The following is a 272,204-nucleotide window of genomic DNA, read 5'->3' as shown; positions in this document are numbered from 1 at the left end:
GATGCGGTGGAGGCCATCAGGGGCCTTGACAACACAGAGTTTCAAGGTGAACTGCTCTGGGGTCTGGGCGCAGAACCCAGTGAGGTATAGTTCAAGAATAGGCAAGCACTCAGCACCATGAGGCTGGTAGGGTGTTACCTTCCAGTCTGTTTTAGCTGGAAATAACCACTCTTAAGCACAATTACTCCTTTTCCAGGTTTGCCAGGTCCTTTTTAGGTCATCAGCAACTGCATAGAATGACAAATTGGGTTTGTCCTTCAGGCTTTACTCATTTCAGTGCTGTGGAATTGTAAGCTGCATGGGCAAATGAGTGCCTCATGGGAGCAGGGAGGATAGAGGTGGTGGCTTACCTGATGCTTTTATTGGGACCAAGAAGCCTTGTGTTTGAGGGTTAGTATGTGTAGGATTTATATTCTTTACTACCATGGGTTGTGGTGGGAAAGATGAACCAAGACAGCTGGAGAAATCGTTGTGTTATGAATCTGGGTGGTGAATCTGGATTTAGGAGTGTCTTTTGAATGGTCAGATTTGTTCAGCTCAAGCACAGCCCAAATCCATGCCATGGACTAGGTGTTCCTTAGCTTATGATAGATCCATCGGAAGTTGAAAATATCATAAGTCAATACTAATATGCATTTGCTGCCTCACTGCAGAGTATCGTTTGTTTGCTCTCATGATCATGAGAGGCAAACAAAGGCTGAGAGGCTCCCAGTATGTTAACTGGGAGCTGGGAGCCATGGCCCAGGTGCCACTGTCCAGCATCATGAGAGTATCGTACCACATACTGCCAATCCAGGAAAAGATCAAAATTCAAATTATGGTTTCTGCTGAATGCATATTGCTTTCACATCATCATAAAATCAAACCATCATAAGTCAGGGACTGACTGACTGTATTCTGCTCCACCTGTTTAAAAGAAATTCTAAAATAATTAGTTTGAGTGGGAATGATGGTCTTGCTTCTGAAGAGATTCCAGTAAGATATTTTAGCAAATAACGTGTTATTATTCCAATAATAAAGGTACATATGTTGTCATTAATATGACAGGAGGTTGACCAGTGACTCTAGGAATGTGCTAATATGATAGTCTCTAGCCACACGTGTAACTGTTAAATTGAAACTTTAAACAAGACTTAAAATTCAGCTTAACTGTACTGCACACATTGCAAGCACTCAGAAGGCATGAGGCGAGTGGCTACTGTATCAGTGCAGATATGGAACATTTCCAACATCTGTTGGACAGCGCTGTTCTACAGGGTTTTTGTTGACAGTATAATCTTGAACCACACATTTACAGCCACTTTTCAGGGTCATAAATCAACACCACTTTCTGTCTGAGTGCTAGTAAAAGGATTGTTAAGAAGCACTTAAGGTCTTCTGCTAAACCTGGAAAACAGGGAGAAAAGAAATGGAAGAAGAGGAAAAGTTGATTACAAAAAGGCAAGAAAGTTTGCAGATAGTGCACCAGATGTCCGTGTTCACAGCCAGACGTGCCCTGGCCTTTAGCTGCTTTTTAAAGCTTGGGGCCAGAGTTGTAGATACTCACTGCCAGTAACTAATCATACAACTTTGGACACATGTTTTAATCTCTGTGCTTATCTTTCCCACTTATAAAACAGAGTTGGTGATCCCTAACTCTTAGGGATCTTATTTGTATTTGTTTTTATTAACTTGTAAAGCTGTTGCACTTCAGATAGCTTTAAAAATATTCTCAATTATTTTCATTTGATGGGGAGGAAATCATGAATGGGCAGTGGCCGAGAGAAATGGCAGTTCTTGCTTAACAGGCAGCAAGCAAAGTGTAAAAAGAATTCAGTGGAAGTCAAGTACAAACTGCAGAGATATTCTAGTAGTGTCCTTATGCATGTCCTTACCTTTTAATACACACTTGGATAAAGGGATAAGGACAGTAGTGTATGGTAGGCAGTTAATTGGGGGAAGTTGGTTTGGGAGGAGTGTGTGTTTTAATAAAGCAGGTTTAATTACTTTAGGAAGTGGATGTCTGAGTAACACATGACCCATAAGATTTTTTAAAATGTCATCATTGGAAAAGAAAAACCCTTTATTTGGTTTTCATGTTCTTAGTCTGACCCCTCTGGAGAAAGCACTGTACTCAGAGTTACGCACATAGCCGTTTTTATAACCAGCTCTTTTTTCTCCAGAGGACAGGAGAAAGTTTAACATTAGATAGTAAGTCACAGTTTTACAGAAAATACAATCTAGATACCAATTCATCACATCTTTCAGTAAAGCCTCTTCAGCTATCTAATGAAGGTGGCCTCTTAAGAACGCCCTTTTGGCGTCTCTTGAACCTTTATATGTTAATGGCTGGCATTTAGGCCTCTGCCTTCATTGTATGACTTCTGAAAGGACCGCAGTCTTAGGATCTGCTTTCTCTCCACAAGCAGCAGTGAACTGCACTCTTACTGAGTTAGCAAACAGTTTGCTTTGGAAATCCGTAAGCCTTCCAAGTAACAATTCAGGCAGCTGAATTGGGACCGATCTGTAAGAGTTCAGGTGTCGCCTGTTTTTTCTCCCCAGTATGTAAACAAGCATTAAATTCAAGTACTGTTGTGTGTCAGCTACATCCTTAGCCCTCTGGACCCTGGCATGTGATACGAGTTCAGCAATTAGGGCCCCACGTTGCCCACCTCAACATTTTAATATTCTTTTCTGCTCCAGATTTCAGAAGAAAACACTTTCATTGGGCTAGTTTTATTATAAATGTCATCAGTGAATTTTAGTAACTTTTGAAGATCTCAAGTTTTTTTAAGCTCTCTTAAGGAAATCTTTTAAGTTTTTGTCCTCTCCAAGTCTAGGAGAGTGGTAGAATTTAATTTTGTTTTCATTGCCCAGGTTCCTTAAGTTAATAGAGAAACACAGCATGTTTCAATGATAAGAACCAGGGAATTTAAATTAAAAGCATGGTTACAATCTCTAGGAAGATTGTGTGGGGGAAAAACTTGTCATTTGCATTACAGATCTTTTAGTTCTAGGTAAAAAAAATTTTACCTAAGTGTTGGATGGTTACTACAAGAGGTAGATTTTGCCACAGATATTTACAAACCTAGAAGTTCCACTCTCTAAATAAAGCTGGGATAAAGATTGGACGTAGTAACAGAAACATTAAGGGAAAAAAAATCACTGGGTTTTGTTTCTTTCTTAAAAAATGCACCCAGAATGTATAAAAGTAAAGAGCAAGTTAAACCGAAGCTTTTTCCTTAAAAATGTACTTCTGAGTCTCTGGATTGGCTGCTTTTTAGATTGGCGTGGTTACTCTTGACTTCAGAGTTGCTACTAGGACTCCCATTCAAGCAATTCTCAATTTCAAGGTACAAGGAAAACCATGAGTTTGTCACACAGATTAATATCACCATACATGGTTGAAAAACAAGTGATTTGAAATCCTGCAGACTATGGTGAACTTCACATTGGTGATATAACTTGGGGCAAAAATCTGTGTTTCTGTGCTATGCATAGTTAACATATGGCCCTTAACTCTAAGAACTAGAATGACAGTTTTTAAATCTCTGAAAACAATGGGATGGCTAAATGCTGCTTTCAGAGAATTAATGCCATTTGGTATCTGTTGACTATGTCAGCGGTGAGGTGGATGCTGCCTCCGTGCTAGCAGCTGGAAGTAAAAACCTGAGTTTCTTTGTTTCTGCTAAAGAAGGTTTTGGGGTTTTTTTTTAATTCTCATTGAAAACATGCTTATTGGTTTTATAAAGGGGAAGGGAGGGAAAGAGAGAAGGAGAGAAACATTGCTTGGTTGCCTCTTCCATGTGCCTCAACAGGGGACAGAACCAACAACCTAGGTATGTGCCCTGACCAGAATCAAACCCGCAACCTTTCAGTTTATGGGTTGACGCTCCAACCAACTGAGCCATGTACCAGCAAGGACTAAAGAAAGGGTTTTAAGTTAGAGGCAGTAACTACTGGAAACTGGGATGGCAGGAATCTTAGACATTGGGCAGAAATGAGTTTGACTAAAGTGGTATTACTGCACTAACCCGCTCCCCTCTCAGGGTCAGTGCATGGCGCTGTTCTGGCTGCCGTCCTGGCTGCCGTCCTGAATCGGGCTGTTTCCAACAGGATGGTGGATGGAGCACGAGGCCTCCTATCGTATAACTGCATCCAGAACAAGGTCTGTCAAAGAGAGAGCAACTTGCGGAGGGGGGATTTGTTCTGAGTAGCCCTTAAGAGTGATGCAAAGCCCCTGTTCCCTGTCTGTACTGGCTGTGTTTTGGCTACAATTTGAAAAACACTGACTTGATCTCCAAAGTCATACGCAGTTTGGGACTAAATACTGCCAGAAATACTCCTTTTCTCAAACTGCTCTTAAAGACCTTGGATGCTTTCATCAGTAAGGGTTCCCTGGGCTCGGTGGTACACAAACCCAGGGTAGACATTGTTTCTTCTCTTGGGTGTTCCTAGTGCTGGTCATTCCCTGGGTGTGTCTTGTTTGTATGGGTGCCCAGAGGGCTTTAGACAAATGCTGTATTTTTCTAACAAGTAGATAATCCCATATAATAAAGAATTATAAACTAGATGGCAGGATGAAATGCTAATCATTCCATTGCATGGAAATACACTGTCCCTAAGAAACCAGTATTATTTCAAGATCTAATGTTTACTTGAGAAACCTTGGTCAGGTAGTTTTCTTTTCCATAGTAGGCATAGAATCACCCTTGCTGGAAAATTGGGGATGAATTTGAAATCTGGAGGGCTTTATAACTTCTAGATGTACTGAAGATAAAGCATATGATGAGCCTGGTATGATTTGTGTACCCAACATAGCCTTCTGTGACACCTGCAGTAATGGCTGGAAGAAACAAGATGGACAGAAGTTTGCTGTGGTTCTTAAGCTGTGGTAAATGCTCAGGCCTCATGTGGCCCTGAGTAAATCAGGGAAACACTGGTAAGATACTTTCCAAAAGTAATGTAACTGAGGTTTTTTGTTGGGTATTTGATTTGGAAGAATTGGCAGGTTTTGAACTGTTAAAATCTCAGTCTCATAAATTCCCCCCCCCCCAAATCTCAGTTTTAGCAGTGAAATATGGAAACTTGCCATTTCTGTGTTGACATGGGGGAGTTGTGGAGACAAGTAAGTAGGAGGGAATCCATTCTACCTGTAAGTAGAAAGTATTAACTGGTCTATGAAGAGTCAAACTTCCTAGCTCTTAATCTGTATTAAAACTTCAGCTTCTTTTAGAGAGGATTGCTGATAGGGTCTCAGGAGTGTGTGTATGTGTGTGTCTTATGCCAACTAGTTTACTTTTATTTGGGGGAGGATAAAGAATGCCAGTGAGTTATAATAAATTTTATATCTATTTCCTCAAGGCAAACGAATGCACGTGCAATTGTCCACCAGCCGCCTTCGGACTGCCCCTGGGATGGGAGACCAGAGCGGCTGCTATCGGTGCGGGAAAGAGGGACACTGGTCCAAAGAGTGCCCAGTAGATCGTACAGGTCGCGTGGCAGACTTTACTGAGCAATATAATGAACAATACGGAGCAGTGCGCACGCCTTACACCGTGGGCTACGGGGAATCCGTGTATTACAACGATGCATATGGAGCACTGGACTACTATAAGCGTTACCGGGTCCGCTCATATGAGGCAGTGGCAGCAGCAGCAGCAGCTTCCGCGTACAACTACGCAGAGCAGAACATGTCTCATTTGCCGCAAGTCCAGAATACAGCTGTTAACAGTCACCTCAATTCCACTTCTATTGATCCCTACGACAGACACCTGTTGCCAAACTCAGGTCCTATGGCTGCTGCCACCACTTCTTCCTATTATGGAAGGGACAGGAGCCCCCTTCGACGTGCTGCACCTGTGCTCCCCACAGTTGGAGAGGGCTACGGTTATGGGCCAGAGAGTGAGCTGTCTCAGGCTTCAGCAGCTGCACGGAATTCTCTGTATGACATGGCCCGGTATGAGCGGGAGCAGTACGTGGACCGAGCACGGTACTCAGCCTTTTAAAAACTGGAGGTGAGAGTGGGGTGGGTGCAGTTAAGAGAATCCATTTATTTTCCTTAAGAGAGATCCATGCTGCATAGGGGAAGCTAAAGCCACCTGTTTGCTGTCAGGACAGTAGTATCCAAGAGATAAAAATTCCACGTTAGTCTTAATAAATATTTCTCTACCTTAAGTCAGGTTCTTTTGGCCTTTTGAGGTTTTAGTGTATGGCTCCATCTTTTTCCTTCTGAGAGAACAAACTCCTTTTGTTAGTGAAATTACTGTTCTTTAATCAAATGTAAGCAGATCTGGGTTATAGAAACATAGTTAAGAGAACTAACATTTGTTGAGTGCCCTGGGTGTGTATTATTTAGTCTACACAATAAGCTTTTAAGATACATTCTCTTTTTACAGAGAAGGGAACTAAACCTCAGAGAGGTTAAGCACTTTGCCTGTACTCATCTGGTAATTGAGGAGTAGAGCCAGAATTCAAAGTCCGGTCTGGCGGACTCCTGAACCCATTCTCTTTCCACTGAAGTCACTGTGGAACTTTAAGAGAGTAGAGGTTCAGGAGTTAATGAACATCAGGCTAATAAAACTACTTCTTTATAAGATGCTTGAAAACAGAATGTTTTGATGCCACTGTCCCATGAAGTCCTTTCCTAATTAGTGATCCAGAGCATCCTGTTCTACATGGGAACTTAAGCCATATATAGCCAATGACGCTGTCGTGTGGAGCCTGATGCTTCCCATTTTCCCCAGCAATCTTTGTTTTTTTGGTTGAAAGGAACTAGATAAACCTGATAATTTTCTGATGTGTATAAAATCCCATTAGTGGTGACCCTGGAAATTTAATTTTTCCTACATCAGAAAATATATACCAAAGATGTGAGAATGGCAGGAATAACTGAGAGTATCTAGAGACTGATGAATTTCTTCATCCAACTGGACATGGTATCATGAGAGCTTTCTATTCTCGTGGTTTTCCTTGTACCTTGAAATTGAGAATTGTTTGAATGGGAGTCCTAGTAGCAAGGTTAAGCTTAGTTACCACTGAGTTTCCAGGGTTCCTTTGGTATATGTTTAGAAGAAAACAAAGCAGTAGGAATTTGCCCTTTTCATAGAAGCAGATAAGGCATGACTTGTGGCAGGTGATATCCTATATGGCCATGACAAGACTGGGATTTCCTAAGACTGTTGTGTAGCAGCATATGTCCATGTGCATGAGTGGATAACCTTACTGCTTGTGTAGTTTGCCATTGATTTTTACTTTTAAAGTAGCTAAATCTGCTGTGAAGTGGGATATGCCTCTAAAGTAAGGTGGGATCATCCATCAGAAAACTTCTGTTTCTCTTAAGTATGTTTCACAGTTAAATATTAAATCAGTGTATGTCATCTTTAAAGGGTATTGCAGAGGTATTTTAAAGTGACTTTTGAGTGCAAGCAGTGGTTGTTCAACTAACCTTTTAGTGATGACTTTTAAAGAAACTTACCTTCCAGGTGTGAACCTCAAACGGACTGAGTAACCCTGAGTTGGTTGCAGTCCCAGGAGCCTGATGTTAATGAGGCTGCCAGGATGAAATACTCCAGAACTGTTGGGGAATCCAAATTCGGGTCTCACCCTAGCAGAACTGATTCAAGAACAACACAACTTTTGAAGTCGATTGGCACAGATCAAGACCAAGATTTGGCCCTTTGTCTGTAATAAGTAGAGAAGCTTGGTGTGAGTTAACTTCCCCCGCCCCAGCCATTGGTATCTGGAGCTTCCATCATCAGTGGAAGAACTAGAGAATTTTAGGATTTCCTCTCTTGATTTGGTAAGGGAGATGTGGTTAGGGGGACTATTAGAATTATCTCTCCAAATCTGACTCTAACATGGAGGTGTATATTGGAGGGTAAATGAACATTCCTTGATACCCCATATGATTATTTTTGAAAACATGTTTACTATGAAAGATTGAAATGAAACAAATTTAGAATAAATAGTGTAGTTGCCATATTTGAGATCTTGGAATCTTCTACTTTTTCTGCACCCAGAAGTTAAATTGTGGTTCTTGACAATTTCTGTATGCCCTTCGGTATAGTGACAGTAGCCTTGTATCACAGAGGTTGTCTTGCTTAAAAAGATGGATAAAAAATAAGGAATGCATAATTATCACCAACATAGATTGCTTCTTGTTCTATTATAGCTATTAAGTAGAGCCCTACAAGTATAGTCATAATAGACTCCTGGGTAATACTACATGGGATATGTTTCATACAGTCTGACACGGCTTTGTTTTGTTCTTTCTTTTTCCCTCTGGAATACAGGACAGGACCAGGGCCTTTGCACTCCGAGCCAAGCTGTTCTCCAGGCATTGTGTAAGCCTCTTGTGTTGTGCTCTCTTTCAGGTAGGATAATTGTGGACTGAACCCTCGGGCTGCGGTCATATATGAGAACTTGCTCCGCGCGGTCCCCTTTGCCGGGATGTTTCCATTGCTTCATGTTTCAGTAAACAAAGGAGTTTGTGACCAACTATGTTTTCTTTCTTAATTTAATGCTTCTAAGTTGACTTTTCTTTCTTCCTGATACGAATCTCTGTAGCCTTTCACTCTCTTATATTCTCAGCCTCTTGAGCAGCCCTAGGTAAGGATTATGCTGGCATCCCCTTTTTCCTGTACAGTGGAACCCCTCTTTATCTTGCTTTCCTTAGGAGTTGAACCCTTCTCCCTACCTGCAACATCTCCTTACCCTTTAAAATGACCATGTAGTGGCAAGCAACCTTTTACTCTTCTCTGTTAGCTCTGGACTCTAACATTGAAGCTAATCCTGTGAAACTGCTAAGACCACTGGGGTGGGGGGCAGGGGGTTTTTATTTGTTTTGTTTTTTCGTCTGACCTGTGATCGTGGTACAGCGTTAGCTGAAATTTAGTCTTGTTTTACTCCACTCCTACTTTTTTTAAAAAAATATTTTGACAAATAAATGTTTCTAACAAGTATGTTTTTGTATTTGTGTGACTGACTTACAACCAGTGTCTTCTGGTTCTTTCTCGGTTGTGCTCAAATTCAAATGAATTGATGTCTGAAATTTAGCTGTAGAAGGAAGGATTTAGTGAGGTAAGTGACATGGCCTCAGCAAAGGGTGAAGTTAGCTGCCAGTGTCTTGAGACACTGGTAAATACGCTCCTTCTTTCTAAGTAACCAGAGCCGCGCTTTCCAGTGATATAAGCAAACCCCACAGAACCTTGCATTGGGAAAAGGACACACCAGAGCATCACCAACAACCTATCGGGTTGACTCCATTCAACTTCATAGTATGTTTAAGAGTTTTCCCATGGTGTTAATATTCTGCTAGGACTAGACTTTGGCTAAAATAAAAAGATAGTGATGACAGATCAAAAGAAGAGAAACGTAGTATTTTGAGAAAAGCAAGAAGGGTATTAATTACTGGCAGTGACAACATTCTGTGATGAAATGTGTCCTGTAGAATTTTTTAGATTTCTAGAAATGTCCATTTCTGCCATTACCATTTACTTTATTACCATTACTTATTATCCCCATAAACAAGTTTAATGATGGACTCAACCCTACTTAAGCTTTTTATTGTATCCTATATGAAGATGTTGGCATGTAAATTCTGACTACCTGTGAATACAATTATGTAGCATTTTCCCCACATATTTTATACTTAAAACAATCCTGACCTGACATAGGTGAAGCAGAGTATTTTCCTGCTTTTCGGAGGGGTAGGATACACCAATCTAGAAAGGTTAACCTGTCAGTACATACACCCCAACTGGTGGTGAAGTTCACAAGGCCCTTTCAGGTTCAGCATTCCCCAAGGAGGCATAGGGCTGTCCCTATTTTACAAAAAGGGAGAATAAAACAAAGATACTGGGATTTCCTTGTGATTGATCTGTAAAGTATCAGGCAAAGAAATTAATATACACAGGTTTCGCTGGCCTCACCTAAATCTCCAGCTGCCCTGTGCTAACACAGGACCTGTGCTAACCAAAACACACATTGATTTCTGTCAGGGTAAGCAAGGGAAAAGGTTGGATTTGCACAACAGTTCTGCATCAGCATGGTCCAGTAAAACTCTGGGTCATGTTGGCAGTATTCTGTATCTGTGCTGTCCAATTTGTAGCTATGAAGTATTTAGTTTAAAATGTGGCTAGTGAAGCTAAAAAGCTGAATTTATCTTATAATTAGCCACATGTAGCTGGCTGCTGGCTACTGGATTGGAGAGCACAGCTTACATGGTAAAGTAAGTTTCTTAAATGAGGGGAAAAAGCCTTGCAGAATCATCAAATATTTTTCCCTTAGAAAATCTTTTCTGCCCTCACCAGTGTGGCTCATTTGGGCATCATCCTGCAAAGTGAAAGGCTGCCAGTTCAATTCCCAGTCAGGGCACATGCTTAGGTTGCAGTTTCAATCCCCAATCAAGGTACAGGTGGGAGGCAACTGATCAGTGTTTCTCTCTCACATCAATGCTTATCTCCCTCGGTCCCTCCATCCCTCCCTTTCCCTCTCTGAAAATAAAATCTGCCCTGGCTGGTGTAGCTCAGTGGATTGAGCACAGGCCTGTGGAGCAAAGGGTCGCCGGTTTGATTCCCAGTCAGGGCACATGCCTGGGTTGCAGGCCAGGTTCCCAGTGGGGGACCCATGAGAGGCAAGCACACATTGATGTTTCTCTCCCACTCTTTCTCCTTCCTGTCACCTCTCTCTAAAAATAAATAAAATATTTAAAATAAATAAATCTTTTAAGAAAATCTTTCCATTCCCTGCAGTAGGTAACACTAGGAAAGGTGGCTTTCATCCAATGTAACAAGACTGCTGAACAGAACAAGTTATTTCTAAACCTCAGTTCTTACATGAAAAACTGCATGTTGCGCATACAAAATCTTTATTTTGCAAAGGCCAAATTTCTCGTTATAGACCGTTTCAGTCCCTTGAGGCCTCTCACACTAAAAGTTCCTGAGTTCATTTGAATTTCTACTGAGCCAGGATTTGGGTTACGAATTTCTAGTAAAGAAGAAAACCTTAATTACATCTGTGAAAACTGCTATGGAGGAACATGTACAGGGAGCTGTGAAAATAGTGACCATCTATCTGCAGGAATGCAGAAGGAAGAGAGCTGTCATCCCCACTTCAGTCCTTCACAGATCCCAGCCTCCCCCTCCTGTTTCTTGCCCAACTGTGGGACCAACAGACAAACCCACCAAGCCTCAAAGGGTCCTCCTAGGTTATCAAACTGTTCCACCATCTCTGCCTTTTTTAAGATATTTTTTGGAAAGAGGGAGAGAAATACCAATGTGTGGTTGCCTCTCGAGCACCTGTTACTGGAGATCTGGCCCACAACCCAGGCATGTGTCCCTGACTAGGAACTGAACCAGCAAACTTGATTAGCAGGCCAGTACTCAATCCACTAAGCCACACCGGCCAGGTGGCTTTTCATTTTAAAAGACTTTACTTTTTAGAGAGCAAGGAAAGGAAGAAGGGCGAGCGGGGATATCAGTGTGCATGGGGATACACTGATCGGTTGCCTCTCATGCCCCCAACTGGGAATTCAACCAGTAACCTTTTGATTTGCAAGCTGGTGCTCCATCCACTGAGTCACACTAGCCAGGGTGGCTTTTTATTTTAAATACAATGGGACAATGCTGAAAGGTTTCAAGTTAACAAGTGATGATATGATTTATAGTTATCAACAACATCCCAGCTACTGACTAGAGAGTAAATTGAAGAGAAGGGAAAAAAGAAGTAAGATGCCAGGAGGCAGCTACTATAGTAGTCCTGTGGGATGACTGTATGGTCTTGACTATGTGACAAAGACATGAACAGAAGTAGCAACACTTGATATAATACATCCTAAGGATGAGGGGGAATGAGAAATGGAAGAATCGAGGATGATTACCAGGAATCTTGCTGGAGCAGCTACATAGATGGTAATAGCATTTAAACAAATGGAGACAATTGGAGGAGAAATTATTTTGGAATAGGGAGATTCAGGATTTCTATTTCAGACATACCAGGTTTGATGTATTAAGTCAAAGAAAGAGCTTCTGAGCACAGGAGGTCCTCAATCAACGTTATTTTGTGTAACATCAAAGAGAATGCTGTAAAAACTTATTTAATGTCAAAGTAAAAAACATGAAATTAACTATCATTTTAATAGTGTATTTTATTTAATTCATTATACCCCAAACATCACTTAATATACAACAATCACTTAAAAATGAGTGTTTAACATTCTTTTTCATATGTCTTTGAAATCCAATGGGTATTTTATACTCAGCACTCTATGTGGCTATGGCCATCATACTGGTTGGCACTATGATGGCAAACCAATGGCCATCATATGGTTCGGATGATACACAAAGCCTAGAGAATTGGTGAAATCACCTCAAATAGGGTTTCAACCTTGGCACTACTGATATTTGGGACTGGATAATTCTTTGGGGGGGGGGCAGGGAGCACCCATCCTGTAGAAGTTCAGCAGCATCACTGACCTAGGAATGATAGGTCCTAGGGAAATGAAGGCGTAGGGTAATTTCGTGTGAAAACTTTGGAGGTCCAGTTTCTAGCACATGAAAAATCCCAACCAATGTCTGTAATGGCAACATCAAGACATCTTCCCCCGTTGTCACTGCTTATATAATCAAGTTTCTCCTCTTCTGACCCCTTCCTCTTGACAAGTAGTAGCATTTACTGATGACTACTGCCCTCAAAGAGAAATTGTATATACCTGTTTGAAGAGTTTGGGTGTTCTCCAAATTAGAAGGAACCATGGGTGCAGATTTAAATATCAGGTTTTCATGGCCTCTTGGCCAGACACAGCTTGTTTAAGCATAAAGAAGAAAACTTGAAGCTAGAGACACACAATTGGAAATCTCCATAATCTAGACAGTAGGTAAAGCTGAGGGAATTAGTGATGCCACCTAACAGAGAAGCATGGAGAAGAGAGGCAAGAGATACAGTCTCATTTTTATTACTGGGAACACTTGTCAACTTTTCTTTCATCTTGAAACCGCAAATCTGCTGCTGAACTACCTAGAGGAATAGCTGGTACAAATGCTAAGGGAGGAACAGCTTGACATGTATTCAACAGATCTACATAAAGTCCATCCAGTATAGTGTGGCTGAAGCTGAGTCAGCAAAGGAATGTAGGATAAAGTTGGACAACCAATAGGAGGAGGGAGCAGACAACCAAGGGCTATAAAAGGTTTGTCTGGGGACCTTGATTTTATTCTGAATGATGCCCTGGTTGGTGTGGTTCAGTGGATTGTCAGCCTGTAAACCAAAAGGGTAGCCCAGTCCTGAATGAAATGCCTGGGGGTGAGGGGTAGCTGTGACCATTACCTGCCAGCATGACCCAGTTGATTGAAGCATTGTCCTGTACACCAAAGAATACAAGTTCAATCCCTGATCAGGACACATGCTTAGGTTGCAGATTCAATCCCCAGTTAAGGGGGCTTATGAGGGGCAACCAAACAATATTTCTCTTGTCATATGGATGTTTCTCTTCCCTCTTCCTAAAAGCAATGAAAAGCCCTGCCTAGTATGGCTCAGTGCATTGAGCACCAGCCTGAGGACTGAAAATTTGCTGATTCAATTCCCAGTCAGGGCATGTGCCCAGGTTGTGGGCCAGGTCCCCCGACCTGGGGGTGTGCAAGAAGCAACCTGTGTCTCTCCCTTTCTCCTTCCTTTCTCCCCTCTCTAAAAAAATAAAATATTTTTAATAACTAAATAAAAGCAACGAGGCCCTGACTGGTGTGGCTCAGTGGATTGAGTGCCGGCCTGTGAACCAAAGGGTTGCCAGTTAGATTCCCAGTTGAGGCACAGGCCTGGATTGCAGGCCAGGTCCAGTTGGGGCGCACGAGAGGCAACCACACATTGATGTTTCTCTCCCTCTTTCTCCCTCCCTTCCCTTCTAAAAATAAATAAGCCTTAAAAAAATAATGAAAAATGTCGAGTGAGGATTAGAAAAGAAAAAAGTATCACTCTGGCTTCTATATTGTGAATAAATGGAAGACAACGTAGAAACAGGGAGATCAATTAGGAAAGAACTTAGGAAATCCAAGTGAGAGATGATGGTGGCTCTGACTAGGTGCTGACAGTCATGGAGACTAGAAGACTTCTTAACAGACTGAATGTGGGTATGTATACCCCCTAAGTTTTAGGCCAGAGTAACTGAAGGAGGGGGCGGGGCACTAGAAGTTGTTTTATACCAGTTGTGTTTGCAATATTCAGACACCCAAGCAATACTGTCAAATGTCAAATGGTAGTAGGTATGAATCTGGAGTTTGGGAGAAAGACCTGGAGATATAAATTGGGAATTTTTGTATGTGGAACAGCATTTGAATTCACAGAATCACCAAAGACCAAGATTTAAACTCCAGAGTCTCCAAGATCAAAAGGTCAGAAAGGAAAAGTTAACAGCAGAGGAAATTGAGAAAGTAGGAAAACCAAGCGTGTTGTGTCCTAAAAGTCAAATGAATTAAGTGTTAAGGAACAGTGTAATCAACAATGTCAAAATACTAGTAAGATATAAATGGGTAGATGAAGACTAAGAATTGACCAGGGACTGAAAGGATTAACTGCAAAGCAGCACAAAGGCTTATTGGAGTGACAAAAATGTTCTCTCTTTTGATTGTGGTTGTACTCTTAAAAATGGTGTGATTTATTGTATGAAAAAAATACCCCAATGAAGCCACTGTTGGAAACAGTGCATCACACAGTACTACTCATCTGCTTAAAAACAATGCAGGACTATTTCTCTCAGTAAGGACCCTTTGATGACCACTGAACTATTCGTTTAACTATCCGACTTCTTCTCTTAGTCCTCTCTCCCTGTCACTCCACTCTTGTCCTTGGTCTCCTTGATATTAGAACAGGTCAGCTACAACCTGGAACCTGACAGCCCTTGCTGGAGCAGCTCATTTGGCTGGGTGTTGTCCTGCACACGGAAAGGTTGTTGTTGGTTCAATTCCCAGTCAGGGCACATACAGAAAGCAGCCAATCAATGTTTCTCTAACACATCAACGTTTCTCTCCCTTCTCCCTTACTTCTCCTCCTCTAAAATAAAAAATAAAATTAAGGAAAAATAGTCTATTTGGCTTTCATCTCATTCATTTGGCTTTCATCTCATTCAAGTCTGCTCAAATGTCAATTTCTCAATAAGGTCTGGGCACCCTATTTATCACACTAATCTGCACACAAATACATTGTTCTGGCTCTCTCAATCCTTACTCAACTCTATCTTTAATACAAACTTCTTATCTCCTAACATACACTTTACTTACTTACCATGTCCTGGTCCATCAGCTGGAATTTAAAAATTTTAGATGGTAGCACTTCCATCAGTTTGAATCACGAGGATAACACACAGGAGAAACCACCGGAATATAAAGGGTGTATTATTTTGCAACATGAAATCACTAACAACGTTCCTGTGGAGTGGCCAGGGAAAAGCCCGACTAAAGAGGGTTGGGTTGGCTAGAAAATGGTGGGTAATAAATGGAGACAAAAGCCACAGAAAAATTTCTGAGTTTTGCTACAAAAAGGAATAAAGAAATGAAGTGATCATAACTGGCAGTGGAAGTAGAGCCAAGAACTTTTAATGGAAAGAATAGAATGTTTGCAATGCTAACATTGATCCAGTAGAAAGGAAAAATGGATGACGTGAGGGGAAGAACTGCAGGAGTGAGGATAGGCCCTAATGTGTACATAGAGCAACTGGCCTCGCATAAATGCAGTTACCAAGACAGAACGGGATCTGGGTGCAGACGCTGGAAGGTGAGTGATGAGAATGCTTAATTTCTCTTCAGATCGCTTCTGTTTTGTCAGTGAAGTATGAAGCAGGTCATTAGCTGAGTAAACATGCGGGAAGAGGAATGGACCAGGGATCTGTTCTGGCTGCTTGGCAGAAATTATGGGTCTACACAGTGTATGCTCATTTAAAGTAAGACTAGTCACTGAGACTGCTTTTCTCCAGTCACCTTCAACCTCACCCTGCAGGTGGATGAATAGGAAAATTGGATTTAATCTGGGTTATGGCTTCGCCAGGCAAGCATGATGAAGCTAAGGGACTGGGCAGCCCCAGGGTTTGTGAGGAAAATGAGGGTGTTAGGCAAAAGAATGGCAGTTATTGACTATGGATTTCAAATTGAGTAAGGAAGTGATATTAGGAAGGCAAATAATAACTGAAATTTGGATCAATGGAATGGATGTTCCAGTGAGATCAAAAGTGTTGGAATAGTAAAGAAATAGTAAATAAATCTGGATCTGGAAAGACAAATGGCTGAGATAAGGACACTAAAACCTAAAGGAAGTTTACTGGAAGAAATTTTATGACCAACTTAATTTTTGATGATTCCCAGCTACTGTTTACATTTCATTACTTATTTTGGTAAAGCAAAATCAGTATGTTCCTATTATGACTTTTCCTAAATCCAAAGTTGTATGAACTATGTAAGAAATTAGTCTCTGATGACCAAGTGGACCAACCAATAGGAATGTTGGTCTATACACAAGCCAAAAATTTGGGTGGTGGGGGCTGTTTTTGCTTGCAGCAAGAGAATGCACCAGGACTGGATGTCAAGAGTGGGTAGAAAAAACATGGCTTTGGACACCAAGAAATTAAGACATCTGCTAATATATGTAACATACACCTTGACCTATAAGCATTACAGAAAGCCAGTTGGATCAAGGTTCAGCAAGTCTTCCACCCACCAGGAAGCCTTCGGGACAATATATCCACTTAGGCCAACATAATGGCCCCATAACTTGGTCCAAGTCTGAAGCTGTAGCTTGCAACAAGATAACTTAGATTTTGTAACAGGCTACCAATGGTCTTGAAGCCCATTTCAAGAAAAAGTCCATGGGACCTGAGTGAAGGCCATGGGACTCCTAATAGAACTGGCGCAGAATTAGTGCAAATCAGGTAAGATGAGCTCTTTCACCAAATATGACATCCTAAAAATCGCATATAAGCTTTGTCTTAAGATGGTCAATGAGTGTAATTTGCGGTAGCAATTTTTTTTCAAAAGTTAGGAGTTAAAACTTACGTTATCTACCCCTAAATTGGTCTGTATGCTATCCACCAGAGATGAAAATAGTGTTACCAGACAGAGAAGGAATAAGTGAGGAGAAAAATGTTCATTCTCATCCATCCTAACAGAGACAGAGGTGGACTGTCTCTAGCCCTGGGTATTGTCACAACTCCACTGGTGGGTTTCTTCAGCAGATTCTGCATGTTGAATCTAACAGCCAAATCACAACGATCTGATTTAACCCACTCCATGAAGCGTTAAGTGCCTTATTTACACCACTCTAGGCACACAGTCACAACTAGAATTGATTCTGACCCCCCGGCCAACCCTTAGAGACTATGATTTACTTGGTTTAAGGCAGTGGTCCCACCTGGAAAACAGTTTGTTAAGAGTAGGTAGAAGCTATCTACGTCCTGCTGATTTCCAGTCTTTCATCAACACAACTTTCTTATCATCAGAAAAGGAGGTATGTTCTATTAACAGTATTTTCATCCCTTTACAAAATCAAATTGCTTTACTCTCACAGCAATTTGATTTTGATCCCCAGCAGAGTGACCATCTAAAACACAAAGCTAGATATCTACCTCACACTTTATATTTATTTTCAAATACATTAGTTTTCAACTTAAAAAATAAAATCCTACCCCCGACTGGTGTACATCAGTAGATTGAGCACAGGCCTGCAATGCAGAGTCCCCAGTTTGATTCCCAGCCAGGGCACATGCCTGGATTGCAGGCCAGGTCCCTGGTGAGGGGACACACAAAAGGCAGCCACACATTAATGTTTCTCTCCCTCTTTCTCCTTCCCTTCCCCCTCTCTAAAAATAATAAAACCTAAAAAATAAGTAAATAAAACCATATAAGTACAAGAAAAAAAGAATTTCCTTATGTTTTTCAAGTGTAGAAATCCCAAGTATAATACAAAATCCCTAAGTCCTAAAAAGAAGACTGGAAATTCAACTACCATACATTTCACTTTCCCGCATAGCAAAAGCATCATGAAATAAAAATGACAAACTGGGAAGAAAAAAAAAAACCCACTAGCAACTCATATCACAAAGAGCTAGTATTTAAAATCTATATATTTGCTTCCACAAATTAACAAAACAGCAAAAATTTTTTAAAGGTAAGGACTGCCCTGGCTGGTGTGGCTTAGTGGATTGATCACTGGCCTGCAAGCCAGGTTGTCGGTTCGATTCCCTGTCAAGGCACATGCCATGGTTGTGGGCCAGGTGCTCAGTTGGGGGCACGTGAACAGCGAGCGACTGATGTCTCTCCCTTTCTCCCTCCTTTTCCCTCTCTCTGAAAATAAAATCTTTTAAAAAATTGTTAAATAAAAAAGCTAAGGACTAAGGATATCAAAAGACAGAAAGGAAATACAAATGGCTCTTTACCAATGGCTTCTGATGATCTCCAACAGGAAAATGAAGACTTCTGTAACAGTATCAGCAGTAAGGTTTTAAAACAATGATCCACCTCACTCATAAAAACAGATAAGCTTAACTGTAAGACACCATTTTAACCTATCGGGCTGGAAAAGCTCAACGGATGTGTTGATGAGGGTTCAGGGAAACACTGTCATACCTTGCTGATGGAAAAATAAAGTCAAATAATTTTTAGGACAATTTGACATGCAGCAAAATGTTAAATGGCATTCCATCTCTACAGCTACCATTTAAACAATACACTTACACTCATGCAAAGTAATCATATTTTATCTAATCCAAAAAGCTGTTAACTCTAAGGTATATCATTGATTTTAACATACATCATTAATTCACATACCACCACTAAAACCAAAATACTTCCAATTAAACTATATATAGCAATACATTTAAACTTCAGATATTTACAAACATGAGCAGCCCTGGGCCAGTGTGACTCAGTTGAAGTGTTGTCCCATAAACCACAAGGTTACGGGTTCAATTCCCAGTCAGGGCACATGCCTAGGTTGCAGGTTTGGTCCCTGGTCAGGGTGCATGCAAAAGACAACTGATCAATTCTCTCTCCCTTCCCCGAAAATTAATAAACATGCTCTCAGGTGAAGAGAAAATTTTAAAAGGGGGTAAAAAATGTAAAAATTACATAATCAATTTCATCCGATAATCCTTTTGAGAATATTCAAAATCTGGTTTCCTACCTTGCTAGACCTTCTGTGTTTTATAGATGTGCCATACTAAAATTCTACAGGAACCTTTTGGGGGCATCCTAGCTGCCAGGATGCTTCTCTGACTTTCCCAGAAAAACTTTAATTGTTCAATACTAAAGTCTGCTCTTCAAACCATTTCGAGTCTACAAATAAATCATAGTATCGTATGTAACAGCTCAAGCCAGTAGGTAAAAAGTATCTCGTTCTCCTTGCAACAGCCTGGATGAAATAGATCAGACTGAAGTTCTAAAAAAAAAAAAAAGATTTTAGCTCTGGCCAGTATAGCTCAGTGTATTGAGCACTGGACTGCAAAAGGGTCACTGGTTTGATTCCCACTCAGGGCACATGCCTGGGTTGTGGGCCAGGTCCCCAGTGGGGGGCACTCGAGAGGCAACCACACATTGATGTTTCTCTCCCTCTTCCCTTCTCTAAGCATAAATATTTTTTAAAAGGATTTTGTTTTTAGAGAGAAGGGAGGAATAGAAATATCAATGTGTGGTTGCCTCTTATGCACCTCCTACTGGGGATCTGGCCCTCCACCTAGGCATGTGCCCTGAGAATTGAACCAGCAATTCTTTGGTTCACAGGCTGGCACTCAATTTACTGAGCCACACCAGCCAGGGCTGGAGGTTCTATACTAACCTAAGCACCGACCTCTCAGACCTGGTTTCAATATTCCTTACACAGTGAAATTGAGAGGCAGCACCTTGTTGCAAACAGCATGTCTGATGTAGATATCAAGGTGACCACCACCAGGCCCGGCCCTTACAGACCTAGCCCCACGGGACAAAGAGCACTGTTTCCCTGTTGGCCTGAAAAAGTCAGGCAAACAAGAGCAGTCATAGAAAAATTCAGCATTTTTGGTTTAGATATCACTAGCTAAGCACTTCCTCCTCCTTTAGTTTATTATCTCTTTGCCTTTTATCTCAGGGGTGCTATTTCCCTGCCAATAAAATAATACAAAAGTCCCTACTCTTGGTATAAGATTCACATTTTGGTGAGATGTTGGAAAGTGTTAAGCCACCGGGTAAGGCTTAAAGACAGAAAAAAGAACTAATGACGAAACTTTTTATTTTTTATCAAAATAATCCATGCAAACAATACAAAGCTTTCAAATCTCTTGCCCCATCCTCCCCAGAAGCAATGGTTTTTAGCTTTTTAAGCTGTTCCTTACCTTTGTGTCTAAGATGCTCATAATTCTCATTTAGCACTTTTTAAAATTCTCTACTCACCCATCTGCATTTCCCCACTCTCCAAAAGGAGTTAAATGACAATTATTTTATTATACTGTGGCTATGATTATGACAAGGTCATGATTATGAGCCCCATAATTGTGTTTTTGTTTACTCCTGAGTTTTTACCCATTTTCATTTATTTTCTATGTACTTGTCATAGAAAATAACAAAGCATTCCTATGAAGAATTCAGCTCTGAATTCTTCAAGTGAACCAAAATTTCCTCAAAGTCTTCATATACAGGAATTTCTTAATTTTGTCTTGGAGACTTTCCCTTTTGACCTCTACTGTCTCCTGCTTCGACTACTGTTCTCCAAGCCCTCAGTGGAAAAGTACTTCTGGCAAAGGGATTCCCATTGCCATCATTCTGGGAATTCCATTTTCTGCAGCATGAGACCATGCGGAAAACTCTAGTACTGAGCAAACTTTCCTCCAGGAGTTTGCAAAAGCACTTCACACCACAATGAATGCAAAGTCTACCTCACTACTCTATCCCCCTAGAGTCTAGTTTAATTCTGATGCATTAAACCACAGGTTAGGAAGCCTGGTTTAACTTAGCATTCACCCCAAGTCAACTCAATTTTGAGGATGCCCAGACGACTTTTAAGCCAACATTGAGGTCTAACACCAAGCCAAACCGCCAAAATCATCCTGAAAACTGCCCTCCCAGGACCTTTTACCCATCCAGAATCAGGCTGGGCCGGAGGCCATCACTACAGGAGTGTGATAATTCTCTTCCCACTTGAATTCCAGTGATACACCCATCTGCACACCCAAGGCCTAAACAGAAAGTCACTGTGGAGTCAAGGTAAGGATAGGTACCATGCTGTGTTCATCTTTGCCCTCTCCACATGGTAGGCAGCTAGTGAGCACTATTTTGTAAGTGCAAAACTAGCTCTAAGGTGAATGTGAATCACATTTAATTCAAGAAAATGAACAACGAAAGGCTATGGGAAAATCACTGTATTAAAATAAAGCAACACCCTGAAAAACTGTGTAGCTCCTGAGCTATATGCGAGACAATATAACTTTGTCAATTACACAGAGCAGACCACATGGCCTCAACTCAGAGATATATTTGATTAGAAGCTTAAACAAAAACAATTTCAAAAACAATGTTGAAATATCAGCAAGTTAAATTCAATTAACTCCAAATCAAGTTTTAGAATTCACTGTTTTTTCCACCATTCTTAATAGGGTTTTCTCTTTAACATTACTCCATTACTTTTTTTAAAGCTATAGTGGAAATACAGCATTAAACCAACCCAGATTCTGGCAGTCATGAAAAACTGCCTAGGCTGTTACAGTGAGACCATGCTCTCAAAGCAGAAAAGCAAGAATGACTCCCTTAAAGTTTCAACCAGACAGAATGTTTCATAATGCAATTATGTATTACTCCCATATTTAATCCCCCATCACCACCTCAGAAAGGTTTCACTGACTTTCCCACCTAAAAAATATTCTCTACTTTATAAATTTGTCTCCCCTCTTAGAATATAAGCTTCAGCCCTGGCTGGTGTAGCTCAATGGATCGAGTGCGGGCCTGCAAACCACAGGATCGCGGTTCAATTCCCAGACAGTACACATGCCTGGGTTGCAGGCCAGTTCTCAGTGGGGGACACATGAGAGGCAACCACACATTGATGTTTCTCTCCTTCTCTCCTTCCCTTCCCCTCTAAAGATAAATTTTAAAAAATAATAAAGAATATAAGCTTCAAGACTGTAGGTATCCCCAGTACCTAAAACAACTTGCAGAATATGACTCAAAACATTTGTTGAAATCAATGAAAATTAGTCATCATCTTTTAAAACTTGCTAATCCCACCCATCAGACCAAGAGGTATATCAATACAAGATTAGATTTGTGATGGTTAAGAGAAAAAGGGACCAAAATAGACACAACCTCCCAGTGGTGGGAAACCAACCCAACATAGCCTAGATTAACACATTAGTCATAATCTTGGTCGCTGACTACTTCTTACCCGGAGGAAGAACTATTTCCAACCCTTGTCTTAATCACTTAACCTTTCACCAAAGACAGCTTCCATGTTCAGCAATTATTTGTCTTGAGGGCAGAGCAAGACTGCAATTAACAGAAAAATCACTGCATGAAAGGACAATGAAACACCTATCAAGGGGTTTCACAGAACAAACATTCGATAAATTACAAGTTGTATCAATAACAAAGGTATACCCATCTAGGCCATATATGAATGAGTCAGGTTGAAGCACTAAAAAAATAACTGAGAAACCACCCAACTGAAGACCAGCTCCTTTTTCTTACCTCCCATCACAATCCACTTTTCTTAAAAGTAGGACACCTGGCATACAGTAGGTACTCAGTATTTGTTGAATGGACTTTGGGAAATGCCCCAATTATATACTCCCCTACTATACATGTTAAAACCGGAGCAAGAAAAGTATAGACAAAAAAATCTGGAAGGCAGTCTGTTTGCATAAGCAGAGCTAAGAAGTGCCTCTTCTCTGCACTCACCAACCCATCCTCATTGTTAAATAATGTAAAACTCAATGCCAGGGTATTCTAATGGCTTTAAGTACAAGTAATGAGGTACTAGTGGGATTCTTTGGATTTTGTCAGATCTACATAAATAGATGGCAAAAGGGATTAAAAACTTATTTTTTTTCCATATGACATAAAAAGTGATAGTGTTCCCTCAAATCCTTTCTTTTCTTAGAGCTCTTCCTTACAAGTTAGCCCAGCTAGATGTATTGATTGGGGGGCTATTGATTGAATGGAAGTAGTAAAGGATGGGTGATGACTGCTTCTCAAGCAGGAAAAGACTTGTATCTCCAAACTACTAGTAAGTAATGGTTTTAAAATAAAGGTGGACTGGTGGGAGGAAGTCTTTACTGCAATAAGGCTGCCTGCCTGGGTTCTTCTGTATAACCCCTCTTTTTCCTTTGGCACCTGTGGGTCCACCTACAAGAAAGAAACAGTGATGTCCACTCAGAGCTGAATGTCAAACTTTACATCCTCCGCCTCGCTTTCGGGGACAAATAAAGAACCCAGACACAAGCCCAAGCAAGAACGCTCTCAAAGCACACATATCCTAAGTTGAAAAACCATTTATTTCACTGGAACGAAAAAAAAGTGATCCAACTGTGTGTCCACCTGCCACAAGCCTTTGGGCCAAAGACTCAGAAGCAGTGACACTCTCACCAAGGTCATTCCCAAATCCAACACCCACCGGAGGCAGGAGGTGGGGAGATGGCATAGCCCCCACCAGAGTTTCTGCACACAATGAGGCCTGCTAGGAGAACAGAACATGAATGGGAAGCTACAGAAATACTGGAGGACAGGAAGAACAGGAAAATGGGCAGGAGAGAGGAAAGGAAGAGGTGGTCTGAACTTAGCAAGGTAAATTAAGGTCCACAGTTCCTGAGGGACTGAACGCACAGAGCCGAGAACGTCCCGGAGACAGGGTACCATGAAGGGTGTATTCTCATGCACAACTGCAGCTTGGAATTTCAGCCCACACACATCCCACCTGAAAGAGAGCACAATACAGGGGCTTTACAGCAAAGCTCAAAAGGGCTTTCCCACTTAAAACTTCAAAGAACATCTCTACAAAGTCTGCTAACTTGACTTTGGTTACGTTTACTTACTTGTACCCATGTATAGTACCTTGGTAATCTCTGAAGGTGAAAAGAGCCTGATGGCCAGAGAGTAACTGGGAAGGTCAGGCAATCCCAGACTGGGGCCTTTAAATTTTTTCATGAGCGTAGGCAGACATTGCATTTCCCTTGATGTTAACATTACCATTCCTCAGAGAAGGTAATTCCACATCACAAACTGTCATTGGAAGGCAGGAAACAGCAAGGTTCCAATTAGCTCTCTGGGGTAAAACGTCAAAAGTGCATTTGAATCTGGGAGTTACTACCAAGGTCCAAGTTAAAAATCATTTAAAGTCTAGGCAAATGCAGCATCAACTGAACAAGCTGAAAGGCCTGAGGGCATCTAACCCTGCCTAGGGAAGAAACTAAAAGTAGTACTGAAGGGCAAGTGTAAGCTACACACCCAAATTTCTTTTCCAGCCCTCTGAGTGATTTCCTACCCAATAACCCTGGGCAAGTTACACACTTTCTGCCCTAATGGAAAAGATGACGGAGCATCACCCACACTGTTACTGCAGGATTTTGGATCAATATCTAGGACACACTACAGGATACTCAAAGGGCACTGAGAAATCACCCTTTAATACAACAGCAATCTCAAACACCCAGAGTCCAAAGCTGGCAAGCATCGAAAGAGATATATATACTCAAGTAGAGCCAAATGAATCATGACATTCAAAGTGTGCAACAGAGGAAAAAGCCAGAGGACTCAAGGTAGAGTGGCTGTTCGAGAGGATTAAATGCCCGTAACTAGCAGAAAGATGAAGGAAGTGATCTGTTTAAAACAGTGATTTTCAACCTTCTTCATCTCATGGCACACATAAATTAATTAATGAAATTGTGCAGCACACCAAAAACTGTACTTTTTGCCAATCTGATTTAAAAAAAGGTGTAATTTTGATTCATTCACACCAGACAACTGTTGTGTTGACTGTTGTCATTTTTTATTTGACAGTCTAAGGAAAAAGCCCCTAAATTCTTATGGCACAACTGGTTGAAAATCGCTGGCTTAAGGCAAAGCTCTCAACACTGTACTTCAACATATCAAAGAGAGTAAAATTAACAAGTGTGCATATGCACACTTATATATTATCTATCTTAAAGAAGTGGAGAGAATGTCAAATCTAACACTGTGGGGACAGTCTAGAACAAAGCAAACAGGCTGTTACAGGACAGATTGAAAGATAAAGCAATGGAGTGGGCATTCTATTCAGGGAATGAATCTGAGCTGTGTGGAGAAGTTGGATTTGAGTCTATGCCCCAGATTCTTTGTTGGACTCAATTTTATAAAATCAAAAGGAGGTAATTTTTCTGTTCCTCTCTGCCCCAACATCAAGTGAGTTTTTCCTAATAGCTCATTAGTGGGTGAACTGTTCAGGAATGCCAGAAATACGCTGCTTCAAGATTAAGATGATGCCATTTGGGTAGTCTTCATACTAACTGGGACCAGAGCAGTAATGACCAGGTAACTATACAGTTATTGATTTTTATCATTACAGGTCATATCAGACCTTTCACACAGCACAAAGCAGACAGGAAACCTGCAGACCTTAGTAATGTCACATACCTAAGAATTTCAACAAAGGCTCTGAAAAACCACACAAGTCAAGTCTGAATGTCTGGGTCTCAGGTTCAGTTCAATTACAGAACACAGGTGTGACTTAAGATTCATCACACAATTCTTTGTTTTTCCAGACATAAATAGAATCAGACTGATTGCCACTACCAGGAGCCCTGGAATAATAGCCATGAGGGCTAAGTATGTTTACATATTTCAAAAAGTTAACTAGTTAGGACTTTTCCCTAGCCTCTAAAACGTGCTAGTAACCTTACCATAACCCTGCAAAAAGCAAGCAAGCAGGGCAGCCTAACTGGAGCCTTTGGGCTGCAGGAGGGATCGCAAAACCAGAACAGGTGACACCCCACCGCTCTCACCTCAAGCTTTAAAAGGCTGAATACCGCGCCCGATCCGCATACTGCTCCCGTTCATACCGGGCCATGTTGTACAGGGAATTCCGCGCGGCTGCCGAAGCTTGGGACAACTCACTGTCATGCCCGTAACCGTAGCCCTCTCCAACAGTGGGGACTGGGGCTGTAGCGCGACGCAGGGGGCTCCGATCCCGCCCGTAATATGAAGAGGAAGCTGCAGTAACAGCAGCAGCGGCTGCTGCAGCAGCAGCAGCTGTAGCAGCAGCTCCTGAGGTCGGCAACAGGTGTCTATCGTAGGGATCAAGAGAGGTGGAGGTGAGGTGACTGGCCATGGCTGTGTTCTGGACTTGTGGCAGATGGGACAGGGTCTGCTCTGCGTAATTATACGCGGAAGCAGCTGCAGCCGCCACTGCCTCATAGGACCGGGCAGCACGGCAGCGCTTGTAGTAGGCATCGAGCGCTCCGTATGCGTTGTTGTAATACAACGAATCCCCATAGCTCATGGTGTAAGGTGTACGCACTGCTCCATATTGCTCATTATATTGCTCGGTAAAGTCTGCCACTCGGCCCGAACGATCTATCGGACACTCTTTGGACCAGTGCCCCTCTTTCCCGCACCGATAGCAGCCGCTCTGGTCTCCCATCCCGGGCGCAGTCCTAAGCCGGCTGGTGGACAACTGCACGTGCATTCGTTTGCCTTGAAGAAACAGACGCAAGAAGGGTTGCTATCACTCTTAGTCATAGCCCCAGCCCCTACCCCAGATTCTGGTCATAGCAATGGCTTTACCTAGACAACGCTAATGTAGGACTCAATGCCACAAAGATTTTTTTTAAGTCCAATATATAAATTTAGTATAATGACCTGATTTCAGACAAAGATTAGATGAAGAAATGCTTTCGCTCTAACACCTAACACTAGTTTAATTCTTAAGAAAGAAACTACTTTCACTCAAAAATAAGCATCTACATCTTTGCCAAGTAACTATGGACAAAAACTACTCTGTGGCCCAATGTCAAAAGAAACCAGAAGAGTGCTTGGACAAGATTCTGGAACCTCCAATCTTCACTATCAAGACTCTGATTTCATTAGGCAGGGGAATGTAAAGATCAGTCCCCCCAGACTCTCAACCCACTCCAAAATCAAAGAGAATAGAACAAGAAGTTACCACTGACAGAGAGTGATCCAGACTTCATCCATGGCTTAGCATGATAAGCAATTTTCAGACTCGTGGAAAAAACACTCATGTAGTAGGGGAGAAGGAATAAACCGTACACTGAAGGACTGACTACCCGCCCTTTAACTGGGTTTTTTTAAATTGCTGGTTCTATTATCCTAACAAGGACACTTTACAACCTGACAACAGACCTCTAGTAGAATCAAAGGAAACCGGACAGGGAGTTCACAAGGTACCCGACTTTTTCTTAAAGATTATGAAAACTGTGGAAGAAAAAGGGGGGAATAGAAAAATGGAGAGTAACCAGTAATATCAGGCAGTGGATCAAACTGTTCATTTTAGCAAGATTAAAGTACTTTTTCAAAAACCTTAAACTAGGGATCTGATATTCTAAGAATATGTACTTATCACTATTTTTGCTGAGAACTACAATTTGTACTAAGAAAATGCAAAATACCACTTCTGAAGACCTAAAAAAAAAAATTTTCTGGAAAAGTTTAAGTTTTAAACATAATCTACCAATTTCATGGTGAGCAAAATTCAAAAAAAATTCCTAATGCAACTGACTGTGATGCAACCAAACATGGCAGATGTCAAATGAATGGTTAGAACCAGGGGAGAGTCAACAGGTCATCTATTCGTCTAATATTACAGAAAATAGTAAATACACAATTCACCTACAAAATAAAATTAGGTTCTGGGAGGCTACAAAAGGGAAAAGCGGTGGAAGGACCAAAATGCCAAAAAAAGTCCTATTTTAAACATTATATCTGGTATGTGAAGGCTGCGGGTTAAGACTTAAGATATGCAATTAAATATTTGAGTGCTTTAAAGTACTAACCTGTGTCCTTCAGGCATTTGCCCAAAGGGCCACTTTGGCACCTAACAAAATCAGAGAAAATAAGTGTAACCAAGGAACCAACCAAGCACATTCAAAACACAAAAAATCCTTAATAAATGCCCTAATAAAATCTAGGAAAAAAAAGTTTTTAAAAAACCCAAAGTAAAATTTTTTTAATGGGCAAACAATAAAAAACAGTTCACTCTTGAACAACATGTTTGAACTACATGGGTTCACTTATGCCTCTGAAATTCAAACCTGTGTTGTCCAAGGGTCAACTATATTTTTCAACCTGAGGATGGAAGTCCCCTTATGCAGAGGGCCAAGCTGTATACCTAATACTGAGAAACTGAAAAAGACCACTAATAAATACTGCTACCCGGCATACACTTAGAACTCTACTAGTAGTATTGAGGAGAATGGCTAATAATAAAAATAGGGCAAACAGAGAGCCTAGAGTTCAAATGCTAAAGGGTTTGTTCTCAATCAATCCACACTGCTCTTCCCTTACACATGTAACTACTACAAGCAGACACCACCACCTCTCCTTGCCCAAAAATTAGGTATCAGACCACAAACCCTCCACAAGAGCAGCCTTTGTTCCCAATTAAGTTGTTGACACAAAATAATTCTCAACTTACCAATTAAAAAAGAAAAACAAACTAGACCCGAGAGACCTGACACTTCTTAATAATGCACAGCAATACCCATGACACAGAGCACCCATTACTTGGGAGAATGATGATCAGACTTCCAGTTCTAAGACAGGCCCAATTTATGGGAAATAAACAGCAAACACAGCAGCAATTACTCTTAACAGGAGTGCTGAGCAGCACAGCGGCCACTATCTTGGTTTGGGCTAAAAAAGGTTGGTATGCAGATTAAAAACAGAGCAAGGAGTTGTGGAAATACCCAATAACTTGGAAGTAGTGACAATCAAAGGGGAAAGGGTCTTTTATTGACACTAGGGACTCCAAGGGGGGGTATGTGTGAAAGAAGTTAATCACCATGGTTACCAGCCCCCTCCTGATTGCCACTCTTGCCACAGAAGCTTAGACCTTAAACCAAGAAAAGACACCTCCCAAAGTATCACTCATTCTGGCCTCCAGGCACACTAAGGCGTTCCACCTAGTCAAGGCTGCAAGGTAACACCCATCTAAGTGCTCTATTCACAAAGGATGTTAAGCCCCCCAAACCAGTGTAAAGGCATTGCCATTACTGTCCTCCCCCAAAATATCTCAATACCTCCTCCTCAGAAACTCCTGAAATTAGCCTCGTCCTCAAAATAGAACCTCTTGGTCCAGGCACAAGAGCTGTAGCCCTTTAAAGGCACCAGTTTATCTAATCACTCGTTATCTTTACTGAGAAACTGAGCTGGGATAAGGTGCAGGAGCTGAACAGGGTTCCTACTCTTAAATGTGTCAAACAGCTTTTCCAGACTCTTTACATATAAAATAAAGAATAATGCTGGTACAGGCTACCTTACTTTATTATGCTTCCCAGATGTTGCTTTTCTTCCCCCTCAAATTTTAGGTAAGACCCTCTACCACCAAACCTGCTCAATCAACTGACTCCCTTCACGGCAAAGTGGCCTGGAACTGAACCTACAATGTATCTGAGGTATGCCTGTACTGTGCTGAGGCAATACATTCAGAACAAAAAACTATGATGTGCTCTACTACCCCCTCCCCCTACAAAGACAACATAACTGGGCAAATCTTCAGAGGAAAGAATTTCTGCACTAACAGGCATAAAAGCCTCAGGGGCTCCAAACTACAGCCAACTGGTTTATTCCCAGAGTCTTATTCACCTAAGGTAAAGCTCTAAATCCCAAGCTTTCCCTATTTTAGGTCCATCACCCACACTTAATCCTTTCACATCAGCCAGCCACCAGCTGAAACTCTACTCCAAACCCCTCCCTTTTACTTATCTTATCCAACCTATTTTCTGCACAGAGCCCGGTATTCAGCCCTCTTCCCAAAGAGGGTGGTGGTTCACCTTGAAACTCTGTGTTGTCAAGGCCCCTGATGGCCTCCACCGCATCCTCTGCCCGCTCCATGTGTACGAAGGCATAATCTTTCACGATGTCACATTCGATGACCGGGCCGTACTCCTCAAACTTGGCTCGAAGCTCTTTGTTGGTACAGGTGGGACTGATGTTGCCCACATGCAACTTGGTGGAGGTTTTGCTCTTATTCTTGCTGGCTTCCACATTGATGTTCACCCCGTGCAGCTTGTAGTGGTGCAGGTTGCGAATGGCATCCTCTGCCGCCGTCTTGTCCTCTATGTGCACGAAGCCGTAGTTCTTAATGATGTCACATTCCAGCACCTTGCCATACTGCTCGAAGAGCGTTCGGATCTCCTGCTCTGTGGCCTCGCGGGGCAGGTTTCCTATGAACAGCTTCACCATCTCTGCCTGAACGAGAAACAATTTTGACAAGACCTTAGGCCCGCGTCAATTAAAACAAAAAACCACACATACACTGGCATGTCCTTTCACTCTAGCAAATATTCCCGAACAGCTTTTCCTTACCCACCTCTGAACAGTAACAAAGGAAGAGGGAGTAAGGAAGCCCCCCTACAGTAGTGGCTACAGACCAATTAAGAACGAGAGGTGTGTAATGGAGATAGTACTCCGTACACAAAAGGGTTGGTAAGAAGTGGGTAATAGATTCAAACGGGAATTGAAATGAAAGGGCGGGCCTAAACGCAGCGCCGAGGGAACTTTCTATTATGATAGAAAACAAAGGTTTAACTACTGGCTTGCTGGACTGACTGAAATTATGGATTGGTTCTTCCTCTCATTACCGAGTACCTACCATTTCCGGAAAAGTGGGCCTTATAATAACTACGTTTTAGACTCTGAAATTTAGAATTTCCTTTGGAAGCAACAAACCGCCGACCAAGGCCAGACAGCGAGGGGTGAGATTACAGGAAGTGATGGGACGAGGCACGCCTGCCTTGGAGCTCCTTGGAGCTATGTCTCCTGCATAATGGAGACATGCGTGGCCAGAGACGGGGGGTTTCAGACTCACAAGCCCAGACACCAGGAACTGAAGGCCTGAGAAATTCTCGAAACGGGGTTGTAATTCCTAAGTCTAAGGAAAGAGCAGTTATCTCGGTGGGAACCTCGAGGCAAGATACCCAGACAAGTCGAGTGAGACACTAGGGAGGCCGAAAGCGAGATATTCCCGGAGGAGGTCGTGGGGGAAGGGACGCTTCAGACTAACCGCGAAATGCCGAGCACCGAAATAAGCTATTACCGATGCGGAGGCCGCGACCCCACTAAGACACCCCTGAAGCCCAAATGAGTGAGATAAGATTTAGCAGAGTAAGAAAAAGACTATGGAGAGGGTCGAAGTCTCTCACCCGCACGGAAATCAGCAAGAACGCTTCCTCGCGGCGCGGATGCTTCTGACAAAACGCTAAAATGGCGGCGGCCGCAGCAGTAACTCTGGGTAGAGGGGGAGGTGAGCCCACCACCGGATTGGTCACTCAGTAAAGTAAAAGGCCGGCGTTCGCCCAGAACCTCTTCCTGATTGGTTGCCAGGAACGCCAGTTACCTGAGAGGCCGGGAAGAGGTGGAAACGTCAGTAACGCCGAGCTTTTACGCGAAAGCCAATGAGCACCAATTTCGCTAAGGCGAAGTCACTGATTGGGTAAGAGGTTGCGTGTGGGAGGAGTTACGAACGTGGGCTCCGCCGGCAGTACTCCACCCGCCATTAGGCGGAGCAAGTTAGGGCCAGGTGTGGCAGTCTTTAGCTTCAAGGCGCCAACTTTGTTAAGCTTCAGCTCACCGCTTCCACGTGCGTACCCCGACATTGTTCTGCGCTATTTTGCCTTCTTCCCCCAAATTTCTCCCTCTAACCTCCCAGAACACGCCCTCCGATGCTGCAGATAGCTTTAGGCAGACTCAAAAGCCAGTAAGAAAAAACAGCGAAGCGTTTCGCCTTAAGAAATCAACTGTAAAAATCCATACTGTCACCCTCAGAGTCCCAGGAGTTCCCCCAAATATTTTCATAAGTGGTGATTAAAGGAACTCTCTAAAAAGTTTATGAACGCAGACTGGGAGTGGGGCCCTGAAGTCATTTAGGAGGTCCCGAGAAGATAAGCAAGCGCCCCGCGCCCCACAACCAGCCTCCTGGAGTCCAAGCTGAAGACGCCGCTTCTGTGTCTGTGGCCGTGGAAATGGAGAAAACACCCCCACCCTGCCCTGAGAAAAAAACTGGAGCACATTAAGTTTTTTATTTTCTTTTATTGGGCGCCATCTGCCAGAGTTGTAGGTTTAAACTCCTAGAACTTTTTTTAGAGAGAAAAGCCTAATCACAATCAGCTGTAAACAAAATACAACCAAAGACCATTCTCCAAAGGATCCAGTTCCCTCAAAGCATTTTCTCATCCTCTGACTTCTTGACACAACCCCATACTCACTGAGCAAGGAAGCTTTCGAAGGAGTTAAACAGGGGACGGACAAATACTGGGTTGAAAAGCTTAAAATAATGCCTTAAAAACATGGTAAAAAATGAGTAAATTGTTTTTGAGGCAAGGGAGCGGAAATCACGTTAAGTAGTACATACTGCCCTCCAAAGTACCCACCCCCGCCAAGAGGGGTGGGGTCATAAAGAAAGAAGTGAAGCAAGGTTATGGAAGTTGGTTTAAAAACCTGACAGGTGCCCTGATCAGTGTGGCTCAGCGAGCTGGGCGTTGACCCGCAGAGGGAAAGGTCGCTGATTCTCAGTAAGGAAATACGCCTGGCTTTCGAGCCAGGTGCCTGTCCACTTGGGGAGAGGCAACTCCAATAGATGTTTCTTACATTAATGTTTCTCCCCCTTTTTCTCCCTCCTTTCCCCTCTCTCTAAAAATAAAATTAAAAAGAAACTGACATGACTGAAATCAAATGTTGGAAAACAAGTCAATAACTTATTCTACAGTGGGAAATGGTAAGGACCTAAAAACCAAACCCCAAACATCAGTGACCACTACCTGTAACATCAACACGTAGTGGTCACTAATCTTGGTCCATTTTCACCGTGGATTCTAATGCTGACACTGAGCCTGAGTGAAGGCCATATGATCGGGTGAAGAAAAACAACTCCATGTACCCACGCTTTGGAGGAGACCAGCATCAGGAGGCCATCATAACTCATCCACACAGGGAAATACATCTGGTTTAAAAAAAAAATTCTTTCAGCACCTTTGAGTTTGATCTTCCAAAGTATTTTATTATCTCAACAGCCCTGAAGATAAACTTCCTCCCAAAATACCAAAACATAATAGATCAACTCCTTACACGAAAATAGGAACCTCTCCAAGTCTGCAGGAGACTAGGAATATCATTCTTCTCAGGGTCACAATTTAAGACGGTTTGCAGACCACGCCCACTGTCCACTCCCAACCTAATTACTTGATTTACCTCCTGAAAGTTCTCTAGATCCAGTTTCATTTGTTTCATTTTGCAACTTCGTCCAACTGAGTAAACCACATTAAATCATCCCCATGTTTTACAACCCACTGAGATTGCTAAACTTTCAAACCCACCCTACCCAATCTGGTTCTTGCCAGAGCCTCCCAATCTCCTTAACCCCCCCTCCAAACTGGCCTTTTTGTCCCCAGCTCAGACTGGAATGTTCTTTCTCCAGTTCCCTCGCAGTCCACCCATCTAAAAACATCCCCCTACTCCAACCCTACCTTCACACTCTATCCCAAGACTCCGTGTTATTTTTCAAAATGCTTACAACTTGAAACTCAACTCGTTCATTCATATTCTGCCTTCCTCCCAACCGCTGTACCAAGCAAATACTTGTTCTACAAAGACAATGACCTTTTCTTACTCATTTTGTCCTCAGTGTTAGAACTGCACCTGGTACATGATAGGCAGTTAAATTTAACTGTTGACTAAGTGAACAAATGGATAAATGAATGCATTTGTTAGCCTCGATACTTACTACCAAAAATAAGCACCTTTACTCTTACCAACTAAGTACACCCTCCAAACTCCATTAGAAAAAGCAGGTACCCAAAAGCCAGGGGGAAACCTATGCTACAGCATTTTACCACCAGGATCACCAGCTTGACAAATGCTGTAAAATCAATCTACAGGTATGAAGATTTATAGCCTGAGTGTCTCCATGCCAATGTTCATCTAACAAACATATCTGACCAATAAAAAATACCGTATGAAAGGAGCTTAATGTTTGTTCCTTAAAAACCAATACTGCAGTCACCCTGGCTGGTGTAGCTCAGTGGACTGAGTGCCAGCCTGCAAACCAAAGGGTTGCAGGCCAGGTCCCCAATTGGGGACACGTGAGAGGCAACCACATATTGATGTTTCTCTCCCTCTCTTCCCCTCTAAAAATAAATAAATAAAATCTCTTAAAATTTTTTAACAAAAAATTTTACTTTCCATTAAAGGTTTTCCCTTTATTTAAAAACATCTAGTCCAAATCCTCTACCTCACAATGCCAACTATAAAAAATGGAATTGAATGGGATGTTTTAAAAGTACCTTGTCTGGAACACTTGTAGATGCCTTTTTGCTGATTCTTAATTTGATGATCAGGTTACCAAGCCCTAAAAGGTAAAGTGATTTGTCCAAAGTCATCTAGAGAGCTGATTTCTGTCAAGAGTCAAGCATACATGTATATTCTGGCTGCAGCTCTTTATGAAAGAGCCTGGACCCTGGACTTAGGAAAATGAGTGACAAATCTAAATTTAGGAAGGGAAATACTGGTGTCAGTGAAAGACACTCAAATATGAATAAGCAATCTGTATAAATTTCAAACCCTTCAGGGGGAATAGTTTATATGCCTAATAACTCTGGTTCCTGGCCCAGAAATGAGTTACTAGTCTTACGAAGCCTTATATTAAAAAACCAGTATTCTCCAGGGTGGCTCAGGAGCCACTAGGCCAGTTAAGCAAGCTTCTTATGCCTCCAATCCCATTCCCAGCTACGTGCTCTTAACTTCCCCTTACTGTCTTTGCAGACTCACTACCTCTTTCCCGAATCCAGGAGAATCTGATCCCAAAACACTGAAATGTTGTCTGAGACTGGAGGTGGCCAAAACTGGTACCATGCATCACGAAATCCCCTGCCTTCAGTCACTCTTATGTACCAAAGTCCTATACTCAACTGTGTGCTCTAGCAGGCCACCCCAATCTCCCTGGAGTGTTATTTCTATGAGATGGCTAGCATGTAATGACCAGTGACTGTATGTATGTATGTGTGTATGTGTATACATACATACATATATATACATACATACATATATATATATGGCCCTGCACTTGTCACATGTTCTCACTTAATCCTTCCAACAGTAGTAGTATCATGATTCCAAGTCCTGGATGGTTCAAAATGGCTGGTTCAATTCCTTGATTCACTCCTTTCTAACCATGTGACCTCAAGAAAAGTTACTAACCTACAGCCTACCCATTCATAAAAAAGGTTTATGCCCTAGCTGGTGTAGCTCCATGGATTGAGCGCAGGCCTGAGTTGCAGGCCATATCCCCAGTATGGGGTGTGTGAGAGGCAACCACACATTGCTGTTTCACTCCCTCTCTTTCTCCCTCCTTTCTCCATCTCTCTAAAATAAATAAATAAAATCTTTTTAAAAAAAGATAAAAATAAAAAATAAAAAAGGTTTAGGAATACTTAAAACATTTGGGTTACAATGGAGATTAATATATAAAAAGCACTTTTAACAATGCTTAACATGTGTTCAATAAATGTTAGCCATTATCCCTATTTAACAGACGAGAAACTGAAGTAGAGGCAAGGATTCAAACTCAGGAAACCTCATTTTAGAGCCAGCACCCCTCAGTCATTCTCTGTACCTTGCTTTCAAATCTAATCCTAATTCCAGGGAGTTTTCTCTGATTACCTGGACTGTGCCATCTTCTCCTTTCCTACCTATCACTTTTCTAACATTGCTGTAACTAGTTCATTAATGTAGGTCCTTCCTCCCCAGGCTATTAAATCAATTCCTTGAGAACAGCCCAAGGGCTCAGTTGCCTAAACACTATTATTTCTAACACTATGGACACAGTATTTCAAATGATTTAGAGCTGGACGTTAAGAATTCATTTAAGAACTTTCCTGGAAAATTCCAGATTCCCCCCTTTACAACCTTTTTAAAGGTACCTAGAGAATTCAGATGAATATAATCTTTCTGCCTGCCATCCATCTTCTCTATTACACATACTACATAGCACACTAGTCCATAAATCTAATAAATTTTCATTATAACCTCAGCCAACCCATGTTGTAGTCCACTAACTTGGCTTGAATAGAAAAAATGAGCAGAAAATGAAGTGTCATGTGCATGGACTTCTGCACGATTTAACTGACAGTCACAAGTACAAAGGTCACCTGTCATACAGGTTGACCAGTCACAGTCCCAGTACCTCCAGTGTAAGGAATGAATAGGGCCCCAGGCCTACCCCCAGACAAAATTGAAACAAGGTCCAAACCTCAAGCAGGCAGAGGCTAGAAGCCTCTATGTGGTCTTGTTCCAGGAATAAATCATCCACGACTTCTCCAATGAATGAAGGCCAAGTTGTAGAAGTGATATATGCAAAAGTGCAAAAATCTAAAGGATACCAGGAGTCCACATTTCACACCCCTTTTCCCAAAACAAATGTATGTTTTCCCATTCACTCAACCCAACCATCTCCAAGTTATAGGACCCTGAAAATCAGAAATCCACAAAAAGTAAAGTATGAGTGGACTATAGGGTTAACACAGGTGACATAATTTAAGAGTAGAGGGAATTTTAAAACAATCTGCAAGAAAGAGAAAAGTGGCAAATGATTTAGTTTTTAGCTCCTTCTGGCTTGAAGACTGAAAAGCCCGGGGGCTGAGGCAGCAAGGGCATCAGCACCTGAAGACGGCATGCAGAGGGATCACCTAGGCCAGGTCACACTGGAGAACTCGGGTTACAATACGGAACATCAGCACTGGCCCCAAGAGCACATCAGGCTGTTTTTCACAGGAACCCTCACTGGAGAGAAAGGAAGAGGACAGAAAGCCACACTGACAAGCATCACAAATACACAGGCCTACAATCAACCAACACTGCATTCTCCCAGGTAGTAACAAGAGCTAACCTTGTTAGGTTGGCCCTCAGATCACCCACCCTCACTGCAGAAAAGGGCCAAGAAACCTAGCGAACTTCCCCTCCCAGTCCCGCAAAGAAATGAAAAGGAGCAGCGAAGCCCCTGAAGGCAAAGCAGTGGGCAGAAAGAAAAAAAAAGCTATGGTCCCAGTGCCCTGAGACCACCCCAATAAGCACCCACGAGAGTTTTTGGTTATAGACCATCCATATGCTTTTCCCCACTGGGCAGAGAGAGAACATCTGGGACAAACTACTCTGTCACAGGTGAATTCACAAGCCAGTAAAGGAGGCAGAAGACAACCCACCTGAACTCCATTTGACACATACACGTCCCGAAAATTGCCTTACCCAAAGGAACATCAGTAGGTGGTTGCTCTGTCATCACCCTACCCAACCAGTCTTCTTCCATTCATCCATCACACCCCAGCCTCCCACGTTGTCCCCGGCTGGAATTCTTTTTTACCCAGGTCCTCTCAACCTCCAGCCCCTGAATAAAAGTATAGACGGAATTTTCGATTCCTCACCCTATCCCAGCATCCTTACTTGGTTACACTTGCACCTCAGCCCATTACCAGTCTATCATAACAGCTTCAAATATAAACCCAGCAAGTAAATATCTGGAAACTCTTAACAAATCGAATAGGGAAAGTGAGTCTCAGGTGGCCGTGATGATAGCAGATGGGCAGGACGCAGGAAGGGCGCTCCATGGTGATGTTCAACAGGCGAAATATCAGTTCTGTGACCAGACTCTCCCATACTTTCTTCCGATTGTCCCTGCCCCTCCTTTCTCCAACCACCGGGCAGAATCAGACACCGACATCACCCCCATCCCACTACTGGTTCCTTTCCAGGTCTCAGCCCCAGCACTCACTCAAGCCCATGGCCTACAGGATCCACTAGCCTCATAAGCACCAAAGCAAGCCCCTTCCCCACTTCTCACTTGAGAAGCCAAACCCCAGAACCAAGCTGCTGGAACACAGGTTGTTTCTCAACTGGAAACAAGTCAGGGAAACCAGTCAAACACAGGCAGAGGAAAATGGGCAATAAATTTACTGCACTGGGGTGTGATTAACTCAAGTCGAGGGCTGAAGAAGCCCAAGCGACTTGATCTGGACTCTCCATTCCCAAAGATGGCAGACTAGCGGGCTGATGATGAGCTAAATCCTCCTGGGCAGCAGGGGAAGTGCTCTAATTTCCACGTTCAATCCCCCTTCCTCATCTGCCATGGGTTCTCTGGTTGCCTTCCATTTGGCTGTCACGGCTTCCTGGATGTCAAACTGGCTCCTCTGAAACTGAGTGCAATCAAGACAATGACAACCAGGTTTCCAAACTGCAAATTGCCCCAAGTTTTATTTGTAGTCCATACAAAAGGGAAAAAAAATTAAGGTTTTCTAACACCACCTACTTGGGGAGATAGGGAAGTGGGACTGTGCCACTCAGCATCAGCTAGAACATCAGGAGTCAGTAGGAATTTGAACACATACCAACTGACTGTCCCAACAGAAATTCAGTCTCAACACAGTCTAGAGGGACAGTCAGAGCCCTGGACTGCTGGCACAGTTTGGCGCATAGGAAATGGTTAAGCTAACCCTTTCCTGGCCTCCCTCATATCTAAAAAGAAAAAGGCGCCGGCGACCTCAGCTGCAGGTTGCTTCCCCATCCAGACGACCTTAAATATCGCGCACAAAAATAAAAGGGAGCCAGGGAAAAATAAAAACATAAAAGAAATTCCCATCCTGGGGAGATGGGAGGCAGGGGAGAGGGAAACCGCAGATCTAGAGCCAGTAGCAAGATTTGCTGCTGAGGCGAAGGAACAAAGTAGGTTACTGCCGAACACTCAAAATGGATCGTCTCCTGGGGAAGGCCCACGTGGTAGAAGGGATGAAAAAAACCACACACAGGAGCGGTATGGGCCAGTGGTTATAACCTGGGTCTGCACCCAACCCACTTGTCTCCTCCCCTCCCTGTGGTGCCCCATCCCAGGTTGGCCCTACATGCGGCGCTGGTAGCCAGAGTGCATCTGAGCTGCCCGCAGGTAATCATTATAGGAGCCCGAATAGCGTGCGTAATCGGAATGGGCATCGGGCAGGCGACGGTAATCCAGCGAGGACTTTGTCGGCGAGCGGCGGAACGAAAGCTGCGACTCTGATAAACGGCGGTAATCAGAGAGCTCGGCTAAACGCCGGTCGGAACCATACCTAGTCGAGAGAAGAAGACAGTTGGTGAATGAGACAATTGAGGAGAGGGCTCCAGGTGGGCATGGGGGAGATGCCAATGGGGATAGGGAGGGTGTGATCAGACTGGTCTCCAACACACAAGAATTTGTCAGAAGGCTCATCACCCTATCCAGGGCAAGAAATCAAGCCTGGTTCAACTCAGTGAGAAACCAAGCCCGCTACTGCAGCCCTCCCTTCTGAACTGGCCAAGGTGGATTTTGGTCTGCATTCCCAAACCACAAACTATTCCCTCCCCTGGGCCCTGCACAGAAAGACCGTGGTTGTTTATCAACAGAACGGCGGACAAAAGCAAGGTCCCCAACTTCCCAAGGTGGACGCACCTCACGTACGTTGCCTCCAGCCAATGAGTACCAAAGGGACCACTCTCTCACACCTACCCCCACCAAAGCCAGGACAACCACATAACAGGCTTAATATTCCTACAGACGGTGGGAAAGGCTATGGGCCACAATCTTGCAGGCGGTAGCTCCAATAGCAGTTGGGCTGTCCTAGACAGGTCACGCTTTTCCCAGCCTGACTAGCTGGTACCACCCCAGTCTGAGCACTATGCTCCACCTGAACCCTGGTGACCAGGGAAGCTCACACACATCATCCCCCTCAGCCTTTGGACATCCCACGGGAGTAGAGAAGACCAAGGGAGGGGCCGATGGCTACGGTTTCCCTCCCATGCCAACCTCAGCCCCTTGCCCTAAGCCCCAGCTTGGGGCAGAGGCGGGGGGGCATACAGTACCTTTTTGACATGGCGACAGCCTTTTTGTAGGGATCGTCGTAGCTGGCCCGGGGTGGGGAGAGGCGGGTACGCTCATAGGGCGGCGGGGTGCTGTTGGCGTTGGCAACGGCCCCCTGGGACATGGACAGGTAGGCTGCAGACGGCTGACCTGCCCCATCGTAGGCATTGCCCGGCTGGCCACGGTAGGAGGCAGCAGCCTGGGGATGCTGCTGGGCAGCATAAGAAGCAGCCAATGAAGCTGACTGAGTGCGGTAAGGAGCTGCCAGGGTGGCAGAAGGCTGGGCGCCGTAGGCAGCTGCAGCGCCGTAAGAGCCAGTGGCGGCAGCGGCTGACTGAGCCCCATAGGAGCCTGACAGGCCCATTGATGCTTGAGCCCCATAATTATTCAGCTGGGTCTGAACAACCGGCTGGGCCCCATAGGACCCAGCCATTGGAGTAGTGGCTTGTGCAGCGTAGGCAGCTGGCTGGCCGGCGTAGGCAGCAGCTGCAGCTGGCTGTGCCACATAGGCAGCAGGCTGGGAAGAGTAGGAAGCAGCCTGTTGTGCAGCATATGGGGCAGACTGGGCATTATAAGAGGCTGAGGGCTGGGCATTGTAAGAAGCTGCCTGGGCCCCATAAGCCAGTGAGGAGGCTGCTCCCTGGGCCCCATAGGAGGCTGCCTGGGCCCCATAGGAACCTAGGGAGGAAGCTGCTCCCTGGGCATTGTAGGAGGCAGCTGCACGAACCCCATAGGAAGAAGCAGCCTGCGCACCGTAAGAAGATGGTTGGTTACCATAGGAGGCCAGGGAGGAGCCCTGAGCCCCATAGGAGTTGAGCGAGGAAGCAGCACCTGGCTGACCCCCATAGGAGGAAAGGGCCGAGGCTGAGGGCTGGGCTCCACCATATGGCCCAAGCGAGGAAGCTGCGGCAGACTGGGAGCTAGGGCTGGCCAACTGGCCCCTATACGGAGCCCCAAGGGAGACAGAGGGCTGAGCGCGGTAAGAGGCTGCCTGGGCTGCCATGGGCTGAGTCCGATAGCCAACACCCAAAGAGGCAGAAGGCTGGGCCCTATAGGCAGCTCCCAGCGAAACTGAGGGCTGGGCCCTGTAGGTGGCTGGCTGGGCCGTCAGAGGAGCCACATAAGAGGCTCTAGGAGGGGAACGGCGCAGGGGGCTGCGGTCGCGACCAAAGAAGGGTGGTGTGGGCTGACGGGCTTGCCCATCAAAGCCACCAGTGCTGTTGCCAAAAGCCTGCTGGTAGTCAAAAGTGGCAGAGAAGCCACCAGCTCCAGGGAATGCTGTATCCCCAGCCCCTGGTTTCTTGGTCTTGTCCCCAGACTGGATAGCCAGGCCAGGCCCCTTCTTCTGACCCTTGGTTGAGAGTTCCACGTTGATGCGCTTGCCCTTCACTTCTTTGCCGTTGAGCTGCGCGATGGCGGCTTTGGCATCTGCTTCCTTCTCCATGTGAACAAACGCGTAGTCTGATAAAGCAGCAGACAGAGGGTTAGCAATTAGGGGGGCAGGGCATGCTACCCAATGGGTCCCAAATTGGACACACCAACAGCACCCAGCTGTTGCCAACTACCTCCAGGCCTCCAAACCCTTCTCTCCAGGAGTTATATCATAAAATGTGGCTTCCATATAACAAAGTTTCTGGCTGTCCCAAGAAGCCACCTTTGCCTTCTCCCCATTCTCCCCTTTCCCCCTGCCACCTCACCCAACTTCCTGGTGAGAGAAGAAAGAGCAAAGATGAACTGCAACACAGGATAAAAATCTTCACAGCTCCTGTAAGTATAAACCAGCAGAAAAAAAACGCAGAAAGAGTGCCTGGATCACTTAACTATTCAGTATTCTCTAATCTAAAGTCACCAAATACTATTGCTCACCTTTGAGGCTTAAACTCTCAAACTCTGGAAATGACCACTTATGTCTTGACATAACCCATGTCTCAGCCTAGAGTCCAATTAAGGCAAGAGCGCTAGACTGCAATGCACAGCGCATAAAATTCCTCCAAAATGATCTCCCCTTTTCCCACAGTACTTCCCAGTGTCCAAAGCACTTTCATACACAGGACCTCATAGGACTCCACAACAATCCTGTGAAGGAGGCAGAGCAAACGATCATTCTCTCATTTTACAGGTGGGCAAACATGTTCAGTATTTATATGGCTTGCCCCAAATCAAAATGTGTTAGAGCCATTAACAGAAATCCCAGCTCTCCATGCCCTTCACTACACCAAGTCTACCCCTAAGAAGTCAATGTATAAGGCAGAACTATGTAATATGACTAGAAAGGGGAGAAGTAGGACCCCGTGCAAACCAATGAGGTGTTGGAATGCAAACTAAGCCTCCTGGTTGAGTTCGGGCCCAAGTCTCCTCCCACAGGCTACATTACATCCTCTACCAGTTTAAGGGGCAAAAGTATAGCTTACCCCTTGGGCTCCTGTTCACAGAGCAAACTGTTTACAGAAGAGATTTGTTTTCTCAGCTTCAAGGTAAGAAGCTACAATTACTGCAGCAAGCAGGCTCTGCTAAACAGGTTACCGCTGAGATCCTCAGGATCTGAATGAGCTATGGTGGGAGGACAGGCTCTAAGATAGGATGTGGATCTCAAAGACCTATGCATCTACCACACAGGAAAAAAAAACTTTAGGAGGAAGAGGGATGAGAAGAAATTCTTGTTCTCAAACTTACAAACCACAATGGTGCAAGGAGGATATGAAGACAAGTGATAAGATCATCCTCGTGCAAAATAAGGCTATGCACACTTCACCCCATCTGGACCTGTGGCCACTTTAAGATACAGTCCAAGTACCAGGACCCCATCACTCTCACATCAGTTCAGGAAATGAACTAACTGGATGACATTACTAGGGTCCATTCTCAAAGATAAAAATTCCTTTTAAATGGGCTCTAGTAAGTATCCTAATTTCTAGAAACTTTCTAGATGCCCTAGATATACTAGGATGCCCTCTCTTGCTGCTCCTGTAGAGCAAGTCATTTTCCTAGATATAAGGCAAAGCCAGCAACAAGCTCCAATGAGAATAAAAATTTAATAAACAGGTTTAATTCAGAAGCATGGTACAGAACAAGGAATCCTTGGCTAGGAGCTTAAAGGCTTCAGTTACAAATTCAGAGTACCACTGACTTGATGTAAGCTCTGGAGGAACTGACAAAACTCTCCATCTGACAAATCTGTCCTACCCATCTCAGAGTTAGGAGATTCAAATGAGAAGATAAAAGTGCCTGGCAAAGTAAAAGTAACTATATAATGATGAAGAATTATTATTATTCAAGCCTAGGAATAACTTAGGCTTATTTCCCTACAGAATATTATCTGTCATCTCTAATCAAACACCACAGATACAATGCCACAGCCCTAGCCAGGCAGCTCAGTTGGTTAGAGCAATATCCCCAATACATTTAAGTTTGATCCCAGGTCAGAGAACATACAAGAATCAACAAATAAATTAACAAACCAATGTTTCTCTATCTCCCTCCCACTCTAGCTCTAAAATCAACAAATAAAAAAAATTTGTTTAAAGATATACAATGCCATCTGTATGTGCAAACCTGGAACCAGCCAGAGACAATAAAAGAACAAAATGAACTACCACAACTCTCAGTCCTCACATCCTCATGGCCAGAACCTGATTCCTTACCTACCAAGTGGGAAATGCAAAAGTATTCCTTTTGGCCTTGCTACGGACACTAGAACTGTCCTCTCATCTCTCACCTCCACTTTTGATAGAGTGAGCTGAAAATGGATTCTGGTAGTGGGAGATCTCTTCAAACCAGAAGCTGAGCTGACCCTCAGCAGAATGGCAAAACCACCAGGATGCAATGGCAAGCAGAAAGCAGGAGCCTGTAGGCAGATTAAGGGGAATGGGGAAAACCTCCAGGCACTATGAGAAAATAAAGAAATAGACTATATTCCTGGCAAACCTGAAACTAGAATGACCTAGAGAAAAAAAACACCCAACAAAAAATATTTTAATGGGTTTACAAGAGCAACAGGACATCCCACTGTCTACTCCCTGCTCAGTTGAGTTTCATTAAAAGACCAAGTTGAGAGATTTGAATATTGAGATTTCTTGAGTCAACTTAGTTGACTGCCCACCTGAACTATATAACTGATTTTTTAAAGCCACCAGTTACAATATAACCAGTTTAAAATAAGGAATTTCCTAAGCCTGATACTGGAGAGAATAGACTATCCAGACTCAAACAAAAGAGGCTAACCAATCCTAACAGTGAACTGCCAAACACAGACCTAACCCTATCAAAGATTCTCAGAAACCAACTACTCCTAGAGCAGTAAAGACAAAAAACAGAGACACCTAGAGAACTCCAGGGACCCTCTAACCTGGAGAGCTAGCTAGTTCAAGGAATAAAGTGACCTCTAAAGAAAATCTACGGCATTTAATGGGACTAGCAAGCAATGTTTTACAGAGATTACCTAATGATCTGGTGGCATTATAATTCCTCCAGTACCAAGTTAAGAGAATTCAGAAAAATTAGTTTCCCTATCCTGAGAAGAGTAAAAAACTGTAACTGGAAAACTAGAGCTGTGTTGTATCTAGGAGAAAAGAATGGCCACCCACAAAAAGAGGAGGAAAAGGTTTCCTCTTCTGCCTTTCAGACCTTGCCTCAAGTTCAAATGGTTCCTAGCTGTAGGTTTCCTCTTCTGCCTTTCAGACCTTGCCTGAAGTTCAAATGGTTCCTAGCTGTAAACTCTCCTACTTCATCTTTGAACACCCAATAGAATGTAGCTGTGGACAGTGGTTATAATGTGCTGTTGCTATGGAGATTTTTACTCTACAAATCAAACCATATCTAAGCTCCTGAGGTAACCAAGCAACTATGTTTTTTTCCCCCTGTGAAGTAAAACAGAACTAGATGCCCCGTGCCATGCCAAGTTTCTGTGCTTTTCTAAGGCCTGACAGCCAACACAAGACTCAATAAAATGCCCGTTCCCATCCCAAGAAATAAGCTACTTACAGAGCCAGAGCAAATTTCTTCTACTACATTTCCAACTTAAAAACCTCGCTTTCCTTCATCTCAAAGACACAGAAAGGTATCAGTGAAGGATATGATGCTGAAATTTCCCCCAGTCCCTTACATCAAAGTGTATCAGGAATTATTACATATCAGCAAACTGCAAACAGCTGACCATCATTCCCTGAGTGAGAAGTCAAGGCATTTCTACTCATCAAGCATTTAGAAAGGCACAAAACTTATGCTCTATCACAAGGAGTCAGCCAACAGTTCTAAAAATCGCATGCGGTTGTACATTGCACCCTGCCTCCCACTTCCACTAAGTGTCTGTCTCAAGCAAATTCAGGCACATTTTCTGCTTTCTCTACCACCCAAAAGCAAGCTACTTGACTAAGGAGTAAGGAGTTCCACAGAGACTGCCCCTGAAGATGCTAGTTTCTAAACTCCAATCTAGTAACCACCCTGCCTAAGAACCAGGAAAGATACATAGCAGGTCAATTAAACACGCAACTCTCCTAATGAACCATTACCCCTCATTCATTTCCTGGCCAGGGACCCAATCTGAGGCCTTTCTCATTCTTTAACTCTGAACAAAAGCAAAAATCCATGCACCATACAGCCTGCCTCAGAGCACCCAGCAGGGAAGCCCAATTCCAGATAGTCGTGGACTTGCACAACCTGAGCTGAGGAAAACAGAATGCAGTATTAAAGCAAAACAAGGAACTGATTCAGGAGTGGAGACCACACACCCCGTTCCACTTCTCCCAGTTATGGAAAGGACAAGGAATGGCCCGAAAGGTGTGCCCCTCCAGGACAGCAAATGAAGTTATCTTGGTGGAAATAAGTAAGCACCTGCACCCACATTTATTTCCTAGCCTCAAAACTTCACACAGGATAATGACCAAGTATGAATCCAGTACCAGGAGTAGGGCATCAGACACTCCCAGGCTGCATCCTCAAAGATGGCAGGGCAAAGTTAATTCTGATCCCAAGTGATACAGAGACTAACCACATACACAAGGGCTGTCCCACCAAACCCTGGCAATATAAAATGACGGTTAAGGGAGTAAGAACCCATACTAGGGAAAAAATCAACTAGGTTCCAAAAAAAGAGGTTGGGCCTAAATTATGGTGATACATTTTTCTCCAAGTTTAAAAGGCAAGTTAGGGATCTGCCCTGAGGACCAGGCTCATCAAGCAAAGACATCTAATAAGTAAATGTTTAATGAACGTTCAAGGAATCAAAGAAAACCCCTCACAGACCCCTTCCCATGTTCCCCCGCAGCCACACAGTATGCCCCCTTATAAAATCTCCAAGCTTTAAAAGAATGACAGTGGCCTGGGGCACAGGTTTGGTAAAGTCTACGGAGAAGGAGCCTTCATAAAGTAAGCCTCCTTCCACATTCGAGAGGTCGGGGTTTCCAAGTTTATAGATGCAAAATCGTGCCCAAAGAAAATAACCCCAAATTTGAAGGAGCTGGAAAGCGCAGATTTGCCACGCCTAAACCACCTAACAATATTAAAAGGCCGAAGTGGTTCAGAAGGGGCCGCTCCCGTACCCATGACTACACCCACGCCACAAAATACTAAAAAAATCCCAGCCCAAGAAACGTCCAAGGGCCCCGTTACCTTCCGCTCGGGAGCAATCACCAGAAGGGAACACGAGGATGGTCTTGGGGCGTCAGCCCCCACCTTTTCCCTCGTCCCTCGTTCTGACCGACGTCTGGGGAAGCGTAGAGATCTTCCCCGCTCCATGATCCGGCTTGTGCCCGTCACTTCCCAATTTCCGCTCGGTGCCAGGCCCAGGAGAACAGTGGAAGGCGCACCCCGGTACACTCGCAAGTCTCTCAGGCGCGTCCCCGGCCCCGTAGTCCGGCCAGCAGTGGCCGCCGCACCCACCCAGAGCCGCTTCCTCCCATTTGTGAATGGTGTCTGGACAACAGGGGAGGAGGGTGGCTCTACCCATCGCGCCCCCAACAACTCGGACCACGCTCCCGCGGACTTCTCGCCACCCCCGCCCCAACCGCGCGTTGACCGACCCCCGGGAAAGGGGAGTGGCTAACAAGCAGAGTGCCCCCGTGCGCGCGCCTTCGCGTTACCTTTCACCACGTCACACTCGATGACGCGTCCGCGGCGCTCGAAGAGGCTGCGCAACTCCTGGCTCGTGCAAGCAGCCGACACATTGCCCACGAAAATCTTCCAAGTGTTAAGAGGCCGTGGGCGCGACATCTCCACCACGAGCGCGCGCCCAGGCCGCAGCTCGTGGCCGTGCAGGGCCTCGATGGCGCGCAGCGCGCCCGCGTTCTCGCGCATGTGCACGAAGGCGAACTGTTTCATGACGGCGCAGCTCATGACTGTGCCGTAGGGCGCGAAGAGGGCTGCCAGCTCCTCCGGCGTTGTATCTGCTCCATCGACGTTTCCCACGAATATCTTCATTTTACCGCCGCAACCGCCTTCCCGGAGAGCCGGGACCTCTCCTGAAGAAACTGGCGAGACGTCCGGCCAGCCGGCAGTCCTCTCCAGGAATGGCTGGCGACGGAGAACCCCGCCGCGCAGGCGCCCTGATCTAGCCAATCAGGGCTCGCATCCCGCGCGCCCTGCAGCCAATCAGAGAGCCTGAGAGAAGATCCACGCAGGCGCAGCCAATCCCAGAAGGCCTTGCGCCCGCTCGTTAGCAATGGGGTGGGAGAGAGAAGACGGCGCGCTACCAACCGCCGCTGCCCAAGCGGGGTTGGGAGGGGGAAGGAGGGGTGGGGAGGTGCTTTGGGAACGTTTGCAGTTGAGCGGCCTAGTCTGAGAGGCAGCCTGTGGCTTGAGTGGGGCGGTAATCATTGGGCCCCAAGGAAAAACTTGGTTCAGTTGGAAGTGAGAGCTTCTCTAATGCTGGCAGCTTAGACCAAACCTGAGTCTTAAGGTGGTAGGAATAATGTCCAAGGGAAGGCTGGGCCTGGCAGGAAAAAACGGAAAAAAACGCCTTCAGTCAGCAAAAGGCTCCCGGGACTCCCGCCTCCCGCCTCCGGGTCTGTGCAGAGCTGTCTGAGGGGATCTGAGAGGCATCTGCCTAGGGAGAAAGCCTCGTGCCATTAGTTCCTTCTCTGGAAACATTCTCTGAAGTTGCTGAGGTCTTGGCAGACGCTGGAGAGGTGAAAAATAAGAGCACGCCTCTGCCTTTATGGAATTTACAAACGAGGGTTAATGAGATGTAGCTCTCTTGTGTAAGTTTGAAATATTCCACATTAAAAAATGTAATAAAATAAAAGATAAGGTCCAGGGAACGGTCCTTGAGGAGGCAAAAGTTGAGTGGGTTTTTTTTTTTAAGATTTTATTTCTTTTTAGAGCGAGAAGGGAAGGAGAGAGGGATAGAAACATCAACGTGTGGTTGCTTCTCAAGTATCCCCAATTGGGGACCTGGCCTGCAACCTAGGAATCGAACCAGTGACCTGGCCTGCAACCTAGGAATCGAACCAGTGCCCTAGACTGGGAATCGAACCAGTGACCCTCTGATTCACCGACTCCCGCTCAACCCACTGAGCTATGCCAGCCAGGGTGAAAGTTTATTCATTAATATAAAAATGAAAGGAAAAAAATCAAAACCAATGGATGTATGTAAATAAAGATCTTGCTGAGGGAAGACATCAAAAACAAATACATGTGACAAACTCAGGGAAATATTTGCCTACAAGCTTATTCTACAAATTTTATTGAGGACCTACCATGTGGGCAGCACCAAGAATACAGCAGTGAACAAAAGTGACAAAAATCAACACTTTCTTGGAGCTTCTTATGATGGTGAGGAAACAGATTAACAAGTAAAACATATAGCCTCTTGGTTAGTGCTAAAGACTTGAAATAACCAAAGGAGCAAGTAAGTCATCCTCTGGAAGAATCATTCAGTCAGAAAGTACAACACAATTCAAAAAATCCTGGAGCAAAAGCCTGTTCAAGGAATTGCAAGATGCAGTAAGGCTGGAGGTGGGGAACCACGTGAATAATAGAGCATAAGAATGGGGGTGGGGATTATCTGCCCTGGCTGGCGTAGTTCAGCGGATTGAGCATGGGCCTGTGAACCACAGGATCTCAGTTTGATTCCCAGGGCACACGCCTGGGTTGCAGGACAGTTCCCAGCAGGGGATTCACAAGAGGCAACCAAACATTGATATTTCTCTCCCTCTCTCTTTCCCTTCCCCTCTAAAGATAAATAAATAAAATCTTTAAAAAATTGGGGGCAGGGATTGGGGAGTGTAAGACCCTGTAGAACTATTTTGATTTTCACTCTTAGTGAGGGTTGAGGTCTGATAGGACTTTTCCTTCATTGTTTCATTAAGTATCCTTATGGCTGCTATTGAAATGGGAAAAACAATGTTTTCTATGCCTTTCTGCCTTCAAGATGTTGAGGAGAGGATGTGATGTGTCTCCAGTGCGAAATTCTGGATTTCCCTTGGTCTTCCAGTCTTCTGGTCTCCTATTAGAAGCCCTCACCAACTGTGCTGACAACACAGGAGCCAAAAATCTCTATATCATCTCTGTAAAGGGGATCAAGGGAGGACTGACAGGCTTCCTATTGCTGGTGTGGGTGACATGGTGATGGGCACAGTCAAAGGAGGCAAACCAGTGCTTAGAAAGAAGGTTCATCCAGCCGTAGTATTTCAACAACAAAAGTCATGCTGGAGGAAAGACGGTATGTTTCTTAATTTTGAAGATAACGCGGATCATAGCAAACAGTAAAGGTGAAATGAAAGTTCTGCCATCACAGGAGCAGTTGCAAAGGAGCATGCAGATTTGTGGTCCAGGATTGCATCCAGTGCTGGCAGCATTGCACGATTCTCTGGTGTGTTTGTAAATTTTTTTAAAAATGTTAAAAATTATTTCCTAACCCAAAAGAAAGAAATGGGCATGTTGGTGGGATTGCAGACTGGTACACCCACTATGGAAAACAGTATGGAATTTTCTAAGAAAACTAAAAATGAACGTGCCTTTTGACCCAGCAATTCTACTGTTAGGAGTATATCCTAAGAACCCTGAAGCACCAATCCAAAAGAACCTATGCACCCCGATGTTCATAGCAGCACAATTTACGATAGCCAAGAGTTGGAAGCAACCTAGATGCCCATCGGTCAATGACTGGATCAAAACACTATGGTACATTTACACAATGGAATTCTATGCTGCAGAAAGGAAGAAGGAGCTCCTACCCTTTGCAATATCATGGATGGAACTGGAAAGCATTATGCTGAGCGAAATAAGGCAGGCGGTGAAAGACAAATACCATATGATATCACCGTTAACAGGAATCTAAACAACAAAACAAACAAGCAAGCAAAATGTGACCAAAGACACTGAAATACAGAACGTGCTGACAGGGTCCAGAGGGGAGAGGGGAGAGAATCACAGGGGAAAAGGGGAAGGACTCATATGAACAAGTATAAAGGACACATGGACAATAACTAAGGTGGGGGGCGGAAATGGGAGGGAGGTGGGGAGCACAGGTTGGGGGCAGGGCTGGGAATACAAGACAGAAAACTGTACTTGAACAAGAATTAAATAAAATAAATAAATAAAAAGAAAGAGCCCTGGCTGGTCTAGCTCAGTGGATTGAGCGCGGGCCTGCGAACCAGACGATCGTGGTTCGATTCCCAGTCAGGGCACATGCTTGGGTTGCAGGCCAGTTCCCTGCAGGGGCCAGTTCCCTGCAGGGGATGCACGAGAAGCAACCATACATTGATGTTTCCTTCCTCTCTCCTTCCCTTCCCCTCTAAAGATAAATAAGTAAAATATTAAAAAAAAAGAAATGGGCAAAAACAAAGAGAAAACCGTTGTTTGTTCAGAAAAATGACTGTTACTGAAAACATACAGGAGAGATGACGGTGACATGAGTGGGGCATTCCAATGGAATCCAGGGGATGTGGTCAGATGGGACAGCAGAGCTGCAGTTGGCTATCAGTTATGAAAGAGGGTCAAAGACGACAGAGAGCAACTGGAAGCATTAACTGAGGTGGGGACTACTTGGGAGTAAAAGGCAGAAAACTGTACTCAAACTACAATTAAAATTAAAAAAGAGATGGGGACTACTGCAGAAGAGATTTTCTGCAGAAGACCAGAAATTCAGTTTGGGACCTGCTAAGTGTGATAATGTCTCTAAGTCATCCAAGTGCAGATACCAATGGCAATTAGATGTGTGTATCTTCAGTTCAGGGCAAAGTCTGAGCTGAGGATATAAATTCGTGAGTATGAAGAGCTAATATCTATATTATAAAAAGAACTCTTACAAGTTGATACGGGAAAAAGGATGAGATAAATGAGCCAAGGTAATGAACTAGTAATTCTATAGGAAAAGAAGTGTAAATGAAGCTCATAATGCAATATACAGATGACGTAGCATAGAATTGTACACTTCAGATCCATATAATTTAATTAACCAATGTCACCCCAATTAATTTTTTTCGAAGGTTTTATTTATTTATCTTTAGATAGAGGGAAAGGGAGAGAAACATTGGTCGGTTGCCTTTCACACGCCCCCAACTGGGGACCCAGCCCACAACCCAGGCCTGTGCCCTGACTTGGAATTAAACCAGCAATGCTTCAGTTCACAGGCTGGCACTCAATCCACTGAGCCAAATCAGGCAGGGCAAATTTAATTTAATTTTTTAAAAAGAAGCACAAATGCCCAATAAACAAGAAACTCCATTGGTAATCAGGGGAATGAAATGTCCTGAGAAAATGAGAACATTTTTCACCCCTCAGATTAGCAAAAATATTAGAAGATTTATATCTATTGCTGGTAAGGGTGTGAGAAAGTACATTCAGACATTGCTGATGATAGTGTGAATTCTACCTCCTTCTTGGGAAGTATTCTGGCAATACTGAAACTTTGAATGTGGTGAGTCTTTAACAGTAATCCTACTGGAAAACTAGTCTACAGAGAACTCATCAATAAGGATATTGGTATAAATTAATTGATTCTAGCATTGTTTGTAGTAGCAAGTAGTAAAAGCAATCTGAATGTCCATTAAGGGAATTAGGTATCACCTTATGATAGAACATTTTATTGGTTTTAAAAAAATAGTTCAAGCCCTGCCTGGTGGAGCTCAGTGGATTGAGCATGGGCCTGCAAACCAGAGTATCGTGGTTCGATTCCCAGTCAGGGCACATGCCTGAGTTGTGGGCCAGTTCCCAGCAAGGGACACACGAGAGTCAACCATACATTGATATTTCTCTCCCTCTCTCCTTCCTTTCCCCTCTAAAATTAAATAAATAAAATATTTTTTAAAATAGTTCAACCCCCCCCAAAAAATAGTTCAACCCCCCCCAAAATAGTTCAAAACCCCTGACAATGGACAAGGACCAGGGGCAAAGCAGACCCACCGGCCTTTGTTCATCTTAGCTTGATGCTTGCGTTGGTGGCTAGAGCTGTTTCATGCCTGGGGCACACTGAAAAAAAATAGTTCAATATTTATTGATGTGGAATAATAACCATAATGTAAGAGGGAAAAACCACAACTAATTGTATAATGTTATGTCTTTCTGTGCCACAGGGGGAAAGCCCTTCATAGACAGGCCTGTTTTCTCAGCATAGAGAAAAGCATTAATTACTCTAGGTGATGAGATGAGGAGTTCATTTTTTATTCATTCCCATGTCATTAGACTTTCAATAACGAGCATCTAATTCTTTTATAATTAAAAAATAAGGTACATTTTAAGGAAGAAAAGAGGGGCATTGCTCTGATACCATCACAAGTCCAAACTGCTGACATCTTCCCAGAGTGAGCATCGGTAGGCCCTTAGCGCTCAGTAGGCAAAACCATTTGAAAGGCATCATGGGGCAGTCCCACGTTGGTTCCAGCGAGCTGGTAGGGGTCAGGATCAGAACAGTGTGCGACAGACATGTGCTGCGAAATCCCTGGGTGCACTTTAAAAGAGAATTAATCATTTAAAAATGTAATTGTAGTGATATATTTTATTTTACCCAATGTATCTTTAAAAACTATCACTTCATCATGTAATCAATGTAAAAATTATATTCTTTTTGTAAGCCCTTGACATTCTTTGTGGATGTCTTACGGCACATCTCGATTTGGTCCGGCCACATTACAGCTGTTTCGTAGCCGCGTGTGACCAATGGCTGCAATGCTGGCTGGTGTAGGTTTAACCTTCCTCTTGAAATGGACTTTAGGTCTTGAAGAGACATCTTTTGGGAAAACAGAACTTCAACGTTGGTGACACATCTGATTTCTTAAAAGAACACCGTGTCATTTAGAACCAAGTGTGGGGAATGAGGGTAGGCAAGATCATACTCAGAAATATCCACCAGCAAATAGTGTCCAAGCTGCAAAGGATTCTTCCAGATAAGCCAGCCTGGCCACTGTAGCTCAGCTGGCTGGAGGTCATCCCGTCAACCCAAAGACCGAGGGTTCCATTTCCAGTCAGGGTGCATGCCTGCCTAGGCTACAGGTTCAGTGCCGTTTGGGGCATGTACAAGAGGCAACCGATCAATGCTTCTCTCTCACATCTCCCTCCCCATCTCTCTGAAATCAATAAGCACATCTTCAGGTGAAAAGAAAAATAAGTAAGTTAATTTAAAGAAAAAAAAAGATAAGTTGAGCCAGGCCAGGCCAGGCCAGCCCAATCACTTTACAGATGAGACCCTTTCAGAAGTGGAGAAGGGAAAGGAGTTGCCATCATCAAGCCGGCGGTAGATACGGGCTAAGTCGGTGCTCTTTCCATTACCGCTGGAAAAGGGACGCAATCGTGATTTGCCAGCTGTGTGAATGGAGCACAAGCCTTCACATCTGTGAATATCACCTCCTTCACTTATAAAAATTACTGACCTTTTATAAGATTTTTTATTGTGATAAATATATATATATATATATATGTATGTATGTATGTATTATTTATTTATTTATACAGCCCTGACTGGTGTAGCTCAGTGGATTGAGCAGGGGCCTGCAAACCAGAGGGTCACCAGTTGGATTCCCAGTCAAAGAACCGATAGTAACCCAACTAAAACTTTATTAACCACCTACTATCTGCCAGGCCTTCAATTAGAATCATAATGTCGTGTGTGTGTTTAAAGAAAAAACAACAATTGCCTCTCTTTATTTTCACCAGACCTCATACCCCACTGGATTTATTTCTCTGGTAATGATACCAGAGAAGGGAGGAAGGGAAGAAGAAAGAGAAGGAAAGAATTATTAATGTGTGGTTGCCTCTCCCATGGCCCCACTGGGGACCTGGCCCGCGAAACCCAGGCATGTGCCCTGATTGGGAACCTGGCGACCCTTTGGTTCACAGTCCGAGCTCAGTCCACTGAGCCACCACAGCCAGGGCTTCTGGAGGCTCTGTCTTTCTTCATATGGTGGCCCAGAGACATAACTTAGCCTATCATGGCTGTGCTAAATGGAAAGACATTTCTCATAAAACAATATCTATCATATGAAATATCTACAATGAACTATGTCTTCCAGTCAGCTACAAATGCAGACTGATATAGAGGTCTCGCCCTGGCGGCTCAAACAGGACTCTTGCTATTGCTGCTGGCAACATCACTCTCCAAAATGGTGAACTCTCAGTACCGTTCCAAACCCAACCAAGAACAGAAAAATTCACGGTCTGTTAAAATGGCACCAGAAATGTTTCGTTGTTTACAAACAAAATAAGTAATAAATAAATTAAGTTCTAATTGTAAATGTTTTTCACATTCGAGAATATCTAGTGCGACATTGGAAACAGAAACTGGGGCAGTTCTTCATTATGAGGGGCTATCCTGCAACTGGCAGGCAGGCAGGGCTCCCTAGCCTTCCCCCCACACACGCCAGAAGCACCTTCCCACTCAGCATCGTCGCCACCAAAAGAACTCCCTCACAAACCCCGACAAGTCCCCTAAGGGGTAATAACACCCTCACTGAGGACCAACGACCTAAACCAAATTTTGTAAACTTAGAGTAAACTTAATTTTGGTGTCAACATAACAAATGTCCAAACCCATGAGAATTTTTATGAATTTGGGCCAAACTGACAAAAATTGCAAGGAAGCAAAATCTCAAAGGATTGAGAAATGTTCTGGAGAAGGGCAGTTGAACACCTTATTTTATACGTTACAATCAAAGGAGGAAGCCTAAAGGGTTACATGAAATTCAGTGATAGACTAGGGGCCAGGAGAAAGCAAAAAAAACCCTCTGAAATGGCATAAAAAGTAAAAGGAATGAATAGACACACACTCCTTTTACAGAGGTGGAATGGATCGTTAACAGTTAGTTACCATAATGACCATAACAACAAGGGGCTCTGTGTTCTCCTGCTGGGGTGGGAGATTGTGCCCTGAGGGGTCTGGAAAAAGGAAATGACTCTGACTTTCCAAAGATATGTCATCATAGATGCAAAAGGACAGTAAGACAGGCTCAGTGAGGGTAAAGGCTGACCTTTGTCAAGGAAGATACAGGCCCAGGACATGACTAGGTCTACAAGCCATGACTTGCTCTTAGCTTTAATTTCAGACCATCCTCTGTGGTTACTTTTTCCAAATAAGGTAATACTGACAGCTTCCAGGAATTAGGACCTGAGAACTTTGAGTTATCAGCCTATCATAGTCATCAAAATCAAAATCAAAAAGCAATCAGTAACAGTCGTTTCAGTGGGCTGATACCACTGACGTACATCATAAACACAGTGACAGGGTTCTCTCCCACTGAGGTAGAGGGCAGTATTAATAAGATGGGAAGACCCGGGGAACCCAAGCCTTTTCCTCCCTGCCTGAAAGCTGAGCTCCCTGTTAAGGGCCCTCTGTTTCGGTGCTTCCCTCCCCTAGGGTTTTAGGTAAAATCTCTATCGCTGGCTAAGATACCTTAAGTAGATGACATCCATGTATTTATTTATTTTTAAAGATTTTGTTTAATTATTTTTAGAGAAGGGAAGGGAGGGAGAGAGGGAGAGAAACATCCATGTGTGGTTGTCTATCACGCACCCCCTACAGGGGACCTGCCCTGCAACCCAGGCATGTGCCCTGATTGGGAATTGAACCAGTGATCCTTTGGTTCACAGGATGGCACTCAATCCACTGAGCCACACCAGCCAGGCTGAACAATGTTTAATAGCTATGTATAGTCTTTTTCTAGAAAACTTCTGTTTTTCTGACAAACGAATCTCACTTTGCATACTTTACAATGAGAACCAACAGAGTGGTTAAGAGTACAGACTTGGAGCCAGACCCCCTGGGCCACATTACTGTGTGACCTAGGGCAAGTTATATAACCACTCTGTGCTTCCGGTCCCTTATCTGTAACATGAGCTAATAATAGAATTTACCTTCCCTATAGGACTGTCTAGAGGATTACACAGATTAGTGGATGTAAAGTGCTTAGAACAGAGCCTGGCAATAACCACCACCTAGGGTAATTAGCTAATGTGATTACAATTTCCTTTCTAAGTAAGTTTAAAAGTGAGTCAATTTAAAGAAGAGCATTTGGTGAATGACAGTACAGATGGTTTGTGGACATGGCACAAGTTGAGAGGTAACACAAACATGTCTGAATTTGGCAAAGATTTTCAAGCCGTGCCCCCTGCAGCCCCAGGACCGGTCCACTTCTGCTTTACAGATGGGGCTTCAAGATGTTTGGACAGTATTTCTTGATGAAAAAGTTTGTAAAAAAGCACACAGCTGAGTTTAGAAGAAAGAAAAGCTAATGGGATGTTAATTCCTTGGGGACCAAAGCAGAGCGGTAGAAGATGGTGAGCACTTGAGCCACGAAAGGGTTAAACCCAGGTATGCCTCCAGCAGGAAGGACAGAAGAGGTCAGAGGCTGGCTGTGGGCAGAGTCCAAGAGCAGTTCCAGCAATGAGGCTAACAGGGGGTAGAAAACCTGGGCCCCAGTATTAAAAAGATTTGGTTCCCCAGGAAAGAAGGGGAGCTGGAAAGCAACCAGCACAGGCTGGGCAAGAAAGAGCAGGGGCCGAGGGCTGGGGCCAGAGGCACAGGCAGCAGCCTCCAGGCGAAACCAGGCAGGGCCCGCCCGGGGTTGGGAGCAGCGCCAGGCGCCTCTCAGCCAAGGCCAGCTAACTGTAAAACCACCCACCTAGTTCCGTGCAGGCAGCGTAAAGGGCACAGTTTGTACTCTGACAGCCTACGGGCGAGCAGCCTGATGCAGTCCAGTGGGGGCAGGGGTGGGGGCAAACACAGGAGCCGGGAGCCAGATTTTCTGGTCCCCTGCAGTAGACCTTGGCCATTGGCCCTCTCTGTGAGCAGGGAGCTCGGCTGGGGCTACCTCCAGGGCCCCATTTGGCGTCAGAATCACAGACACTTCTTTAACTTACCCTGTGCCAGGCCCTGTGCCAAGCACTTCACTTTTTAGATTAATTAAGAGTCTTTCACTTGTGAGTAAAGAAATCAGCTCAAGGAAGCTTAATTTTTAAAGGGTGCATTGGGAAGATACAGGAGTAGCTCTTGACCCCCAGGTCAGGAGTTAGCTGGCGGCAGGCAAGGCCCAGCGGGGACTCTTGAGTATCTGGCATTGTCTGGCAATTCACGGATTCTCCCTGTGCACTTGCCCTTAGAAGGGGTGTGTTTAAATATCTTATTTATGTGTTTACAGAGAGGAAGGGAGGGAGAAAGAGAGGGAGTGAAACATCAATGCGGGAGAGAAGCAGCAATCAGCAGACTCTCACACAGCCCCCATCAGGGACTTGGCCACAACCCAGGCTTGTGCCTTGACTGGGAATGGAACTGATGACCTTTCGGTTCGTGGGACCACACCCAGCGCCCTGAGCTACACCAGTTAGGGCAGGAGGTGTATAGGTTTAAACCCAGTTTGTTTGTTTTTTGTTTGTTTTGGCTCCAAAAGCCAAGACCTGGCCTTTGAAGTCCCAGGCAGTGGGACTATGATCACCAAGCCTGTGGGAACACACGGGGTTTGATATGAAAATAAAACTTTACTTTGCCAAGGGAGTCTCACAGCACTCCCCCACACACCCTGTATCCCTGCTCTCCTCGGACTGAACGAGCGGGCCTGCCCTCCTCTGCCACGAAGAGCATGGCGTCCAGCCAGGAGGAGAGTAGGGGCCTGAGGCTGAGGCCCTGCTCAGAGGTGGGCAGGGGGCTGGGCCGGCTCCTTCCGCCCCTCGCCAGCGATGGGCCGGCCTCGCTCTTCCCAGATGGTGAGGCCATCGCAGGAGCAGATCTGCTTGGGGTTCTGGAAGAGGCCGGCGGAGCGTGCGATGATGCCACAGGCCAACCTGCAGATGAACGCGTGGTCAAGAGCAGGCAGGCATTTGTCCAGCCCCTCGTGGGTCTGGCTGGCAAAGCACAGCTTCCTGCAGGGGGCGGCATTACCCACCTCTTTCCTGAGTTCCCCGTGATCTTGGATAAGGGATGGCCTCCACGGCCCAGGTCGTCTTCTCCCTCATCAATGACCAGGCTTCGTCCAATCACATCCCACACCTTTGAGGAGAGACAGCGGCCTCAGACAGTGGACCTATCTGGGAGGAAAGATCCTCATTTCCTTTTCCCCCTTACCTTCAGCTGCTCATCCTCTATCCTGAAGATGGCTCGTCCGTCAGCATCCGCGTGGACGTTTCCTAGGTCTCCCCGGTGCTGCAATAAGACCCAGGGGGGGAAACAGCACGTGGGGCACAGTTGCTAGGTTATGGCTACCCAGTATCTGATTCCACTCCCCAAAAGTACTAGTGTCCTCCTGTGGGTACAGTCAGGTAAAAGGAAGGGACGCCCGGGACACAAAGAAGCCAACTGGATGCTCCCTCCCTGGAGCTGAAATCCTGGGCGGAATGATAGCACTCTGAAAAGAGCCCTGACTTCCTTCTAGGAAGCCACGCCCACTGGACCAAACTGTTTCTCCTGTGAGGCCACTGCCCAGCCGGGCATCCTGGCCTCAGAAGCTAGCCCAGTCCCTGCTTCTTTCCAAGCAGGGCTCTCTGGCCTCCTGATGACTCTGTGAGCCCTTGGCAGTCTGCAGTTCCCCTGGGCCTCGGCTGGCCACGCCTGGCTTCTTGGCCATCAGAGGCAGCCAGCATCCCTTCCCTGACGTCCTGCTTCCAGGAAAAGAGAGAAGAAACACAACGGGCAAGGCGCCCGTCCTGCCTGTCCTCCCCTGCCCCCCAGAAGCTGGTTCTGCACACCTTCNGGATGCCCGGGACACAAAGAAGCCAACTGGATGCTCCCTCCCTGGAGCTGAAATCCTGGGCGGAATGATAGCGCTCTGAAAAGAGCCCTGACTTCCTTCTAGGAAGCCACGCCCACTGGACCAAACTGTTTCTCCTGCGAGGCCACTGCCCAGCCGGGCATCCTGGCCTCAGAAGCTAGCCCAGTCCCTGCTTCTTTCCAAGCAGGGTTCTCTGGCCTCCTGATGACTCTGTGAGCCCTTGGCAGTCTGCAGTTCCCCTGGGCCTCGGCTGGCCACGCCTGGCTTCTTGGCCATCAGAGGCAGCCAGCATCCCTTCCCTGACGTCCTGCTTCCAGGAAAAGAGAGAAGAAACACAACGGGCAAGGCGCCCGTCCTGCCTGTCCTCCCCTGCCCCCCAGAAGCTGGTTCTGCACACCTTCTCCCTGGAAGGCAATAAAAATGCCACAACACAGCTACTGAGCACCTCCTAAATCAGACACCTTCTGCCAGGCATGCGGTGCACTCACAGTCACCACCCTCCAGGGGTTTGCAGCTCGGTGGGAGACGGAGGACAGAAGAGTGATGATGACACATGGGGTTGGGACAACAGTGAGTGTGTATTTTGATCACAAGATCTTATTGGTGGGTCACAGACTCACATCTGTGCAAATAAACTGTCCCCAACCTGACACTTTGGGCAGAAGCAAGTGCCTGTCCTGTGCCTATGTGGGCCGGTACACAAGATGTTGCTGCAAAGCATGGCCACAAAGCACGTCACTATAAAATGGCCTGGACAAGCAGCAAGAAGAGCCACTTCTGCTTTATCCTGCTTCTCAGAGAGATATCTGCTGCTTATACCTGGCACTTCTGTTATGCCCTGTGTTGGGACTTTTATGGTAGAAAGACAAGGAAGAGGAGGCAATGACACAGAGCCTTGAGAATTTTCAGGACTTGGCTGAGGGCCAGCACACACACAGCGGCTCAGAGACATGACTCAGCAGCAGAGGGTCAGGAGAGGCAGCCTTTTCAGTCCCTCTCCTACACATGGGTGGGTGGGCCCGGGCCAGTGGCCTTGAATGCTGCACCAAGCAGCCTGGTGGGGCCTATACCACCAGGCACTGGAGAGCCAAGAAGGGTTTCGGGCACAGGCACGACATGGTGACCCCATGCTTTGGAGTAATCCCTTCAGTACAGCGTATGAAGAGAAAGGACTGGAGGGGGGAAGGAGAGAAGGAATGGAAACTGAGAGCATGTAGGGGACGTGCAACAGGCCATCCAGGCTTGGATGTAAATTCCCACATTGTGCACATTCCCACGTGGCCCAAACCAGATGCCGAAATCCATAATGAACCTGTCAGTCATCATGGCGGCCTTGGACATGCAGCTCTCCCTCAGGTCTTCCTGTCTATATCGAGGAGCAGTTGGCTCCACCTCCTTCTGATTCCCACCCCCCCCCCCACCTCCTAGAGGGGCTTGGGTCAGGGCATAGGTTGTAAGGTGGTCTCTTGCCCTTCAAAAACCTCCACAAGAGACACGGCTGCCAGCTCCCAGGGCTCTGCCTGTGGTGTACTTCGCCTGCCTAATTCTTGCTCGGCCCCCTTCAAGCATCAGTGAGGCAGACAGTCTCTAAGATGTATCTCCCCTGTGTTCACATCCTTGTATGCTCCGAGTGTGGGCTGAACCTAGTGTCACTTCCAAGATTAGGTTACAGGAAGAGTGTGGCTTTAATCTTGGATGCCATCTCTCACTTCCTAGCTCCGAGGGAAGCCAGCTGCTGTGTTGTGAGCTGCCCTAGGGAGAGACCCATGTGGCAAAGGACTGAGGTCTGGCCAATAGCCAGGGAGGCCCCGAGCCTGCCAAGAGCAACACGAGGAAGGGTGGGAGCAGATGCGCCCTGCCTGGAGCCTGGACGTGGCTGCAGCCTGGGAGAGGCCCCCAGTGAAACTGTGTGATGATGTTTGTTGTTTTAAACCCCCAGCGTTGGAGTCATTTGCTTCACAGCAATAGATACGTTTGAACACAAGCATGGCTTTCCTCCAACTCTGGGGTTGAGAGAGGAGGAGTAAAAGCCTCTGACCATGAGAAATGTGACGGAGCAGTCAAAAGTCCAAACAATCAGTTACAATGAATTAGAACAAACACATGCTATGTTTTCATCTGTTTTGTGGCAGAAGGATGCAAGCACTCCAGGTAGAAAATAAAGACCAAGGAAGCCTGTGAGTCCTGGAGGGTGTAAAGGGGAGTCACGACCTCTCAGGACCAGGACCCAGAGCCTGCCTGGCACTGAATGTCGCAAAGGGGAAAAACACACCCAGGAGGAGAAGTAGAGGTGGTAGGTGTGAGGACAGGGCCCCAGGAACATCACAGGGAGTGGATGCCATCCTCCCGGTCTGACGAAGTGACAATCTGGTGTTAACAGGTCTCCAACACCTCTCGCTATCACTTTAACAAAGATCAAGCAGACCTCCTCTGTCCCTAGCAGGGCTCAGACCACGTTCTAAGCCCACACTGATTTATTTCTACAATGATCCTCCCACTAAAGCTAGAAGTCCTGGTTTTCCATTCTCTGTGCAATACCAAGTTTCTCGTTAAAAAATCAATCCACCTCCATTACATAAAATGTTGTCTCGTTGCACTTCAATGGAATAATGAAAAGAGGCCCAGCGGTGTAGGCGCAGTGGGACTGGCCACGGGGTGGCGGCTGCTGAAGCTGGGTAACAGGGACCTGGGGGTTCAGGATGGTAGTTTCTCCACTTTGGAATGTTTGAACTTTTTGTCCTAGATTGAGGCACTAAAAATAACCATATTTACCTAAGGGAAAAAATGAGTCCATTTAAATCAAACCATTGAGTAACAGAACAAGCAGCACTCGGATAAGGCAAAAATCATTAAGGCAGCATGTGACTTGCCCGTGAGGAAAACACTTTTCCAGTGCAAATGAAATTCCAGGACCAGGGGGAGGTGAAGCGTCCAGAATGGCCTGTGTGGCTCAGGGAAAACCTTCCATTTCTACACTGTCACTTCTCCAGGAAGCTTTCCCACTGCCCAGGCCCTTCAGGCTGTATCAGGGGCTGGCTCTGGGCTCCCAGGGCCCCCGCCAGGATCCTCTCACTGTGCTGCAGCCAGAGTGCTTGGCGGTCTCCCCTGCCCAGCTGTGAGCTCCTGGGGGCAACCCCTGGCCACAGAGAGTGTCAGTCAATGCTTGTAACTGGAACAAAATACGGGGACCAAAAAGGAATCTCACTCAAAGGTTCTGAGAGCTGTCTGCCCTGCCTCTGAGACTTTGGGGCTCTGTCTCGGCCCAAGCCTCACACAGTGGAACACTTACCCGGTCAGCGTCCTGGGGGCCCCCATGAGATGTTCCATCAGGGTTAAAGTGGTCCCCACAGCTAAGAATAAAAGGTATCAGGTGGGCAGTGAAACAGCAGCCCACAGGGCAGGTGATCCACCCTCTTACTTTAATTACATTTGTTTCATTCATTCATTCATTCGTTCATTCAACAAACATACATGTTCTGTACCAGGCTTTGGGCAGAGGGCACTAAAAAGAATCAAGCCCTGGCTAGTGTGGCTCAGTGGACTGAGCACTGTCCTGTGACCTAAAAGGTCACCAGTTCGATTCCTAGCCAGGGTGCAGCCTGGGTTGTGAGCCAGGTCCCTGGTTAGGAACATGTGGGAGGCAACCAATCAATGTGTCTCCTGCACACTGATGTTTCTCTCCCTCTCCTTTTGCCCTTCTTCCCTTCTAAAAGTAAAGAAATAAAATCTTTTTTTAAAAAAAGAAGAATCAAACATGAGTCTTGCCCTCAATAAGCTCCTAGGGGAGACACAAACGAGTAATCAACTAAGTGTTGCAGCATGATAAACACCATGACACGGGACCTGCCTCTCCCATATCCAAGAGGCAGTAAGGTGGCTATGAGCAGGAACATCAAGGTCAGATTTTGGTTCAAACCCCGACTCTACTATGTACATGCTCTGGGGCTTTTGACAAGTCACTTAACCTCTTTGAGCCTCAGTTTCCTCATCTGTAGACTGGGCCTGTATGTACATGCCTCATAGAGTACTTATGAGGACCATAAAGTGTGAAAGTGTGCCTAAGGGCTGCATATAGCCTCCTACACATAGTGGGGACACAACTGGGGTGATGAGGATGCTACAAGGGAGGTTACAGATGACTTACCTGTTGCAGTTCCTTGTAAGGTCCCCGAACTGATGGACATGGAGTCCGTGTGGCCCAGGCTCTAGGCCGTCAATGCTTCCCTCAATGAGGCAGTGCTCAGGGGTTAGCTGCAGGAAGCGCACCACCCCCTGCACGGGGCCAGGTCCTCCCACAATGGCCACTGCTGCCCCCAGATTCTCTGCAAGATAGGAGGCACCTGGGTGGGCTTGCCACCTCACCCAGCCCCACCCCTTCGCCAGCTGGGGAAGGGCGGGAGAGAGCCCCACATAGCTTTCACACCTTCTCCAAAGCCTCTCCAACCCAAAGCCACAAAATCCTACGGTTAGGTTTAAACCAGCCCCAGGCCACCTCCCTCCCAGGAAGGCAAGGCCAAGGCCACAGTGGTTACTCACGCAAAAGGCCACTGCCCATGCCCTTGAGTACCGCCTGCCGCCCTGTTCCTTCTAAGAGGGCTTGCACCTCCTGGCTGGGCAGGGTGGTCTGCACCAGGACCATCTGGTTCTCCAACTGCACCTCTACACTCTGGACACCTGGGAGGAGAGAGAGGGCAGAGGGCAGCCGAGGGCTGGCGACCCTGCACTGGGGACAGGCAGAAGAGAAACAGAGCAGGTGACTCCCCCTCCCCATCTACACCAACCTCCCATGGCTGAGGGCAGGCTGAAGCTGCCTTCTGTAAGGCCCTTAACCTCTCTGAGGCTGTTTCTTTGTAAATAAAGTGGGGATACCGTCACCTCACTCCCAGAATTGTTATGAGTCCTTAGTACATGGCAGGCATTGTTTATTACTTTTGAAACATAGATAAGTCTTTAAAAAATGTCTTTATAGCCCTGGCCGGTGTAGCTCAGTGGATTGAGTGCAGGCCTGCAAACCAAAGCATCACAGGTTTGATTCCCAGTCAGGGCACATGCCTGAGTTGCAGGTTGTATCCCCAGTATGGGGTGTGCTAGAGGCAACCACACAACGATGTTGCACTCCCTCTCTTTCTCCCTCCCTTCCCCATCTCTCTAAAATAAATAAATAAACTCTTTTTAAAAATGCCTTTATAAAAGCAGGCTATCAGACCCACACCGTTCATAATAGCCAAAGGTGGAAACAACCCAAAGGCCCATCCACTGATGAATGGATAAACAACATGTGTTATTTCAATGCAGCAAAGCCCCGTTCAGCCAGAAAAAGGGATGAAGCATTGGCAGGTGCCACAACATGGACGAACCTTGAAAATACTGTTGTGGGAAAGCCAGTCACAGAAGGCCACATATTAGATGATGCCGTTCTGGGAGAAATGTCCAGAATAGGCAAATCTATAAAGACGGAAAGTAGACTGAGGGTGGGGTAATGGGAGGCTGGTAGCTAAAGCGTTCAATTTCCTCATGAGCTGGTGAAATATAAAATTGATAGTGATTGTACAACTCCGTGAATATACTAAAAGCCACTGAACTATATATTTTAAAGGGGTAAATTTTGTGATGCATGAGTTATACCTCAATAAAGCTCATATCACCATCATTATGAGAAATAACATTTTCTGAGTGTGCACTGTGGGCTTTTTTGTACTTCATCTGAAGTTACTCCTTCCACACTCAAGCAATCCTGTGAGTTGGGTACAGAGAAACTAAGAAACTTGCTCGAAGTCACACTGTAGTAAATTGTGGGACCTGCAGTTCCCCCCAGGCACCCCAGCTCCGGAGCCCAGGCACTTCCCCTGGACGCTGCTCACCCGAGAAGCAGCCCCCAGCCTCCAGGCAGGTGGGGACCCCTTCCTCTGCCCTCAAGCTGCCACTTCCCTGCATAAGTCACACTGCACCGATTCCAGTCCTCTGTGCAGGCCCAAGCTCTGTGCGTTCCACAAGGGTCAGGTTCAAGCGTCAGTGTGTCTCAATTGGCCCCAAATCCCCGAAGTCACCCCTGTGTGTACATAGCCAGTGGGACAATTCTGACACATGCTCAGCTTTGACGAACATTGAGCCAACTCAAAGAAGGATGAGAGGGGCTTCTTTCATTTGGATATTTGGGGCTGCCAAGCCTTTTAAGAGAACTCTTGAATCATCAGCCAGTTCAGAGGGATGGGCCAGAAACTCTAGATGCTGCTCTTACCTGTAGGGCTAATAGTCATTCTCGTTTAATCTCAGTGTGTCTGCTGCGCTGCGAGCAAGCCCAGGGGAGCCGTGGGCAGGCCAGGAGACACGGGTTAAACGCACTGTTCGGCTAGTGCTGTGCGAACTGAATGCTACACTGACTATTGGCCTTCCCTTCAACCTTGGTTTCCCTGCCCCGTATTCTTTCAACAAATGTGTACTTGGCGTGGAGGAGGCCAGGGTCGGGGAAAGCACTGGTCCTAGTCCTCAGGGAGCTCACAGGCTGTGGGAGAACTCAGAATATGCCTGGGTTAACCATCAGGCAGAGAAGAGAATAACAACTCCCAAGACACAGACAAGGTGCCTCAGCTGTTCAGATTCCTCCCTGCTCAAAGGAGGCAAAACTGGGAAGCGCCACTGGGAGGGGGCAGCAACTAAGAGACAGGAATATCTGGCTGTGGCTACAAGGGTCTCACTGGCTTGCTTCTTCAGATTCCCCGCCGCTCCCCTGACCCTGCTGGGAGCAGGCAGAATGTGTGAGAGATCAGGCAGGCAGGCCCGTCTCCTCCCCTACGGGAAAGGGCAACCCTGTGAACACATGAGATCTTGCTTCCCAGCACATCACGTCATCGGTTTGACTCAAACTCATACAAATTCTCTAAAAAAAAAAAAGGAACAAGGCAATCCTGTGAAAAGGAAACCCCTCCAAATGACCAAACTGTGCCTCGCTCCACACAGCATCTCAGCCTGGGCCCCCCAGCAGCCTGTGATGCCTTGGAGTTCCAGGCCCACAAAGAGGTGCCTCTGGATACAAAGGGGCTGTAGGGAGGACGGGTGGCGGGGAGATCCTGCAGCCTGAGCCTGCAGTGTGTACAAGAGCTGTGTGCTCCGCTTTACAAACATCGGGACTGCGATACTGTTCTCATGTGGCAGGTGAGGAAAGGAAGCTAGAAGCTCAAACGACTGGCTTGAGGCCACAAGGCTTGGAAGGCCTCTGGGAATATATCCAAAGGCACCCAAAACACGAATCGAAAGAACATAAGCACCCCTATGTTCACTGCAGTTGCAGCATTACTTACAATCGTCAAGATATGGAAGCAGCCCGACTGTCCCTCAGCAGATGAGGGGATAAACCAACCACTGAGCATTTACACAACGGAATTCTCAGCCATAAAAGGACAATTTTACCTTTACAACAGTATTGATGGACTTGAACCTAGACTTTGATTTTAATGCCATGGGAAGCCACTGGGAGAGGCCGTAGTGGACAGTGGTGGAGGGTGTGGGCTCTGAGGTTGAAATCCTCAGTCTGCTACATACCAGCTGTGTGGCCTTGGACAAGTTACTCAACATTTCTGTTGAATTTTCTATTCAGATTCTTCACATGCAAATGGAGATAGTAATACTATCTACTTCAGAGGGTTATCGAAGACCTAAATGAGTTATTCATATATAGCACTTAACACAGTGCCCGGCCCATGGGAAGCTCTCAAACATTATTACTTCTAGAAGATTCTACACAGGGCAGCCACATTATCTAATGTGTGATTTCAAAAATCATTCTTGCTTTTCTTTTTTTTTTTAATATTCTCACTTGAGGACATTTTTTTCATTGCTTTTAGAGAGAGAGAAAGGGAGAAAGAGAAGTGTCAATGAGAGAGAGGCATCGATCAGTGGCCTCCCATATGTGCCCAGATTATATGTCACCACCAGGGATCTCACATGCCCAGACCTGGGATCATATGTGCCTGGACTGGGGAATAGAACCTGCAACCTTTCGACTATGATGCTCCAACCAACTGAGCCATACCGGCTGGGGCTCACTCTGGCTTTTATATGGAAACGCTATCAAAGTGGGCAACAGACACAACAGGGAACCCAAAGATGATGCTCTTGTTAGGGTCTGGGAGAGGTGAGGTGGCTTGGATTGGTATGAAGGCCAAAGTATGGAAAAAGAGAGGCTGGATTCTTAGTATGTTTCAGACATACAGTAGACAAAACTTCATGACAGAGGAGCTTCAGGGCAGGTGGGTTCCTGATCTGGGGTCTCTTAAGGAGAGCTGATTCTCTGCTCCTGAAGTGGGGGGCTCCAAGTGGGGAGCTCTTTGTAACTGTGCACTTCCTGAGCTCCTCACCTGAGTCTGAACCCAGAAGCTGGTCCTCCAGCTATGCAGCAGTTCAGTTTGGCCGGTGAAGCCCAGAGTGTGGCTGAGCCAGCCCTTGTTTGGCTCAGCACTCGGTGAGAAAGAAAAGATAAGCCCACAGGGAACTCCAGGGTTCGTGATAAGGGTTCAAAAAAGCAGGCCTTGGGCTGGGCGTTCCTCCCACTTATACCTGCTATACGTGCTATACATGAACAGGAACAGAGCTCTATTCTCCAAAGCCCTAGACCACTAAAATGGACAAATTCCTCACCCCTCTCAGCCCATAAAAAGCCAAGCCAGTTCCAGTTACCCAGAACAGAAAATGTAGCCACCAGAGGTCTTTTTCTGTGCCTGAGAAATCTGCTGAGGGTGAAAATCTGCTGTGTCCAACAAAAAGTCTAGCTGTTTGCTCCCCCAGCAAGAATGGTTTACAGGAAGTGGACAGCCCAACATTCTCAGAAACCTTTGGTCAGAGCACCAAACCCCAGGTGGAATGGCTCAGTCTCCTGAGACCCTCACCCATCTTCCCCAAACGCATAGCACATCCAACTTCAAGCCGTGTACTCTCCTTCCTCCACCGAACCGATCACTACCTGTAAGTCCCAGGATTCAGTGTGTTCTCACCCCATGCCAAAGACTTTTCTAAAGTGCTGATTGTAACTAATTTACTCTTCAGGACAATTCTCCAGAGTAGTTTCCATTATCATGCCCGTTGAAACACTGAAGAAACAGAGGCACAGCCCTGGCTGGTGAGGGCTCAGTGGACTGAGCGCTGGCCTGTAAACCAAAGGGTCTCCAGTTCGATTCCCAGTCAGGGCACATGCCTGAGTTGCGGGCCAGGTCCCCAGTGGGGGGTGTGCAAGAGGCAACCACACAATTCATGTTTCTCTCCCTCTCTTTCTCCTTCCCTTCCTCTCTCTAAAAAAATAAATAGATAAAATCTTTTAAAAGAAAGAGAGAAACAGAGGCACAAAAAGTTGCATACCTAAGGTTTCAGTGCCATAAAGAGGGGATCTGAACCCAAACAGTCTATCTCTAACACACATACCCCTAACAGCTATGACATATTCTGCCCTACACAGAATATGTAGAATATGCCCCACTGTCCCCGCTTTAGAATCCATCTAACCTCACCCCTTCCCAGACCTTCCCTTCCAGGAGTAATGCTTGTGTGCTCATCTTTACCTAAGGCAGGGCTGTGCCTGAAACACGTGTGAACCCTTCTCCCTAAAAAGCCCCCAGTGCCTGGTCTATAGCTCCCAAATGACTTGATGAACATTTAACAGAATCAAAGGAAGGTAGTTCCCAGTGCCATGCTGGTGGTTCTGCTTCTCAGATCTTTCCAGTCGTGTCAGGTCACCTCCAGACCAGATAGCTAGCTGACTTTTAAGAACCAGGAGCTGCCTAGGATGGGACATGGCCAGGGCTGCTATTTGCTTTGTCAAGATTATGCTGTTTCACAAGCACGAAGTGCTTGTTTTTCAGGGAACTCCTTCTGTAAGCATGGCTATACTCAGTCTAGCCCCTTAATTTCCAGGCACGTGAGGCTTAAAACACCAGAAGGACAGGCAGTTGCTGGCAGGGCAGGCTTGAGACCTGTGCTCCAGGCTCTGCCTCTGGGGCTCTGTGTGACTTTGAGAACAATCTTTCCTCTCTCTGGATCTCAATTTCTGCATCTGTAAAATGGGAGTATGGTCGGTCTAAGAGATTTGTCCACCTGTCCCAGAGGCCTCTGGACGGTCTACAGAAAACTAATTTGGCTCCTACCTGCCACTCCTTGCAGGGACTTGTGCACCGCATCCACACAGCTCTGACAGGTCATCTGCACCGCGAACTCCAGCTGCAAGGGAGGCAGGTACTGACCGATGAGCTATGTGTACCCCTCTTGCACGACCCTGTTTCACTACTTCCCCTACAACTACCCCAAAGGCCTGGGAAACGTCCCACGTGACTCCTCCTGAAGCGCCTTCTTCATTATCACTCATTTCAGGACCAACACCTTCCAACATTAACGCCACAGACCCTGCTACTCTCGCACTCTTTTCTTGCTGGGGCCTCGGGTCCCGCCCCTGGTGCCCACTTCTTCCCCGCTTCCCGAGATCACCCATAGGAGTCGAAGCTAATTGCCCCGTTAGGCCCTCACAAGAGGCTTCGGACCTCACCGTGCAGGTGGCCCCACGGTCCCCCGAGTCCGAGGCCATCTTGAATGCTGTCACTGGCCAGAAGACGTGAACAGGTAGAGTCTTCTGTTCTGAAATCCACAAGACTTCAGCTTGTAGCGGAAATCTAGTGCACAGTCCCTAGGAGGCGGAGCCTCGAAAGCCAGACTTTGCCCTGCCTCCTGGTGCGCGCGCACGCAAGGCCTGGCTCTCACTGCCCCCGCCCCCGCAAGCATAGTTCAACGCTCGGCGAGCTCAGGCAGCGCAGGCGCACTCTGGCCGTCTGGTCCCCGGTTCCCTTAGTAACCCCTAGGCCGCCTCGGGTCTCACAACGGGCGCAGCCGGCACTAAAATGGAGCCTTTTAAACCGGAACCCGAGCTCCAGCAGGTTTACCACCGGTTGCTGCGTCCGCTGTCGCTCTTCCCCAGCAGAATGACGCGCCCAGAGGCTCAGAAGCGTCTCCTGCAGGAGGTCCCGATGCTACCGTCCCTGCCTGTCTCGAGGCTGACAGTGGTGTCGGTGTGCCGCCAGGTGGCCAAGCGACTGGCCAGTTGTGGGCTGGAGGAGCACATGCCTCCTGAGGGCCGACACCGTTTCACAGAGGTCATTTTGGACGAGCTAAAGTGCAGCTGGCGGGAGCCTCCCACCGAACCTAGTCTGAGCCACTTGAACAACCAGAGACTGCGGAAGCGGCTCCTGGTTTATGTGCTGCTCAGCTGTGAGCGGCTCTTCCTCTGTTACCTGCACTTGCTGAAGACCAGGTCGACCTCCACATATGTCTACACTGAATCAGCCACGCTCACCCGGCTGGCCGCCAGCCTCGCCAGGGACTGCACAGTCTTCCTCACCAGTCCCGAGGTCTACCGTGGCCTGCTTGCTGATTTCCGCGCCCTGCTGAAAATCGAGGAGGCCCAGGGCGGCATATTGAAGCTGCGCCCCTTCAGCCCCCCTGGGGCCGTCAAACCACCTTCTCACAGCGCCCACTTCTCCCAAGTGCCATGCTGCCACCTCAACCTGAACTATCTCATCCAGCTCAGTCGCTCGCCAGAGTTTTTCAGAGAACCTGAACCGGATCCATTGATGGAATTGAAGTCCATCCCCCAGCTGAAGAGGAGAAAGGCTCTACCCTGGCTGTACGCCGTGCAAAAGCAGCAAGCAAGCTTCACTTCCTCACAGACTGTGTTGCAGCCTGGGTGCTCCGTAGCTCTCACCGATGGGTCCCCCCTCACCTCCCATTTGCTTCTCTACCCCCAGCTCCAGAAGAGCCAGTCCATGCCCTCTCTGCGTGAGGGCTGGAAGCTAGCAGATGAATTGGGTCTTCCTTCACTCTCCCCTCGTCCAGTAACCCCGTTGGTCCTGTTTGCAGAGAGCAAGCCAGAGCTGGTGGGGGACATGGTGGCTGAGGACCTGAAGCAGATGATGAAGAGCATGAAATTGGAGTGGACTACCTACTCACCAATAGACTCCGGTGTGCCCCCACTCCTGGGGGCCCAGACCCACCACTCGGCTGCAACACATCCCATGGAAGAGCTCCAGAGAATGTTGAACGAGGAAGAAGAAACCTCTGGGCAGTGGGGTCCCCAGTCCTCCAAATCCCCTCCACTTCATCCACAGCCAGTGACCGTTACCCTGAAGCTAAGAAATCAGATCGTGGTCCAGGCAGCTGGTGTACAAGTCTCTGAGAGAAAGTTTTTGGATTCCTTCCACGTTGAGGAGACCGGAGCCCTATACAACCACCTAGCTAGTGAACTGGAACCCCATCTTATCGAGAAAATGGATATTGATCACTTTTTTGGTAATAGCATCAGGGAGGTCTACAAGGAGTTGATGAGCAGTGTCTCTACTGACCACTTCTCTTTTGACCAGGGACCCCTGATCGAGCCTGCAGCCAGTAAAGACTGGTCAATGTTCCTGGTCTCAGCCTTTCTGCGTCAAGAACAGCAGTATCATGTCATCAACCCCAAGCTGGCTGGTCTTTTTCCCCAGAGACCGAACACTTTACAGTCCAACCCTGATAGGATGTCCTCCCTTGCATCACTCCAAGCAGGCAAAGGCTGGGAGGTGCCATTAAACAAGACGGCAGGGATGACCTGGTGGAAAACCACTCTGTCTGTGGATGACTATTTTAAGTACCTCACCAACCAGGAGACAGATTTCCTCCATGTCATCTTCCAAATGTATGAAGAGGAGGCTCCTGTGGAGATCATAGCCCCTGCCAGAGAGTCCCTAAAGATTCAGCACCCACCTCCATTGCTAGAAGATGAAGAGCCAGACTTTGTGCCAGGAGAGTGGGATTGGAACACAGTGCTGGGGCACAGTCTAGAAACTAAGAGGACCAACCACTTGGGAGAACCCCACAAAATCCTCAGCCTGCAGAAGCGTCTGGAGCGGTTGTGGTCCATGCTTGAGGTTCCCAACAAGGAACGGTTGGACATGGCCATCAAGTACAGCTCCAATGCCCGTCTGAGGCAGCTGCCTTCACTGGTGAGTGCCTGGGAGCAGACCCTGCAGCCCATTCAGCGGCGGGAGATGTGGCTGGGGAAACTGGAGTGGTTTGAGCGACAGGCCTCCGACCCCAACCGTTTCTTCCAAAAGACTGACGCAGAACTGAGTCGCTTCCTGGAGGAAAATCACATCCGCGACCATCTACACAGGAAGCTCAATCTAATGGAGGCTCCTTTGGTTTCGCTCCTAAAGGAGGTTGAATTAATCTTTGGTGAGCCAGTGACCTTCAAGGGCAGGCCCTACCTGGACAAGATGAAGCGTGACAAAGTGGAGATGCTCTACTGGCTGCAGCAGAGGCGGCGGGTGCACCACCTGGTCCGGACATGGAAGGCCTCCCACCAGCCAGCCATGTTGGGGAGGCTCAGCAGCCCACCTTTAATAGCCCCTGGGAACAGTCCTAGGTCAAGTGCCCTCAAATCCCTCCCTCACCCTGCAACACCCCGCAGCTCCACCCAGACCTCTTGACAGCTTTGAAAGAAGAAATATCTGGGAGAGCAGGTTTCAGGAACACTGTGCTTCCAACTACAAAGGGACTGAGACTAACACTTTATTTTGACTGTGCAGTTCTCATAAAAGAATCCCCAAGACCAGTGTTCCCATTTATGTCAAGCTGAGCACAATGCTGCCAAAATCCCATGTTTCAGAAGAACTCAGACCATTGCTTGGAGTTCATTGTAATGAAAAATATCAGACAGAAGCAAACCATCACCTTTGGGAAACCTTGGCATTTCTTTCACACTACATTAAATCGGCTGATAAAAATCCAAATCAAATGGCTCTGTGACATAATGGTTAAGAGCTAGAGCTCTGGAGTTAGTAAATCTGAATTTAAACCCTGGCTGTGTAACCTTGGCCAAATTACTTCCCTTCTCTGTACCTGGATGATCATAAGTCAGGTGAGGGGTTGAGTATAGGTTGTCACTTCTTCTAGTTCTAGCATAAAAATTTTATTATATTTTTTACCAATTAATGCAAGCACATGGTACAAAGTACACAATGGTTTGTCCCAAAAAGTAAGTCTCCTTTGCGTCCTTACCTCTAGGACCTCAGCTCCCTGCCTGCAGGGGACAGCTGTTACCGGGTTCCTGTGTCTCTCTCCATTCCCTCATTCAGTGAATCATTATTGAGTATCTACTAGTTATTTATGCTTGGTTTATATCACTGAACAAGATAAAAATTCTTACCCTTTGTAGAGTTTACATTCTACTGGAGGGAAATAGATGATAAATCATAAACACAGCACCTAAGTGCACTGAATGATAAAAATATCGGCAGGTGATAAGTACTGTGGAAAAGAGAAAAGGAGTAGGGTAAGAAGAAATAAAGGATGAGGGTGTGGTTTTAATGAGGGTAGTCAGTATACGCCTCAGTGAGAAGGTAAGATTTGAGCCAAGGGTTGAAGGAAGGGAAGAAATGAGCCCCATAGAGACATTTGGGACAAAAACAACTGACAGCCACTGCAAAAACCTAAGGCAAGTAGATGCCTGGGGTGTCTCAGAAAAGCAGGGTGGCCAGCGTCACCAGTGGAGCAGAGCTGGGAGAAAGATGAGTCAGAGGGGTAATGTCTAGGAACCAAGAGGCAAGTTAGATTATGTGAGGCCTCATAGGTCATCGTGTGATCTAGGTCAGAGATAGACTACATACATGAGAGCATATGTGTATGTATTACATATGCGTATGTTTATAACTACATCAATGGTAGCATGCTGTACCCATTTTGCTTCTTTCTTTTCTCACATGACATACCTTGAGTGCATTCCATATTGATACACATAGAGCTGCCTTACTCTTTTTGAAAGCCATATAGTATTCCACTGTGTGTATTTTTATTTTATTAAACTAGCCCTTTATTATTGGGCCTTTACAAATAAAAAACAAGGCTCTGAAAACATCCTTGTTTGTCTATTTAGGATTGTAACCATTTTTTTTTTTTAGAAAGGCATTTCTTTTTCTTTTTTTTAAATGTTTATTTATTTTTAAGATTTTATTTATTTATCTTTTAGAGGAGAAGGGGAGGAGAGAAGTATCAATGTATGGTTGCCTCTTGTGAGTCCCCTGCTGGGAACTGGCCTGCAACCCAGGCATGTGCCCTGACTGGGAATCGAACCGCGATCATGTGGTTGGCACGCCTGCACTCAATCCACTGAGCTACACCAGCCAGGGCTCTTTTTTTTTTTTTAAAGATTTTATTTATCTTTAGAGAGGAAGGGAAGGAGAGAAGAAGAGAAATATCAATGTATGGTTGCCTCTTGTGAGTCCCCTGCTGGGAACTGGCCTGAAACGCAGGCATGTGCCCTGACTGGGAATGGAACCGTGATACTCTGGTTTGAAGGCCCGTGCTCAATCCACTGAGCTACACCAGCCAAGCCGGACTGTAACCATTTCTATGATTTAAATTCCTGGAAGTAGAATTATGTTTAAGCATAAGCACTTGTAATTTTGATAGAACTTACTGACTACTCCCCACAATATGCATTATCATCAACATCGTATGACTATACTTCTTTCCCCACTCTCACCAATACAGCGTTATCAAAATTTTTAATCTTTACCATCTAGTAGGTGAAAAATAGTATCTTATTTGAGTTATGTTCTCATTTATGAGTGAAGTTGCATCTTTCATATATTTAAAAGCTATTTTTATTTCCTTGTCTATAAAATGCCTATGGCTTCTGCCCACTTTTCAACTATTTTGATTATCTTGTTTTCTTGATTTTTCAACACTATGCAGGAAATTTAGCCAATGTGTTAGAAGTTACTTTGTGCAGAACACTTTCTTTTCATGATTTCTTAGGCTCCTCATAACCACCTGTGAAGTAGTATATACTTAATTTTTAAAAAATTATTTATTTATTCTTAGGCAGAGGGGAAAGGAGGGAGAAAGAGAGGGAGAGAAACATTAATGTGTGGTTGCCTCTTGTGTGGCCCCCACCAGGGACCTGGCCTACAGCCCAGGTATGTGCCCTGACTGGGAGTCAAACTGGTGACCCTGTGGTGTGCAGGCTGGCACTCAATCCACTGAGCTACACCAGCCAGGGCTGGAGTAGTATATATTTTAATCACCATTTTACAGCTGAGAAAATGAAGGCTCAGGTAGGTAAAGTAAGTTACCCAGGATCATAAAAGTAGTAAATTGGAGAACCAGGACCCAAGCCCCAGTCTGTCTGACCCAGAAGCCTACGCATGTCTTCTTGGTGTCCTGGTTCTGTGAAACAGAGTGGTAAGAGCTCTTAGCCATGGCCTGCCTTCCCTGCTGGCACAGGTAATGTGAAACCCTCAGATCTCCTCCACTCACCATTTGCTTGGCATGTAAACTTCCACTTTGTTTTATTTTTTCAATAAAACAGCATTTTTCAAACTTTCCCACCCAAGTTCCCATTTGAATGGAGGAACATAAACAAGCGTCTCACTCAGGTATGAGGAATCAGAGGGCAGAGGGAGTGGAGGGAAGCAGTGCTGGCCTGAAAGCATGAGAAAAATTTTTTTAAAAGATTTTTTAAAATTTATTTTTAGAGAGAGGGGAAGGGAGGTATAAACGGAGGGAGAGAAACATCAGTGTGTGGTTGCCTCTTGTGCACCCCCTATCAGGGCCCTCGCCCACAACCCAGGCATGTGCCCTAGACTGGGAATCGAACCAGTGACCCTTCGGTTCGCGTGCCAACAGTCCACTGAGCCACACCAGCCGGGGCTAAAGTCTTTTAGTTGTTTTTTTTTTTAAGATTTTATTTATTTATCTTTAGAGGGGAAAGGAAGGAGAGAAGGAGAGAAATAATCAATGTATGGTTGCTTCTCATGAGTACCCTGCGGGGAACTGGCCTGCAACCCAGGCATGTGCCCTGACTGGGAATCGAACTGCGATCGTGTGGTTCGCAGGCCCGCGCTCAATCTGCTAAGCTACACCAGTCAGGGCTAAAAAAGTCTTAGTTTTGAAATTTCTGTAAAACTTGCATTCTACACCAACCTATGTGCGTATTTATTTTGATATAAAAGTGATGCTTGAAATTACTTATCTTTGAATTAAACTGCCCCTTGGGCAGATACGCTATATTTAGCATTTATATTGGCATATTGCTGCGTTCTCTGGAAGTTACACATAACCCAGGTGAGAAACGCTACAGTGGAAGTTGGCATACTTCTTCTGTGGAGGATCAGAGAGTAAAATATTTGGGGCTTTGTGAGTAATATAGTGTCTGTCACAAGGCTCGTCTTTGCTTTTGTTGTGTGAAATCTATTGTAGATAGTACATAATTAAATGGACAGAGCTGTGTTCCAATAAAACTTTTTTCCCACAACAGGCAGATTGTTAGCAAACTACAAACTGAGGGCCAGATCTGGCTAGATCTGGCCCTCAGTCTGTAGTTTGCTAACCAAAGTGCAACAGTATGGGCCCCTTTAAAAGGCACACATTCAGGAGGAGTAAGACAGGAAGTTGGGTGCAGTGTGTTGCCTAGTAAACTAATTCCGGGACCTCCTTTCCCAAAGTCCCACACCTGAACCCATGGATGGCTGTGCAGTCCCCGCTGCTGATCCTCTTTGTGGGGTTGGTAAATGTAATAATCATGATAACTACTGTTCATCTGTGCTTTGCTGATAACAAAGTGCTTTTTGCATTCATTCAGCTAAGAATTAGTGTAACGTAACTGATCTCTGAATTGGTGGGGTCAAATCCAGGTCTGGGGACTTCAACTTCTTTGCCCTGGGTGCTGACAGTGGTGAGGGCCCTGCTCTGTGCCAAGCCCCTGTGCAGCCAGACGCCCCAGTTCTGTCCCAAGCCAACTCAGTTGTGTTGAGAACTCACTGTTTGCCAAGTTTCACATTCAAGTGCTCTAAAGATATCATTTCATTTACTCCTCACAATAATCTTGCAAAGAAAGCGAAGGCATTGTTACCTCCCATTGGAGAAATGGGACTCTAGGACAATTGAATGAAAATTTATCTTGCCCTGGCTGGTGTGGCTCAGTGGATTGAGTGCTGGCCTGCGAACTGAAAGGTCACTGGTTGGATTCCCAGTCAGGGCACATGCCTGGGTTGCAGGCCAGATCCCCAGTTGGAGGCAAGTGAGAGGCAAATAATCAATGTATCTCTTGCACATTGATGTTTCTCTTCCTCTCTCACTCCCTGGCCCTCTCTGTAAAAGTGAATGAATAAAATCTTTTTAAAAAATTGATTCTCTAAGTTACTGAGTTTTAGTTTTGTGCCTGCCCTAGACCCAGAGGCCTCAGACGATACTTCAAATCTGGGCGGGATGATTGGCTGCAGCCCTTCTGCTGCCCTGGTGGGGGCAGAGCCCCAGCCCCTAAAAGACCCCTGACGTTCCAGTGGGGGAGACCCAACAGCCCTATAGGTAGAACAAGTGGTCTGTGAGTGACACACGGTATGGGGGGAAGCACAAAGGGCAACAGACAGTCTAGAGAGTGGCAATTTCAAATGGGCATCAGGGAGGGAGTATTTGGAACAACACCAGAAAGGGTAGGAAGAGCTGCGGGATTCTGGGGGCAAGAACACTCTCGGCTGGAGTTCACGTAAGTGCGAAAGCCCTGTTACAGGTGAGGGCCCGATGGGCCCGAGGAGGCCAGTGTGGCTGGAGCGGAGCAAACTGCGGGGAAATTGCCTGGGAATTAGGTCAGAGAAACATTGGGGTTTTAACAGGCTTTGTTCAGTCAGAGAGGTGACATCCGGCTGCCCCGCGGATGATGGTTAGGAGGCTGCCAGGCGGGGGGATAGGCGGAGTTGACAGAGGCTGCCACAGTGGCGGCGTGGATGGAGTGCTTAGGAGGCAGATTTGTCAGCATTTGGTGGTGACCGGATGCGGGGAATGAGGGCAGAGAGTCAGGAGCACCTCCTGGGTGTCTGGCTTGGGCCTCTGGTGGAACTCCTCATAAAATGCGAGGGTGGAGGGTCTGGTGGGAATGGAGGAAGATGGTGAATTCAGCCCTGAAAAGGCCAAATTTGAGGTGTCTCGGGGCATCCGGGTGGGAATCCACCCAGATGCAAGTTTTTGTTTATTAGATTCCAAAGAAATTCTGCTAAAGATAGGAATTCTCTTTGAACAGCACACCTTTACATATGTGTCTCATGTAGCTGCTCCAATAGCACAAACCTGTAATTTTCTAGGCTATTTTCAGCTGGCACGTATCAATCCATGGCCTAAAACATGTATAGGAATGAATTGTTTAAAATTTTACCAAACCTACACTTACTGATATTTTAAAAAACCTATTAATTAATAAATGCAAAGTTTGCCTAATGCCACTGAGTTAGGCATTGCTATGGACTGAGATCAAGACTGGCAGGCAGGAGACCAGGTAGGAGGCCTCTCAGGGCCAGCCCCGGGGAAGAGAGGGAAGCAAAACTAGGCAGAGGGAGGCCTTGAGCTGCCACGCAGTCTCCATGGTCCCGGCGGATGACTCCCCTGACCCAGCAGGAAATTCTGAAGCTGGGATGACCCTTCAAATTTGTCACTTTGTGCAGCTGTCTAGGTAAGGGGGCATGACTCTGCGTCAATCCCCCAGGGGCTGACAGCCAAGGGCAGCACTCGCAGTAGCTGGACACCAAGTCCATTCTCAAAGGGGGATCTAGTCTGCATATCACAGCCCACCCGGGTTCAGTTTAAATAAGGGGGGACCCATAAAAACTCAGAATTATCATCTGGAGGGTGGGCCTCTTGTAGGACAGGCTTCCCCTGCTGGGTGAGTGTTCTAGGAGCCCACCTGGATCAGTGCACCAGCTGGCATTGTTGTGAGAGGCTGCGTTCAGCTTCAGTGAATTTTTTGAAGACTCTTTCGAAGCGTTTGCCCATTTCATGATTGGTGGTTTACGCGCGCACCTGCCCACACATGCTTAGTGTTCAGCAGTTTCAGACCCAGAACAGCATGACCCACACGCCCCACCCCACCCCCATTTACCCTATCTCACCCCAAGTGACTTTTTTTTTGTTTCCCTGGATGAAAAAAAATCCTCGAAGGGAAATGTTTTGCCAATGTGGAAGAAGTGACACAAAAAACAGCAGAAGCTCTAAAAGGCGTCAAAATTGACGAGTTCACAAACTGTTTTGAGCAGTGGAAAAACATAAGAGTATCACTGGGATAACAGTGCTGCCCTGTGCTGAGGTGGGGGGTTCCTGAGATGTGATGGGGGTGAAAAAATACACAGGCAGTTGATGTCAAGTAGGTGGTGTGAAGCCCAGAGGCCAGAGCTCTCTCTTTCTAGTTTTTAGCTGCATGTAAGGGATGCATGTAGATTAGGAGTGATTTCTGTTCAGTGTTGCTGTGCTCTTCTCTATCTCTGCCTTCGGGTCCCAGCAGCTGTGCTCTGGAGGCCCGTGGCTTCCTGGGGGATAAGAGAGCGCAGAGAAGTGCCCCAACTCCTCTCGGGGTTCACTCAGAAGTGCAGGAGGACTAAACTTCAACAGCGCCACCCTATGACGGCAAGAAGTCAAAATGGCAGTGGAGTCCAGACTCCAGTTTGCCACAGGGTGGGAAGAGGGGTCGGATCACAAACTCTGCCCTCAGAATCCAGCCCCACCACTGGCTCTTTCCAACTAACTAAATGACTGAGGATTCTGGACAACTTAGAGGCGGGACAGAGAAGAGACACTTCAAAAGAAAAAGACAAGTGCCCTGGCTCATGTGGCTCAGTGAGTTGAGCACTGGCCTATGATTCAAAGGGTTCAATTTCCAGTTCAAGGCACATGCCCCGGCTGCAGGCCAGGCCCCCCGTAAGGGGCATGTGAGAGGTAACCACACATTGATGTTTCTCTCCCTCTCTTTCTCCCTCCCTTCCCCTCCGTCTAAAAATAAATAAATACAATCTTTAAAAAAAGAAAAAGATAACTAGGTGAGGAATACAGTGCACTCAAGAAATAAAATGGAGTTACTGTAGTCAAGCTGCTAAATTACTAAAATCAGGTAGGTTGAGGTAAGAGGACACGATCCTGCTCTTGTTTTAACTAACCCGAGAACCTATACTTTTGCATGTTCCAGTCCTGCATCAATCCCTGGATATACATCAAACCTCTGGATAACCCTCTGGTTACTCCCAGAAGAACTAAGGTGCCACATCCAATGCTAACCAGGTCGGCTGACACAGTCACGGCTTGGGGACAAAGGCTTCACAGAAGCATTTTCTAACCATGTCGGTTGACACAGTCACGACTTGGAGATGACGGCTTCACAGAAGCGTTTTCCAGCAGGATGGACATGGCATTAGTGGATATATGGTGTTGCTTTTATTCTCACTGTTTCTTAGTATTCTAACCTTTACACTTCTGATAATTTGGAATCTCCTAGAATTAATGACCACTCTCAGAGAAAAAACAACAGTTGGCTCAAGTCCTAAGCAATATCACCCTGGCTGAATTAAGGCATCGTACTTTACTTATTTGTTCCTGTGAAAGCCACCCAAGAAAGAACAGTTCAGGGAAAAATATGTATTCCCACAGAACTGCCTCATAGAATAGCAAAAACCCCTTTAGAAAATAGTCCCTGTTTGTCAAAGAGTTGTTAGAGTAACAGCCCCTCCTTTACCTTGAATAGGAATATATATCAATTAGAATTAGACAGGCATAAAAACAGAAGAAGCTGGTTAGCTATTACAAACTAAGCACTTAGAAACAATTACCAAGGAGTCAGAGTCCACAGTATACAAAAAACATTTTAGACAGCAAGATAGATAGCTAAGTTAGATATTACAAAGGCTTATAATGAATTTCCTAACCTCTGCTCAGTCTAAGCGTACCTGTTGCCCATGACAATTTCTGAGAACTTTAATAAACAATAAGACATTCAAACTGTATACATAGAACTATTTCAAATTGTCTGATTAATGGTTTTCCTGGTCAAAATAACTTTTGTTTAACATAACTGAAACTATGGGAACTTTCGTACTTTTCCTGGTTATCTTTGTATTGATTTTTTCTGCTTAACTGATCATGCTGTACACCTGTAAATGTTAATCTATGCCAAAAATGTAAATATAAAAAATCAGCTTGTACTTGCAATAAACGGAACAGTGCTTCACCTGCCTTTGAGCTGTATAGCTGCCTGTTACCCAGCGCCGACGCCTACTCTCACCTGAGGACCTTTAGATGAGCTGCGGCTGGACCGCGGCACTAAGGGAAGAATGTTCAGTATCCAGACCACCTGACAGGTACTATCCAAACCACTGGTCATCTAGAGGATTCCCATCTTCCACCAGTCCAGAGGCTATATCTGGCTGTGTCCTGTAAGACAGACAAGAGGGGCCTCAAAGACCTTAAACCCGGGAGGGCACCAGCAAGAAGAGATCGGCAACTGCTGGAATTTCTCAGGCCCTCTTCACTCAGACCTCCGCTGGGAGCTCAGAGCTGGCTCTGGTCTGGCTCCGGCACCCTTTTCTGAGTAGCTGGAAAGTCAATTCAGCTCTCAGATCCATGCTGCTGTAAAAAGTCAGGTTTGGACTAGATGACTTTAATATCAGTTTTCCCCCACTCTCCAAGCTCAAACTAACCCTCTGTGCTTTCCCCAATTTCCATGAAGTCTCTCTTCCCTGCTTCCTCTCCCTCAGCTTGAAGCATCATGCAGAAAAATTCCTTGTTTTCATATATTGCTCCACTAGACCGTGAACTCAAGTAGGCAGCCTAACATAATTTTTTATGCCTCCGTTACCCAATTCAAGGGACTCGTGCTTGGGATGCTCTATTCAAGGAGCTGTGGTTGACTCAAGGCAGTTTTACTTACTTACTTGGGGCAGGTAAGGAAGACAGGATTTATACCCAAAGCTCTGTCAGCCAGGAAGAGGGGCTTAGCTATTTGATCAATTACTGTTTGACTTCAGTCAGCTACACTTAATTGGATTGGGTTCCTGTCAAGCTCATCCTATTTACAGCTGGTCTGCAAATTACTGTGCTACCTTTCAATATTTAGCAAGAATAGCATTTAGTAAGAATGAGCCTTGTTCTCTCTAATACCTCCTCCCCCTAGGCCCCGAGAATCGAATGCTTGCATGGTTGCGTTTGACCCTCACAAGAGCCTGAGGAACTGCCAGTGTGAAGAATATTACTTGCCATTTTGCTGATGAGAAGGGGCCTCAAGGAAGAATCACACTGTGAATCCAGGCCCTAAGGCCAACTTCCAGAGTTCAAGCCCAGCTCCATCACTTATCCGCTATCTGGTAAACCACTTAACCTCTCCAAGCCTCTATTTCCTTAATTATTAAATTGGGATCACGGAGACTTCACAGGACTGCTACGATGATTATATGTTAACATATAATGAGCATGCAATAAATGTTCATTATTACTTTTATTCTCAGGCCAGCTTCAAAGACCTAACAGAATTATCCCCGAACGTCTGTTAGAGCTGGACGCTCGCAGACACTGTTTGGGCAAGACGAGCAGGCAGCAACCGGGCTGGATGGAACCCATCCGCCTGCGCAGCGTCCGCGCCCCACGTGCCCGGCGTAAACAAGGGAGCGCGCAGGCGCCCCTGGCGGAGGCCCATTGGCGGCGCCGCCGCAGCAGTGGGGGAGGGACCCAGGCCCCCTGCCCACGAGCTGCTCCGCCCCATTGGCTGATCCACGCAGTCAGTGTGTTCAGGCCACCGGCTTCACGCAATGGCTCTGTGGCTGTCCATACTGTCCTTGCTCGGACTGCTCCCGAGCGCTGTCTCCGCACCGCACCGCCGACCTCCCGACGCTCAGGCCTGGGAGCCCGTAACCCCCGAGCTGCTGCGGCCCGCTCGCTTCGCCCTGGAGACGTACAACCGCGGCCGGGTTGCCGGGGCGCGGGCGGTGCTGGGGGCCCTCAGCGGTCGTGTCCGTCGAGTGAGGACGCAGCGGGGGCGGGGGCTTGGGGCCCTAGTCCGGGGGATTGGAACTTTGGCCTAGACTTAGGGTGGGGGCACTGAATGGCTGGGGCACCCCTGGCGATTGGGAAGGGGGAGGGGGCGCGGTGGTGGTGTGGGATCATTGAAGGGCCGAACTGGGAGTAGCTATTCCCGCCTCACCGTCCTACCTGCCCCTCCAACCAGGCGGGCCTGGGGTCCCTGTACTCCCTGAAGGCGACGCTGGAGGAGCCGCCCTGCAGCGAGCCCATGGTGTGCCAGCTTTCTGTGTCTAAGAAAACCCTGGTGAGTGAAGGGGCTTCCTCAATTCCCTACCCCCAGGCTGTCTGGCGGCAGTTGGCAAAATGAGTCAAGCTGAAAGGAAGGAATCACAGGCAACAGCTACCCGGGTCACTTCCCTGTCCCTGAGAGTCACAGACCATGCTATAAAAAGGGTGTCCAGGTGCTGACAGTGCCTCTCCAAGGTGGGGTGATTGCCTTGGGGGTCATCCTCATCTGAGGAGCCTCCAGCGCCATCTAGCCAAGCGTCCCAGACTGGCTTCCTCCTCTCCTTTCAGCTCTGTACCTTTGAAGTCCTGGATGAGCTAGGAAAGCACACGCTGCTGAGGGGGGACTGTGGTCCTGTGGATGCCAAGATTGCAGGTGCTGGGATAGCCCAAGGATGCTGGGATAGCCCGACTCAGATTTCGTTTAGAGTTCAGCCTTGACTTCTTTGTTCCAACCCTATCCAGATGACAAAAACAAGACTTCTAGTTCATTCTTTCCACTGTTGAACAAGGACCCCCTGCCCCAGGTGAGGTGCCCCTCACTCTGGAGAGCTGGCTGCTGCCTTATTTCCCTTCTTTTCCCCTCACTCTGGCCTGGGGCTTCCTAGTCAGTCTAAGAAGAACTCCTTGTAAAGATCTCTTTGTCTTTCCAGAACTTTTCTACGGAAATGGTTTCACTCTTCAAGCACTTTATCACCACATATAACCGGACATATGAGACAGAGGAGGGTAAGGACCCAGTCTGGGCCATAACTGTCCCAACCAGATCAGGCCTTGCCCCAATTTGGCCCCTTTGTGTTGGGAGGGGAAGGATGTGCACCCTTTCAAGGACCCCTCAGTCCCCAAGGTCTTGCTCAACCTCCCAGGACTTGGCAGCCACTGTAGGGACCTGGCCCCTTCTCCCATCTGGTTTTCCTGGTCAGGAGCCATGGTTCTCCATCACTCTGGGTAGAATGGTATGGGGCAAAGGCCAGGTTTCGTCTGTTGGAGGCCCCCTGGCATGGTTACCTTCTCCCATGACTGCCTAGCTGGGCATGTTCTTTGGTGCCCATTCAGGTTTTTGCTTCACACCTGGGAAATCATCAGCCCAGTTTGGTCCCAAGAGTTCATCACACCTTCTTCTTGGTCTGGCCTCCCCATCCCTACCTACTCACCTTCTTGAGCTTACCCTACTCCCCAGGGAAACCTCTGCCTGTTCGCTCTGAGCACCCCTCTTTCTATGATCTGCCTGGGGCCTGAGCCCCTCCTCTACTGCTCCTTGGTCCTCAGAAGCCCAGCGGCGCATGTCTATCTTTGTGAATAACATGGTACGAGCTCAGGAGATCCAGGCCCTGGACCGTGGCACAGCTGAGTATGGAGTCACCAAGTTCAGTGACCTCACAGGTAGGAGTGGTGGCCGGAGCTCTCATAGAGCCTGCAAGAGACAGGGCCTATTCCCAAGGCCCTAATCAGGGCTGGCTTAGAAAACTCCCCCCATGACTTATCTATCCTCTGCCCACAGAGGAGGAGTTTCGCACCTTCTACCTGAATCCCCTCTTGAAAGAGGGGCTTGGCAAGAAGATGCGCCTAGCCAAGCCCATGGATGACCCAGCCCCTCCCGAGTGGGACTGGAGGAATAAGGGGGCTGTCACCAAAGTCAAGAACCAGGTTGGACCCCTCAAAAGTGAGGGTGGGGTGTGGGGATTGCCCAGGGTTGGGAAGGGACCCAGCCCTGACTCTGCCTGTCTCTTGTAGGGCATGTGTGGTTCCTGCTGGGCCTTCTCAGTCACAGGCAATGTGGAGGGCCAGTGGTTCCTGAAGCAGGGGGACCTGCTCTCCCTCTCTGAGCAGGGTGAGCATCCCCGCTCTATCCCCGTCTCCAGCCCAGTCCCTCCTGTGGGCTCCTTGGAACCAGCCTTCTGTCTTCTAGAGCTTGTGGACTGTGACACACTGGACAAGGCCTGCATGGGCGGCTTGCCCTCCAATGCCTACTCAGCCATAAGGACTCTGGGTATGCATTCCTGGGGTCAGCGGGGGCAGTAGGAGCCACTTCTTCTTCTACGAGAAGTCACTTTGTGAGGGGGAGAGACACGAGCATAGAAGCCATGTGAACTGGGCTGAAGGCTTCACGCTGGCCCCTCTGGTGGAAGTCCTTGGGCAAATCAGCTCTTTCAGAGGCTCTGTTGCCACATCTGTGACATGAAACTCACCCACCTGATAGGATTGCCTTGAGTATCAAGTGAGGAAATGTGTCGGCTTCCTGGCACAGAACAGGGTCTTGGTATTTTTGCCCCTTGTAGTTCTGTATTTCTAGGTGCTGCTAAAGCAGGGAGCGACGCACCTCACCCTTGAGGGGAGGTATTGACTTAAATGGGCCATTCCGTGAAGTAGCGGGCTGCAGCGGTAGAAGGATGAGGGGTGCAGGACGGAGGTGGCTGTACAGAGACTGTCTGGGAGCCCGGCAGGGTCGGGCCAGGTCGGGAGCCACGCACACCTGGGCAGAGTCAGGGCTGGGGCCTGTCAGAGCAGCACAAGCAAGCCAAGGTCAAGAGTCCTAGGAAAGCAGGGGCAGGTGAGGAGTGCAAAGTTGAGAGCTGAGTTCCATCTCTGCCACATTTCTCACTGGTGACTCCCTCGGCCCCCGAGGCTCGTGTCATCTCTAGGATGAGCCTTTTCTTCACAGGGGAGGGGCTGTAGCCTGGGGTGGATGAGGAACGTAAAGCCTCCTGGATAAGGGGCTTAGCACAGCCTCTGGCTAGGAAAAGCCGAGTGTATGGTAAACAGGGTCCACCTTTTCTCTACTCTTCCAATTACCCCCCACCATTCCTTAGGAGGGCTGGAGACAGAGGATGATTACAGCTACCATGGCCACTTGCAGACCTGCAGCTTCACTACAGAGAAGGTCAAGGTCTACATCAATGACTCAGTGGAGCTAAGCAAGGATGAGCAAAGTGAGTGAGGGATGGGGGTGAGGACAGGCCACGCGGGACTGGGGCCTGGGCGCCCCTGACGCTGCCCCTCCTGTCTCAGAGCTGGCAGCCTGGCTGGCCAAGAAGGGCCCCATCTCCATTGCCATCAATGCCTTTGGCATGCAGGTAAGGCCCAGCCCTGCTCTCCCTGCTCCGTTTCTTGCTGACCATACCCCCACCTGTCCTCGGAGTTGGCCCCCTACTGCTCACTCTCCCTCCCCAGTTCTACCGCAGGGGGATCTCCCGCCCACTGAGGCTCCTCTGCAGCCCTTGGTTCATTGACCATGCTGTGCTGCTCGTGGGCTACGGCAACCGTGAGTCTGGCTGACCCCCTCTCTGCCCATCCGCCCCAGGTCACAGGCAGAGGTCGAACCCCAGCATCGCAGGACCTCTAGGGGGGAAATTTGGGGAAAGCTCAGGAACCCGGTCCTTAACCCTGGCGCCCGCTCTGGGCCAGGTGGGATCATCCATCCTCTCTGTGGATGGTGGGAGGCCAAACTGTAGGGATGGCTAACCTGAGAGAGGGGTGTGGATGGGTGCCCTTCTCAAACCCCAGAGCCCCACTGGGTGTACAGAAGAGTAGTAGGTGGGCCTGTCCTTTTTTCTGCTGTCTTCCTAGTGCCTGTCACACAGGCCCACAGCAGATATTTGAAAGAGTGCAGAGTGCTTGCAGCCCTGACTCCCTGCATTCCCTCTGCTTCCCAGGCTCTGATATCCCCTTCTGGGCCATCAAGAACAGCTGGGGCACTGACTGGGGTGAGGAGGTGAGTCTCGCCAGGTGGCCCCTGGCCCTCCAGCCCGCTCCCCTGCCCTAGTGCCCTTGTAACTCCCGCCCCTCTCACCCAGGGTTACTACTACTTGCACCGTGGGTCCAGGGCCTGTGGTGTGAATGTCATGGCCAGCTCGGCGGTGGTGGACTGAGGAGCACCAGCTCAGGACCTGGTGCTGACTGGAGCAGCCCCTCCCCAGCCTGGCCTGCACGTCCAGGCCTTTCTCCAGGAGACACAGCTGGCTGAGGGATGGGCGCCGGGTACCTCAGGGTGGGGAGAGGGCACTGGGCTAGGGGTACAGCCCCTACCCCGCACTCCCACTCTGAGGTGCCCTGGCTGCACCTTTGTTGAGTTGTGGTAACTAGGATCTTGGGGAGAAGAATGATGTTTGGTAGCTGAAGCTCAAGCAGGAACCCTGGGCTCAGGGAAGGAACAGGTGGGAAACAAATACTCCGGTCTTAAATCCAGCTTGTCCTCAGCAGGCTCTGGCTCCCTGCCTGGGCTTTCTCCTGACCGATGCTGTAAATTCTGAACCCCTGGACTCAGGGGCCGTGTTCCCTGCCATGTCTAGACAAACTGTTGTGACCACCCTCTTCTAACAGCAATAAAGAGGCTCCTCAGCCCCAGTGTGGTGTGGGTGCCCAGTCCCTGAGGGCAAGTAGGGGTGATGGGAACTTCTGAAGGTTAACTTCAGGAGGCTGGTCCTGCCCAAGAACCTGAGGGCCCAGCTTCTGTTTCAGGAACCCAAAGGAGACGGAGAAAGACCCACAATGGATCTTTATTCAGAAACAGTTGGCTGGTTGTAATCAGGGGTCTGTGCTCCGAGGGATGAACAGAATCAGAGGGAGCACCCTCTCTCTGACTTGCATGGAGAACCTCAGAGGTTGAGGTCAGAGGTCGCTCTCCCCATAGAGGGCACTGGAGAAGGCAACATAGTCCAGGGCTCCAGCTGGAGCCCCAGGCCCCTTGTAGGGCGTCATTCGGCGGATGCAGTACTCAGCCTGCTCAGCTGGGAGCTCGCGCCGCAGCTGCTCAGGGGTGATGTAGTTCTGGGGGAGAAGGGGTGTTGAGAGCCCATAGGTCCTACTCCCTGCCCCAGCCCGCCGGCCCCCGCCATGCCAGGGACTCACCTTGTCTTCCGCCAGGATTTTGAAGGAGGCCACAACTTGCTCAGTTGTGTCCGTCTCAGCGGTCTCTCGGGTCATGAAGTCAATGAAGGCCTGGAAGGTCACGACCCCAGCTGCATTGGGGTCCACCATGGTCATGATGCGAGCAAACTCCACTTCCCCCTGCAGAGGTTAGACGCCGGGCATCACGCCCATGGGTGCTGGAGCCTCCTGGGGATTGTCCAGCCCTGGGCTTGTCACTGGGCTTGACAACCCCAGTGACAGGATGCTCCCTTTCTCCATAGACTGCAGCCTGAGTCCTGCCTGTGGCAATGCCCCTTGTTGCCACTGGTCCTGCTCTTTCTTCTGGAGCTCTCCGTAGTGCTGTTCCTCTGAGTAAAAATGTGACAAGCCCAGGCTTTGGAGTCACACAGAACTAGGTCCAAATTTCCAGCTGTGTGTCTTTGAATAAGTTAGTCTACCTCTCTGAGCCTTCAATAGCCTCTGTTCGAAATGGGATATTCCTGCCCAGCCCCAGTGGGTGTGATGAGGAGATCATGGAATGTTAAGGTGGGAACACACAGTAGGGTATATGTGAGTGTCCTTATGTAGGACAGGGCGCTGATGGGACCTCTGGGGCAGAGGTGGGGGGGGCACTCACCAGGTCGTAGCCCATGGAGATGAGGCAAGCCCGGAAGTCATCGGGCTCCATCATCCCATTCCGCTTCTGTAGTGGGTGAGTAGGTGTCAGGTTTGGTCCTCAAACCCCACCAGTCCCCAAGTCTACCACCCCACAAGGCTGGGCCCCTGCTGACCCGGTCAAAGTGGTTGAAGGATGCCCGGAACTCGTTAAGCTGCTCCTGGCTCAGGCCCTTGGCATCTCGGGTCAATACCTGGTTCTCCACCTCATTGATGGTGCGGGCAATGGAGGTGAGCAGCTGCTCCCAGCCCACACGGATGTGCTAGGAGAGCAGGAGACAGGCCAAGTCAGTGGGCAGTTAGTGCCTGGCCTGAGCTCTAGCTCCACCCCCAATCCACTGTGAGATACTGGGCAAGTCCTCTCTCCGGGCCTCTGCACCCATCTGGAGGTTTCACGGAGTCACCTCCAGTAGCCCTTCCTGCTTTAAAGTTTGACAATTTATTACGTATCAAGTACTGATCAACCAGCCGTGCTAACCTGGTCTGGCTTTAGACTGCTATATAACTCTGGACAGGTCAGTTTTCACTTAGGGGGTTTCAGTGCCCACACAGGTATATTGAGGGACTTGGCCAAGCTGATGTGCTGTGTCCAGCTGTGGCTGCCCCAGGCTTCCCCAGCCCATGCCGCCTCGCCTCTTAGCGGGTCTGAGCCCACCTCCATGCCATAGACAGTGTGCTTATTGTCGAATACTAGGCTCTCCTGCAACAGTTGGTGGTCACCCTCCAGCCGGTCAATGTTATTCTTGTAGTTGATGATGTTCTGCTCCTGCTGCCGCAGTCCAGCCATCTGCTCCTCCAGAGAGCCGGCCATCCCAGCTGCCAGGTGCCCCACCTCCTGCTCTCGGGAGACCCAGGCAGGATGAGGACTCCCAGCCCTTGGTGGCCCAGCCCTGCCCCACCATTCAGGCCTTACCTCCATCTTCCCCTGAATCCAGGGCCCAATGGCATTGGCCTGGGCTGCAAACTGTCGCCGGAGCCTCTCGTTCACCTGCTGTCGTGCCAGCTCCTCCTGCAGCATCTGGTCACGGCTGGGCACCAGCTTTCGGACCTGGGAAGATCGGTGGTTGTGGCAGGAGGCCCAGTCCCTCGAACAGCCCCTGCTGCTCTGAGCCGAGGTGTCAGGGCCCGTGGGCAGGCCCTGTGGGCAGATCACTCAACAACTTCATTTATAACGGGTTGTTTTGTGAAGGATGCCCACACACCAGGTTTCATTCTACTTCTCATCAGGCCTGACAGGAAAATGCTGCTGCTTTACAGATGAGGCTGGCAGGCAAGGTGACTTGGCCAATGCCACGAGGAATTTGTGACAGACCCCAGATCCTTCTCTTGAGATACCTGAGGTTTCAGGGTGGTTAGAGTGCTCAGGAGTGGGTAGACGGCAGGGAGTGGCCACAGGCAGCACTGACCGTGTCCCACTTGGTGTTGATGTCCTGCGCGCTGAGGGTGATGTAGGGGTTGGTGGTGCTAGGCCGCAGCCCATACGTGTGGCAGATCTTCTGGATCTCACCCTGGATGCCCAGGATGGCGCCCCGCTCTCGGTCAGCCTCGGGCAATGTTGCCTTGAACTGCTCATGTGCTGTCAGCAGACTCTGCGGGCAACAGGCAGGAAGGATCAGCCAGCACCCCCCACTTCCTGCAGGCGACAGAAAGGGCAGCAACGTTCTCCAGGCCATCCAGTGGGTCCAGGTCAGGGTTGGCTCAACAGTCCAGGCCTCCTGTCTGTTAGCCCAGAGCTGGGGAACTGGGGTTTCCTTCTGTCCCCATCCCCCAAGGGCCTACAGCAGTGGCTGGCAGGATCTGAGGCCAGCTTCCCGTCGTCCCATGCACCCACCTGGGTCTCCTCCACCGAGTGCACCAGCCACACATCCTGCAGGTCCTCCACAGCACCATCCAGCCAGTTGTTGAAGGGTGCTGCCCGCCGTGCAAATTCCAGCTGCAGCTGGTCGATGGTCTCTAGGAGCTTCTCCATCCTCTGAGGGCCGCGGGGATGGCAGGCGGGTCAGCAGTCTGCCCAACAGGCCCACTCACCCGTCCAGTGGCCAAACCCCTGCTCCCTGGCCCCACCCTCACCTCCAGGGCATCTCGCCTCTTCTGGGTCAGGATGCCCAGGTTGTCCCATTGGTCACAGATGGCCTGACAGCGGCTATTCACTGAGGAGGCCTCATGGTAGTCCAGCTCACTAGGGGTGAGAAGAGGGGGGTGACAGAGGGGCCAGACCACAGCCCACATTCCCTCTGGACCCACACCCCAGATGGTGGTGAAGGTGTAAGGCAGCCACGGCAGGTTAGGGTCAAGCTGGGCTTTCGTGAATGGGGAGTTCCCAGCGTGGTCCTGGGGGAATAAGGGTGCCCGCTGGTCTCAGATCAAGTCCCTCAAGATCCAACTTGCATGGAGGAGCCAGGCCCGGAGTTTCAGGGCGGGGTTATGCGGGAGGAGCGAGTTTACTGCAGGAGGGGCCAGGTGGTAGCAGACCAAGCCGCAGAGCTGAAGGGAGTGGGCAAGCCACGGGGGTGGGGCCAGCAACTGCCCCGGTGGGCAGGAGTGTGGGCCGCAGAACAGGGTCCGGAGATGGGGCAGGGGATACGGGAGGAGAGGCAGAACAAGGGGTTCGGGGGAAGGAGGAGGTACTAAGACTGGGTTGTCAAATGCCTCGAAAGCAATGAGGGTGAGGGCGGGACTTGGAACCAAAGGGCGGGGCCAGGTAGGGGGCGTTGCCCAAGGGCGGGTCCGGCCTCGGGCCACACCCACTTGAGCTCCTGAGCCAGCGCGGCGACGTGCTCCACACGGTCCTGGTGTGCCGCCAAGTCGCTCTCAAAGGCCTCGTGGCGCCGCAATAACGCCCGCAACTCCTGCAGCGACGCCGACTCATAGTCGCGCTGGTTGAGCATCTCCTCCTTCCCTGCTCGGACAAAGAAGCAGGGAGCTCGAGTAGGGTTTGTGACCTTGGAGATCCTTCATCTGTGAAATGCAGGTTACACCTGCTTAGCCCACCTGCCCTAGCAGGTTGCTTTGAGGTGCTGGCCTAATAAAGTTAAATGAAACTCTTATTCCAGGACATGGCCCACAAATGTCGTCTGCGTCCACTGACCCAGCACGGTGCAGAGTGGCTCTTGGTACTGTTTGGTATTAGTTGATTCAGAACTACCTCCCCTCGATCCTGAGCCCGACGAGCCCCTGACACAGCTTCCTCTGCTCACCAGTTTCCCCAGCACCTGGCAAGGTGCCTGGCACCTGGTAGAATGAGTAATGAACCTAAAAGTGCTTTGAGAATGACAATTACCATCATTACACAAATAAAAAAATGTAACTGCAGTAGCAATTATTCATTGAGTGCCTCTGCATTTTGCAGAAAAGGTAACTGAGGTTTAGAGGTTTGGAGATCTCAGGGTCACATAAGTGGCCTTATATTTAAGGAACTCTTATTATATCAAACCATCATTATTTATTATGGCCATAATCCATTGTTAGTGCTTGTTCATTATTTTTAGGCAGGAGTCCTTCATTGTAGGACTAAAATCCCTGACAGAATACAGAATGAATGTGTCCATAGAGTAATATATTTGACTCATGAAGTATTTTGGCATCAATATGTAAGTGAGGTTAGGGTTGGGGACTGTCCTTTGGACACATGTTGCATATGCAGATAAAATGCTCAGTGACAAACGTATTAATGCTGAGTGACAAATGGATTAGAGCAGACACAGAGGTCAGAACCAGAAGCAGGTGAGCAGCCAAAGAGGGGCGGTCACCTGTCACACAGCAAAGTCAGGGTCGGGAACGGGAAACAGCTGTCCAACTTCCTGGCAGAACACCTACCCCTGACCCGCACATTTTGCCGAGAGTTCTGCTCTCCACCAGTCTCCACCCCAGGATAAACTCAAGCCCCATGAGGTGCACCTACCCCGGGTCCAGGCTTCGTGCAGGGAGGCCTTCTGCTGGAACTTCTCCGCCAGGTGCTGGAGCCGCTGCAGGCGCCGGATCTCCGAGAGTAGCCAGTCCTCATAGCCCTTCTCCACCTGCTCCAGCCCCTGCCATGCGCTGGCGATGTCCTGTGGGGCAGGCAGAGGTGCCCTCCATCACAGCTCACCCATTGTACAGAAGGGGACATGGAGCCCAAGGTCACCCAGAGGATGCAGGCAGAGCCGGGCTCACCGAGACCAGCTTGCCCTCGGAGGGCATGAAGGCAGGACGGTGGCTCAGCCTCAGCTTGGTCTGCAGCGTGTTGAAGTTGATCTCCAGCTGGCATTTCTCCTGCACTCGAGGGGGCTTGTGCAGGCGCCGGTAGTCCCGAAAGTCCTCCAGCTTGCGCTGCATGGCACTCGTGCTGTGCTCGCTCACACGGTTCTCCAGCCACGGGACAGTGCGGCGGATCCATTCCAGCAGCTGCCAGGTGCCAGGCCGGGGCAGAGCTGAGAGCTCTGAGGGTGCTCACTTCACCCCCCCCACACCAACCCCAGGCTATGGCCAAAAGGCCCAGCCTCAAGCAGAGCTGGGGTTCTGAAGGGCTGAATGGGGAGTCCCCACTAGTCAGGAAAGGAGCAGGATGGTTAATTTCTGAGTGCATGGACCGGTATAGGTTGGCACAGAGCAAAGACCATGAGACTGCGTGAATATGAGAGAGTGGATAAATGAATGAGGAAATAAATGAATGGAAGATGAGTGAATGACCAGGAGCTTGGAAAGGCACAAGGGGCAGAAGGTGGGTGAAGATGTCACGAGGAGGCTGGGGGAGGCCAAGGCTGCTCCGAGGAGAGGGAGACTGCGGGCACAGACCTGGGCTGGCCAGGCTGGGAGAGTGCAGGTGAGGGAGGGAAGGCCCTCTCGGGCTCACCTCACTGGCCAGCTTCTCATACTCCTGCATCAGCCTCTCATTCTCCTGGTTCACGGCCAGCACCTTGCAGATCCTGTTGGCGGCGGTCTCTGCCTGTTGGGGGTGGGGGGCAAAGTGGCCGCCATAGAAAAAGCTGCCATAGACACCCCCACTGACCCAGCCTTCCTCTGTAAAGCCAATGAACCCTGAACCCTAGACCCCAGCAAATAGGAAAAAGGATGAGGAAAGCACATCTTTTCTTTTTTTCCTTTTTTTTTTAAATCCTCACCTGAGGACATGCCCATTGATTTTAGAGAGAGGGGAAGGGAGGAGAAGAGTGGGAGGGAAACAATGATTGGTTACCTCTTGCACGTGCCCTGATTGCGGACCAAACCTGTAACCCAGGCATTCGCCCTTACCAAGAATCAAACTCGTGACCTCTTGGTGTATGGGACCACGCTTCCACACACTGAGCCACACGGGCCAGGGTGAGGGGAGCACATCTTTCAGGGTGGGGAGGGTGATCTCAGGCCAGAGGCCTCTGGTCCTGAGCTCCCCAAGACCCATGTGTGGACTGGAACGGTGGCGTGCCCACCCATGGGCCTAGCACCTCCGCATGTAGGGATGCTTCCAAGGCTGGGGCATGGGCCCATACCCCTCACCTGCTCGGCACCGGCGAAAGCATGGTAGAAGCAGGAAACGTAGGTCATGATGGCCTTCTCGTCGGGCTTTGGGGTGTTCACGATGTCTGGGGGAGGGCAGTGAGGTGTTTATCGGCCAAAGCCAGGGGCGGAAAATGGACTCATGTCCCCACCCAGGTAGAGACCTCTCTTAGAATGAGAGGGGCCAACAATGTCTGGTCACTGCCGCCAACTGCCCGCTACCCCAAACCATCTTCCTTTTCCCTGAAGCCCTCCCTGATCGCCCCAGGGCCCAACAGCCTCCCCCTCTACAGAGTGAGGAAACCATGAGGGGGTGGGTGGGTGAGCAGACACTTCGGCTCTCAGCAGGCACCAGTCCACATTGCCTGGTATCTGTAGCCATCCCATAATCCCTCCTGTCTGTCTGTCTGTCTGTCTGTCTTTCCCCTAAGTTCTCATGCATCAATGACCACACATCCAGGGTAGTAGGCATAGCACATGCTCAGAAAGTGTTTGCTGTTTCGGTTGACCAAAGCCTTGCTTGGGCACAGGGATGAGAGGCAGGGCCTCCCCAGAGCAGCTCCCAGTCTTGAAGGACCGACCCGCTCCCCTGTGACCCCGGTAACTGGGACACCAGGCAGAGGGTGGAGCTGTTAACATAGACGGAGCGGCAGGGAGGCTGGTCCCACTGTGTGGAGAGGGGCACAGAGACGGGCTAGAGGGCTCCTGGAGAAGGCAGCCAGGGGCCCAAAGGGCTCTGACCAGGGACCAGGGGAAGGGCAGGGTCTTCTTGGAGAGGAGAATAGCAGGAGCAAAGGGGTGGCGGTCAGACCGTGAGATGGCAGAGTCCTCCCCTGGGCTAGGCTTACTCTCACCTTCTGCATCCAACATCTTTGGGATGTCCAGGTATTTCTCTGCCACCTCAAAGGCAGTGTTCAGGTTGCCGATGGGATCATCCTAGATGGGCATGAGCGGGCAGAGGTGAAAGGTCTGCTGAGGGCAGAGGTTTTGGGGAGTGGGGCTGGGGCGTCAGAGGCCTACCTTGCGCAGTTTGGCGTAGTCGATGAGGTCGGGGCGGTGTCGGTGGATGAGAGCACAGAGGGCCAGGCCATCCTTCCAGCTGGACAGAAAGAAGGGGTGGGTCAGGCCCAGGTTCAAGTGGAAGCCCTGTCCTATGCTCGCCCCAGAAGCACCCCATCGGGGCAGCCTCATCTGTAAAATGGAGTCAAGCCCAAATTCCTTAGTTTGGCATTTGAGGCCCTTTATTACAGACCTGCACTATCTCCTCCACGTTCACCAGGATTCTTTCACACGTGCTACGCTTAGGCCCCACCTATTTCTAGGTGTTTTTGGCCTCCAGGTCTTTGCCCTTGAGTTCCCTCTGGCTGGAATGCCCTCCCGGGGATGTCGCCAATGCCCACTCCTCCAGGAAGTCTCCCTCGCCCTCCTGGAGTCAATTCTGCATTGACCGAGTCCTCCTATATTCAGACACTGTTCCAGGAACTTGGCTGTGACCTCTCCCCTGTGGCTTGTGACGGGCCAGCTCTGTGCACCAAGCCCTGGCAGAGGCCCAGGCACTCATGCTGACCAGCTGACAGACCTGGTGTGGAAGTTCTGCACGTTGACGTTGCGGTACGGCGCCGTCTTCCGCTGGCACCACAGAAGCAAGCCTTCCTTGGCCGAGGTTTCTGGGTGAGGATGGGGGCGTGTTGGCTGGGGATGGGGACGAGCCAGTCCTCTCACCTTCCTTGTTTCCCCCTACCCCCTGCTCACCCTCCACAGAGATGTCCTGAATGGCGAAGCGCAGGATGATGGTCCAGATCATGCCCAGTGTCATCTTCAGGTTCCCATCCACGATCTCTACAGGGTGGGGGTGGGGAAGATCCCACCTGGCATTTAAGGCCTGTGCTACCAGCCTCAGCTACCTCCCCCTGTTCTGCCCTCTGGCCCTGGTGCCTCACGCCAGTGCTGGCACGTAGTAGGTACTCAGCTGTTTTATATAAAAGGGATTTTTAAAAATATTTTATTAATTTATTTTTAGAGAGAGGAGAAGGGATGAAGAAAGAGAGGGAAAGAAACACTGATGAGAGAGAGAAACATGGATCGGTTGCCTCTTGTACTTACCCGGACCAGGGACAGAACTTGCAATGCGGGCATGGGTCCTAACCAGGAATCGAACTGGCAGCCTTTCACTTTACAGGATGATGCCCAACTAACCGAGCCACACCACACAGGGCTACTTACAAGTGATTCTGATACTGGCTAGGTGTCAGATCCTGTGCTGGCATTTTGGCTACATTTGTTCCTTACAGTCCCTCTCCTGAGGCATGGATGGTTACTCCCATTGTTGAGAGAGGAAACTGAGGCTCATGGAGGTGACTTTTTGATGCCAGGAACACTGGCCAACCCTAGCCTAGGCCCCCTGCTGCCACCTCCTCACCTTCAGCCCCGATGGACACCAGCTTAACCCCCTTGCTGGCAATGAAGTCCAGAGCCTTGTTGACATTGGCGATTTTGTGGAAGCGCATCTTGCCTTTGTCTGGCCTGGGCAGCCTCTCTCCTGGGTATAAAGGGAGAGGTTAAGGGTGAAAAGTCATGAGAGAAAGATGGAAACACTGTCCTCAGACTTCCCCCTCTACCACGAAGTCCCCTGCCCCACCCACCTCAGGCCTCTGCAGGCGCATTCCCCTGGCTTTCTGGAATCCCCTAGGTCCTGGGGTCCCTGCCCACAGATTTGCACCCCTCACCTGAAATGACCTCCAGGAGCAACATGAGCTTGAGGCCATTGCGGAAATCCTCCTCGATGTTCTCGATCTGGGTGCCGGCCTTGCGCAGGTGTGAGTTGCACCAGGCAGTGAAGGTCTGCGGGCAGAGAACAGTGCTCAGACTCTGCAGCCAACGGTAGAGCTCAGGCCCTCGGTCAGGGTAGGTCCCTGAGCCCAAGGCCCTGGATTCAAGTGCAGGCTCAGCCACTGACTTGCTGTGTGTCTGGGCCAGCCTCTTTCCCTCTCTGAACTTCAGTACTCCTGCAAGAGGAGAAAGTGGGGTCCAGGGCTCATGCAGGTCTCAGTTTGGACTTGGGGTATCTCGCCAGCAGCTCTCCAGCTGTGACCAGTCTCAAGTACTGGAAGGGAATTTAGAAAATCATAAAGCAGACACTCCAAAGTATGGGGCCCTCTGAGGTGTAGGGGCCAATGCAGGGTGATACCACCCGTCTGAAATCTGAAAAATTCTGGATCGAAGTATATGTGGCTCTGAGGGTTTTGCCTGTGGGACTGTGCACCTGTGTATTTCTATACCAGCCCCGCTGACCTCTCAGGGCTGTCGTGAATTGGCCTCCAGGTAGACTATGAGTATGTAAGAGCTTTGCAGGTCATGGACCACCGGCAGGCCACCCATACCCACACCTCCTGTCTAGAGGTGATTGCCCTCCCCTGCTCCCCAGAGTTAGCTTCAGCCTCAGTCTCCATCTGGGACATGAGGCCAGTGCATGGCTGTGTGTCTACCAGGGATGGGGTGACCTGGGGCTTCGGCCACAAATTTCAGCCAAACTACCAAGCCTTCAGGCCCTGGATTCTTTCGGGTCCATCAGCTATAAGGTCCTTGGTCAAATCCAGTTTGGGGCTCCAGTCCCAGCTGAGCTACTCTCTGTGACCTGCGGTCAGCTCTATGCCTTCCCTTAGGCTCGGTCTTCCCATTTGTATAATTAAGGTGATGTCGCAGGTCCATGATGTCGCAGGTCGCTCTACCCCAACCTGGCAGGATTTTAGAATTTAGAGCATCCCCCCACCACAAAGCAGATACTCCCGAAAGGTGGCCCTAGAAGTTATTTGGAATTTTTTTCCTCAGCCAATTTCCCTTCCCAGACTAGCTTTTCAGGTGCCCTAAAAACTAGACATGGAAGGTGATGCTTGAAGTTCTTGAGGGGCAGTCATTGCTAAGGGAAATGGGTGGGTTTGCCGTCACCAGAGGTGTGTAAGTGAGTGCTGAGCTCCACTTCTCTCCCCAAGCACAGGAAGAGCAGATGATGCCCTGTAGCTTCTTCGGGTTCTAGAGTCTGGGATGCCCTGGGGCGCTGGACAGGGCTGGGGGAAGGGCAGGTCTGGGTGGCACTTCCATGGCAAAGGAAGGGATTTTTTTTTTTTATCCTCAGCCAATGACATTTTTTTCCATCGCTTTTAGAATTAGAGGGAGAGGGAAGAGAGAGAGGGAGAGAGAGAGAGAAAGGGAGAGAAACATTGATTGGTTGCCTCCTAGACATGCCCCAACCGGGGATCAACCTGAATCCTAGGTATGTTCCCTGACTGGGGACCTTTCAGTCTGTGGGACGATGCTCCAACCAACAGGGCCACATTGGCCAGGGCTGAAGGGCATTTTTTTTTTTCATTTGACAAACATGGTTCTTAATGAGATGTGGTCCCTGCACTGAAGGAACTGACAGACCATCAAAGAGTCGTGTTGGTCTGAGAAGAGCTGGGAGGGACGGATGTCAGAGATTCTAGGGGAGGAGTTCTCCTAGTGGGGGGCGGGAGGCTAATGTTTGGACAGAGCTGGGAGGGAAGAGCCAGAGTTATTCATGCAGGGAAGGGCAGGCAAGGGCACTCCAGGCAGGGGCAGCCACGGGGGCAAGTGCTTGGCAGCGAGAAACGGTTGCTAGGTGTGCGGGGCTGCAGCTCTCTGGCACGGCTGGAATGGAGCTGGGGGTGTTGCGGTATGAGTGGTTAGAGGCAGGCCGGAGGGGCAGCAGGAGCCAGGTCATGCACGATCTTGGGTGCTAAGCCAGGGAGTTTGAACTTGATCCTGAGAGCAACAGGGAGTCAGGGAAGCTTCCAAGCAGAGGAGGGAGGTAGGTAGAACTGTTTTAAACAGCTCATTCTGGTTGCAGAGTAGAGACAGAAGGCTTGGCAAAGCAGAAAGGAGAAGCGAGGAGGTAGTGGCTGGCACCAGGGTGAGAGAGAGTGAGTGAGGAGAACGGGGTAGGATGAGGTGGATGCGATAGAAATATTTGTTCTTGCTGGCACATAAGCTTCCCGAGCTTGTCCCCTGTTAATTCCTGGCACCTAAAACAGAGCCTGACACATAGTAGGACCTCATTAAGAAATACCGAATGAATATTTTTTAATGCAGTTGAATCAGGTGGGAAGAGGTGTTCCACGATTCAGAGGGGTAGCAGGGAGGAGGCGGGACTGAGCAGAGATTTCATTTCGTTGTGATAAACAATGTTGGGTGAGAAAGGAAGGACTAGAATGTCCAGTGTGCTGGAGATGCTGATTAGTTTACAGAACACCTATGCTCCTCAGCCACTGAATTAAGCGATGAGGTGGGTGGCTGTAAGTTGGGTTGAAAGGGTATTTCTGATATTTGTTAAGTGACAAAGGCAGTCACAGGCAGGCACATGTCTTAAGAGGGGCACATGAACCTGGACTGGGGAGAGGCCTGGGTGGGTGGGGATGAGGACAAGAGTTGCAAAGCAGATGGCAGCTGGAGTCAGGGGCAGGGATGACATCACCAGGAGATTGCTAGACCAGAGGACCGCAGCCCTGCTTGGAGACAGGTGCAAGATGAGCCCAGGGGAGGCTTGTCATCGAGGGTGCCCCAGTGGAGTTAGCTGAGCTTCCTGGGCCCTCAGGTCATCTCCTGTCACCTAACTCAGCAGAAGTGCTCTGATTCTGAATCCTGAGATTCTCAGATCCTGCAAATTCCACTGGACACCCCTATCCCCTGCCCAGTCCTGGAGTCATAAACTGTTGACAAATGCTGAGCAGGACCCAGTGACCTCATGGTGTCCTCCCTACCTCTGGCCTGCCACTCCCCAAAGTTTTCTCACTTCAGCCAGGATCATTTCTCTTTTGGGAACCCAGGTGTCCTGTCTCCTCCACTTGGGAAAGTCTGGGAGGGAAAATAGCTCATCAAGAGGGGGCCTGAGTACCCTACAAGGCTGGGCCCAGGCAGCAGCTGCCCATATGCCCCCCTCTAGCTCCCCCAAGCTGCTGCCTCAGCAAAAAGTGTCCATCTGGCCAGAGAGTCAGATTACTATGTAAGGGGACACAGGGCTCCCTCCTCTCCAACCCTGTGGCCTTTTCAGCAGACTCAGAGTCGCTGGGCCAGGGGGTATCTCGGGAAAGAGTAGGGATGGGGCAAGCAAGGGGCAAAGACACTCAGGTTGAGGGGGATCGGGGGTGGGTGGGTCCTGTTTTCTGACAATATATGATTTGGGTTGTATTTCTGCCCTTTCTAAGCTTCAGTTCCTCATTTGACAATTGGAATAGAGTGACTATGGATGCCATGCTGGAAAGAGTACAGAGGAGAGAGCGGAAGGGGTTTGGGATGGCTGCCCCCTCCCCAGCATTCCCAAGTCTCTTTGCTAGTTGTCTGGCTGCAAGTCCTCAGGGTGGGGCCTGGGAATATTTAACTAGAGAGGTGAAGGTGGGGTGTGGCAAGAAATAGATTATTCTTCCAGAAGTCCCCAAACTCGGAACTCCTGAGCTAAGTTCAACCTATTTTCACCAGGGGAAGTGGACCCAGGGGAATGAATCCTGGGGGCAAACCAGAAACTCTCCTTGTTATCCTAAACCCCTCATGAGGGCTACCAGTCCTCTCCTCTAGCCCTTGGGGCACAGCAGAGGACTGATGGGCAGAGCCTGGGCTAAGAAGTGGCACTCTGCAGGCTCTGCCCCTGTCTTGCTGAGATGACAATCACGAACTGATCGGCTTCTCGGGCCTCAGTTCTGCCATCAAGAAATGGGCTAGTACTCACTTTCCGCTGCTGCTTCTCCCAGGCCGGGTCCAGCAGCAGGTCTCGGTCCCAGTCCTCCTCCTGTTCCATGTACTCGCCGCTGCCGGCCACGAAAGGCCCCTCCCCGGCCCCCAGGCCCTCGGGCTTCATAACCATCATCATCCCTCTGGCGTTTTTGGCTTCGCTCTGCTCGGCACTCTCCAGAACACAGGGGCCGCATTAAGTAGCGCCCGGCCCAGCCCCGGATCGGATTCGCGCTAAATATGGGGGAGGTGGGAGGGGCATGTTGGGGGCCGGGGCAGCCGTGTCGGGACCCGGCAGAGGTGGTCCTGGGGCCAGGGGACTGCAGGATCTGGGGGCGCTGGTGTGGATCCCGTAACGGAGATTCGGGGTCCGTGGGCTCTGTGTGACCTTGGGAAAATCACAGGCCCTCTCTGAGTCTGTTTCCTCATGTGTACAATGGAGATGACGGTAATAGTGGCTGCAGACAGCTCTAAAAGCTGCCCTTTGGGCCTCCTTCTGACCCTTTTCCTGCGCGGCTCTGATGGGAAACGGAGCCCTGTCCCCATTTCACAGTCAGGGACACCAAGGCACAGAGATGTTTTTAATGTTTTCTGGGGTGATAAAGGGAGACACTCGAGCATGGGGAGGGACTCCAGGCCAGCTGGATAGGCCAATGGAAGGCTATTAATATCGGGGTGGCGGGGGGCGAGAGAGAATGTGCTGAGCCGGGAAACCCCGACGCCACTGAGGGTGCAACTCAATCCTGTCCGCACACGACCTAGCCAGACAACCCCACTGGGCTACAGCGGGAGGGGCGGGGCCTCCGTTGGTGGGTGGGGCTATAACGGCGCCGCAGCACAAGCTCCAGCACCAGCAGGATTCCAAGCATCTCCCTGGCTCATTCTGCTGTCCAATCACAGCTCCGCATCTGCAGCCTGCTCCACGTGACCCTAAGCTCTCACAACAACCCCTTTCAGAGCTTCCATTGGTCGTGGTAGACTTCCGTCCGACACTATCCCCGCCCTAATACGGAAGCGGCAGGGGTACTCGGGATTCGACTGCGGGTGGGTCCAGGCCATGGGGCAGCCCTGGGCGGTGGGGCGCACGGATGGGGCGCCCGGGCTGCTGCCCCTCGTGCTCACCGCGTTGTGGGCCGCGGCGGTGTGTCTGGAACTGGCCTATGTGCTGGTGCTGGGTCCCGGGCCGCCCCCGCTGGGACCCCTGGCCCGGGCCTTACAGCTGGCGCTGGCCGCGTTCCAGCTGCTTAACCTACTGGGCAACGTGGGTCTCTTCCTGCGCTCGGATCCCAGCATCCGGGGAGTGATGCTGGCCGGCCACGGTCTGGGCCAGGGCTGGGCGTGAGTGGGGCGCGGGATACGGCGGGGAAGTGGGAACCTTGGACAGGGGGAGGGGCTCTAGGACAAGAAGATATTAGAACCAGATTCCTGTAGGATCCGCTTGTTTTAGAGCCAGAGAGAATTTCTTTAGAACCTGGGATGGGAGAGCCAGAAGGAGTATCATTCATTCACTAACAAATGTTTACTGAGCATCTACTATGTGCAAAGTACTGTTCCAGACACAATAGGTACAATAAAACGGGTTCCTGACCTCCTGGAGCTTATTTCAGTGGAGAAAGGGGCAGATGATAAACTATAGGCAAAATAAGCAAGTTTATAATGGACTATTAGAAGATGGTGGTGGTATGGAAACAAAAAGTGGGGCAGGGTAGAAGGGGTGCAAGGCGCAATTTTAAAGAGGGTGGTCAAGGTAGGCTTCCTTGTGAAGGCGGCGTTTAAACAGACTTGAAGGTGAGGAGTTAGCCATGTGGGAATCTGGGGGAAGAGTGTTCCAGGCATAGGGGACGACAACACAAAAGCTCTGAGGCAGTTATGTGCTTAGCATGTTCCAGGAGCAGCAAGAAGGCCAGTGGGGCTAATGTAGAGCAAGAGACAGGGAGGAGAGAGGTTAGACATTTAAAGACCTAGTAAGACATTGAAGGCTTTGCTTTTTACCAGAAGTGAGATGGAGAGCCATTGGAGGCTTTGAGCAGAAGACAGATGTGACATCGATTTTTAAGGATCAGTCTAGTTGCTGGGGTGACACATTAGGAGGAAACACAGGTGGAATCAGGAAGACCAGTCAAGTTGTTGCAATAATTCAAGGGAGAGTTCATGGTGATTTGGGCCAAGTGGTGGCTGTGGAAGAAGTGAGAAGCTTGCACCTGGATGTTAGAGGCCAGAGAAAGGCCTTAGGACTAAGGATGTCTGAGCTGGAAGTGATCTAAGGCCTGCAGTGCCAGAACTGGAAGGGCCTGGGAAGTGGTGTTCAGCCTGCATTTACTTACAAAAAACCTGAGGCTTAGTGAGGCCAGCCTCTGCTTCCCCAGGATGGGCTCACAGGCATGAGATGGGGCTCCTAGAGCTGCTGGGGGAACTGACCCTGTGGTTCCTTCCTTGTAGTTATTGCTACCAGTGCCAGACCCAGGTGCCTCCACGTAGCGGGCATTGCTCCTCCTGCCGCATCTGCATCCTGCGTCGTGACCACCACTGCCGCCTGCTGGGGCGCTGCGTGGGCTTTCGTAACTACAGGCCCTTCCTGTGCCTGCTGCTTCATGCTGCGGGTGTCCTGCTCCACGTTTCTGTGCTGCTGGGACCCGCCCTAGCAGCCCTGCTACGAGCCCACACACCCCTCCACACCGCCGTCCTCCTCCTGCTGCCCTGGCTCATGCTGCTCACAGGTGGGAGCCTGAGAGGCCTCCGTAGAGAGGCAGAGTCCCTAATAGTGGGCCATTCTGGTGGGAAATGGGATTTTCTGGCTGGTTCTCCTGGCCATGCCCTGGGGACCCAGTCCCAGTGTCATGTATGAGGGGTGAGGTATTCAGTTGGGTACGCTGTGTGGTAAAATACCGTGCCAGAACACAGGTACGGAGATCTGTCTGGCAGAATTAGGGAAGGGTTTCAAGGGGTGCTGACGGGAGAGGGGAGACTGGTGGAAGTTCCCCAGGGGGGTATTCTACAAGGGGCCATTCTAAGTGAGGGCTGGATGTTGGGCAGGGAGCAGCGAAGGTAACTTGATGGGAATTGTGAGAATTAAGGCTGGGACCGCAGGTGAGGACTGGGTGCTGGAGGTCTTGAATGCTGATGTGAGGAGATGGCTGTTACCTGCCTGGACAGTGGGGAGCCAGTGGAAGTTACGGGCATGGGACAGGCCAGTCTTTGGAAGTAGGGAGGGGCAGACTTGGAAGGCTTATTGAGAGGCCAGGTTCTGGATGACACATTTATTCCTGTTTCCTCTGCCACCACCCAAGGTGAAAGTCTCACTGGTGCTCTATACTCTGCTTTGTCCCCCTCAAAATGCTCTGGGCTTTCTTTTTCCTGACTCCCTCCTCCTGACCGCTCCACCCACAGTCCCCTCTGTACCCTTGTTCTGCACTTACTCCCTGACCATTCCGAGAAGTTGCTGTGTCTCCTCATCGTATCCAAGTTCAGCTCTGCAGCCCCAGGGGAGGCCTCAGGAGGCCCAGTGGGTGGTCAGTGCCTTCCTTTGCCCACACTGGCTGCCTGAGCAGCCCCCGTTGATGATCCCCTCCTTCCAGGGAGCCTCCAGCCCTCCAGCCCTCCAGCCCTCCAGCCACACCTCCCTGCAGCCCCCTGAAGACTTGGGTTCCAGTGGCCAGTCTCCCTCTGAGCCCCGGGCCCTGTCAACATCACGGGTGCCTGAAGGTCTGGGCGAACGTCCTGTTCAGTGCCTCACTCATTCATCTTCTTCCCATCCTCCTGGTCGCTTCCTTCCCCTGCTCTATGTCCGTACCGCAGACCTTGTCACAATTCAAAGTGTGTCACCTCCCAAATCCCCATCAGCTCTCCCTGCTCCCACCACCTCTTCTTTTATTCATCTCTCTCTTTCACTCCACCACACCTGCTCTGCTAGCCCCTGGCCGCTGAAAGCTGCCACAGATGCATGGTATTTTTTGATAGGTTGGTACAGGACACTGAACTCAACAAGCCCTCCACTCTGCCTGGCCGTCCAAGCCTCTCATAAGCTTGCTCCCTTGATGACTACAACCCAAACCTTCCGAATCCCCTGTCCTCTAAGTCCCCACCTCTTGCAAATCTATCACAGAGAAGACAAGGAGGCATCAGCTGGTATCTCCGGCACCGTTCTGTTCACAGAGCTCTAAGCCAGGCAGACTGCCCCCAGCTTCTCCTCCTCGGAGGCCTCACACTGTGGGCTGGCCTTTCCTCCCACCTCCCCAGGCTCCCTCTATTGACTGCCTCTGTCCCCCTCCCCCCACCCGACCCATGAGCCCTTTCTTCCCCCCACTTCATCCTCCTCTCGTTCTTGCCTCTGGTTCTGTTAGTAGCCAGGCTTCTCCAAGGACTTGCTGGGGCTCATGGCTGCTTTTCCTCGCCCCCCCTCCCGGCCCCACCCATTCCTCCACCTGCTCCAAACTGGCTTCTGCCCCCATCATTCCTCCGAGCCTGCCACAGTCCCATGCCTCTGTCTCCACAAAACCCAAAGGACCCTTTTGAGTTTTCTTGCTTCATGAGATCGTTCAGCCTCATAGAACTGCTGACCTCTAACCTCCTCGAAGCGCTGTCTACCCTTGGTGTCACAGGCAGCGTGCACTTAGGTTTTCTCCTTCCTTTCGGGTTTCCCTTTCTCTTTTTATCTGGTTCCTAAGGATCCGCTTTCCTGGGGCTGAGGTCGGGGCACTGTTCTCTCTCTCCATGCTCTGCGGGGCAGGGGGGTCTCCAAACTGCCTGTGTACCAACTACCCACAGAACCGTCCAGCCTGGGCTTCTCTCCTGAGCTTCCAGAACCATACACTCACTTGTCTCGCAGGCAGCTCTCCTTCTGCCTTGGGACTTGCAGACAATGTTTCTCCCTTCTTCACTTAGCACATGCCTCCTGATCTCCCAGCACCACCCAAATGATTACTTTATGAAGACGGATGAAGTCCACTTCCATTAGCCTCTTAATAAGTTTGCATGGCATTTCTTGTCACAGACTGTTTGTTGAAGTAAAATTCACATAACACGAAATTCATCCTTTTAACTGTTTTCAAGTGCACACTTCAGTGGCATTTCATATTTATAATGTTGCACAACCATCACCGCTAATTCCGGAACATTTCCATCACCCCAAGCAGCAGCCCACAGGCACCCATTAAGCAAGCACTCCGCATTCCTCCCCAATCCCCTCAGCCCCTGGCCACCACCACTGCGCTACTCTGTGGATTTGCCTATTTGGGCTATTTCATATAAACAGCATCACACAATATGTGACCTTTTTGTGTCTGGCTTCTTTCACTGAGCATGTTTCCTGGCATCTTGTAGTTCTGAGTTCAGCAGATACATGTTGCCTCCTGTGGGCCAGGAAGGTGTAAGCCCCTACGTTTCCTCTAAACACACAGCACAGCTGTAAGTAACTAAGAAGGGATCTCGTGAAGGTCTGCGAGCTCCCTGAGGTCAGAGAGGCCATCCACCGTGCACTCAGATATTCGCAGTGCCTGGCACCCTGTCCAGCACATGGGCGGTACTCACAAGTTCGTGATGCGTGAGTGAAAGTTGTACGTAAGGCAGGGGGCTGTGTCCACCCAGGTCACTGGTGTTCCCATTACCCAGCAGGGGCCTGCCAGGGTGCAGGGACTCAGTGTTTGCTGGGGAGGAATGAGCCCTGTTTCTGATAGGGGGTTGGGGTGGAAGAAGGGCGGGAGCTGGGCTTTGGGAGACTGGGCCTGATGCTGCCCCCTGACGCTCTCCACTCTCCCCTCCAGGCCGAGTGTCCCTGGCGCAGTTCGCCCTGGCTTTCGTGACGGACACGTGTGTGGTGGGTGCGCTGCTATGCGGGGCCGGGCTGCTCTTCCATGGGATGCTGCTGCTCCGGGGCCAGACCACCTGGGAGTGGGCTCGGGGCCAACGCTCTTATGACCTGGGCCCCTGCCACAACCTGCAGGCAGCCCTGGGGCCCCGCTGGGTTCTGGTCTGGCTCTGGCCCTTCTTGGCCTCCCCATTGCCTGGGGACGGGATCACCTTCCAGACCACAGCTGATGTGGAACCCGTGGCTTCCTGACTCCAGGAAGAGCTAGAGCTGTACGGAGAGGGGGAACAGTGGGGGCGGGGGGGGCTCAATTCATTTCCGGCCCACCCTAGCCTCAGGTGGGGAGGCAGGTTGGTACTTAATGCCTGCTTTTGGCAACTGCAGCCCCATCCTTGGCCTCGCCCCCGCCCAGCTTGGACTGCTAGTAGCCAGGGCTTGGGCCCTACAATGTTGCCCCTATCAGCGGCCACTGAATGCAGTAGAGGGTCTGGCAAAGGCTGCTCTGCAGCCTGCTACCCCTTTGCCAGGTTAATAAAGTGCCCCGTTGGTCCTTGGACTCCCTCCATCTTTGTGGGTTTCTGGTCCCTCACTGTTGCCTGGCTGCTGTTGAGCATTCCTCTCATCACCACGTCTGGGAACCACAGAAGCCTGAGTCTGTGAGGGGCCAGGGCTCTGCCTCCTGTGACCTCGCTGGGGTGGGCAGGGGGGCACCCACAGGCCAAGGCGGCAGGGAGCGATCCAGGGTATGAGAACGCAAAATTCTTCCCCAGGTTCAGTGCTTTCTAGATAGAAGCATTTCCACACAATTTCAGTGACCCTCTTTCTGGCTAACCTGGGACACTGGGCAGCAATTACGCAGGCAAAAACCCTGAAAGCTCTGAGCGTTGCTGTCGTAAGGTCATGGGGCAGTAAATGGAGGGGTTAGGCTTTGAACCTGGGTCTAGATGCTTTCTCCTTCACCCCTGCACAGCTGAGGGAGGAGAGTGGGACAATCAAGGTAGAGAAATTAGCCAGGAGCTACTTGTTAAAACATTTTTATTTAAATGTGGTAACTAGAGTTACTACATTTAGTAACTAAACACAAAATGTAGTGAATGTGGCAGTAACTCTAAATGTAGTAAATGTGGCAGGTTTGAACACGTATTTGTTTCCTCTTAAATTAAATCTAAAATGCTAGTAGAGAGATAAGAAAGATGTGAGTTTACAAGAAGAGAATAGGAGGCAGACAGCAGAAAACCAAACGGCCTGGCTCATGTACTCTCTTAACAGAGGAGTTGAAGTTGCATTCTCAGAGGGAGGGGCCAAGAGGCAATCAAATTGCCCCTGTAACCCTGGAGGGGCTCAGGAGTCCTACCTGGGGTTCCCATGGAAGGCAAGGTTTGGGGCTGACACTCTAGGGACTGACCCAAAGTCTATGTGGGTGGCAGCTAGGGTACCTCTCCCCCAAGCAACCTCCTCACCCTGTACGGCCAAGCATCTACCCCTCTGGGGTGAGGGGGGATATCTGAAGAAGCTTTGGGTCTCAGGAGCACTGGGGAGAGTAGGGATGAGAGGCAGGACCAAAAGTGGGGTTCAGTGAAAGTCTAAAGATGCTGCTTGGTGGGGGTCTCCCAGTGACCTGGAATACTTGCCAGTCAAGGATGCTCACAGAAGCCCACCTTTCTGGCAGGCCCTGCCCACGCCCCCCAAGGTTCCAGCTGCTAGGACTTGTTTTTCCAAAGGGCATGCTCTATTACTTTGTAACTGGGTTAGGAACTGGAGAGCCTGGTGCTCTGTGCTGTACCTAAGTCCTGGCAGACCGACTTTCCTCCTCTGCTTCACCTGACCTCCACCCCTCCCCCGAATGTCTTGGACATGCAAGAAACTGTTTGTAAAATAAAGAGAAACTCCACTTCCTACCCCCACTGAAGAAATGGATCCCATTTCCTGGGACGTCCCTGCTGAGCCCCTCCCTGGTGGGGGACACACTGCTCTTAATCATTCCCTGGCTTTGCTTTGTAATTTTGTTTGTATTGGTTTTGCATGTTTTTGAGTTTTATATAAATGGAATCACACCATGTTTATTCCGTGACTTGCTTTTTCACTGAACAGTACGTTTCTTAGATTTGTCCAAATGGACGTGTGTAGCTGGAGAGCGTCCTTGCTGGTAGCACCCTCTGAATACGCCACTTGTTTTTCATTTTGTCCCACCGGTCACTTTATCTGCCCCTGTGTACAGTCCCCTAAGACCTAGTCTTGGTACTTGCGCTTCTATGCAGGTTTTGGAATCAGCTTGTCAAGTTTCCCCAGTAAAAGCTACTTTGAGACTGTGAATGGCGCCCACTGAGCCTGTAGGTCATTCTGGGGAAAGTGACCTCTGCATGAAATTGAATTTCCCAGTTAACTCCATCCTGGTCTGACAGCAGACACTGCATGGTTTCTATTCTGCTCCGCTGGTTAGGGTGTGTTCTATGGCTCACAATGGGGTCTCTCTTGGAAAATGTTCCGTGTGAGCATCAGGAAAACGCATCCTGTGCTGTCTACAGGATGTAGACATTGAAGTTGTCTACAGACGGGACACTGCCAGCTGATGGTGCTGGCTCTACTGTGTCTTCAAAAGACACCACAATTAAAGACCAAACAGAGAGCAAAAAGAATTAAAACAGCATTGTAAAGACAATTTCAGAGAAGAGCTGAAAAATAAAAATCTAAAACAGGACAAAAAAACTGAGAAGAAGATCAGAGGATCAGTCCTGCTCTCTCTGGGTTTATCAGATGCTGGACTTACTCGGAACTCCAGGCAGAACAGGGCAATGGAGGGACCTTCCTGGAAGCGAAGGACATACGCCTCCAGCCCCAGGACGACATAACCACACACAGTTAAGTGTGTCCTGAATTGTGGGACCTCAGAGAAAGTGGAGATCACACACAAAACTCACACAGAGCTGCTCAACAGCATTCACCAAAATAAAACCAGAAGGGAGCACTGCTTAAAAAGGATTTTCTTGCATGAAAATGGTTTTCAACATCAAATTGTATGACCCAAACGGTCACAAACATGTATGAATCGAATAAAGTTTTAGACAACAGTGCCTTACATGGTGACTCCAGCACTTTTTAAAGACGGTCCCTGTGGAAAGGCCTGACCAGGTGAGCGGGTGACAACCATGGAGGCGGAAGACATGGCGCCAGGACAGGGTCTAGCCCAGGCCACCGCGGCGCTGCGGGTCCCAGGAGAGGGCCCCGAGGCGGTTCTGGAGCCGTCTTCCCACAGCTGGGGTGAGGGCAAGGGTCCAGAAAAAGAGGAACTGTCAGACCGGGCAGAGGAACAATAGCAACTGGTATACACAGAAAAGTAAGCAAATGGAAAAAACAGGGTCATTAATTCCAAGAAAAATAAAAAAGTACCCTCAAAGTAATCTAATTACAGCCCAATTCTTGGCTTGCAGTGATGATCTTTCACACAGTAATATAAATTGTAACACAAACAGTGAATGTCGATTTACCTAAAAACTGGTGACACGAGGAAGGGACAGGGTGCTGTCACAGAAGGCTAAAACCTCATCTGTTATGACGGAGCCAACAAGTAGCATCTGAGACTGATGAAGCAAGACTAGTCTAAGCATATGACACTTAAGATGACGGAAAAGGACTAGAGCAAGGCACAGTGCTGGGGGCGGGGCTCTTTCCTTCTTCTAAACTGCCTTATTCCATAGTATTGGGTAGGTACATGGATTTAGATACTTTTTTTTAAAAGGACACCAACTCTCCTCATCCTTAATGTGCACCACCGTGTGGAGCCCTAACTAGCGAGGCCTCTGGGTTCCGCGCACTGCTCCTCATGTCCTATTTGCTTTCTGTACGCGTTCCACCACGCCGCGGTTTGGTATTGGTAACAGCACGTGGCATCACATCGTTGAATTCACGGTAGGTGCTGGGCACAGGGGCAGTTTCTCCGAGCTCGTCCTCGTGGATAGCTACGCAGAGGTCCCAGAGCTAACTGTCTGGCTCCGAGTTTGCACGGTCCATCACGTAACTGGGGTGAAAGGGACTGTAAGGTCACGTGGCTCAGCTTAACAACCCTGCGCAGTGAAAGCCCAGCCCTGGTGACACAACTCTAGCAACAGGAGGTCACACCGTGCAGGGCAGGCCCTTCCTGCTCCAGGAAGCTCTCAGAAAGCTCTTCAGGTTAATCCAAGTCTCTCTGACACTCCTTCTACCTGCCCTTCCATTTCCAGGTCAAATCTCCTGCTTGCTCCAGTTCTGCCTGGCCCAGTGGGTCTACGTCTGTGAGCTGGGGACTGTACAGAGAGCGGGGTGGGCTCTTTTTTGGTCTAGATGCCTTGCTTTTCTTAACCTGGCCCCTGAATGCATTCCTCAGGGGTGGGGGTGGCTGTAGGCTGTTACCCCAGGCCCTCACTGTGTCTGGGGTACGGGGGTTGTCTGGCAGCTGGCAGCGTGGGCCCTTGGCCTCCCGGGCAAAAGCTCTGCAGTTATTCCTGCATCACCCTTTCCGGAGACCTCTCCTCACTTCCCTCGGAGGGGCTGCCAAGCTCACAGGATACTACAACTGTAGCCGATCTAACTGCCTCATTTTACACAGGAGGAGACTGCAGTCCCCAGGGATTCGGTTACTGGCCACAGCCTGAGCTGTCACCACACACTAGGTTATTCCTGGTCAGGGGGGAAGCTACAGGTCCTCCAGGAACAGGGCTGCTGGCTCACGGGTGGCCTACCAGGGTACCTTGAGGTGGGCCAGGCAAACTGGCTGGGATTGTGGGTCTCCGGCCCTTTGTGGTCTAAACACGCGCCTTTGCTTGGTCTTCTGCCTCACTTGGGCCTCTGGTCTGCACCTTTCCAGCTAATTCTCTCACACTATAGCCACTGCTATAGTGAACTTGCCACTCACACGAGTGCTCTGGGCTCCAGGGTGTAGAAGCACATCTTGATCGGTAGTTCTGGGCTTCCGCCTCCCGTGCCACCTCCCCAGGGCTCTGGAAATGTTCCTGCTGTGCCCCGACAACACTCTCTTGGTCTAGCGGAGCCTTCCTCTTCTGGGTGCCCATTCTGGACCCAGGCAGGGGTGGGGCCACTAGCTCTCTGCGTGGACACTCTGTGGTCTCTGCGTGGGGCATCACAGGCTTGAGGCTTTGAGCCCAATATTTCAGAAAAGCCCTGTGTGGGGAGGCAGCTACAGTCTCTGGGGACCCTGAAGAGAAAGAACCCCTTGCTCAACCCATGAGGGGAGATCAGAGCATGGGTTTTTCTTGCAAGCTGAACTGGCAGCAGCCAAGCCTCTGGAACCCTGGGGAGCAACAAGGGGCTCAGTCTCACCCAAGAAAAGCCTCTGACTCTCCCAGGCCAGGCCCTGGCCAATCCCGGCCTGAGCCAGCAGCAGCAACGAGCGGTGGGAGATCTGGGCCTCCGCCCCTCATCTCACCTTGACCGCTTCAGAGCTCTTCCTCTGGACCCGGGTGTGGTTTCTGGAGGAAAGTGAGGATCGCAGAGGAGCGCAGAGGAGCCCAGCAAGCCAATGCTTGCATCTCCCTGAGGGGAAAGGAGCTGAACCTCCAGGGCACTCATTGACCTGCTGCAGTAAGTCACCCACAGTAGAGACGGTGAGAAAGGACAGCTTGGGGGAGCAGAGGGAAGCAGATGCCCCATACCCTGCTGTGCAGGGAATGGGCTTGGGCCACTGATCCTGCCCAGCTCGGTGGAAGGGGCTGGATTTTCCCGGTGCCGGTTCTGAAGGGCCTTTAATACCAGCCCGGGGGTCAGGCAGCTGCCAGCCCCTCGCTCACAGGCATGTTGATATGGGCACTCAGCAGGGGTGCACTCTGGCCTTCTCGAAGCACCAGCACCTGTGGAGGAGGTGCCCATGGCAGCAGGGGTTTGTGCCCAGTAGCCCCTGCCCCTTGCAAAGGCCAAGCCTGGCCTGGTCTGCACTGGCCCTAAGGACAGGCCACCAGGGCTCAGTCAAACGGGACGGGGAAGCGTCTGCTGCGTGGACACCCACCCCGACTGACCCAGGATCACCCTGGGGCCTTGTCCACACTCACACCCACTGTCCTCCCCAAGCAGCACCGACAGTGGCCCACCTTGACAACGTCCGAGACGCCCTTGTCACTGAGACTCTCCACAAAGGTCTCCAGGGGGTAGCTGAGCCCTGGCACCAATAAGGGGACCTAAGTGTGGGGACAAAGAGGTTAATAAATCAGCCCCCAGGGCCCAGGAAAACCAGGCCCTTCACTCTGTGGGAAATTCTCCTTGAGGTGGAGACAGGCCCCCCCACAGCCGCTGCAGGAGTGGCTGTGAAGCAGAGTGGCTCCCGGACCCCCCAGCACCAGTGGGCTTCTGGGAGAGGCACAGGAGGAACCCAGGCACAGCCCTCCTCCTAGCACTCCCTGTGTGGCTGGGGTGAGGCAGCTGAGGCAGGTGTTGGGTGCTCTCCCAGAGGCCCCTGCCGTGTCCTGGCCTGACCTGGGGCTGCAGCCACCTGCCAGCCCTCACCTCCCACCTGGTGGAGGCTTTGTGGGCCTTTAATCAGGCCCCACCCTGCTTTGTGTCTCAGGGAGGTGGGTCAAGTACCTTGAAGAAGGCCCGGGGCAGGGCGTAGAGCAGCTCGTCATACAGGAAGCAGACCAGCAGCCCCAGAATGGGGCGGGCTGTCGAGGTGTTCTGCAGGTGCAGCGTGAGCTTGAAAGTGGGGCCCAGGCCCTGAACCTGTGGACAGGGTGCAGTGGGTGGGGAAAGCCCTTAGGACCCAGCACCCTGGCCCTGCCTGCCGGCTTCCTCCTAGAGTCACCCTCCTCCAGCTGTTCTAATGCATTGTTCCTCTGCCCCTCAGAAGCTAGAGATGCCCAGAAGGTTGGCTCCAGTGGGTAGAGGAATCATCAAAGGTCCAGGGAGGGGAAGGGGATTGTGAGAGGCAACTCGGCGAGTTGGTCAGAGGCAGAGCTGGCCTCAGGACACAGGCCCCAGGTCCCCACCGGCTGTGTCCTGACCAGGGCCCTGCCCCTTTCCCAGGGCCTGGCTCACCTCTCCTCTTCCCCTGCAGGGGCCGCAATGACTTTATTTCCTCCCCCTTACCCTCAGCTACTCTGTAACTTCTTCCTCTCTATACCTGTCCACTTTCTTTAGGGAAAGAGAAATCAGAAACCCGGTTGGGACAGATGGCACACCTAAGGGATCCATTTAGAAGTGCTTGGAGCCCTGATGACCCTGAGGCCACCTGTGTCAGAGTGCAGGGGCTCCCTGCTGGACCCCCACACCCTGTGCCTGTGCAAGCCTCAGGATGTCCCCTCCTGTACGGGGCAGCCCTACCACCTTGGGCTGCCCATAGTTACTGAAATGGACGGCTCCCTTCCCTGTGTCATGGGGGAAGAGCCTCTCCAGGCTGCTGGGAAGAAACACCCCAAGGTGACTACTTGTGCACCCTGCCCTACACCTGGGGGCTTGTCTGAGGCACAGATGGAATGAGGGGCTGAGCTCAGGCCCCTCTGCAGCCAGCCGCAGGGAGGGGGCAGCACAGGAGAGGAAGGTGAGCGTGCTCACAAAGGAGGACAGGAGACTCAGTGCCTGAGCCCATGGGAAGGTGAGAAGGGGCACAGGTCCTAGTTGGCTTGGAATTGGCCCTGGGGCTGAAGGGTTCCCTGACCTCTACCCCTCTGGCCCTGAGGCTGCTGCCCCCACTGCCCCACACCTGGGTGCTCACCACGGCGTGCAGCTTGAGTGGCTCCCGGGCTGTGGCAGACACGGGGCTCAGGCTGGACTCGAGCGCCTGCACATAGGCACGGGCGGCCCGGAGGCGCAGCAGGTAGAGGTCGGTTTGGAAGGTCCGGTGCATGGCTGAGGAGACACAAAGGGCTGACACTGAAGGTGGGAAGGCCAGGCAGGGGGGAGGGGTGGGGGGAGGGGGCAGGGAGAGTGCAAGAGGAGGGTACACTGGGCAGGGTCTGCAGAGGCTGAGCGTATGGGGAAAGGGAGGGCTAAGGTCCAACAGCCCAGGCTCCTGACGACCCTGGATGCTGGCTCACGCCCTGCTTCCTCCTCCTGGCTCCCCTACCACCCCGCTGCCCACACAACCTGTGTCCTTTGCTGGCTCCTCCCATTCCAACATAAGGACTGGGGTTTCCTTGAGTCTTGTCCTAGGTCCTCTTCTTCCTCCTGGCCAATTCACATCCTGCCCCAGCTGTGACCACCCCAAAGAGAAACAATGCAAGCTCCTGACTGCAGGGACTCACTACTGCTGGGTCCTTGGTGCCCCACTCTGGGCCTGCCCATGACCACACTGGATGGGGCATGGCCAGCAGCTCAGCCCCTGGGGCAGCCTCCTGTTTCCAACGGTCAGTGGTCACCTGCACCTGGATGCCCCATCACCACCTCAAATTCCACACCACAGTAACCGAGCTCACCTCCCTACATCCAGCAGGCGTTCTGCCTCTCTGGTCACCAGACTCACCCCTTACACCGTCATTTGTCAGGGTCGGATGATTCTTGTCCTCAAAGCCCTTTGCGGAGCAGCCCGCAGCCCCCATGGCCACTCCTTTCCATATTTAGCACCTGGGTTTGCTGGTCTGTCCTTGACTTTGTGTGAGGTGCTTTCTGCCATTCTGTTTTAACCTTTCCTTTTAACTCTAGTACTTTTACAGTTTATTTGTAATTTATCCAGAATTAATTTTTGTGTTTGGTGTGAGGTAGAGTCCTACATTTTTTTTTTCCTGGAAGCAAGTTGTCCTAATTACGTTTTGTGGACAGTCTCTTCTTCCCCACTAATTATGGGGAATTCATACTGGCTCCCAGATACTCGAGGGTCTGTTTCTGGACTTCCTAAATGTGCCATTGAGCTCCATCAATTCCCACATCGATATCACAGCTGCAAATTCCCACAGCTTCACAGTTCATTCCAGTGACCGGCTAAGTTCCCTCATTCTTATTTCCCCCAAATCCCTGAGATTTACTGTTAGGATCATTGGTCAAGTCCTCAAAGCAAATCCCAGTGGGGCTGAACTGTCCCTTTGCTGTTTCTTGATTAATTTTAGAGACTGTTAATTAATCCACAGCATTACACTAGGTCTTGCTACCCCGAGACCTGAAAAATCTCGTTTCAGGTGACCTTTTATGTTCTTCAGAGGAGTTTTATAATTTCCTTTATCAGACTTTATAAGTCTTCTTGTCAAGTTTATTTCTTTTTTAAAAAAATATTTTTATTTATTTATCTTTAGAGGGGAAGGGAAGGAGAGAGGGAGAGAAATATCAATGTATGGTTGCCTCTGCCGAGGACACACAATGTATCGTGTGTCCCCTGCCGGGAACTGGCCTGCAACCCAGGTATGTGCCCTGACTGGGAATCGAACCACGATCCTCTGGTTCGAAGTCCCACGCTCAGTCCACTGAGCTACATCAGCCAGGGCGTCAAGTTTATTTCTAGAAATTTCCTTGCCATTGTGAATGGAGACTTTCCATTATATTTTCTAACTGGTTACTATTCATATACACGGGAACTATTGATTTTTGCATATTTCACATTTGGTAACCTTAGAGAATTTCCTAATTACTTCTCTAATCTATCAATCGCTTTTCTCAGATTCTATAGGCTACACCAGCCTGTTACTTTCTTTATCCTCTAATTTACCTTTAAACTGCAAGCAAGATCCCCTTTTAAGACAGAGCTGGTTGAGTTACTGCGTTTTCCTGCTTCACTTCTTCCCCAGCTCCCACTACCTAAATTAAACGAACGCATTTTAGGTTTGCACTCTAGGCCCTTTCGAAGCTACCACTGACTGCTCTCGAGGCCTCCCTCTGGCCACTCAGCTTTCCTGCACCGCACCCACAGCTCCCCGGTCCACGCTGCTTGCACCCAGGCAGGGCCCTGCGCCCCACCCAGCCTCTGCCTAAACCGCCCTTCCCCAACCCTCTGGCTCTCAGACTCGTAATCGCCCTTTGGGGTGAAGTCCAACGTCGCCCTCTCCAAAGCTCTGCCCGCTCTCGCAGGCAGGCCGCTCACCTGGGATCCTCAGGCAGGCACCTGGCACAGGCCTGATAATCACAGGTACGGAACGAATAAATGAACAGGAAAACTCAATAGGAAAAGGAAGGACCTTGGTCAAACTAGACTTCTTTCATGAGAATTCCTGGATCTAGCCACTTCTCCAAATTCCAAGGGCTCCTGCCAACAGGTGTGGCACCTCCCACCTCCCAGGCTGTCCCTGGACAACCAGGGCACCAAACCCACCCAGTTCACCAAGGCCTCGGTGTCATCCCACTGCCCAGGGCCCCCCAGCAGCATTCACCCGGCTTTTGCTGCTTCAGGGCAGGGGAAGAAAATCGGGAGCCTGGCCTGAGCCTCACCGATGCCAGCCTCCCGCTCTCGCAGTGTCTGATCCACATAAAGCCGGGTCTTTCGGGGCACATTGAGTTTTGTGGCCTGAGCTGGTGGGGGGCCCACCTCGCCTCCCCCGTCTGCAAACACTGCTGTTCGCTTCAGGATCTTGATCATCAGTCCACCGCCTAGGGAAGAGGATGGAGAGAAACAGCTTTGTCCTCCCTGGTCACACCCCCAGTTCTGATCTTCCTTCCCCAGTGGGCCTCACAGACCCATTTCTGTACGTGTCTGTCTCGAAGCCGAGACTCTGAGTTTCTGGAAGGAGTGAAGTTTGTCTAAATCATCTCCTACCATTAGTTCACTCTTCTCACAGTTCCTCGTCGAGCACTGTGGTGTTCCTGGCGCTGTGGCAGGCGCTGAGGATGCTGGATGAACTGTCCCCGGTGTCTGCCAGCCTTGCTTTCCACACCCAGGTCCTCCTGTGCCTCACACCCACCTCCTCTCTGTCCCAGGATTTGGCCTGTCCCCTTCACTCCCAACCGGAAAACCCTCACCAGGTCTGACCCCCGCACCTCTCGTAGTCACGATGAGGGTGTTATCTTCCCGCCCGTAGCGGCCAAAGCAAAGGCTGGTCACTGCATCCTACGGCGGAGATGCTAGAGTTCATTTGGGAAAATGTTTTGGAGAAGACAACAAAACGGGGGGTAGAGGGATAGCTTGGGGGACCCCAGAAATGACACAATGGGTGAGATGAGAGGCGAGGACTGGGGCAACGCTGCCTCTGACACCTCTCCTCGACCTCTAACCTTCCTTCCAGCGTCACCACCATGGCCGGTTGCAGACTAAACATCACTGGGCTTTCGGGCCCAGCTTCCTGACCTAGCCCTTCTCCCCAGTCTGTCCTCCACACCGCTGCCTTTGCTGCCTTTGCAAAGCACCAACATGAGAGTGTCGATTCTCTTGTAGAAAACCTCCAGTGAATGGGTGTGTCCTCCCTGTCCCCTCCCACATCTGACTCTAACCTGCCTTTCCTGTCAGTTCTCTACCCTTGACCTCCTCCCAGCCCACGCAACACCTGCCTTCACAGCAGCTTCTTTCAAACCTTCTATTGTGACGTAGGACCCTTTGTACGTACGTTCATGTAAAAGTTCCACATGTTGCTGGTTGTGACCCATTAAACTGATTTAATGACTCACAACTTAGTGTTTGAAAAACTCTGGTCCAAGCTCATCAAACTATCTGGATTTCTTAGGCAAGAGCCCCCATGCCTCTCAGCCTTCTTTCATGCTGTTCCCTGTCTGGAATGCTGTTCCTCCATTTTGCCAGCTGAATTGTCACTTGCCCTATGAAGCGTCCTGTGAGTTCCACCCCATTTACCTGCCCCCTGTCCCCACCGTTACTCAGTCTGCTCTGTGCTTTCTCAGCACTTGGCTTCTGTCTGCCTTGTTATTTGAATTAGCTGTGTCTCTGGCTGGCTAATTAGCTGTGTCTCTCACTGTCACCTTGGACAGTGAGCTCCCTGAAGGCAAGGATTTAGTCTTTATTCTATCGCACCTCAATACAGTGGGCTGTGCATGGGAGGTACTCACCAAGTGTTTTTGACAAAGGTCAAAAACACACCTGGTTTTGAACTACACTAAGTCAGGGGTGGCAGATGGAGTAGAATCAGGAGGCAGCTAAGCAGCTCTAGAGGTGGGGGAGGGACACGGGGTCAGCAGCTCACCGGGGTGCGGATGACGTCAAGCAGGGCCTTGTCACGGTAAATGCGGACCTCTCCATTGGCCAGCCCAGCCATGACAGCCTGCAGGCCCCGAGAGCGCTGCTCCATGAGGTTCATGGTCAGGATAGTTGCAGGCATCTGTACTGTCCACAGCTTCTTACCCTGGGGTGGAGGAGGGGACAGCCAAGTTTATTCCCGGGCCTTAGGGGTTAGAATAGAAAGGAGGTGGCTGGAATTGCTGGGTGGGGGACACCAGAAGGACCCGCCTGCTAGGGGGACCTGGGAGACACGGGTGGAGGCATGGGGGTGGTTCTTTGCCCAAAGGCCACACCTTGTGGGTGAAGCCATGCAGGCTGTCCTGGGTGCTGCCCACCACCAGGACTTTGTGGATCCGGACAAGCCCCACAGGCTGGGCGCTCAGCTCGATGCAGTACTTGGGGCACTTGGAGTCCCTGAGGAGTAAAGACAGACTCTCCCAGCCCAGGGCAACACTTCCTCCTTCCCTGGCTGACTCTCTTCTTTCCAAGCCCCACAGACTATCCTGGAAGGAAGCCTGGCCCCAAAGCAGATGACCACGGTATTATTTCCACCTGTACCACCTACTAGCTGCATGACCTGGGTAACATGAAGTGCATTCTCCTTCCTGGTGTCCCTCCCGCCTTCAGTATAGTGATCTATATGGTCACCTGGCAGTTAACAGGTTACAGCATGTGCGGCCAGAACGAGGGCTAGCAGACTTGGGCAGCTGAGTAATTTACCAGAAGAGCACGAGGCACTGCTCTGTGTAGATGCACGGTCTCCACTTCCTGGCCTCGGGATCTTAATTTGTCTTACCCAGAAAGTAAGTGGAGTGCCTGCCTGCCAATCACAGGCTATGGCCCGCTATTCTTCCTCACCAAGCCTAGGCCAGCATCACATCCCAGCTCCCGAGTCACCTGAGTCTCCCACTGGTCTCTGGGCCTCCTTCAAATCTGCACTCTACGCAGCAGAGAATCTCAAAGATGTAAATGCATCCTGTCATTCTTCTGATCAAGATTCCATAGCAGCTTTCCGCTGCACTTCAGACAGAATCCAAAACGTTTACCATGTCCTAACCAGTCCTGCACAAGCCAACCGGGTCTCTGCGTGGCCTCTGTGGACCCTCCTCGGGCCCCCCCGCCCCTCAAGCAGCACATGCCAGCGTCTCCCACCTTGAGTCTGCGCAAGGCCTCTGCCTACAACACTCTCTGTGCTTTTTGAATGACTAGCTCCTTCTTCGTCTTCAAGTCATCAGCACAACCACCCTGACCCCATTATTTTTCCCATTGAGCCTGTATTTTTTCCTCCACTGAGCACATCCAATTTGCAATATTATCTTGGTTTGCTGACTTCAGTATCTATCTTCCCATGAGGGCAGAAGCCATGTTTATTTTTTTCCTCAGTACCTTATTCAACACTTACTTAGGTGCTCAAAAATATTTCTGAATTAAAAATGAATGTTGTATAAGGAGTATCAAACTACTACGCTACAAAGTAATATAATGATTATGAGAGACATTTTTATTTCTTGCATTTTCTGATCCCATTGCTCACGGGTCACAGCCACCAGCCCAGTCTCGCGCTTTGCCAGCGCAGTCTACAGGCCTCCAGATACCCCATGCTCCTGGTTCAGCCTCTGTGACCTTCTCCTCCCTTTCCCAAATTCCAGCCCCCAGGCCCCTCCTCATCTCGCAACCCCCTGAAACCACCAGGTATCTGAGGCGTCCCTTCTGGCCTCGGAGGCCACGCGTGGCTACCTTCTCAGGACACAGATGTTGCCGTTGCGGCAGGCAGCGGTAAGCCGGAACTCTACATCGAACTGGCCAGAAACCTCCAGGAAGACAGGGACGCTAGGTAGGTTCATCTGCGAAGAGGAGGTACCAACATCCCGATTTCTCTGGAGCCCCACTCCTTCCCTACCTTGAAGGAACCCACTCCTTAAAGCTGGTTCCTTGTCTAAAGTCCCAACCTCCTCACTTACACACCCTGCTGGTCAGTTTAACTAGTTCAGATTTTCCAGAGAGAAACTTGGCAACACGCGGCAAACACTTCTGGCTAAACTATGCCACGTCTAAGGAACGCATCCTAAGGAAATATTTAGATGAGCATGCAAAGATGCCTGGGCAAGAAAGCCTGTCACTGTGGTGCTAGTAACAGTGGATACTGAGAACAATTTAAAGATACAACAGGTAGCCCTGGCTGGTATAGCTCAGTGGATTGACCACAGGCCTACGAACCACACGATCATGGTTCGATTCCCGGTCAGGGCACATGCCTGGGTTGCAGGCCAGTTCCCAGCAGGGGACTCATGAGAGGCACCCATACATTGATATTTCTCTCCTTCCCTTCATCTCTAAAGATAAATAAATAAAATTTTTTAAAAAATAAAATAAAGATACAACAGGTGTCAGAGTCAGGCCCATCTGTACAATGGCCACTGTGTGGCCGCTGGAAAGGTGGGCGTGGAAACAGATGCGCTACCACTGCGTGAAAAGAGGAGGTTACACGGCCCTGCACTACAAGGCCGTTTTTGTAAAATAAAATAAAAAAGAAAGAAAGAAAAAAAAGTTATGTTCTAAACATGAAACTGTCAGAAAAGACATATGATGAAACTTTAATAGGAGATATCTGTGGGTGGTGGGATTTCTGGATATATGTTTTTCTTTATGCTTATCTGTGTCTTATGATTTGTCTACAGTGAATACGCTTTCCCAAGAACTGGGCGCAGGAGATGTGGCAGAACAGAGGGCAGAGTGCGGCTTGGGCTTCCGGTGTTTCCAGGGTCAGGCCCCACACTGACCTTGGCCAAAATGGTGAAGGCCTCCGGGTCCAGCACCAGGAGCTCCTTGTTCTCAGTGCCCAGCACCAAGCAGGACACAGCATCCTCGTCAGCCAGGTTCTTCTTTAAGGTGGTCATGGCGGTGATGACTGTCTGCAGAGGGACTCTGGGGGTCACCTGCCGGTCCCCACCCCGCACTCCACTCCCCCCAGATGCCCCAGGACACCATGGGAAGGAAGAGGGTAAAACCAGAGGAAGAGTATCAGAGATGCAAAAGGATATTTATGTACAGAGGTGTTTATTGCAACAAACCTAACTTTCAAAAAAAATAAGATGATCTAAGTCAATTATGAAATATCCACAGGATCCTAAACCATGCGGTCATTTAAAAAAAATCACATCTTAAAGGAAGATCCGATGATGGGGAGAATACTTCTCACGCGTTAAGAGAAAAAACAAGTTATATCAGTATGATCCCAGTTTAAAAAATATATGAACAGAAAAACATGCTGAAAGGCTAAACCCTTAAACACAAACACCAGTTCTCCCTGGACACTGAGACCACAGGTGACTTTTAATTTCTTCATCGTGCTTCCCTGTAACTCCTACAGCAGGCACTTGTTCCTTCTGTAATTGCAATAGGAGAGAAAACAAAAGAGAAGGAATGATCCCCCTTTTCAGAAAATTCTCCTATGGAAATAATTTAGCAGGACCAAAATGTTTCTTTGGATAAAGCTGCTCATTTAACTACTATCTTTGAGATGAACAAGGGGGAATCATCCTCAAAGCCAAGCATAAGGAGAAAGGTTACAGAAGCATGGAACTCAGTGATGCTCAGTCAGGTAAGCGTGATGTGCCCGTGGAAAGACTCCCCCGCCCCTCAACTGCACCCAAGAGCAACAGCTCACTTCCTGATTTCAGAAGTGCTCAGAGGCACTGGCAGCTGTGGGTCTGAGCTGCTGGTCAGCAGGAGGGAACAGAGTTTCTCACAGAACTGGTCTGAGACCAGCCAGAGGCTGCGGATTGTGTTAGGCAACATGGTGGCTCCCATGGAGCTTTCTAATCTGCAGAGAACAGCTCCGGGCATCAGTCCTGGACTAAGGGTCAGCCTTTAGGTCAGGGACCACTCGAGTCCATCAGTAAATAGGTTCAACAATAAAGCCATTAAAATTGTAACTAAGAACCCTGGCTGGTGTAGCTCAGTGGATTGAGCGCGGGCCTGCGAACTAGAGGATCGCGGTTCAATTCCCAGTCAGGGCACATGCCTGGGTTGTAGTCCAGTTCCCTGCAGGCCAACTCCCAGCAAGGGACGCACAAAAGGCAACCATACATTGATGTTTCTTTCCCTCTCTCCTTCTCCTCTAAAGATAAATAAATAAATAAAATCTTTAAAAAAATTATCTATTAAAAAAATTGTAACTAAGAAAAAATATGAAGTGAATAAAATGGACACATTTCTGGTTCAACGACTGCATGTGAGTAGTTACATAAACCTTGAATGAAATAATGAATAATTAATGAACTAACCAAGAGGCCATTAAAAGTGGAGTTCTTTTTTGTGTGTGAGTTTTTAAAATTGTTGTTCAAGTGCAGTTGTCTCCATTTTCCCTCATGACTTTCCCCGGCCCCACCTGCCCCTCAAGTGGAGTTCTTAAAGACTCGTTAATGCTTGCTATATAATGTTATGCACTCAGGGGAAGCAGGATATATTATAAAAGCATATTTATGAAGGAAATACACCAAAAACAGTAAGATCGAGTACCTCTAGGTAGTGAGATTAGAGTCACTTATATTTCTCCTTTATACTTCTCTTTATTTCCCAAATCCTCTCTAATGAGAATATATCACTTTTGCCTTCAAGTTCTATACATAGCTCTACAACTATAGTTCTGTTCGAAGCTGTCACTGTTAACTGAGAAGGAGCAGGCCCTACGTGCTGCTTTGCCACTGCATCCCTGCGGCACGGGTTGGAACGGAAGCTGCAGAGTGAAACTAGTCGAGTTCGGTTGTAGAATTTACTACTGATGTTACATGGTTGTAGGAAATTATGCATCTTTTTTACAGGGAAATAAAAAGAGAAGGGGCATTACCTGACGCTTGAGGGTCTTGGATTTGTGCTGGTTCACAAATGCCTCCATTTCACTCAGATCCAGTTGCAGAAACCTGGCCAAAGAGAGAATTGGCATCTGCATGCCCAGGCCTGGCTGCCCTCTGCGGGCCACTCCCTGCCCCCCCCCCGCCCCCCGGAGAGCTTCCAGAACATTGGCTCTCCAGGGGACCCTTACCTGAGCGACTGTACAGACAAAGGCACCTCTGCCTTCTCCCTGCAAGGAGAGGGGCGATCATGGCAGTTTGAGGAACAGGGCCCTGGGGTCAGACCGGGAGCTCTGGGATGCCAGAGTGGGGCAGGTGGAGGGAGGGGTTGAGGCGTCCGAAGGGGAAGGTGGGCTCTCACCGGATGCCCTCCAGCATCTCCTTCAGGGTCAAGGGGTCGATCCGGTCCTGCAACAGCAGGGGAAGAAGGTAATACCTGTGAGCTCCAGAGCCAGGCAAAGAACGAGGATGAGCCGGTGGCCGCCATCTTTGCCTTCTTGTCCCCCATGTCACTTACCTCCTTGGCCTGGTTCCAAAGATCTTGTTCCAGGGGGTTTAAAGGCAAATGGGGCAGGGTGAACTTGAAGTAGGGCCTGAGATTCTTATACACATACACACAAGGGCCAGAGGCCAGTGCCAGAGCTGGAGTCCGGGGCTCGTGCTGATCCATGAGGAAGGTGGCAGCAGCAGCCGGTAGTGCAGGTAGGGGGCTTTCGGTCAGCACCTTGGGTCCTTTGAGCACCTTCAGACTGGACTGCTGCCTGCCGGGGCCAAGGTCCCCCACCACCAGCTGCAGAGAGAGGCTGGCTTACTCCAGGTTCAGGGTCTAAAGATCTTAACCCCGAACTTCTTGGGCTAAGTCTTTCTGCTGATGTACATTTATTTCCTCCCACTCCAGTGTCCGTGGGGAGAGGAGGGTGACAACAAGCGCTTTGCAGTGAGGCTCGCGAGCTCTGTGACCTCAGGAAAGTTGACTAAGCTTCCCAAGCTTCATTTTTCCCACCAGACAAATGGAAATATCTACTTTATGGCACTTGTAGTAAAAATCAAATGAGTAATGAATGAAAGAGCCTGGTAAGTGCTAGTGCAGAGCAGATGGCAGCTGACATTTTCATTGTTCATTCAGTAAACATTTTTTTCAGGGCCTGCTCCATGCCAGGCACTATTCTAGACAATGGCACAGTGGCCGAGGCCAGTGGGGTGCTGAAATTCGTCTCTGGGCTTCTGAGGCCTGACTTCCAAATGGGAGCAGAACTAAGGAAGCAGAGGCCAGCACACGGAGCAGATATGCACTGGAGACGCAGGGGCAGAACCGAGCCCCTCGGTCTCTACTTTTCAGCTTCCAACCCATCCTCCAGGCCACTGCAGGTGCTGTGCAAGCCCACTCTCCTGACCAAGGCCTTCCAGGCCCCCGGATCTGGTTCCCAACTTGTTTCCCATCACCTTCCCATCCACACTGTGCTCCAGACAGAACAGAGGCTGCACAGAACGTGTGGATTCTGAGCATGCACAGTGTGCCAGGAGCCACACCAGGAACTTCACTAAATGCTCTCGACAGCCTCTGAGGGAGGTACTACTATTAGCCCCCAAGCCACACCACAGAGGAAGCGGTGGTTTAGCCACGTGAGTAAAAGCCACACAGCTAGTAAGTGGCAGAACTGGGACTGGAACTTGTTTAGGTCTAACTCCAAAGCCAGTGGTCTTAACGACTATTTTACACTGGCCTCAACTTCCTAATTCCAAATTTATTCTTTCCAAATGTGCAAAGAACTTCCAAGCCTCTCTGTGCCTCTGCTTGTCATGTTTGGTTGCCTTTCGCCTCTTTTCTCCGGTGCTTTCTTGATATACTTCATTCATCTTTCAACGCCTACTTCACGTGTTACGGCCTCTCCAGATAGATCTCATTCTTCTCCCACTGGTGGTCACACAATACTTTCCACATATTCTACTTTAGCACCCATTCCTTTACCCCACAAATATTTATCAAGCGCCTAATTTGCGCCAGGCACTGGACTATGTGCTGGGACTCAACAGTAAACAATCTAGTCATTAAAAAAGTTATCGCACCAAAGCATTTAACATGTCACATGAGTTAGTGGGTCTGATTTCTCTACCTTTCACTGCTGTAACCCCACCACCAAGCACACACTAGGTGTTCAGTCGATATCATGGATGAATTAAGGAGAGTGTCTGTATTTCCTCCCCACTGTGTACTGATTCATTTCTGAGTTAGTGTCTGCACGGTGCCTGACACGCAGTAGGGGCTCACTCACTGTATGCTTGTTGAATCGCTGAATGCTTTACAGCTAGGAATTTGGGGGCAAAGGCACCAAATCCTACTGTAATCCCCATGTAGGGTATGATCCCTAGGTTATCTTTTAGCTGCCCACCTAATACGCCCCTAGTGGGTTCACTGCCCAAGACGAAGCTTGAGCTGTAGCGGAACAAACACGTAACTTGGAAACTGACAGATCCAGGTCTGCAGCTTCTTACAAACTCAGTAAACTTAGCCTATCTGACTCCATTTTCCATTAACGAAATGGGGATCAATAGTATCTGTGTATGTGATAACGCCTCAAAGAGGGTCTTATCCAGAAATGGACACTCAGTATATGTTAACTTCCTTTCTTAAGCCCAATATATTTTTTCAACCTTTTTTACAACACCTGGCCTTTAAAACTTTTATTTCTTTATTCACATTTATTTCTCTTTATATTTAAATTTGATCCTTTTTAGTATGGAAACTTTTCAGTCATATACAAACCCCCAAATACCTATCATCCAGCTTCAACAATTAAAATCTTTGCCCTCTTGATAAACATAAAAGTCACTTCAAGTCTCTTCTACTTCTCCACATTCTAACACCTGGCATACAACCAAAAGATGTGCTTGCCCTTCCAACAAAGAATGATGTCAAATTAACAAAATTAGGAGGCTTTGTCTTAGTTAAATCCCCAGCAACAATTGTTCTGCTTTACTTTCCGCAGTTTGTATTATGAAATCTATGGTTCTCTTCACCTTCCACATAAAGATAAAATTTAACATTAAATGTGCTTTATTAGAGTACCCATGAATTACAGATTTATGCTGAGCTTCTCTGCAACCACCAGGAAATCTCAATTCTGGTATTTCTCCCCCAATTCTCTTTCTGCTAGGGTGTTACGCTTACCTTGTACTCCCCGTCCCCATGCAAATCTGCCAGCGCTGGAAAACACAAAAGGGCCATGAGCCAGGGTCTCTGAATCCCAGAGGCTTTTCACTACAGAACCATATCTGACTCCCCCGTCTCCCCAGATTCCAGCTCTCGAGGACTCACCCAGGCAGGAGGAAAAGGTGTGGATGTTGGCCATGGGGTCGTAGTGCGCATCCAGCCATTTCGAACTGGCCTCATTGCTGGGACAGGAGGGAAAAAGTTGAGGAGTACCAAGGAAGGGGAAGAAAACTTTGAGGATGCTGGTCTCTGAGAGGGAGATGTGTGTGGAGCTCTGTATAGAACGTCTGGGTCCAAGTTCAGGCTCCACCACTGGCGCAGTGACTTCGACAACCATCCCTCCTCCCCACCCCCAAAGAAGGGCTTCAGTTTCCCCATTTGATCTCTACCAAAAAGCCAGCGCTTTTCAAGAACTGCAGGAGCCCAGATCACGGGGACCAGGCCACCCTCTTTACATTTGTAGGAAAGGAGACCTCGAGGATCCCTGCCTTCACCTTTCAGCTCGGCCGCTGTCAGAACCCGACGAAACCGCCGCAGCCATCTTCGCAGGCGTCGCCTTAGCAACCGGCTCCTGCCGGCCGCCGTGCGACACCCAAGAGCTCCGGGTTTGGGAAAGCCCGTATACAAAGGTTCCGGGCGCGCAGCTTTCCCCCAAGGGCCTGAGAATCCTCCTTGTAGGATGTGCTGGCTTCTTTGCTGGGATTGTGGCGGCGGAAGCGCCAACTTTCACCCGTTTGTATGATTTATGTTTACTCCTACCCTGCCGCAGCATCTGGGCCCCATAATCTCTGGGTCAGCGAAGGGGCGCTATGAGTGCAAGCCTGGAGAGGGGCCCTTCCAGTGTTTATGAGCAGCGAAAGTAACTCATCCCCTCTTCAGGTTGAAAAGGGCCCATGTCCTTTCTTCCTGTCGCACTCAAAGGTCCAGGCTCAGAAAAACAAAAGACAAGGCGCTAGAGATTAAATCCTAGTATTCTGACTGAAGTTGATAGATTCCAATTTTTAGGCTCCTGGAATTTTTTAAAATACAAGAAACGGCAGAAAAGAAGGCTGCAAAAATCGTGTTTTGTTGATTTTTGTAACTGTGTGTGTATCCTTAGAGGTGATTTCAACATCCTGTTGTGAATAGAAGCCTAAAAGTGACCCTCCTGCTCCCTCCCCAGGCCTTGATCCCACTACCCTGCCAGGAGCAAAAGACAGGGGAAATTGATCAACAGGCAAAGATGGTGGTTCTTTCTAATATTTATTTTTCTGTAAAAGTAATACATGAAGAGCACAGGGAGAGATGTTGAGTCCTGCAGGCTCTAGTCAGGTCACTTCTCAGAACTTCCATTTTCTCCTCTGCGGCACAGGGTAAAGCACCCTGCCTTGCCCACTCCACAGAGCGCAGCACAGATCACATGAGATAACACGCAGAAGCACTTGGTAAAGTGGAAAGTGCTGACAAATGGACGGGGTTAGTGTCACCACCCTCAGCTGAGGTAGCACCAAGGCCCGAGCTCCTGCCCCTCGCCCAGCCCCAAATGCACACACAGATATGGGGCCACTTGCTGCCTTGGTTTGATGGAGTCGGGGAGGAGCTGTACAAATCTACTTCAAGTCTGGCCAGATGGGGCTTCACTGGGGTCCTTCCAGAACCGGGCATCGGCTGTGGCCAGCTGGGTGAGGACCTCTTCCAACTCGGGCCCATCCTCTGGGAAGCGCTCGGAGAAGGATCGGATGAGGCCAGCAGCTGAGGCCTCGTACTCAAGAAGCTGCACTTCTGAGCCTGGGGGTGCAGGGGGGGGCATGGAAAGAAAACAACAGCAGGGACGGGTCTTAATAGGGAAGCATCATTATCACCATCACCATCACCATCATCAGAGCAGCTGCTTCTTCCAGGACTGTTACTATGTGCCTAAAATTGGGCCCCGTGTCTTAGGTTTATTATCTAATGTCATCCTTACAATAACCCTATGAAGAAGGAAAGATGAGAGGGGGAATATTTAATGAGTGGTTGCATTCATTCATTCATTCACTTAAAAGATTTACACCAGGGGCCACGTTAGGTGAAACAGACACAGCCCTTGGCCTCCAGGAGCTTACAGTCCAGCAATTGCTTCATCTCCATCCATTGTGGGAACTTGGGCAAGTTTCTCAACCTCTAAGCCTCAGTTTCCTCATCTGTAAAGTGGGGGCAAGCACAGTACCTCTTCTCTCAAGAAGCTGTAGTGATCAATACAATAATGTGCACTGTATTGATTTGAATACAGTGTACATTATTGATCAGAACAGAGCACAGTAGCACTCTGTTCTGAATACTCCTGGGAAGCATTTTTCTCTAACGCATGTCCACTGCTCTATCCACCCACAGCACCCTGCTGTGTTCTCTGGCATTGTGGGGTGCACAGAGCTAACAGCACAAGCTTTGGGTTCAGATGGCCCAAGTTCAAATGCCAGTTCTGCCACCCACTAGTTATGTGACCTCGGGCAAATACAGAGTCCCTGTGTCTTAGTTTCCAGCTAAAAAGTGGGGATAATCACGTCCTCATTGGGTTGATGGGAGTTAACCATGGAAAGTTTTCATCCAGCGCCTGGCAGATGAAAGTCCCCAGAAGTTAGCCAGCATCACCATCAACACTACCTTCGGAAATCCAACCTGTCCTTCAGGGCTCCAGTCACATTCCGCCCCAGAACCTTCCCTGACTCCCTTGAAGGTGGATGTGATGTCTCCTCCACCTGCTCAAACCACTGTTTGTGTCTCCTGGGCACTCATTAAGGCCTTCCCAGTGGGATGCTAAGTACTTGAGGAGGGGATCTGGGTCCAATTCACTTTGATCCCCAAAGGCTCCCACAGGGCTGGACAATCAAAATGATGACAATATTGTCCATGTAATGAGCACTTACTATGTGCCCAGCACGATTCATTCATTCACTTATTTGACAGGCATGGAGCTACTCCTGTGTGCCAGCTGCAGGGGGTGTACCGCTCCTGCTGTCATGGAGACGAGGCAGACGGGAAAATGGCAGAGTGATGGGTGCATGAAGAAAATAAAGCTGAGGATAGAATAAAGGGACCAAAGGGATTACTACAGACTAAGGGGTCAGGGACAGCCTCTCCCAGGGGATGCCACCTAACAGAGACCTGAATGATACAAAGAGTGAGCCAGACAAAGATCTGGGGGAGGACCACACCAAGCAAAGGGAACGGCGACTACAAGGGCTACAAGAGTGGAGCTTGCTCAGGGGGCTGGAGAAATGGAAAGGCCCATGCGCCTGGAGAGCAGTGAGTCAGGGAAGAGGGTTGCGGAGGGAGGCCAGGAAGGGCTGGGGCCAAATCCCATGAGCCTTTGGAGTGTAGAGAAAGGAGTTTAGGATAAGCCTCTTAAATGCTTTTCCTCACCAGTAGGAGGTAATTACGGAATTTAACCCTCACAACTGCCCAGGACCATTGTAGAGAGGAGGAAACACCTTAAATTTGACTCTGGGCTCCTCCAGTATAAAGCTGTAAGCCTTAAGCAATTTACTCTCTGTGCCTCAATTACCTTATCTGTAAAATGGGGACAACAAAAACACCTAGCTCATTGAATTACTGTGAGGATTTAAAGAGCTAATCAACCCCAGGAAGCACTTAGAACTTGAAGGAAGTACTTACCATATTTTGCCTGATATAATGCACACTTTTTCGCCCAAATTTTTGAGGGCAAAATAAGGATGCGCATTATATATGGGTATAGGTATAATAATCCCGCGTACAATACACAAAAATGTAGCTGTGCATTATACACGGGAACACATCATACACGGCAAAATGCAGTAATTCAGGCTCACCATCAGCACTGGCTTTATGAACAAACACACCCAAGTCCAGAAAAGTCAAATCACCAGGACAAGGTCTCGAGCAGTTCTGAAGCCCAGGCTCTGCTCGCCGACGGGCCCCACCTCTTCCCTGGTGCCTCCCCGGGCAGATGCAGGAGACACAGTCAAGGGGTGAGGGAAAGTGAGGGCAGCAAGGTGCTGGGACCCCAAGGGCTTGTAATATAAAAGATCCCAGTGCAACGCAGCCAGGGTCAGGGCTTCTGGGAATGGAATCGTCACTTGAGAAGGGAGAGGGACCGCAGGGCTACTGATGTCTGAACTGGCTCAGCCAAATCACACTATCCCCAGGCTTCCACTTGGTCTGCTGGGTCCCAGCTCACTGGTCGACCTGACCACTCCTTCCGCTCCAGGGCGAGGTCTGACTCTCTTGTACCATGTCTGGCCCCGTGGGGCCTGTCTGTTCCACGAGCCCCTGCTTGCTGGCCTTTCTCAAACCTGTTACCATCTTACAACCAGCGTGACTGTGTGTACAGTGGTAGTGATGGTGGCTGTTTGGCATGAGGAGAACTGCGGCCTGGAGAGACGCAGGAGTCACCACAGGTAGCCTTCCCTGAGCCCCTGGGCTGTTCGAGGCTACCTCTGCACGGCCTCAACCGAAAGGGACTCAGGAGTCCGTTACCTTCGAGGCGAGTGTTGGGCTGAACAATGAGCTTCCGAGATTCCTTGCGGAGCAGCACCGTGTCCCTGAGGGTGAGGAAGCACTCAGGGGGCGCATCAGTGACAGCCGCATACCCCTCATACAGGGCCCGGCCTCCGGCCACATCCCCCGTGGACTTCAGCACCTGTGGGAAGCAGAAGGAGTCAATGTCTAGGTGGGTGCCCACCCTACGCTCACAGGGCCCTACTGGGGCTACAGCCGAAGGCGCCCAGCCCTGGAGTGCATCTGGTCTTAGTGTGGCTGTGCTGAGTAAGAGAGAAATGCAGATCAAGTGCTTAGCACATAGTAAGTGCTCATTAAAATACATAGTATATATGTTATGAAGAATAAGATACCCAGCCACACACACATTGATGTTTCTCTCCCTCATTTTCTCCCTGTCTTCCCCACTGTCTAAAAATAAAATAAATTTTAAAATCTTAAAAGAAAAGAAAAAGAACGGCTCATCAGTGATCCTCAAACTTTGTTAAGTGCCAGAACCACCTGGCAGGCTAGTCAACATGCAGAGCCCGGATCCTGCTCTAAGAACTTCAGAATCAGCAGGTCCAGGGTGGGACCCAGGAATCTGCAACATCTGCAAGAATCTGCACTTCTAACCTGCTCCTGGGTGATGCTGGTGCTGCTGGTCCACGGACCGCACTTCATGTCACATGACATGGACCACATGACATTCTATTCGATCAGTTCCGTAGGCAGGTTGTTTCATCAAAGTCCTGCCAAGTGAGGCAGGCGATGTATCCCATTGGACAGATGAGACAAGTGGGGCCAGAGAGGAGAAGTACGTTGCCCCAGTTACAAGGCTAGTAGCACTGGCACCAGAACCCCAAAAGGTATCCCAACTCTAAGCACCCCTACCTGAGCAGAGGCAGGGCTGTGCTGACGGCTGTCCCTTCCTCCGGCACTCACCAAGTTCCAGGGCTCCTTCCTTCCCTCAACCCAACAAGCTCATTCTAGTCCTCAAACCAGACTTTGTGCTTTCTGTTTCTTCTGCTCTCAGAGCTTCTCAGCACTCAAATACCACCTCCTCCAAGAAGCCCTCCATGATGAGCCAGGCTAAGGAGGCTCCGCAATCTCACTGGCTGTCACATCTCTGCCATCTCATTTGCCCTCCAATCTCGCATTACCCAGTTTCGTTGCCTTTACAGCTCTTGTCATGATCTGCAATTATCTTGTTCATGTACTGTTAACACATCTGTTGTCTACCCGCCCTCACTACCAGGTAAGAAACTGCTCAGAGCTTATTTGGGTGCCTGGCACATGGTAAATAACACTCGGTATGCAGATTCACAGAATGAATGAGTAAATGAGTGACTATGAGGCAGTGGTAGAAGGTGGGGAAATAGGGTGAGGTTGGAGGGGCCCAAGGCAACAGGACTCTGCTTACCTGGAGTCTCCGTAGGAACCGCTCCAGGGCGGGCTTGCCCACCGACCGGATCTTGCTGCGGTCAAGGCGGACCCGGGCATCTGGGCGTCCATCAGAGCCTGTGATGGGAGTGACGGTAACGAGTCCCTCGCCAGCCTCCAGCAAGACTCTCAGGATCACAAACCGGGCCTGCATGTGGGCCTGCAGGAGCCAGGGAGAAAGGGACCAAACACTCAGTTCAAGGCCTCATGTACGGCATCCGTGCTGCGGAGGCAGGCACCAGAGGCCTGATATATATAATATGTGCTCACTAACTGTCAATTATTCTTACTGTTTTATTATTTCCTTTTCTGCTGATTCCTCTTCCCTCAAATGCCCCCTCCTTACTCTGCTCATAAGGGAAGCAGGCTTCCCTGGAAGACAAGGAAGCCATTTCCCCCAACAGCTATTATCCCCAAGTCGCCTCGCCACGAGGACCCCAAGCACTTCCTCCTCCACATTCTTGTTTGCATTCAACAGAGGGACGAACAGGGCATCATTATGCCAGTTTACAGATGACAAAACAGAGGCCCAGAGAGGTAGAGTGACTTGCTGAGGGTCACACAGCTGCTAAGGGAGAGCAAGGACTCAGACCCAAGTTTCCTGACTCTAAAATGTGTGTTCTTTTGGTGACATAAATATTCCCTCCTTAAAGCATGCATATGGCTGTTTAAAGCATTTCTTTTTTTTCTTCTTTTTTTTAGATTTTATTGATTTATCTTTAGAAGGGAAGGGAAGGAGAGAGGGAGAGAAACATCAATGTATGGTTGCCTCTCATGCATCCCCTACTAGGAACTGGCCTGCAACCCAGGCACATGCCCTGACTGGGAATTGAACTGTGATCCTTTGGTTCCCAGGCCCACACTCAATCCACTGAGCTACACCAGCCAGGGCTAAAGCATTTCTACTGCGTACCCTATTTCCAAGGTACCTGTCATAACCGGCGGTCTAGCCTGAAGCTCTGGAGGCACACTGCTTGGGTCTGAATCCTGGCTGTGCTACTCACTAGCAAGTTACTTAATCTCTTTGTGCCTCAGTTCCCTCATCTCTAAAATGAGGGTAATAATAGTACCTACCTCCTGGAGCTGATTCTGGGAACCAATGAGTTAATTCGTATAAGGTGCTTAGAACTGGGCCTGGCATAGTGTAAGTCCCGTGCAAGTCATCTATCAGGAGTTGTAGTAAAATCATCTCATCTGATCTGCCCTCAAAGGTGGGCAGGGAGGTTATGCTCCCATTTCACAGCGAGGGACATTGAGGCTCACAACAGTGACGTGACTTGTCCCCACGCACGGTGACGTCCAAGACGAAATCCAGTTTGTGTGCCTGCCTCCCTCTACCGTCCCTCTACCTAGAATCCTGATCCTGGCCCCCATTTCAGGCTCCCCATTCCTGAGGAACCCCCTGGGGCCCACCTGTCTCCAGTTGGAGGCCTCAGGGGTGTAGAACTCCAGAGCCAGCAGCCCGGCCCGCACCATGTTGAGCCAGTTCACGTAGATCACGTCTTCCGCATCAGCCCCCTCGAAGCCAAAGATCCTGGGGGAAGGAGGGGGAGATGGCAGGGGGTTCCGAGGATGCCTGGGCCCTGCCCTCCCTGCTGGCACCTCCTCCGCCCACAGAGGCCCCGCCCCCGCCCCCGCAGCTGCTGCTCCATACTCTAGCACTTGGGGGTGGAGGCAGAGGTACAGGCCCACGCTCTCAGCCCGGCACTCTTCATAGCTGGAGGCGATGGTGCTGAACTTGCTGTCCCAGGTCTCCCCGCTCCGGTACCAGCTCTGAATCTGGTAGGGGCGGCCCGGGAAACAGGTTTAAGGGCGGCTGCCACCCGACCCGTGCCCACCCTCCCAGCACCCTGGGGCTCCGCTGAGGCCACCCTTACCTGCTCCCCCGTCTCCGGGTTGACCACTGACTTCTGGTCAAAGTTGAATGCTCCTTTCTCATCCTGCAGGAGAAGGGTCATTGACATGGGGTGGGTGAGAAAGAGGTGCCCACGCCCAGGCCTTTAGGAGTGGCTCAGAAAGGCAACCGGGGAGCCGAGAGTGGACAGCAGAAGCAGCAGGTCCATGGACATACTTCTGCCTCCAGCCCCGAGTCCTGGGACACCGGCTACCCTCTCAGAGCCCACAGGAGGCAGAAGAGCCAGGGCCCCTGCCTCCGGCACAGAGAGGGGAGGGACTTGCCCAAAACCATGGGAAAAGCTGGACCCAGTATCTCCAGATGCCAGCCAGAGAAGCCCCATGTGAGGGCCAGAAAGCCTCGCTGCTCCTCCCTGTGGCTTCCTAGTCCGGCTCCCGGTGCTGGCAGAGGCCCTAGCGTGTGCTTATCTGCCTCGAGCACGCATCACCCTCACCAGGCTGTCCATGTGCTGAGCATCTTTCACGCATCATCCATTTAATCCTCACAACCACCCTCTGAGGAGGGTTGTACTACTACCCCACTTCACAGAGGAGGAAACCGAGGCCCAGAGACTCAGAGCACACACCCCTTAATAAGGGTCGTGTGCACACTGTCCCTTAATAAGAACACACGTTCACTAAGGGCCTCCCTAGCCCAGGGCTTTGCTATGATTGCTCGTAATAGCCTATACAGCAGGGGTCAGGAACCCCATTTTACAGACAGGTCAGGTGAGGCTGAGTGAGGGGAACTGACTTATCCAAGGCCACACAGAGTGGCCACAATTGTCCCAATTTCCCTGTTACTTCAAAGCCTGGACAAGGCCCAACACCAGGCTGCTCCCCTCACCAGCTGCTCTCCAAATCCTCCTGACTCCCCAGCCCAATCCCGAGACCCAGCTCCAGCCCCCCCCCATTTGGTGGGGCTGCCCCACCCACCAGGAGCAGGCCCTGGGATGCGCTCGCCCCATCCCCTCCAGCCGGTTCCTCTCGGCAGCTCCGTGCTGGCCGTCCCCATAGGCTCTCCTCAGCTTGAGGAAAGCCTCTCCGACATTTTCACTCTCCCCGAGTGGGTGTTGCGGGGGCTGTGGCCTCTTGGGCCAGCTGGCAGGGAGGGGCTGTTCTGGGGAGACATGGCTCTCTACAACACCCGAAAAGGCGTGAGCTCCAGGAAGTGTGGTGCAGAGACAGAGGGTGCTGCAGCCTCAGGACCAGGAGCGCCAGAGACTGTCCCCTGCCAGCCTATTTGTCCCCAGGGCTGCCTGAGTCACACCCCCAGGGCCCACTTCCTTGGCATGAGGAAGGGATTCCTCCCGTGTGGCAGTTTGTGATGGGGGTACCACAACTGGACTGTCCTGCAGACCCCATTCAATCATCGGAGCTTCTGGGACATCTTGGGAGAGGGTGAGACAGGGACTTCACTGCTTTAGAGGCCGTATTTGCTACCTGACCTAAAGTCCCTGAAGGCAACGATTGGAGCGGGCCCCCCCACCCCCAGGAAGGGCTGATCACGGCGGAGGGGAGCTGCAGGCCTGGGCAGCGGCCACATTCTTACCTGCACGAAGAGCTTGCCACTGCCGTGGCCCAGCAGCTCGTGCAGACCCACCTGCACATCAAAGGAGGGCCCCTTCCATCGGATGTACAGGTCCTGCCAAGACAATCGGGGACTCACACAGGCTGCTGTCCCCTCATGGCCACACAGCCTGCCTCCGCCGAGGGCCCCTGACGGAACGTGTTTGGTAAAGGCCCGTGACACCCAGGCTCCACACTGGGCACACACCACATGGCCCAGCTCATCCCAGCAACAACCCGGGAGGAAGCGACTGCCTCCCCTTCTGACAGGTGAGGAAACAGGCTCTGAAGTCACAGACCACATGGCTGAGAAGTGGCAGAGCCTGGATGGAAGCCGTGCTCTCCCCGACCCTGCGCAGGGTCATCTGCCTTGCTGGGTTGGCTGAGGTCAGGCCAGGCCCCGCCCTGTCCCTCGAGCTGCGGGTACCCACCTTGTCATCCTCCTCCAAGAAGGTGAGCTTCTCCCGCTGTGTGGCGTAGGCCACAGCCAGCACATTCCCCAGTGACACATTCTTAAAGCCTTCTGTCTGCCTCAGGTCGTCATCTGGAGAGGGCAGGGAGGGGACCAGAGAGAGAAGGGGCAAAGGTTAAAAAGGTCACAGACAAGGAGTCTAGACAAGAGCAACAGGCTGGGATGGTGAACTGAACGGGGCAGTTTGGGGCCAGGCGAGTGTGTGGAGGGGGAGGGGCAACACTAAATGGAGGCTCCTGGGAGATTGGGGGCACTGTCATGGCTGGGTGGCTGGGTCCCAGGAGGCTCACAGTTGGGGATGTTGATTCCAGCAGGAATGCCGGAGCCAGCGAAGGTGAGAACATCCAGGGAGGTGAAGTCTGGGGTGAGGAACTTGTCCTTCTCGAAGGCGGGGGGCCAGGGCAGCTCCTTCAGCAGCTGCTCTGCACTGGCCACCAGCCGCTCAAACTTGGCACTCATGGCCTTGTTCACCATGGCCACGAAGCCTGCGGAAGAGAGGGGGCTGTGGGTGGGCTGGGCTCGACCCCCAACCCTGCCCCCACCCCCCCCACCCCCATCTTCACGACACAGTGTGTGCCCGCCTTGTACCACGACCCCATGCTGGCCACTGTGGAGAGTGGTGACCCAGGGCTGGGCCCCGCCTCCCCAGAGGTCGCTAGTCAGGGTGGCTGGAACGGGAGAGAGGGCTCTGCGGGATAACATCTCAGACGGATCTGAAGGGGGTTTGCGGGGAGCACGTAGAGGGTGGTGCAGAGAGACTGATTCTCAGTGGAAGGGGCTGCAGGAGCAAAGAAGGATCCTGTTTTGGGGGGGCAACTATGTGCTGTCCTGCCAGGCAAGAGCGTCTGGCTGTGTGGTCCTCATGGAAAGTGTGTTCTGGGGAGTGCGACGTTGGCAACACTGCTTTGAGCCAGGAGCTCGCATTAAATCTCACAGGCGCAGCCCCAGCCCTCCTGCTCAGCAGCCGTGAACCGAGCGGCACAGGAGAAGGCAGTTAAGGAGATTCACGCTTCCTCCTCCAGACCACTCTGCTCCACTCACGTGCAACAAATGTGGATTTTTTTTAAAGAGATTTTTTATTTATTTATCTTTAGAGGGGAAAGGAAAGAGAGAAGGAGAGAAGTATCAATGTATGGTTGCCTCTGGTGAGTCCCCTGCTGGGAACTGGCCTGCAACCCAGGCATGTGCCCTGACTGGGAATCGAACCTCGATCGTCTGGTTCACAGGCCCGCGTTCAATCCACTGAGCTACACCAGCCAGGGCCCCAAACGTGGATTTCTAAGTTACACATACACGTATATGTTTTTACACAGGTGTAGCTCTACATCAAAACAAAAGACAAAAAGTATATTCCAAATTCTAACCTTGGGGCGGGTGCAATCACAGTTGATTTTCTTCTGTATGTTCAAAAAATTGTCACCATGAACATGGACTACCTTTCTAGTAACCGCAATGAGTTATATCAGAAACAGGGTCGCCTCCAAGCTCAAGGCTGCTGAGAAGGTGCTCGGGTCTCGGCCTTCAAAGCAGCCCTGGTGAATCAGGACCCTGGCAGGAAAGCTGTCCCTCCAACCATGCCCCTGGCCCTCCTGTTCCCCATGGGCTCAGATCCAAGTACCACCCCCGTGGGCTGCTGGGGCTCCCCTCTCTCCCCTCAGGTTAATCTCTATGGCAACTGGTGGTTGGACGCTCCAGACTCTATGTCCAGGAGCTCGGAAAAGACAAGTCTAAATCTTCAGGCCGGATGCCCTGCCGTGCACAGGTGGGCCCGGCGGCGGGTGTAGGCACAGGAGCTGAGCCAGCCTGCTGCCTGCCCTGGGTTGACAGCAGCCAAGTCAAGTTCACAGCTATGCTCCCAATCACCCAGCCCTTTTATGTGCCTGGCATTGTGCTGAGCAGCGTGCACATAACGCCTCACTCCCCCTCCACCCAGAAGGGAGTGACGAACGCTCAGAAGTGGCCTTAACTGGGCCAAGGTCACAGTCGGTGAGGAGCAAAGCCAGGCTTGTAATAGACTCGGCCTGTGTGTGGACCAGACACTAGAGCCAGCACCCAGTGGCTCCGAGCCAAGGCACCTGGGTTCAGCCACCCACCTCCTGTGTCTCGTTTCCCACATCGGTGAAGTGAGGCTACAAATCCTCACAGGATGATGGTGTCTAAATGAGTTTACATAGGGAAGCACCCACTACATGGTACACCACCAACGCTGGCAGCTGTTATTGTTATTATCACTGCCGAGGGGAAAGGGGAGACCCCGCGGAGGACACAGGGAAAGGGCTTGCGATCTGAGCGCCCGCCTCCCAGAAATTACCTTCAAACTCTCCCCGGGAACCAAAGGGGTCTCGGTAGCTCTCGATGAACCCGATGTAACTAGAGGAGAGAAGGGCAGAGATGGAAGAGGGGTGGGCAGGAGGGCTGGGGTGGGGGAAGGCTGGGTCCCTCACCTCTCCACGATGGGGCCTTTGTCTTGGATCCAGAAGCGGGAGCCCCTCTTGTGGGCTTCGATGGAGCCCTGCGTGAAGCTTTCTATGTACTGGGCCAGCATCTGCTCCTGGTGGCTGTTGGCTGCATACGTCTGGGGTGAGCAGGCATTGGTCAGCCTCAGGCCACACACCCACCCCTACCCGCCCCCTCGCTGCCCAGCGGGGTCTGCAGCCCACACACCTTAACCCCCAGCCAGTCCTACCTTGGCTTTCTCCAGGTGGTCCACCACCTTCTGGAGGATGGGCGCGTAGTCCCCCCGAGTCACCTGGAAATGGCTCCCCTGGAACTCATAGCTCTTCAGCCTGGAAGTCACTTCGGAGTCTGGAGCAGACTCTGAAGGGAAAGGCGGATCGCTCAGGGAAGGGGCGAGTGAGTGTAAGACACCTGGCAGGCTTCTCACCGAAACACTCTTCCTCTAAGCTCTTCCACAGCTGCCCATTGCCCACAGAAATTAGCATTAGCTTTCACCTTCAAAAATAGACACATTATGTAATATAAAATGTTCTACACCCTTTACAAGTGGCAACTCATTTAAGCCTCAGAGCAGTTCTGGGGGAAGCGGGAAATGGCTGTCTCCATCTTACAGTTGGGGAAAAACTAAGGCACCAAGAAGTTTAATTAAGTTTTCTAAGGTCACAGGGACAGCAGGTGGCAGAGAGGGATTCAAACCCAGTGTGGCAGGTTGTATTTTAAAGATACAGCCATGCCCTAAATGTAGGCCAGTGGTCCTTATGGGAGAGAAAGGGTAAATGGGAAGTACACGCGTTAAGGAAGAAAGAAGTCGGTGAGACTGAGAAGGGGCTGTGAGCCAAGGAATGTGGGCAGCCTCTAGAAGCCGAAAGAGGCCAGGAAACCTCGACCCTCCAGAACTGCAACAGGACAAATTCACGTTGTTTTACGCTGCTACACTCGTGGTGGTTGGTTACAGAAGCAATGGGATGTCATACACTGTTGCATTCTGCTTGTTGCCTCTGAGCAATAAAATATATCTCTAGGACATACATCTCCCCTCTTGAAGTGGGGAGGCTTGTGACTACGGCAGAAGTGACGCATCTGAGTGCTGAGTCTAGGCCATAAAAGGAGACAGTTTTTCCTCGTTCTCTTGGAGAGCTCACTCCAGTACCCAGCCACTGCGAGCAATCCAAGGAAGCCATGCGAGACACCTTCGTTGATGGCTACGGCTGGGATCCCAGACAAGGCACAGCTAGTTTTTACCACCGCAAGTGTGAATAAGGAAACCTGCACATGATCCAGCCCCTAGCTGTCGAGTCACCCCCAGCCTTCAAGTCATCCTCATCGTCAAGGCCTTCGTCATCGTCAACCAGAGGCAAGCTGGTCCATGATGCCCCACCCAAATTCCTCACTCACGGAGTCTGTGAGCAGGAAAAGGTCCTTTATACCACTACATTTGGGGGATGTTGGCCACACGGCAACAGAAAACTGATACGCCCAGGCAGCCTGATTCCAAAGCCACACTCTTAACCACTGTCCTATGTATTGCATCTTGTAAGCACGGGCCCAGCTTATGTTCTGTGTGACCTACTCCTACTCCCCGACCCCAGTATCCTTTTCTCCGGTCACATCAAACTACTTACTAATTCCTAAACTTTCCCACCACTCTGCTTTGGCTCATGCTGCTCCCTCCACCAGGAGTCCGTTCCCTACCCATCTTCATTCATTCATACATCAGGTATCTGAGTATCTGCCAAGGGCTAGCCACCAGGGAGACAATGGTGAATGAAGCACCGTCAGTCCCTCCTGCCCAGGGGCCTGCAGGCAAGTAGAGGAGACCAGAATAACTGGGACATTACAGGGAGCGCTGATGGGAAAGGAAATGTGCTGGCCTTTGCTACGGGAAGACAGGGAGAAGCGGACATCCATGCATGGCCGAAAGGATGAGAAGGTGTCATCAGGTGAACATCTGCAGGGGAGGGAGGACATTCAGGCAGGAAGCGGGACAGACTGCACAGAGGCCGGGAAAGAGATGTGAGAACAAGGGGTTTCCAGGGAATTGGAAGTCGCTGAGTGTGGCTGGCGGCACAGAGTTTAAGTGGACAGCTGGGAGCTGGGAAGCTGTAGGTGGGTAGGAACAGGAGGGTCAGATTGCTAAGGTCCTGACAGGGGTCTGGACATTTGTGTCCATAGCGCATCTATTTCCCCCTCACTGGAAACACACCCCAATTTTCCTTTGAGAATCCCCACCAATCCACTACCACCTCCAGTTCAGGCGGTAGGAGGAGCTGACCTCACTGTCTGGCTCCAAGGTAGGCTCAGGACCAAATCCAACCAATCAGAAACCTGGCCCTTGACCACTAAGACTGGTTCACAGATAAATATGGGACCCAAAATGGAGGAAATAAAGCCACTCTTAGATCTTATGAAGAAACTGCTGAGAGAAAAGGACCCTCCTTCTGCTACAATGGTCAGACCGGCGACTATCAGGCTCTGAATGAGAGCAGCCTGCTGTGGATGAATTCGAAGAGAGCCCAGAAAAGAGATGGAGAGAGAAATTTTCTGAAACTACTGCCTGAGCAGCTGGATCCAGCTGTTCCTGAAGCCTTCATACTCTAGGCTTCTTACTTACCCAACTCTGTAAAGTCTCTTTTGGGTTTAAGAGAACTTGAAATAGATTTCGTCACTTGTAACCAAAGAATTCTGAGCCACAAAGCCCTAAGAGGTGGTTTCAGGCTTTATGCTGAGGATCCTTGAGAGCTATTTAGGAAGTAGAGTTTAGTATGTTCACCATCCCCATTAATAGACTATAGAAAGGAACTCACCTTCTGTGCCAAGCACGGAAGCCAGCCGCACCTCATAGTGGGGCTTCCCGTCCTGGTCAACCTCCTTGAAGAGCCGTGTGTTATAGGCACTGAGGTTCTAGAAAAGACGGCAGGGGTTTGGGAGAGAGTAAGTCCTGAGAGGACTGTGGGGGAGGGAAAGCAGGTCACACCAAGGAGAGAAGAGAGCCAGTGCAGGCTGGGCCACGCGGGGACCTGCCGGAGACGGCTGGGAGGGTCTGAGCCAGGGCAGACTCTCTGCTCTGTTCACTCCATGGAGCACCAACTTTTACTAGGCACTGACCTGACTGTGCCGCACGACCTCAACAAACCCAGGGCTACACAAGGCAGGCCCCACTTCACAGACAAAGAAGCTGGGCATGTAGCAGCTGAGTGGCTGAGCTGGGAGGTGAGCCCCACATGTGACACCCCAGCGGCTCTGACGTTCTGCCACAACCTGTCCTGAGGGTCATGAGGCCCTTCGGCCTGGGGTGGGGTGGGAGCGTCTTCAGTGGAGACAGGCTGGCTCTCAGACAGTGGTCCCCAAGTCTCCACCTCAAGGACCCAAGCTGCGACCCAGGCATAGGTGCTACTAGCAAGGGGGCCCCAGCAAAACACTGCCCCAGGTTTCCCAAACCTGTGAGTCCAGAAAGTCTTGGGCCACTTTGGCATCTTCCATGGTACAATCCCCAGAAAAATAGGTAGTGACGCCCTGCGGGGAAGGGGCAAGTGGAAAGGAAGAAGTCGCTGAGGTTGGGTGGAGCTGCGGGTGGCTAGTGACTCCCTCTCCAGTGCCAGGCCTCCCGCGCCTCCTCTCAGCAGCCTCCCTCAGTCCCCCTCCACCTCTTTCCAGGGGAAAAGTTGTAACGCAAACAACACACAGTAAACAGAAGCCCATCTCCAGCTCCTGCAGCTCTGTTCCAGCCTCACAGGCCGACCCAACCCTAAGGCTTGCCACGTTGCTCTCCCCAAGCTTTGCCTCAAGAGCGTAAGGCAAATCCCACTGCCTTCCGTTAGGCCCCTTCCTCCACACCAGACCAGGCGGCCTCGAAGGAAGCCCTCCACTCTTGTGGGGCTGGAGCCTTACCTCCTTCCCCAGCCCCAGGTGGCGAAGCCTTGGCTCCAGAGAGAACATGAGCTCCCCGCAGGTCTGCCAGAGGCCCCCAACTTCCTCTGGGTGCTGCTGGGCGGCCTTGCTCCCCAGGATCACTCGTTCAAGCTTCTCCTGCAGGGGAAGGGGTCCACTGGCCTGGCCACAGGGCCCAAACCTGCCTCTGGAGCCCCCACAATACCCCCAAACTCTTATCCCACAATCTAAGACATCCCGGCAATCAATGGACCAATGGCCTTGGCATTGCCTGAAAAATGTCGCACTTGGGGCCCTACCGCAGACCTTTCGACCAGAAGTAGCATTTCCCCAAGATGGCCAGGCACTTCGTGTGCACGGTGAGAGCTGGGAGCCCTGGGGTAACGGCTGCCTTGGCCTCTGATGGGCCTGAGTTCCCCAGCCCCAGGGAGGGACTCCCGGTGCCCAGGCTTCTCTACTGTCCCCACTGATGACCAAGAGGCTTCATTTCTGTAGGCACCTGACAGTCCCCCAAGCACTCCCACATCCTCCCCTTGCCTATCCTTTGGGTCAGCACAGTCATGCGGAGGCCATAGCACCCAGTGAGGTTGGGTGGCTGACCCAGGTCACACAGTGTGGCAGGGACAGGGTCAGAGCTCCACTCAGGAGCTCCAGGCCCTATTCCCCCTCTACTGGCCCTGAAATCCCCACCTTCCCCAGCCCTCCCTCAACTCACCTTGGGCAGGTTGGGAACAAACTTGGTGTCGCCAAAGGACTTGTAGTTGCCCATGTTGGAGTAGACGCCCGCGGCATAGACCAGGAACGCCTGAGGGAGGTGAGCATCAGACACCTGCAGGCACAGCCTCCCCACCCCAGGGAGGTTCCCTCCCAAGATGTCAGCACCCAGAGGGACAAGTGTGGGTGAGGCTGGGAAACATGGGGGCAGGACCCAGCTGGGAGGCCCCAACATACTTTCACAGGCTAATCTTCACACGCCCACTGTCCCACCAAACTGGTCTCTATAGCATCCAAACACCTCCAAGCACTCACCCACCTCTGTTCCCACTACGCCCACCACCCTCTCGGCTACCTGCGGTCACTGATACGACCTTCAAGGCCCAGTTCAAACACCACCTCCTTGTGCAAAAGGCCTGTTGCCTTCTGCCCCCAACATGGCCAGCAGCGGGCACCGGAAGCATCAAATGTTACAGCTGGAGGGGTACCAGTCACCCACTCTATCGTTTTTGCTGGCCCCAAATCTAGTCTCCCTTCCGCTGGCAACAAAACCTCGTACCTTCCTTTGGACCTTCCTTCCCGCACCACAGAGGTGGGCATACCTCTAGCTGGCCAGTAAGAGCCCTCCCCATCCAGGCAGTTGCCCAGGTGCAAAGAGCCTGTTTCACACCAGGGGACACCAAGTGTGGTGGGGTCCCTAGGGCTCCCCTGCTGGAGTGAGGAGAGAAAGTAATGCTGAGATGAAGTCTGCAGTGCTATTGCCAAGCCCCTGAATCTAGCTGTGCCTGAAGCCCCTCTGGCCCTACACTTTTCAATCATGTGAGCCAATAACTCTTTTTCAAAATACGCCTTATTTTTTAGAGCAGTTTTAGTTTCAAAGAAAAATTAAACAGCAAGTAGAGATTGGCCTCATACGCCCTTCCCCCAAACAGGCAGTCTTCCCCATCATCGACATCCCCCTAGAGTGAGACATTCGTTACAACTGATGGGCGCACACAGCACATCACTCACCCAGAGACCACAGCCTGCATCAGGGTTCACCCTCGGTGCCGTGCCTTCCGTGGGTTTGGGCAGATGTATGGCAAAGATCCACTGTGTATGACAGATCCATTACTCTGTATCACACAGAGCAGTCTCACTGCCCTAAAAATCCTCTGTGCCCCAGCCTCCCGCACACCTCCCAGGGCCTGGCAACCACTGATCTTACTGTCCCCGTAGTTTTGCCTTTTCCAGAACAGATTATAGATGGAGTCAGACAGTATGCAGCCTTTTTGGATTGGCTCCTTCCTCTCAGCAACATGGACTGAACTTGCTCCATGTTTTTCCATGGCTTGATAGCCCATTTCCTTGTAGCACCGAGTAACATTCCATCATCTTCATGCACCATGGTTGAGCGATTCAGCTAACGAAGGACATGTTGGCTGCTTCCATATTTTGGCAATTATGAATATAGCTGCTAAGACATCCATGTGCAGGTTTTTCCGTGGATGTAAGTTTTCACCTCCTTTCAAATTTTCCCCTTGGTAAATATCAAGGAGCATGATGGTTGGATTATGTGAGGTCTGCCCAGAAGGTATCTAGCCAGGTAACATGAACCCAGAGACACTGAAGATACAAGATATAAGAACCACTGTACATAGGACAATGATGCCTCGGTCCCCTTCAATGTGGGCACCTTGAGACCTCACACAGTTCTCCCAATCACTATCAGCTGCCCTATCGTTTTTTTCCTGAATCTCATTGACAGTCTGAAATCTCTTTCTTTTCAAAGGTGATTTTAGTTTTGGGAAAAGCCAGAAGTTGCAGGGCATCAAATCTGGGCTGCAGGAGGGCTGAGTCACCTGGGTGATTTGATGTTTTGCCAAAACACCCTAACGAGACGTGAAGCATGAACAGGTGCATTGCTGTGAGGAAGCTGCCATTCACCAGCTGCCCACACTTGCAGCCTTCTAAAACATCTGAACAGTTTCTGCGGAGGAATGTTCAAGTTTATTGCAAAATTTGATGTAGATTCATTGCTTGACTTGCTCAGTCATTTTGAATGCAACAGCCACACATGCTCACTCAACTGTCTACCACCTCCACTGACGAGTACAGCCAAGTCGCCATGGTGCATGCATACGCACTGCCGTCCACTCTCCCCGGAGGCCAGGTTACAAACCATTCCCACTACATTAACAGCGGCTGGACTTTTTCTGGACAGACCTCGTATGTCGAGTATACTTAGTTTTGTGAGAGCTGCCACGCTCTCTTCCACAGCAGCTGTACATCAGCAATGAATTTGAGCTCTTATTGTTCCACTTCCTTGCTAATATTTGGTGGTGTCAGTGTTTTGGACTTTGGCCACTCTAATGGGTGTGTTGAGATGATCTCATTATTTTTTAAATTTGCAATTCCCTAATGACATATGATATGGAACACCTTTTCATATGCTTATTTGTCATCTGTATATCTTCTTTGGTGAAGTATCTGTTAAGGTCTTTGGCTCATTTTTTAAATTAGTTTGCGTGTTAGGATTTTTTATATGTGTTGGATAACAGTGTTTTATCAAATACGTCTTTTGCAAATTTATTCTGTCGGGGACCACTCTGTGTGGTTTTGGAGACTGCAGCCCTGTGAGAGCAGTCCTTGAAAGAGAACAAGTAAGTCTCGCTGGGGAACCAGGAAACGCAGGTGGCAGATGTGACCCGATGCTCACACCGAGGGTTCCCGTGGGAAATCAGGCCTGATAAATACATTGTATCCTTTGAAGCTTGCTCTGCTTTGTGTAGCCCTGTTGATATGAACCAGATGTTTAAGTTCCAGGCATAAGGAGTAAATTCCTTATCTCATGAAATACGTCTCAAAGACCATCTGGTGTCAGCATGACTCACAGACCCTGACCTGAGGTGGATCTTTGTGTTCCTTCGATTGTTATCTATAGATAATACCTGCTTCTGTATGACTATAGCCTGTTGCCACTCATTAATGAGCTATGCATGTATGCTGTATACACCTACACATACCATTCCCAATAAAAGCCATTTGGGAGAGGAGCTCGGGGCATTCCCCACTAGAGGGAATCCCCACCCCACTTCCTGCCAGAACAACAGATTGTGTTCAGGATGATTTATTCTCATCCACGGTGGCCAGGAAAGCTCTGCTGGATGGGGCATCTCCCGCAATATCCCCCAGTCTGTGGCTTGTCTTTTCATTCTCTTGATAGTGTCTTCCACAGAGCAGAAATTTTCAATTTTAGTGAAGCCCGGCTTATCAATTATTTCTTTCATGCATCATATATACTTTGTGGTGTATCTAAAAAGTCATCTACAAACTCAAGTTCATCTAGAATTCTCTCCTGTTATCTTTTAGTTTTATAGTTTTCCACTTAAGTCTATGATCCATTTTAATGTAATTTTTGTGAACAATGTAAAACCTATGTCTACATTCATTTTTTTGCATGTGGATATCTAGTTAGTTGTTCCAGCATCATCTGGCTAAAAGACTATTTTTTTCGCCATTGTATTGTGTTTGCTCCTTTGTCAAAGATCAATTTACTATATTTATGGGGGTCCATTTTGGCTCTGTATTCTATTCCATTGAGCTATTTAGCTATTCTTTTGCCTAATGAGAGAGATCAAAATATGTGAGGCAAAACTAATAAAATGTCAAGGAGAAATAGATGAATCCACTATTATATTTAGAGATATTAACACCCCTCTATCAGAAATAGACAACCCTGGCTAGTGTGGCTCAGTGGACTGAGTGCCAGCCTGCGAACTGAGAGGTCGCTGGTTCAATTCCCAGCCAGGGCACACGCCTGGGTTGGGAGCCAGAGGCAACTGAATCTCTCACATGTTGATATTTCTCTCTCTTTCTCCCCTGCTTCCCCTCTCTCTAAAAGTAAATAAATAAAATCTTTCAAAAATAAAAGAAAAAGAAGTAGACAGATACAACAGGCAGAAAATGAGTCTTGAAGTCAAATGATACCAATCCTCCAACCTGGTTCTTCTCCTTCACCACCATGTTGGCTCTGCGGGGTCTTCCGCCTCTCCACAGGAACTTTAGTTTCAGTTTGTTGACACCACAAATGACTTGCTGGGATTTTGACTGGAATTGCTATAATTCAGGTAAGAAAGAAATGACATCTTGGACAATATTGAGTCTTCCTATATATGAGTGTGGAATGTCTCTCCATTTATTTACTTCTTTGATGTGTTTCATCCATGTTATAGCTTTCCTCATATTGGTCTTGTACAGGTTTTGTTGGATTCATAAGTAAGTATTCTTCTTTTTTGTACTGTAAATGCTATTGTTTCTAATCTGAAACTCTGCCTGTTCATTGCTGGTATAAAAGAAGAAATTCACTTTCTGGCCCAGAATGCGGTCTGTCCCGGTGAATGTCCCGTGTGAGCTTGGGAAGCGCGTGTGCCCTGACGCTGGATGAAGCAGTCTCTCGGTGTCTTTCACGTTCAGTTGTTTGATGGAGTTGTTGAGTTCAGCCACGTCCTTACTGATTTTCGACCTGCTCCATCTGGTTCTGACAGAGGGGTGTCAATATCTCTAACTATAAGCATGGATTCATCTATTTCTCCTTGCAGTTTCAGCTCACACATCTTGATGCTCTCTTGTCAGACACATACGACACGCAGACCATTATGTCTTCTGGGAGAACTGACCCTTTTATCATTTCATAATGCCACTCTTTACCCCTGACAACTTTCCAGGCTCTTAAGTTTGCTCTTTCCAAAATGAATCAAGCTACCTACTTTTTCTGCTTAGTGCTGGTGTGGGGTCTATCGCTCCATTCCTTTTCATCTATATGTGTCTTTATGTTTGAAGTGGGTTTCCTGCAGATAACATAGAGTTACTTGGGTGTTGCTTTTCTGATCCACTCTGACAATGCCTTTAATTGGTACATTTAAACTATTGACATTCAAAGCGATCACGAGTACAGTTGGACCAACACCTACCACGTTTGTTACTGTTTTCTATATGTTGTCCTTGTTCTTTGTTCCTGTTTTTGTCTTCCATTCTTCTTCTGCCTTTTGTGGTTTTCAACTGAGCCTTTTATATTCCATTTTCTCTCCTTTCTTAGCATATCTGCTGTATCTCCTATTTTACTTTTTTAATGGTGGCTCTAGAGTTTGAAATAGATGTTTACGACAAACCCAAGTCCACTTTCAAATAACACTGTACTATTTCACGGGTACTGGAAGTACCTCATAATAAAAGAATCCCTGAGTCCTGACTCCCCTCCCCCACGTCACTGCTGTCACTTACCTCACTCACAGTGCACACAAGCTTTATTTATAAACATATATAATTGAACATGTTATTGCTACTTATTTTGAGCAAACTGTTATCTCTTGGATCGATTAAGAATCAGAAAAATAAGCTTGTATTTAACCTTCACTTATTCCTCTCCACTGCTCTTCCTGCAGCTCCAATGTGACACGAATCTCTGACCTGCAGGGTTTCCTTCTATCTAAAGAACTTGTAGCACCTCCTGCAAGACAGGTCTGCTGGGAGCACATTTCCAAGTCATTATTGTTTCAGACTTTTTTCAGTTCCTTCCTCTCTTCTCCTTCCGGTATCCCCATTATATATATGTTACATCTCTTACGATTGTCCCACTGTTCTTGGATACTCTACTCTGTTCCTACCTTTTTTCTCTTTCCTCTTCAGTGTTGGAGGTTTCTATTGAAATATCCTCAAACTCAAGAGACTCCTTCCTCAGCTGAGTTCAGTCTCCCAAGGAGCCCCTCAAAGGCAGTGGTCATTTCTGTTACAGTGTTTTTGACGTCTAGCATTTGGTTTTTTTTCTTAGAATCTCTATCTCTGCTCACATTGCCCGTGTGCCCTTTCACATTGTCTGCTTTATCGTAGAGCCCTTAACACATCAATCATAGTCGCTTTAATTCCTGGTCTGGCGAGTCCAACATTCCTGCCACACCTGAGTCTGGTTATGGTGTTTGCACAGGTCTTTTCAAACCACGCTCTTTGCCATTAGTATATTTTGTTGGGTTTTTTTCTTGAAGCAGACATGAAGTACAGGCTAAGAGGAACTGCTGTAAACAGGCCTTCAGCAATGTGACAGTAAGGTGTGCGGGCAGGGGATGCGTTCTGGGGTCCCACGATCAGGTCTCACTCTTTCAGTGAGTCTCTGCCTCTGGATTGAGCTCACTCTGCATGTCTCTCAGACCCATGTCCCTGCCTACCCCCTTAGGTGGGACAGGTTGGCTAGAGTGGGCTGGAGTTCGGTACTTCCATTCCCTCAGGTCCTGTTGTTCTGATAAAGTGCTGGCATAAGGTTCTGGTGAAATGGTTTCTCCTGAGGGAAGACCATGTCAGAAACAGAATGTTCTAGCACCTTTCCAAAATGGTTCCTTCTCTACTCCTCTTGCCGGAAGTATAAGGGGCTTTCTCTCTGAAACTCACTGGGAGAACCAGATCAAGCTCCTGGAGGAAAAATCCTCAGAAGTGTGGGCCCCCCCCCAGTAGGGGGGACCCTCTGGAGTCCTCCGCACTGAGCCTGTAGCCAAGTCATTAATTATGGCTCAGGTCTGTCTACCCCAGCACTGGTTCCAGCGGAGGTTTCTGCTCAGGAAATTTTGCCCTGGAAAGTTGTAATTCTCTGTACCTGCCTGTCTCTCTCCGACTTAGAAGATGACAGTTTGCCCTGTGACCTCACTCCTCTTAGTGATCTAAGGAGAACTGTAAATTTTCAGTTCGTTCACCTTTTGATTTGTGGTTAGGACAGACTTGTGACTTCTAAGCTCCTTACATGCCAGGCCAGAAACTAGAAGTCATGATTTTCTTTTCCGTTTAAGCCAATTTGCGGTGGGTTTCTGCAACTCACAGACAAAGGAATCCCACTAAAAACAGCAATACTTGGGTAGCATCTTTCCACTTATAAGCACTTCCCCAGCTTTTAGCTACTGTAATGAGTAAATCAAAACCTAGAGATGGGATGTGATTACGCAAAGTTCAAAAAAGACAGAAGAAACAGCCTGGGCCTCTCTGCTCAGAGTTAGGCATTCCAATTCTTCTATTTTACATGCAGAAAAGCAGGCACAGTCTCACACACTCTTGGTAAAGTTTTTTAGCAGATGATTTAACAGCACCACTCAATGGTAGAAGACAGCCTCTTGCCAGCAACCCCACTTCTAGAAATAGATCCTACTCGCACATGCGCACAAGTATGCTCCTTACTATTCATGTGGGCACTATTCATAAGAACCGGGAACAATGAAATGTCCGGCATAAAGAAAAGATTATATGGACTACAGTGCACACTGCTGTGGAATGCTTCACAACCAATAAAAAGGAATAACGTGGAGTTATATGTGCCCCATGGAAGTTTTCCAAGACATGGGGTTCAGTCGACGGCCATGTGGTCTCAGTGAAAAAAAGCAGGCCTCAGAAGAACACGGAGAAAATAAGGAACAGATACACGTCCACATGAACATGTGGCAGTACGTAATACAGACAGAGGGTTGAAAAGGCTGTCTGCCCGTCGTCCTCAGAGGTCACCTCTGGGAAGGGCACTGAGAATGAGCCACCCCTGTGTTTTGCATGATGTCTTTCTGTACTGTGTTGCAATACATTAAGAATGCATTCCCGCCCTGGCTGGTGTGGCTCAGTGGAATGAGCACGGGCCTTCGAACTAGAGGATTATGGTTCGATTCCCAGTCGGGGCACATGCCTGGGTTGCAGGCCAGTTCCCAGCAGGGGACTCACAAGAGGCAACCATACATTGATATTTCTCTCCCTCTCGCCTTCCCTTCCCCCTCTAAATATAAATAAAATTTTTTTAAAAAAATTTTAAAAAAAGAATGCATTCCTGGACTTCCGCCAAGATGGAGGCATAGGTGGGAACACTGTGCCTTCTCCCACAACCAAGTTTGAATACAACAAAGGTTTGGAGAACAAAGACACAGCCAAAGAACAGAAAATTGAATTATACGGAAGTCCGACAACAACGAAACATTCAACCAGGACAGTAAGAGGGGCAGAGCCAGCAGCGGAGCAGGGTCTGGCAGGAAAGTTCCCCCCACCTAGGCGCGCAGGCAGCCCGGACCCAGTCAGGGTGCGGGGCAGACTGACCGCGGTCACACATTCACGCACAGTGAGACGGACTGCGCAGGCCCCAGAGAGTGAACCCAGTGGTGGAGGGCTGATGGCGGTGGCACACTCGAGTACAGTGGGATGAAACTCGCAGGCCCAGGTGACGGTGGCAGCTGCGGCACCTGTGGCGGTGGCGGCGGTGGGATGTGGCAGACAAGACGCCATTGCTCTTCTTTGACCCCGCCCCCAAGTACAGCATCACAACTCAGCGACTGAGTTGCCCTGCTCTGGTGAACACCTAGGGCTCCGATACTGCTACATAACAGGCGCAAACAGCTCAAAAGATGGCTCAAAAAGAACTCAAAGTCCCAGAGCCGATAACTCTAAGCGACCAACAGATTGCCAGCCTCTCAGAAGCACAGTTCAAGACACTGTTTATCAGGATGCTCACAGACCTGGTTGATTACAGTCACAAATTAGAGGAACGTATGAAGGCTAAACTAATTGAAATGAAGGGAAATGCACAGGAAACCAATAGTGATGGAAAGGAAACTGGGACTCAAATCAATGGAATGGGCCAGAAGGAAGAACAAAACATCCAACCAGAAAAGAATGAAGAAATGAGAATTCAAAAAAATGAGGAGAGGCTTAGGAACCTCCAGGACATCTTTAAACATTCCAACATCCAGATCATAGGGGTACCAGAAGGGGGAAAGAAACAGTCACGAGTGAAAAACTTATTTGAACAAATAATAAAGGAGAACTTCCCCAGTCTGGCAAAGGAAATAGACTTCCAGGAAGTCCAGGAAGCTTAGAGAGTCCCAAAGAAGTTGGACCCAAGAAGGAACACACCAAGACACATCATAATTACATTAGCCAAGATTAAAATGAAGGAGAGAATCCTAGAAGCAGCAAGAGATAAGGGGACAGTCACCTACAAAGGAGTTCCCATCAGATTGTCAGCGGATTTCTCAAAAGAGACCTTACAGGCAAGAAGGGGCTGGAAAGAAGTATTCCAAGTCATGAAATCCAAAGACCTATAGCCAAGATTGCTTTATCCAGCAAAACTTTCATTTAGAATGGAAGGACAGATAAAGTGCTTCTCAGATAAGGTCAAGTTCAAGGAGTTCATTATCACCAAGCCCTTATTATATGAAATGCTAAAGGGACTTATCTAAGAAAAAGAAGATGAAAAATATTAACAGAGAAGGACAGCAAACTCACAGTTATTAACAACCACACCTAAAACAAAAGCAAACCAAGAGGACAGCTAGATCAGGAGTGGAACCATAGAAATGAAGAACACATGGAGGGTTAGAAACAGGGGGGTGGGAGGAGGAGAAGGGGGGAGAAGGTACAGATAATAGCATAGACAGTAGGTAGAAAATAGGGGGGAGGGCAAGAATAGTGGGGAAATATACAATCTAAAGAACTTGAGACACGTGGTTATAGGCTAAGGGGGGGAGAATGGTGGGGGAGGGAGTGTGCGGGTGGAGGGGAATGAAGGGGGGGAATAGAACAACTGTAATGGTATAATCAATAAAATATATATATATATAAAATAAAAATAAAAGAATGCATTCCTGTATTACTAGGCTCACGGACCCACAAACAAATAAAAACCAGGGGACAGGAAGAGTGTCCTGCCCAGGAACACAAAACATGGTAAAGGAAGACCTGGTCCAGACAGAGACCTGACCCCTACCCTGCACTCACTCCTCTACCATCTTAAAATCTCCAGCTACTTCCTTTACTCACAGCCCTTGTTACAATCACAGCAGCCACCCTTGATCTCGGAGGCGCGTCACCACAACTCATGCATATTTTGCAGATGAGAAGAATGAAGCTCCAGAAAGGGAGGTTTCAGTATTCCTAATTCTGGGTCTAATGCAAAGGGAGACCTTGGTACCCCTGCTTCCTGGTCCCTCACATCCACAAACCATTTAAGGAATTCAGGTTGGCCTGAAAGAACTGACCTGGTACTCCTCCTCTGTAAGTCCCTCAGCCAGGGCATGCTGGCGTAGCTGGTCGGGATCCTGGGCACGGAAGAGGCGGCTGAGCAGGGCATAGATGTAGGGGGCCTCGGGGGAGGTCTGCAGCAGCACAGCCAGGCCTCCATACCAGGACGCGCGTGACAGGTGATGGGCATAGAGGCGCTCTGTGGGCGACAGCAGGCGGAAGGCTTCGCGGCAGTCCAGGCTAGACACGCCGATGTCATTGGGCAGGATGTACTGGGTATCCGCCATGGGCCCTGCTGAGAACCATCATCATCATCACAGCCCATCATTTACCCGACGCCTGGCTCCGCACTCTCACTATCTCGCTTAATCCTACCAAATATTCGTAAGGAAGGAAACACTATGGAATCCATTCACCAAATATGCCTAACTGAGACCCAGAGAAGGTTAGGTGACTCACCACAGGAGATTACAAAATACAATGGCGGCCATAGTTGGCTTGCGGCCCCTCAACTTTAAAGATTAGATCAAACAGCCTAGTCTTACAGACAGGGAAACTGAGGCCCACAGAGGCTAGGAGCTTTGCCTAAATAACAAGGGAAGTGTCAGAAGCAGAGACCTGCGCCTCTAGACTCCCAGCCCAGGTCCCTCTCCAGCTCTTCCCTCCTTCTGACCTCCCGTCCTCCTCTTCAGAATTCTGCAGGTTCTTCAGTTCCGCTCACCACTGTGTTACCACAGAGTCCCAGGCCACCAGCTGGAAGGCTCCGATTGCAATTCTGGCTCAGCCCCAGACTCCTCAAATCAAGTCAACTGTTTCACTACGCTACGCCTCTGTTTCCGCCTCTGCAAAAGGGAGGTGGTAACAATCCAACCTCACCACGTGGGTGTGCAAATTAGTAAGGTCACCCCGGATGTAATGTACGTATAGCAGTAAACGATTGTCCTTGGGCTCTTTTCTTCTCTCACTGCTGCCAGGATTTGTCCTACTCTCAAGCGGCCCCACATCCTCCTGCCCTCTGCCTGTGCTCGGCCTGGGGAGCTACAGACTCACAGAAGTTCAGGGCTGGAAGAAAACTCACTTTACAGATACGGAGGCTGAGGTTTAGTGAGATCAAGCAAATTACGAATGCTTCACAGTCCGTGGGGACCCAGGGGGATCTCGCAACCCAGGGCATTCCGCACCCCATCCTCCCATACCGGCAACAGGTTCCCAGCATACCCCCACCACTCCCGATGCTCCGCCCCCAAAACACAACCACCGGGTTCTGAAAGGGATGTTAACTCTTTGCTGCCCGGAGCGATCCTCAACCTTGGGGCCGCAATGACTTTAGAAGGGGTACTGGATGGGAAGAAAAAAAGAAGTGATATTGCACTCGATCCAGATTCGCCCCGTCCCCCGAGGATGACACTTTGTGACCCGAAACGCGGTCGCGGAGCCTCACCTGCAGCAGCTGCTCCGATCGCAAACTCACTTCCTGCTTCCGGCTCCCCCCATTCATTGGGGCTCCACTAACTCCGCCCCCATAAGCCAATTGCTGGGCCTCGGGGCCCAGATGGGCGTTCACTTAAGCCAATAGAAGCGCCGAGGCGAACTCCTCCGGCCCGCCCACTACCCCGCCTCCCGGCGCTACGGGGTCGCTCTGGGGACTGCCCCTGCGGCCTTGGCCTTTTGTCCGCAGGCCTTGCTCGCGCGGAAGCCGGAACCTCCGTGGAAGGCCTGGCCGCGGCCTGGTGCTTGCAGACCCAGCTGACAAGATCCCCCTAGTCCGGGCCGGGCGGCATGAGTGTCACAGTGGGAGTACGAGGGATCTCCCTCCCCCCTTCCCCTCACCTCAGCCCGGACCGCGGCTCTCCTTTGGTGTTTTTCCCAGTCCCAGATCTGTTTTGCAGGTGGGAATCCGCACAATGGGAGCTAAAGGGGCTTCCCCTTCTTCACTGGATTCAAGGACCGGTGGGTGGAGGTTCTTTGGTGACCTCTTTGCAGGGAATCCAGGCTACAGATGAACAGGTGGCTGCGAGGGATAAGATGGTCCCACGGATGTCTGCCCTGCCACCGACCCACCGTGGGCAGGGAGGGTGGGTGGTGGCAGCTGCTAAACACCTCCGAGCCTCAATTTTCAGCACAAAGGGCAAGGGGCCTGGCAATTTTTTGGTGCTTGCGGGACGCCTGATGGATGAGAAAGACACCTGCAACCTAGAAAGGCTGCCCAGGGCAGAACCTGGCCTGCGATCCACCCTTGCAGGTCTGGGTGGCCTCACTGGAGGATGGGGCACAGCGTGTGAAAGTGCCTGGGGCCCAATGGGCACCTAGTGAGGAATATTGTGAGGGTCCCAGATCAGAGGAGGAGCCGAACCCGGCATCCACAGCCTACAGGCTGCCCTTGGGTGGGTAACTACCTCTCTGAGTCATGGCTTTCTTAGGGGAAAAAAAAAACTAACTAATAATTGTTTTCACTCTGAGGGACGTTGTTAGCTTGAGTGAAGTATTGACTTGGCAGTGGCGCCCCCTAATGTTCGGAGAGGGCTGCCTGCAATCCACACCCCTCCTTGCTGCCTATGCCACACTTGTACCTAACCCGCTCCCCCTCCCCCCCAGCAGCAGCTGCCACCATGAGTGCCAGCTGCTCATTTACAAGGGTGCCCAAGCTCTGTGCCACAATAGTACTGTTGGCTCTGACAACAATTACCATTATAGAAGGAGCTCAGTAAACTGGCCTATGTCTTTAGGAACATCACCCCCATCTTCTTTCTTATGCCTCAATTTTCAGTCTTTGAGTACAAAGTCTTCCCTGACCTGGGTGAAACTGAAATGTGCACCGGTAAAGGAGGTGGCGCTGTGCACTGCCACCAGTGAGCAGCTCAGGCCTGCGAAAGACCCCAGCGCTCCTGGGAGCCCTAGCCAGGCTGAACTCTCATGTCCACAGCTCATCTGACCCTTACTGAGTCCCTATCCTAGCAACTGGACATGGAGGATCTCATTTCATTTTTGCAAAAACCCTGAGATATCATTTTATCCATGGTACAGATGGGGAAACTGAAGTTAATTTGTTCGACTTCCCTAAGGCCACCTAGAATGTCCTCAGGTGTCCCTGAACTGGAGGTCAGCCTTCCTCAGACTTCCTACCACAATCCTCTCCATCTGCCCCAGTTCGCACACACAGAGCCATCCACTCACTGGAGTCATGATGGTCCCTTGTCCCTTCCTGTGGAAATGAAGAAGGGATAGGTGAGGAAGTACCATTAAGTACCTCCTGTGTTACAGGTGTCCTCCATAATTCATAAGCACCTGGTGACGGGACTTTTATTCCATTTAATGGCTGAGGAAATGGAGACTCCAAGAGCTCAGAATGGGGCAGAGCTGGGCCAAGATCAGGGCTGACCCCCTCCACTACCTCTTCTGAGTGCTCTCTGGGGTTGTGCCTGTGCCCTTTGCTCATCGCTCCAGAGTCTGAGGTTCCCTGCTAGAAATGGGATTGGAATGTTTCCATCTGGTTCCCAACCAGGTCAGAAGAAAAAAATCCACTGGGAAGAGTTGGATCCCTAGTCCTGTGTATGTGGAAGTTGCTCTGCCCCACACCCATCCCAGAATCCCCAGCTGACTTCCCCCATAGTGGCAGCGTGATGCTCTGGAACCAACACTGAACACACGCCCTCCCACCACTCGAGTGCCTCTGTCCTCTCAGTAGCCCCAGGCCTGTGTCCTGGGGCTCGTCCCTCCCCTGGGAACCTGTACTCCCTAAGGCAGTCATCATCCACTGGGGATGATGCCCAGGTCGGGCTTGTATTGAGGCTCTTCAGATTTTTATGTTCCCCAAACTCCTGTCTTCCAAGCTCACTCTCCCTGGGAATGGTCTGGGGGCAAACTGAGCAGCACCCTGAGCTTGCCTTGGTTCTCAGTGCTGGTGACACTTTGCCAAGATGAATAGGGAGCCAGGTCAGCCTTGGCCTCCACGGCAACCAAAACCCACCAGGCCAACTCCAAGGAAAGCAGGACAGTGCAATGGAGAAAAGGGCAGGTTCTGAGGCCAGCAGACAGCTGTGGATGCAAATCTGCTTTGGCCAATTTCTAGCAGTGGGACCTGGAGCGTGTGCCTGACTCTCTCCATAAACAGAAATGGCAACACCTCCCTCCGTGGGTCCCTATGAGGATTAGATCATCAAACCTCTGAGAAGCAGAGCCCGGTGTCTAGTGGGCGCTCAATGAACATAGTTATTATTACCATTAGCACAGTGTGGGGCACAATGTGGGCATTCGGGAATGGTAGCCCTTGTATCACAGCCAACATTCTGGAACTGTACGTCCTCTCTCTGCTGGGCTCCTGACTGTCCACAAAGGAGGTTCTGAATCCTCCATTCAGCATCTTCTCTGCCAGCACAGCCCCAGCCTCTTGCTCCAGCCTCCTCCCTGCCCTCCTGCAGCCCTTGCTCCAGCCACTTGGAACCCCACTCAGTTCCCTGCTTACTGTGCTCCGCCTCTCCCTTCTGCCTTCAGCACCCGCCCCTTCCCGTGGGGGATTTCACTGAAGCTGAGCTCCTTGGCCGCCTCCCCCATGAACCCTTCCTCACTTTCCCTCCTGCCAGGGCGACCTGCACCACAGCCCCCGGGCAATTCCCTTGATCCTGGCACACAGGAAGCCATGCTGTCATTTGGTAATTTGATCTGTCGTCCACTAGTCTTTGAACTCTTCCAGGCAGTTTGTCTCCGTGTCCCCAGAACCCACTTGGCCTGGAGTCCAGCGCACAGTGGGTATCCACAGATGCCAGTCCCAGCCTGCCGCCCACCTTGACTGACTCAGGGGCTAGAGGCGTTGCACACATGCAGGACGCAGGTTGGTGAGGGCAGCTGAGCAGCAAGGTTTATGGAGGACCCCAGGGCAGCAGCAGGGTGAATATCCGAAACTGGGTCAACAGGCTCAGGGCACAGCCAGCCTAAATTGAGGGTCAGGGGCCCGGGGCTCCTTCACTCCCCCAGGGGCACAGTGTCAACGGCATGATGAGCCGCCCCAGGAAAGGCCAGAGCACGGGGGCAGGCTTCCCTCTGTCAGGCCAGGGCAGAGCTGGTGCTGAGGACCCCATCATTCTGACTGGGGTGGAGGTCTCAGGGACACCTTTGGGGGCCAGAGTTAAAAAGGGAGGCGCTCAGCCCATCCAATGCGTCCATCTGGTGGTGGAGTCCCACATGCAGAGCTCCCCGTAGGCTGCAGGAGGTGGAGGACCCGAGTGGGCAGGCAGGCGCAGCAGCAGGGGGCCCTGGGGCACCTAGTCCAGTGGCCCCTGGAAAATGAGGCGGACACAGCCGTGCTCGCCAGTGAGCCAGGCCCCACAAAATGGGCAGGCAGCGTGGAAAGCGTGGGTGCCATGGGGCAGCGGTGTCTGGGCCCAGTAGCGGGCAGTCTTCTCAGAGCAGACGTGGCCGCAGGGTGCAAAGGCATGGCTGGGAGGCCCAGGGTCCAGGCAGAGGCCGGCCTCCTGGCCCAGCCACAGGGGCACATAGGGCCCCACAAGACGGCAGAGAGGGCACTCGCGCTCCTGGGGGCCCCGCTCTCGCCGACAGCCCCAGCCATGGTAGCCGTGGACGTGGCCACAACGAACGTAGACCCAGGGCTGCTGCTTGTCGGGGGCCGTGCGGCCACGGGCCGGACTGGGGAAGGCTAGAGTGCTGAGGCCCACGGGGCACTGGGGCCGCGCTGCGTTCGCCTCCTGCCGCTGGGCCTCCAGCTGCTTCAGCGTGGGCGCCCGCAGCAGCCCCGCCGGTGTGCGCCACAGCAGTGTGGCCCCACACAGGTCGATGAGGGAGCCATCCTGCAGCACGTTGGACTCGCTCTCCACCTGCCAGGGGAGTAGAAGGGACTCATTGCCCAAGAGGCCCCCAAGCCCCTACCATCAGGCAGCTAGCTCCCCGGCCTAGCCACCCATCCACTCCACCAAACCTCCCTAGAGAGGAAACTCAGGACCATCAGGGCAGGCTGGTGCAGGCCTGGGGACCAGGACAAAGAAGGGAAGGATGGGGGTGGAGGAGCGGGGCAGACCAGGAAGCCAAGGGGGAGGGCAGACAGGTACTCCCAGGCACAGTGTCCCTCACTCTCAGCAAAGCGTGGGCCTTGGTCACTTCATCTGTCAAACAGGGAGGTCTGGACTTAAACGGAGTCCTTCTAAAATGTTTTCCCAGGCTCTTCCCTTAATGGCAGAGGCAGGAAACTCTTCTATCCAAACCACTGGGGACAGAGGCCAAAGCAGCTGTCCCCAGGGCTGTGGCTGAAGCACGAAGTCTAGAGCTAGACATCCTGGGGATGAACTCTGGCCTCACAGCTTCCTAAATCTGTGTCCCTGGACCAATAATTCAATTTCTCTGTGTCTTCATTCCCTTATCCTCCGGACGGATTCCACTTTCCTGTATGCCAAGTGCTTCTCGGAATGGATCAATGTAAACTTGGAACACGCTGGAACTCAGTGTACGCTAGTGAAACATTCACTTGTATAACTTTTTCAAATAGTATTTCCCCAAATCTCCCAGTAGGATGGATGCTCTGGAAAGACAAGCTGTGCTTTCCCCGAGGGTTTGTACCTGCTTGCCTAACACGTTCACACCCAGGAAGGGGACTGCATTGCCCATTTGAGGAACTTGGCCACATGACCTTAGCAAGCTCCCACATCTGCCTAGGACCCTCTCCCAGCTCCTAACATTAGTTCCCTGCTCTGAGCTGCATGCGGCATTCACTGTCACCTATGTCAGAACTACTCCATGGATGCTTTCCCACTGGGAGAGGACAATAAACCTCAACCCAGCTGAATGTGCCAGACGCGTTACAAACTGCCGACACTTCAGGCTATAAACTGTTCACAAGGTGCCAAGTGTCACCCTCATCAGAGGGTGAGAATGCTTCACACTTAAGCTCTCGGCATTCCCTAAACCATTTGGAACTGCATGGTGTGCTTGTGTGTGCCCCACTTCCTATCACCCCACGGTCCTCCAACAGGGGCAATACTTGGGGACACCAGTCTGGTTCCCTCCATTTAGCAGGCAGCACATGCCCCCAGATGGAGCCTGTTGGGGGGAAGGCTGGAGAGCCTCTCCTGGCTTTCGCAGGGGGATGGGCAGATGTAGGGGGCGTGGGAAGGATGTGGTGGGGAGGTAGGGATAGGGCAGATCACCCACCAGCTTCCCCCGCTGCTGTGCCGAGCGGCTGTCCCTCAGAGTGTAGACATTCCCGCAGACAGAGATCTCCCGCCACACGCCAGGGGCCGAGTCCTCAGAGAAGCCGCCCGCGGGGTGCATCACCAGGACCCCATTGGTGGTTAAGCCATCCATCAGGCCGTCGGGGGTCCGCCATTTGGCTGCCCGCTCCTAGGACCACATGTGGGATCAGACCACACCACCAAGGGACCCCAGCAGGTCCTGAGCCAGGGGTGCTGCCCCTCCACCCTCAAGGTCAGAGGTGGCCCAGAGAGGACTCATACTGGCACTGCCTGACCTTGGGCATCATCTGACCTCTCTGAACCTCACCTCGATCATTTGTTACGTGGGGTGCTAATCCCTGAATAGGTCATAGTTTTGATTACTGTGGGCTGTTCCATCAACCTCAGAGGGCTGCTCTTCCCCGGCCTACCCCTCAGCTCGCTCTCAGATGAAGTGCTGGTCCCCACCTGGGGGCTCACTCACTCCAAGGAAGATGTTGCTGGAGGCATCGAAGCCAGCGGCATAGATGCGGGCAGTGTAGGGTGGCCGGCGGTCACACAGGATGCGGCAGGCATAGCGGGAGATGGTGCTCTGGGCAGAGGGGCCCTCAGCCGCCCCTCCTCCAGGGGACGTGTCTGTCACCACAAAGTCAATCATGTTCTCCGTGGAGCGGCCAATCTACGAGGAGGGGGAGGGCAGGCACGGGTGCTGTGTTGCAGGTCAATCCCCCACCCCCCACCCCAGGGTTCCTGACAGCTGTTCTGCACGCAGAGTCACCAGACAATGAAAGGCAGCACCAGCCTAAGCACCCAGGGGGTTCCAAGTCTGATGGCCAAGTTCTGGGGCTTCTTCTTCTTCTCCCCCAAAGGCCTGGGGAACACCGCAGTCAATAAAAATGAATAGATTCACTGACTGAGCAGGGAAAGGGTGACACCCAGGGTCCAGGAGTGTCATGTATCAGCAGCAGAGAGTGCATTTTTAGTAAGTGTTTACTACCTGCCAGGCACCGTGCTACACACTTTATGTGCAGGATCTCAGCTCATCTTCCCTACCATTCTGTTCCTGGGTACTATTCTGCCCGCCCCCCTGCCCCCGAGCAATGAGATAATCAAGGCCTGGAGAAGTGAGGTGACTCTCACCCAAAGTCGTCCTAAGTCAGCAATGGAGCTGGGGTCTGAACCCAGGCGGTATGAGTCTCACACCACACACTGAACCCCTAAACTGTACGCCCTTCCACAACTGGGGAGTACTGTCTCGGGTTTGAATCGTGATACAGCCACCACTTGCTGCGTGGCTCTGGGAAGTCAACAGCCCTCCCTGTGATGTCTTGCTTCCTCATCTGAAGAGTGGTTGGCTGCACTGGGGGCCCCACGGCACCTTCCCCATGGCCTCTGGTTCTCCAGCCTCACCCTGGAAGGCCTGAAGAGACGAGCTTTGAGCCTGGTGGCCAGGAGGCCCATGGAGGGACCCAAGCATACCTGGAACATGTCTGTGTCACTGTCATGTGTGTACTCAACTATGACCGAGTGGCTCCGAGACAGTGTGTACGAGATGCTGTGCTGGCCCCGGTTACTCAGAGCCTAGTGGGGAGAAAGGGGAAGTTATTTCCCAGGGCGTGTGGCCATGAGATGCATGAGCCTCTGAGCTAGAAGCTGGAGCCCGAGGCCAGTGGCCACTCCCGGGGAAGGGTGGTTCCCCACTTTGTGGTGGGCGTAGTGTGCAGCTGGCACTTTATACAAGAGACCCTTTATTTGCTCCCTCCAGCCACCCCAGCAACGAGGCATGGTTATCATTCCCATTTTACAGCCGAGAGAACCACATGCAGCTCAGGGTGTGTGGCAAAAGTTGCAGAGCTGGAAATAGCAGAGCTCCAATTCTAACTCGAAGGCTTTCCCTTTGTCATCGCTGTGACTGTCACACTCCCTGTCTGAGCCCCGGCTGCCTCTAAAATGATGCTGATCGTTTCCATTCAAAGGATGGGGCCTGGTGGTCAAGGAAATGCATTGCAAACTGTAAAGGACAGTGTGGGCTGCAAAGGCTCTCCCATCAGCACCATTTCCCTGACAGCTCAATTCTGCAACTGGAAAGATACAGGGGCTCCCCGGCTCCAGCGGGGCTTGGGCAGGGAGGGCAGGACTAGTGCCCTGGTGTGCTGGGACGAGCTGCTTGCCTTGGAGACGAGTGGCGTGGAGATATGGTGCATGACGTCTGGCTTCACTCCGTTGGCATGTGGCCGGCGGCTCAGTGCCAGGCGGCTTCGCCGGCGGCCCTTGTCCCCACTGGACAGGCATCCATTGTAGCTGTGGGTACGCGGAGTTAAGAAGAAAAGGTTGAAGGGAGACAGAGAAAAAATGAGCCTTTGAAAGACTAGGAGGAACTGCCAACTTCTGGGCAGATCCTACCTTGACAACCAAGCCCTAGAGCCATCCAAAACCAGAAGACCCTCCTATGTATCAAATCGGTGCCTTTGGGAAGCGGGTTGGGGTCAGAACATCTTCAACAGGACTTTCGTTCAATTAGTCAGTGTGTCCTGAACCCCTGAGCTGTGCCCAGCCAGGTGCTGGGTGCTGGGGTGGCATAGGTGATGCTCCACAGTTCGGTTCTGTGCCCTAGCGGTGGGGGAAGGAGGTCCTCAGCGTTTCAAGGAAACCAGGTGCCACCTGCCATGACCTAGGCACAAGTCAAGAGAACTTCAGACCTAGAGGCAGGAGAAGAGAATTCTGGCCCCTAGATCAGGTTTCGAGAGAGGGAACACCTATCCCAGGCCTTGAAGAACTGGAAAGGAGTCACCTGTAGCAAACTGTTATTTACGACATCACAAGTACTAGTGGAAACCAGAGTGACAGAAAAAAAAAATAAAGCCACACTGCCACAACCTCCATATGTCCATTCACATTGAAGTTCTACCTTCCTTTCCAGCTTTCATCCGGGGGGAATGGTGCGGAAGGCAAAGATGGGGTGAGTCACAGCCTGACTGCGGCCATGCACTGGAGCCTCCCGTTGTTCCTGGTGCTTCACACTATTAATCACCTAATGGGATCTGCGCAATGTCCTGCCAGGCAAGTATCTTTCTTCCCATTTTACGAATGAGGAAAACTGAGGCTCAGGGAGGTAAAATGACTTGCCTGAGATCCCAGGCTAGTAAGTTGAAAAGTCCAGATTTGAACTCGGGTCTGTCCGACTCCAGCCTCTCTTGCAGAAACCTTTTGGAGGGAAGGCTCACCCCGAGCAAAAGTCCTGAGGCCGGCAGAGTCTGGTGAGACCAGGGAAGGATGACTCAGGTGGTGAAGTGCAATAGGAGAAGAGGTGGGCAGAAGGCCCCTGGAAACCAGGCTGGGGAGTCTGGACTTTTTCTGTAAGCAATGGGGAGCAACGGAAGGTCTGACAGAATTAAGAGCTGCCAAATACAGCCGAGGACCACCTGAATCAGACTCTTTGGGGAGCTGGTTAAAATACAGATTCCCTGGCCCCACTCATGGAGATTCTGATTCTGTAAGTTTGGGGTGGCCCTGCCACTGGGGACCTTCAGTAAGCTCCCAAGGTGGCTCTGATGTACAGCCAGGGTGGGCTTCACTGCTCTGCAGAGGACCACCAGCTGGCAAAGGGCCTGGCCCTTGGGGTTTTGCTCTTCCTCATCAGTGGTCTTACCCTCAGCTGCAAAGCCAGCCCTGCCTTTGGGACATCAAGCTGCTGCTATTCTAATGCAAGTACCCCTAAGAGAGACATCGCTCTTGCTCTTGTAAGCTCTTCCCACAAGTCGAGGTGGGGCAGTTCAGGCATGGGCCTGACTGAAACCACGGCTTGTCCATTTACCACACAACCCCCATAAAAAGGGGCTAGTTTATCAGTACCTACCTCGTGGGTTCATTGTGAGAACTAAATGAGATAAAGCATTTAAAATTGTTTGGCTTATATACAGAAAGTCCTTGATAAATGTTAGCTATTATTTTTTTTATCTTCACCTGAGGATATTTTTTCATTGTTTTTTTTTAAGAATTTATTTATTTATCTTTAGAGGGGAAGGGAAGGAGAGAGAGGGAGAGAAATATCAATGTATGGTTGCCTCTTGTGAGTCCCCTGCTGGGAACTGGCCTGCAACCCAGGCATGTGCCCTGACTGGGAATCGAACCGCGATCCTGTGGTTCGCAGGCCCGTGCTCAATCCACTGAGCTACACCAGCCAGGGCTCATTGTTTTTAAAGAAAAAGGAAGGAAGAGAGGGAGAGGCATTGGTTGCTTTCTTGTGGCGCCGAGACCAGGGATTGAACCCTCAACCTGGGTATGTGCCCTGACTGGGAATGGAACCTGTGACCTTCCTGTCCACAGGATGAAGCTCCAACCCACAATGCCATGCTGGCCAGGGCTATTGTTATTTTTTAAAGAAAGTACANTTATCTTCACCTGAGGATATTTTTTCATTGTTTTTTTTTTAAGAATTTATTTATTTATCTTTAGAGGGGAAGGGAAGGAGAGAGAGGGAGAGAAATATCAATGTATGGTTGCCTCTTGTGAGTCCCCTGCTGGGAACTGGCCTGCAACCCAGGCATGTGCCCTGACTGGGAATCGAACCGCGATCCTGTGGTTCGCAGGCCCGTGCTCAATCCACTGAGCTACACCAGCCAGGGCTCATTGTTTTTAAAGAAAAAGGAAGGAAGAGAGGGAGAGGCATTGGTTGCTTTCTCGTGGCGCCGAGACCAGGGATTGAACCCTCAACCTGGGTATGTGCCCTGACTGGGAATGGAACCTGTGACCTTCCTGTCCACAGGATGAAGCTCCAACCCACTATGCCATGCTGGCCAGGGCTATTGTTATTTTTTAAAGAAAGTACACAGCATGTACATGTCAACAAGCAGAAGCCATCATTATTTCTACAAAATCATCATAATGACAACACAGCCTATCAGGTATTTTCTCCAGGGCAGATGGCAGAGAGAAAGGCCAAAAGGAAGCATGGATGGGGGAGGAAGAGGGACCTGTGCCTGGGGGAAGTGCACAGTGGAAGTTGCAGGGACCCTGGTCAGGAGGAAACCAGGAAGGGATGAGGTCTGCCCAGCCACCGACTCACATTGCTTCCTTTCTCCTGGCCTCAGTTTGCTCGTCTGTAGCATGAGGACCAGCTGTGGCTTTAGTGAAAGCGCCCTAGACCTAGAGTAAGAAAGACCTGGGTCCAAATCCCAGCCCTGCCACTTACCAGCTGTGTGCCCTCGGACCAGTCACTTCCCCTCTCTGAGCCTCGGTTTCCTCACCTCCTTCCTCACAGCATCTTTGTGAAGATTGAAATGAAATAATGTCCATGAAAGGGCTTGGCACAGTCCTGCCTCCCAGAACACTCGATACGTGCCAGGCACTGTTCTACGTGTTTACAGAAATCACCTCATTCATTCCTTCCAACAACCCTCTGAGGTATCGTCATTCCTATTTGTAAAAGGGGGAAACGAAGGCACAGGGAAGTCAAATAACCGGCAAAGGCAGGATTTGAACCACGCAATTTTGATGAAGAACCAGACTTCTTTTTTTTTTTTTTAGAACCAGACTTCTTAATGTCAAACCACACACACACTTTATGAAAAGCAGCGGTGTGTTTCCTGACTAGAAACTCGGGTGGGCAATTAAGAGTTCTCTCAGTAATTTACAAAAAATGCGAAGATAAAATAATTATGAATTAAGAGTCAACTCTGGCTCTCAGCTGGGAAGATAAGGAGGGACAAAGAGCAGAAGAAGGTGGAGAGAACCGGGGCCCTTGGTCTGATTGCCCTGGGGGTGCCTGGTGCCCCACCCGACCTGGACCAGGGACGCTCACCCCAGGACGATGAGTTCACCATACTTGATGGGTTCCTCGCCTGGCTGCCCATCTTCACCAGGAGAAGAAAGGATGCAAGAGCCCTGGTTCCCAGGATGCTGGAGGTCTGAGGTTCGGGGGGACCCCACTTCAGGATTTCCTTCCAGCACCATTCTGGGCAAAATGGGAGAGGAGAAAAAATCACTTTGCAGCCTCCCATTTCAACCCTCCTCAGGGCCACATCTGGCCTGCTCTAGGGCCACCTAGGCTAAAGCCAGAATGACCTTTCACCGCCTCTGTTGCTATGGCAACCACTTCACCTCTGCCTCTCCTAAACTGCCCTGGGTTGCTGGGATACCAAGGAAGGAAGTTGATAGGTGGGATGGAAGGAAGAGGAGAAGCCACACAAGGGGGTGAGAAAATTTAGTGGGGCCAGAGGAATGAATCCACTTGGGGTGGCCAGAAGCTTCCTTTTTGGCCATGACCCCAGTCTGGGATGTTCTCGGAAGAGGGGCACCCTAGGAGTCGGGGGCCCTTACTCCTTATCTCCGACTCAGTTCCTGGGTTTAGCTCTCAGCCACAAGACCTCTAAGTAACCCTCTGTCAGGTTCTTGGAACCTGTCTGCCCTTCTTAATCTTTCTGCCTCTTTGCAGGTATAGCCCCTGTCTGTCTGTCTGTCTCTTTTCTCAATGACTCTCCGCCCTTCCCGCCTCTGTCCTTTCCCCCATCTCTCTTCCCACCTCCTTCCCCATCTTCGCTTGTCTGACCACCTCCACCTTCCTAACCACCTGCCTCAGTCTCCCCATCTTGGCCTCGCCCTGAGGGCAGGCCTCTGGGCCCCTCCCGGGTGCGCGCCCCTTTCCTCCCTCAGGTGTCTGTCTGCAGTCCCCGGGCTGCCCGGGTCTCCGGAGGCCTGTGGGGGCGGCGCTCCCCCCTCCAGCTCCGGCTGCAGCAGAACCCATCTCCGCAGGAAGCCTGTTTGGAAAACATCCCCGCGCAAGAGGGACTGCGCCGGGGCAGGCCCGCGCCCCGGGCCCGGGGCAGGCACAATGACGGCCCAGCGCATACGCAGATACACACCCGCGGCCCCTCGACACAAACACGCGCGTGCACGCACAGTCCCGCACAGCCCCAGCCCCGCGAGCGGTGCCAGGACGTGTGGAAAGCCCACCCTGGCCCCGCAACAGCAGCCGTTAGCGCCCTCGAACCCACTCCCTCAGCCACCCCGAGACACGCAAACACGCCCCCCGCGCCCGCCAGGGCCCGCCCGGCGCAGCCCCCGCCCCTTCCGCCCCAGCGGCCTCACCTGGCCGCGCTCCGGGATCGGTTCGTGCCGCTCCCTCCGCGCCTCGCCCCTGCTCGGCCCCGGAGCCGCTGCGGCGGGGTGGGCCCGGCCCACGGCGGCTCCGCGCTGCCTCGTCACAGGGACACCCCGGGCTGAGGGAGGGGAACGAGAGCTAACCCCCACGCTCCACCCTCTGTACCGCTGCCCCGCCCTCTGGCCCCGCCCCCAGAATATCCACGCCCACGTTAGACTCCGCCCCCTTGCGGCGAAGCTTAACCCTAACTGTCTGGGCTCCGCCCCTCTGGGAAGACCACGCCCCTGCACCGACTCCGCCCCTGGCACTGGAAGCCCCACCCACCGCTGTCTCAAGGAGTTGGTTGACTACTGTTGCGGATTCGGGGACTCCGGGGTACCCCAGTTCGGGCTCCACAGATCCCGCTATCCCGGGGACTTCCCGGGTTCTCCCAGGGGCCCACCCTCCTGCATCGCAGTCTAGGGCTTTCATGCTGGGCAGGAGGCCCCTTTCCCCACTTTAGGCCGGGGACTCTCCACCTCTCGCCCGAGACCCCGCCTCCCACGTGGGGAACCCGCAGGATTAGAAGAGAGAGCGGGGGGCGGGAAGGAAAGCAAGAAGGAAAACACTAGAGGAGGCGGAGGAGGGGGGTGTGCGTCAGCAGGGAAGCCGCGGAAAGCCGCTGCATTTGACTGGAGTCGCAACCTTCCAGGGCAGTGGGGCCACTTTCTCTGACCCGGTGACCTCTGGCCCGTTCTGGGGCCTCTGGTGTCCAGGAACACCTCCCTCCAGCCCGCCAGCACGTACACACCACACGAGATGCCACAAAGGGGATGGAAACCTCTGAGGGCGCGCAACCCCTTCCGGGCCTGGGCTTGCAAGATAGCTTATGTATCAGTCTGTGCCAGGTGCTATCCACTGCACTTTGAGGAGGATAAGCCTTCTAATCGCTGGGAGGCAGGCCTGATAATCGCCCATTTTACAGATGAGAAAACAGATTTACAACCTGACTGGATCACGGTCATTTTGCTAGAAAGGAGCCAAGAGTGGATCTCAGCTACCTGCCTCCCAAGTCTGGACTTCTAACTTCCTTACCTCGTAATGACTAGGAATGGCAGGATGGGGCCCAGAAACGCAGGGCAGGAGAGACCCAGAGATGCACCAGATGAGGTCCCTGTAGGTCATTATCTCGTGGTCTGTTTGGAGCCGTAATCAAGAGCTGGGGGAAGCTTAGGGGATGGATTCTTAACCTGCATCTTTGGAGGGAGTGTGCATTCCACTGAGGAAATCAAGCAAGGTTGCACAAAGGAAGCGGCCTTTGGCCCCCGCCCCATCACGAAGGAGATTTTGCCTGCCCCTTCCTGAGAGAGAGAATCCTTCTCTCCACCCCCAACTTGTTGCTTGCAGTGTCTGAGACCCCCTGCGCTCCACCACACCCACACGCCCCACTAACTCCCCCACCTAAAAATAGTCCAGGATACCAACTGCTTTGCTAACTGTCTTGGGCCCCATCAGTCAGACGAAACAAGGAAGCTGCAGACAGTAAGTCCTTTAGGGACAAAGACACTCATTAATCAAAGAGAAACTCCCTGAGAGGCCACCGCTGAGCAGGCCAGACTGCTGGGCTGCCAGCAGCAGGTCATACAAACCCGGCACGACAAGGCAGCCTCCATCCCTGAATGCCTGCAGTACCACTCCTCCATGGCAGATACACACAGCCACGATAGGACACGGTCAGAGGCCCAGTCTCCCCACCCCCTGCACTCTCAGCTTCTGCCATTCCGCCTGCCAGAGCAGGCCCTCAGGGAACGTGTGCTGAATTACTATTCGGTACCTCAGTTTACAAATGAGAAAAATTAGGCTTTTTTTTTTTGACAGTGAGGAGACACTTGTCCTGGATCACACAGTAAGGCAAGTACAGAGTGAGGTTTGACCATAGCCCCAGTGCTACCACCTGACGCCAGACTGCAGAACAGAAGGGCTGCGGGTGGTTCCTCCCGCGGAGCTCTGGGAGCAGCTGGGATCGGAGCCACATGGTGAGCAAGCCAGACCTTTGGGGCCTCTGGGAGCCTGGGGTGGGCCTGATCCCAGCAGTCCAGATGGCGGGGGGCAGGGGGGGGAGAAGGGAGCGTAGGGACACCTCCAAATGTCCAAGTGTCAGCCTTGGTTTCTGGCTCTACGGCCCAAGTTCTCTGCCGAGAACCTGAGCTTCTAAATCTCTCTCACCTCAGTTTCCTTGTTTATAAAATGGGAATAATACTACCACCACCTATCTGTAGTGGGTTAAAGACTTGTAGTCTTGTTCTGAAATCCCATTGTTCAGCCCTCCTCTTCTCTCCAATCTAGATCTTGACCCTGTTGCTTCAAAAAAAAAAAGTGAGGGACAAAAAAGGAACAAGATACAACCTTTATTTCTCTCATTCTTGGGGTCAAGTGCCCAAAGATGAGGGTCTGGCATAAAATTTGAAAGAATACTTGCATATCTGTTTGAGAAAGGGCGTTGAAAAACAAAACACCTAGAAAGCACCAACAGCAAACTTTGTGCTAAGAGATCCAGAGAGGAAAGAAGGAAGGATTAAGATGCTAGGCTCTGCCTTCTGGTAGGAAGGAGGGTGGGGCTAGGAAAAGGCAGATCCCTCTGATAGGTCTGAGGATCCAAACGCCATTCCCTCGGAGTCTGAATTTGATTGGGTCCACTGTGGAGCAATTCATGCCCCAGGACATTGTGGAAAATGGTTCGGGACTCAGCTGGCAACGAGTGGAGCTGGACAGCGGGTGTGGTCAGGGAAAGAGTCAGTCAAGGAGAGTCTTGCCCTAACCACCGTCATCCCAGGGTGACATTCCCTGAGAACCAAGGACAGAGAATGGGAGAATGGACAGATCACTTCACTAAAATGATCCAGCCCCGCTGGTTGGTGTGGCTCAGTGGATTGAGCATAGGCCCGCAAACCAAAAGGTCACCAGTTCAATTCCCAGTCAGGGCATGTACCTGGGTTTTGGCCTGGCCTCCGGTTGGAGGCATGTGGTTAGGGGCATGCGAGAAGCACCAATCAATGTATCTCTCATACATTGATGTTTCTCTCCTCTCTTTCTCTCTCCTTTCTCCTCTCTCTAAAAGTAAATAAATACAATTTTTTAAAAGGAAAAAAAAATCCAGCCAGTCACCAAACAAGCAAATATCAATAACAGACCCTGGAGGGGGAAGACCAGTATTGATTTGCTCCAATATATTATCTAAAATCTTCAGTTTTTGACAAAAAATTGTGTTATGCAAGGAATTGGGAAAGGATGACTTGTACACCAGGGAAAGAAGCAGGCAGTTGTTGTCAGCAGGTGGGGAAGTTGGCCCCTGCGTGCACTGCTCGTGGGATTGTGAGATGGTGCGCCATCTAGGGGAGCGCCTTGGACAGTTAAACATAAAGTTACTGCGTGGCGCAGAAATTTCACTCCTAGGTGCATCCTAAGAGAAACAAAAGCATATGTCCACACAAAAACCTGTACACAGTATTTATGAATACATCCTCCGTAATGGGTAAAAGGTGCAAACAGCCCAAGTGTTCATTAATTGTTGAAGGGATAAACAAAACATAGTCTATACGATGGAATATTATTCAGTCATAAGAACAAACTACTATACATGCCAAACCTCGAAAACATTACGGATGAATCTTGAAAACGTGAAGCTAAGTGAGAGAAGTCAAAGACCACATCTTCTAGGACTCACTTTACAGGAAATGTCAGAATAGGAAAACCGAGAGAGATGGAAACCGAGTGGGGCTGGGGTGAGCGGGGCTGGGGTGAGCGGGGCTGGGGTGAGTGGCAGAAGGGCGTGCGAGCGCTGAAAGGTACAAGTTCCTTTGATGAAAACGTCCCAAAATCTACTGCGGTGATGGTTACCTATATCTATGAAGATACACATAAGGAGGACAGGAGATTACCTATATCTATGAAGATACTAAAAAACACTAAACTGTACACTTTAAATGAGTGAAGTGGATGATATGTGAATGTTTCAATATTGCTCTTTTAAAATAAACATAACAAAGAGCAAAGAAAACAAGAGCCAAACATGGTAGAATCATGTGGTATGAGTCCATTGATATAAAGCTCAGAAATAGCCAAAACGAAGCTATATTGGACCATGATGCACACTTAGGTGCTAAAAATTAAAAAGGCAAAGAAATCAATAGCATAAAAACCAGGACAGGGGTTATAATCGGGAAGGAGTACACGAAGCCCATCGGGGTGCTGTCCAGGGTGCTGCTTAGTTTCTGGGCTAAGAGGAACTCTCCTGGGCACTCATTTTGTTATAGCGTGTTAGATTGTGCATTTATGTTTTATGAGCTTTCTGCTTGTTTATAATATTTTATAATAAAAAGAATGTTAAAAACACAGTGAGCTGGTTCAATCAAGCTCTCACACTCTGCAATTTGAATGAGTAGGGGTTTGTTCCAGATAAAAGGACAGGAGGTGGAGGGGGCTGGCGAGGCTGTGACAGCCTGAGTAGGTGATAAGGGTCAGAACCAAAGGGAGCAAGGAAGCCAGGGAGGGTAAATAGGGTAGCAGTTCAAGTGTACAGAGAGAAGCAAAAGCCATGAGAGGGGTTAAAAAGGGCCCCTAGAGCTTCAAATCTGGATAGACTTTGGGTTTATTCATTTACCCATTCATCAACGATGCTATTACGTACCTACTGTGGGGCATGCCAGTGAACCTGCTTCTCCTTAGCCCTAAGGATGTGTCCCCAGCAATCACATTTATGTCTGTGACGTCATCCCCTGGTCACAGCAGAAAGAAGGGGAGTGCCAACCTGGTCCAGGCTGAGCCAATCACATTTCATCTGTTGGGAATTTGGAATGAAAATTCAGAGACAGCCACTTTCTGCCCAGGGTTGCAGAATCAAGAAAGTCATCTGTGGTATAAATGGGTTATTATGAATAACAATAAACTCTCCTTTCACCTTTATGACTCTTATCAGTTAGGGAATTCCAGCGTTTTTAGGAGCTCTGTGGTACGAACCGAGACAAAGACCAAATATATATTTCTTACTACAAATCACAAAACCACAGTGCCCAAGGATGTCAGTGTGGCTGGTGTGGGATGAGGGAGGAAGGAGAAGGAGAGGAGGTCAGAGAGGAGCACAGAGGGGCCCAGAACACATCAGGCCTTATAGTGCAGGGTAAAGAATTAGGCTTGGGCTCCAGTGGAAAATCCTTGGAGTAGGTGAGTGACATGAAGACATTGGGGTCACTCACTTGGCGAGTGAGAAAATATGACTTATGCTTTAGAAAGATCCCTCTTGGCTGCTGGCGGGAGGTCTGCCGAGGAGCCAGAGTGGGATGTTGTTAGGATGCTGTTGTCACCCAGGTGACAGGTATTTGTGCTGAGGCTGGGGTTACCGCAGCGGAAGCAGAGGAGAGAGCACACGCAAGGGTCACAGCATTGGTTCCACAGATATTCCCCAAAGATCTGCCGCGTGCCGGGTCTGGGGTCAGGCCTTGCACCTACAGGAATGAGCAAGATGTAACATCATGTCTGAGGGTCACACGGGACACTGCAGTGGCTTCCTATTTGGGGGGAGGCCTTGGCCATGAGCATTAGTTAAAAATACATTTCTCTTGTGATCCGATCGATGCACACACACAGACGCACAAGGGAAACACTAGTTTCACGAGAACACTTATTTTTACTCCATGTGATGCATTCTATTTTCCACTCTATTTTATTGAAAATGCTGGTTGAACTCATGAAATCAATTTTATAGCCCATGGATAGGTCACAATTCTAATTTGCAGGAAGCCCTAAGCTCAAAGTGTTGGCAGGCTTATTTCCTGCCCCGCCCCCGCCCCGCCCCCCAGGCCTTGCTCCTTGGCTGGCAGATGGCCATCTTCTTGCTGGTCTTTCTTCAGTGAGTGTCTGTGTCCTAATCTCCTCATATAAGGACACCCATCAGGTTAGGGCCCAACCTAATGGCTTTGTTTTAACTAACCATCTCTCCTCTTTTAAGACCTTGTCTCCAAATACAGTCACATTTGGAGGTATTTGAAGTTAGGGCTTCAGTATATTACTTCTGGGGGGAGATAATCAGGCCCTAAGAGGCACCTTCCTGAGGATCAGGGAGGCAGAGGGAGCTGGGAAGAAAAGGTGAGCAAGCGGGTGCAAGTCTGCATACGCACAGGCAGGGAGGCACCGGAGAGGGCAGGGCCACAGGGAATTGTGCGCTCTCGGGTGTGGCTGGAGAGTATGGTGTGGGTAGGGGTAGCAGGCTGGTGAAACTGGCAGGGGCTGGCTCCAGGGCCTTGAACCCCATGCCCACACATGTAGACTGTAGTTTATAGAGCGATGAGTCTCTGCAGCATCCCCTGGGGCACTGCAAGAAGATTCTGGAGAGCCGAATTTTCACAAGTGTCTCCGATGAGCTGAGACCCATGCTCTGGGAAAAGGAGCTGTAGGTGACATTAACAAGCTTTCGACAGGGGCCTGACACGGGCTGAGTTGGAGAGGCTGGATTGGTGGGGCACGAATGGAGGCAGAGAGGCCACAAAGGGGGCTGGACTGAGTGTCCAGCCAAGGAAAGATGAAGTCTGAACCGACAATAATAATAGTTAACACTTATTTTAAAAAACATTTTATTAATTTTTTAGAGATAAGGGAAGGGAGGGAGAAAGAGCAGGAGAGAACCATTGATGTGTGAGAGAAACATTGATTGGTTGCCTCTCACATACCCCTAGCTGGGGACCTAACCCACAATCCTGGCATGTGCCACAGCTGGGATTTGAACTGGTGACCTTTTGGTTCGCAGGCTGGCACTCAATCCACTGAGCCACATCAGCCAGGATAGTAGTTAACCCCTAGAGGATACTTAACCATATGCCACATGCCAGGCCTGAGCTAAGCACCCTGCCTGGGTACTCATTAAATTCTCTCAACAGTTCTGTGTGATGGTATGTTTATTATTCTTTTTTCACAGTTGAGAAAACTGGGGCCCGGAAAGATGAAGGGACTTGCCCCAAGTCACACGGTGAGCGAGAAGTGTGTCGAGAGAGGTGGAAAATGGCTGTCAGCCCTCCCCTCTGGGCAGTCACAGAGCGGATGGAGGACTAGAGGGAACTGTGGGGATGTAAGTTAGCAGGACTTGGGGTTGGGTTGAATGTTGGGGGCTGAGGGAGAGGGGTGAATTGTGTGTGAGCAGTTCCAGGGCCCTAACTCCCCGCGTCTTCAGCCAGAGGTTGAAGGGAGCTCAGCCCTCTCTTCTCTCTGCCTTCCTCCTTCTCTGCTTTTCGGCTGCTCCAGGGGGCATCGAGGCACCAGGCTGAGCAGTGACAGGTACGGATCTCAGCCTAACTTTTCTTCTCATCTCGGTTTTCATTGGTGGAAATTCGGAATCCCTGGCCCTTACCCCAGTGGAATGTGTCTGGCACCTAAGGCTGTCTGTTCACACAGGTCCCCATCGAGATGGCCTGACTAGACCTTCACCCTGAGAAGGCCTCTGCCAGTCACCTTCCCCTGCAGGGCTGGTGGAACTATGTACAGAGGGGTACACACTTCTTAACTGGGCTAAGAAAGCCTGGGTGATCTGGCCCTACTCACCTGTCTGGCCTCCTTTTCACCACCAAAGACTCTGAACTCACGCATTTCCGAAGATAGACTAGGGAGTTGCTTCCTTATCATCAGAGCTGGAATCATCACAACTGCCCTTTCGTTGGCAGGAAGTGGAGGAAACGGCACTCATCAAGCCCAGTGTCCCAGGTTGCATTCTTGGCTCCCTGAGCACCTGCAATGCCCATCTACGTCCTGGGTCCTTCAAATTCCTTGATTCATTAAGGATTTATATCTTCGTTTGTGGTCAGTGTGGAGGACCCAGAGACCAACCACACCCAGCCTGGCTTGTTCTGGGCCAGACCCTCTTCTAAGCAGTTTCCCTGAATTAACTGATTTCTTGTGCGGCAGGTGTGATGATTAGCCCCATGCTACTGGTGAGGAAACAGCACAGGGGATTAATTACCCATCCAGGGTTTTACAGCCAGTAAATCAAAGGGCCAACTTGGTTCCAGAGTATTGACCAAGGCTAATAGGTTGAGTGTTCTAAAGAACTTAGCTGTCAGAGGCAGGAACAATCACATTTAATTAGTGGGAGTTTAATGAGAATTCATAATTTTAAAACTCTCACAGTTCACAGTGTGGTCTTACATGGATTATCTCCTTTTAACAGATGAAGCAGTATAGAGTCATAAATGTCATAAGACCTATTTTTTATAGTTTTAAAGATTGTATTTATTTATCTTTAGAGAAAAGAAGGGATAAAGAGAAACATCAGGGTGTGGTTGCCTCTCCTGCGCCCCCTACTGGGCGGGTCTGGCCTGCAACCCAGGCATGTGCCCTGACTGAGAATCAAACCGGAGACCCTTTGGTTCAGAGAGGGGTGCTCAATCCATTGAGCCACACCAGTCAGGGGCAAGTTATAGTCTGGACTCAGATAATCCCAATATTTGTTTCCCAGCTCTGTCACATACAGGATAGGTGGTTCAACGGGTCCCCTTTTTGGTGCCTCGGAGCTCTTATTTGTGAAAGAGGTATAATAAAACATGCCATTGTGAGGCTTCAATGAGACAATGCCCTTAGCAGAGTGCCGGACATGTAGCAAGTACTCAAAAAAAGTTCAGTGATACGCGGTAGTATCGTGAACACAAATTATGTATCAAACACATTCTGAGCCTGTTAAGCCTCACAACAGCTCTGTGAAGGTTTCATGCTCGTTCCTCGGTGAATAGCTGACTAGATGCCTCGCATTGTTCTAAAGCACTTTGCTAACTCAACCTAGACAACAACTCCTAGGGGTAGGTGCTATATATTTTAATCCCCATCGTACAGGGGAGGGAACTAAGCATAAATTAACTTGATCAACTTCACAGGCAGCAAGAGGAGCAACCGGGAAGTTCGCTTCCAGACCATACCGCTGTCTGAACCATACCGCTGACTCTGAACCATACCGCCTTTCAGCAACTGGCGAGAGAACAGACTGAGCAAGTGAAGAGATCGTTTTTACACCTAAAAAAGAGCTCTAGGTTCATTTCAAGCCCAAGAATAATCGCCGCGTCCAGCAGGTAGCGCCCAGCGCACCGCAATCTGCGGGAGTTTCAAGAGAGGTCAAAACTACCATACCCACAATACTATGCGGACACAAAGGTCCTCCAGTTTAGTTGTCTGAAGTAATGCCTGTGCACGCCGCAGGAGGAATTTGTGTACCCGACCCATTTAGGACCTTCCCCGATCTTCAGATGGCAAGGTGAAAGTTGTTTTTTTTCTTTATATCACTCTCCTCCTTGTCTTGCCAGTTGGAGAGCGGAAGGGCCGAAATAAGTCTTCGTTGGCTTCACATGTAACCTAAGAAGAGGACCCTTGACCTCTAACCCAAGATGGCAGCGCCTAGAGCCGTCTCTATTGCTGTTGACCTGTAGTGGTCTAAGACCGTGAACCACGCATCATGTCGAAGATAAGCCGGACCACTCGGGCCGTCAGGAAGCTCGAGGCCAGCGGCGTGATCCGAGCCATCGTGCGGGCGGGCCAGGCCATGCCCGGGCCCCCACTAGGCCCCATCCTGGGTCAGGTGCAGCCACAGCTGGAACCCGGCGTGGGAGGGGTGGTCAGGGGGTGGGAAGCTAGTATTCGGGTGGAGGGTGCGGGCTCGGGACCGAGGGAACCCCCCGGACGCCTAATGTCTGTTAGTTACATAGCTTCTCGGAGGCTCCGCTTCCTCAGTCCTTCCTTAGGGGACTGTTGTGAGAACGGAGAGGGAGGATGTATACAAATCACACGGCGCGTAAAGTGGTAGTTGAATTTGGGTGAGGAAAGAAGTTGGGATCCTAGAGAAAGAAGTGAAGATGGAGGGAGGAGGCACGGACGGCTGGCTGGTAGGAAGCTGTTGCTTCCTCCCTGTACTAACCCCTGCTCCTCTGTCACAGCGAGGCGTTTCCATCAACCAGTTCTGCAAGGAGTTCAACGAGAAGACAAAGGACATCAAAGAAGGCATCCCTTTGCCTACCAAGATCTTTGTAAAGGTGCAGAGTCGGGACTGTGATCCCAGTTTCTTTTCATCTCCCCTGTGCTCCCTAAGTCCTGGGGCTGGTTGCCTGGGGTTTCCATTCAGTTCTAACTTGGGGCAAGTCTCTTCCTGTTACTGGGCCCTCCTTTCCTCATTTACACAGTGGAGGCTGCACGGTCTTTTCTGAGCCCGCCCTGCCATATTGCAGGTCCTCCCTCTGCCCCTTCATTTATTTCATGGGATTTCCTGAGTAGAGTTGGGCCCGAAATAGAGGCGCTAGGGTGGTTGGCTGCAGATTTATTTTTCCTGTGGTTTTGTGGTTCTTTGCGGGGACACCGTCAGAAGGTGACTCGAGGGAAGGGGAAACAGAAAGTTAGCAGTTCCCTAAGTTGGGGCAACAGGGGTTGGGAGATGCAGGAAGAGATATTCTCATTACTTATTTTTTCCCGTTAAGCCTGATAGGACATTTGACATCAAGATCGGACAACCTACTGTTTCCTACTTCCTGAAGGCAGCAGCTGGGATTGAGAAAGGAGCCCGGGAGACAGGTAAGGGTCGGGATAGGCACCTAGGATGGGGGGTGCGGGGGGCTCTGGAAGGAAGCGGCAGCGGTGCCACCTTCCAGAAGGGCTACTTACTTCTACTTCTTATTTTATTGATTATGTTGTTACAGTTGTCCCATTTTTTTCCTCCCCTTTAACTCCCTCTGACCTGTACCTCCCCTTCCTCCAGCATTCCCCCCACCTTAGTTCATGCCCATGGATTGTACATATAAGTTCTTTGGCTTCTCCATTTCCTCTACTATTCTTAACCTCCCCTTGTCTATTTTGAACCTGCCAATTATGCTTCTTATTCCCTGTCCCTTTTCCCCCATTCCCCCTTCCCACTGATAACACCCCATGTGATCTCCATCCCTGTGATTCTGCTCCTGTTCTGGTTGTTTGCTTAGTTTTTGTTTTTTAGGTGCAGTTGTTGATAGTTGTGAGCTTGTTGTCATTCACTGTTCATAGTTTTGATGTAGGGCTACTGGCTTCTTCCTTCCTTCCAGGAAAGGAGGTGGCGGGCCTGGTGACCTTGAAGCACGTGTATGAGATTGCTCGTGTTAAAGCGCAGGATGAAGCCTTCGCCCTGCAGGACGTGCCCCTGTCCTCTGTTGTCCGCTCCATCATTGGCTCTGCCCGTTCCCTGGGCATCCGTGTGGTGAAGGAGTGAGTGTCCTACGAAGGCGCAGTATGACAGGAGGGCCTGGACAGTTCTTGACTTTGGGGCAAAGCTCAGGGGGCCAAGTAGTGGGAGAGTCAGGTTCTACTTCAGAGGTCCTAGGATTCTTGGGAGTGGGGAGCCCCATTCATTCACTTGGAATGCAATTATCAAGAATCCACTGTGTGTTAGACGTTGTTCTGGGCCCTAGCTGAAACTAGGAACTAGATAACTGTGCTCGGCCCCACTCCTAAGGAGAGATGGAGGCGGATCCATAAATGGAGCGCTAGGCTGCCAGACGGCCAGTGTTGGTAACAGGAACTACAGGTATCTTGAGAACAAAGCGGAGAACCCTGATGTCAATGAGGACTTTGTATGAGAGGGGACAGAGACCTGGAAAAGGAAGTCGAGGACTGGGCGCAAGCATTCCGATAAGTGAATGCGAAGATGGAAGCAAAGACGTTCAGTGCAGTCCGGCATATGACGCGGTGCTAGAGGCAGGGTGGGAAATAGTGTGAAAGAGGGGAGGCCAACAGGGGCCCTGCCGTGGGGCCTCGGGTGACTTCAGGGATTGTTTCTCTGCGGTGAGATGTCGGGGGAGGGTGTCTAGCCGAGACAACAGCAGGGGAGGCACTCGCCCCCTTGCCGGCCTCTAGCTGCTGATGTCAAGGGGCTGCCTGTTGTTTCCCAGAGAAGTAGGGTTGAGCATGGAACGGGGAGCCTTTATGTGTGCTGGGAGTTCAGGGATGAGTCCATCTGATTCCCGTTCAGGGGGAGACACACGTGCCCGGAGACTTTATTGTACAAACTGTCATGGGGCTCAGAGGAGAGGGCCGACTAGTCTGGCCTGGGGCATAGCGAGGGCCTCAAAGGACCAGTAGGGTTTGAAGAAGGGAATAAGAAGCAGCGGTGGTGAGGGTGGGCGGCATTCCTGGCGGAGGAAAGAAGAGCAAAGGCATGGGAAGTCCAGGAGGGGAGAAAGGGTTCTGAGACAGTGGCAGGGGCCGCTCACTAACCGCCTATGTTTCTGTACCTGCAGCCTCAGTTCAGAAGAGCTGGCAGCTTTCCAGAAGGAGCGGGCCACGTTCTTGGCTGCTCAGAAAGAGGCAGATTTGGCAGCTCAGGCAGAAGCTGCCAAGAAGTGACCCCTGCCCCGCACACTCCAGGGTTTTGAGGGGAGCAGCTGGGAAGCAGTCCACTGGGAAGGCTGCTTATTATTGTCATGATTTAGATGATATATTTTTATATGTATGGGTGTTATGGAGGGATCAAGCCCAAATAAACATCTTTTGCCACCCACTCTTGACTTCTGTCTTAGGACCCCAGGGGAAGTGGGGCCCTAGGGAGTGGGGCTCTTCATGCTGCCTGTCAGAGGTGGGGCGGGGGGCTCAGCCAAGCACCTTGTCCCCGGTGAATCGAGGGCAGAGGTCGGAGTAGAAGCCCAGCCTTCTGATTCAAAACCCTGGGTGAGCCTCCTTCCCAGGGGTGAGAGAACAGGTGGGAGGGGGGGGGGGCCCTGAGTGCTGGGCGTGTGTGTGGGGGGTGCAGCAGATGCTGCTCACGCCTCCATCAGAAACACTCCTCTGTCAGGGACCGGACAGAAATAGACCCCTGTGGGGACTTCAGGTCACAGCCCTGCCAGTGCCCCAGGTCCCAGGGCACGTTCGGGCCCCTCATAAGCTGGCCCTGGCTCCGGATCAGGTGATCCCCGATGGGAGCTGTTGGGTTCACGGCTCCAGCTCTGTGGGGAGAAGAGCCCGCAGGAAGCCCCTGGCCGTTGTCTTTCCTGTTACCCAGATCGCGCAGCACTCTCCATCCTGGCAGAGAAGACAGGAGGGCCTGGGGCAGGGTGGGTTCCCATTTACTGGGCATCGGTTTCCTGCTGGCACTTAGTTTCCACTGAAATTTGGAAAACAGGAAAAATAAGTCTGGGTGATCCCACCACCAGATGAGACGCCTGCCAATGTTTTGGTGTATATTTTTCCTATTTGCTGTTTCTTTGTATGTGTATTTATATATAATGTTAAAAAAAAACAAACATGGCCCTGGCTGGTGTAGCTCAGTGGATTGAGCGCGGGCCTGCGAACCAAAGGATCGAGGTTTGATTCCCAATCAGGGCACATGCCTGGGTTGCAGGCCAGTCCCCGGTAGGGGACCCACGAGAGGCAACCACACATTAATATTTCTCCCCTTCCCTCCTTCCCTTCCTCTCTAAAAATAAGTAAATAAATAAAAATATTACCCCCCAAAACTGGTGTTATTATACTCAAGATACTATTGTATTTTACTTTAACTTGACAATTATTTAGGATATCTTTTATTATTAATTAGTTAAGCAATTTTTGATGACTGTTTAGTAATCCGTTTTGTGGGGGTTTAATTTATTTAACCAAGTCCTCAACTGTTAGGTATTTCATTTGCACTAAAATATATATACACATCTCTGGCTGCTGCGGCTCAGTGGATTGAGCGCCAGCCTGTGGACCAAAGGGTCTCCGGTTCAATTCCCAGTCAGGGCACGTGCCTGAGTTGTAGGCCAGGTCCCCATTTGGGGGCCTGCAAGAGGCAACCACATATCAGTGTTTTTCTCTCCTCTTTCTTCCTTTCCTTCCCCACTTTCTAAAACAAATAAGTTAAATAAAATCTTTATACACACACACACAGGCCTGGCTAGTGTGGCTCAGTGATTGGAACATCATCCCATACAACCTTACCAGAGGGTGATGGGTTTAATTCCCGGTCAGGGCACATGCCTAGGTTGTGGGTTCAGTCCCCCAGTTGCAGTGCATACAGGAAGCAACTAGGGGATATTTCTCTCCCTTCCTCCCTCTAAAATCAGTGACTATATCCTCATGTGAGGGGAAAAATAAGATGAATATATATGTGCATGTATATATACATGTATATTCACACACAACTTGTGATGAACATGATTTGCAAAACAGCTTTTGAGTGGCTCGTGTGCCAGGTCCTGGCCTCAGGGCTCCTACTACTGAGGACACCGAGTGAATAACTGTGACAGACACAGTTCCTGCCTTCCGAGAACTGCTCTTTCTTCCCCTTACTGAACACACCGTGCCCTCTGCAGACCGTGTACATTTTCATGTCTCTCACAGCTGGAATGCGGGCTCTGTGAGCCCAGGGCCCTCGTCTGTCTTGTTCACTGCTGTGTCCCCAGCACCCAGAACAGTTTGTAGCCATTGTGAATATTTATCTGGTGGGGAAAAAAATGAGGCTGCAGAGGCAACGCTTGAACTCAATCTTTATGACCCCAAAACGTGAGCTCCTTTTCCTACATTCTGCCCCCAGGGCAGAGTCTGGTATCCGTAGGAAGAGAACTGGCTGAGAGGCGGATCTGGCTTCTGCAGCGACTCTGAGAGGTGCACTGGGCAAGTCCTTTCCCCGCTGCCTCAGTGCATCCATCTGTTCTGACTGTGAAGTGCAGAGCCGCAGGGACCCTGCCCGTGAGGAACGGAAGCAGATACCTTTCTGTCCAGCAGGTGGGGCCATTGGCTCTTCTAATTTTTTCTCTCCGGCGAGCTTGGGTACTGGGATCTGTTTCTGAGGCCAGGACACCTTCTGAATAAGAGGCACTCTCTCTCCTCTCTCTCCCCCACCTCCGATGACCAGTGAAGTACTTCGCTCTCACATTTCTTATTGCTTTACTTTATTTAGTTTTACCCTTTAAAGAAACGTTTAATTTCAGAGGAGATTTAGATTTACAGGGTTTCCGTATACTCCATACCTATTATTACTCCCATGTAACATCTTACCCTGACATGATACATTTGTCACAATCAATGAGCCGATATTGGTACATTACTATTGCCTAAAGCCCATACTTTACTCAGATTTCTTTAGTTTTTACCTGATGGCATTTCTCTGGTCCTGCCCCCACCCCCCAGAAGAGCACGCCATACTTCATTGTCCTGTTTCCTTGGGCCCCCTCTCAGCTGTCCCAGCTTCTCAGGCCTCCCTTGTCTGTGACCACCAGCAGAGAGGGTTCAGAGGGGGCTCCTATGTGTGTCCTGAGCTTATAGTCATTTAAGATTCAGAGCTGAGAGTTACAACCCTTCGCCCTCTGAGAAACCTAAAAACAATTTTTGTGGTAGAAGTTGGTGACTTTCTACTCAAACCCTTGGGCTGATCTTCAGAAATGGTTCTCTGGATGAAATATGTCTAATGTGCCTGCTGTGTGTCCAGACCTGTGCTGGCTGCCAGCGAGGGGACTCGTGGCGCTGACGGTCCAGTTCTGGCCTCCAAGGTGGAGAGCAGACGCGCAGGAAGGTGGCGGGCAAGCCTTGCCTTCCGGCCTCGCCCAAGGACCCACCCCAGGTGGAAAAGGGCTCAGAGGTCCCTGGTGTGTCACCTTCCCATGGGACCCCCTGAAGGGCACAGCCCCAGAGCTGAGGCTTTGGAGTGAGAGAAGGTTTAAACCTTAAGGGAGTTCTCTGTGTTCTGCTTTCAGCCCTTGAACGCCAGCCCTTGTATTTCACTGCAGGGGAAGATTGGGGCCTGGAGTTTCCTTCCTCTCCTTGAGAAAGAAACTTCCTCTAAAGCTTTGTGGTCACCACTGCCTTCTAATTCATTCCCTTACCCTCACCTGATGACATGCTGACTGATTTTAGAGAGAGGGCAAGGAAGAGAGAAAGGGACAGAGAGGAACACCGATCAGCTGCCCCAACTGGGACCGAATGACCCGGAACCCAGGCATGTGCCCTGACCAGGAATCGAACCACTAGCCCTTCCGTGGTTTATGAGATGATGCTCCAACCAGCTGTGCCATACGATCCAGGGTGCCTTCTAATGCATTTTAATAACTCAAGCCTGTTTTGTGCTCCTCATCTTATAAAGAGGCCTCATCAGTTGAGCAGCACCTTTGGGAGGGAAGTGCCGTTTTTTTCCAGCCCCAATTCACCTGAGAAGAAGCTGAGGCTCAGGTCCCACTCAGCAAAGAGTTGGTGGGTTTGGATCCAGGGTTTTTTTGTCTCCCGATTTTCATTTTTTCTCCCCCACCATGCCCTGTGGCTGTTGAGCCCTCAAGTTTGGAGGAAAACAGTCTTTTTGGAAATGTTTTCTCTTGATTTCAATAAATTATTTTCTGCTCAGAAGTTTGGGGTCTGCGGGAGCATGCAGGCCTGGAGGGGAAGAGGGCCCCCCTCCAGCCCAAGCCTGCTCTTGTCAGGGACCTGGGGTGGGGTGAGTGAGATGGCAGTTCATGGGCTTTGGGGGCGGAGGAGCCAGCCCAGAGCTTGGACGCCGATGCCAGGGGTATGGTGCCCGCTTATGCCTCTCACCTGCTGTGGGGAAAACCACTTTTTACCTGTCATCCTCAGCGCCTTCATTAGTGAAATGGTGCTAATACACCTGTTCAGAGGCTTCCCTGTAATGAATTCCGGATGGAAAAGTGTTTGTCAGCTGAAGGGCCCATGTGAGGTGGGGACCATTTCCAATGCACTGAGCACAGAGGGAAGTTGTTCCCCTGCAGGACCAGGCTGAAGCAAGAGACTTGGGTCCTGAGATACCAAATCTGTGAGCAGGACAGTGCCACGGTGAATCCGCTCCCCAGCCCCTGGCCCTTCTTCTCCTCCCGCCCTGTGAGCGCTGTCGACCTGAACTCGGAGGGGACCCAACACCCTCTGGAATCTGATGCCAAAGCACCCTGAAGGTGAGCCGTGGTGTCTGCTTTGGCTCCATGTCCTCCAGCCGCCAGCACGGGGCGGAGGGCCCGCTGTGCACTCAGACACCTTGTGGACAGAGGGACGGGCGGATGAAGAAGTGCCAGGCTGTGGGCAGGACCAGACTCCACCTCCCACCCCCAGACTCCCATCTGGGCCACCCCCCTTCTCTGGTCCCTACCCTTCCCTTGTCACAGCATGACACCAAGGGTACCAAAAAGGCAAACTGGACTTTATTATAAAGTTGGCTACAAAGTCACCACAGCACCATGAGGTGGCCTCCTGGGCAGGCCCAGGCGGTCTGGCAGCCGGGTGAGTCCCGCACCAGGTACACGCACTCGTGCAAGCACATGTGTGACAGCGGCAGGTCTGCCTTCCTCCACCGGAAAGGAACGTAGTGTCTCTTCACGCCCCCCACCCCAGGCGTGGGGCGCAAAAGTCACAAGAAGGGCCGCCAGGGCGGCAGAGTCCAATCGGAATTGAAATCCCGTTACTGGTGTGTAGAGAATTCTACGTGGGTGTCAAGAGCCCCTCAGGGCACAGGCTGGCCCCGGTGGGCGCTGCCTTTCCCCCACCAAGGCCCAGGGGTGGCTTGGCCCCCAGGAGTGGAGAACTGGCCCAGGCCCATGGGGCAGCGCGGGGGGAAGTGAGACTCCCCGTTCTCCGCTTGAAATCCCATTCAAGGAAACTCACTACGAGTGAATACAGATTGAAATGGAAACTGGGATTGCTGGAAGTCTCTAAATTTTAAAAAGAAGCTCCCCTCCCTTGCCCTCCCTCCTCCCCTCACCCAATCCTGCAGGGCCTGGGGAATCAGATCTATCCCCCTCCGGCCCCTAGAGTCCCCCCAACAGTCCCGGGGGGGTGGAGAGCAGCTCCACGTCTTGATGACAATATGCCATACTTGACGACGTTAAGTCACAGACTTATTCAAAACGTTGGTTCCCCTCCACTTCCATCTGCAGAGAGAGAGAAAGAGAGAAACAGAACAATCAGTAGGCCTATCAGGAGAGATAGATTGAGGGTGTGACACATCATACCGGCTTCAAATATGTTGGCCCGATGACTGAATGGTCACCAGAGGTTCATCAGGAAAGGGAGCCACTTGGGTGGATGGACTGGCACTACGGCCATAGTTTTGGAATGGACAGAGCCATAGCAGCGAGCCTCTGCTGGGGCCAGGGCATGAGGCTCGCTCTCTTTACTTTTCCAAATGCCCACACACTCTCCCTCTGTACTCCCTTTAGAAGGTAAGAACACTGAGAGGTAAGAATCTAATGCCTCTTCCATCAATTTGTGTGTGGCACTGGGCAAGTGTCTTTAAACTGGGAACTTGATTGCTTCCATCTGTAAAATGGGGTGACGATGGCACATCTAGGTCCTTCCCAGAGTTAAGGAGTACAAACCATTAGGCAAGGGTTCTCTTGCATTTTATCCCACACCCCTAACCCCTGGCCCCCAGGGCCACTGGTTCTGAACTTCCATATTGTTTTTTATTAGTTCTTGCCCTCACTGCCACCCTAGGCAGCAGGTGATGTTTTCCATTAATAAAGCTGAGGTACAGAGAGGGGAATTTACTCATCCAGTTCCACCCAGCACGTCCCTGGCAGGACAGGGACTCGGGCTGGACTCACCTTCATGGAAGCTGTCTTGAACTTGGCTCTGGAGTTGATGCAACTCATCGGTAAACCCATCGTAGGGGAATGCTGAGACACCTGTCTCAAAGGCGGTTTCATATGTGGCCAGGTCCTCCAGGAAGCTGTGGTCTTCTGGGGACAGGTTGTTGCAAGGTGACAAGGCCCCTCCTGGGGCCGCTGTCTCAGGATCCTCCGAATTCCACTCCCCATTGGGGCCTGGGGTAGAGAGATCCATGAAGATGTCTTCCACGGGCGTCTCTTCCAGGAATATGCTATCAGGGCCAACCAGGAAGTCCAGCTCCTGGCATTTCCAGGGTTTCAGGTCAAGGCTGAGCACAGGAGGGCCAGCCCCCGACAGGGACAGGTTGGAGTCCAGGGGCTCCAGCCCCCCGAGTGGCTCCAGCCCACCCGTGCAAGCCTCAGCCGAGAAGGGCCTGTCCATGCCTTGAGCCAACTGGCTGATCTGCTGGATGAGACGGTCGATCTCATTCTGCTCCTTCTCAGAGTAGTGGAAGAAACTCTGCTTGACTGGAGAAGCCTCAGGTGTAAGCAGGCCTTCGGGCACCAGGGGGACGTCCACAGAGAGGGGGCCCCGGAGCTGGGCTAAGGCCAGGAGTGTGCAGTCCCCATTACCAGGGCTGCTGGGACTTGGAGGCAACTTCTCATAGAGAAAACTGCATCCCTCCTGGGCGAAGTAAGTCTTGGTGGGATTGGGACTCAGTTGTTCTGGGAAGGTTTGGCTGGGGCTGTTCAGGTGTGCTTGGAATGCTGTGCTGGGAGGAGTCAGCTGCTCACGGGCTGTGCTGCCCAGAGGCTCTGGGAAGGTGGCAGTGCTGGGAAGCAGCTGGTCTGGGAAGTTGGAGGTGCAGGGAGTCAACTCATCTTCATAGCTTCTGGCTGAGATTTCGGTCAGCTGGCCTTGTAGTGGATTAGTCAGTGGGTCTGGGAAGGTTGCACTGCTGGGCGTCAACTGGTCGGAGAAGGTCATGGTGCTTGGAGTCAGCTGTTCTTGGAGAGAGCTGGGTGGAGCGGGCAGGTGGGTCTGGAAGGGCTCGTGGAGGCTGAAGAGGAAGGCACAGCCTCCCGGTTGGTGGGGTGTATAGGGTGGGGTGCACACGAGATCCTTGCTCAGGCCGGCTTGAAGAGAAGGCTCCGGGCCAGATGGGAATGTCAGGTAGCTGAAGCCCCGCTCTTTGGAAGGTCGGGGGAGCTCTTCTGATGCTGAGACAACACCCATCTCGGGAGCACTGGGGAAACTGGTGCTTCTGGGAACCCCCAAGGCTGGGGTGAAGAGGGGGTTAGGGCTGGAGCACTGCTCCTGGGAAAGGGTGTTCTCAGGGAATGAGGGCAGCATGGTTGGGGTGCCCAGAACATAGGCTGCCCGAGTGTCTTCAGAGTTCAGCTGCTGGCGGAGACTCCAGGCCTCCGTGGTACTGGAAGGAGAGAAGACACAGCCGGTAAGGATTTGCTGTCTATTCCCAGAGCAGTTTCCCAATTTGTATCTCCTCCATGCCCACCTCACCTGCACACCTGCAGGCTCCTCCTGCCATGCAGCTCACCTGATTGGGTAGTTATTGGCAGTGATGGGGCCTTCTGGACCTTCTGAGTATAATAGGCAATAAATCCAGGCCCAGCCTCCAGGCTTGGCCTGCAGTCTCACTACCATCTCCGCCTGAATATCTCCACTCTCAGACACTGAGGGGAAAGAAAACACGCAGCGTTAGGGCACACATCAGGCAACATCGCCTAAACTACAGCCCCTCTGACCTCTCCACTGGCTTGGGGTATCAATGACATCCTCTTCTGACAGCCTTAACCTGAACCACTCAGCTCCCCGCCTTGACCTCACCACTTGGGGTTCCCTGGTTCTGATGCTGTTCTCACTTTGACCCCTCACCCTAATGTTCATCCAAAACTGTTGGCCTCTCATATCTCCCCAGCATCAGTCTTGATGAGAGCCCTTCTTTGTTGGGTCTCGCATGCCCTTTCCCAGCTCCCTGTCTTGCCCCCGGCTTCTCTGGACACTCACACAGGCGGTAGTGTTGAGAGGAGGCGTGGCCCAGATCCTCAGGGTGCAGCAGTCCATACCATGATTTACAGAGCAGCTCACTGCGCTCAAAGCCCAGGTAGATTTGGACACTGGGAAAGTGGAAAGGGTCAGGTCAGCTTTCTGTTTTCCCTGCTTGACCCGGACATCTCATCCCCCCAGGTCCTATGCCCCCTTAGAGCCCATCCTTCTTGCCCCTGACTCCAGAATCTAGGGCCCCCTCATCTCTGGTCTTCCTTCCTTTTGGGGTCTGAATACTCTGGGCTTACCTCTCAGAGATGTCCAGTAGGGCCAGGTCCTTAGCATGACGGCTCTGGAACATGGCCAAGAAGAGTGCGGCAGGGCCAGGGCCAGGGCCAAGGCGGGGTCTTGGCTCCAGTGGGGCACAGAAGGCTGCGAACACTGGGTTTCCTGCCCAGTAGGCGCCAGGCGGGTGAGCATGGAATCGGCCTCGGATAAGCACCAGTTTGTTGCCTGCGCTCTGGCGCCTGAGAGACTTGGAGGTGTTGAAGCGACAGCGGAAGAGGCGATCTAGGTGAGTGAAGAGAAAAACTGGTAAGAGAGAGAATGGCTGAGAGAAATGGCAGATGGGGGGGAGCAGGGCAGCAGAAGGGAGATTGGACTGAGGACGGGAGGAAGGAGTTCTCACCGGCGTCCAGGGCAGAGGGCAGGGCCAGCTGCTGGCGCACAGTTAGGTGGTCAGCTGGATCAATGATGTCATAGATACTGTCACCCTGCGCAACCAGGTCCACCTGGAGAAAGGGGAGAAAGAAGTGACCATTAGTGAAAACATCAAGATCCAATCCTTGACACCTAGCATCTTGCAGGGTGAGAGCTGCTCACTCCCGAGCAATTCTCAGATGCCCAGAAATAGAAAGCTCATCGTGTCTCACTGGTGCCCCAGCCCGAGCTGAGAGCCCCCTCAGCACTCACCATGGAGTGGCCCAGGTGTTCGCTCACACTCTCAGACAGATAGAGCAGCTTCCCCTCAGCCGTGAACACAAGCAGAAACCCAGGGAGCGCTGCCACTATGTCTTCCAGCTCCTGAGCCGAGAGAAGTCCGGTGGGGCCCGCCAGAGGAGCACCTACAGGGGGAGAAGGCGTGGAGGGTTAGGAGTGAGGCTAGGATGCAAAGAAGAAGTGAGGGAGACGTGCAATGAACTTCAGAGCATCGAGAGGAATTCCTCGCGGACCTGCCTCTGCACACACCTGTTGACCCACTGCCTGCGTCTCTTGCCCAGGGAACCTGTTGCTGGACCTCTAGGTCGGGGCTGGGCTGCCGCCTCCCCGGATTTCAGGACCACGGACAGCGCTCCGAAGCCGCCCTGGAGTTCAGCACCGCGGGCAGCGCCTCGCAAACCCGGTGGTGCTGTCTGCACCGCGGAGAGCGCTTCGAAGGCGGCAGAAGCCCTTTCAGCTCCGTGAACGGAGGCTGGGCTCCCCCCCAAGGCTTTGGCGGCTCTATCTCTGCGATCTCCCGGCTTCCTCTCCGGGCTCCCGGAGCACCTCTGCGCTGGTGGGAACTGGAGCCGTTCTGTCCTGGCTCCCCTCTCGCAAGTCTGGCACTAAGGACACTGTCCAGGCTCTCTATCCTTCACCCAGAGCTGAAGCAAAGTCTGGACAGAGCTCAGGAGGAAGAGCAGGAGGTCCTCAGTTCCCCAGGTCCCTTCTCTCTCCAGCTGGCCAACTCGTTGCCCTAGACATGCGGCAAGCCCCGCGGGTCCCCTGGTCTCCACTGTCCCGTTGTCCGCCAGCTCCGGCCTCAGGCAGCCCCCGTTTGCTCACCTCCGGCGAAAAAGACGCCCTTGCGAGTGTAGATGCAGGCGAGGCTCATAATGTGCAGGTAGGACAGCCGGACCTTGTCCGCCTCGGCCAGCGGCAGCAGCTCCTTGAGGTTCCGGATCTCAGCGTTGATCTGGTCGCGGCGCGCCTTGGAGGCGCCCTTGGTGGAGCGGTACATGGCTGGCGGCTGGGGCGCTCCGGCTCCGAACACCCGCGGTCCCGTCCCGACGGCCGGCGGCGTCCTCCTGCTCGCTTCCCAGGCTCTCGCTCGGGCTCTCTCTCCTCTCCTGGGCTCCGCTCGGCTGCGCTGCCCCCTTCGCCTGCCTCCGTCCGCCTTATATAGCTCCTGCCAGGCGTGGGGGGGCTCGCTTCAGAGAAGGGGGGCGGGAAAGCGGGAGGCTGGGCTAAGCAAGCTGCAGCGGGAGCCGCTGGCGGGGAGGGGGCACCCCTCCTCCCTCCCCGGCTTCCGACGTCATCCCGTGACGTAGAAGGAGAGCGGGAGGGGGCCAGAGGGAGGGGGAGCGGAGGCTGCGGAGGGGGCCGGGCTGGCGGCCGCGGAGCCCAGAGGCAGGTGCTGCGGCGCAAAGGCCTGGAAGCGGTGCAGGGACCCAGGCGCCCCAGGCGTTCAGCGGAGCGAAGGGTCAGGGCGACGAGGCCGTCCCCTGGCCGCAGAGGGCGGGGAGAGGCTGGTTCGGACAGTGATTTTCCTAAGGAGATAAGGACAGGGGGAGGGCAGCGTTGGCCACCAGTCCCCCCACCCCCGCCCCATTTGCCAGACAAAGGTCACGTTCGCAGGCGGGGAAGAAGGGCCTGGCCTGGCCTCCGCGTGGCCTCTGTGGGAAAGCTCAGGGCCCGGGCGTCTCCCCGGGGACCCCTCAGTCCGGGATTCCCTCGGCCACATTCGAACCCTCCCACCGGGTCCGAAGGCAGGCCTGGGCGGTGTAGCAGGGGAGTCACCGGGCGTGGGGGCGGGGTGAGAAGGGGGTCCCGAGGGAGAGGGACCCGCTGAATTCGGCCTTGGTTCCCCTTCCCCACCGCGGAAAATAGAGACGCCAGTGCTGACGCTGTCGTCTGCGGCTATTTCTGGTTTTCCTGTCCACTCACTAACCTCATCCCCTGGCGGGGGAAACTGAGGCAGGGCACCGGGACAGGACAAGGACTCGAGTCTAGGTGTCCCTCCCCGCCCCCAAAGAGAGCGGCTCCCCCCACCCCGCCCGGTTGCCAGCTGGTGTCTCCCCGCGGCCGGGCCGGGGGCGGGGGCGGGGGCGGGCCCGGGGAATCCCAGCTCCTTATTTGGGTAGGAATCCTCCGGCGCCTGGCGACGCGGCGCCGGGCGGAGCCTGCTGCCTCCGCACCGCTCCGCGGGGCTCCCCGCCCGCGCGGCGGGGAGGGTGGGGCGCGGCGGCGCGGCGAGGGGGCCGGGCCGTCTGAGGGCCTCGCACCCCCGGGGACCCCGGCAGGCCGTCCGCAGCCCCCGCGCAGACCCTCCTCATCTCCGCGCCGCCGGGGGTCCTCTCAGTCCCTCCGCCGTCCACCGTCCACGCTCCATGGGTGTCTTCGCCGCACGGGCGCTGGGCGGTGGGTCCGTCTCAGCCTCGGGCGCCCTCCACGCCCCCTCCCCGAACGTCCCTCTTCTCTCCCGAATCTCCTTCCTCCGACGGTTTCGTCGCCCTGCCCCCCTCTCCTTTCCCTCTGCAGCACAGACAGACGGTTTCTCCCCACGGGGACTGAGGGATTCCTCCCCCCTCCCCGATGGATTCCGTACAAGGAGAAGGAAGCGGGCAGCGGGCTAGGGGATATTTGATGTGAAATCTCATCTGGGCGGCGGGGGGCGGAGTGGAATCACTTGAGGGGCTGGAAATGAGGTCACTTAAAATGGAAGAGAGGGGTCGGCCCGAAAGTCACATAGGAAGCCTGGAGATGAGCTTTGACACCAAGAAATGAAATGTGGGGCCGAGCAAGTCCTCACTCCTCATGGAAAAGGGTGGTGGCGAGAGGGGCAGCCGGACAGGAGGAGGCGGCCGAGAAGGGTGTCTGCGCCGCGGCGCCAGCCCTGACCTCTTGTGCCAGTGTGACAGGCGTCGGGGCCACCCCAGCAGCCATCTCGCGTCCAGTGTCACAGCCGAGGTGGAGGGAGAGGGGCGCGTGTGTCTGCAGCCCTGTCTATCTGGGTGGCAGAGAACCAGTCTCACGTTCATGTCCACCTGACCCTCATGTAGCCACCCACCCCGCCCTCGAGCCTCCACGGGGACGAGCCGTTGGTCTTTGGACGCCCTTCTTGTGGGGAAACCCAGGGCAGTGTTCCCATTCTTTCCCCCACTGGTGAAGCCTTAGTCCGGTCCGGGAGACACGCGTAGTGCCCCTCTCCGTGGCCCAAGAGTGAGGCGCCGAGCGCTGTCCGTGGTGCTGAAAACCTCCAGGGAAGTCGCCTTGGCCGTGGTCTGCCTGGGACCTCAAAGCCACGCCACCAGGCCTCAGAGTCAGGCTCCGGTTGGATGTTCCCTCTGAGGGTGAATATGGGAGAGGGGGCTTCAGGGATGAAGTACGCATTGGGGGGGGGGGGTGGTCACTGGGCTCGAGGGAAGAGCCCTTGGATTTTTCCAGGCGCATAGACGGGGAACGGGAGGCACTCTGGAAGGGAAGAAGGGCCTAGAAAGGGACAAAAGAGCAGGGAGAAAGAGGCGCATCCTTGCTCGCCCACTCCGATTCAAGTTCAGAAGCTCTGTGTGCCCCCCACGCCTCCTCTCCCCAGGCCGGCTCCCACTCCCCTTGCCTCCCACCTCCACGGAGCTATTTTTAGCAGTGCGGAACCAAAAATAGCCCGGCAGCAGCTTCAGGCCGTGGGAGAGGAGCTATTTATATCACCAGTGATGGTTCCGAAATAGCAAGCAGGAGGAGGGGGGCGGCTGGCACACTAGAGAGCTCCTGGCCGCTGCTAAAAATACTGGCAGTGTGAGTCATCCTGGCCTGGCTGAGTCACCCCACTCTTCCCCCGCCCCCCACAAGCGGCAGCAGCAGCAGCAGCAGAAACAGAACAGGCTAAGAGTTGGAAGCCTGAGATGGGGGACGTGTCAGAGCCCACAAACTATAGGAAAGTGGTCAAGGGAATGAATCGAGAGAGGGGCTTTGGGGGGAGTGTGCAGAAGAAATGAGGGGGGCAGGAGCCACCCGGCCAAATCCACTGAGTGAGCCTGCAGCCTTCCCAGCTATGTGCTGTTGCTCAGGGTGCTCGGGCCACCGGAGGGAGGGAACCAGGCTGGGAGGGTGTGCCCGCGTCTGTGTCCGTTTGGCCATGCCCGGGGCTGTACATCTTTGCACATCTGTCTGCGCGTGTCTGTGCAGCCGTGTGTCTGCATCCCAGTGTATCTACGCCTGTCTTTGTTTTTTTTTTTTTAATTTTTATTTATTTATCTTTAGAGGGGAAGGGAAAGAGAGAGGGAGAGAAATATCAATGTATGGTTGCTTCTGCCGAGGACACACAATGTATCTTGTATCCCCTGCCGAGAACTGGCCTGCAACCCAGGCATGTGCCCTGACTGGGAATCGAACCGCCATCCTCTGGTTTGCAGGCCCGTGCTCAATCCACTGAGCTACATCAGCCAGGGCCTGTCTTTGTTTTTTAAAATGTCTATGGCTTCTTGTGGCATATGCTGTTCTGTGCTTGTGCCTGTGTGTTTTTATATGTTTACAGTTTTCAGTGTGCCTTCCTGCCCATGCGAGGGTTTGTGTCCACATCTGCGTGCACCCTGGGCCTTTCTCAGCGTCCTGTGCTGTGTACACGTTGGCATGCACCCCCAGCCTCAGTGCACCTTCTGGTGCCCTCTTCTCGGCTGTCACTTCTCGGGCTTTTGCGTCACCTATCCCTAACCAACCTCTCTCCACCCAGGCCCCTTCCCCTCTCTCCAGCCCTTGGCCCCCAATCACTTCCAAAGTGCTTTCTGTTGCATTCAATCTCTAGTAAAAGGATGGAGGAACAGAACCCCATATGACCTCTCCCTTTTCCCTTGAATCATCCTGAATCTTCCCTGGCCTGCAGGAGTAAGTGGTTTTCCATCACTCCATATTTGGGGAGCTGAGGGAAGAGAAGGACTTTCTTTAGTTCTAAAAAAATTCCTGGTGTGGGCACAGGCATGCGCGGCACACACACACACATACACACACAGCTGAGAGAGAGAATGAGAGAAAAATATCAAGGTCCCTTCTTTACCGAGAGGAGCTCGCATCTGTTGCCATAGCAACCCGCCCACTCCTTCCCTGAAAAATCACCAAGAAGAGGTGATGGCATCGCGGAGAGATTGGCTGATTTCTTTCTTTATTATTTTTTCCCAAAAAGGGCTTTATTACAGCAAGAACAGGCCATGAGACCCCCTTGCCCCCCTCTTGCCATAGCTTTATTGGGATGTGGAGGGACATCACCCTTTAACGCCTATCACAGGAGAGGAGATGTATCTTTTCCACAGGTTTGGGGAGCATGACCCCCAGGGAGGGAGCCGGAGGGGGAGCAGGGAGTCTGCTTCTTCAGAGAGACCTGAAGATTCCTGGTTAGGGCTGCCTTTCTGGAGACCGGCGGCAAGGACCTGGACCTACTCAGGCAAAGTGCATCCCGTCTTGCCCTGGACAAATGTCTGTATCTGTGCGAAGGAGAAGGAGGGAGGAAGGCAATGAAGGAGAGAATGAATGTCCCATGAGTATCACTCACTGGATCTGCAGAGCACATGACAAGGCACCAAAGAATGCACACTCTCCATGGTGGTCAGACCAGACAGGTGGACAAGATGGCTCAGGAAAGACCCCTTAGTGCACTTGGGGGGGCTGCAGTCACCGCCAGGCCACAAGTGTGGCCACTGGACTTGCGCCCCAGGGAGCTGGGGCCATAGGCGGACAATGGAGGGGAGCACCGAGGCTTTCCTTTCTTCAGTCCAGTCCCACCCTGAATCTCAAAGGCTGCCTCCAAAGCCTGGCCCCCAACCACTGCAGCCCCATCACCCTCTCAGGTGGACCACAGCTTTCCCCCCAGTGACGGGGCAGTGGGGAAGGAGAGACCCCATGTTTCCTCCTATGCTTGGCTTGCTATAGAAATGGGGTCACTTGGGGCTGAAGGTTGGAAAGCCAGACCGAGAGTCTGACTCTAGAAAGAAACACTTCAGCCTCCCAGCAGGCTGCTGCCGCCACCAGCAGTGAAGGGGGCTGGGTTACCTCTACTGGAAGCGCTGGAACAGAGGGGTGGAAAGACTCTACTCTGACCTGTTACCTTAGTCTCATGACAAATCTGACTGAGAGCATTATACCTATTTGACAGATGAGGAAACTGACTCAGAGAAAAGTAATGACTTACTCAACCTACCACAGCAAGCCACTGGCAATGCTGGGCCTTAAGCCACCCCTGCATCAGCCCAGACATTAGGGGTACAGCAGGGGTCAACAAATGCTGGCCTGCATGCCACTGAGTCTTTTGTAAATAAAGTTTTATTGGTACACAGCCACATCCCTTTGTGTACATACTGTCTAAGGCTGTTTTCACCCCATAATGGCAGAGCTGAGCAGGTGAGACCTTGAGAGCCTAAATTACTTACTAACAGACCTTTTACAGGAAGAGTTTTCCATTCCATTTTTTTAGAGCAGAGGATGAGTTCGAACTAGGAATATTTCTGCACGTCTCTACTTTTCGCATCCAGAAGCTCTCCAAGCCCAGAGCACACCAGCTGTCATTTCATCTCTCTTTACTGTTCCAAATGCCACAGAGCAGTGTCCTGCTCTCCGTAAGGGTGGAGGGACTGGACAGTCTCCTCACTAGCCTCCAGCCCTTGGTCTCCCCAACACACAGGGGAGGCTCCACCTCGGTTCCGTGGCAGCGTGAGTTGAAGTTGGCAGTGAAGAGGTGGGGTGCTCCAGTCCACTGCTGCCCCAACCCCAGCCTCAAGACTGCATTTTGGGAAGGGAGGGTGTCCCATCATTAGTGGGAAAGGTATTCTTAGGGGGAAATGTCCCAGTGGGAGGAAAATGACAGCACTGTGGGGCCCCAGGCCTCCTGGAGCCTCCAGTCTAACCCAGGGGGAGACTCTCTATACCTCCTCTCAGAGAGGTTTAGTAACTTGCTCAGGGTCACCCAGCTAGAATGAGACGAATCCAGAATTAGAATCCAGGCTTTCTGGTTTCTACTTCTTTCTATTTTTTAAAGATTGTTCCTCTGAATTCACGGGTTTGAAACCACGTAAAGGTTTTCTAACAGATTCCCAAGTCCCTCCCAGTCCGGGGTCTGGGGCCCACCCATCTGCCGTGAAAGTGCCGCGTCATGGGTGGCCGGTTTGCTCTGTCTAGTCTTCATCTGCATCTCAGCAGGCGGTTCTCTTTCTCCCAAGGCCCTTTCATTATCCTACCACTCCCCCAATTCTACTTGCACAGAGAAGTATTCAGAACATTTTTTCTATTTATGGTTATGAAATCAACAAATCTCATGTGAAGAGGGTACATGCTGGCGCCCACGCGCTGAGACGGTCAGAGCTGCATGAGTGGGCTGAGCAGAGAAGGTGGGGGACGTGGAACCGTGGCGGGAGCAAGAGAAGGAGAGAGGAGCTCAGTGGGAAAAGATGGAGCTTTTCTGGGGCAATAGCCTGAAGGCAGGGCCGAGGGAAGAGGGCACAGGAGTGAGTCAAACTAGTCAGTGTTCCCCCGGGCTGGTGGGGAAGGAAAAATCAATCAGCTAAAAACACTCTTCAAACGCAGAGCTGAGGCCCAACCCTCCTCAGCCCTGAGTGGGGGGACAGGCAGGCAGGACACTGGCCTTGTGCTCAGGGAGCTGGACGTCTTGCTGAGGAGCCTGGCTCCCCACCGTTCATGGTTAGCCCGGCCTTCAGCCCAGTCTCGGAGCCCTCCCCCAGTGGGGTCTGGGATTCCTCCTCAGTCCCCCTCACAGACCCCTGTGCCTCCTGCTCCTGCATTGTCGCTGCCCGTTTACTTGTCTGTCTCCCCAGCGGCATCTGCCCCTGGTCTCTGGTGTCTCGGTGTCCAGCCAGGGCCCAGCCCAGAGCAGGTCTCAGTACGTCATTCGTTCATGCACACATGTCCGAGGGCTAAGTTTGGGCCAGGCATGGGCAATGCAATAGTTCGAAACACACGCCTTGTCTTGACCTCAGGGAGCATCCGGGCTCGTGAGAAAGTGGGAGTGGGGTGGAGCCATTGAAGTGGGAGACCGCTGTGAGGAAGGCACGTGGGGTGTTGGGGACAGCAGCACGAGGAGGCGTGGAGAGATGGGGAGCAGCGTGTCGGGGCTGGCAGGCCGGGTGAGGCTGCGCTGGCTGACCGGGTGGACAGAGGAGCTCAGCCTTGTGAACGAGGCCACACAAGCACGGGCAGCCACAAAAGAGCCACAGCAGCCAGAGGCTGCTAACAGATGTGCGGGGTGAGGGCCAAGGAGGGCAGCGCAGCTGAAGGCGCCTGAGTCCCCGCCTCGACCAGGAGGCTCGGCTCCTGTGCTACGGGCAGGACTGAGACGAAGTGGCTCAGTCTGGAGCACGGGGTCCCCGGGGAAAAGACTAAGTTCTCTGTGGACGGGCAGGAGGGTGGGAGGGAGTCCAAGGCTCAGAGAGACAGAGTGGGATGGTCCAGGGGGGCTCTGGGGCGAGAAGCCCACTCGGAGTCCCGGGTCCTTCACACCGGGGAGTGACTTAACCTCTCGTGCCTCAGTTTACTTATCTGTTAAACAGGAATGAAAGGAGAAAAATAGTGGCTACATCCAAGGGTTAATGAGAAATTAAAGTTCTTGGAACAATGCCTGGTTCGCAAAGGAGCACAATAAATGTTGAATGTTAGTCATGATTTTAACTTCATGAAAAATATCACTTTGAACGAGGTTCTGACCAGGGGCAAGGGCTGGTGCAGGCGGCAGCCGTGCTTTGCCACTGTCAGTGCGGAAACGGGGCCTGGCAACCCACTGGCTCTTGGGGGCCTTGGCCCAGCTTGGTCTGAGACCAGCAGATGGGCTGGGCCCAGCTGGGGCCGCAGCAGTTCCAAAGAGAAGGACAAAGGTGACAGCTGGGGCCTGGGGAGGTCAAGGGAGTCACCCAGTGTCATCCCGAGGGCTCGGCCGGCATCCCAGTGGCTCCTTCCCCAGACATCCCCGGCTCACGCGCTGCACAGCAAGTCTGGGGAGGGAGGGCCCCCACGCCCTGCCAGTGCTCAGCCGCCAAGCTCCCCTGGCCATTTCCCTGGAAGCCAATCTGATCAAATTCATCCCCAGGTTAAACCCCCACCCCGGCTTCCACCACTCCCTGTGACCAACGGTCCCCTCGGCCCTTTCGTCCCCTTCCACTCACCGGTGCCATCAAAGGCTCCAGGTTCAAGGGTCTCCTTGGGACCGCCTGAATCTGCCTCGCAACAGAAGAGTTTACAGGTGCAGCACTTCCCCGCACCTCACATACCTCCCTCGTGCATTAACTCATTCTCACCTCACAGCAGCCCTGTGAGGGCTGGGCCGGGCCACTGTAATCCCGGTTGGCCCTGCGCCCAGTGGAGAGGGCTCTGCAGGGAATGGCCCACAGGATCCCAGGAGAAACGGCAGGGATTAGAGGCTGGGGTGATCACAGGAAAGCGGCAGGCCTGGGACTGGGCCAGAGACAGAAGGGAAGCCCTAGAAGCAACCCAGGGACTCCCCGCAAGAGCAGGGGGGTGAGGCTCCCCACCCATGGGACTGCCGGAACTCAGGGAGTGGATTAAACCCTGGCAAGAAGAGGGTAGCCGCAACTATGGCCTATTGATGGAGCAGCTTCTGGAAGCAGAAAAAGACGAGCCCTGTGCGGATGGGGAGGCGATACCAGGAAGCTTGAGGGGGAAAAAGACCATTCAGCTGAAGGGGAAGCTCCCGATTCGCCTGGCACAGAGAGGGCGTGGGCTGGAAGGGCCTCCTGTCGGGGACCTGCAGATCCAGGAAGAACTGGAGGTAGCCTTGGTCTAGGCACCCGCAGACTGTGATTGATGCGGGGGGGGGGTGCGAAGGTCAGGAGACGTGTGTTCTGGTCCTCGCTTTGCCACCAGCCTACTGGGCTGTTGTGCAAGCCCCTTCCCCTCTCTAGGCCTCAGTTTCCTTACTTGCAAAAGGGCAACGGGTTGGACCGCTTGGCCTGGGACGGGGAGGGCCCTCCCATCTCTGGCGCTCTGAGCATCTCTGGACCAAGGTCCCACCGGGTTGGCACCTCCCAGGCTTTGGAAGCTGGATGCTGCTGCCCTGAGACCAAGTTTCATGTGGGGACGAGTCCATGCGCTCAGTGCTAGGGTTGAGTGGGCCTGAGGGCTCCCAGGGCACCAAGCCCTGGGTGACAGGGCCACTTTGGGCCCTGGAGACCTGGCCTGTGTGGACCGAGGAGGGAGGGGCAACAGGAACTAGTGCTGACCCTGGGTTTTCCTTTTTGAAACCTGACCTATCAGGGGCCGTCCTCACATCTGCACCAAGTGGTCAGGGACTCACCACTGGAGAGATCCGAGGGTCTTCACAAGGTGTAGAATAGGCCCTCCTCAGAAAGGTCCGCACGGCTCCCTTCTGTGCATTGGAGGCTCGGGCCTGGCAATGAGTGTCCCTTGGAGAAGCTGCTCAAGGCTCAAGGCTAACTTTTCCAGATCATGAATCCCTCTCTTTTGCCAGATTTGGTCCCAGCAGCAGGGCTGGATCGGATCCAATGCTGGGTCCCCAGCCCTGGTCCAGAGTGGGGGCCCGGAGATGCCAGAGCCTACACAGCTCCGTGGGCATGGTCCAGCGCCTCACAGCCGTCTTTCACCAGCCTGGGGCAAATGCCCCTGTGGGTACAGTGTGAAGGGTTGGGCAGGAAAGTCCAAAGAGCTGGGTCCACCTGGCCCTGGGGGTCCTGCCAGAGCCTGCAGGCCACACTTCCATCCAGAGGCCAGCAGGCCCTTGTAAGCAGTCTGGGAAAGGTTTGGCTCAGGAAAGTTCCAGAGAGCTGGTGGGTGGGCTGCAGGAAGCCTTCGATGGAAGCAGACATTCACAAGCAGCAACCTGGTTGGTGGGTCAGAGTCCAGGGCGATCCAGAAGCGGGTCCAGAATGAGGTGGATCCGGAAAACCCGCCAGGTCTGGGCTCTGCTGGGGAAGAAACCGCAGCTGGCACTACAGGGGGGAGGGGAGCCCTCTGGCCTCTCCTCTGGGTGCAGGGCAGGGGCCAGAGACTGGCATTCTGTGCCAGCTACTATCGACATCAAGGAAAAAGGGACTCACCTCCGTCTAGGAAGTCAGCGACCCCGGGGATCTGGCCCATGCTCTCCAGGAACCTGCCCTGTGATCCCGGTCAAGTCACCACTTTTCTCTGGGCCTCAGTTTCCCTTTCGATTTAATGAAGGGGTTGGGGAAACTGCCAAGGGGCCTTCTAGCTAAGATCCTAACCTGACCCCAGGCTGAGCCAAAGCAGAAAAGGTAAAGCAAGAGGCTGGAGGGGACGTGGGTCTCCAGAGACCCAGGGTGGCCTCCTGGTCGGTGGAGTCCTCACCTGGTGTTTTCACCCCGTGGCCTTGTCCAGAGAGGATCCCCAAACGCTCTAGGCCTGGCATCTTGTTTTCTTCCAAGGTTCCTATGGAAGAAGAGTCTCCCCTGATGGGGAGTGGGGTGGGGTGAGGGGCAAGGGCAGGACCTCCGGTCTCCATGGTTGAAATTTCCCCAAAGTGAGTGGAGGGCGCTAAGGTTGGGGTGGGGGTTATGGTACGGGGGGCTTCCCGGGCCCAGGCCGCGCGGCGGGGTCGGGGCTCGGGGGTGGGGGCAGCTCCCGGGCTCTGGCGGAGTCGCCACTCCGCCAGTTGCCTTTAAAAGGCGCCAGCGCGCACGCATCAGCAGAAGGGCTGCGGCTCTCTTCCAAAATAGGCAAGAACTGGGAGGCCACGGGAGACCAACTGCGAGCATCGCCGACGTCACCCGGGGCCTCCCTCCCCACCGCCTGCATCAGGTCTCCATGGCAACAGCGCACCACAGCCGCAGATGAATGAGCCAGGGCTAGGGAGAGAAGGAGCGCGCAAACACGCGCGCTCCCTCTATCAGGCGTCCCAGCACCTAGGCTGTCCTGGAGAGGGGAATGCAGACCCAGCGCCAGGAGGAAGGGGGCGCCCTCGTATTCAAAAAGACTCCAGAACAATTTTGTGTCCCGGGAACCCAAGAGCTACTGGGTTCAGGGACCCTCAGCCTCCAGGGTCCCCCTTTGTTTCCATCTCCCCTCTCACTTCATTACCTCTCGCTGCTCCCCAAACTCTGCGGAAAAGCAGACATGAATGCTTAAGGCGCCACTGCGTGGTCGGTGTTGGCACTGCGTCAAGCGCTCTTGTGGCCGGGGTTCCACCGTCTATGTCGCCCTCTGGTGTTTACAAGAGGGAAGAGCATAACCTAGCTCAACAGTCTTGACCTTAGAACTCTAATTAACAGAGGCATCATTATAACATTAGTAGTTGCCGTTTAGTGAGTGCTCCCGAGGTGTCAGACACCGCTAAGCGCTTTCTCGTATCACTCATTTTATTTCACTCTTACAGCGGGCCTGCAATGCAGGTGGTGATGATGAGGATGATGGTGACTACTTTGCTGCCATTTTGCAGGTGAGAAAAACCAGCTGGGAGAATTGCAGCTTGCGGGAGATCCCACAGCTGTAAGGGGCAGGAACACCACCTGAACTCATGGTTGCATGGACAGCACGTGGCTCCTCACTTCCAAGTCCTGGTCCCTTTGATCCACCTCAGAGTCTCTTGACATAAGCAGGACAGCACTTATTAAAATTATTCTCAACCCTGGCCACTGTGTTTCAGTTGGTTTCAGTCAGAGCAGATACCTAGGTTGCCGGTTCAGTCCTAGGTCAGGGCGCATACAAGGAAGCAACCAAATCAATGTCTCTCTCTCCCCCTCTCTCCCTCCCTCTAAAAACAAGAGAAAAAATATCCTTGGGTGAGGATGAAAGAAACTACCCCCATTTTACAAATAAGGCAACTAAGACTCAGAGGTGTTCATTGTGTCGCCCGAAGTTTCAGCAGCTGCGGATAGAGTGCAGTTCTCTAGGCTCCTGATCTAGGGATTTGTTAGGATGAAGTGGCAGGATAATGGGAGTCCAGCACGCCCCTGTGAGGCCTTACTCCTTAGTAAGAGGGGCTGAGGAGCTAGCTCATCCAAGGCTCCTCCCCTACTAGCAAAAGCAGCAGCCCAAGGTCAGGAGAGGGCAGGGACTCTCCCCATCTCCCTGGGTCTGGAGAGCTCCTAGCAGCTGCATGAGCCAATTCCTCCCCATGCACATACGGGTATAAATACTTGCTGTGCACCCCACTGGTCGTGTATTCTAACATTGTCTTCCTGCTTGTGCGGGGCCCCTTGCACATGTCTGCTGTTGGGATGAGAAAAACGCCTTCTGGTCTCAGCTTGCTGTTCTTAAGGTGACCTGCCCTGTTTTCGGTGAATAACTGTCTCCAGGTCTATGGCTCCGGTTTTCTTGCCGAGATGCCGACTCTGTGCCAGTGACTGGGGGCTGCCGGCGGTTGGTGTTTACTAGCTTGTATTTCAGGGTGAATGAGTAAACCTTGTCATCTAGTTATGTGTTGGGAGCCACCCTGCCTGGTTTCAGGAGCAGTAACCCCATGGCTAAGGCTGAGTGAGCGACCTTCGGACCATAAGCCACTGAGGAGACAAAGCTTGTCTCCCTGACAGGAGCGCCGCTTCTGCTCCTTTTTCCATAACTGGCCCCCAATGCTTGATCAGTTAGCCAATGACGGGTAAGATTCCCCAAGGGGGAACCACCTAAGACAGGCATGATCACGTGGAGGTCTCAGGGAAGGACTTGGGGGGCCATGGAGAAAGAGGGTGATGGATCCTCGCCCCTCAGCTTTGACGAGGCCTGACTCCCCTGAGTCCTCAGGAAGTCTCAGAAAATTCCTTGGCTATCTGCCTCCTCTGCCTGACTTAAGCCTGAAACAATGACTGAGGGAGGGGCAGCCCTGTGCTGGGAATGGCAGGGTCCCCAGGTGATCAGGCCTGAGAAAGGATATGTAAAATCCTGTGAAGCCTGCTTTGCTAAGAATGTTCTTAGTTAAATGATAAAGGCTCGGGCAGAACATGAGTTTGTTTTCTCAAAGTTTTGTAGCCTTTTAGCTGATAGACCCTGACTTAGAAGAGGCCCTAATAGTTCTTGGTGTGCTATCTACTGTTTACTGCCTGACAATGGTTAATGAGTTGTACCTAAACTCCTGTGCAAAAATGACAAATAAAAGCTTGTCTAGGCAAAGGTCAGCGCTCTCCCCTTGAGAGAGTTGCCAGGCCGTTCCAAGGCCAAGCCACCCGAAGAGGGCGCTGTGCGACTTTCTCCACTCTCTATTTGGCCAGGCAAGTTAGGAGAGCAGCTCACAGTCAGAGTGGGAAGAGGCTGCAACATTAAGGGGGGGGGGGGCGTGGGTACAGGGGGCCCTGATTGGGGTATGAATGCAGTTCACACGCCACAGGCCCCACAGCTGCCCTGTGACAGCCGGTTATGGTGGCAGTGAACCGCGCTTGCTCCAACACTATCTCTACTAAGATCAGTATTCCATGTCACATTCTCTTTTTTAAATTTTTTAAAATATATTTTATTTATCTATCTTTAGAGGGGAAGGGAAGGAGAGAAGGAGAGAAGTATCAATGTACGGTTGCCTCTCGTGAGTCCCCTGCTGGGAACTGGCCTGCAACCCAGGCATGTGCCCTGACTGGGAATCGAACCTCGATCGTGTGGTTCGCAGGCCCGCGCTCAATCCACTGAGCTACACCAGCCAGGGCCCATGTCACATTCTTAGCATTAATGTTTAGCAATATATTTCTAACAGGGAACCTTTTGTTATTACATAGGTTTCACAGGCACCACATATGAAGAGATACATTTGAATCCATAGAAATTCATTGATTAGTGGGTAGAGTGCCTCTCCAGGTGGCTAACCGTCATCCGCGTATCACGCATTCAGCTGCAAGTGACAGAAACGCACTCAAGGTGGCTTAAAATAATTACAGGTAAATCTCACAAACAGGAAAACCCAGAGGAAGGGCAGTGGACTCAGAGTTTGGAGGATATCACCAAGGACCTGGGATCATGCCCTCTCTCTGTTCCGATGGGCTCACTGTGAGAGTCGCCTTTGAGTGGGACCCGGTGACTTCAGTGGCCCTGAGCATTGCATCTGGACAGAGCAGTGTGTCCAGAGGAAAAAGAGACGGCAGGTCTTCCCATCCCGGGATCTCTTTCTTAGAAGAGGGGGGCTTTCCCCCACTACTCTGTGGTACTGGAGATTTCTCACTGGCACCCCCAGACCCACTGTCCACCTTCTCCAGTCTATCCTGTGCCCAAGGAGGTAAGCTCTGCAATGGTGTCAATGGGCTGCTTTGCCTCTTCGCTGCCAGGTGACATGGCCAACAGGCGTCAGAGAACAGGAGACGGGGGAAGAATGAAGTCAAGGCATTTAAGCCCCCCAGTGCCATCTCTACTGGGTCACCATGGGTGGGTCACCATGGGTCGGTGGTGTTTGTTTGTTTGTTTGTTTAAAATATTTCTTTTGTTCTTTTTTTTAAAAAAGATTTCTTTATTTATTTTTAGAGAGAGGGGAAGGGAAGGAGAAAGAGAGAGGAGAGAAACATCCATGTGTGGTTGCCTCTCACACGCCCCCCACCAGGGACCTGACCTGCAACCCAGGCATGTGCCCTGACTGGGAACTGAACCAGCGACCCTTTGGTTCACAGACCAGTGCTCAGTCCATTGAGCTGCACCAGCCAAGGCTGTTCATTTGTCTGTTCTCAAAGGCCGCAAATGATGGGGTGGGAGAGGGGCGAGTGCGTCAAGGGCGTCAACACCAATGACGGACACTAGGGGATATAACCCAGTGGTGTGAAATTCAAAGCTGGGAGGCATAAGGGAAGGGGAAGGAAACCACGAGGTCAAGAAGAACATCAAGTCCAATGCCTGGTATACGAGTAGTAGGAGAAAAAAGAAGCCAGGCTTTTTGAGGCTTCAGAGAAGCAGTGACCTCGAGAGAGGCCCGAGTTTGGGCTGAACAGAGAAGGAAAGGGAAGCTTCAGAGAAGAGACTGAGGGTCTGGGAGGTTGTGCTGGCAATGAGCTACGAGGTCCAGAGGCCAGAGGCCCAGAGGGAGAGGGCCGGTGGACAGGGAGATGGGGCGAGAGGGGGGACACATACAACTTCAGCAGGATGTGAGCGCAGGATGTGAGGGGTGATGTGGAAGTCTAGGTTTCTCGGGGTCGCTGCTTAGAAGCTGGGGCAAAGGGGTCCGGCAAGAAAGCAGAAAAAGTGCAGTTTGCTTATAAATGGCACTGTTAGACTGTGCCTAATGCGAATAGCAAAAATGTGTCATCACAGGTGAGCCCTTTTGTATCTGGGTAAAACTGCTGATGCGTGAGGCCCTCCTGTTGTTAATACAGCGGCTCCTAAAAGTTGTGTTTTCTGACTTTTTAAAAGCTAGTGCAAGGAAATATAGATATCATATACTGATTCTTAGCCACTCTCCTTGAGCACCTACCTCATTAAATTTAATAATTTGGCTGTACACTCAAGTGTACGAGGTCTGTCCAGAAAGTATATAGCCATGCTATGGCTATGAAAAAATAGAGACATTTATTGAAGAAGATACAAGAAACCTTGCACGTCAGGCAATGACGCCTCAGTCCCCTTCAAAGTAGACACGTGGGGACCTCACACATTCTCCCAGGTGCCATCGGCTGCCCCGTTGTATTTTCCTGAATCTCAACGATGGTCTGAAATCTTTTCCCTTTCAAAGGCGAATTTAGTTTTGGGAAGTCAGAAGTCACAGTGTGCCAAATCTGGGCTATAGGGGGCTGAGTCACCGCCTGGTGATCTGATGTTTTGCCAAAAAACTCTACACCAGATGTGCTGCAGGAGAGGGCATGTTGTCCGGTAAAGCTGCCAATCACCAGTCGCCCACGGCGGTGGCCTTCTGACTCATCCAACGGAGGAATGTTCAAGCTCAACGCAAAATTTGGTGCAGATTCATCGCTCCACTCACTCAGTCATTTTGAATGCGATGGCCACACAGCACACGTGCTCACTCAACAGTGTCTGCTGCCCCCACTGACCAGGACAGTGAAGTCATCACCTTTCACACTCCCCTGGGCTACCAGGCTACATCCATGTCATGCAAACAGTTCTCATTAGATTAACAATGGCTGGACTTTTTCTGGACAGACCTTCTGTTTTCCACGTAGACCCCATGTGGGGCAGCCTTGTCCAGCAGAGCCCCCGCTGTCACGGATGAGGATAAGGCTACCAGGACGTGATCTGCTTGGGGAGGAAAGGTGGCCAATCACTCCAAAAGGGCCTTGAGCCTGTTCCTCACTGGGCTTTTATGGGGTTCAATTTGCACAGGAATACAGGTAACGTTCATTAATCATTGTCAGGCAGTAAGGATCAAACAACAGATAACATACGAAGAACTCTGAGGGCTTATTTTGAGTCAGGGTCAGATAGCTAAAGGGCCATAAAACTTTGGGAAACAAGCTCATTTTATGCTTGGACTCTTACCAGAAAATTGAGGACATTCTTAGCAAAGCAGGTTTCCCAGGATTTTGTGCATTCTTTCTTAGCCCTGGTCGCCTGGGGAACCGCCCGTTCCTGCCCAGGGCAGCACCGCCCTCTGTCATTGTTTCAGGCTTGAGTCAGGCAGGGGAAGGAAGGCAGCAAAGAGATTAAAAGACTTCTTACAGACAGAAAAAGGACTCAGGTTACGTCAAAGCCTTTTTCTGTCGCCCCTGCCAAGTCCTTCCCTGATGGCCCCCTTGTGACCGTGCCTGTCTTGTTTTAGATCATCCGTCCCTTGAGGAATCTTAACCCGTCCTTGGCTAACCAGTCATCTGCCCGAGGCCAAGCAGGGTGAAGAGAAAGGGGGCAGAGGTGGCGCCCCTACAAGGTAGATGAGCTTTGTCTCCTTAGTGGCTTATGGTCCCGAGGTCCTTTACTCAGCCATGGTTAGCCATGGGGCTTACAGCTTCTGAAACCAGGAAGGACTGTTCCCAACACCGATGAATGACGGTTTTGTTTCTCCCTTTTCAATTGTATAGTCTTTCATCTCTCTGCCTCGTCTCGCTTCACTCGCCCAGGGTGGTGTTGAAATGAAATAACGATAGTGATGCTCTTGTTCTTGATTTTAAGGCGAGAACTTGCAACATTTTGCCATTAATTTAGTTTGCTATAGTTTTGGTAGACACCAAGTTAAGAAAGCTTACCTTCAACTCTAGTTTGCTAAGAGTCTTTTTCAAAAAATCACAAGTGGATGTTGAATTTTATCAAGTGCCTTTTCTGTATTTGTCGACAAGACCTTGAGAATTTGGTTTATTAATGTGGTGAATCACCTTTAGAAAATGCCTATTCTTAAACCACCCGTCCTGGTCGTCTGTTGCCACACCACACGTGACTCCAAAACTAGTAACGTAAAACAATTATGATTTCCTTACACCTCATGATTTGGGGGGCTGGGAATTTGAGGGCACTCGGGAGACTGATTCTTCTGTTCCATGTGTCGGTGGTCACCCAGTGGCCTTCATCTAATGAGCAGTCTGGTGTGGACAGTCCACTATGGCCCCCCACATGCCTGGCACATTGGCGGGCGCGGTTGGGAGACTGAGATCCACGGGGCACTCTCCTTCTCCATGCGCACCCTCCACTCGGAGAGCTGGACTTCTCACCACGGCAGCTGAGGCCATGCTCAGAGCAGGCACCCCAAGAGACAAGCCGTGGAAACGGACGGCCTTTTAAGGAAAGGAAACTGACAGACCGTCATTTCTGGTCTACGTGATGCTCACAACAGTCAGAACCCATGCGGATTCGGAGGGAGGGCACACACGTCCTCACTGCTGAACGGTAGGAGTGTCAAAGAGCCCCTCACAATGTTCTTGCATTCTGGGGACAAACTCAACTTGATCCAAATTTATATATTTACATACTCCTCTCTCCCAGCTTATTAATATTTTGCTTTAAAATTTTGCACTTATGTTCACAACTGAGGTTGGCATCTAATTTTTTTCTTTCTCCTACTGTCCTTGGTGTGCGCTGGTATTGAGGTTACAGCAGAATTATAAAATGAGTTGGAGAACAATCTCTAATATTGTGTGGTTTAGAAGTGCTTAAGATTGCAATAATCTGCTTCTGCAATTTTATTTGGGCGAAATCTGTTCTTTGTGGAAATACGTCAACTCACTGATTCAATTTGTTTAATGGTTATAAGACTACACATTTTCTACCTCTTCTTGACATCAGTTTTCTAGATTATAGGTTTTATAAATTTGTCTATTTGATGTAAATTTTTTGACTTATCAGCATAAAGTTGCTCTTGGAAATTCTGTTACTTCTTGAAAGGTTTTTCTCGGCTCCACCAAGAAAGAAATGCCAATCAGCCATAAAGTAGGCAATAAAGAGCTTTATTGGGGTGTGTGCACCCGGGCGAGGTTCCCTGGTCGGCAGAATGAGGCTGGGGAAGTCACACCCAAGCAGCGAATGTCGTGGGGTTTTATTTTCGTTGGCTCCCCGTGGGAGCTGGGGATTGGTGCCCTCTGAACAAAGCAGCAGTACAGCATTGGTGGTCTCTTCCTCGGACTCAGGTTACTGTGAGGATGTCCGTCTTGGCAAAGTCCAGCCGGAGCTTCCTCCTATCCCCGCCCACCCTAGCACTTCTTAGGTTTTTGCTACAAAATAAATCAGGCACAAGTGTAACGGTGTGAGCAGTTTAAGGAATGGTGATAAACTGGATTCCCGTGCGCTCCTGTACTCACCACCCAGTCTGAGAAGCGAAACATAATTCCCTGACCACGTCACCTCCATCCACTCACAGCCAATACGCTGTGTTTTTCCAATTCACCCTCCTGCTTTTCTTCATAGCTTTATCATATGCGTGTGTATCCTTAAGCAATATATTGCTTCGTTTTGCCTGCTTTTGAATTTTATATAATTACAAATACACTGTATGTATTTTTCTACAACTTGGCTTTTTTTAATTCAATATATTTAAGGGGGTGTATCATTCAGGAGATAGAAACCACACAGGAAAAAATTACTACAGAGAATTACTCACAAGCGAACAGGGCTTAACTACCCAGAGGGTTAATGGGGAACTTAAAGAGGCAGAGACTAGTGATGTATGAAGTAGCTACCTCCTCTGGGGCTGAAAAGAGTCTACAAGGAGGGAATAACTTGGAGGAGCCCTGCCCCCAACCAAGGCTGAAACCCCGACCTCCCTGGGGCAGGGGTGGGGTGGGGGGACAGTGTGGTCGACTGAGTGGCAGGGAGGGTCACAGAGGTGCCACCAGCCGGCGGGGCACCAGCTGCTGGGTGCTGGCACTCACCCCTGGGAGACATCTGCTGGCTGCGTTGTGCCAGAAGGAAGCACAAAAGCACCAGAACCAGGAAGACAAGCCTATTCTCCCCGCAGGGTCCGACCAGGGTCTCGGCTGATAAAGCCCCCTGTGCCCAGCCTTGTGCTGCGTCATCAGGACCCAGGGCAGAGGTGGGAGAGCCGGAAGCCGAGGGGCCGCTGGCGGGTGACTGGCCCGGGGGCTGATCGGCCGCTGTCAGCAGCCGCTGCGCTTCATTCCCCTCCACCATGTGGCCTCCGTTGTTACAGGAATACTCCACACTTTGCTGATGTCTCCCACTGTTGTTAGACACCTGGACAGTGTCCAGTTTTCTGCCATCACCAACATGGCTGCTCGGGACACTTATGTCTGTCATCTAACGCACGTGTGCAAAGGTTTCCGAGTCAGCATTACCAACGGGCGTGCCCACAGGAGTACAGTCAAATGTACAAGGGTGCAATTCTTTCCAGCCCTGGGGGTGGCTGGGTGGGGCCTACTGTGTCCAGGGCCCCACCTCCTCCTCTTACCCAATGTGCTAAACTTTTGTGGCTTTTCTGTGTCTCATTGTGTAAGGAGTTGGTAGATACTGCTTCAGGGCTACTTAGGAGTGAAGCTTTGGACTGTAGGGCATCAAAGTCCTATTCGGCGATAACTCCCAACGTTCCCCCTGCTCCTGCCCAAGCTGTGTGACGGCTGCCTCCTAACCTCACCTGTACTTGGTATCCCGGAGACTGTCGGCCTGGTGGGTGCGAAGGCCGTCCTAGGGGCCCCCTGCCCATTTCCCCGAATAACCGACCAGGGCGAACATCCTGTTACGTTTACAGATCATTCGTGTTCTTCCTGCTGGGCTGCTTGTTCATGCATGTCTTTGGCTCAGTTTTTTATTTTTCTTATTAACAAGTAGGAAAGATTCCCTTTCTATATTGCAAATACAATTTATGTTTTGTCAGTCAACGTTCCAATGCAGAAGCTACTCTTGCTATGTTGAACATTGAGGGATTCTGTGTAGGGATTTTCTGTTTATAGAATAATTGGAAGGACCGAAGACACGGGCTCTCAATTGGGCTTTCAGAAACGACCTTTGAAACACCCCTGCAGAATTCCCACCACCCGGGACCTGACAGAGGGTGGAGGACCCTGGGCCCTGACCGTTGGCTCTCTGGTGTGACACCACTCTGGCGGTGCCTCCGGAAGCTGCTGCTGACCGTGCTGGGCCTGGGAATCAGCGCCTGGCATCTGCAGATAGGAGGTCAGCGCCAGAACTGCTGGCCGCAGAGACCACCGTGCCTGGCACGCAGCCTCTTGAGTGCTGTTCACACGCATGACCATGACCCAGCCCCGCGGTCAGGCCTCACACGGAGCACGTGGCCGCCCGGACCGAAATCACACAGAACCTGAGCTACAAGCGAGCCCAGGGAACAGCGGTTCTATCTCCAGCCTCTCTCTGAAGTGCAGGAAAGCAAGAGGTGGGGTGAGGTGTGGGGGGAGCCAGCTCACCACGGCTGCCACCCCCACTCAGTCACTCCACATGTACGTGTCCTCTTCTCGTCCCCAGACGCCCCAGTAACACATCAACAACCACACCGCCCAGCGGAGTGTGGCTCTCTCACGTGCAAACGTGAAAGCGCACGCTCCCTCCTGCAGAGGGAACAGTAATGACGCTGTCCCATTGGCCGTCACATCCACTTCTGGCTGTTGTTCGTCGTCCTTTGGTTCGGTCCCAATCACATCTTGATATCCTGTAATTTACAGACTAAAATACGAGCCACCACCAGCACACCCTCTACCAGGCTTTCTCAACCTTGACACTATTGGCAGGTAATTCTTTGTCAGGGGACTTCTCTGTGCACAGGACAAGGGACACAGCTCGGCCTCGCCGCCCACGAGAAGGCCACTCGGATGCCTGCCCTGGGCCCACGCCTGCACTGTGCGTAGCACTGGGAAGCGTAGCAGGGTCCGTCTGCTTGTCCGTCTTCCACACCGTCAGTCCCGGCACCTGGCCCTCTCCTGGGCCTCCCAAAGCACCCAACTCGGCACAGGACCACTTGCGACAGACGGTCTCTCTCGGCTTCTCCCGCGCCTCCCCGCTCAGGTGACACTGTCTGTGGCTCTCCCACGTTAGGGGGCGCTAGCTGCCTCACCCCGCCTGCAGAGGGCCGAGCCCACCGCCCCTGGTTGGTGGGAGAAGCCGTAGGGCGCGGGGTCTTGGGCCAGCGTCTGGAATCCCAGCCCAAAGGGCCTGGGAGGGGCGGTGCGTGCCTTGGTCCCCGCCCCGGGGGCGGAGCCGAGGTCCGCACAGACCTAGACCCAGACCCCGAGAAATTGGTCTGTGACTCCCTCCTCCACTCACCCCTGTTCCCTTCCCTTTCCAAGAGACCGATCCCCCACCCTCGGTCCGCGCTGGTGCAGGTGCGGCGCCCCAGCTCATCCCGCTGGACTGCCATGGAGCGAGGAGACACCCCGAAGGACAGGCAAGTTGGGGACCGAGTGGGTCGAGCGCGGAAATCCTGATGGCGGTAGGCGGCGCAGACCAGGTTCCCTTGGGCTCTCCAAGGCGCGAAGCTGACCGGATGGAACTACAGTTCCCATCAGCCGCCTGCCTGCGCTGTCTTCGCCGGGGAGATGGGGGCTGTAGTCCGCTCCCCAGCGGGGGCGGGAGGGGCGGCCGAGGACCTGCGTGCGTCCTCGGGGTGACCTTCTGCCTGATCCCCACAGCTACCACCTGGTTGGGATCAGCTTCTTTATCCTTGGGCTGGGCACTCTCCTTCCCTGGAACTTCTTCATCACGGCCATCCCGGTGAGACTTGCGGCTGGAGTGACAGCGCCGCGGCCACATCCACCGTCAGTCCCTCCGGCCACCTGGGACCCGAGGCGCACCAGGCCTTTCCCTACCATGCGGCCTTTGCCTCCTCATTATGCCCGTGTGTCTGCCGAAGCATGAAGCCTCTGAGAGGGAAGGTGCCCCTTTCAGGTCTAGGAAAGGCAAGCTTTCAGGGTCGCTGGCATCCTAGAGGGGCAAGACCACCAGCTCCGGAAGCTGTGTGTCATTATTCTTGGGCTAGTCACCCCCAAACTGGCTTACTCGAGCCTTTGGTTTTCTTTGAAGTAGTACAGATTTCCCCCACCCATCCAACAGAGCGTTGACGTGCACCTACTGTGTGCACACCACACAGGCTCCGCTCTTTGGGCCGTGCGGGGAGTGCGGGAGGAGGCACACCAGGAAGGCCCCATCCTCACGGAGCTTGTGTCCTCCCCGGGGAAGGCAGAAATGGAGGGCTTGGTCCCCTGGGCAACGGAGTTATTCCGCACCGCTTCCCGGAGGCCCTTCAGTGCCTGGCTCTCTGCTGGGCCCTGGAGATGCAAAACTGAATCAGCCCTGGGTCCTGACAGCAAGATGGGCAGGTACCAAAGAGCAATTAATAAGGTACCACGACCTGGGGCACCCCAGGCTTGCAGCAGAGCCCTGTGGGTCCCCAGGAGAGGGAACATACCTTCTGCTTCAGAGAAGAGGTAATTTGTAACTTGGGAGAAGGGGAGTAAAGCATGGGGGGGCGGGGGGCAAGAAGAGAGAGAGCATTCCAGACAGAGATGGCAGCCTGGCCAAGGCACGGAGGCAGCAGGGTGCCAGCCTGTTCAGAGAAAGGGGCGCCTAGTGGGACAAAGCCAGAGATGGGGCACAAAAGGGAGGTCAGGGTGTGGTTCCAAAGGGCCCCCAATGCTGCCCCAAAACTCGGAGGCTTTGCCCCGTGGGCCACAGGGAGCTGGGGTCGGGGGAGGTTGAGCGAGTCTGTGCTCCAGAGGGTGCAGTTGGTCAGCTCTAGGCCAGAGCCTGGCTTGCCGCGGTGCTCGGTAAATACTCAGGACGCCAGAAGCACCTGCTGAGTGGAGTGGGGGTGGGGGCTGGCTTGGGGGGCACAGAACAGGAGGGTGTTCCGGGGGGTGGAGGAAGGCCCTAGCCCCACCCCAGGTCCTTAGGGCCTGGGCTCTGTCCCAGATGTCAGCTGTTCAATTCAGTGTACGTGCACTGAGCTCCAACTGTGTGCCAGGTGCTGGGGACAGTACAAGGACACAGACAGTCCCCACAGATGTTAACTGAGCCATCCCGGGGTGGGGGGGGTTGCACAAGGAGGAGGCTGGGGGGGTCCTGAGGGTATGTTGTATGGTGACTCTGTCCCCCCTCTCCCGGCACCCTGGCAGTACTTCCAGGGGCGGCTGGCAGGGGCCAACAGCACCACCGGGACCTTGGGGACCAACCACAACAGCCCCGCAGACGCCTTCAACTTCAACAACTGGGTGACGCTGCTGTCCCAGCTGCCCCTGCTGCTCTTCACACTTCTCAACTCCTTCCTGTACCAGTGGTGAGAGGCCCACCCCGGCTCCCTCCCAGGCCATCCTCTGTTGTCCTTGTCCCCACCCCTGCTGAGACAGCTCCATCTGGGTCCAGGGGAGATCTCCCGTCCGTGCTCCACGCCTTCTGCATCTCCCCCACTCTCACTGTCCAGCCCTGGCTGCGTCTCTTGCCCACCTCCCTCTGCCCAGCAGGGCTCAGCCCACGCTCACTGTGCGCCCCCTCATGAGCAGCATCCCTGAGACGGTGCGGATTCTGGGCAGCCTGCTGGTCATCCTGCTGCTCTTTGCCCTGACGGCGGCGTTGGTCAAGGTGGACATGAGCCCCGGACCCTTCTTCTCCATCACCATGGCCTCTGTCTGGTTCATCAACTGTGAGTGCCACTGCCCCCGCCCCCACCTCCCAGCCCAGCCCACCAGCTTCGGCCCAGCCTCTCTTTTGTAACTGAAGGGACCGATGTATCCAAAAGGGGAAGACAGCAGCAGCAGCAGCATCCATGTCCCTGATGAGAGACCGAGGCCCCGAGGGAAAGGCGAAGTCCCTGTGCCAGGCCCCACAGCGGCCTAAGAGCCGGCCCCCTGGCCCCGAAACCTGGGGTCTATGCTGCACCTCAGAAGAGGAGCGACCTGGGAAGGCGGGTTGTTACAGCAGAATGCCGGGAGTCTTATGCCTGCCAGCCTTATCCAGAGTCCCTGTGCATCCTGCTGACACCTCCTCCAGGGAGCCCTGAGGCCTGCCTAGTTGAGTGGCAGTCCCCATTCTTGTCCCTCCACAGCATTCTGTGCAGTTCTGCAAGGCAGCCTCTTCGGGCAGCTGGGCACCATGCCTTCCACCTACAGTACCCTCTTCCTCAGCGGCCAGGGTCTGGCTGGGATCTTCGCTGCTCTTGCCATGGTCACATCCATGGCCAGTGAGTAGACTTGGGTGGGCCCTGGGGTTCAGGAGAGTGCCAGAAGTGAGATGCCTTGGGTGATGGCGTGCTGGGGATTGGGTTTGGGGTCGGGAGCAGGGCTCTCGGGTTCTACAGTGAGAGAGTGACTGGGTGACTAGGGTAATGTGGGGCCAGGTGAGGGTTCCCGAGGCCAACTGGTATGTAGTGGCGGCAGGTTGAGGCTGAGGGAAGGAGGGACAGGTTTGGGATCCAGATAAACTTGTGTTCAAATCCCACTTCCGTGGCTCCCTAGTGGGGGGTGCTGGGCAAGGCACCTAGCCTGTGTCAGCTTCCCCGCCTCCCCCCTGAGATGGTTATAGCTCCATCCTCAGAGAGTAAGGAGCATGCGATAACAATGAGCACATAGTAGGTGCCCAAGAAAATGGCCCATAGGGAGGGGTGAGAGATTCCCGGGTTTGTCAGCCAGAGGAGTGGAAGGGGCCAGAGGTGAACCTAAGAAGGTCATAATGGGAAGTGGGACCAGAGTGGTCAGCCCTGTGGGAGCTGTGGATCTTCAGCTGGAGTTTCTGCACAGGTGGTGTGGATGCCCAGACCTCCGCCCTGGGGTACTTCATCACGCCCTGTGTGGGCATCCTCGTATCCATCGTGTGTTACCTGAGCCTGCCCCACCTGGTGAGCCTGGCCCTGAGCTTGGGGCTATACTTCAGAGCATCTGGGATACAGCCCAGACCTGAGCCCCCCAGGAGGGGCTAGGGGAGGTGGAGGGGACCTGGGCCCAGTCCTGATCCCCAAAGGAGTCAGCCACTGGGGGCACCCCAGCCTCTCAGCCAACAGGGTGTGGAGGGATGCAGACACCTGCACCAAGCCAGGCGGGGCCAATGCTTTCCTCCTGCAGGAGTTCGCCCGCTACTACCTGGCCAGGAAATCATCGCCGGCTCCAGGTCAGGAGCTGGAGACCAAAGCTGAGCTCCTCCAGTCTGGTGAGCCCTGGGCCCTGAGGGGGGTGGAGACCCAGAAGAGCCTTGGAGCCCCAGCCACAGGGGAGCATTTCCTCTCTGTCCCCAACTGGAGCCCTCACCCCTAGTGGCCTTGTGTGAGCAGAGGCAGAAGGAAGATCATGAACAGAGGCAGTGGGATTAAAGCTGTCCCCATCGCCCTCTGGGCCTCAGCTCCCTCCCCTACAAAACGGGGAGGTGGTAGAACCTCAGGTATGCAAGGTTTGGCTCTAAATGCACCTGAGTTTGGATCCTGGCATGGATTCATGACATCCCAGCTGTGTGACCTTAGGCAAGTCACTTAACCCATCTGAGCCTCCGTTTCTTTTTTGTAGAACAATGGCAGTGACATAATCCACTTCAGGTGCTTAATGTGCCTGACACATGTATGTGCTTAATAAACAGTAGCTAAGCGTACTTCCATTGCTGGTCCTCTTTGCCTGAGCCTGGGGCTGAAGGAGGGTCCCTTGTTTTCATTGCTGAGCATCTCCCTGCAACAGGCAAGGGTCACCAGCATGACCCTGCCCTCCCCTCCCCTCTTGCCCCAGATGAGAAGAACGGGATCCCCGACAGCCCTCAGAAGGCAGCCCTGATTCTGGATCCTGACCCTGAGAAGGAGCCACAGCTGGAGCTGGAGGAGCCCCAGAAGCCAGGAAAACCTTCGGTTTTCGTCGTCCTCAGAAAGGTTTGGCTTGAATATAATCCACGGCCACCATCCCTGGGGAAGAGAGGGCCGCTGTCTCCAGCCTCTCCAAAGACTCAGAATGGAATGGGGCCTTAGTCTCACCATGTCCACCCCAAGGTGACAGGGTCATTCACAGTAGGTTGGGGACACAGCTGAGCCAGGGCCCAGGTGTCCTGCTCCTGGGCCAGGGCTTTCTTTCTTTTTTAAAAAAATTGTATTTATTTATTTTTAGAGAGAGGAGAAGGAAGGCAGAAGGAGAGGGAGAGAAACATAGATTGGTTGCCTCTCACACGCCCCCAAATGGGGACCTGGCCTGCAACCCAAGCATGTGTCCTGACTGGAAATTGAACTGGTGCCCTTTTGGCTTGCAGGCTGGCGCTCAGTCCACTGAGCCACACCAGCCAGGCCAGGCCAGGGCTGTCACAGGAGGGTTGGGGCTGAGTATGGGGCCCCAGGTCTGCCCCACTGCTCACACCCCTGCCTCCGGCTCCCAGATCTGGCTGATGGCGCTGTGCCTTGTGTTGGTCTTCACAGTCACCCTGTCTGTCTTCCCCGCCATCACAGCCATGGTGACCAGCTCCACCAGTCCTGGGAAGTGGAGTGAGTGTTGGGAAGGGGACCAGGCAAGGGAGTGAAGGGAGAGAAGGAGGAGCGGGGTCGGGACCAAAAGAGCCCTCTCTGTCTCCCAGGTCAGTTCTTCAACCCCATCTGCTGCTTCCTTCTCTTCAACACCATGGACTGGCTGGGGCGGAGCCTGACCTCCTACTTCCTGTGGGTGAGCGCACCTGGACTGGGCGGTCTGGCGGCTTTGGGAAGCAGGTGGGGATTAGAGGGTGTGAAAGGGCGCAGAAAGGTGATTTCCCGACGGTCTGACCGGTCTGGGCCTGGCAATGGGACAGCCCACCTGGTGGCAGTGAGCCCCCGGCCCCAGAAGCAGTGTCCAGTTGACCTGTGTCCTCAGCATTCAGCCTGGGGCCCAGCCCTTGGGGCTCAGAGGCTGTCACGTGGAGACTGTACCACGTGGGAGGGGGAACAGGATCCCAAGGGTTCAGGCTGCTTTGAGCCAAGATGCTGCTTCTTAAATGAAATCTTTCAAGAAGACACAACAAAGTCGATCAAAGCAGAGGTGCTCTGACCCCAGCAGCCGCATCCTCCCCGAAGGGGTCTCTGGAACCCCTGCGGTGTTCAGAGGAGCTGAGTTTGAAAACCAAAAATGCTGTCTAGAGCCTCTTCCAGTTCTGCTGTGGAAACACCACCACTGGAGATGGGGAGAACAGAGGCTAGCCCCAGGCTGGTTCTTGATGGCTGGGGAGCCTTGGCCCAGTCCCTTGCTCTCCAGAGGCCCTGGAGCAGGGTCCTCGCTGGCTCACGTAGGGCAGCTCAGGGGAAGTGAGCGACGAGTCTGTGTTGGGTACTGCTGGAGCAGAGCCCTGCTCCCAGGGACCACCCTGACTGACTCCAGCTTCTGCCACAGCCGGACCAGGACAGCCGGCTGCTGCCCTTGCTGGTCTGCCTGCGTGTCCTGTTCATCCCACTCTTCATGCTGTGCCATGTGCCCGAGAGGTCCCGGCTGCCCATCCTCTTCCCACAGGACGCCTACTTCATCACTTTCATGCTGCTCTTCGCTGTTTCCAATGGTTACCTGGTGTCCCTCGCCATGTGCCTGGCACCCAGGTCTGCGGCGGGCCGGGAGGGCCTGGGAGTGGGGAGGCGGCGAACAGCCTGGGAGAAAGGCTCTTCCTGCCCTGTCTAGCCCGGCCCAGCTGCCCCCCAGCCGCCCCACTGGGCCGGGGGCCGGGGAGGTGCCTGTCTGGTAAAGCCGCCGGGCACTGGTTCCGGGGCCTCCTCTCTGGGCCCCAGCTTCCCCATCTGTGAGATAAGTGAGTCGGCCTGTCATTCGTTAGGGCCCGGCTACTACCAAAATGACCAGTTGCAGGGGAGCTGAAGTTTTGCTCAAAAGCAGAGTTCGTGGTCTATGAAGGGACCCTGGAGCTGAGAATCCAGAGAGGTGATAGGGGGCAGTTTGGGGGCATTTCATCAAGAGGGAAGGCAGCCCCGGAGATGTCCTTGTCCAGAGGCCTCACTTCACTGACCAGGAAGCTGAAGTCCAGAGAGAGGGGCCCAATCACCGTGAGCTGGAGGTTGGGTCCATCCAGACCAGAACTTGACTGTGTTGTAAGGAGGGCAGGGGCACCGGGGCCAGGGCCAGGGCCAGGTTTGCCTCAGTGTTTTCTAAGTGCCCCCACCCCTGTGTGTTCCAGGCAGGTGCTGCCACACGAGAGGGAGGTGGCCGGTGCCCTCATGACATTCTTCCTGGCCCTGGGGCTGTCCTGCGGAGCCTCTCTCTCCTTCCTCTTCAAGGCGCTGCTCTGAAGGCCCTGGCCAGGGCTCTGCCAACAGCTCTCCTCTCCGCCCCTCCAGAACCAAGACCTGGCACAGAGGGATGGCGAGCCGAGCTCAAGGTCTGGGGGTGCTAGGATGAGGCGGGTGCTGTCTGCTCCCTGGGCTGCTGGCGGCCCCTGGGGGCACTGCAGGGAAGGATTCACCACCAGTCACTCCAGCCCTCGCCCAGGACGGAGGCGGCACACAGAGACCTAGCGCACACGAGCTCATCGAAGGAGGGCACCCAGGGCAAAGAGGGCGGAGGGCCGTGGCCCTTCCTCACCATCAGGAGCGCATCTACGTGTTCATCACAGGAAATAAACCCGCTCATCGAGGGGCATCAGAGGCCACAAGAAGCCACTTGCTGAGGGAGTGGGTGGTGGTCCAGCCCAGGGCAGAAGCTCAGCAGCCCTGCAGTCCAGTCTCGGACCCCAGGACAGGATGCCAGGGGGGTGGAGGGGAGCAGGGAGAAGGAAAAGGCGTCAGGGAGCTGAGGGCGCTCAAAGGAGCCTCTGGGCGTCCAACAGGGCTTTCGTTGCCAGCCCTTAACTGTGTCTGCCTCCCAGAGCCCGGCGGGGCGTGTGTGCCTGCAGTTGGCACAGCTGTCCCTCGCCCACTTTCCCACAAAGTGGCGCTGGGGCCTCAGAAGGTGCCAGGTAGGGACTGTACCCTCCCCCTTCATCTGGGTGAGGAAACTGAGTCCTTGGAGAAGTGACTGGTGTGCGGCAGAGCCGGGACCCAGCCCCCATCTCCCTCCCCATAGGTGCTGTCCTTCCTGCCCACGCCTGCTTCTCCCCACCGGGGGCTCCAGGCAGAGCTCCAAGCACTTACTCCACTTTTTTTTTCCCCAGAGAGTGGGGCGGGAGGGAGAAAGAGAGGGATCAAAACATCACGGTAAGCCCTGATTGGTGTGGCTCCGAGGGTCGGGCATTGTCTGCTGAGTGAGAGGTCACCAGTTTGATTCCATGGGGCACACGCCTGGGTTGCAGGCCAGGTCCCTGGTTAGGGGTGTGCAACCGATCCATGTTTGGGGACCGAACCCCACATCGCAGGCATGCACGCTGACAGGGAATTGAACTGGCGACTTCCTCTTGTGGGGCAATGCCCAGTGAAGGGTGTACTCCACCTTTTTGCTGTTTTTCTCTCTGGTCCTGCTCCTGGGTCTAATAACAACCCTCTTCGTTTGTGTAATGGATTCACCGAGTCTTTCTTTCCAAAGTGCTTTCAGCTCTTTCGGCTTTGGTGAGCGGGGCGGGGTAGGGATGGTTGGACCCATTTGGCAGATGGGATGGCTGAGACCCCAGGAAGGGCAGAGATTCGTGGGCACCCTGCGATGGCCAAGGGGCATTGACTGACCTGCAAGGAGCCCTGTACTCCTGGGCAGAGCACCAGGCTGCGAGAATGATGATCGCCCCTCCCCTCCACTGGTCTCTGCCCCGCCGCAGGCGCCCCATTCTCAGAAGTAGAGCTGTGCAGAGGCAGCCAGCCGGTTCTCTCTCCGGAGGGACGGAGGAGGGGCCGGCTTCACTACACGCCTGTACTACCCTGCCCAGCCCAGGGAAGCACAGGGTTTTGTTTGTTTGCCATGATAGGCACTGGCCTTGCTGCCCCCTTGCCCCCTGCCTTCCGTGAACAGTCACTGGCAGCTATTATACACCGGGAGCTGAGCCCGTACAGCCCCCCACTCAGAAGCCAGAGGCTGTTTTGCTATCGGAGGAAAGTGAAGCAATACATGACTTTGGTAGCTGAAATGAAGCCACCAGATGGACGATCCCAAGCAAGGATTCGTTCCTTCAGCCACTACTCATTGTGCTGGACACAGGCTGGCCTTATGACCCTGAAACAAAGGAGACATCGCCCCGCTCCCAAGGCCACAGGAAGTGGAGTGTAACTTGTGAGGGCCCTGCAGAGGTGTGTGATGTAAGATTCCAGAAGAGGGTCGTTGATGCTACTGTGAGGTCCCGGCTGGCATCTCAGAGGAGGCATTCCCCCAGCTGGGCTTTGAGGGATGAATATGAGTTTTCTGGGGTGGAGTCAGGGGAGGGCATCCCGGGCAGAGGTACCAGAGAGCGTGCAAGGCATGGATGTGGCATGTTCCGGGAACCGTGGGGACTTCTGGCAGGGGGTACAGTGAGGAAGCCCCTGGAGTGAGGGAGGGAGAAAGGAGAGGATGAGGCTGGAGCGGTGGGTTCTGGACAAAAGATAAAGGACCTGAGTGATGAATACTAAATGGGATTGGGTAGAGGAGGAAGGACACCGGGGAGAAGAGGCCGCCTGTCTCTACAGTGGCCGTTTATTTACCTTAGCGGTTAAGTGCATGCGCACTGACCCGGAGGCCTGGATGCAAAGCCAGGCCCTTTCAGAGTGCAAGGTGGTTCAGCCTACGAAAAGTCATCAGTGTAATGCGCCACACAACACATTAATGGATGAAGCGGGGAAACCACAGGATCTCAGTTGATGCAGAAAAAGCATCCGACTAAAACCCAACTCTTCTTCTAGATAAAAAACATCCAACAGACAAGCAATAGATGGGCACTTCCTCAGCCTGATAGAAGGCACTTACGAAAACTCCACAGCTAATGTCCCATCAGTGCTGAAAGGCTGAAAGCCTCCTCCCCAAGACCAGGAACATAAGTTTCCCCGTCTGCTCACCTTTGCACTGGAAGTTCCGGCCAGAGCAACTTGGCAAGGAAGAGAAACGTATGGCATCCAGATTGGAAAGGAAGACGTAAAACTACCCAGATGCACAGATGATATAATATAAATGGATACAGAAAACCCTAAAGAATACACACACACACACACAACTATTAAAACTAAGAAATGAACTTGGCGAAGTTGCAGGATTCGAGATCAGCACAAAGCACACCTGTTTTTCTGCACACGCAGTTCTGTCACCGACTCGGACGAGTCCCCACACCAGGCCACACCCTGACACCAGCTGAGTGTCCCACAAAGTAATGCAATCTGGACTCTGTCTCCCTGCAGAGGGCATCCCATTTCACAGGGACCCAGCCCCACAAGACTGCCCCTACTCCACCGGCCAAGGGCAATTCCAGGTTGTAACCTGTACCGCTGACCAAGGGCTATAAACCAGATGCCAGCACCCCTCCCCTGCCCCAGGGCTCCCTTAATTTACTAGCCCAGCTCACAGCACTCAGAGAAACATTCTCTTACTGGGTTACCGTTTTATTACAAAAGGCTCAAAGATCAAGGCAAGGTGTGTGGGAAGCAGCCTAACCCTGGCTCTCCAGGGTCCCACCCCGGTCTGTCCCAGAGCACCTTCCCTTCCCAAGATTCACAGCGCTCTAGTAGTTGATTTATCCGTCAAGGTACCTGTCCTTCCCTGCAACCTCCCCTCTTCTAGAGAATCCGTGGATCAATTATTCCACACTTTTAAGTGCCTTGTGTATAAGGCAGGTGTCAAAATATTCGAGATCTGCTTGTGTGGGGCGTGGAGAGTGTCTGGGGAAGGTGTTGAATACAAGGTCTCCCCCCTGGGAGAACTGCTGAGGGAGGAGAATCATCGGGCTGAAGAGAACAATCATTTAAACAATCAAACACTGCCAACACCCTTAAGTTCCACTACTTCAGACAGGGAGTGGGGTGCTTCTCCAATCAATACATTGGCCCCTAAATTAGCATTGGGCAGAATTCCGGTTCTGGTCTTCTAGGTGCCACTGGACTTTGGGCCCTCGGGGGAGAGAGAAAAGGACAAGTGTAAGCGCTGCTCAGAAGGGTCGCATCCACGGAGTCGGAAGAGCCTGAAGAGAGGCGGTGCGCGGTGAACGGAGAGCCTGGGTTGGGCCAAACTGTCTTCAAACTGGTGCTCGAGACCGGCGACGTGTAGAAAATGAAGAATCACCTCCTGTGTAAAACGCGAACGACGAGGATGGGATTCGAACCCACGCGTGCAAAGCACAATGGATTAGCAGTCCATCGCCTTAACCACTCGGCCACCTCGTCCCACGTAAGGATTTCCATTTCCAAATTCCCTTATCTCTTATTTCCTCCGCACCATTTGAGTCCCTTCTACCCAGTTTTCAATGTCTCCTTTGTAAGATCTCCAGGAAGGGGAGATGATAGAAAGAAAGGTTTGTGAATGTGTGTGTGTTCCTTTCCTCCTGCCACACCAACGGAATCCACACCCTTCTTCGCAAAGCTACTGCAGATCTCCGCTACGGTTTTCCCTCCCTGAGTCGGGAGCGAGGGTGCGCCGGCATTTCAGGATGCGCTCGGTCCAGGGGAGTCGCGCACTGACCGGGAGGGAGTGGGTGAGTGCCGCTGGGAACCTCGCGGTGCGGCCGCAGGCAGACCCAGCGTTTGCAAATCGCGCCACGCCGGCGGCGAGTGCAGTAGCTCCTCCACTCGTGCAGGGGGCGAGCTGGCGCGCTCGGAGGCCAGTGCGGGCGGGAGGGGCAGTGCACCGGGCTCGGCTCGCCTCGGCTCGCCTCGGCCGCACTCGTCAGGCTGCGGTAAATCCGGGCTTGCGGCGGCTGGCAGGCAGAGGCTGTGGTCTGGTGGTCCCTGCTGCGCGCCCCGAGCCCCAAGAGCCATGCAGATGTCCTACGCTATTCGGTGCGCCTTCTACCAGCTGCTGCTGGCCGCGCTAATGCTGGTGGCGATGCTGCAGCTACTCTACTTGTCGCTGCTGTCCGGGCTGCACGGACAGGAGGAGCAAGAACAGTATTTTGAGTTCTTTCCCCCGTCCCCGCGGTCCGTGGACCAGGTCAAGGCACAGCTCCGCGCCGCTCTGGCCTCCGGAGGCGTCCTGGACTCCAGCGGCGACTACCGCGTGTATAGGGGCCTACTGAAGACCACCATGGACCCTAATGATGTGATCCTGGCCACGCACGCCAGCGTGGACAACCTGCTGCATTTGTCGGGCCTGTTGGAACGCTGGGAGGGCCCGCTATCCGTGTCGGTGTTCGCGGCCACCAAGGAGGAGGCGCAGCTGGCCACGGTGCTGACCTATGCGCTGAGCAGTCACTGCCCCGATATGCGCGCCAGAGTCGCCATGCACCTTGTGTGCCCCTCGCGCTATGAGGCCGCCGTACCCGACCCCCGGGAGCCCGGGGAGTTTGCCCTGCTGCGGTCCTGCCAGGAGGTCTTTGACAAGTTAGCTAGGGTGGCCCAGCCCGGGATCAATTATGCGCTGGGCACCAATGTCTCCTACCCCAATAACCTGCTGAGGAATCTGGCTCGTGAGGGGGCCAACTATGCCCTGGTGATCGATGTGGACATGGTGCCCAGCGAGGGACTGTGGAGAGGCCTGCGGGAAATGCTGGATCAGAGCAAGCAGTGGGCAGGGACAGCGCTAGTGGTGCCTGCCTTTGAGATCCGCCGGGCCCGCCGCATGCCCACAAACAAGAACGAGCTGCTGCAGCTCTACCAGGTGGGCGAGGTGCGGCCGTTCTATTACGGGCTGTGCACGCCCTGCCAGGCGCCCACCAACTACTCCCGCTGGGTCAATCTGCCTGAAGAGACCTTGCTGAGGCCTGCCTACGTGGTGCCGTGGCGGGACCCCTGGGAGCCATTCTATGTGGCTGGAGGCAAGGTTCCCACCTTCGACGAACGCTTTCGACAGTACGGCTTCAATCGCATCAGCCAGGTGCCCAGAGGGAGAGGGCAGGGGAAATGGATAGGAAGGGTGATGGAGTCAGGGAGCTATGAGGGGCCCTGGAGGGAAGGGGGGCAGTGAAGCAGGAGGGATCATCGTTCAGTAGTGGCTGGATGGTGTGGAAGACCCAGGATGCCTCCAGAGGAGTGGCGATGCCGGAATCCGCTCCAGGGGTGTCATCAAATTTTGCTGACCTGTCTCTCCCCTGCAGGCCTGTGAGCTGCACGTGGCAGGATTTGATTTCGAGGTGCTGAACGAAGGTTTCCTGGTTCATAAGGGCTTCAAAGAAGGCTTGAAGTTTCATCCCCAAAAGGAGGCCGAAAATCAGCACAATAAGATTCTTTACCGCCAGTTCAAACAGGAGTTGAAGACCAAGTACCCCGACTCCCCCCGTCATTGCTGAGTCCTTCCCTGCCCTGGTCTGAGAAGTCTCAGCCTCCTCTCTCCTTAGGCTGCCCCTCAGATCTGTCCGGGGTAAGAAATGACACTCCATTTTACAGTGGTAGCTGTGGTGTTGGAACACTGGACTTGAATATGGGATGCTGGGATCAAGTCCTAGCTTTACCACTAACTAGCTGTGTGGCCTTGAGCAAATCCTGTTCCCTCTCTGAGCCTCAGTTACCCTGTCTGTAAAAAGGGAGGTGAGACTACCTACCTCACAAAACTGTTGGGAGGCTCAGATGAGATGCTATGTGTGAAAACATTCAGTAAGCTTCGTACAAATGTGAAGTATTATTAATATTATTACAGTATTACTGTTGTTATTATTGTTATTATTATTAACAATCTTGGGTGGGTAAGCCGAAGGAGAGCAAAAAGTATGAATGGGGCAGAGCTGAGAAGTCTGAGTATGTAACAAAATAGGCTTTTGGAAGGGAATCAGATCCAGGCTTTGAATTTAGTTCTTAGGTTTTGGACTAAATCCTAAACTTCCTGGTTCTCCCAGGCCTCCGGAGTTCTGAAAAAGGGTACAGGTTTTGTACCCTCGAAGACGCTAGGCTGGTGATTTGTCTCCGAATGGCAATGTATAAATAAATGAGTGTTCACACCTACAGCTGGCTCCATTACTTTCCTGAACCGGGCAGGCGGGGGGGGGGTCGCGGGTTCTCCCCCATTTCACGCCTTGGGGCGTCGCGGGGAGGTGACCGTGGACCGAGGGGCACCGACTGTTAAGGAAGCCACAAAGGTATTTTTCAGCAGGCTGAGAGCCAGTGTGAACGTCGGTCAGTTGCCATGGAAACCAGCGCGCGGTATCCCAGAATGCCTCGCCCCAGCTGTCCAATTGTGAGCTTCCCAACGGGCGCCTCCTGATGACGAACACGGAAGCGCGGGCAGTCCCCCGCCCCGCCCCCACCAACCTCCGAGTGAAGAAGGACTGACCCTGCGCTTCCCCGAGCCGGGCGGCGGCGGGCAGCACCCGCGTCTGCAGCCACCTGTCAGGGAGTCTCGGACGTGAGACCAAAAGCTCCACTCCCTGCGGTGCGTAACTCCACCCACGGGGTCGGCTCGGTCTCTCCAGCGAGTCGGTCAGAGCCCGCCCACTGTCCAGGGCCGAAACGACACCTAACCCGCCGGACGCGTGCAGGGCCGCGGGCCCCAAGCTGGCCTCAGAAGAACCAGTGATTGCCGTGCCCGTGCCGGCGCCTTCGGGGATGGAGCGGGGCGGGAGGCTCTGGGCGCGCCGCGGAAGGGCTGAGTTGTCTGTCCCCTTTGAGGGTGGGGACCATGGAGTTCTGCCTTGGAGATGCTCACTTTCTGAAAAGATAACTTGCCTGTGCAGAGCGCCTTACGATTCGCTTTTCCCTCCCTCACTCCAGCAATCTTACAGCCCTCAGGGCAGCAATGGTTATTCTCTCTTTGCACCTGGGGTAGGGAGGGGAGGTTGGCATTTAATGAGCTCATTCGGTAGAATAGGAGGCCTCGCCCTTTCTGGTCCCGATTACTTTGCATCTTACCAAGTAAATATATTTAACAGTGCAGAGGAATTGCAAAATTTGGGGACTGTTGGAACCGAGGCTTGAGAATAGGAACGATGAGACTGGTTTGGAGAACCGAAGGTTTCAGGTCAGGTTCAGACTGTTTGTGAAATCGTGGAGGAACGCGGCTAAACTCTCCTCAAGTCCCGTTGTTTTACACACTTCGGATTGCTGTCAAGGAAGATTAACAGAACACTTCAGGTCTGCTACCACTGCAGGGGCTTGGGGCCATCAAGAAGTAAAAGCCAAACCCTGTCTCACAAACCTTTGTTTTGTTTAATTTGTGTTTGCGAACCCTCCGGTCTTCAAGTTGGTACTGTGCTAGGTGAATAAGGCGCATGTGCAGCCCTGCCCTGGGGAGGCGCAGCGTCTGGTTGGGGAGATAGACATGAGATGGGCAAGAAGAGAGGAAATGTCAGCAAATAAGGCTTCCTGGAGGTGATGGGGTCTGTTCCCATCTAAAGGACTACAAAACAGAGAAGCTGGCGGAGTATCACGGTGAGATAGAACCCTCAGCAGGCAGAGAGATTATCTGTTGAGAGGCCTGTTTCGTCTTCCTCTCAGGTGACTTCTTGGAGCATTTGGCACCGTCACCACCCCTTCCTTCTGCAGTTCTGTCCATGACTGAGGTTTTCCTTCACCTCTTGGTAATTTCCTTCTCCTTTGCAGGAGCCTCACCCTCTGCCCCTTTGGTGACCCTGGCAGTTCCATCATGGGCATCTTACTCCACACACCTGGCCTTGCTGGTTGCACCCTCTCCTACTGCCTGGTCAATCCCTGTCTGCCATTGACCAGATCTCTGCAGCCCAGATTTCTCTCTGAGGCTTAGACCTGTGTGCCCCCACCCCTTCTCTCATTTTGGGGTCTTTGCACACGCCGCTCTACTTGGAATGTCCCCTTCTTGGACTGGCTGAGCCCATCTGTCTGACCCTCATGTTGCAGGAACCCAATTAGATGCCTCAGGCTTCCGCTCTTAACTCTTCTCCCACCACACTGATGGGCTGCTTCTTTGCCCTTTGCTCCCAGGAACTTGTAAACAACTTGAGGTCAGAGACTGTCTGCCTGTCACAGCTGTGCCCCGTGCCTACTGCAGTGCTGGATGGCACCTAGCCTGTATGGGAGTTCCCATAAATATTGAGTGAATAACAGAAGGAATGCTTCACAGTGTTCAGTGTTGCCGAGAAGGTGACCATGATAAGCACTGAAGAATGCTGACATCAGGCACAAGGAGGCCGTCAGCTAATGCTACCCGATGGGGTTCAGCCGAGAGCAGTGATGTGACCGGGAGGTGAAGGAGTAGGAGGGGCCGGTGTGCACTGGCCTTGAAAGGTACAGCTGTGAGGTGGGGAATGGGGAGCAGCTGAGTGCATAGGGCAAGGTGTTGCGTTCCTGCCTTTCCTAAACGGTGGGAAATACCTGAGAATGTCTCGAGTGCCGTGGAGAGGAACCATCAGGAGGGAGCATTGAGAATGCAGAAGAGGGAGGGGAGCCCTGCTGGTGTGAAGTCCCAGAGGAAGCAGAAGGACATGGGACTGGACCCAGAGCACAGTGAGAAGACAGGAGGTTGTAGACTGTTTTCAGCAAGGGCGGGGGGCGGGGCATTACAGGCAGAAGGAAAATAGGGGGGGTGCAGGGGAAGGAAGGAAGTGCCTGGTGTTTTTGGAGAATTGGCCATGAGATGATGGGGCGAAGGAGCTGGATGGGCAGCCTGGTCAGCACAGGGCCTTGAAAGCCCTCATCAGGAGTTTGGGCCCAGGTCCCATAGGCAGGGAGGAGCCCACCCTGGGCTTTTCCCATTTTATGGGAGATTGATCCTCTTGGCCAGGAGTCCCAGGATCGGGATCACCAACAGTATCCTAGGCTGTGAGAGTTTCCATGGCTTCTGGGAGATGCGCAGACAGGACCACTTGCATTTTCTCCACCCAGTGTGTGCTCAGAATGTGGCGAGTCCAGTCACCTCCCGAGCTGCCCCCAGCTGCAGTCAGGCTTCACTGGACTCCCCACGTGGCCACTCTCCCACTTGCAGCTGTGGGCGGTGGCGAGTGATGGCTCCGCGCCTTCTTCTAGAGCCCAGATGCCAGTCCAGCCTCCAAGCAAAGACCCGGAAGAGATGGAAGCAGAGGGCGATTCGGCCGCCGAGATGAATGGGGAGGAGGAAGAGAGTGAGGAGGAACAAAGTGGCAGCCAGACTGAGTCGGAAGAGGAGAGCTCAGGTGGGACGCACACGCACACACACACACGCACGCACACACACACGAGTGCCCTCTCCCTCCTCAGCTGGCCCTGACTGTCCTCTCGTCCCAGAAATGGATGACGAGGACTATGAGCGGCGCCGCAGTGAGTGCGTCAATGAGATGCTGGACCTGGAGAAGCAGTTCTCGGAGCTAAAGGAGAAGTGAGCTGGGGCACCTGGGGCACCTGAGGCTGGGTCTTCAGGCACTGTGGGGTGAGGAGGCCATGGGCCTTGGGCTGGGTAGAGGTGGCTGAGGCTGAGTGAGTGAGTGCTGAATGCAGGGCCTGCCATGGACCTGGTGCTCTGTATGTGCTTGACGGAGGAGCACATTCTACTTACCAGGTTGTTCAGGGAACGGCTGAGTCAGCTGCGGGTGCGGCTGGAGGAAGTAGGAGCTGAGAGAGCGCCAGAGTACACAGAGCCCCTGGGGGGGCTGCAGCGGAGCCTCAAGATTCGCATTCAGGTGGCAGGTCTGTGGGCTGTCCTGTGCACTGGGGTGGCCCGCCAATCCCTCTCCCCGTTCCCTGCCAACCCAGCGTCCCTTCCACACTCATCCCTGCCCTGCCCATGCTTCCGGCCCTGCTTTGGGGACACTGGGGTCCCTGGCCAAGCTGGCCCTCTCATCCCACTCCCTCCCTCTGCAGGGATCTACAAGGGCTTCTGTCTGGATGTGATCAGGAACAAGTATGAATGTGAGCTGCAGGGAGCCAAGCAGCACCTGGAGGTGACCGATGGGCGCCTGGGGAGGAGGACCCAAGTGGCCCACCTGGCCCTCCTGGCTGAGCGACCCGCCCCTTACAGAGTGAGAAGCTGCTGCTCTATGACGCCCTGCAGGGGGAGCTGCAGGAGCGGATCCAGAGGCTGGAGGAGGACCGCCAGAGCCTGGACATCAGCTCAGGTGAGCTCAGGCGGCCCAAGCACCCTCCCCAGGCCTGACTGTCGGTGCCCACCCCTGCCTGGACCTTAGCTTCCCCTCCTGCCCGGGGGTAGTGGGACGGTGGCTGTGGGGGCTGAATGAAACCAGGCAGGGGAAGGGCCTGGCACACTGGGGAGGTTCTGGAAGAGTGGGTCCCCCTGCTCTCTTTCCAGATTGTGTGGGGTGACATTCTCACACTCCCACACATCCTGTAGCCACAATCCACTCCGTGTCCTTAGTGCCTGCAACCACACGGGGCTCTGGGGAGGCGGGAATTGTCATCGGTCCACTAAACAGATGAAGAAACTGAGGCCCACACAGTGCAGGCACCTCTTTCCCAGGCTGCACATCTGAGCAGTTGGGACCTGAACTCAGTTTCTATCCCCCAAGCCCAGGGTTCTCTCTGCTGTCCTGGGAAGTGGTTGATGGGGAAGGGCCGGCAACAAGGGTGGGGTTGTCCCAGGAGGGCTAGCACCTCGATCCTGACTCTGGGTCTGGGGACAGAGTGGTGGGATGACAAACTACACGCCAGAGGCAGCTCGAAGACTTGGGACTCCCTGCCACCCAGCAAGAGGAAGAAGGCACCCCTCGTTTCTGGTATCCTTCCACTGATGGGGCCTGAGCTGAGCCGATGGCTGCCCCAGACTCGGGGGCGGGGGGAGAGACATGGAACAGAGTCAGACTGGACACATTCATGGTTGGTTGGCCTCATGTGGCTATGTCCAGGCAAGTCCAGCTGTCGGGAGTTTTTTGCAGGGTCGTGCGTCTCTCCTGGGTTCTGTAGACCGTGGAGAGTAGAAATGTCTGCCCAGTGACACTGCCCCCCACCCCGTGATTTCCTGAAGTTCCTTCTGAGGCCCTCTGGCTCCCCCTCAATGACCGGGGCGTGTGCCCACCCTTTCCAGCCCTGTTGCTCGCTTTCGCCCTCTGCAAGGAGTGCCGCTTCCGTCAGCGTCTGCCGCAGTCTCCTCGTCTTCCCCCAGCGGCTATGGCTTCTCTCCTCTGCACCCCTGTGGCCTAAACGGGGATGCCCGCATCCCATGTGGGGAGCAGCTGCCTCTGCCCCACCGTCCAGGGCCTGCTGTGCCTTTTTCCCTCTGGCACAGAGCTGCACGGAATCCCACCCCCCTCCGCTCCCCTCCCCTACATTAGCCCGAAGTAACCATTCTCAGGGCACTGGCCGCCTGGATAGGACTCAGGTGCTGGGAGGGAGGACTCTTACTGGCTAGAGCAGCGAATGGGAGGCGAGCATGTGGGGACCTCAGGTGCAGCGCACAGGAGGGCAGAGTGGGTGGTCCCCACTGGGGCATGTGTGACCAAAGGACAGTTTTCAGAATGGAAGAGACTGGGGTCTGTGTGTACATGGGGAAAGGGGCCAGAGGAGGGGACAGTTAGGGGGACAAGGAATAGAAGAAGCAAGGTCCCTTAGTGGGTTGGATGGGCCTTGGTCTACTGACCTTGAAACTGGAGAGGGGGTGAGCGGAAGCCAAGGTAGGGGAGGTCGGGGCGAGGTTGGGTGCCCACTGCACCTTCTGGGGCCTCCACAGCCCGAAAGCCCTGCGGAGAGCCTGGGGGCAGGAGGAGCCTGAACTCTAACCCCTGTCCTCAACGCGCCTCTCCGGAGGGTTCGAGCTCCCCCCCAGTCCAGGCGGCCACTGCCCTTCCCCTCCCCTGGGCTCTCTGCTTCCTTGACCCCTGTCGCAGGCCCCTACATTGTGTACATGCTGCAGGAGATCGACATCCTGGAGGACTGGGCGGCTATCAAAAAGGTGGGTCCACGCTGCCTGCTCACGCCCTGTCTCAGGGTCCCCACCCCAGACCCTGCCCTGGTCTCCACAGGCTCTCCGCCCCAGGGCTTCCTGGGGGCCTGGCCCCCCGGGTTCCCTGGCATTGCTGCCCGCTCACATGCCTCCTTTTGTCCAAGGCTGCCCTGCAGGAGGGAACTTCTAGTCTGTGCTGGCCTTTCTTGTTCCTGGACAGGTTTTGATGGGGTAAGAGAGAGGGAAGGTGTGAAGCCACTGGGCTGGCCAGGCCTCTGGCAGGAGGTCACATGAGAGCTCTGTCTAGAAAGTGTCCTGTGCTCTCCCCCACCTTCACCCCCACCCCAAGGCCACACAGGCCCAGCAGCGTGCACCCCAGAGAGGCTGATGTGGAGGGGACTTGCCAGGCCGGAGGCAGGCCGTCAGTGGGGCTTTTCTTCTCTCCCACCCAGGCTAGGGCAGCTGTGTCCCCCCAGAAGAGGAAACCAGACGGTAAGAACCACTCGCCCCACCACCCCTGCCCCCAGCCCAGCCTCCGGAGGGGAGCCCAGAGAGAAGCGATGGCCCTGCCAGATCAGGGGCCTGAGGGTTTGAGCGCACTGGGGGACTCTGGGGGCAGGAGCCAGGGTAGGGGTGGGGAGGGTCTAAGCTGAAGGGGCGAGGGGACAGGGTTCCCCACCAGGATGGGTCGGGGTCGAAGAGGGCTGGAATACCCAGCCCCAGCAACTGTGGCGCCTGGTGGGGCCAGGTACCGACAGGCCAGACTGAGGCCACCCCTCTCAGTTCCCCTGGTGAAGTGGCTGTGTCCTTGCTTCGGCTTCCTCTCACCTGCAGTGATTGTCCCCTTCCTGCACGCCCCTAGGACCGTGACCCTGCTGTGTGCAGCCGGCACCAGACCTGAGGTTGGCATTGTGCTGTGGCAGAAGGCAGACCGTGCAGAAAGGCCCTTCAGCACTGCTGCTGGGCCTCCCCTCCGGCCACCACCGGTCTGGACCCCTCTGCCCTGCTCGGGGCTTGTACAGCCGGGCCCAGAGCTCTGCTAGCCTGACAGGACTGTCTCCTGCAGCCCCAACCAGCCCCTGCTGTTCCCCGCAAAGGTCAGCCCCGTTGGTCACCTCCCTGACAAAGAAGACGTGTCTCATCTTAAGCCAAATCACATCCTCTGCTGACCTTGGACCTGGCTCCCAGTCACCGAGCCAGCAAGTTGGGCCCACTTCATGGGCACTCTGAGCCAGAGAGTATGTGTGGGGCTGCCCTGGCTCTTGCCGTGGTGAGAAGGCAGGCTCCCCAGGTCCTGCCAAGGCTGTCCTTGGGGCCTGCCTCCCACATCATGGGGGCTGGAATTAAAACATTTCCTGGGACTCTGGCGTGACCCCTGTGTGTCTGATTTACCTTGCAAAGCAGGCAGGGCTCCCATGGCAAGTGCCTGAGACAGGCAGACACTTCTGGGGTCCCTGGTATCTCACCACCCAGCAGGAGCCCACCCACTCTGACTTGGGGTGTAGACTGGGGAGAGGGGCCCTCCATGGCCCCTCCCCTGCTGCCCACCCAGGGCAAGGGGCTGGGCCCTGGACTGCCTGGTGCTGGGGACAAGTCTGAAGCAACATGTGGCACAGGCAGAGCACATGCCCTCCGACGGGGAAGGGGGCGGGGTGCCCCATGCCTGGAGACTGGGTCACGCCTGCACCTGCCCCATCACTGGCAGAGTGGCAAGGCGCTGTCAGGGCCCGTGTGCGTGGGAGGCAGCCAGCAGCAGTGCAATGTGCTGACACCCCACAGCCAGACTCCCCCTGTTTAGTGCCGAGCATTAGAACCACCCCCAGAACCTCAGTTAAGCAAAGGGGTTAGTTTCCATGGAGACAGGGCATCCTTTCTCCATGGCAACCTGAAATCCCAAAACCCATCAGGCTCAGGGAAGAGTCATCTGTGATCAGTAGGGGGCACTCTCTCACAAGGCTGACCCCAAGCCTGGGACAGAAGAGCAATCCACCACAGACTTATAGGTGCCCCAAAGGCGAGGCTTGGGCCTGTGGGGAGGAGGCAAGCCATGCTTAACCCCTTCCCTCCCTCCTGCGGTTTGAGGCGGCTGTTGCGGGAAGCCCTGCGTGGAGGCGGTAGCCCCGCAGCTGGGGCCCTCGGAGTGGTACTTGCGTGGACAGGATCCTGCCCCCCAGGGCTGGGCCCAGAACAGAGAGGAAGTGGGCACTGCCCAGGCTGGGTGGACACACAAGAGTTAACTGGCGGGGTGTGACAGGGCGCACCGCCCTCAGGAAGTGTTACTCACCGCCGGGAAAGTGCTCTCGCCTCGGGGGCTGGCTTGTCTTCCTGAGTCCCAGGAGTACCCGAAGGAGCACCCTGCCATGGAGAGCCCTGGGGATCCCGGAGCAGGCCTTCTCGGAGCCCCCGGCCCTTCGAACTCCTCCTCGGCTGAGCACCTGGAGAGAGAAAAGTTAGTGAAGTTGGAGGGGCAGCCCTGTGGGGCCGGGAGGGACTGCACAGCAGGACCTATCCAAGGGGCAGAAGTGGGGAAGGGATCAGGCCAGGGTCCTGGCCCGCAGCGCTGGCTCAGGTCTGGTGCCTGCCTCCAGGCCAGCCCAGGACCCGCTGTATGACGTTCCCGATGCCCGTGGAGGGCAGACGGGTGGGCCCCAGCGGCCCGGGCGCACTGTGAGCCTGCGGGAGCGCCTGCTACTCACGCGGCCGGTGTGGCTGCAGCTTCGGGCCAACGCAGCGGCCGCGCTGCACGTGCTGAGGACCGAGCCCCCGGGGGTGAGTCTCGTCCCCTACTTCCAGGGGTGGGAGGGAGGAGGGCTGGACATGGAGGTCCGGAGCCTCCTCATCCATTCTCAGATGTTCCTGGTGCGGAAATCTAACACTCACCAGTGCCAAGTCCTGTGCGTGCGGCTGCCAGAGGCCAGCGGCCCTTCCTTCGTCTCCAGCCACTACATCCAGGAGAGCCCTGGGGGTGAGAGGGACTGGCCTGGAGGGAAGGGGCTGGAAGCAGAGGCTAGGTGCAGGGGACTCCCCAGAGAACAGCCTTGCTTCCCATCTCTCAGGCATCTCCTTGGAGGGATCTGAGCTCGTCTTCCCAGACCTAGTCCAGCTCATCTGTGCCTACTGCCACACCCGGTGAGCCTGGTGTCCATGGGACACCCTGTCCCCCGAAGCTTCAAGCATTCCACATGCCTGACTTTCTGCCCCCCTCTCTGGCCTCAGGGACATCCTTCTCCTCCAGCTCCAGCTCCCCAGGGCCATCCGCCAGGCAGCCACCCACAAGGAGCTGGAAGCCATCTCCCATCTGGGCATCGGTAAGGGCTCCCCTGCCGCCTGCCGCCTCCTGCGTGGACAGACCGAGGCCGAGGGGGAAAGGGAAGGTACTTGGGCACAGGACCTGAGTCTGTGCCTGGCCCTCCGTCGGGCACACTCCCTGGCCCTCATGAGGCCCCAATTGGTTTCTCTTCTCAGAGTTCTGGAGCTCCTCCCTCAACACCAAGGCTCCACCAGGCCCACCCGAAGGCCCACTGCTGCCCCGGCTGAAGCCACGGTCCCCGCAAGAGCTGGACCAGGGCACTGGAGCCGCCCTGTGCTTCTTCAACCCCCTGTTCCCAGGAGACCTGGGGCCTACCAAGCGGGAGAAATTCAAGAGGAGTTTCAAAGTACGCGTATCCACAGAGGCCTCTAGCCCCCTGTCTCCACCCGCTGTGCCGCCTCCCCCTGTCCCGGTGCTGCCGGGGGCAGCCCCCAACCAGGCGGAAAGGTTGCCCCCTCGCCAGCTGCTACGAAGAGAGAGCTCAGTGGGGTACCGGGTGCCAGGGGGTGCCGGCCCGAGCCTCCCTCCGCTGCCCTCCCTCCAGGAGGTGGACTGTGGCTCCCCCAGCAGCTCCGAGGAGGAGGAGGGGACGCAGGGGCCTCGAGGGAGCCCGGCAACCTCACCCCGCCTGAGCCGCAGGCGGCCTTTGCTTCGGTCCATGAGCGCTGCCTTCTGCTCCCTGCTGGCACCCGAGCGGCAGGTGGGCCGGGCAGCCTCAGCATTGATGCAGGACCGCCACACAGCTGTGGGCCAGCTGGTACAGGACCTACTGACCCAGGTGCGGGCCGGCCCCGAGCCCCAGGAGCTGCAGGGCATCCGCGAGGCACTGAGCAGGGCTCGGGCCATGCTGAGCGCTGAGCTGGGCCCAGAGAAGCTGCTGCCGCCCAACAGACTGGGTGAGACTCCAGCCCTGGCCTTCGCTGGTCCAGCCCCATCTCTCCATAATCTTAACTCTCACCCACACCCCGCCCCCTCCATGGCACCAGCCTGCCTCTCCTCTCACCACCCTTCAGGTGAACTTCACCCTCCCCCAGTTCTCTCCCCCCGCTCTCCTGTCTCACAAGATTCCTCCTCCTCTTCATCCCGTCCCTCCTGGACTATGCCCCTTCTCCTTGGGACCCCAACCCCCACCCCACCCTGGTTCCCCGACCCCCTGTCTGCCTCTGCTCTGCAGAGCGTGTCCTGGAGAAGTCACTGCATCGCGCGGTGCTCAAGCCCCTCCGGCCTACCTTGGTGGCCCGACTGCAGCGCCGACTTTCTGCCGATGGCTCCCTGGGCCGCCTGGCTGACGGCCTCCGCCTGGCCCGGGCCCAGGGCCCTGGAGCCTTCGGGTCCCACCTGAGCCTGCCCTCCCCAGTGGAGATGGAGCAGGTGCGCCAGAAGCTGCTGCAGCTGCTCCGCACCTACTCACCCAGTGCCCAGGTCAAGAGGCTCCTGCAGGCCTGCAAGCTGCTCTACACGGCCCTGAGGACCCACTGGGGTGCGTCTCCTCCCACCACCTCCCACTGGCCACTCGCTCTCAGAAGCGCCTCCCAGGCAGATTCCAGGACAGGCCCAGTAGCAGAAAAAATGGGTGCAACCCTCCCATCTCACGGTGGTCTAACTGAGGCCCAGACTGTAGTGCATCCTCTCCCCAGCCTCTGCTCGGGGTTGCCATAGAGACCATATTGCTCAAGGCCGGCAAGTGGAGGGAGAGTCACCAGCTGGGACAAGGATCGGACTCTGGCCCTGGGGCCCAGAGGAGCCTGATGCCTCCTTCTTCACCACACACAGGAGAGGGCGCGGGGGCCGATGAATTCCTTCCACTGCTGAGCCTGGTCCTGGCCCACTGTGACCTTCCTGAGCTGCTGCTGGAGGCTGAGTACATGTCAGAGCTGCTGGAGCCCACCCTGCTCACCGGAGAGGGTGAGGGACCCCTCACATCACCACCCCTGTCTGGGTGGGGTTGGAGCGCCTTAGCATTTGCATGGCCCGAGTGAGCAGGAAGAGGCGGAGAGAACATGTCACCGAATCCCACGCTGAGTTGCGTTATTCCCCTGTGTCCCAGGCGGCTACTACCTGACCAGCCTCTCTGCCAGCCTGGCCCTCCTGAGCGGCCTGGGCCAGGCCCGGCCCCTCCTGCTGAGCCCCTCGCAGGAGCTGCAGCGCTCCCTCAGCCTGTGGGAGCAGCGCCGCCTGCCCGCCACCCACAGCTTCCAGGTAATGGGGCCTCCACTCCATCCACCCCACACTGTGAGACCCACGTAGGCTTGCCCTGCGTGCGTCACCCTACCATAGGAACAGCACTGTGCTGAGTAGACATCAAAACCAGCCTTTCTAGAGGGAGTACAGCGCATGTGCCAGCACTGGGCTCCGCCCTCCAAAGGCTCAGCCATGAATCTGCACAGAAACAGGGCCATCCTGTCCCCATTTCACAGATGAGGAAACCGAGACGTGGCATGGGGAGAGAGAGGGACACAGGTGGCAGGCTCAAGCCCCAAATCCTGGCTTCCAGCCCCCAACTGGGGCCCTGCCCTGCCCTAGACTCAGGCCTTCAGCCCAGGCTCCCCTCCCCCTCCCAGCTGGGCTTGGCCTGGTGTTTCCAGACCGGACACCATTCCTGCCCTTCACCCTCCTCTCCACCCTTCCCGGCCTGGGTTCACATCCTGGCTCTCCTACCTTTTGATTTGGGGAGCTTGGGCTAGTTAGGTACCTAACTTGTGCCTCAATGTTCTCATCTATAAAATGGGACAGTAGCACCTGCCTCCTGGGACTAGTGTGAGGATTAAATGAGTTCCTGCCGTGCAAGCACTCAGGCACAAGTTAGTTACATCTAAGCGTGAATGCTGGGTTGTGGGAACCTGCCGGGGCCACCTTCCCAGCCTGCAGCGTGGCACACCGACCAACCACGTCTCCCCCTACCTCGGAGCCCCCTCGGAGCTCACCTTGTCCAAAAAGCTTTTTCCAGTTGGTTCCACCACTGGATTTACACCGCCCACCCTGCCTCTGCAGAGCCTCACCTGGGGTCTCAAGCTTTGCAGCCAGATACATGCCAGGTAAGGCTGAGTTCTTGTTTCCCTCCTCCTCCTGCACAGCACCTCCTCCGAGTAGCCTATCAGGACCCCAGCAGTGGCTGCACCTCCAAGACCATCGCCGTGCCCCCAGGGGCCTCCATTGCCACCCTGAACCAGCTCTGTGCCACCAAGTTCCGAGTGGCCCAGCCGGACACTTTCGGCCTCTTCCTGTACAAGGAGCAGGGCTATCACCACCTGACCCCTGGAGCCCTGGCCCACCGGCTTCCCACCACTGGCTATCTCGTCTACCGCCGCAGGGCAGAGAAGCCTGAGACACAGGGGGCCTCACTGGAGGGGGCAACAGAGGAGGGCAGTGGGGAGCCGGGGGCAGGGGGAAGGGAGGAAGAGAAAGGGGGCAGAGGAGATGGGGACATCGAGGTCAAAGCCAGTGCCAGGGACAGCACGGGAGAGTCTGAGACGACCATCGAGCAGGATGAGAGCCAGGCCAGGGGAGGCCCTGCTTCGCCAGGCTGGCCAGAGGTTGAAGGAAACCGGGCAGCAGAGGAGTAACTGGGAGTGGACAGAATGGTCATTTGGGGCAGAAAACTCTAAGCCTGCTGGGAAGGCCTTTCTGAGCCATCAGCCCCACTGAGGAAGGCCACAGCCCCTTAGCCCTCTCACTTGGGTGGCACTTGTGTCTGCCATCAGCTTTGTCTGATGTTTGTCTCTGTGACCCCACATGCTGGTAGAGTGCCTGAACTGGCCACATCTGGGCATCTGAGTAACGCTGGGCGGATGTGGGGCACCCTGGACCAAGGGCCCAAGGCCCTTTGCCTCCTACCCTCCCACCCCAACTGGAGGCCGGCCAGCCAACCTGCAGTGGTGAGTGTGCCCAACCTCCAGCAGCTGGGGAGGGGCCGCTGCCCAGGTAGCCTCTCCAAGCTGGGGGCTGCACAGCCCTGAGGGCTCCACCTACTTCTGGGCATCAGGAAGACTCGAGGCGGCGGCAAGGGCTCGGGGCTCCAGCCCCACTCAAGGCCCCTTGGAGGATCAGTGCCGCCAGCCACAGTGTGCTTACCTGTAAAGTGAGGGTGCCCTGCCATCCTGTTTTCTCCCAGAAAACTTCCAGGGGTCCAAATGGATGGTTCTGCCGCAAAGCAGACCTCAGACTACGGGAAAGGGGAGGGAAGGAGCTGAGGTGTGGACATCGCCTCCCCGCCCCTCCAGGGGTTGCTGTCTGCACTTCCCAAGGGGTGATGTCCTCCAGTTGCCCTGGAGCTGGACAAGCATCCAAGCTCCAGTCTTTCCCCAAGATGGAAAGGCCTGCTAGGCCCTCCGGCATCGCAGGGGATGGAACCGGGAGACGGGCTTCCAAAACAGAGGGCGTGGGTGTGCTTGAACCTCACAAGAGCTTTACAGGGGGTCGTGCAGGAGAATGACTGCTTAAGATGTCACACAGCAGGCCTCTAGGGGCTCCTCCACTCAAACCAGGGCCTTAGGTTCCAACTATACCCTCTAGCCCTCTATTCCAAGCCACTAATAAGGGAACCCTCAAGGCGCAGCCGAGCAAGCAGCAGCTGTGAGCAAACAAAATGCTGGCAGCCACCACAAGGGGAGTGTGTAGTCCAGGAAGCTGCAAGTGGGTGACTCGGAGGGGCAGGGTGGCTCCAGGGCAGCACAGGCGGTCACGGGCTGCACCCCTGCACCCAGCTACCAGGCAACTGGGCACAAAGCCAGCCCCACAGGGACCACTCTGGGAAAGGAACTGTGCCCTGCTGGTCCCCGAGGCGCTGCTTCAGGTGCTGCGCACCAGAGGACATCAGCACATAAGTCTGACATGATGACTAGAAGGTGGAAATCCTGGGCATTGGGATTTCAGACAAACCAGAGGCAGCCCGGGTGCAGGGCTCCCAAATTTCTCATTAGGCCACCAGCAGTGCTTCCCTTCCCCCAACATGCGTGTTCACACAACTCTGCTTCCCCTGTGAGCTTTTGTGTGCCCTTCCTCCCTATCCCACGCCCATCCCTAGTGCCTTGCACAGTGCCTGACACTCCACAAGCACTCAAACACTATTCACTGATTGGAGTTTGATAATGAGTGAAAGGCGGCCCTGGGTGGTTCAATTCCTGGTCAGGGCACATGCCTGTGCGACAGGCCCGGTCCCCAGGAGGGGGCGTGCAAGAAGCAACCAATCTCTCTCAAAATAAAGTCTTGCCCTGGCTGGTGTAGCTCAGTGGATTGAGCACGGGCCTGCGAACCACACGATCACGGTTCGATCCCCGGTCAGGGCACACGCCTGGGTTGCAGGCCAGTTCCCAGTAGGGGACTCACGAGAGGCAACCATACATTGATATTTCCCTCATTCTCTCCTTCCTTTCCCCTCTAAAGATAATAAAATCTTTAAAAAAATAAAATAAAGTCTTTAACAAAAAAAAGTGAAGGGCAGCAGCCATGGCTCAGGGCCACAAGGTGACTGAGAATGGGAGCCACCGATGCAGGCGCCTCGCCCAGCACACTAAGTCTGTGTGAGACATGATCCGAGAGGTGTGGCTTTGTTCCCTGTCACGCCATGGAGCTGCTTAAGGTCTCTAAGGACAGGAGGGCCCTAAAGTTGACCAAGAAAAGGGTGGGGACACACACCCCTGCCAAGGGGAGGAGAGAGGAGCTGAGCAGTGTCCCTGCAGCCACGAGGAAGGCAGCAGCCAAGAAGGACAGAGCTCCATCTCCTCGTGTAATAAAACCTGGTCTGGAAAAAAGAAAGAGTGAAGGGGCCCTGGCTGGTGCAGCTCAGTGGATTGAGTGCCGGCCTGTGAACCGAAGGCTCCCCAGTTCAATCCCCAGTCAGGGCATGTGTCTGGGTTGCAGGCCAGGCCCCCAGTAGGGGGCGTGTGAGAGGCAACCACACATTGATGTTTCTGTCCCTCTTTCTCCTTCCCTTCTCCCCTCTCTAAAAAATAAAATTAAAAAGTGAAGGGTGATGAGGTAGGAAGCTAGGAGGTTAAGGGAGGGCTGGGTTCGGGAACAAAACAGCACAGCACGGTTCAAGTTCAATCCCAGAAGAAGGACTTGGAGTTGCAAGGGGTGCTCAGCAAAACCAGGGATGTTGAGGCTTCTAGGCCTCTGCCCCTGGGACTGTGCAAGCCTCCCCCACCCCTTCCCCTGCGGAGTCCTATTTCCGGGCTCTGGGAATCCAGCACGCCCCCAGCCCTGGCTCAGGCCCTGCCTGAGTCTTCTCAAGAGATTCTGATTGGTCAGGGGTCCAGGCAGGCAAATCAGCGTAACCAAGGGCCTTGCGTGATATGGCGGCAGGGGAGGCAATGAAAGACTGGTCCAACACTGGTCTCCTTACCCTCACTTTACCGGTGAGGAAACTAAGGCTTGCTTGGGGGAAGTGGTTAATCGCAGGGTTCGGATGCCAGGGTCTGTGGAGCGTCTGACTCTGCAATACCCCCAAACAGGAGGGCTATTTACTCACCCACTGAGCAATCTATGGCGTATCCGTGTGGGCCAAGCGCCAAGCACCCCCAGCCCCAGCCAGAGGGAGACCGTCACTGAGAGCCCGCTGCGCCCTCCCCCACCCCAGCCTGCCACCCACTGCAGCGGCACTGCGCTGGGGCCTTAACGGCGGGATCTTTTGAGGAGCTCGAGTCATTTCCTCACTTGGCAGTGCTGCCCTTACCACCTCTGGAGTCACCGTAGTTCCATGTGTGAGTTTGTTTATTGTCTGTCTTCCCCACTAGAAGGTCAGAGCCAGGTTGGCCTTGTTCCCGCTGTAGGCGGCCTAGAACAATGCCTGGCACTTGGTAAGTACATGCCCAGTGATTGATGCGAGAAGGCAGCCTAAACCCTTCCTCAGTTCCTGGGGCATGGGCTGTGCGTTCTCCACAGCTACCGCCAGGGGGGGCGAGCGTGCCCTGTTCCCAGTCAGAGGCCAGATCCCCTTCTCATCTGAGGCCGCCCCCGGACCCAAGGGCAGTCAGAGGACCCACACCCAGCCCTGCGCCAGGAAGGACGCAGCCCTGCTGCAGAGGGGCCCCGGCACCATCCTGCAATCGAGGACCCTGAGAACAGAGGTCGGGAAAGGGCTGAGGAAAGGGCCACCTACTGCCCAGGCTTTACAAGCCTGGTGGGCTCAGGAGTCGGGCGTGTGGGCAGGACTGAGCGCGCACTCCGGAGGGGTGGGCAGGAAGGCCACTGAGACCCACAGCCACACCCTGACCCACCTTCACCACAGAGCGCTGAACACCCCCGCCACGGCGTTGTGCTCCCTGTTCACACCCACAATCGAACACACACAAGCACCTTGACTCGCCTTTGCAGGGCATGTAGGTGACACCTGGGCACTCTCAACTTGAACAGGAACACCCTGACACTGCTGTCACTCGTGCCCTGCAGGGTGGGACGCAGTGACACACATGGGCCCTCCCCGACCCAGAAACATCTCCAGAATGGCAAACTCAGAGACAGTCCCCCAGATACCCGCTCTGCCATTCAGATGGGACTCCCTGACACACACGGGGACAGGCCGACATGGAGACATGTGGTGACCTGCTGCAAAGGAATCTCGTGACATGCACCTGCCTGCCCCCGAAGGACTGCCGCTGCCACAGCCCAGTCCGAGGCCCAGGCACGGCATGCAAGCACGGGAAAAGCAGACACATGGCACACTCAGAGACACAGACCCAGCAACACACACAAACACACACACGTGCCCCTTATGCTTCTAATCGTGAGGAACACACCCAAGCCCTTCTCACTCCCAGCCCTGACCTGTCCCCGGCCCTGCTCAGCACCCTGCCCCGTGGTGGGTGCCCGTGAGGTCTAGGAGCTGCTACAAAGACCCCCTCGGGCCAGGCAGCAGGCAGAAGCCGACAGCACTGGGTGGGGAGGCCTGAGCTCATCAGATTCCAGCCCTGGTGATTCACCGGTTCGCCGGAAGTGCCTGGGGAGGATCTGGAGTGGAGGGTGGGGGACAGGCCCAGGGGCTGGGGCTTTGGGGACCTGGGTGGCCTTCAGACCCAGAGGGTTGGGTCCAGAGCAGGCCTCTAGTCTGGGAGAGGGGCTTCCTGAGGGGCGGCCCAGCCTGAAGGGGTGTCTGTTGGGGCCTTGCTCCTGGGAGAGGCTTAGGACATGGAGGGAGGCCTGGGGTGAGACAATGGGCCCCTCCCACCCAGGCCTAGGCCCCTGACCCCAGTCCTAGCAGCTGGGTGTCTTTAGCAGGGGTTAGGCCAAGGGTGGGGGCAGGGGTGGGGTGACCTTCACGGCCATCTTGGCCCCTTGGGCTCTCAGTCTGAGTGGACCTCAGAGGTCCTGAGGGGCTGGACCTGCCTGGCTCAGTCAGCCGCCCGGGGTTACAGCCCCTCACTGCCCTGCCAGGAGAGGCTTCTGCCAGAGAGCTGAGAAGGCAGGGCAGCGGACACCAGGGGAGTCTCCTGAAGAGATGGAGCCCTCTGCTCCTGCACCCGCCGGGCCCCCTGCGTCCCAGGCCGAGCTGAGGCTCAGAGGACCCAGCTGCCCCTCCCGGGCGACAGGAAGAAAGGATGGGGGTGCAGGCAGAGCCAGAGCACAGGAAGTCCCTTTCTTGGAACTCTGCACCAAAATAGCCCACTCTGTCCCTGCTCTGAATTTCAGTGTCCCATGTGGGAGGGATGTATCACCAAGGAGACCTTCCCCAGGGAGGGGCCACAGTGACCTTAGTCTGGCTTTTGCCCGACACCCTCCCACAGCCTCCCACCCCCGCCAGCCCCCACCAGCCGTGCCTCGGGCTCTGCTCTACTTTGAAGTCCTAACATAAATATCATGTCTGCTTGGGTTCTCTTCCCTGCTGGTCACAGCCCCCAGACCTGGCTCCCACCCCAGCCAGCTCCGGGTGTGCGTGCAGGGGGAGAGGAGGGGGGCCTGGACCACCCAGGGACCCTGGGATGGGATTGGGGAGACAGAGTGGGCAAGACACCAGAGACGGCGGGGAGACACGGAAGCGGGCAGAGAGCGGCGAGACAGACTTCGGAAACCAACAAGGTGGCAATTCTGGGAAGAGGAGTGGAGAGAGACCCAGAGACAGACAGGAGATGGAGGCGCCTGACACAGAAAGGGAAGGGACAGGGACAGGAAGAGGCTCTGCATTCCAAGTCCCTGGGGACAGTGAGAGGGCAGGAAGAAGAGGGCACTGGGCGGGAAGAGAGGGAAAGTTCCAGAGGTACGAGCTGAGACGGGGTAGCAGTGGGAAGGACGTGGAAGAGAGGGAAGCATCCCTGGCAAAAGGCTTCCCAGGACAGGGGACCTCAGGGCTGAGACCAGGAAAGTCCTCAGCAAACTGGGATGAGTTGGTCACCCTAGGTCACAGGCCTCTGCCAGACACCACAGGGACAGAGTCCTCTCCCACAGGTGCCCCGCACACACACGGGGATGCTGTAGCCCAAGAAGGGCCAGCGGGGTCGTCCCTGGAGCGCACAGTAAGGCCAGGTCAGGGCCAGCCTCATGGCCAAGGGACCAGAGGGAGGACAGGAACAGTGAGGGCCAGTAGAGCATCTGTCCTGGCCTAGGGTCCCTGGGAGACTCAGGGACCGTTCCTGCTCGGCCTCCATCTGCCATGTGACCTGGTGCAAGCCTCATCCCTCTCTGGGCTGAAGGGGAGGGCTGGGCCCTTCTAGCTCTGATGGGGACTTCAGGACTCCCTTCCTCTGGGCAGATGTGGCCAGATGTTCAAGTTAGGCATCTGCCAGGAGAGGGACTGGGGCCCCAGCTGGGCCCAGGTCGGGCTATCTGGGAGCAGCCATATGCTTCTCCCCTCACAGCTGCAGGCACAGGTGCAGGCCCCTGGGGACACACACACACATCACCCAGCTGTGCACACCAGCAACGCTGGGCCTGTGCAAGCACACACACATGCACAAGGTCATGCACCAACACCGGGTACACCCACAAACGCACACACACAGTCTCTGTCTGTGGCAAAGACACCCCAGCCCCCTCCAGCCATCAGAACCCTTTATCTCAGGGGCCAAGCCCGGACACAGTTCCTTCCTGGGCCCCACCTTCCCGAAGCCTGTCTCTCCCACCCGGTCAAGTCCTTGAACCCCCACCTTGCCACGGGGCTCTCCCCTCCCAGACCCCCATCCCTCCCCTCCCCACCCCCTCTCCCACTGCTCCCACCCAACAAGGGCCTCCCGCCCACCCCACCAGCAGACCTTTCCTCCTGACAGCCCGAGGCTGGGGTGGTTTGGGAAGAATTTAGAAATGGAGGGAAGTGGGGGGATGGGGATAAAAGAAAAAGGAGGAAAGGAGGTGACTTGTACACAAAGCAATGTGCTGGCTCAGCAGTGGGGCGTGCCAAAGCTCTCTAGGATGCCTGCCCAGGGGGCGCCCCCTGATCACACTCGACCCCCACATCCTGGTTGTTCCACTGCGCCCTCTTCAGGCAGCCTCTCTGCAGGCTGCCTTCACCGCCACCCCCACGGGCCCACCCTGCATCCAAAACCACTGTTCAGCTTGGCCCAGTGGCTGGAGGACAAGGCTCCTTCTGGGGAAGGGGCCTTCTGTTTTCATGACCCCCGGAGGTGAGCTCTCCCTGTAAGGGCCAAGTTCAGAGCAGGGAACCCCAGCCTGTTGACCCCTATGTAAGCTAAGCCTGGCATCCGGAGCTGTTCCCACCCCAGCCAGGGAGACACATTGACCACAGGACCCAACAGAGAAATCAGAGTGTGTGGTAAGCATCACATATGGTCCCTGCCCTGGTGGCCGAGCTGTCCCACCCACCTGGGCTTCACTCCTACAGATCCCAAGAGTTACATTCTGAGATTGCTGTTCACTGAGGTGGCAGCTAGTTATGAATTAGCACTTCTGCCTGAATCCCTGTATCCAACCCTGCATCTAAACATCTTCCATCCACACACCCATCCCCTTAGCATCCATCGTCCGGCCACTTACTCATCCCTACATCCATCCATCAATCCATCGCTCTACCACCCACTCATCCATTGCTCATTCCTACTCTTGCTTACCTACCCTTCCATCCATCCATCCATCCATGCATCCTTGCATCCATCCATCCATCCATCCATCCATATATATACCAACCCGTCCTCTGGGCACTTATTGCATCAATCAGCATCTTCTCTGTGCAATGGGGGAACTGAAATGAGTCAGGCTGAACAGGACCAACAGGAAGAGGAAAACCGAGGCCAGCCCCTGTCTACCCTCTCCACACCAGATCCCTGACGCTGTGCCCCACCCTCCATCCTGACTAGGGCAAAAAGTTCCTGGGCTGCCTCAACCTCATCTCTCCCAACCCGGACAGGGCAAGTGAGTGCCAGGCATTGACCCACACTGGGCACCCAGATATGTCTCCAAGTATCATTCTCTATCTGCCAAACCCTTAGTCTTGTCGGGGTTAGGGGTATCCCACTCCTCACCACTGCTTCCCGCTCTTGGCTCAAGCTCCCCTCCACTTGCAAGTAGGCCTAGCCAGACCATCTGGAATTTGGCCTTTGACCCTCCTACTCCTGCTTCCCTTGCCTGCCCCCCAACGCCTCACCCCACCAACAGAGGCTGGAATCCTGACCTCTGATCTGACCCACCCACTAGCCAGACGGCGTGCAGCCTCCCCTCAGACGCCCCAGCTCTGGCCATTGCCCGAATCATGACTGGGTCCGCCACACCCTTGGACCAGGCTCTGGCCAGCCCCTAAGGAGCCTCCAGAGGCTGCCTCCCCCGGCCTGGCCCGCCCTGCTGCCCAGCTCTCCAGCCAGCTCCCTCCCTTCTCCCAGGCTATTGCAACAACCTCCTCACTGGTCCTTGGCCTCCGGTCCCCTCTCCACTCAGCACACCAGCCACAGGGACCCCCTCCCCTTCTCCTTGTCCCCCCCAGCAGAGGCCGGCCTTTCAGCCACCTCTCACTCCTTGCTGGCCCTCTAGGTGTCCCTCACTCCGGCCCGGGGGAGACCTAGGCTTCTCCAAACATACCTTGAGCTCTTCCACCTCAGTCCCTTTGTCTGGGCTGTGCCTCCTTCCTGCCGTGCCTTCCTCCCATCCTCATTCCTCGCCCTCCCGCCCAACTTGCAGACTGTGCTCAATGACTCCTTGGGGCGCTGCAGCAACAAGAGAACCAGAGTAAGAGGTGGGAGGCCTGCGTCCCGGCCCCGCTGCCGGCTCACTCTGAGATTCCTTGGGCCCCAGTTTCCCCATGCGCAGCAGGCTCGCTGATTTCCAGTTCTAGGATGGTCTGGCTTCTGGGGAGGGCTGGGCGGGTGTGGGGAGCCAGTGGCCTTGGCTCCAGGCAGGGTCCCAGCTTTGCCCATGTGTTGCCCTGAGCCAGGTTCCTCACTTCGCTGAGTTTCATTCATTCATTCATTCATTCGACAAACCCCTCTTAGCAGCATCTACACACCAGGAGTTTTACAGGCTCACGGATACAACAGAGAACAAGACAGTGATCCTGCCCTCAGGGAGCTCAGTCGCCTAGAGCCGGAGTTCTCTATGGGGGTAATGTCACCCCCAGGAGACGTGAAGTTGACAATGTCTACAGGCATTTCTCATTGTTCCACTAGAGGGACGCTATGGGCATCTAGGTAGAAGACAGAGATGATGCTAAACATCCTACTAAGCACATAGAAGAAATAATTGCTCAACCCTGAATAGCAATAGTGCCGAGCCTGAGAAGCCCAGGCTACTGAGAGATACAGGCCAACACAAATATTTACCACTTTAGATAGTGGAAAATGCAAAAGAAAAAAACGGAACAAGACTAGGGGCCAGGGAGCCCAGCGTTGGGGGAGGGGAGGTGGGGCAGTTAGGGACGCTGACACTTTTGCTGAGACCTGAAGGGGGTGAAGAGGCAGAGCGTCCAGATCCTGCAGGGAGAGGGTTCCAGGTCGGGGAACAGCCCGGGCAAAGGTGCACAGGTAGAAATGAACCTGGTGAGTTTCAGGAACAGCCAGGAAGGAGGCCAGAGCAGCTGGAGAAGAGGGGCCAATGGGGAAGGATCGGGATGAGAAGTTTGGGGGCTGATCACCAAGGCCCAGAGGATGTGATGAGGGCTTTGGCCTTTCCTCTGGGTGAGGTGGAGACCCCGAGGGTCCTGAGAGGAGAGTTGCCGGATCTGACAGAACCTGACTCAGATTTCACAAGGACCCCTCCGACAGGGTGGAGGGGGCAAAAGAGAGACCAGAGGAGGGGTGGCTACGACAGTCTAGAGGAGCAAGACGACCGACGGTGGCAGGGGCCAGAGGCAGGAGGGTGGCAAAGAAGGCGGTGAGGACCAGTCCAGTCCTGGACTTGTTTTGAAGGTGAAGCAGACAGGATCCGCGGAGATGGGACATGGGGTGTGGGAGAAACAGGAGTCAAGAATGATCTCAAGGCTTTGGGCCTGCGCCAGCGGAAGGCTGGCCTGCCCATCCTGACTTTCTTTTCTCGGGAAGGGGGATAAATGCTCTATGTGCTTTGAGGTTGTACATCTTGACAGAACCACCTTCTAGGCACGTAGCAAACACTTTGAAAGCCCTGGTTCTCAAGGGGCCTGGCTGGGTCTGCAGGGCCAGCCCTGGCAAGGTAAGGTGGTTAGTTAGCACAGCGGTCCTGGACTCCCCCCCCACCCAGATTTGCTCAGAAGACTAAGGAACACTCGCCTCATGCTTTGCAGCTGACAAAGCACATTAGCAAACACCCAGTGCTGTGATGTACCAGCCCTGCTGAGCAGGAGGGCCCTGACACATTATCCCCATTTTGTAGATAAAAATGGAGACCCGAAGGGGGTCAGTGACTTCCCTACAGGCACACAGCCGATCAGTGGCAGAGCAGAACACTGGACCAGGGCAGAACCTCTCCTTCTTGTCCCTTCTTGTCCCTCTGGGTGAGCACAGGTTAACCTGGAAACCAGCTCCCCAGGGACCGTGCTGGCCAGTGGGCTCAGTGCACATGCCCCAGAGGCCTGCAAGTGGGGCCGGAAGAGGACCCCGGCCAGGCCGGCACAGCAGGCCCTGAGGGCAGGGAGGGCTCCACACACGTGATGCCTGTGTCTCACACACGTGTGTCATTCTGTACTCCGTGCCCATACATGGCCTCTCACCAGTTCCCTGCACACCCTGAGTGCAGCCTATCCCCTGCCTGGCCCCCGCCTCACTGCACTCTGCCCTCCTGCAGCAGGAGCCTGGAGAAGCATTTCCTGTTTGGGGGCGCCTCCTCCCCCTCTAAGCCCCGGTTCCCAGGGCCCCAGGCTGAGCAGAGGTGAGGAGAGAGCAGCCCCCTGCCCCTCCTCTTTCCCCATACCCCCAGTCGGGCTGGAGCCAGGAGGCTTGGAGTGGGGGGAGGCTGAGGCGGGAGCTCAGTGTGTAAGTGAGGGCACCCACGCCTGTTGCGGTCCAGGTGGCCCGTTCAGGGCCTGCACACCGGTGGCGGGGCTTTGTGTGCGGGGCCTGCAGGGCGCTGCAGCACTCTGCCTGTGCACCTAGGGGGCAGCACACCAGAGAGCATGCAAATCTGGGCCAGAGGGTCCGAGGAGAGAGCTCCCGAGTAGGGAGAGAACTGTATACACATGTGTGATGTGAAGAGCATGAGTCAGAACAGGTTTCCACATGTATGGAAAGCTGTTGGGCAGTGAGACTGTTCCCCGGTGTGATGAGATTGGTGTGTCCAGATTAGGGTCACTGTCAGCCTCTGCGAAGTGACCTCACCCCACTGCAAAGAGCCCGAGACAGCACTGGAGTGTTCTGAGGGTTGTACAGCCTCTTCTGGGAGGCAGGTCTCCCTGCCAGTGACTCCCAGCCCCTGGGTGCGCCTCCTCCCTCCTCTAACCGCACCCCCACCACCCCTACCCCTGCCGCCCACCCAATTGCTTCCTGCTCTGGCAGCCCCGGGGGAGCAGCAGCAGGGAGCTGGCAGCAGCCCCAGCCCACTCCTTACAAGGCCTGAGTCCGGCTGGGCCCTCCCCCGAACCCGCCCACCGGAGGCTGCAGTCCCTCCCCCTGTCAAGAGCGGCTGCAGACCCAGCCCCAGCCAGTCGGGGGGCATCGCGATGCTGCTGCGCCTGCTGCTGGCCTGGGCGGCCACGGTGCCCACACTGGGCCAGGCCCCCTGGGCCCCCGAGCCCCGAGCCGCCTGCGGCCAGGACAGCTGCTACGCACTCTTCCCACGGCGCTGCACCTTCCTGGAGGCCTGGCGGGCCTGCCGAGAGTTGGGGGGCGACCTGGCCACGCCTCGAACCCCTGAGGAAGCCCAGCGCGTGGACAGTCTAGTGGGTGCCGGCCCAGCCGGCCAGCTGCTGTGGATCGGGCTGCAGCGGCAGGCCCGGCAATGCCAACCGCAGCGCCCACTGCGCGGCTTCACGTGGACCACCGGGGACCAGGACACAGCCTTCACCAACTGGGCCCAGCCTGCTACGGGTGGGCCCTGCCCTGCCCAGCGCTGTGCAGCCCTTGAGGCAAATGGCGAGCATCGCTGGCTTGAGGGTTCATGCACGCTGGCTGTGGATGGCTACCTGTGTCAGTTCGGCTTTGAGGGCTCCTGCCCAGCATTGCCAGAGGAGGCTGGCCAGGAGGGCCCGGCTGTCTACACCACGCCCTTTCACCTGGTCTCCACCGAGTTTGAGTGGCTGCCCTTCGGCTCTGTGGCCGCTGTGCCGTGCCAGGCTGGCAGGGAAGCCTCTCTGCTGTGCGTGAAGCAGCCCGAGGGGGGTGTGCGCTGGTCCCGGGCTGGGCCCCTGTGCTCCGGGACCGGCTGCGACCCAGATAACGGGGGCTGCGAACATGAGTGTGTGGAGGAGGCGGACGGTCGTGTGTCCTGCCGTTGCACCGAGGGCTTCCAGCTGGCAGCGGATGGGCACAGCTGCGAAGACCCCTGTGCACATGCCCTGTGTGAGCAGCATTGTGAGCCTGGTGGGCCACAGGGCTATATCTGTCACTGTCACCTGGGTTTCCGGCCGGCGGACGATGAGCCCCACCGCTGTGTGGACACGGACGAGTGCCAGGACATCCCCGTGTGCCAGCAAATGTGCGTCAACTACGTTGGCGGCTTTGAGTGCTACTGCAGGGAGGGCCACGAGCTGGAGGCCGACGGCATCAGCTGCAGCCCCATGAGAGACGCCGGTGCTCGGGCTGCCCAGGACCTTGAGGACGAGCTGCTGGATGATGGACAGGATAAAAAGGACAAAGGTGAGCCCTGGGAGCGCTTCGGTGGTGGCTGGACGGAGCCGCCTGGGATCCCATGGATGGACCCCACGTATCCGCCTGACTTTGGCCTGGCCTATAGACCTAGCTTCCCAGAGGACGGAGAGCCACAGATGCCCTACCTGGACCCTACCTGGCCTCCCCCGCTCAGTGCCCCCAGGGCCCCCTATCACTCCTCAGTGTTCTCTGTCACCCGGCCCGCAGTGGTCTCTGCCACACGTCCCACACTGCCTTCCGCTCACCAACCCCCCTTCATTTCTGCCATACACCCACCATCAGACCCTGCCCCTCAGCCCACCGGGATCCCTGCCATGTACCCACCTTTCCCCCCTGTCCACCAGTTCCCCATGATCTCAGCCAGCTATCCAGATCTGCCTTCTGTCCACCAACCTCCCGTGACCTCTGCCACTCACCCGGTACGGCCCCCTGGCCACCCGCCCCCAGTTATCTCAGCCAAGTACCCCGAACTGTCCACTGCCCACCAGTCCTCCATGTTTCCAGACACCCGAGTGGCTGATACTCAGAACACTGCTCATGGGCCCCGAACCCCAGCTAACCATGCCCTTCTGGTCACCACCTCCAGTATTCATCACCCCCCGGGGACCCCAGCTGTCCCAGTCCTCAAATTCCAGGCCACTCACCTTCCCAAAATCTCGCCTGTCCAGCCATCACTGACCACTACATCCAGGTCCCCTCTGCCCATCGCCCATCAAGTCCCTGTGCCTGCTGCCACCCAGCCCCCAGTCCTCCACACTTCCCTGCCCCCTCAGAGCCCCACTAACCAGACCACTCCCACCAGCCCTACACACACCTATTCTAAAGCCCCAGAGGTGCCAAGAGAAGATGCCTCTGATTCCAAGCTGACCCCATGGCTCCCCTCAGAAGCCCCCACAGCAGCCCCCACAGCCCTGGGGGAGGCTAGTCCTGCAGGCCGAAGCCGGAGGGATGACCGGTGGCTGCTGGTGGCACTTCTAGTGCCTACATGTGTCTTCTTGGTGGTCCTACTCGCACTGGGCATTGTGTACTGCACCCGCTGTGGCCGCCACGCACCCAACAAGCGCATTACAGACTGCTATCGCTGGGTCACCCATGCTGGGGACAAGGGCCCAACAGAACCCACGCCCCACCGGGGCAGCCTCACAGGGGTGCAGACCTGCAGAACCAGCGTGTGATGGGGCACGGCATGCCACTCCATGGGGCGAGGGGAAGGGGCGTGCATTGGACACCCGGCTCAGTGACCCATGCAGGCTGCCCAAATGGACAGAGGGCTTCCTGCTCCCTCAGGCCCAGCCAGGCTCCTCTCTCAGTCACCTACTAGACTTGACGCACGGAAACTCTGCTCCCTGGCCTGGCACCTATGACAGAGGAGATGCTGAGGCCCCCAGGACCTGAGGGGGTGGGTGCTGGGCTCTTCTCCAATAAATGGAGTACCAACCTCATCCAAAGCTTCTGACCCCCATTGGTGCCTGAGGGGAGGGTCTGGGAGGAGTCCAAGAAAAGGAGGGCAACTTTCTGCAGCTTGTCTGAACCCTCAAGGAAATAAGGTAAGATCCCTTAAGGGAAGGTATGCTTCCCTTAACCAGACCTGTTTCCCCTCAGGGAAATAGGAGCCCAGAGGGGGCAGGGCTTTGCCCAAGGTTACACAGAAAGCCCAGGAGTGGGAGGTTTTAGATGGAGAAAATTTGGTATTTGTTCTTTATATCAAAACTCCAAGAAGGTAGTGCTGAATCTGGGGGAGTGTTCTAGAATGAGGGCTTCTACTAAACTTGAGTCAAACTGGGTTTGGGGGTCAAAGGTAAGCCCTGGGCCTGATGATCCTGCGAGTAAAGAGGGTCTCGTGGGTGAACTTCTCCCAACTTCTGGTACTTCCCTTCCCATCCACTCAGGGTGCCCAGAGTTGCTGGCTAGGGCTCAGGGTCACTCAGGAGTGCTGCCGCCGCTCTGGAGGCACTCCTCCCCCCTGCTCCAGGGAGGAGGTGGAAGAGCCTAGCAGGCTAGGCTGGCGGGGGGGGGGGGGGGGGGGGGGGGGGGGGGGGCACCAATCAACCCAAGAGAACCCACACCCAGCTTCCTAGGCAACATGTTCCCATATGGGGCCACACTTTGCCCTTCTCTGTTTGGGTGGTATGGAGCCAGAAAGACCCAGGAGACCCCAGCTTGAGTGAAGTTTCAGCCTGCTCAAGGTTAAAGTGTCCCATAAATTGGAGGAGGGAATGGTCAAACAAAAGAGCCTGGGAAAACCCGGCAAACTCCAGCATCTTGGGCTCACTGCCTTGGGGACAGGGAGAGGGGAGGCACGGGTTCCCCCTGCCTCTGTAATTTTTCAGTTGCAGCCTCTAAGCAGTCTCTAATTAAGACAGAGCAGAACCACCACGACCACCCGGGCAGGCGAAGAGGGGTGTCCCAGAGTCCTTTTCCCTACCAGGTGCCCTTATGCCACCGTCTGGCCCCAAGGACTGAGCCTGGGCTAGGCTGAGCCCCAACGGACTAGGAGACTAAATGCCAGGGCTGGGGACCAACCTGAGGGCGGGGCACGGGGCAGGGGGCGGCGCGGTGGGAGGTGGGAAAGATACGCACTACCCCCGCCCCCCTCACGTTTCCCTAACTCAAACCAGACGCCCCACCAGATCCTACCCAAGTTTTTAACCTCGGAGACTCCACCAAAGAGGTTTGCTACATGAGAGCGGTTGGCGGGATGACCCAAAGGCCTGGGTCTGGGAAGAAGGTGGGGCCCAGCCTGGGGAGTGACAAAGCCTGCCGAGACGGGAAGGGCTGGAGCTCCTCCTTGGGACCCTGCACTGGGGATCCAAAGCTCCTTGAGGACAGGAAGGAGTTAAATGCACTGCAGCCGAAGGGAGGAGATGGGAGTGGGGAAGGGGGCCCAGAGCCGGCTCTTTGTCATCCCGTAATGAGCACCAGATGAGGAGCTGCGTGCGGGCCTAAACACAAGGCCTCCCAGGGCAGAGACTCCGCCTGCGCGGAGCCGGGACTCCGCCCAGGCCCTGAGCAGTGTGTCAGGCTCCGCCCACTGGCTCTCAGGCCCCGCCTCATCTAGGCGCGACCCCAGCCTACACCCTGACCCGCAATATAAACCCGGTCCCTGGGAGCTATGAACTACGCCTACTCACTGCTGTCGAGGGATCCCTCAGGAGCTCTCCAGAGGCCCCGCCCATCAAAGCCACAAGCCTCGCCCCCTGCCAGCTCAAAAGTTCTCAGAACTATTGCCCCGCCTTTCTCTTAGCTCCTCCCAGGCCGCCCCAGTACCAATGGCCCTCACCCACCGGGCTGTAAGCCCCGCCTCCTCAGAGCGGTTTGCTCACACACCGTCGCTTCCAGGAGGTATGAACTCTGCCCAGACTTTAATATATTCTCTTCACGCAGCCCCGCACGACAGAACTAAAGCTCCGCCCCTTTTCAGACCGGGGACTAGGTCCGCGAGCGCAGGGATCCCGCGTAGATATTAATTCTCAGAGATGCAAGCCCCGCCCTCCAGGAGTTCACGCGTTCCCTTGTAGAGCCTCTGTAGGCCCCGCCCCCAACCACAAGCCCCGCCCCTTCACCAAGGCTTTACAAGTGTTCGAGGCAGAGCTCCAGGTCCACTTCTCCTGGAAAGAACTCCGCCCACGTGCGGCTAACACTTTCCCTTCACACTGAGGTAACGGTCCACCTACACAGACTCCCCGGGGCCGCCCAATGAGAATGCGCCGAAATCCGCCCTGGCTAGCGTGGCTCAGTGCATTCAGCGCGGCCCTCGAACTGGACTCCCCGTCCGGGCACATCCGTGAGTTGCGGCCTTCTCCGGACTCGGGGTGTGTGAGAGGCAGTGGATGAGATGTTTCTTTCCCTCTCTCACTCCCTTACCCTCTCTCTAGAAATAAATATATAATTTTAAAAAACATATATATACCGAACCAAGACCCTGACGGTCACTTAAGTCCCGCCCACTCAGAGCTCCTCTCATAAGGGGCTTCACGCACGAGTACCGCCCACACAGAGATCGTTACCCAGCCCCTCCTCCCAGGCTCCTCCTCCTCTTGCCTCTGTGTAGCCCTGCGGACCTTGAGGCCCCACCTTCTCCGGACCCAAGCTCCTCCCGCTCCCAGCGCGTCGCTGTCGAAGTCTGAGCACCTTCGGGGTACACTCAGACTAGGGGTCCGACCACTAGTGGGTCCGACGCCGCGTCTCGGAACAAGATGCCCCTGAATCCAGCCCAGGCGCCCCCTCTCCTTCCCCACCCACCGCCTCTGTGCATCTATACTGCGGATTCTCTGGAAGGAGCTCCGAGAGGGTGTCGACAGCCCAGAGGGCAACGTCGATGAACCGGCCTTTGGTGCCACCTGCCTTCCGCACCGCGCTTGCAGCCGGCCGGAGACCTTCCGGCCCCTCTGCAGAGCACACAGCTCAATAAATAGTTGGTTAATTTATTAAATGTTTGTGTTACTCAAATATCTACCAACACAGCAGATCTGCTTGCAGGTGCCCTCCGTCAATTAGAGACCCCAGGGCGCCTGGGCTCGAAGGGGGTTTGTACCTGCCCTTAAGTCACTCTGTGAACTGACGTGTCCCCTGCCAGTCTTTACAGAGGTTGGTGGGACTCTCACTATTCCTTCTCCACGGAGTCTGCTTTCCAGGGGCAAAAGGAGTCTCTCACCTGGACTCCTCCCCTGCCCCAACTTCAAAGTGTGGACACCTTTCCTAAGAGTATGCGTTTGGTGGGAAGGAGTGGATTTCAGCCCAGAGGCTCCCATGGGGGAGCTGTGGGTCACGGTTTGGGGAAAGAGACTGATCTCAGGGCAGATCTCTGTATCAGCACTAGCCACTAGGCTCGCAAATATTTACCTGCTCACTCCCACAGGAGACTGGGGCTCCGGAAGGCCATGGCACTTGAGTTCAGCACCAGGAGCTCAAGAAAAAAAAAACTTTTCAAACCTTATTGGGCACAGGTGGGGGTTAGCTAAGGTTGGGAGGGCAGAATTAACACCCTACTGAGGTCAGTTAGGGACTAGCACCAGCTGGGCACCCTGCACGTCCTGCATTAAGCCCTGGATGGCGCCACCTCCTGATAGACTCAGGCCTGGGGAGTCCCAAGCTTTCCAGCTGAGGTTCCACCTCTGGTGCCCTGGCGGCTCTGAATGGGAGTCGGGTTCAGTGCCAAACAATAATGAAAATAATAGAGACTGTTTGTGACAATTACATGCCTGGTCCTCTTCTAAGGGCTTTACGTGTCTTACTTAACCCATTTACAATCCATAACAACCTCCATGAAGGAAGTGCTGTTCTTATCACAGTTTCCAGGTGAGAAAGCTGAAGACACTTGCCTGAGTGCCCTGCTTTAAGCCACCTGCCCTATCTGACTGAGGAAGTGGAGGCTGGAACCCAGGTGGATTCTGTGGTCTTCCCCTCCGTAGCGTGTCTCTCATCAGAAAATGCCCACTATTAACCAAAAACCTTTGAGGATGAGAGCTTTCTTCTTTACTTTTTTAAAAAATCCTCACCCAAGGATATGTTTTTCTAAAAATTGATTTTAGAGAGAGAGGAAGGGAGAGAAAGAGAAACATCGATGGGTTCCCTCCTGCACGTGTCCCGACCAGGCATTGGACCCCCAACATTCTGGTGCACAGGAAGATGCTCCAGTCAACTGAACCACCTGGCTAGGTCAGGGCAGAAAGTTCTTCTGAAGGAAAGGGTTTGTTGACCCACATGCTAGCCAGAGAAATGACCAGGTCCTGGGACGTGCAGTCTGAACCCTCAGCAGCAGAGCCAGGTGGGGAAGATGGCGAGGCCGCAGCCCTGGGACTGACAGGGCTCCTTCATGCAGTGAGGGGTGGGGGGGACGGGACACGAACGACCCAAGTTGTTTTGAAAGACTTTACATTAGTTGTAGATAAGTGGGGCAGAGAGGTGAGATGGGGACAGTTCTGGGATAAGTGTTCAGTCTCTAAGGAAGAAGTGTTTGATGCTTTTGGATTGGTTGTGGGCAATAGTCCAGAAAGTTCGGGTGTAAGTAGGATGCGGTGGTTGCTCTCCGCTCCAGGTCAGAGCAGAAGTAGCCGCCTGAAAGCTGATTCACAGTTTCAACACGCAGCTCTGACAGACTTGGCGCAGTTGGTTGAGCGTCACCCTGCAAAGTGGCAAGTTGCCGGTTCGATTCCTGCTCAGGGCACACGCCTGGGGCGTGGGCCAGTCCCCAGGTAGGGTGTATGCAAGAGGCAACCATCGGATGTTTCTCTCCCTCTGCTTTTCCTTCCCTCCACCCTCTCTAAAAATAAATTAATAAAATACCTTTTTAAACAATGTTTCAACCTACATTTAGAAATGTGACCGGTCTTGCTGGTTTTAGCCAGTGGCTGTTACTGATTAACCTCCTTCGTTTCTCTCTCCCCCATTGTCTTGCCTGCTGCAGCTTAATTTAAGAGATCTCATCATTTTTCTCTTGTCACCACCTCCCAGGGAACTCACTTTTAGGGGTGAGTCAGCAAAATGTGGACTCCCAGGCTGATCATGCCGCAATGAGGGGGCGGGGGTGCGAAGCCTTGCCCACCCAAGGAGAGTCGGTGGTGGTTTGGCGGATGATTCTGGCAAGTGAGGCGTTCATTGCCTGTGACTTCGTGGGACCGGGACAAGGGGCCCAGACTAGGTACAGCTTTAGGGAACCTGACAGTGGCCAGGTTCTCTCGTGATTCTGTTGACTTCTCAGATCTCTCACCAGGAGGCCAGCCAGCCACAGGTAAGAGCCGACACCCTGCACGGGACAGCCTTGCTTTGATTCGGACTCCACTACTTGGGGGCTCTGGATCCTTAGGCAGGGTCCCTAATCACAATGCCTGTCCCCTCATTTGAAAAACGTGAAAACTGTGTACCCATTACAGACACAATCCGTTAGAAAGCAGAGAAGACTCTCTGTGAGGAAAGGCAAGGTTTCCTGCTGGAGGCCAGGGAGGGTCTTCCTGGGAGCTGCGCGGACCCGCTCAAGAAGTGCTGTCTGCTGTCTCTGGTGGCGGGGAGCCCTGAAGACCAACCGTGGGAAAGCTCCAGTGGCAGAAACCAAAGTCCCAAACCCTCCAAGTCCCCAGGGCAGAGGTTCCCAAACACTAAGTGTCTCGGTGACATTTTCATGGCCCTCTTGGCCTCCCCAAATAACAAACAGCTTTATTTAATAAATAGTTAGGTCCAAACAACATAAGAAGTACTCGTGTTTTATACTCCACTAGTCATTTGAAAAATAGCACACATACATAGATAGAAAAATATTTTGTTCTCAGATAACCACCATTACTAGCTGTGTGCCCTGGGCACTGTGTAACTTCTTAAAACTGTTCCACGTTGACTTTCTTGAGGTACTTGCTTCGTGTCCTGGCAGCTGCCCCGGGCCCCATCTCACAAAGATATTACGTCATCGAGGGGAGGACAGTGCAGCCCAGCGTGGACCCGGTGCAGGGCCACAGCCGGGGGTTTGTGGTGCTCTGGCAGACACTGGGTATCTCCGTGTTTCTCTCAAAGGGTTGTATTTCACCGTGTCCCTGTGAGTTTGTGAGTGTGCGGCCCTTCGCCACAGGAAGTTTCCTGTTAGACGCCAGGCTCTTCCTGAGCCCCGTGCCTACAATTTTGTCTGTTGAAGAGAAAGGGAAGGCTCCCAATTACAGACCCACTGGCTGGGTTTAAAGGGGCAGGTAACTTTTAAGTGGCAGTTTCCCTGACTAATAAAAGCAGATAACACAAGCATAGATTTTATTTTCTGCCCTAGTAGGTGCTCCGCTGCAGGACTTGCTCACAGAGCACCTGCCTAGGGCTTTTGCCTGGCTCCTGTTGTGTCACTAAGGACACTTCTGATGCACAGAGCCCCAGGGGAACTAGGGTTATTACAGGGGAAAGGGTCAAGTGGAGGCCACTGGAACCCCCTGCCCACTAAAATAATAATTTGTTCACTCACATATCCAATATTTATTGAGACACTACCATGCGTCAGCAACCCCGTAAGGGGTCAAGGGTATAAAAGTGGCCAGAGGAGTGAGCTGTGAGACTGTGTGAGATGAGACCACCCAGGGCCCTGCCGGGGCAGGAGAGGATGGCGACCTGGGCAGAGGCAGAGCCGGGATGGGAGGAGATGAGAGGTGGCTGGCCAGTGTATTGGAGCGGTACCCAGCCACAGGCTGGACTCCAAGGAGAGGGAGGACGGCCACCAGAGGCACCACTAGGTGGTGCCATTCAAGGGGGCAGAGACGTGGGAGAAGACGCTGCCCTGGGGAGATAGAGGATTCGGGCAGTCTGGGGTCTGTGTTTGGAGGTCACCCAAGTGGACTGACTGCTCGCGAAGGCAAATGGACGCCCGGATCCAGAGCTCGAAGCAGAGGTCTGGGCTGAAGGGAGGTTCCGACATGCCCACAGCAGGGGTCCCGGAGAGACCTTGCCCCCTCCCCGGAGAGACCTAGCGCTCCCCACCCTATATTTGCGAAGCTGCACAGAAGGGGCACCCAGCAGCAACTTCATAAACGCCCACGCTGTTTGAATTTTTAATTATGATATTTTTGTTTTATAAGGCTTTTTAGAGGTTTGGACTGGATCTTTATTAAAACATTAGTCTTTATATTATCTTTTACAACATATTGTTACAGTTTTTTATAACATATTGTGTTTTTATAACACATAAATTGAAATTCTACTGAAAGGAAGCTTTTGGCATTTCATTTTGTAAGTTTATTTGAAATTGACTTGAGAGAGAGAGGAAGAGAGAGAGAGAGAAACGATGACTTACTGTTCCATTCACTGGTGCATTCATTGGTTGATTCTTGCATGTGCCCTAACTGGGGGTCGAACCCTCCACCTTGGTATACCTAGGCGACACTCTAACCAACTGAGTTACTTGGCCAGGGCTCATTTCATAAATTTTTAAAATAGTGGTAAAAGAGAAAAAAAAATACATCTGACTTCTGCAGTATGACCACGGGTTACTGAAAACTAGCCAACTGCGCTCTCGGCTGACATTCCAGGCAGAAGTTTCTCCTTGGGGCAGACCAGCACAGCCTCTGACAGTCGGTGCACAGTTAGCAATGCAGTTAGCTCTTTGCTTCTGTGGTCCCTGACTTCCACGGCCTCTGGCCTACACGGAGCAGGGGCAGCGGCAGCCTTTCCTACCCTGACTCAGGGGTGTGTCCGACATTTGGCTAAACGCCTGATTCTCCTTACCCATTTCAGATACAAGCCACTTCAGCGACGACTTCATATTCATGGGTTCCGAAGAATAGATGGCAGCGTGACATTAGAGGGATGATGAAACTCTCTCGAAAGCTGCAGGGGCCCGCCACCTCAGGGAGGCTCTCGGGTCCGGTGGTCCAGGCCTGGATCCGTGAGGGACACACGCTTCGTGGTTGGCTCTGCACTGGGGACTCTGCGTCCACGTCCCTTCCTGAGTCCATCCACCAAGGACTCTAAAGCTCCACCTCAGGTAAGGCTCGGTGACACAAAGCTCCGTGGCCTGGTCTGGGCAGAGGGTTCGAGGCTTCACTGCTTCGTCCTAGGACCCAGTGGTTTTGGGATGTTGAGGCGTCGGTTGGAGCTCAGAAATCATTTACTTAGCCCATATTGCCTGGTCATCTGTTGTGCACCAGGCACTGTGCTGACTGCTTGTGCGTGTATATTATAGGAAGCACCTACTTATGAGTAATAACGATAATAATAATACAAATGATGACTATGGCTAAGTTTATTGAGCATTTACTGTGCATGAGACCCTATTTAAGCACGGCAGCGTGTTGTCTTATTCAATCCTACGACACCCTCCGAAGTCAGTATTTTCTGTTATTGTCTGGCATTTTGCAGCTGATAAGACTGAGGCTGAGAGGGGATAAGTGACTTGCCCGGGGCAACTGAGGTGGTAGTGGCAGGGCTGGGACTCCGTCCGACTCAGAGTCCTGCACCTGTGGCCGTTCTCCTCCCACAGTTTTAGTTTTACTAGAAGACACAAGTAATAAATTTGTATATACACAAATAAAATTATTACAACTCACGGTGAGCAGCAAAAAGGAAATTCGCAGGGAGGGAAGCTGAGGTCAAGAATAGCGGTGAGACCCTGAGCGGTATGGCTCAGTTGGCTGGGCGTCTTACGAAAAGCTAAAGGTCACAGGTTCAGTTCCCAGTCAGGACACATACCTAGGTTGCGGGTGTCTGGGAGAGGTGACTGATAGATGTTTCACTCCCTCTCTTTCTCCCTCTTTTCCCCTCTCTCTAAAAGTAAATACATAAAATCATGAAAAAATGGAATAGTGACGGGTCAGTGGGGGCGTGGCTTTCTCAGTGAACAGTCACACTTACACACAAGCTGAGGTAAGAGGAGCCCCCGACGATATGAAGGAAGAGGGCTCTGGGGGGGGAAACGTCATGTTCCAAGACCCTTGAGGGGGAAAGCAGCCTGGCTTGTTCCAGGATTGGGCGCAAGGGATGTGCTGGGGCCTCGTAAGGAAAGGAGAGCAGATTCAAGGTGGCGGGCAGATGTCTGCTGGGTTCCACAAGGGCTGGGGTAGGAATCTGGGTTTTACGTGAGGTTTGGTGAGAGATGCTGGTGTGTTCTGAGTGAAGTGGGGATGTGATTTTTAAACAAGATTTTACTTATTTATTATTTTTTTAGAGAGGGGGAAGGGAGGGAGAGAGGGAAACATCAATATGTGGTTTTCTCATGCATCCCCTACTGGGGACCTGGCCTGCAGTGCCCTAACTGGGAATCGAACCAGTGACCCTTTGGTTCTCAGGCTGGTGCCAAATTCACTAAGCCACACCAGCCAGGGCTGGAGATGTGATTTGATTAACATTTTAAGAAGATTTTGTGTGGGCTGGCGGGGACTCTATGGTGAGGCCTCTTGGAGTCCGAGATAGTCGTGGTGGGGGGTGGGGTGGGGACCTGGAACAAGGTGGTGTGGTGGCTTAGGGGACAGAAGCCTGGGGGGCTGTTCAGAGAGGGGTGTTGTAGGTAGAATCCTGGGGGGTAGACTTCACATGGGAGCGTGAAGGAGATGTTCTTGGATGAAATGCTGCAACTTCCAAAATAAACCATTTGGAGTGGGGAGAAGTGGGACTGTGTGGGGTAGAATAAGATTGGTCGTGGTGTGGGGGAAGGGTGTCAGGGGGCTAAATGGTCATGGAAAAGATATGCCCCACACACACACACGTGAGTGGTCACAGTGGATGGCGGCTCCAGTTCCAGCTGGGCACAGAGGGTCTCATCACACCGATCTCTACTTTTCTGATGTTTAAAATTTTACATAACATGAAAGGTTTTGTTGTTTTTTTTTTAAAGAAGAGAATTGCCATGCAGCTGCGGGATGGCGGCTCTGCTCACTGAGATGGGAAACACAGAGAGGGGCGCAGGCCGGGCTGCAGGTTGGAGCCGGGGGTCCTGCTGCACCCGTGCTGTGTCAGGTTTGCAACAGAAAGTGAAGGCAGAGGCCTCTGGGATTTTGGAGCAAGGGTCTGCCCCCTTCCTGCATTATTCTCCTCTTGAGAATGGTTTAGCATGGAGCATCCGAGCTCGAGGTTGGCTCTTTAGAGAATGGACATGTGGACAAGAGACACCGGGGACCAGGAGATGGGAGCTTTCCAGCAGACACTGTGGTTTCTGGTTCCCTTCCCCACCCGGGGCACAGGCCCAGTGACCCTCCGCCGTGTGCTGGAAGTGGGCCCGGGGTCTTGTATCAGCTGTGCATTATGGACACAATAAATCACTCCAAAACTTAGTAGTGTAACATGAGGATTTGTTAATTCTCGACATTCTGTAGGTCAGTAATTTGGGTTGGAATCCACTGTGGGTTACGCCTGGCGTTGCTCCTGTGCCTGTGGCCATCTGTGGCTCGACTGGGGTTGGCACGTCCAAATGGCCTCCCTCCCCTACTGGGTGCTGATGTGGGCTTTTGGCTGGGCTCTCCGTGCTCCTGGGTGTGGCCCCTCATCTGTCAGGAGGCTAGACTGGACATCTTCGCAGCACGGTGGCCTCAGGCTCCACACGGGCGCAGACGGAAGCTGCACGGCCTCTTGAGGCCCAGCCTCAGCCGTTGCACAGCCTCCACCACATCCTGTGGGCGAAACTGGCCTCAAGGCCGGCCCAGACCTGAAGAGTGTGGGAATGGGCTCCACCACTGGAGAGGAGGAGCTGCGAAGCATTTATGGCCCTGTTTAATCTACCACAGGCCAGAGGTCCTCCAAGAATGACCAGAGCTGGTCTTTCTGCCTTCAAGAGGATGTCCACATCGGACACACTACCACCTCCGCCCCTCAAACCAGCATCATAAAAGGTTGGCATTCATTTTGCAGACAGTTGACGATAGATACCAATAGTTACCGATAGATAACTCCATAGATACCAATCAGTTAGGAAAGGCACCTGGCTCAGTGACCGATGGCGGGTGTGGAGGCGGCCACTTGTGTAACTCCCACCGCACATGCCGATCTTACAGTGCGATGTTGACATTGTAAGAGGTGGGGTCTCATGTTCCCTTTCCTTGAAAGTGGGTGGAACTTTGTAATAACCTTGACCCAGAAAGGGGCAGAAGTGATGTACGTGACTTCTGAGGCTAGATTGAGAAGGGCGACGCAGATTCCATCCTGTAGGTGTGCTTGTCCTTGGAACTTAGCCTCCACATTATGAGGCAGCCCAAGCCGCATGGGGAGGCCCTCGCTGGGTCCTCAGCTGTCAGGCAGCGTCCACTGCCAGGCGTGCGAGTGTAGGGGCCTGAGGACCATCCCACCCCCGCTCTCCAGTGTCTCAGCAGAGGCTCCAGATGCCCTGGGGCAGAGCTGAGCCACCCCTGTTTGCTTTGTCCGAGTTCTTGACCCACAGAAACAAGGAGAGACAATAATGATTACTGATTTTTTTTAAAGCCACTAAGTTTCGAGGTACATTGTTATGCTCTGCTATCTTCAGCACTTGGTTAGCATTCTCAAAGTCACCTCCCGATCCAAGAAGGCTGCTGGAGTTCCAACTACCACATCTGCATTCCACACTGAATATGAGATGAGGCACAAGTACAGACTTGGCTGTTACCAGTACAGTTTGTATTTCAAGAAGAATTCTTAGAAATCCCTTGCCACACATTCTGCTTATATCTCACATGTTAAAATTAAGTCACAAAGCCACCCTATATGGGCAAGAGAGACTAGAAATGTAGCCTTTCAGCTGGGCTCACTGCCACCTGAGGTAACACTGGGGATCTATTTTGAGGAGGAGAGGAGGACGGACAGCGGCTAGAGAGCTGTGGCGTCAGAGGTCTCGATGGAGGGGGACATCGTCCCCACGGGGAGGAGGTGCGGCCAGCACATCAGCCCCCCACATTCAGCCTTCTTGAATGCCTGAGCGCCATAGAGCTTGCCATCTAAGCTGTTTCTTAAAAGAAAAACTGACTTCAGCCCTGGCTGGTGTAGCTCAGTGGATTGAGCTCTGGCCTGCAAACCAAAGGGTCGATTCCCAGTCAGGGCACATGCCTGGGTTGTGGGCCTGGTCTTCAGTTGGGGGCACGTGAGAGGCAACCACACATTGATGTTTCTCTCCCTCTCTCCTTCCCTTCCCCTCTGTGAGCAAAATGTAAAATAAATAAATAAATAAAATCCTTTAAATATATAAATAAATAAAATCCTTAAAAAAACAAAAGAGTTGGCTTCACTCCACAAGAGGTGAGGGATGGGAGGCAGTGAGATGGGCAGAGGAGAAGCTCTGGCCTCTCACCGATCCCGCTCGATCCCGCTCGGCTGAAACCTAACAGGCAGCCCTGACCATCTCACCTCCCCGCTCAGCTGAACCACCTGCATGGCTCCAGTTTGCCCCAGCTTAAGGACAGATTCTGGGTTGAGGTATCGAAGGCCTCGGCCAACTCTTCCATGGCTCTTTGCTTCTGCCCCCTCATTGCGCCTTGCTCCGGGGCCTGCACAGAGGACCCCGTGCCCTGTCTGTGCCTGGGAGGATCCCTCCCGTCCTCAGCACCCCTCTGGGGCCACCACCCGTCCGCACGGAGCCCTTGGTGAGTTAGAAAAAGGTGCCCTTTATCCGGTGGATGCAGCCTGAGGAGTGCCCCACAGGCTGGATTGCCCCACAGGTGCCCTGCAGCCTGGCACCCTTGCACTGTGAACTCGTGAAGATGCCACGTCCAGGGGCCTCCCTAGCTTCACCCTCGGGCAAGGCTCTACCTTAGCCCTGCCCTGACTCGGGGTTCACTGTCTGCCACTTGGTGTCCTCCAACCTGCTCTGTGCCCACTGCCCCGGATCAGACACCAATAGCCACCGGGGGAACCCAACTCCCGCCACTGCCCACAGTTCTCCCTCCCCACTGTGGGGCCCTGTCACCCCTCCCTTAGTCCTCCGCGCACTCAGTGGCAGAATGGAACCCCCACTGGGCTGGAAGAGGACCACTTGGACAACGCCTGAGAAGCGACTCAGATGCCAGTTGGTTGGAGTCCATGGCTCAGAGCCACTCAAACCTGAGTCTCAGCGGCCCCAGGCTGGCAGGGAGACTCCTCGGAGCTTACCCTGCTCCTGGGAGTGCTGGAGTCCAGCTGCGAGTCCCCGCCCAGACCCCAGGCTGGCGCATTGCCCTGGTGGGGGCGGCCTTGGACCCTCCACTAAGGAAGGCGCAGGAGAAGACCTTCCATTTTGTACCTTTTTATTTTATCTGCGTCTTCGCTACCTCCTCCCTCCCCAACCCAGTCCCTGCGAGAGGGCGGAAGCCCAGTTGGAAGGGAAGGAACTACTCTTTCCTCCCTCAGGGAGGAGTGGCCTCCCCTGGGCCACGCCCGGCTGGTCAGGGAGGCGGAGGCCTCCGTGGCAGAGCGAGGGCATCGTCCAGGAGGCTGTCAGGCTGAGGCCCCTCAGATGCCCTGTGGCCCTGGGTCCCGTGGGTCACCAGGAAAATGAAGAGCAGAGGGAGATCCAGGGGAGTGAAGGGTCGCCACGCGAAGCCCAGAGGCTGTGCGCGTGGCTGACAGGTGGACGTGGACTTCGGTGGGGGCGGAGGTGGGGACCAGGGGATGTGGGATCAAAGTGGGCCCTGAGAAGAAGCCTCAGGTTGTAGGGGGAGTTGGATGGGGGGGAGGATGGGGCGGGCATACCAGGAACAGTGGAGGGGGGCGCTAGATGGGGGGGCGGGGCGAGGCTGTGCTCCAAGGGCCAGACCCCCAGTGGGGGTTGTGCTGCAGGGTCTGGTCAGGGGCTGGCCCCAGGCAGAGGCCAGAGGGCAGGTCGCGGGGGTCGGGGGAGGGCTGTGAGGGGAAGAGGATGGGTATTTTGGGTGGGCAGTAGGGCCAAGGCCGTGGCGCTACCATAACCAGCTCTTCAGCTTCATGGAGGTCAGCCCAGCTGGCACAGCCCCAAACCGCCAGTGTGTGCTTCAGGCGGCCCGAGGGCTCCCAGTGTGGTGTCAGCCGAGCGGGGAAGACCATCGGAGGCCCTGTGCTGCCCTCAGGGCTCCTCCATTTCAGCTTTCTGGAAACTTCCTCCCCTGCCCAGCCTAAGCTCCCGAGACTGATCGCCTGCCCTTGCAGGGGGCGGGACGTGGCGGTGGTGGGCGGAGCCATGCCCGGGGGTTCCCGGACTCAAGTTCGGTGGTATCCATCCGTTTGCCCCCAAAATGACCCGGAGTCACTGCATTTTAGTCTGTTTAAGGGCTCCACCCCCACCCACCTTGTGTGCTGGTCTGAGTCCCCCCTGCTCTGGACGACAATGACTCGGGCATGGAAGCCCTGGGTGGAAGGGTTGGGGGCCGAGGGGGCCTCAGCGCGCGCCCTGACCGTCCCCCTGGCAGCCGCTGTCCCCGTGGACGATGAGCACCGGGAAGTAAAGGGCGTCCTCATAGCACGGCGGGCTCTCCAGGGGCTCTGTGTCCTCTCTACGGCGCCCCAGCGGCCCCCCACTCAGGCTCCGGAAGACCCCCGGTGTGACCCGGCCCCCGGCCCCCAGGGAGAGGCGGCTGCGGCTGAAAGGCAGGCGGGGCCCGCTGGGCCGGGCAGGCGGCAGCGAGTTGCTGCTGACGGAGCGGCGGCAGCGCTGGCAGCCACGGAGGTAGGCGCCCGAGCCGGCGCCCATAACCACAGCCTCCGAGTAGCTGGGCACCAGCTGCCGGTTGGAGCAGATGTGCCACTCGAGCTCGGTGAAGTCCACCGTGGCCACACGGGAGAGCGGGGGCCCACTGGGCACGGCCCCGGGTGGCGGGGAGCTGGCGCCGAAAAGCTTCTCCACCTGGTAGTGCACGTGGGCGGTGCCATAGGCCGCCACCACGCGCAGGGGCCAGGACAGCGTGGCCGCGGACACCAGCCAGAAGACCCAGGCACGGGCGTACCAGGGCGGGCTGTGGGGGTCGGCGAAGACCATGAGGGAGTCGCGGAAGTCCACATCCTTCAGGTGCATGCCCTCGCGGGCCTCCAGGTAGTCGTCCAGACCCTCGTTGGCGCCAAAGAAGCGGGCCCTCTGGGTGAGGTATGAAGCCTCGGCCTCGGCGCTGCCGAAGCTGAAGCACTTGGTGAAGCGCAGCCGCGTGGCCGCGTGGTCAGCCAGCCCCACGAGCTCCTTGGAGACATCGCGGACGCCGTGTGCTGAGAAGTCAAACTCTCCCCGGGCCGTGCGGCTGTCAGCCCTCTCATGGTAGACTTGCGTGGTGGTGTAGGCGTCGCCGTTCCGGTAGCGGGTGATCTGGCGGGTGCGCCGCACGTAGTGGTAGCTGGTGGCTTTCCACCAGACACAGGGCGGCGCCTGCTGCAGCCGGTGGATCAGAGCAAGCACGGTATTGGCGTCAGTGCGCGGCGCCTGGCATGACCGCACGTGACAGTGCCAGCACTCGGCCAGGTAGAGGAGGTAGAGGAGGGAGACAAAGGCCAGGGGGATGTATAGATAGCCATCGGAGCAGGGGCTGGCTGGGTAGGTGGGCGGCGGGGCCCCGGCCCCACGGGCCAGGGCTGCCTCCGGCCCCAGGACCAGCCGCGGCACGGTAGCCAGTCGACACCAGGCCACCACGGCACCGCAGGCGTGGATGAGCAGCGTGAGGAGCAGGCACTTCCAGTTGGACTCGTGGCACAGGGAGCTTCCCAGGGACGGTTTCAGGGGCCGCTGCTGCAGGGCAGGCAGAGGGAGGCGGGGTCAGGGCTGGCTATCACCTGTGCCAGCCACTCCGCTTAAGCCCGGTGAAAGAGGGGGCCCTACACTCCCCACTCCACAGATGGGAAACTGAGGCTCTGAGAGATCGAATCACACACTCCAGGCCCCACCCTTCCAGCGAACTCACAGCAGAGCTGCAGGATTCAGACCTCGGCCTCTCTGCCGCGAGTCTGGGCTCCACTGTGCCCTGTCATTTCCCAGTCAAGGGCATCTAGGACCACAGATCCATCTGTGTCAAGAGAAGGAAGAACCCCCGGCCATTGACAAAGCTGAGTTCTGCTCCTGGCTCTGCCCCAGACTTGCTGTGTGGTCCTGGTCCTGTCCCTGCCCTCTCTGGGCCTCAACTCCTAGACCTGGTGGTATGGGAGGACAGGGTGGCTGGGGTCCTAGAAGGGTGAAGAGCACGGGCTTCAGAGCCTGGCTGCCCAGGACCCAGTGCTGGCTCCACCACTTACTGTATGACTTGGGCAGGTCCCTCATCCTCTCGACCTCAGTTTCCTCATCTGTAAACTGGGGCTGTTGAGAGGCTTCAACAAGATCATATGTGTGAGGATCTCAGCACAGGGTCTGGTCATGGGAATAAATATGATCACGGTTCCTGTAGTTCCTCTAGGGACAGCGGGAGACTTGGGAGAGGTTTTTAAGGAAGTGAGAAAGAGGAAGAGCTGGGAACGAGGGAGGTGTGAGTCTCGGGGGAGCAGATGGAGTGCCGGCCTCCACTCCCCATCTGTGCTGAGGGAGGGGGTGGGACACAGCTGCTGGGCAGCAGGGGCTATTGCTGGCGTGGAGCGTTGGGCCCACCCTTCCTAACAGGGCTGCCAGCTTGCCTGCACCTCATCCCCAAAGTGCCTATGGAGAGAGAAGGGGCAGTGGGAAGAGGAGAAGAAAAAAGGGGAGAAGGGAGAGGTGGTCTGGCAGAAATAGCAAAGGTGGCGTTAGTGAGCCATCTCTCCCGCCCACCCCCACCAGGCCCTGAGAGACCCAAGAGGAGAGAGGCCAGCCCCATCCCAGCCCAGGGCAGCCGGCCCTTCGCCCACATCACCCTCACCCACCACAGGTGCACGTCGCCACCCTGAGCTGCCGGGCCAGGCCGACACACACACCCGTGCATGCAAACGCCTTCATCCCACATGCCTGGCACGGACCCACCCGCCACAGCCTTTCGCGCTGCCTGTCCATCCCTGACATGCAGGGCCCTCATCTGTGCCCAGGGCACAGCCCTTGTCCCCATGCCATAGCATTGTGTACAGATGCCTGTGCACACACGTGCACACTGGGCATGCACATGCACATCACACATCCCCTGAAGCCCAGGGACATGCCAGACCCTCACCTTACCAGAGTGCACATCCCCTGCCCCCACCCCCACTGCAGCCTGACACCCACACCCTGCAGAATCTACAGGAGAGACCACCCACGTCAGGACACTCACGTGCACCCACACATTACAACTTTAACCCAAGCCAAGGGGCCTCTCAGACCCTTGCCTGACGTGGGCCCATCCGTGTGTCCTCCCCCAGGTGCTGGGAGTGTGCACCAGCACTCCCGCACCCACAGGCACATGATAGACCCCTCACCACTTACCCCCCCAGCACCCCACACTGGGCCCCACACCCCTGCAGATCCTATTCCTAGCTAGGGCTGAGGAGGGGCCATCCTGGGGGTCTCAAGCAGGAGGATGGGCCCTAGGGCCTCACAGCTGGGAGAGGGAGCAGGGGCACTAAGGCTCCCTCCCTTCCTCTTTCCTGTCCTCCCTCCACTACCGCCCCTCCCAACCAAGTCCCTGCTACTGCAGCTGCATTGCAGGCTCCACCCGGGCACCTTGTGAGCTTCTAGGACGGGCTAAGGGGTCTGACCTCGGGGCCCTGGGGGTGAGGGGCAGCGCTGCGGAATGGGGATGCTAGGGGCCAGGCGCTGACGTCACAAGAGGGAGAAGCTGGAAAAGGGGGCGCGGAGACCGGGGGTCACCCTCCACATCCTTTCCCAGCTGCCCCATCCCTGCACCCACGCGGGTCCCTAAGCCTCCGGGACCCCTCGCAGGACGCAGGCCACCTCAATGACGTCATTGGCCACAGTGGCTCGGGGACTTCCCACCTCAGCCTCCATTCCGTGATTCGCCCCTTCCCTTGTCCCTCTTTCCCGCTCCGGCCCAGGCTCCGGCACCAACCCTCGCCCCCGCCAACCCCGCGCCCCCGTGCCTTCCACCACTCAGAACCGGTACCTCTTCCCGCAGCGGCTCGCTGTCTGGGATGAGCGCGGGCACCTCCCCGCCGTCGCCATCACCGCCCTCGGGCATGGTGTCCTGGCTGCTTGGGCGGCCCAGGCCCGGGCCCCGGGCATGATAGAGGGGAGAGCGGAGGGCTGCGGCACGGCCCTGGCGGGCGTCCGCTCGGCTCGGCGGCCGCGGAGGGAGTGCGCCGAGCTCTCCCGAGCACGGCAGCGGCGGCGGCGTTGGCGGCCTCGGTGCCCGGCGCCCCGCCCGCTGCTGACCCCGCCCTCGCGGCACCGGCGGCGGCGCCGCCAGCAGCGCCTGGTACCGAGGGCGCTGCCCCAGCCCCCAAGAATCCCAGACTGGGCGAAGCGACTCCTGGGTTCCCCTCCTGCTGCGCTTGCTAGCACCTTGGGCGAATCTTTGCTCTCCGGTGCCTGAGTCTCTCCCGCTGTAAAACGAGGAAGGGAAATCTCCAAGGTGGATGGGTCCTTCTGAGAAGCAGGCCCAAGCCTAAGCCCACGTAGACCCCATCCGGGAAGCCTCGTATGTAGAAGAGTCAGCTACAGCCGAGAAAGATGTAATGAGCCGCTTCATTAGCGGGACGGCAGCTCTGAGTTCCACTTAGAGCCAGTGGGGTGGGTCCCAGGGCCGTGACCTTGGCGGGGCACTCTCCACCCACAACCTCATTTTCTCCACCTGAGGAATGGGGATGGAAAGGTGCTAGATTCAATCAATGCTCATGTTTGTCATAAATAGGGGTGGGGGAGGGGAGGAACTGTCCTGCATGGGAGGACCCCCTTCCAGGGACCCGTGGCCCCAGTGCTGTTCCTTGGTCCGCGGGGGCGGGCCTCACACCTCCCCTGAGTCTGGGGCCTAGGGCTCAAGCTAGCCAATCGGTGTAGGGAACATGGGGAGCTGCAGTGTTGGTGGGTTTTGTTGTGTTCCCCCCTCCCCCAAAGGGCTACTCTAAGGCCATTCGTTTCCACACTCCTGCCCATTTAAAGATGAGGTAACTGAAATGTAGAGAGAGAAAAGGACTGACTTGGGGTTTCATCCATTCGTTACTTAGTGGCGCAGATGTTTATTGGGTGTCTTCTATATGCAAGACACATAGAAGACAGCTGATGTGTCTTCTATATGCAAATACTGTGCTTGGCACTGTGAAGAGTAGGATTGGAGAATGGCAGCAAGGAAGTTACATCCAGGGCAAACTCATGCACCCAGAGGGAGCCTAGAACTTGGCCATCAATCTCCATCCCAGGCCAGGATAGGGCATTCCCTTTGTCTGAGAGGCACAAGTGAACGGACTCGAAAAGGACAGCTAGGCTTTGGACAAGTGGAAAGGGGGGAGAAGGGCATCCCAGGTGGAGGGGATTTCTGGGCAAAGGCACTGAGATTGGACCACGTGGGCTGAGTTTGGAAAGCAGGAAGGTCAGCTGGTGTAACTGGACACCGGGTAGCTAACTAGAGGCCGGTCACAGAAGACCTGATCTTGCTCTTTAGAACGCGGTGTCTGAAGGTGAGAAGATTGGCCTCTGGGGACTGCCCCTGGGGAGGGTGAGAAAGGTAAGAAACTGGGTGGGGGAAAAGGAGCCCCCGGAATCACGAGTGAGACTGGGGGAGATCTCACTTCCAGTTGACCGTAAGGCCAGCAAAGACTCAGGTGTTTCGACCACAGCTTCAGGGGCGGATCAGCTTCCCTCTCTATCCCCAAATCCTCGGGATCATGGGAGGGGCCTTGGTCAGGGTCCTATCTTAACTAT

At 52.5% G+C, this 272,204-nt stretch overlaps 19 protein-coding genes, 2 long non-coding RNA genes and 1 other non-coding gene across 48 annotated transcripts in view; 10 read left to right on the top strand and 12 right to left on the bottom strand.

Annotated features, from left to right (window-relative positions):
* Nucleotides 1-8,942, top strand: part of RBM4B (RNA binding motif protein 4B) — a 10,108-nt gene extending 1,166 nt beyond the window's left edge. The window contains exons 2-4 of one of the 5 annotated variants that reach the window (XM_037053318.1): nucleotides 1-46; nucleotides 5,344-5,996; nucleotides 8,355-8,942. The exon at nucleotides 1-46 is cut by the window's left edge and continues 378 nt beyond it. In XM_037053318.1, coding sequence (XP_036909213.1) covers nucleotides 1-46; nucleotides 5,344-5,987 — 690 coding nt within the window. In that variant the 3' untranslated portion in view covers nucleotides 5,988-5,996; nucleotides 8,355-8,942. Of the gene's footprint in view, nucleotides 47-4,028; nucleotides 5,034-5,343; nucleotides 6,008-7,463 lie in introns of those variants that run through there. The other 4 variants (XM_037053319.1, XM_037053317.1, XM_037053320.1 and 1 more) reach the window with 4 other exon arrangements.
* Nucleotides 8,943-23,451: 14,509 nt separating this feature from the next.
* RBM4 (RNA binding motif protein 4) lies at nucleotides 23,452-31,409 on the bottom strand. Of its 4 annotated transcripts, none has more exons than XM_037053314.1 (4): nucleotides 31,331-31,409; nucleotides 29,960-30,377; nucleotides 27,962-28,002; nucleotides 23,452-23,889 (listed from the first exon to the last, which is right to left on the bottom strand). In XM_037053314.1, exons 2-3 carry the CDS (start codon nucleotides 30,369-30,371, stop codon nucleotides 27,971-27,973), a joined length of 444 nt encoding a protein of 147 aa, XP_036909209.1. In that variant the 5' UTR covers nucleotides 30,372-30,377; nucleotides 31,331-31,409; the 3' UTR covers nucleotides 23,452-23,889; nucleotides 27,962-27,970. The 4 variants fall into 4 exon arrangements, with proteins under 4 accessions (XP_036909209.1, XP_036909207.1, XP_036909208.1 ...); XM_037053312.1 differs by lacking the exon at nucleotides 27,962-28,002 and adding an exon at nucleotides 25,952-26,642; XM_037053313.1 differs by lacking the exon at nucleotides 27,962-28,002 and adding an exon at nucleotides 25,952-26,233.
* A 32-nt stretch (nucleotides 31,410-31,441) lies between these two features.
* RBM14 (RNA binding motif protein 14) lies at nucleotides 31,442-47,565 on the bottom strand. 4 transcript variants are annotated; one of them, XM_037053309.1, is made up of 3 exons: nucleotides 47,115-47,565; nucleotides 41,389-41,499; nucleotides 31,442-31,524 (listed from the first exon to the last, which is right to left on the bottom strand). In XM_037053309.1, exons 1-3 carry the CDS (start codon nucleotides 47,449-47,451, stop codon nucleotides 31,457-31,459), a joined length of 516 nt encoding a protein of 171 aa, XP_036909204.1. In that variant the 5' UTR covers nucleotides 47,452-47,565; the 3' UTR covers nucleotides 31,442-31,456. The 4 variants fall into 4 exon arrangements, with proteins under 4 accessions (XP_036909204.1, XP_036909206.1, XP_036909203.1 ...); XM_037053308.1 differs by lacking the exon at nucleotides 31,442-31,524 and adding an exon at nucleotides 38,396-39,271 and having other exon boundaries at nucleotides 40,041-41,499; XM_037053310.1 differs by lacking the exon at nucleotides 31,442-31,524 and adding an exon at nucleotides 39,152-39,271.
* LOC118991792 (uncharacterized) lies at nucleotides 44,162-47,106 on the bottom strand. The gene is made up of 2 exons (XR_005067471.1): nucleotides 44,718-47,106; nucleotides 44,162-44,661 (listed from the first exon to the last, which is right to left on the bottom strand). It is a non-coding gene; the product is annotated as an uncharacterized LOC118991792 (long non-coding RNA).
* A 10,354-nt stretch (nucleotides 47,566-57,919) lies between the features above and the next one.
* Nucleotides 57,920-69,808, bottom strand: CCS (copper chaperone for superoxide dismutase). Its single transcript, XM_037053307.1, has 8 exons — nucleotides 69,688-69,808; nucleotides 69,293-69,365; nucleotides 63,699-63,836; nucleotides 63,307-63,484; nucleotides 62,452-62,512; nucleotides 58,520-58,597; nucleotides 58,341-58,444; nucleotides 57,920-58,239 (listed from the first exon to the last, which is right to left on the bottom strand). The coding sequence occupies exons 1-8, from the start codon at nucleotides 69,724-69,726 to the stop codon at nucleotides 58,086-58,088; spliced, it is 825 nt and encodes a 274-aa protein (XP_036909202.1). The 5' UTR covers nucleotides 69,727-69,808; the 3' UTR covers nucleotides 57,920-58,085.
* A 194-nt stretch (nucleotides 69,809-70,002) lies between these two features.
* Nucleotides 70,003-73,105, top strand: CCDC87 (coiled-coil domain containing 87). The gene has a single exon (XM_037053306.1). The coding sequence runs from the start codon at nucleotides 70,037-70,039 to the stop codon at nucleotides 72,653-72,655; it is 2,619 nt and encodes an 872-aa protein (XP_036909201.1). The 5' UTR covers nucleotides 70,003-70,036; the 3' UTR covers nucleotides 72,656-73,105.
* A 9,561-nt stretch (nucleotides 73,106-82,666) lies between these two features.
* Nucleotides 82,667-87,620, top strand: CTSF (cathepsin F). Its single transcript, XM_037053305.1, has 14 exons — nucleotides 82,667-82,990; nucleotides 83,197-83,295; nucleotides 83,568-83,652; nucleotides 83,742-83,803; nucleotides 83,930-84,005; nucleotides 84,546-84,659; nucleotides 84,778-84,923; nucleotides 85,011-85,107; nucleotides 85,186-85,266; nucleotides 86,087-86,206; nucleotides 86,286-86,350; nucleotides 86,448-86,538; nucleotides 86,930-86,988; nucleotides 87,071-87,620. The coding sequence occupies exons 1-14, from the start codon at nucleotides 82,781-82,783 to the stop codon at nucleotides 87,143-87,145; spliced, it is 1,380 nt and encodes a 459-aa protein (XP_036909200.1). The 5' UTR covers nucleotides 82,667-82,780; the 3' UTR covers nucleotides 87,146-87,620.
* Nucleotides 87,621-87,746: 126 nt separating this feature from the next.
* ACTN3 (actinin alpha 3) lies at nucleotides 87,747-101,148 on the bottom strand. Its single transcript, XM_037053304.1, has 21 exons — nucleotides 101,008-101,148; nucleotides 96,998-97,112; nucleotides 96,691-96,810; nucleotides 96,024-96,110; nucleotides 95,851-95,938; nucleotides 95,292-95,370; nucleotides 95,126-95,207; nucleotides 94,272-94,357; nucleotides 93,631-93,723; nucleotides 92,952-93,182; nucleotides 92,701-92,848; nucleotides 91,548-91,698; nucleotides 90,870-90,978; nucleotides 90,631-90,771; nucleotides 90,206-90,388; nucleotides 89,713-89,847; nucleotides 89,455-89,634; nucleotides 88,916-89,062; nucleotides 88,762-88,827; nucleotides 88,125-88,283; nucleotides 87,747-88,043 (listed from the first exon to the last, which is right to left on the bottom strand). The coding sequence occupies exons 1-21, from the start codon at nucleotides 101,146-101,148 to the stop codon at nucleotides 87,885-87,887; spliced, it is 2,700 nt and encodes an 899-aa protein (XP_036909199.1). The 3' UTR covers nucleotides 87,747-87,884.
* An 852-nt stretch (nucleotides 101,149-102,000) lies between these two features.
* ZDHHC24 (zDHHC palmitoyltransferase 24) lies at nucleotides 102,001-107,663 on the top strand. Its single transcript, XM_037053302.1, has 3 exons — nucleotides 102,001-102,347; nucleotides 103,449-103,726; nucleotides 106,769-107,663. Exons 1-3 carry the CDS (start codon nucleotides 102,067-102,069, stop codon nucleotides 107,062-107,064), a joined length of 855 nt encoding a protein of 284 aa, XP_036909197.1. The 5' UTR covers nucleotides 102,001-102,066; the 3' UTR covers nucleotides 107,065-107,663.
* A 1,342-nt stretch (nucleotides 107,664-109,005) lies between these two features.
* On the bottom strand, nucleotides 109,006-127,621 carry BBS1 (Bardet-Biedl syndrome 1). Of its 2 annotated transcripts, none has more exons than XM_037053300.1 (17): nucleotides 127,432-127,621; nucleotides 127,043-127,119; nucleotides 126,896-126,930; nucleotides 124,244-124,516; nucleotides 124,088-124,134; nucleotides 123,918-123,956; nucleotides 123,723-123,795; nucleotides 121,654-121,785; nucleotides 120,611-120,717; nucleotides 119,167-119,287; nucleotides 118,839-118,997; nucleotides 117,688-117,757; nucleotides 117,142-117,300; nucleotides 114,506-114,639; nucleotides 113,380-113,514; nucleotides 112,857-112,976; nucleotides 109,006-112,652 (listed from the first exon to the last, which is right to left on the bottom strand). In XM_037053300.1, exons 1-17 carry the CDS (start codon nucleotides 127,476-127,478, stop codon nucleotides 112,566-112,568), a joined length of 1,815 nt encoding a protein of 604 aa, XP_036909195.1. In that variant the 5' UTR covers nucleotides 127,479-127,621; the 3' UTR covers nucleotides 109,006-112,565. The 2 variants fall into 2 exon arrangements, with proteins under 2 accessions (XP_036909195.1, XP_036909196.1); XM_037053301.1 differs by having other exon boundaries at nucleotides 112,890-112,976.
* A 539-nt stretch (nucleotides 127,622-128,160) lies between these two features.
* On the bottom strand, nucleotides 128,161-155,366 carry DPP3 (dipeptidyl peptidase 3). Of its 5 annotated transcripts, none has more exons than XM_037053295.1 (18): nucleotides 155,299-155,366; nucleotides 153,875-154,152; nucleotides 143,851-143,940; nucleotides 143,136-143,273; nucleotides 142,686-142,760; nucleotides 142,052-142,148; nucleotides 139,477-139,607; nucleotides 139,235-139,365; nucleotides 139,102-139,160; nucleotides 137,081-137,275; nucleotides 136,750-136,862; nucleotides 136,302-136,394; nucleotides 134,734-134,796; nucleotides 134,511-134,635; nucleotides 134,270-134,390; nucleotides 132,837-133,016; nucleotides 131,414-131,576; nucleotides 128,161-128,704 (listed from the first exon to the last, which is right to left on the bottom strand). In XM_037053295.1, exons 2-18 carry the CDS (start codon nucleotides 154,142-154,144, stop codon nucleotides 128,532-128,534), a joined length of 2,217 nt encoding a protein of 738 aa, XP_036909190.1. In that variant the 5' UTR covers nucleotides 154,145-154,152; nucleotides 155,299-155,366; the 3' UTR covers nucleotides 128,161-128,531. The 5 variants fall into 5 exon arrangements, with proteins under 5 accessions (XP_036909190.1, XP_036909194.1, XP_036909191.1 ...); XM_037053299.1 differs by having other exon boundaries at nucleotides 139,477-139,610; nucleotides 142,058-142,148; XM_037053296.1 differs by having other exon boundaries at nucleotides 153,875-154,149; nucleotides 155,299-155,362.
* Nucleotides 155,367-158,035: 2,669 nt separating this feature from the next.
* On the bottom strand, nucleotides 158,036-169,374 carry PELI3 (pellino E3 ubiquitin protein ligase family member 3). Of its 2 annotated transcripts, XM_037053293.1 has the most exons (9): nucleotides 169,206-169,374; nucleotides 168,119-168,249; nucleotides 166,833-166,985; nucleotides 166,224-166,295; nucleotides 163,204-163,333; nucleotides 162,512-162,613; nucleotides 161,517-161,711; nucleotides 161,013-161,201; nucleotides 158,036-159,685 (listed from the first exon to the last, which is right to left on the bottom strand). In XM_037053293.1, exons 3-9 carry the CDS (start codon nucleotides 166,982-166,984, stop codon nucleotides 159,116-159,118), a joined length of 1,410 nt encoding a protein of 469 aa, XP_036909188.1. In that variant the 5' UTR covers nucleotide 166,985; nucleotides 168,119-168,249; nucleotides 169,206-169,374; the 3' UTR covers nucleotides 158,036-159,115. The 2 variants fall into 2 exon arrangements, with proteins under 2 accessions (XP_036909188.1, XP_036909189.1); XM_037053294.1 differs by lacking the exon at nucleotides 166,224-166,295 and having other exon boundaries at nucleotides 169,206-169,373.
* A 7,992-nt stretch (nucleotides 169,375-177,366) lies between these two features.
* On the top strand, nucleotides 177,367-180,648 carry MRPL11 (mitochondrial ribosomal protein L11). Of its 2 annotated transcripts, none has more exons than XM_037053291.1 (5): nucleotides 177,367-177,738; nucleotides 178,070-178,165; nucleotides 178,604-178,697; nucleotides 179,198-179,357; nucleotides 180,389-180,648. In XM_037053291.1, the coding sequence occupies exons 1-5, from the start codon at nucleotides 177,592-177,594 to the stop codon at nucleotides 180,492-180,494; spliced, it is 603 nt and encodes a 200-aa protein (XP_036909186.1). In that variant the 5' UTR covers nucleotides 177,367-177,591; the 3' UTR covers nucleotides 180,495-180,648. The 2 variants fall into 2 exon arrangements, with proteins under 2 accessions (XP_036909186.1, XP_036909187.1); XM_037053292.1 differs by having other exon boundaries at nucleotides 177,381-177,714.
* Nucleotides 180,649-185,876: 5,228 nt separating this feature from the next.
* NPAS4 (neuronal PAS domain protein 4) lies at nucleotides 185,877-190,992 on the bottom strand. Of its 2 annotated transcripts, XM_037053400.1 has the most exons (8): nucleotides 190,497-190,992; nucleotides 189,645-189,796; nucleotides 189,361-189,463; nucleotides 188,981-189,242; nucleotides 188,694-188,803; nucleotides 188,224-188,359; nucleotides 186,662-188,097; nucleotides 185,877-185,986 (listed from the first exon to the last, which is right to left on the bottom strand). In XM_037053400.1, the coding sequence occupies exons 1-8, from the start codon at nucleotides 190,669-190,671 to the stop codon at nucleotides 185,958-185,960; spliced, it is 2,403 nt and encodes an 800-aa protein (XP_036909295.1). In that variant the 5' UTR covers nucleotides 190,672-190,992; the 3' UTR covers nucleotides 185,877-185,957. The 2 variants fall into 2 exon arrangements, with proteins under 2 accessions (XP_036909295.1, XP_036909296.1); XM_037053401.1 differs by lacking the exons at nucleotides 188,694-188,803; nucleotides 189,361-189,463; nucleotides 189,645-189,796; nucleotides 190,497-190,992 and having other exon boundaries at nucleotides 188,981-189,152.
* An 18,484-nt stretch (nucleotides 190,993-209,476) lies between these two features.
* LOC118991777 (uncharacterized) lies at nucleotides 209,477-212,295 on the bottom strand. 3 transcript variants are annotated; one of them, XR_005067469.1, is made up of 4 exons: nucleotides 212,231-212,295; nucleotides 211,873-211,988; nucleotides 210,123-211,581; nucleotides 209,477-209,909 (listed from the first exon to the last, which is right to left on the bottom strand). It is a non-coding gene; the product is annotated as an uncharacterized LOC118991777 (long non-coding RNA). The 3 variants fall into 3 exon arrangements; XR_005067470.1 differs by lacking the exon at nucleotides 211,873-211,988 and having other exon boundaries at nucleotides 210,123-211,282; nucleotides 211,453-211,581; nucleotides 212,231-212,291; XR_005067468.1 differs by lacking the exon at nucleotides 211,873-211,988 and having other exon boundaries at nucleotides 212,231-212,291.
* Nucleotides 212,236-219,226, top strand: SLC29A2 (solute carrier family 29 member 2). Its single transcript, XM_037053281.1, has 12 exons — nucleotides 212,236-212,313; nucleotides 212,558-212,639; nucleotides 214,040-214,200; nucleotides 214,424-214,563; nucleotides 214,966-215,100; nucleotides 215,657-215,754; nucleotides 215,978-216,062; nucleotides 216,626-216,762; nucleotides 217,257-217,362; nucleotides 217,452-217,537; nucleotides 218,237-218,436; nucleotides 219,024-219,226. Exons 1-12 carry the CDS (start codon nucleotides 212,285-212,287, stop codon nucleotides 219,133-219,135), a joined length of 1,371 nt encoding a protein of 456 aa, XP_036909176.1. The 5' UTR covers nucleotides 212,236-212,284; the 3' UTR covers nucleotides 219,136-219,226.
* RIN1 (Ras and Rab interactor 1) lies at nucleotides 217,553-240,113 on the top strand. Of its 2 annotated transcripts, XM_037053279.1 has the most exons (11): nucleotides 217,553-218,116; nucleotides 234,018-234,098; nucleotides 234,238-234,418; nucleotides 234,500-234,614; nucleotides 234,706-234,778; nucleotides 234,866-234,957; nucleotides 235,115-235,855; nucleotides 236,134-236,439; nucleotides 236,733-236,864; nucleotides 237,007-237,158; nucleotides 238,034-240,113. In XM_037053279.1, the coding sequence occupies exons 1-11, from the start codon at nucleotides 217,845-217,847 to the stop codon at nucleotides 238,520-238,522; spliced, it is 2,634 nt and encodes an 877-aa protein (XP_036909174.1). In that variant the 5' UTR covers nucleotides 217,553-217,844; the 3' UTR covers nucleotides 238,523-240,113. The 2 variants fall into 2 exon arrangements, with proteins under 2 accessions (XP_036909174.1, XP_036909175.1); XM_037053280.1 differs by lacking the exon at nucleotides 217,553-218,116 and having other exon boundaries at nucleotides 233,292-234,098.
* On the bottom strand, nucleotides 223,029-223,110 carry TRNAS-GCU (transfer RNA serine (anticodon GCU)). Its single transcript has one exon. It is a non-coding gene; the product is annotated as a tRNA-Ser (tRNA).
* Nucleotides 223,574-225,818, top strand: B4GAT1 (beta-1,4-glucuronyltransferase 1). Its single transcript, XM_037053283.1, has 2 exons — nucleotides 223,574-224,755; nucleotides 224,976-225,818. The coding sequence occupies exons 1-2, from the start codon at nucleotides 223,700-223,702 to the stop codon at nucleotides 225,165-225,167; spliced, it is 1,248 nt and encodes a 415-aa protein (XP_036909178.1). The 5' UTR covers nucleotides 223,574-223,699; the 3' UTR covers nucleotides 225,168-225,818.
* Nucleotides 226,090-233,010, top strand: BRMS1 (BRMS1 transcriptional repressor and anoikis regulator). Of its 6 annotated transcripts, XM_037053288.1 has the most exons (10): nucleotides 228,645-228,665; nucleotides 228,808-228,953; nucleotides 229,018-229,135; nucleotides 229,316-229,443; nucleotides 229,618-229,697; nucleotides 229,775-229,871; nucleotides 230,394-230,486; nucleotides 231,620-231,658; nucleotides 232,102-232,141; nucleotides 232,512-233,010. In XM_037053288.1, the coding sequence occupies exons 2-9, from the start codon at nucleotides 228,815-228,817 to the stop codon at nucleotides 232,104-232,106; spliced, it is 699 nt and encodes a 232-aa protein (XP_036909183.1). In that variant the 5' UTR covers nucleotides 228,645-228,665; nucleotides 228,808-228,814; the 3' UTR covers nucleotides 232,107-232,141; nucleotides 232,512-233,010. The 6 variants fall into 6 exon arrangements, with proteins under 6 accessions (XP_036909182.1, XP_036909183.1, XP_036909184.1 ...); XM_037053287.1 differs by lacking the exons at nucleotides 228,645-228,665; nucleotides 232,102-232,141; nucleotides 232,512-233,010 and adding exons at nucleotides 226,090-226,243; nucleotides 231,814-231,891 and having other exon boundaries at nucleotides 231,594-231,658; XM_037053289.1 differs by lacking the exon at nucleotides 230,394-230,486.
* Nucleotides 240,114-249,946: 9,833 nt separating the features above from the next.
* Nucleotides 249,947-252,549, top strand: CD248 (CD248 molecule). Its single transcript, XM_037053278.1, has one exon. The coding sequence runs from the start codon at nucleotides 249,961-249,963 to the stop codon at nucleotides 252,280-252,282; it is 2,322 nt and encodes a 773-aa protein (XP_036909173.1). The 5' UTR covers nucleotides 249,947-249,960; the 3' UTR covers nucleotides 252,283-252,549.
* Nucleotides 252,550-265,157: 12,608 nt separating this feature from the next.
* On the bottom strand, nucleotides 265,158-271,132 carry TMEM151A (transmembrane protein 151A). The gene is made up of 2 exons (XM_037053277.1): nucleotides 270,451-271,132; nucleotides 265,158-268,184 (listed from the first exon to the last, which is right to left on the bottom strand). Exons 1-2 carry the CDS (start codon nucleotides 270,523-270,525, stop codon nucleotides 266,853-266,855), a joined length of 1,407 nt encoding a protein of 468 aa, XP_036909172.1. The 5' UTR covers nucleotides 270,526-271,132; the 3' UTR covers nucleotides 265,158-266,852.
* Nucleotides 271,133-272,204: the final 1,072 nt, after the last annotated feature.

Source organism: Sturnira hondurensis, unplaced genomic scaffold, assembly GCF_014824575.4.
Source record: "Sturnira hondurensis isolate 20B ecotype Veracruz unplaced genomic scaffold, ASM1482457v3 Scaffold0007797, whole genome shotgun sequence".
In the NCBI taxonomy this organism is placed as follows: domain Eukaryota; kingdom Metazoa; phylum Chordata; class Mammalia; order Chiroptera; family Phyllostomidae; genus Sturnira; species Sturnira hondurensis.
Note: the sequence above shows the minus strand (reverse complement) of the source record. Positions and strands in the feature narration are given on the sequence as shown.

Bases quoted from the DNA above. Each gene is read 5' to 3' on its own strand.
- ACTN3 (XM_037053304.1), bottom strand. From the start codon at position 101,148: ATGATGATGGTTATGAAGCCCGAGGGCCTGGGGGCCGGGGAGGGGCCT. The intron at 95,371-95,850 runs GTCTGTCAGCTG...CTTTCTGTCCAG, and splicing joins GTGCAGAACTTCCACACCAG to CTGGAAGGATGGCCTGGCCC. The intron at 88,284-88,761 runs GTGAGTGCCCCC...TAACCTCTGCAG, and splicing joins TCTCCATGGGCTACGACCTG to GGGGAAGTGGAGTTTGCTCG.
- B4GAT1 (XM_037053283.1), top strand. From the start codon at position 223,700: ATGCAGATGTCCTACGCTATTCGGTGCGCCTTCTACCAGCTGCTGCTG. The intron at 224,756-224,975 runs GTGCCCAGAGGG...TCTCCCCTGCAG, and splicing joins GCTTCAATCGCATCAGCCAG to GCCTGTGAGCTGCACGTGGC.
- TMEM151A (XM_037053277.1), bottom strand. From the start codon at position 270,525: ATGCCCGAGGGCGGTGATGGCGACGGCGGGGAGGTGCCCGCGCTCATC. The intron at 268,185-270,450 runs GTACCGGTTCTG...CCTGCCCTGCAG, and splicing joins GCGAGCCGCTGCGGGAAGAG to CAGCGGCCCCTGAAACCGTC.
- CTSF (XM_037053305.1), top strand. From the start codon at position 82,781: ATGGCTCTGTGGCTGTCCATACTGTCCTTGCTCGGACTGCTCCCGAGC. The intron at 84,924-85,010 runs GTTGGACCCCTC...TGTCTCTTGTAG, and splicing joins TCACCAAAGTCAAGAACCAG to GGCATGTGTGGTTCCTGCTG. The intron at 86,351-86,447 runs GTAAGGCCCAGC...CTCCCTCCCCAG, and splicing joins TCAATGCCTTTGGCATGCAG to TTCTACCGCAGGGGGATCTC.
- CCDC87 (XM_037053306.1), top strand. From the start codon at position 70,037: ATGGAGCCTTTTAAACCGGAACCCGAGCTCCAGCAGGTTTACCACCGG.
- RBM14 (XM_037053308.1), bottom strand. From the start codon at position 47,451: ATGAAGATATTCGTGGGAAACGTCGATGGAGCAGATACAACGCCGGAG. The intron at 41,500-47,114 runs GTAACGCGAAGG...CTGCTTTATCAG, and splicing joins CGAGTGTGACGTGGTGAAAG to ACTACGCGTTTGTTCACATG. The intron at 39,272-40,040 runs GTACTGTATGCC...TCTCTCGACTAG, and splicing joins GCTGTCGCCATGTCAAAAAG to GTATGGTTCCGACCGGCGTT.
- DPP3 (XM_037053295.1), bottom strand. From the start codon at position 154,144: ATGGCGGATACCCAGTACATCCTGCCCAATGACATCGGCGTGTCTAGC. The intron at 133,017-134,269 runs GTGGGCCCCAGG...TGGCTCCTGCAG, and splicing joins AGGCCTCCAACTGGAGACAG to GCCCACATGCAGGCCCGGTT. The intron at 128,705-131,413 runs GTAACGGACTCC...CTGCACCCCCAG, and splicing joins GCCCAACACTCGCCTCGAAG to GCTCAGAAGTGCAGCTTCTT.
- CD248 (XM_037053278.1), top strand. From the start codon at position 249,961: ATGCTGCTGCGCCTGCTGCTGGCCTGGGCGGCCACGGTGCCCACACTG.
- ZDHHC24 (XM_037053302.1), top strand. From the start codon at position 102,067: ATGGGGCAGCCCTGGGCGGTGGGGCGCACGGATGGGGCGCCCGGGCTG. The intron at 102,348-103,448 runs GTGAGTGGGGCG...CCTTCCTTGTAG, and splicing joins GGTCTGGGCCAGGGCTGGGC to TTATTGCTACCAGTGCCAGA. The intron at 103,727-106,768 runs GTGGGAGCCTGA...TCTCCCCTCCAG, and splicing joins CTGGCTCATGCTGCTCACAG to GCCGAGTGTCCCTGGCGCAG.
- SLC29A2 (XM_037053281.1), top strand. From the start codon at position 212,285: ATGGAGCGAGGAGACACCCCGAAGGACAG. The intron at 212,314-212,557 runs GCAAGTTGGGGA...TGATCCCCACAG, and splicing joins GGAGACACCCCGAAGGACAG to CTACCACCTGGTTGGGATCA. The intron at 214,201-214,423 runs GTGAGAGGCCCA...CCTCATGAGCAG, and splicing joins AACTCCTTCCTGTACCAGTG to CATCCCTGAGACGGTGCGGA.
- NPAS4 (XM_037053400.1), bottom strand. From the start codon at position 190,671: ATGTACCGCTCCACCAAGGGCGCCTCCAAGGCGCGCCGCGACCAGATC. The intron at 189,797-190,496 runs GTGAGCAAACGG...CTCCCCCTGTAG, and splicing joins GGGCGTCTTTTTCGCCGGAG to GTGCTCCTCTGGCGGGCCCC. The intron at 188,098-188,223 runs GTGAGCTGCATG...CTCTCCTTCCAG, and splicing joins GCCAATAACTACCCAATCAG to TACCACGGAGGCCTGGAGTC.
- PELI3 (XM_037053293.1), bottom strand. From the start codon at position 166,984: ATGGTGCTGGAAGGAAATCCTGAAGTGGGGTCCCCCCGAACCTCAGAC. The intron at 162,614-163,203 runs GCAAGCAGCTCG...TCTCCCCACTAG, and splicing joins CCACGCCACTCGTCTCCAAG to GCTCTGAGTAACCGGGGCCA. The intron at 161,202-161,516 runs GTGAGTGAGCCC...ATGTGGTCCTAG, and splicing joins CCAGCAACATCTTCCTTGGA to GAGCGGGCAGCCAAATGGCG.
- BRMS1 (XM_037053287.1), top strand. From the start codon at position 228,815: ATGCCAGTCCAGCCTCCAAGCAAAGACCCGGAAGAGATGGAAGCAGAG. The intron at 228,954-229,017 runs GTGGGACGCACA...CTCCCTCCTCAG, and splicing joins GTCGGAAGAGGAGAGCTCAG to CTGGCCCTGACTGTCCTCTC. The intron at 229,136-229,315 runs GTGAGCTGGGGC...TCTACTTACCAG, and splicing joins TTCTCGGAGCTAAAGGAGAA to GTTGTTCAGGGAACGGCTGA.
- BBS1 (XM_037053300.1), bottom strand. From the start codon at position 127,478: ATGGCTGCGGCGGTTTCGTCGGGTTCTGACAGCGGCCGAGCTGAAAG. The intron at 120,718-121,653 runs GTCAGTGTGGGG...TCCTCTTCGCAG, and splicing joins CCTTCACCATTTTGGCCAAG to ATGAACCTACCTAGCGTCCC. The intron at 117,758-118,838 runs GTGAGCTGCTGA...TCTCCGCCGTAG, and splicing joins TTGACGTCATCCGCACCCCG to GATGCAGTGACCAGCCTTTG.
- MRPL11 (XM_037053291.1), top strand. From the start codon at position 177,592: ATGTCGAAGATAAGCCGGACCACTCGGGCCGTCAGGAAGCTCGAGGCC. The intron at 177,739-178,069 runs GTGGGAGGGGTG...CCTCTGTCACAG, and splicing joins AGCCACAGCTGGAACCCGGC to CGAGGCGTTTCCATCAACCA. The intron at 178,698-179,197 runs GTAAGGGTCGGG...CCTTCCTTCCAG, and splicing joins GAAAGGAGCCCGGGAGACAG to GAAAGGAGGTGGCGGGCCTG.
- RBM4 (XM_037053312.1), bottom strand. From the start codon at position 30,371: ATGGTGAAGCTGTTCATAGGAAACCTGCCCCGCGAGGCCACAGAGCAG. The intron at 26,643-29,959 runs GTGAACCACCAC...TGTTTCTTCAAG, and splicing joins TGACAACACAGAGTTTCAAG to GCAAACGAATGCACGTGCAG.
- RIN1 (XM_037053279.1), top strand. From the start codon at position 217,845: ATGAAATCTTTCAAGAAGACACAACAAAGTCGATCAAAGCAGAGGTGC. The intron at 234,779-234,865 runs GTGAGCCTGGTG...CTCTGGCCTCAG, and splicing joins TGTGCCTACTGCCACACCCG to GGACATCCTTCTCCTCCAGC. The intron at 235,856-236,133 runs GTGAGACTCCAG...TCTGCTCTGCAG, and splicing joins GCTGCCGCCCAACAGACTGG to AGCGTGTCCTGGAGAAGTCA.
- CCS (XM_037053307.1), bottom strand. From the start codon at position 69,726: ATGGCCTCGGACTCGGGGGACCGTGGGGCCACCTGCACG. The intron at 63,837-69,292 runs GTAGGAGCCAAA...CTCTCCTCCCAG, and splicing joins GTCCCTGCAAGGAGTGGCAG to GTGTCCAGAGTGTAGAGGTG. The intron at 63,485-63,698 runs GTGAGTAACCAC...CCTATCTTGCAG, and splicing joins CATGGGCAGTGGCCTTTTGC to AGAATCTGGGGGCAGCAGTG.